Source organism: Rhinolophus hipposideros (assembly GCF_964194185.1).
Source record: "Rhinolophus hipposideros genome assembly, chromosome: 9".
NCBI lineage: Eukaryota > Metazoa > Chordata > Mammalia > Chiroptera > Rhinolophidae > Rhinolophus > Rhinolophus hipposideros.
Genome location: NC_138055.1, coordinates 62452492 through 62740849, shown reverse-complemented (window position 1 = coordinate 62740849; position 288358 = coordinate 62452492). Strand labels below are relative to the sequence as shown.

Sequence of the window (288358 nt, the reverse complement as noted above, 5' to 3'; positions counted from 1 at the left end):
TTTGAATGGCACATTCTTTCTGCATCATTTCAATCACCAATTTTTCCAATTTCGGGGGGCTCAGGATACCCTTACACTCAAATTGTGCTTATAAAGAGTTTCAGCACAGAAAAACATTTTGGAGGGGGCACACTTTTAAAATGTCTAAACACAAGAGTACTTCGACGCACGCTGATCTAGGGCATGCTCACAATAGACTAAAGAGTTGTAGATGGCACTACATCCTTCTTAGTTGACTGAAGTGTGGAAAGTAAAATTTCTGGGTTTATGAAAATATAGTACACGATGCGGATTTATATGAAATTTCTCAACTAGGTACTATTGGCTTGAATAATTTGGTATTTCTTTGCCCGAAATTGTAATGTTGAAAATCACTTCTTCTGGTATATTTTTTTGTATTCTTGGGGAAAAAAAAGTTTAAAGGCATAACAACAACAATCCAACAATTATAGTGCATTATCTAGTGCTGCATAACAAATTACTTCAAAATGAAGTGGCTTAAAACTACTTACAAAAAATGCACATACAAACATTTAAAAATAAATATTTAGTATCTCATATAGTTTCTGTGGGTCGGGAATTCAAAAGCATTTTAGCTAGACTGTTCTAGCTTGGGGTCCCTCAAGAAGTTGCAGTCAAGACATTGGCTGGGGCTGCTGTCATCTGAAGGCTTAACTGGGGCTAGAGGGTTCAATTCCAAGATGTCACACTAACATGGCTGCCAAACTGACTCTGGCTGATGGCAGGAGGCCTCAGGTTCTTGTCATATGGGCTTCTTCTTAGGGCTGCTTGAGAGTCCTTATGATATGGCAACTGGCTATCCCCATAATGAGTCATCCATGAAAATAAGGCAGAAGCCACAATGTCTTTTATGACCTAGTTTCAGAAGTTTATGTTTCATCATTGTCAAAACATCCTATTGGTTACATAAGTCATCATTATTCAGGGTGGGAATGGATGGTGCAAGAGTGTGAATACCAGGAGGAGGGAATCATTGTGGGCTATTTTGAATGCTAAATACAATAGATGGTATAATTTTTCAAGAGATATTATGGTGAAAGTTTGTTAGCTGGACAGACAAGATTCTTGCTTTTATGGAGCTCATATTCACAGCAAGAGGAGACAAAAAACAAGGAAGCAAATAAATTGGGAATTTCGTCCACAGTTGAATGTTGTGAGAACAAAAATAAAACAAAGTGAGATGAGGCAAGGTAAGCAAGGGCCATGTTTTCTAATGCATAGTCAGGGTAGGGCTCTCTGAGAAGGTGACATGTGAACTGCGATATGAGTGGGGGAAAAAAGGCCAGCCATGCAAAGATCTGGGAAAGAGTGTCCCAGACAGGAAGAAGAAGAGCAAAGATTCTGAGGCAGAAGCATGTATGATATATTCAAGAAATGGACAGAAGAAACAAGGTAAACAAAGAGGAAAGTAGTAGGAAATAAGATCAGAGATGCAACAGGGGCTAGAGCATAAGGCCTCATAAGACAGAGTAAAGAATTTGGATTTTATTCTATGTATAATGAGAAGCCATTGAAGGATGTTCAGTAGGTAAATGACATGATCTAATATACATTTTCTATAAACCACTTTATTGGAGAGATCCTTTAAGAGTCAATTGTAATCATCCTGGCAAGATGACATTTTACACTAAGATAATAACACGGATGATGGGAAGCTGGTAACTCAGAAGGTACTTTGGACATAGAAACATTTGATGGATTAGATGGGAATGACGGAGAAGAATCTATGTTAAATCCATGGTTTTTGGTTTGACACACAAAGAGAATTATGTTGCTATTTACAAAATGGGGAAGACTGGTGGATTAACTGATTTTGAGGGTGGGGGGAATCAATAATTCTTTTTTGGCCACGTTAATTTGAGGTGTCTATAGCTTTCCACGTGGAGAAGTCAAGTAAAATGTTGGACAGGTCTGTATGGAGCGCAGAAGACATAACACACCTTCATGTACACAAGGTAAATCTTGGTTGTGTGATTTCAGAAGAAGGAGAGTCTATATGCCTGGACATGTTACTGAGGATTCATGGAGGAAATGGTGGCATTGAGCTACCCTTTCAAAGGAAATTCTACCGCTGGGGATAACGGAGGAAAGTTTAAAAGACAGAGGTACAGTTGGAAGGAAGGCAAGAAGATCACTTAGGAAAAGCTTTAGTAAAGCATTTGAGAGTGGTGATGGAAGGGAAAGTAATGGTAATAGCTGGAATGGGAAGAAAAAGCATCTACCATCTACGTTGTATACGTAGTTGAAAATAACATGGTAGTTGACTGGACTGGAGGAATCAAAGGAGCCTGAAGCTTTGACTCACAGTGCAGGACTGTGCTGTGTTAAGGAGCTGCTTTGGGGTTCTTTCTGGAAGATTTTGGGGTTTATGGAAGATTTGGCTGGAGAAAGAGGATGAGTCTAAAATGCCAAGTTACCCAAATAGAAGTTACCCAAATAGAAATGCCCATTTCGGCTGCTCTAGAAAGAGGATTGGAAATACAAATTAGGGATTTCACTACCTAAAGATATCCCTGAAAGTAAGAGAAAAAGACAAGATTAGGAGACAGAAAAGAAGAAAAAGAATAGGACGTCCCCAGGCTTGTGCTGGTGGACAGGGGCAGTCCCTCAAATCCGTGGATCACAACGAGCATCTAAAGCCTGATCCCTTTGGCTCTCCATTCCCTGAGGCTCGTTCTCTTAGTACCTACCATGTTTCCCCGAATATAAGATCTAGCCAGACAATTAGCTCTAATGAGTCTTTTGGAGCAAAAATAAATATAAGACCCAGTCTTATTTTACTATAAGACCTGGTAATATAATATAATATAATATAATATAATATAATATAATATAATATAATATAATATAATATAATATAATATAATGTAATATAATATAATACCAGGTCTTATATTAATCTTTGCTCCAAAAGATGTATTAGAGCTGATGGTCCAGCTAGGTCTTATTTTCAGGGAAACAGGGTATTAGGTGCTCAATAAATAAGTGAATTTCCTGAGAAGTGTCTCTCTTCTGCAGCTGCAGCTTTCACCCAAAGTCCCCTCTCCTCAGCTGCGGCTTATACTGTTGGTCTTCCTGAGACTGGGCAGTTTCTTGTCCATCCCTCCCACCCCCTATTCTGCCCCCCTGCCCACCAGGTTGTCCTTTGCCCTCCTTTGAGGCTGCTCTCTTCTCAGAGCAGGTGTGGGGTGCGGATTCTCTCTGAGCTGCTTCCTTCAGCATGAGTGGGGGCAAAGAAACTGTTGTATAATTTGGACCCTAATGCTCTCCTATCATCTTTGTTTTCTATTTGCTTAGTTCTTATAAGCACTGGGTATATGGAGTGGGAGTGATGGTGGAGGTCCAAAAGTTGAGCTGAAAAAGAGAGGCCTAAAATCACATTAGGTCGCTGGGCAATTTGGTCTCACCTCACGGACATTAAAACGAAGCACATGCATTAAGTATATATGTTTGAGTGGGGAGATGTATCCCTAGTAACCCCACACATTTCTGTTGTTTACATAAAAATGAAAAAGAAAATGCCTTAGCAGGAAACTACCCCTCAGTATATCAAAAAACACCAGGGTGAGTAAAGCAATTTCATGAAATGTTTTACTTTAGGGAGATGGTTTGCGCATTAAGATATCGCAGCCCCTGCCTTGGGCGTTGGTTCGCTCCCTGACAGACACGATTTGCTATAACATAGTGTCTGTCACAGTCTGACTTGATTTGCCCCCAGGAAAGTGACTGGATCATCACATCACACCCTGCAAGTTAAAATTGCTCATGTTTCTTGGTTCTGACCCAGGGCCAATGAAGCTTTCTTTTCCAGCAATGTCAAGATGTGTTTGAGGTATCACTCAGCCCTTTTCTCACAAATTCCCATTTCAGTCTTCTCAGGGGGCAAAACAAAGGCTTTATATGAGTTGCTGTTTGGGTTGTAGTCCCTAAATGTGTCCCTCTTCTCGCCTCATTTTTCTTCCTTTTGGACTGCAGTGTGATGGATCTACTCCGATTCTTATCAGACGGCCTATCTTTATTGTTAGTCCTGCAAAATAACGTTTCTTGCTCTCCAAAAGTATCTGTGCATTAAAATCAAAGGGACAAAGTGTATCTTTCCGATTTTTTGCCTTTGCGGTTTCTGAGACCTGTGTTCTTTGGTCAATTCTTTCTCATCTGACGTGACCAAGTGCTCATTGTGGTAAGCCTGGCTTTCTGCTTTTCCTCAGGACTCACTTCTCCTTCTCTCTTTCCTATGGTCAAAGGTTAATCCCCAGTCCTCTGGGAAAGAAAAATGCCATCTTTCCCCCAATCACCATTCTGTGTTAAGGTTGGGAGCAGGTTGGGGCCAGATTGTATCCTCACGGAAGAGGAGAAAGAGGAGTATAACTAGTCTGCTCTGGCTGCCATACAACATACCACAGACTGGGGGCTTAACCAACAGAAATCAATTGTCTCACAGCTCTGGAGGTCGCATGTCCAAGAGCAAGGTGTTGGCAAGGTTGGTTCCTTCCGAGGGCCGTGAGAGAAGGATCGGTTCCAGGTCTCTTTTCTAGGCGTGTAGATGATCGATCATCTTCTCCCTGTGTCTCTTCACATTGTCTTCCCTCTGTCTGTCTCTATATCCAAAGTTCCTCTTTTTATAAGAACACCAGTAATAGTGGATTAGGGCCTCTCCTAATGGCCTCACTAATAGGATCACGTCTATAAAGACCCTAACTCCAACTACAGTCACATTCAGAGGTGCTGGGGAATAGGACTTCAACATGTGGATTTTGAGGAGGCCATGCTTCAACTCATACCAGATTCCCATTCAGCCATGGAGGCAGGATCTGGGGTCAGGCGAGTCCTGAGTGAGCATTAGTACCGCCCCCAAGACGTGTAACTCGTGTGCAGGGCTCTGCCCCATGGAGGCCTCCAACTGACCAACTGACTTCCAGCGTGGACAAGGGCACGACATTTGTGCTTTTGCCACCTTGGCAAGGTGGAACATGTCTCAAATCTATGTGATAATGACTGCTACTTTACGGCTAATGTAAGAAGCAGTAAGAGGAAGGGAAAAGCCCATCAAAAGATGTGATGTTACATCTTTCGATGGGCTTTTGTTTTTCCTTTTTACTTATTCCCTGGGTCACACTAAAGATACGGGGTGAGAGGGTGGGTGTGTATCTTTCACCTGAGTAAAAATATCCTTCTTTAATGAAGTCTTTCCTGTCTTCCCACCTCCCTTCCCACACCCAACAGAGAAAAGCACTTGCCCCTCCGCATTCTTGCATTCTTGTATTTGAGTACTAACCATATGTATACATGTGTGTCAGGCCACACCGCTTGTCAGCCCATCAGCAGGAGAATCTTAGACCATTTGGACCACTGTTACAAAATACCATAGACTAGGTGCTTATAACCAACAAAGATTAATTTCTCATAGTTCTGGGGGCTGGCAAATCTAAGATCAAGCCGTGAACAGATTCAGTGTCTGGTGAGGGCCTGCTTCCTGGCTCATAGACAGCTAGTTGTCTTGTTACTGTGTCTTCATGTGGCAGGAGTGAGGAGGGCTATGAGTTCTCTTTTATACGGGCACTAATCCATCCATGAGGCTCCAACCTCAGGACCTAATCACTTCCTGAGAACCCCACCTCGAAATGCCAGCACAGTGGGGATCAGGTTTGAATATAAGAATGGGGGAGGGAGGAGAGAGACACAAACATTCCATGAGTGCAGAGAGGAACCACCTTTATGTCTCCAGCATCAAGCATACTTAACTCAACGCTTTTATCCAAGGTTAAGTGACCAAGTAAAAGAGTGAGCCGATGTCTACGTAGCAGAGAAGTTGCTAGGACTACTACAGTATGATAATGATAGAGTCCAATTAGTATGTGTGTTAGTTCCAGTCCCCTAAGCAGCAGAGGCCAAGACAGGGACATATTACAGATTATTGCTGTCATTGGAGGAAGTATCTGTGGGAGAGAACAGGTATGGGGTTGAGCAGAAAGGCAAGGAGAACCATCAGACTCAATGCAAGTCTGACCCCTGTGATGGGGCAGAAGCATCTCAGGCACGTAGAACGTGTAGAACGTGTCCTGGAAAAATTGAACTCGGCTGAACTCCTGGGGAGTCCTTGAGCTAAAGTCATTGTCGGAGGAGTCCTGGGTCTCTCAGGAAGGAGCCTGCACGGGCATCCCTGCCACACTCCATCAGTAGTTTGGAGCAGCCTGTGGGAAGTGTGGCTTTGGGACAAGCATGGTGTGAACGTGGATTTAGAGCACAACAGCTGGGGCAATGTGTTGTATATACACATATTTTTTTATTTTCTGTAAGTTATGGTGTTTTGACATATTAAAATACCTTTTTTTCTGGCTGGAGACTGCTGCTTCAGGGGCTAGCTAATTCTAAGAAACAGCCAACAACTCAGCCAGGAGCACGGCTTTGGTATGCAAACTTACCAACCCAGAGCCATACCTCCTTTATCCGGCCCCCAGCACCTTAGGTACCAGGTGACTAGAGACCACTCCTGTAGAGCCTGGAGCCCACCAAAATGATTCAAACTAGCCAATCCTAAACTCTTCTCTGCCCTCCTTTGCCTTTCCCTCAGAAACCCCAATAATGGCTGCAGCCCAGACTCCCCTGCAGCCTGTCTCCTGTCATTTTAACAGAACCAGGTTCTACCCCAGTGACCTTGCATGGATGCAGTGATCTCCTGAGGACCTGTGAATATAATACACGTTGTTTCCTTGTCCATCTCCTGTGTCCCCTCCTGTGGCCACACATGAGATGACTGACCATCTCATGGAAGGAAAGAGAACAGTCCATCAGTCTCCAGTCAGCGGTCTGAATGGCACTGTTTCCACGGCAGCCACAGTATAGACTTAACAATTCATAGTAATAACTAGCATGTATCGGCATTGTGTTGCATGTTTTCTATCCTTGATCTCATTACTGCTCACAACAATACTAGGAGGTAACCTTAGTTACCACACGAGGAAATGGGGGTGTTAGAGTTTATATCATCCCTCCAGCACTCTCTCCACTGAGCTGGGCAGAACCCAATTGGCATCCACGAATCCCTCAATTCTCAGATGCCAGGAACAAACAGGAGACCTTACATGCCTCATTGCCAGACCCAGTGTGCTCTGACAGCTGCAGCCTAGCAGCCCTACCCGGCTCAGGGGGAAAAGAGCCCTACAGGGGCTCAGCCTCGGCCTGAGGTTAGCCATTTACCCTTTGGTGTCTCATGCACATTTGTGCTTCCTTGGGAATGTGCCTTTTGAGGTCCACCGATAGGGAGAGTGTGTGCTGCTGCCTGTGCTAACAGGATTTAGCTTTATGTGACAGGAAGACTAATATCAGCCCTGAGCCATGTGCTGCTGGCGATGGAGTGTGGATGCTCTTTGTTAAGCTCCCGGGGTCTGGAAGGAAGCAGCTATACTCTTGTTTAATTCCATATGAGCAGCTTTTTTATTTTTACAAATAGTCCTCTTGCTGTTAGGGAGTGAGTGAGCGACATAAATCATCATCATGTCTCTGGCAGCCAGGATTTCTTGGGCATGGTCCTCATTAAAGTCTTTAGTTGCAGGGTTCCTGGAGACCTTCCTTTGATACCTAAAAACATCAAACTGAAAAAGCCATGGTGAGGAGGAGGAGGAGGAAATGGGGGGAGGGGCAGGAAGGGGTGGAAGCTCATGAGGACCCCAGAATTGCTGTTGGGAAACAGCAAGGAAAACTAGAATGATTATTATTCACAGCTACAAAAAAAAAAAAAAAAAAAGCAGAAGCACGAGCAACAGGAGCAATAAAATTTCCCTGCTGAACAGAATCCAATCTGCCCACACAAAGAAGACAGAAAGCTACGCAGGTGGGAAGGGTGGCTTCTCTGAGGTGATTCACGAAAAAGGAAGAGTTTTCTGAGCCCTTTCCTCCCCAGACCTCAGCCCAGCAGGCTGGGGCAATCAATGAACTAACCTTTTCCTAAGGCCCTGTCTCCCTGCTGGGCGGGAATCCAATCTCCGGGCAAAGGTCACTGGGAATACCATCCCGCTGTTGGCAGTGGCTGTTCATTCACAAAATGAGCTCCTTTGTGATAAAAGCCGGGTTTGTGTGCATTCCAAGCTGATGGAGGAGAGCTGCCAACACGCTCGGTCAGTGGGAACCCAGCAGCACATGCATCTCAATTTACACGATTGATGTGGCCCTGCAGAGCCATGTACATTGAATTCCTATAAATCAAGTCGCATTTTAAATGCACTAGGGGAGCTGGTCATTTAAAGGAACCCAGCAGTGAATCCTGTGGAAAAGTGAAAAATCACTGCCAAATTGATCGCTTTTGCCATGAAGTAACAAATATTAATTCCGTGCTTATTGTATGCCAGGCAAAGTGCTGGGTGACATGAGCATTTTGGAAAATGGGGTGTCCCTGAGCTTGAGAAAAACACTTTAAGAGGGTGGTTTTTGTCTTTGGTATAACCAGGATGAGCTAAGCACAGAAGTAAGAAGAAAGACTCCAGCTGGAGCCATATCCTGTCATTGCCACAGGACATCCACCAGTTGGTCTCCCTCTGAGTAACCAGGCAATATTTCTCATTCCTGAAGACAAGTGTCTTTTTAAGGCTTGAAGCAGGAGGAGGCTATGGCCAGGGAGGGGCTCCGGGTGAAGACCAGGGCCTCCTGTCAGAAAATACAACCTGAGTCAGGTTTCCAAATCAACTTCTACCCACAAGGGCAATAATCTCTTTCTCTAGTTCTTTCCAGGAAACTCAGTGTCAAGTGTATTCAAACTAGGCCCTTGTTTATAGTTTGCTGATACATAGAATTGCATATAACTTGAGTCAAATCCTACCTCCAAGCCGTAAATATATGTCCTAGCCTCAAACGTTCGGGGAATTTATTGTACTTAAAAACAGACTCTAAAATAATTGAGGCTGTGAACAAAAAGCTTTTTAAATGTTTGCATGGATGCAGATTTAACCTGGAGGTTAAGAGCACAGACTCAGGTGTCGGAGTCTCAGCCCGTATTGGAATCTCATTTCTACCATGTTATATGACCTTGGGTGAGCTATTTATCAGCTTCATGGTTTGGTTGACTTATCTGTAAAATGGCGATAAATAATAGAATCTACCTCATAGGATATTTGCAAGGATTAAATCAAAAGTGGTTTTATATCTAAAGGCTTAGAAGAACATCTAATGTATAGTACATGCTCAATAAAGTTAGTTATCATGATGTTGGAGTACATTTAAAAAAAAAACACTCTACATTGCATGGTTTAAGAGGTTCAAGTGTCTGGTAGTAACTGGTTGTCAATTCAATGAAGCACCATAAAGGAAGGACAATACATGCACTAAAGTCTTACCACTGTTTGGAAACATATGATGTGCCTCCAAAGGGAAAGGGACTCTAAGCAATCCAGGTATTACCTTTGCAGACACTATTCAGAGAAACGTCCCTGGCATTTAGAATGGAAAAAGGATCTTTTCAAGGGATCATTCGGTCCAACCTCTTAATTTATAATGACGAAAAACACAAAAACTCAGATGAAGTAAGAGATTTAGCCAGGATATAAATCTTGGTTTTTTAAAAAAAAAAAAAGGCAAAAATCTGAGTCTCTGACATTCTGATCCAGGATGTATGCTTCCCAGTAAGAAAGGGGTTTTCTCCACAGCTGCAGTAGGATGTGATGTGCTTCATCAAACAGAGAAGATGCTATCACTTTTCTTTTGGTGAGTAGCAAAGGAGAGGGAGGAGGAAAATAATAACATACTTTGTCCAAATAGAAAGAAAAGTATATAGGTAACAGGTTCAGTGATGGAATTCTTGTTTTTAGGGGGAAAGGTTTGTTCCAAAGTTCTAAGGAGAACTTTGACAGTAACCATGTTATCATCTGCCAACGGGAGGAAAGAGTGCAATGAGAGAAGTGTGGGTGCTGCTGACACAATGTTAGCATTTCCCATGCCTGGAGAAACTTGTTGCTAGACAAACATAGCACCATGAGATAACACTCATGGCACCACCACACCCCGGTGGTAGTCAGAGCATGGATAAGAAATCCTCTGTGGGACGTGTCTACAACAGCACACCAGACCTGCTCACGTACACCAGGACAGAGGTGGGTTTGTTACTGCTCAGCTTGAGCCTCTTACCATGAGCACGGAAGATTTAGTGGCAATAAATCCGTGTTGGCTGAGCAACTGAGGATTTACCATGAACAGAAAGAATTCTTTTTGCCTAGAGCAGCTCTGTAGGCTACACATGCTCCCTAGATGCTGCCTCCTTAAATGTTCTTTATTAAAATGGAATGTACTGAAATAACGCCTCTTGGAAACCTCTCAGGCAGAACACAGATCCCAGGAAATTCTCAGAAACCTTTCTTTGCACTTGGGTAGAATCCATGCTGCCTTGAGGAATCTCTCTCCTCAGGTCTTCTAAAACATGTCTTCCCCAGCTCTGAAGCATAGATAGGCTTGAACTTATCCATAACCAATGACAGGTCACTCTTTCCTGGGGCTCTCCCAACATTTCTTCCAGAGCATGCCTTCATCCTCATACTTTCTCTATCCAATGGTCTGGGAGACCCACTGGGAAAGTGCCCCACCTACGTTAACCGTGCTTGAAAAATCACAGTATTCTGTATAATACTGACTGGAACAATAAAGAGAAACTTTTCTCAAGTCAAAATAAGGCTTGGAAAACCTGGTCCCAGAGTGAGATACAATCAGAGTACAGATGACGGCATCAAGAACTGGACAAACAGGGGTGGCCGGTTAGCTCAGTTGATTAGAGCATGGTGCCCTTAACAACAAGGTTGCCAGTTCGATCCCCACATGGGCCCCTGTGAGCTGCACCATCCACAACTAGATTGAAACAACTACTTGACTTGGAGCTGATGGGTCCTGGTGGAAAAGAAAAAAGAAAAAGAACTGGACAAACACAGAGACAGTGCAACTCAAAACTATAAGAGATAAAACTTCAGAGATAGCTGGAAATGCCACAGAGGCAAGCAAGAAAGAAGTAAGCCTCCCCTCATGGGGGCATTAAAAGATGACCAGCATAACGGTTGAGACAGAGTAATGGTAAATTGTGTTGTTCTCCCTCCCAGTGTAAAATGGTCCACGTGGGGAAGCCTGAAAAGGGAGAACAGATGGAGAGGCACCGGGATATCACAGAAAGACGCACTATGTCAGGGACAGATTCTGGCAATGAAAGGAGGCTATGAAATTCTTTGGGTTGACATCCAAAGAATGAAAATTGCTGAGCTGCAGTGGGGTGGAAACCCTGACCTCGGCACTAGCAGCAGCGCAAAACTTGCAGAGGTCCCCAGAGGGCCCCTAACCTCTTGTAAAATCATAGGCATCCATTGATTGTCTACATCCATGATTGTCTACACGGGAAATTGAAAATAATTTACCAATCACTGGAATGAAGAAAATTTAGCAAGGTAGCTGGACATAAGATCAATATACCAAGTTTATTGCATGTTTCTACCCAGCCCAGATGGAAATAATAATTTTTAAAGTTAATATCTATGACAACAATAGCAACAACAACAACCCAAAACAGGAGGATTGAATTCAAGGCTCTAAATTCATGGAAAACCAGACCGAGACACGCAATGGAAGGTGCATGGCAGTTCGTTGAGGTTTTGCCTCTGTTTTCACCCTGCCCTCAGGAAAGGCAATGAGCCCACTGGCCAGATGACAAGGGATGCAGTGCCTCGTTGGAGAAGACAGTATCCTAACTGAGAAAAACGAACATTGAGGCTCTCAGAAGGAGCTTTGATGTCCATTGGGATGAACTCAGTGCAAGGAAGAAATAGAAAGGAGGCCTTCTGGAAATATCACTGGACTGCAAGTTTTAGAAAAGTAAGAGTGGTGTCATTTTTGTTTTTGTATGCCCTCGCCATGCCTGGCTGATAGTTCATGACTCTTGAGAAGCTGCTGAATGAAATACAGTAGTGGGACACTGTGCATGGGTCTCACTCAGAGGTAGCCCATCTAAGGATGGACTCTATCTTTGCATTTACTAGCTGGTGTCCTTAGGCAAGCTTGTTCGTACCTCTGAGCCTCAACTTTCTCACCTTCAAAGTAACAATGGCAATGTTACTTTGCACTGCACAGAGCTGTGATGAGGATGATCGATAAATCATTTTATTTATAATGCTGGCACATTTTTTGGCACACAGAAAGCTAACAAAAGGTAGCCGTCATCATCTATATTTTCATCATTGTTATCTTCTTTTAGTTCTCGCTTAAGTTTGTTGTGGGTATATTTCCAGACAGTAACTGATACTTCTACCCACCAAGCCAGACAGGCAGCATCTTCCACTTCTCCCTTAGGTAATAATGGCAACAATCACTACGTACCCTTCCATCTCCCCCAATGAGTTCTAGAATTCTAGAATTTCCCGTCCTTCCAGATTGCTAATGTCTGAAATTTCCATTACTTCTTCCTGCTCTTGCTTTGCCTTCTATCTGCTGCCTGGGAACCCTGTCCCTCAAGCCCATACCCACGAGGGAGCAGAAGTAACAGCGAAGGGAAAGGGAAGAGAAAAAAACGCACTGGAAAGGGTGATCCCTAACACCAATCCAAGTCCCGCTTGTACCCACATGGTGAAGATTCCCACACTTATGGGCTGGGCCTAGCCTGGCTTCTCTCCTCACCCATCCACTCCTATGAGGAAAGACACAGAAGACAACTAATTGACTCTGGATTTTCCCCCAACCAGCCCTACATGCAACTTCAGGCCCTCAAGTCTCCAGAACCCTACTGTTATTCCTGAGGTAGCTCCACTCCTTGCTTAAGGGAGTCTAAGTGAAAAAAGAGAAGTAAATGGGGTTGAGGAGGAAGGCTTCTTAGGCCTTGTCTGTTTCCTGTTTTGTTAGAGGTACAAACTCTCACAAAACCTCAACAGTGAGTAGCATCGGTCTCTTTGAAGAGAAGGTTGCAGAGAGAAAGTATGAGGCTGGCTTCTCTTCTGTTTCTCCTCACCTCAGAGTGGGGTGAGGTGATGTGAAGGCTACCTGTCTGAAGAAACAGGTAGGGCCAGTGTGAGGAGCAGCAGGCGGTTCATTCCTTGTGACCCTGAGGAGAAAATAAAGAGCAGGAAGCAAGGGCTTGAGAAGGGCATTCACTGCAGCAGAATCCTCCTCACCCCACACCACCCGGCACTGTCTTTGCCCCACTAGAGTTTCCACCCAAAACCCTTAGATTCATCATTTGTGGCTTCTGAGCTGACAGAGTCCCCAGTCTCACTGTCCAGTTAGGTACTCATGGGAGGTGAGACAGGAAGGAGGCTGCCCGTCCCACTGACTGAACCAAGGGTAGGAGGCAACAAGACCAAAAAATACATTCCTGTTGCCCATTTTGAACTCAGAAAGGTATCTGTCAAGGGACATTGGGTGTCATGGTAATTACGTTCAATAGCCAGGATCCCAAGAGCCTGGAAACCCACGCATGGTTGAAACAGCACGTACTCTTGAAAAGAAATCATTAGACACGCATAAAGATTGATGTTGAAGAAGTGCAACAGAGCATTATTTGTAAGAAGGAAAGCCTGAAAACAAACTTAAAGTTTGTCAACAGAGTCATGAGCAAGTAAGTCTTGGTGTATCCAAGCAGTTGGGTTTTAGTCAGTCAGTAACCATGGAAAAATGTGTAATAGCACAGAAAAATGCTCAGAATGTATGGATAAAGTTGACAATGCTATATAATTCGTGTTATCCCAATGACGCAAATATATACACATAAAGAAAAGACTGGAAAGAAATACAGAAAAATGTTAACAGTGATTATCTCTAAGGCGTGAGATTGGGCTGATTTTTTTTTTCACCTTTATATTTTTCTGCATTGTAAAATTTTCCTATATTTGATTTTAGCCCAAAGACCAAGAAGTGATGCATTTTTTAAATTTCCCATGATTAGCACATTTATTTTTACCAATTATAAATGCATGTTAATTTTAATTAAATAATTAGGAAATAAAGATTTAAAAAGAGAGTGAAAAGTGTCCCTTTGATGACCAAACAGGGCTTGATTGCTCTTTTTTCTCAACCACTAACCTGTCAAGAAAATAAGATCAAGTCATTTAACCCCCCTCTGTAAAAATAAGCATCACCGGCTTTACATTTTTTAACTTGATTATTTTTAAGGTCTGTATTTGAATTCTGCTGCCACGAGGAAGATTCATGATTTCCCATCTACTCCTCCACAGGAACCCCAGTGCCCAGCCACTGAGCTGATCACTGTGCGAAGGAGAACAAAGAAAGGCAGGCCCTCACACGGGAGACGTGGAGAGGTTTTAGGCGATGTCTAGATTGGGTCTCTTGGGTTTCTCAAACTTGATAGATTCATCAAGGTCCAGTGTCTGGAATTCAGTTTTGTGTGGCTCAGACATTCTGAAAATGGATCCATCTCCACAGAGGGCAGGTGAAGAGGGAGACAGGTAGAGGTGAGGCAGAAGGGATGGACAGGGCTCAGAAGCCTGTGATCATTTTCAGATGACCTCTCCTCCACCTTGCCTTCCTCCCCTCCCCTGCTCCACCAAATAACCCCACCAACACCACCACCACATACCCTAGCCAAAACGGCTGCAATTTGCACTGTTTTTTCTTTTTCCATAAATTACCTAAAAGTCTTTCTGTTGCTACTGGGAAATTACAGCCTTAGGAACATTCCCCTGCAAAAGGGACCCTCAACATCAAAACTGTACTTGGACAACTGATGTAATAGGAATGATAATGTTTACCTGACGTTATGTGTGATTTCCAGGGAAAGTGCTAGGGGCACATCTGCAACCTTGAGAAACAACCTGTGGGCATCAGGACAGCCTGAGTCAGTCAGCAGCCTTTTCTTCAGGAAGCAGACAATTCTAGAACCCTGAGGGATGGCAGCAACAAATAGCAAATAGCTAGTGGTCACTGTTCATGTTTCTTCTTCAGCAACAAATAGCAAATAGCTAGTGGTCACTGTTCATGTTTCTTCTTCAGCAACAAATAGCAAATAGCTAGTGGTCACTGTTCATGTTTCTTCTTCAACCTGAAAGGAACAAAATTATTTTTTTAAAAATCCTTCTCCTTCTCTCTCTGGGCTAGGCTTTCTTAACCTTCCTCATCTACCTCCCACAGGGTGGTACCAATAAAGTTGAAGCCCCAGTTAAACTTGAATTTCATATAAACAAAGAGTAATTTTTTTAGTATAAGTATACCCAAATATTGCATAGGACATGTGTATACTAATACATATATATATATATATATATATATATTCATTGTTTATCTGAAATTTAAGTTTCACGAAGTGTCCTGTATTTTTATTTGCTACGCCTCACAACCCTAAGCCCCCAGGCCATATCCTAATTTTGAGAAATCACAGGATTTAAAGACTGAAGGAAATCAACAATTTGCCTGAGATACAAAGGAAAGGGAAGAGTAAAAAAAAAAAAAAATCCTTTGTTAGTCAGGAATGCTTGTGACTTGGGATTTTAAACTTGAGATTTCAGGAAGAAGGAGCAACAAGTTCTAATCTGGTGACTTCTAATAGCTGGTTGTGTTTAAATTAGCATTAATATTATTTTAATTTAAGGAAAAAGAACTGTCATTTACAATAACCTTAAAGTTGTTTTGTGGTCCAGCTGACACATTTTGGGCTGCTTTGAATTAATTCCTCTTTTATTAGGGGCAGAAGTCCTTCGGGCCGCTTTCCAGTTTAGAAATAATCAATTCTTGCTCATCTGTGCTCCTGATCTCTAATTACTGAGCACATGTATTCCTGCCATGGAACTAACAACAGCCATCTCAGGCCACTGATGGATGTTCTTGGAAAACAGGTAAACTTGTTTCAGAGAAATACCTTTGTTGTTGTTTTGAGTAATCATACCTTTATCCCTTCATGTATGGAAGGTTATAAGAATTTACTCACTCAGTATCAAATACGTGGAGTTCTTTGTAAGACGTGGTTGTGCCGCAAGGACTGAACAGTGTCACCTGGGCCGTCCTTCTGCTTCTGGATAAGACTGCATTCAAGTCACATTAGCAGAAGTAGATTTTCTTTAAATCTTTCCTAAGTAGAAAAATCCAATGGTACTCCAGGTAGTTGAAGCCACCATACAGTATTTTAGGGCATCAGGGTTGGTGATTGGGTTCAAGTTCAGGCTTTGCCAGGTATCACATGTGTGGCCTTGGGCAATTTAGTTACCCATTCTGTGCTTCAGTTTCCTCTGCTGTAAAATAAGGGTCCGGTGAGGATGAAATGAGCTAATGTTTGTAAAGTTCTTATAACGGTGCCCGGCAAAACAGAGAGATCCACAAGAATGAACGATGATTACTGTTATTATTTTACGCTACTGAAAGAAGTATGAAGAGTCTCGATACTTTCAGAAAGCAATGTGTCAATGTATACCAAGAACCTTAAAACTGTTCGTAAGCATATGACACAGTGATTCCAATTTCTAGAAATCCACCCCAAGAAAATAATTGGAGATGCAGGCGCACACGTAGATACAAAGAAATGCGTCACAGTGTGGCTTATCATAGCCAGGTACCAGTAGCAGCTGAACACCAGGGGACTTGTTAAATAACTAGGGATACATCAATTTGATAGATTATTTGCCTAGTCCTTAAGTATCATGTTTTTAAGGAATACTTATTTAATGTCATGGGAAATGATTATGATTAACTAGAAAAAGGAAAAAGCATAATAAAACATAATTTTGTTTAATTACATAACCTACAATGACAGACCCGGGTTATAGATCAAAGGCAAGAGCTAGCGGCCATGGATTTGTCTTTTTAGACAGAGTTAGACTAATGGTCAATGAGAGAATACTTGAAAATGACGTAAGTATTTTCAGTCTAACGGAAAGGACAGGAGAAGTACAGATGACCACATGACGATCACACTAACACACTCATCAGTCCAAAAGAGATAAGAAGTAAAAGGTGTAGAGGGATGGGATAATGTGCTCAAAGTGACGCTGAGACTCTGGCCGAGCCTGTGGAAAAACGTGCTGTGATCAGAAATTTCTGCCAGGGACTCAGGAGAGTGTGCTGGCAGTATTTGCCATAGTTATTTGCCGTCCATGGCCAAAGAATCAAAGAATGGTGAATTTACCCAAGAAAAACGTCAAGGAAGTTCTCAGATTCTCAATGTAATTTGCCTAGGACATTTAACTTGTAAATATGTAACATCACACAAAAACATGGGCAGCAGCCAGCAAAAGATTGACTGGATAAGGAAGAAAAACTGGAGAGCCAAGGAGGTTAGACTGGAGATATGAAGCAAAGGACTAGACCACACAATTCACGCCATTTGTTGAGAGGTCATGGAAAGCCAGGGCCTGGGGGATCTTGGTAGGGACCAAAAAAGGTAGTGGTCCCAGGAGTCAAAACAAGGATTATCTAGCATTATCAAGCATTGGGAGCATTTAATCCTCCCAACTCCCTCACATGATAGGACTGTGGTTCCTATTTTACCAACAAGGAAACTGAGGCTCGAAGATTTAATGGTCACACAGCTAGAAATTGCAGGCCTTTTTTTAATTGCAGATCTGCCATATGGCAAGGACTGGGGATTTATCCAAGCCCCCAGCCCTCTAAACAGTAAGGTGATTATGGGAGGATTTTGCCGTGAGGTTAACACCAAGGAAGAAACCAGAAATCCGAAGTTTCCCAGCTTGAGTTTCTCTAATTTGCTTTCACACTGGGTTTCCTTACTAATGTTATCCGATTTGGCTGAATCAATGAATAACCAGTCATTTTCAAACAGCCAAACATTGAGCTAAACAGTTATCTCATTGAATCTTCACAGCCATCCAAGGTGGTAGGTATTATCATTGTGCCTGTTTTGCAAATGAGGCATACGATGTTTTTTTGTAAAATGCCTAGAGGTGCACCAATGGTAAGAAAGATTTTTCTCCTGAGAGAGTTTTGTCCTCCAGGGTGGGAGGTGACGTGTGTACTGAGAATGTCAGAGAGAGAGAGAGCCCGACATGCCCACAGGTGCTAACCAAACACAGGGTAGACCTGAGACCTGGCTCAGCTACGACGTTTCTCACTATGGACTCCACAGCAGTAGCCAACAGCCAAATCTAATTCAGTAAACACGGACTTCTGGTAAGCAAGTGCTCTTGCTTTTGCTCAGTGTCAGCTGAAGGTTGCATATGCCTCAAGTACTAACAAGTTCTGCAGAGAGGCCAAGTGCAGAAATCTGTGCCTGCGATTTGCTACTCTTACAAGAAGAACGACCATGTGGGGCGCTTAGCCAAGGTCAACCTGGCATTGAAAGACTGAGCCCAGGCTCTGAGGAGCCAGAGCCAGAGCCAAGGTAGAAAGCTCCAGACGCTGGGAGGGCAGGGACGGGCCGGTGAGAGTAAAAGGCCAAGTGTGGGAATGTTTATTGAAAAGAACATGCTGGGGAGAGCCCGGCCCTCACACCTCAGGGATTTGGGAACTGGCCGTCTGCAGTCAAGCCCTGCCAGATGAATTCAGCCATTTCCACTTCATAAAGTTCTTGGTACAAAAATGAATGGCAAACCCAGCCATGAATGTAATTTCTGAGAGGAGATTATTGAAAAGATGGTTCTGCTTTTTCAAAGTTCACATCTGGTGGTCAGGAGGAGGACGGTAGGGAGAAAAGTTTCTGGCCACTTGCAAATATCCCCAGCACATTCCAGAAACCAATGGCAGGGCAAGGAGGCACCATATCCTCTCAAATTTCTCAGAAGAAGAGGGCTAAAATCTGAGCAGAAATATGGTTGCCAGAAGACAGTGAAAAAGTGGCAGGGATAGTAAAGGGGACGAGTCATACATTTGTGTCCTCATACACTGAACCCAAAATAACATGACCCCGGATTGCACTCTGGGTGATGGAACTTCAAGGCATACATTAGACAGGCAGCTCGAGGAAGAGACATACTGATTACATATCTAATTTGCTGTCACAATCCTCATGACATCACATATGTCACTGTGGTTTTCCGGATTACTCTCAACTCTGAGTACCCAAATCTATTTTCCCTGATGAGTCGGCTTGATTCTTTTCTTGGCAGTAGTTTCATCTTCTTACTTCCTGTTGCCATCACTTCTCGGATCTTTGTTGATGTTTTTGGTGTCTCTCAAACTCCCAGATCTACAGGAGCTTTTTCTAGACTGCAGTCTTCTGGCCTTTCTCACTCCCGATCACTCAAAATGGTATCAAACCTCACCAAATTGTCTGGCACTGCTGCTTCTGGATATATATAGCCCAGCTTTTCCCCCTTGATCTTTTTCACTGTGTTCAAGGCTAGTGTAAAGTGAAGTCATCACAATTTCTCTTTTAAGCTTAAGGAATTTGATAAATGAAGTTGTGTGGGGTCCTGGCAGGCAATATGCTTGAGCTAAGTACAGTGACCATCTGTGGACCAGTCTCCTTATTCCTTTATTATCGGCACATACTCAAGTTCAAATTGCTTTGTTAAACTTTTTTGTGTGTCTCTCTTTTCATATTTCAGCTTTATGCAATTATTCCCAAATCTTCCAAACTGACAGTGAGGGAGAGTAATTTGAAAGGACTGCTCAACTTAAGTCTTTTGAAGATTTGCACCATAGCTGCATTTTTCTAATTTCCTGGCATCTACTCTGTTCTCCGGGAGTTTTCAAAAACAGTTGCAAGTGAATGAATATATGTAGTAACTGATTCCACCAATACTCTTGGACCGTCCTTTGGACTTTCGGCTTTTGGACATTTTAGATTTTAAAATGCATTTAGTATCTATTAATATTTCCAAAAGAAGGACCCATACATGGGACATGTGCTCAAAGATGTCATGATGTATTTAAAGACAAGGAACAGGTACCGAGTCACATGTTGTTTCTAAACATAGAGGATAACGGCTAGAGGAAAGAAGACAGTTAGAAAATTAATTATCCTTATGTTTATAATTACAGAATTAATTTTGTCCACTTTATCAGCTTGGGAAGCAAAATGAAATAAAATGCCCCATCTTGCTATCCAAAGAGCAACGTTCTTTCCCCCGGAGATCCTTTTCCTTCTTATAAGAACCAAGGCTGAGTTCTGATCCTAATTGCTACAGTGAAATTGGATTTAACCAACAGAAGAGATTTGGACTCTTACACTGCTGAAGGCGTTTATCTTGCCTCATGGCATCTACTGCCTCATGGCGTCACTGGCTGGCAGATTTGCATTCTCATCTCTGTTGTAACTGGAGCTGGGGTGTTCTCCTTTGAAGTGGCAGCTCTTCTACCAACCCCTCAAAGCTTTGGGGACGCAAGTATGGCTTTACGAAGCCAAAACCTTTATCCCTCTGCCAGGGAAAATCAGAACTGCTTCTTGTTTTGACTGAAATTTCATTGAATTAACAGGTTAATTTGGGAAGAATTGACATCTTTTTAATATTGAGTCCCATTGATTACCATGAATGACTCTTAATTTTTTCAGGGTTTCTAGCATGTACTTTGGGAAAGTATAACCATTTTCTTCATGTAGGACTTACTCTTCTATTGTGTTTGTGCCCGTGTGCTTTATAGATTTGTGCCTGTGTGCTTTATAGTTTTTGTTGCTTCTGTGAATAGGATAGTTCTTTGCTTTACACTTTACACCTGAGCTTCACTGTACCCCAGATATCTTCAATCTGACTACCTTGCTGGACTATTTTGTTAGTTCTAGTGGTTTTTCACTTGAGCTTGGATTTTCTAGTTGGCGTTCTCTTTATTTCCAATCTTTATACATTTCTTTTTCTTATCGAATGACTACGACCTCACCACAGTGTCGCATAACAGCAGCAATAGCTAGGTTCATTGTCTTATTTCTGCATTTAGGAGTCTGCTACAGTAAACATAGTGTTTGTTGTTGTTTCATGGTAGCTACTCTTTATATAGAAAAAAAAAAGAAGAAAAAAAAGAGAGAGATTTTTCTATCCCAAATTTGCTAAGATTTCTTACCAGAAAAGATACTGAATTTTATCAAATGCAAAATCTCATGAAACACAGAGTTTTTACAATTGTTGATAATTCAGAATAAGCTTACCTTACCACAGCTTCTATGCTTTAACAACCTTTCCAAATTGATTTATACCATTGCAAAATATCTATAAATAATGTCCTCCTTTGGAAAAGTGGGCCTTTCTTTATCATGGTGGAACCTCATTTTTAGAGTTGTTAGCAGGACACAATGTAAAAAGTGAATCATTGTTCTAAATGACATTCACAATAACAGAATAACATTAAAAATAATCAAAATTGTGAGTACTAAAGCTCAAATTATACTTGTCATTTCACACTCTAATGAAGAGAAGAAAACTTCAAATCCTACCTTTATAAATCTAATCAATTTCTCCATTCTGAGTCTTAAAATACATCCTCTTTTCACAATATATTTTGTTTCCCTCAAACTCCTAACTCCCCAGGCTCAGTCTCAAGAAAGGACCAGCTAGAAAGAAAAATTGTAGTTCTCCTGTATACCTCAGAATCATACTTCACCTAAGACAAACAATTGGTAAAAATCCAGACCCAACAGAGATGGAATATTCAACAGCTTTGCCTTTCATGTGAAGAGGGAAATAGGCTGTTATAGAATGGGGACCAATATTAGCCAATGTCTGGAAATGTCAAAACGATTAACATGAAATACTAAACTCATGTGAAATCAGTGCTCTAATGGTGTAACTCCTGAATGCTCTCTCTACCATATTGCACACCAGGATTAAGAAAACAGGCCTTGAGTGTTTCACAATAGTGCCCTCTTCACAGCTGACCTCGTGTGCTTTCCAAAGTCCTTAATTCTGCCACTTTCAGCATCCCTGTCTTTGTGGATTTATGATGTGTTGCCAATATTATTACTTTCCCTGCTTCCACCCCTTCCACCCCAAATATTTTAGGCATTGTAAGTAACACATTTCCACATAAGGGTGCTGAAAAGTCAAGAAGCAGAATTTCTCAGCAAGAGGAGCTGTAGGTAAAGAGCCCCGCCCTCTGCCTTTTAAGCTGGCCCCCAAAAGGCTCTGTCCACTATTTAGAAAGATAAAGCAGAAAAAACAAGGATATCCCAAGAGACAGAAAGAATGCTTCAGGGCAGAGATTCGCCCCCACTTCCCAACAAGGTGAGTGCCAGGCCAGCTCTGGGAGCAAGAGAGCTCTTCCAACTTTCCAAGGCATACTTGACGCCCTTAGCAGGAACTGAATGCCCATACCGATTGGTCTGTGGGATCCCGGTGACGTTTTTCATGTCTATGAGATTTGGTACAGTGGAGAACTAGCCAGTGCTTCCAGCCACTCACGTTTGTGAGAAGTAAAGCACTGACTGATTATGACATGGCCTTTCATGACAAATTTCCTGACTCTTCTGAAATAGAACTACTATTGTTACTCTAATGTCTCTTTGATTATGTAAATCTGGGACTCTTTTGTACCCTCTCTGAATTAAGTACTTCTTGACTGATTATTTTTCCCTTGCTGATAATACAAAGCAAAAGCGGGTCAAACAATGACTCCTGGCCTAACACTCTGCTCTCACCTGTCAGATCATTTCACCCAGAAACTATCCCAATCCCTGCGTCACTTTTTGGCCCTTGTAGTGGATATTATAGTGACCCACCAAGAGTGCCATCCTCCCCTCCAGGACCAAGGCTCACAAACCCCATAGTGTTGGCTACTGATAGCTCACAGCTGAGTCTCTCTGCAGGATTTGCCCTGAACTAAAGGGAACTGCCTCACCCAAGGTGACAGCGACTCCTGGAGGCCAGCCCCATCCAGTCACTGATCAATGGAGCAGGTACAAGAGTCTAGCTCCCTAGCCTCCATGGGGACAAGTCTGAGAAGCCCGCCCAGCTCCAAGGCTCCCCATGGAATCCCCTGAGGTGTCTGGTACAAAATACATTGCAATTTAACTTTTCCTTTGCCCCATTCTGCTTCTCTCACCCCTCACACAAGTATTGATCCTATAGTCACTCCCCAGTGTTCACCTGCACATGAATCTCCATCTCAGAATCTGTGTCCCAAGGAACTAACACAAGCCCCTTCCACCCTCTGTTGTTTGGTTGCTAATTTGCTGTCTGCTTATTGCTTCTTCATGTAAACAGATATCTCTACCTATATTGCATGTATATATTGGGTGTGTTTGTACTGTAGGGACATACAGATCTTTTTCACATTTAGTCTACATTTGGTTCAATCAAGGCTTCTTTCCAATGACAGAAGTGTGACCTGAGATGGCTTAAGGAACGGGGTTCGATCGGCTCACAGAATGGGCAAGTTCAAGAAGCAGTCTGGCTCTAGCAACAGCTAACCGGGGTTCAAACCATTGTCACCAGGACCTATGTTATTTTTCTCACTCTATCTCTCAGCCCTGTCACTACCATGTTGGATTCATTCTGAAAGGGGCTGCATCAGTTAGCTATTATCACCATGATGATGCCAAACCAGCAACCACAAAATATCAGAAGCATTCAACAATAAGCATTTCTTCCTCACACATCTGCCAGTCAGCTGATGTCAGCTGGGCTTACTCACCCCCTTTGGGGGTCAGCTGAGGTCAGCTGAGTTAGGCTCTGGGTGGCTCTGCTTCACACGGGGGTCCAGCTAAGCTTGGTTCCTTTATGCAGGTTGGGGACTCACCTTGAGGTTGGGCGGATGGGGGGAGCAGCTGTGCTGAGAGCTTCTCACTGCCACAGTAGAGGCACAAAGAGCAAGCCCAACTGCACACGACCATTTCAAGCTTCTGCTTGTGTTGCGGCTGCTACCATCTCGTTGGCTGAAGCAAGTCACATGGAAGAGCCCAACTCTAAGGGCTGCCCAGGATAAGGTAAGGCACACCACCCAGCCCGAGGTCAGTGCAGTGACAACTTACACTCCTCTCATGGAAGTGGGTGGGGGGAGGAAGGTAAATGTTTGAACAGTAATCAAACCTACACAACTACACATAATCTCGTCAGTACATATTTTCGATCCACAGTTGAGAAGCCAAGTACGCCGAGGGCCCACTTAAATTACACTCAGATTTTCAACTGCGCAGGTGGCTGCGCCCCTAAACTAACCCCTGCGTTGTTCAAGGGTCAGCTGTATTAACTTCTTCCCAGCTTCTCCTTGGGGAGAAGGATGCTTGCCTCAAGATCCAGCAAAGTTATTTCTCCTGGCCCTGGTACATCCTCGCCCATCTCTGTATCTGTTCCCATGACAAACAGGAGCACCTGTGGTTGACTAAAGCTGGGAAAGTGGATAACGTATTTCAAACTGCACAGGTTAAACCAGGACATAGTTACAAGAATGAGAGTCAAAGGATCCCGGGAGGCAAGAAACCATAGAGTGTAGGGACCTCATTCCTCCTGCCCTCCACTCTCTTCCCCTGCTCTTGCTCTAATGTTCGGGCTGTTTCTCATGGGCTTGAATCCATTACACTTCCTGGTCTGCTCTTGGGTTCTGTACATGACAGTCTTGCTTCGGCCTCTGAAGTGCTGGACTCAGTCTCCCTTATGCTTGCGTCTCAGGCTGCCCTCTACAAATGCTCCCAAAATTGCCCTTTCTCCTAGGCTTCCTTCCAGAAAGGATCAGTCTCAGGACACCTATTTCTCTGCAGGTACCCACCCTAGCCTCTGGGGCCTGATACCAAAGACCACCCTGGCATGACCCTTTTCTTCCCTGGGTCATGTGGACTACCCCAACCCTCCCAACCCCTGCCAGAGGCTGCAACCTGCCAGGCCCCACACTGGCCACCCCGATGGCCACGGCCCTGGACCTGACAGATCTCCTGCAGCTGCCCGGGGGCCTCGCTCAGGTCTGTTCTACAGGAGAGAGATTTATTTCCCTGAAGTTTTAGGGCAGGAAAAGACTCGCTTCCTGGAGGTATGCCAAAAAGGAGGTAATCCACCCAGGAAACAAACAAGACCCTTTTCTCTATAGTCTTTCCTGCTTCCCCATGTCAAACCCTCCCTGCTCCCCCCGAGGGAAAGGAAAGCTGTCAGGATCAAAGTCCCATGTTTGTGATGAAGTGCTGCTGGCCGGACCCGCACAGGAAGGGCTGCCAGCACTTTAACTCCTTCCTACCCACTCTGTGCTGCCTGCAGATGTAAGACTGCTGGAGTCATGTTTCGGTAAATGACACATCTTTTTACGAGCAGAGAGCCATGACAACTAGAAAGTTTGAAAGAATGATTAAGGACGCAAAAGGCAACAAAGTCTGCCTTGGAGTATTTCTTGATCTCTGTGGCTTCATAATAGATGACCAAACATTTTTGCCCCAGGATAGTGAAAAAGACGAAGAATATGGACTCCGGAGGCAGACTGGTTGTGTTACTCTCTGGTCCCTCTCTCTCTTTGGCTGGGAGACCTCCAATAAGATATTTAACCTTTTTGCACCTCAGTTTCCTCATCTGTGAAGTGGAGATAAGAATTATAGGGATCTCATGGTGGTGTTAGAAGGAATAAAGAAGACAATGCCTATGATACACTTAAGCCAATGTCTGGCATATAGTCATTGACTTTCATTGTGGTTATCATTATTACTATTTTTGTTATTCCAAAGGAGAAGGGACACAGTACCCAGGCTAGCCGAAAGCCAAGTATCTTAAGTTACAAGATGTGCTCTGCATAACCAAAAATCACACAGCCTCAGAGTGTCTGGGCCTTGAAGTTCTGTAAAATAAGCATGTGACAGAATCTTGCCACGCCTCCCAAGACAATACAGTGTGATTATTTTCCAAAGAAAAATGAGTTACAGCCTAAGATTACTGAGCAACCATATGGGCAGAACTGGGAGCAAGATTACATCATTGGCCAGCCCCAGACCTTTCATTCCCTACATAGCTTCCAAGGACACTCACAACAGTGAGAAATAGGGGTTTGCAAACTAATAGGAGAAACAAAGATACATATACAATGCTAAACATACATCTGTAGAAAGTGCTCAAAAATAGAAATAAAACACTCTGCAAGGATTTTGCAACTGTGTACATGCTTTACTCCACACTTCTTTGTGGACATTTTAAAGTTTTCCTTGTGGAACCCATCTTAAGTTACTTCTAACTCATGGCAGAGTTGTCAAGGGAGTACCTACTCAGTGCTTTTGACATTCTAGATTGTTCCATTGAATTATAAATGAGAACAGGATGGGACTTTGACAGTTCAGCCATGGCAATTTCCAAGAGGTTTCACTTCTTGGCAAATAAATTTTATTAACTTACTTAAATGAGGTTACAGCCATGAAGACTTCTGATACCCACTACCGTCACCCAACCTGGATCTGGAACCGTTGTAAACCATAGCACCCCAAGTGAGGATGGCCACAATGCCTGAGGAAACCGCAGTGAAAAACGTGTCACTTGTGGTTTCTTTTCCTAGAGCCATATTAAGGAGAAACAGGGTGGTTTCAAGAAATAAACTGTTAAATTTATAGAGTGAAAAAAAAATCTTAGTTTTAATTATAGTCTAGACTGCCTATCTTGGCAACCGTCTCACCCAACACAGAGTAATTTGTGGAAATGTGGGGTCAGTAGGACAGCAAAAAATGAGGGGTAGCTTGTCTTAGCATGATGTAGGAAACCCACTTCCTCTCCACCTGCTGAACAAACAAGTAGATAGAAAATAAATGAAGGGTAAAACACTGAGATAAGCTTCTTATCTAAAACTCCAGTAGAAATGGCAATAATAGTACTTCCAGATTCTTTATTTATTCCTCTGGTATTTATAGAAAAAGGAGAACTTCCATCATTACTGGACTTAAAATGCTGTCATGTGGGAGAACATTCTCTGCCGATAGAGAGGAAACCACAGAAGGTCTATACTTTAAGGCCTTCCGATTTTCTTTTGTGCAACTATGTTTTAAAATGGTAGAGAATAAAAGCAGTTGATCTATTTAAAGAATTCTGGCAGAAAGTCAGACTCAAAAAACTTTTTTGACACTTCGGTTTTGAGCCAACTAAGGCATTGAAGAAGAGGGAAGTGCTCGTGGAGCAAAGCAAACGACATGGTAAGACCCTTACCAAGAGAAGTCTTTCCTCACTAAAGCGAAGGAGGAGGAGGAAGAGGAGGAAGAAGAAATGGAGAAAAAGAAGAAAAGGAGAAGGAGGGGGGCGGAGGAGGAGACAGGAAGAAGAAAACACAGAGGGCTTCAAACAGATTAATAATAAAGACACGAACTTCCTTGCTTTAATCCATTTTTGATATTGCTGATTTAAAAAAGGATGTGATGAAAAGCATTGGGAAAATTTCCTTATTGCTACTAAAACAGTCTCTTACAAATAAAAGACCTATGATTTAGAAAAAGAGAGATGAGCCCTGACTTACAATGCAAGGCCAATTGAGCCAACATTGAATGAATGCTGCCAGATAGCCAATCAATCCCGCAGTGGCAAGAGAGGTGGCTTCTGGTAACAGCCATGGACAGCTCTTCATTGACCATGTGAACCAGTAAACTCTTTGGTTGGAACTGCCTCTAAGTTGTGCAGGCCACAAAGCAAGAGTAAAAACACAGGCACTTATACTTTATGTTTAAATAGGTTAAAGTTTTAAGTCAAGCTCACAAACTCTTAGAAAATATATTTGCTATTTAACACATTTATTTCTATTTGACAAATATTCCTTCATATTAACAACATTAAAAAACAAAATTAAACAATAGAGGCAAATAGATGAAAGTCAGTAAAATAGCAAAAGACCAAAATTTCATTATTATTGCTCAGGTCTGGGTATTCTGTTGATAGCCAGTGATGTTTAGATGAGTCATAAAATGTAAACATACATAATTTGTAACTTATTATGTATTATAACTTATTATAACTTATTATGTATTCATTTCATAAAATAAACAGTCCATACCTTCATTTAAGAAAAATTTAGGTTCAACTGACAGTACTGTTATGAAGGATTAAAATACAAGTAACATTATATTTAATGTGCATAAAGTTTGCATACGTTTAATTTACCAAAATGTAAATTAAGCTAAATGTAAGTTTTCAAATAATTAGAAGTGTTTTTCATTTGTGAATTCAAAAGTTATTTTTTAAATATTGATATTATCTCTTAAAATTAAAAAGCAAAACACAAATTATACGTAATAAATATGAAAGTTGTCATACTTATTTAAATAAAGCTGAATTTTTATTTAACTTTCTGAAAATCTTAACTAAATCTTATTTAGTGTTTTTCTAAAAAATAAAACGATTTCCAATTCTAGCCAATCCAGTGGCCATTAATTATCAATGTAAAGAATTGGTATTTTGCTTTGTGCATTTCAAGTCTAGATGTACGTGTGTGTGTGTGTGTGTGTGTGTGTGTATGAGTCCACACATTCAACAGTAAAATGGGTCATTTAATGTCATAAAACATTCCTCAGCCACCATGACAACTGTTGGGAATACACAATAATGTGTGAGTACCTCTGAAACCACTTTTTAGAACACAAAATGAAGCAACTAAATGGACCCTAGGAACTCTGAAAAGATTTTTTTTTTAATGCAAAATCTATTGTATTCACGCAGAGAAAGAAGGGTTTGACAAGTTGGTAAAATTTGTGTTTACTCTAACGGGATGTTTCTGCTGCCCTGTTCTTCCCACACTCAGTGCCTACCTCAATCCCAGTTGTAGAAGGAAACACAGACCTTTGTGGCATGTGGACTGTCACCTTTTGTCTACAAAGAAGGACAAAGAAATATGGAGGATCAGTTCCCTCGGTCCTAAACATTGTAAGTCACAAGAAGGGGCTTACCACCGCCACACCTCTTGCCAAAGGGAACCTCTTGTCTGATTTCTAGCTCAAAAGGGTACTTGGCCTGTTTTTGAACTTTATGTAAGTGAAATGGTATAATATGAACTCTTTTGTGTCTGGCTTGTTTCTCTGGGTATTGTGCTAGTAAGGTTCATGCATGCTGCTGTGTGAAGTTGTAGTTTGTTCATTCTCAGTGCAGTCCAATATTTCAGTGTGTGAATATATCCCAATTTATTTACCCATTTTACCCCTGTTGCTAGGAATGTTCTAGTATATGTTTTTTGATTACCATTTCTACTGGGGTATACCTCAGAGTGCAATAGCTGGGTGGTCATAGGGTATACATGTATTCAGCCAGTATAGACCTTGCCAAACAATTTCCAAAAGTGGACGAATAACTTTACACTTCCACCAGCAGCACAGGATAGTATCAGCATCAAATTTTAAGACACTGACTGAGAAAGGACCATATACCTTGGCTTCTTGTAGTCATGGGTTTTGGGGGAGAGTTATTAATGACTTCCAGTTCTCTGTTTTGGCTTGTTAGGCAATGTGATGATACACAATGCCTTCACTACAAACCTTCTCACACCCTCTAGTATACTGCCTGCCATTAGGTGTATGGAGTGGGTCCCTCTCCAACTTTCTTAAAATTGAAAGTCCTTTTTGGCTGCTGGTGCACACTGATGGTCCAAATGAACAATTATGATTCAAACACATATACATGCATAGAGTGAAAGCGACCTTTGCACAAAAGAAATATTTAAGAAATATTTGTTGAATAAAGGCATTTACAGGATAATTTCATACCAAGCAAAATCTAATTTACCAATGGAGAGCAAATTTTTGCCCCAAGGTCTCCCAGTTTCCCATTCCTCAGCCACAATTTCTCTCTTGATATACAATGCCACGGGCTTTGCTGTTACTGTAGTCCCCACCAGGTTCAGGCATGACCCCAGATCTGCTCCTTCTGCTATGTGGGAAATGTTGAAACAAACTAGTCATCCCTCCCCCATCAGATTCTAGCTCCTGGAGAACTGGTGACGCCAAAGCTCGAAGCTGACACTGTCTAATTGTCTCTGAGCAGGAATGTCTGAATGGCCCCATTTGAATCTCTCACTTTCATGTGGCAATGGGAAAAGCAGGCCGTTTGCACATGACGGATAGAGTGTAAGACTTGCTGTAAATGTTGTTTATACTGCCTAGGGCAGATCAAATGACTTGAAGGATTAACATATCAGAATAAAAAGACTCAGATGCATGAGGAAAAGCCAGAAAACCCCACTCTCCTCAACACTGAGTCATTTTTTGACAGATTCAACTTGGCAAAAAAATTATGTTGGGATATAGTCCCTGCTCTGTTATAGGAGACTTTGGAAACGAAATGTAAAAAGGCAACTGTTGCATGAAACCATTAGACCCAGATCTGATTCTCTTCCTCTGTCCACTCTTTGAGGGATCTCCAAGCCAGGGAGGCTTTGCAGACAGAACCTGCACCCATGAGTGTGATCTTCTCCTGGACCATTTCTTTTCTTCTTCTATTCTCAAGGAGGTAGACACCCAGAGCTGGTACTAAGTCCTGCTAATAATCAGTAGCACGTGCCGTGATGAGCTCATTACAGCGCCACTTCCACATTCCCTCCGTTCACACACATCTACCATAACTGCTGGGAGAACAGGAGGATTACCTGGGTGGATCACCTCAGGAGAGCCATCCTTACTTTATACATCGTGCTGGTCTCTACCTCAGCAGCCAGGCCCGTAGCCAGTATTTATGTTCACTTTCAAATCCCTGTGTCATATTACAAGTAGCACTGAATTCCTACTGCTGCCTTTTGGGGTGAGGGTTATAGTATTTTTCCAGAACTGTTTATTTAAAATTCCAAGTTATTATTTCTTCTTGGTGGTTAAAAGTCCAGTTGGAAAGGTTTTCCACAAGACTGAGAATTCCTGAGAAACCCTGACAATATTCAGCATTCATGATTACCTAGACGGACATATTTTATGAAAATTGCATTGCCTTTGAATGCCTTCCCATGAATGAGCTCGAATGTTGAGATTCTATTAGATTGGATTTCAGAACATATTTAACATATTTCCATCTGGCAACCTGGGGATGTCTCTCAATAACAGGGATTATAAAAGGATTGTTATTTGGTATAAAAACATTTGCTCAGGATGGACAAGACTTCCTGAAAAATGTTGTACATCTTTATGGCTGACATTTTTGTTGTTTTGAATTAGGTGGGGGGTTTTCTCCCACCAGTTTGAAATATTTCATTATAAAACTCTTCCTATCCTACCTCAAACAAAGCTGGCAATTTTCCCTCAGAATTGTAAGAACTCAAATTAAGTCATATCCATGAAAATATTTTTATTAGTGGGAAGCCCAAGTTTCCCATACTTATATAAATATAATGATGCTTATATAGTTTCTCATTTCTTAGGCTGGTGATCCAAGGAGCTGAAACTGGGACTACTCCTTAAAATTTAATTTTTTTAATGATGGACTTCATGTTTAAAGGAAATTAAGATTTTTTTGATTCCCAAAAGATTTCTTAATTTGTGAGCATTACAACACTTAGAAATATCCAAATAAAACAACACTGAGGACTCAATCTTTTGTACAAAGAAGAAAACATTGACACGGTGAGGCAAAGTCAAATTCAAGGATGGAACAAGAATAAATGGCATGAAATCCTGGAGAGAGAGACAGAAACAATAGGCATCCATATTCACTCAGGCAAATATGAAAGTCTTTAATCACAGGTGTCTTTAGAGATAATCAAGCCACATGTTAAGAAGACAGTAATTGTAGAATAATTCCATGAAGGACAGATGTGTGGTCTGGTTTCCCTTGTGAGGGCTCTGTCTCCATAGGTCAGTTAGAGGTGTCCACACCAGTGTGATCGCCAATCCAAATGTCTAAAAGCTCATCTATGAAACCCAAAACATACCCTTTCATTTGGCCAGCTATCTACTTCTCACTGGAAAGTTCAAGAAGTTACTCTTTGGGAGTATGAACTATGTGGAGGCTACAGTAATTCCTTCACACTATGTGAGCAATTTGGAGCATTTTAAGTAAAGCAGAGTTTTAAAGATGGCAGAGTAATGTGCTTTCCACCTCTTCCTCCTCTCAAAAATTACCCTAAAAGAAAAAGAAGTAGGAAGTGAAAACCACAGACTCCACCTCTTTTAAAACTAGAAGACATATGCAAATACACACTGCAATTTATGAAGACGGAAAGTAGATAGGGAAAGGTTAAAGGACATAGCAGAACGGAGGAAAACCAACCTAAGGATCTTCAGAGGAGATATTGATAGAAATTGTCCCGAAAGAAAAGACAAAGGAATTGGAATCTCTGGGAACTCATGATGGGAGTATTCTTACTGAAAGAAGGAAATGGAGCAACAGGGGAATTGGTTCAAGACTCAATAAGAGGAGACTTTTGCTTCAAGCAGTAGGGCAGATTTGATACAATAAAGTTCCCTCCTGCCAAAATGCAATTAAGAGTCTAGATAAACTATCACAAAGATCATTTTAATACATTTTGGGATTACTAAAAAGTAAGAAAAATCTCTAATTTCCTTCCATGCACCTTCCTTGGAAGGGGTAAAAATAAGAGCTGGCTGAATCACAATAGTAAGTTAAAAAAAAAAAAAAAGAACCTACAATACAGAGGATTACCAAAACTAAAACTTGGTTGCTTCAAAAAATAAAACAGACAAATTTTTGATTATTTTAGTCAAGAAAGAAAGAAGGCATGATTAAAATGTAATAGAAATGAAAGGGGTACTTAAATATAGACATGGCAAACATTAAAAACAGTTAGTGAATATTATGAATATTATGATATCTATAAATTTTAAAATAGTTGCAGTGAACAAAATCTTAGAAAAATTAAGCCTAGTAAAAATGAAATCAAGAAGAAATAGAAAGTCTGAAGAGTGTTATAACCACTGAAGAAATAAAATCAGTAGTTAAAATAACCCACAAAGAAAACATGAGGCCAAATGTTATTACAGGTGAACTCTACCAAACTACTAAAGAACAAATCATTCCAATCTAATACAAACTCTTCTGGAAAACTGAAGAGAAAAATACCCTAACTAACTGTACAAGATCTGTATACTATAATGCCAAAACCAGCTAAGAACAGAATGAAAAGGAAAAATTATAGGTTACTCTCATTCATGAACCCAGATGCCAAAATCCCACTCCCAAATAAGTCTGGAACCAATTCTACCAAGTTAAGTTTATCTCAGAAACAAAAGGATGGTTTAACACTAGAAAACCCATACTTGTAAATTGCCAAAATAACATATTAAAAACTGAAAATGATACCATAATTTTAATAGATGCAGAAATGCATTGAATAGAATTCAATTCCAATTCATGATAAAACTGTTATCACACAAAGAATAGAAGGAAATATCTATAATTTGATAATCTCCCAAACCTACAACAACAACATTCTTAGAGGTGAGAATAATTATTTTCCTTAAAATCAGGACCAAGATAGAGATTTCTGCTAACACTGTGCTGTCCAGTCATGTAGTGGGCATCCTTGCCAATACAGTAAAGTAAGAAAAAAAAGCAGTAACCGTGGAAGAAAAGAATGATAAACTTGACTACATTAAAATTAAGAATTACTGTTTACAAGAGATATACTATAAAAGTCACCATAAAGAAAGTGAAATGTAACAAACTGGGAGGAAGAGTATTACACGTGTAAAAGAACAAAGATTAATATCCAGAATGCAGAAAGAATACCTACAACTAAATTGTTTTAAAAAGATAGACAATAGAAAAATGGCCAAGCATCATGGATAAACTTTTTCACATCAGAAGGAACACATAGCAATCACCTAGGAAAGAGGGCTGTGCATCATTAGTAACGGGGGGAACTTCCGATTAAACCTGTGATGATTTACACATACTCCATTGGCAAAAAGAAAAGTCCAATCACACAAAGTATTGACAAGGATACAGGATTTCTATATATTCCTAGAGAAAGTATAAATCGATACAAGCATTTTAAAAAACGATTTTGTCATTTTCTTGCAAAATGGAAAATGCACTTACACTATATGACCCAGCAAATTCATTCTTAGGGATATGCCCTAGAGAAGTTCTTGCACATTGTGATTCATAAAACAATGGCCCCTCTCCCAAAAATGTCCACATCCTAAATCTCAGAACCTATGAATATGCTACCTTACACGGGAAAACGGACTTTGCAGATGTGATTAGGTTAAGGACTTTCAGCTAGGGAAGTTATCCTAGATTATCTGGATGAGCCCTGTGTAATCACACAAATCCTTAAGAGCTGATAACAGAAGCTGTGGTCAGAGAAAAGGCATGTGAGAAGGATTCGATGCTGGGCTAATGGTTCTAAAAGAGAGGCCACTAGGAGCTGGAAAAGGAAAAGAAAATGGATTCTCCCCTAGAACCTCCAGAATGGAGTGTGGCGCTATTGACACATTGATTTTAGCCCAGTGAATCCCATATTGGACTTCTGAACTACAGAACTATAAGATAATAAATGTGTTGTTTTAAGCTGCTAAATTTATGGTAATTTGTTATGACAGCAATGAAAAACTCATACACACATGTATACCAGGAAATGTATAAAAGACAATTTTATACAATGTTGTATGTCATAACAAAAACCTGGAAATAATCTCAGTGTCCATTTACAGAAAAATACACTTAAAAAATTGTAATACAACACACAAAAGAAAGGTACACAGCAATAAAATGAATGAAATATGGTTACAAACAAGAAGATGAGTGAATCAGAAAAATATTGAGTGAAAAATAGAAAGTCACAGAGGACAACGTACAGTACGATACCATTTTTTATGAAGCATAAAATTAAGCAAAGTAAGACAATGTGTTGTTTATGGTTACTTATACATATGACACAATTATTTTTAAATAAAATGAAAACAAATACAAAATTCAGACTTGAAGGTACCATTCAGAGCAGGAAGGGGAAAGGGATAAGGGAAGAGCACATAGATAAAATTCAAAGGTATTAGCATTGCTCTAACTCTTAAATGGAGTTATTGGTAAATGGGTGTTCATCTTAGTATTATGCTCCAAAACTTACAAATGCATTACATTGTTTGTCTTAAATGTTACCTTATAAATTATAATATATTGATGTCTATATCATAAAAGTTAAACTCCCATATCCCCCTCCCCACCTGCTGTAGCCAGGTGACTTCTCCCACTTCCAGCTCCACCAAGCAATTAAACCAGACAGACTCTAGATCCAGAGACAAGAGACTGGATGATCTTCCTCCAGGAAAACTACATCACCATAGAGAAAAAAAATACCAAATTTCCCAAAGTGCTTGTACCAATTACACTTCTGTCAAAGTAAAAACAATCAGACATTTGGCATCCCACAGGGGGAAAAAAAGATAACCTAGTTCTTCTACCATAAAACCCATCAGTCAGCAAACTTGCCTCAGGCACAACCAACAGTTCAGTGTTTCACTTTTACTGGACCTGAACAGCCAAGGATGAGCAGGGTTTTGAGGAAAACCTCCTCACAAAAGACAGGCCAAGACAAACAGAAAAAGAAGTCAAAGAAACACATGCAGAGTGTAGAAGAGAAATATTTTTAAATTATTGTTGATTTCCTTATAGAAATGAGAAGATTTTTTTTCTTAGAGAAATGAGAGGATACTGGTTTTCTTTGAGAAATGAGGAGTATAAGAAAAGGATGTAAAAACAAACAAACCTGAGAATAAAAGCTCTTGGAAATAAAAATATATATGAGAGAGGAGAAAAGTTCAGCAAAATGTTTGTAAAGAAATGTAAGAAAATTTCCTAGAAAGGAGAACAAAAGATGAAGTGATAGAAAATAGAAGGGAAATTAATTAAATCAACCCAAGAAGTGCAACATCTGACTAATAGAAATTACGAAAAGGACAGATACAACAAAAAATACAAGCAAAGGAATAATGAGAAAAGTTCTCGGAGTCTTTAGATTGAAAAGACCCACCCAGTGCCCAGCAAAATGAATGAGAAAAGACCCTCACTAGGGCATATTATCTTTCAAAACTCTAATGGCAAAGAAATACTCACATCCAACAGATCAGAATCTCCATTGACTACCTGGTAGGAAATACAAAATGACCCGCGGTTGGTTGCTGCCTCTGCAGGACCTGGAGGTGCATGGGAAAGGCCAGGCTGTTAATTGAGGACGGCTGCCACCAGTACTGGGTTTCGGATAGCTCTGAAAAAAGCCAGGACACCAGGCGGCATGCTGCCAGCTGCTGGCTCTCATAAGGTTCAGCTACTGATAAAGCCTCCTGTAGTAGGGAGTTGGGTGTGGCAGGGTCTCAGTGAGTCACCAGGGTGGAGCAAGCGGAGCTCACCAGACCACTTCAGATTCAGATTTGGCCTGTGGGGTCAGACTCAACACAGGAAAGATGGCTCCCACCTGCCGGCTGCATGGGAGAAAGACCCCACACAGGGAAAATGGCAACTGTCCTTCCAGTTCTCACTTGGAACCCACACAACTCAGTCTTTTTCCATATGTCTCTGATCGCCCCAGAGTCATGTCCATCTGCTGGAGCCCAGGGTGAGTCTGTGCACGGGCCCTATAAGAGGACATCTGGGTTTCCCACAGCCGTCCGTCCCACTGGGATGGTCAGAATCCCGTTTTTCACAGCAAGGTGTTGTGAGGGCTTCTCTTCCTGACACCAGTACTCCAGTCTGGGAGCCTGGTGTGAGACGAGGGTCCCTCACTCCTCTGGGGACAACCTCTGTGGCTGAGATATCCCTCCTGAGATCTTCAACTGTCACAGGGAGAATCCTGTGGGGCTGGCTCATTTCAAGTCTCCACCCCTCCTACCAGTCTTGATGTGGCTTCTTCTTTATATCCTTAGTTCTAAAACTTCTGTTCAGCTGGACTACAGATGGTTCTCCAGGTTGATCTATATGTTAGCTGTAATTTTAATGTGTTCATGGGATGAAGCAAACACAGCATTGATCTACTCTGCCATCTTGGATCTCCCTTAACCAAAAAATTTAAGAGGCACAGAACTATTGGAATCGTTTCAATTGATTATTGACATTGCTTTGCATGATTTCATATTGCTTGGCAATTTTTGTAATCCCACGCTACCACACAAAGTAAGGACTACTTATGCCTGATGTATGGATTGATGCAAGTGTCCTCACTAGCATGGGGTCCAGTGTTTACAGTGGTTACACAGGTCCAATGGTTACATGTCACACATTGTGTCTGGGGAGAAGCAGGAGGTCTTCACCTCCATTGTTGACTAGAGACATCTGCATGTGTGCCTGCTCAAGAAGACTGATGGATAATCTATAGTTAAGGAAATGAATCTCAGAGTATTGACAAGTGTCTTAAGATAATTTCCACTACAAAAGTGCAGACCGAAGATTTTCAAAAATAGAAGCCCAAATCAGCCACAAGTAAGTGACAGAGAATTCTGATTAGAGCTCTGTATTAGTCACATTATGAGGTATAAGGCAATGATCAGATTCATCAATGAGTCAGCAAAAAAAGTGGATTATGATGAGTATATGAAATATCAATTTACACTCACTACTATTAATAATGAACTTGCACTAAGTACTCATATATATATATTGTGCCTTCGGTTATTAGCAGCTGATACTGTAACATGAGACCATCACTTTGAGTTAAACATTTACTTACCAAGTGCTCAAAACATGAAAACAAACTTCACAATTTTTTTCTGTCATGTTTAGCATCACATAATAGTCAATAGACTATTCTATTGACTTTCAATAAATTTAATGATTCATGTTTAGTAAACTATGAAAGACCACATACCACTTGTTTTTCTTGCCCTGATGAAAGTATCTAAAGTAATATGAAAAGAAGATGGTAGCAAATAAAAACGTATTTACAGAAAGTAAATGTCATTGGAAGATGCAGAGAAACCATACTGAAATGTGACACAAGGAATTAGAGAATAAATTACATAGTGTGGGGGTTTACTTTGCAGTTGTATTAAAGTAGATGTGTCTATCATGTCTCAGCTTATGATATTTGCTAGATTTTGTTTCAATAATGAAGAGCTACTTTTGTGAGCCAATAAAGATGGAAATAACTGATTTATTAAACATAAAGTGTTATGGCAAACTCTGTAAGTATGACCACCAATGCTGTGGCTGCTTTGACTAGAGTATTAGGGGAAAGAATGGATTCCATGAGAAGGTGACAGGAAGAGCACTATACCTGAAAGTCATCCCCTTCACAATTTATGCAAAGACAAGCCCTCTCACCAAGAAACTAAAGCTAGAAGTGCTACAGTATGTCATTGATGTGGTTAATTTTATAAAAACAAGACATGAAAATATGGTTAATCTTTACAATACCTTGCAGCAAGATGGACAACAGCTATGAAAATATTTTATACTTGCTGGCCATTTCATGGGACGGTTATCAATCTTAAAGATGAGTTTTATTTATAAGTTCCAAATTTTCCCGTATTTTCTGTGATGACAACCTCCTGTTAGTAGTAAGCTATCTAACAATTAAGTTTGAAAAATACACTCAATCTATTCCTTTCAGGTAAAAGTGACATCTCAGCAATGCCTTTTAAAAAGAATTCAGGTTCTGGAGGGAGCATTTTGAAAGTGGATATTTGGAACTGTTTCCATTTTTGTGTGATTTTTATTGCCAAAAACAAAATAAAACAAAACAAAACAAATATATATATATATGTCTTACCTTAAAGAATTTTTCACATCTGAATGCTTAAAAAACTTAGGATCAGAATTTTAAAATCTGTTTTCAAAACTGTTCAATGGATTTTCACATCTGCTAAATATTTTTTTAATATCTGGATAATTTGCAATACCTTACTGACATCTGGGTATACGAAGATTCACTAACCAAAAGTTCAGAGACACTTTTGTATACCGGTGGTTGGGATTAAAAAATGAGTATCTCTTTTTCTGAGATTTCATTGTTAATATATAGGAATGCAATTGACTTTTGTACGTTGATTTTGTAGCCAGCAACTTTACTGTATTCGTTGATTGTTTCTAACAGCTTTTTGGTGGAGTCTTTAGGGTTTTCTATATATAGCATCGTGTCATCTGCAAAGAGTGATAATTTAACTTTTTCATTCCCAATTTAGATGCCTTTTATTTCTTTCTCTTGCTTAATTGCTCTTTATTTACGGTGGCCAAGACATGGAAACAACCAAAATGTCCTTCAATAGACAAAGGGATAAAGAAGTTGTGATATATATACACAATGGAATATTACTCAGCCATAGAAAAGATGAAATATTGCCATTTGTGACAACATGGATGGATCTTGAGACTATAATGCTAAGCGAAATAAGTCAGACAGAAAAAGTCGAGAACCATATGATTTCCCTGATATATGGGATATAAAACTGAAAGCAACAAAGGAACAACACAAACAAATAAAGAAACAAAAACTGATCGACACAGACAACAGTTTAGTGGTTACCAGAGGGTAAGGGCGGGGGTAGTGGTACAAGAGACAGGGGGTAAAGGAGATCAAATATAAGGTGATGGAAAGAGAGCTAACTCTGTGGTGGGCACACAATGTGATATATAGATGATGTATTATTGAATTGTACATTTGAAACTTATATAATTTTACTAACCATTGTCACCCCAATAACTTTAATATAAAAAATGATGTATACAAATCACACTTCTTTCACTAAAAATATTACTTAAAATCTTAATATTTTAGTAGAGACAAAAATGTTTTGGAGCCACTGAGATAATATTTAAATTACTTGTATATTTGTGTTTTAAAAAATTTTTTATATCTTTTAAATTTTTCCATCTTTGTATATATTTAGAATGTGTATACCATGTTACAGTAGTGATGAATGTTATAATTGAAAGTAAATGTGGGGGTTATCACTTTGTGAGGAGTATAAATGTCTATTACATTGTTTTGTACACCTGAAACTAATTAAAAAAAAAAAAAGTAGATGCATATACTAGGTGTTTATGCTCGAGTTTTTTTATTTATTGAGCTGCAGGATCAAAAAGTCTCCATTTATGAGCATGAAGCTTTGGAGTTAAATGGCCCTGTCTTTGCCCTGATACTTTCTAGATATATAATCATGATGAAGTTATTTAACCTCCCTGTGTGCCAGTTTCCTCATTTGTAAAATCAAGATAATAATATTACCTACCTCAAGGGTCATAAACCAAATATCTACAGAAAATAGGTAGGTTAAAAAACACATATGTCCTTCATAGCCTATATTTTACTTTCTCATTTTGGTGGAAAACAGGGATACAAAAAAAATTCATCTATTATAAGAAACAAAACATATGAGCACACGTGTGAAGATAAACAGGACCCACAGGAAGTGGTGAGGCTTGTGGCAAACTGGAAATGCCCTATCACCTCACATATTCAGTTGCTACGCAGAACCATCTGATAATTACTGAGAATTGCCAGATTTTTCCCTTTATTCAAAAGAATCTGGAAATTTGGGTTGTTATGTGTGATCTCCTGGTTTTTTAATATTGGCGAAAATATGGTTTTGGAAAGGTGTAGGCAAAGAAAACAAGCTTACAGTCTGTGACTTCTAGCTTACCCAGAAGATCAAATGAGATGATGAATTTTAACACTGAGTCTGGCCTCTAATAAATGCTGGGGATAGGCCAGTAGTTATTTATCAGATTAAGCTCCTAACAGGCTCCTAACAGGATCATGAAGGGGAAAGAAGCTTAGGGACATAGGCATTGCCCCGAGGACAGATATGGGGGGAGTGTTAAAAGAAAAGATGGTGCACGGCAAAGAAAATGAGAGGAGGAGTGAAAATGAATTTCATCATCTGATTTGTTTAGGGTTGATTCTACCTACCTTTTGTTCCAGGCGTCAGAAATACTAAAACGACTTATTCAAGGTCACTTATTCAAGGCCTGTCCTCAAGAAAAGCTCCAAATCTGGTGAGGGAGACAACTGATCTAGAATCAAGGCATAGACAAATGAAAATGGGGATTCATTTGTGCTAGGGGAGGAAAGGAAACCGGGAATGTACTTCATAAAAGAGGGGCTATGCCTTGATTTGAAGGATGACTGAGTCTACCGCTCAGAAAAGGCAGGAAGGACATTTCAAGCAGAAAGTATGTATGTGCCATGCAAAGGTGGCAAGAAGTCTACAGTGACGAGGGGTGGGGTGAGGAAGGGGAGATGAGAGATGAGGCTGGAATGCACAGGTTGTAGCCAGACTATGAAGGGCCCTTGTGGGCCCTGCTAGAGTTTGTTTGTGCCACATCCTAGAGTGGATGCAGCCAGATGCCCAGATTTGATACTTTCAAAAGATTACTGGCTGCATTTAGTGTCTGGAAGCAAGGGAGAAAGCCTGGAGACAGGAAGCCATTTTGGCAAGTGCTGCAGTGGTCCTGATGAGCTCCTGATGGCCAGCCGAGGAGCGGAGGGAGTACAACAGAGGTTGGGGAAGAAATTAAAGCCTTTCCAGAGGCTGCTTTCTGCTTAGATGTCAGGACATAGAGAAGGCAGAAATGACTGCTGAGACCTCTTTTAAAATACTCCTCCTCCTCCGTTTGGCTCTCTCTCTCTCTCTCTCTCTCTCTCTCTCTCTCTCTCTCTCTCTCTCTCTCTCTCTTCTCTCTCCCTCTCTTTCTCTCTCTATATATGAATTTTTACTGAGTATAAATGTTTTAAAAATGAGAGGGGAAGCAAATGAAGAAGGATTGCATCTTGAGGTGATCTTGGAAAACCACTACTACTTACCAAAGTAACCAGAAGTATATCTGAAAAAGTTACAGCCCTTACAAGTCCCTTACTACCTGCTTCATTCCCTCGTTTCTCTGGACCACCTCGTTTTATGTTCTTCTATGTGAAATGTCACATACTCTTCAAAATCCAGCTTATGTTTCATCTCTAAATGAAGCTTTCCTTGACTACCACCCTCCCTGCTACGTCCCTTTCCTACAGTACAGTTCATTCTTCTCCCAACTGAGTTCTCGTATGTTTTATTCACACTTCTGCCTAACCCTAGGCAACATTCCAGTATTGTGTGTACTTTGCCGTGTGTCTGTTTTTCCACCTGACTTCAAGTATTCCTCACGTTTAGGTTTCCTGTGCCTGCACACTGCTTGGCACTCTAGTAAGCACTCAATTAATATGCATTGAATGGATGGACCCTGTACAAGGGGATAAACAGGCAATGGTAGAAATAGAAATTTTTCATGCCATTACTTGGTAAGCTAAAGTTTGTGATAGTATCTAATGGAGAAAAGACTTGGCATTTGTAAAATTTTGACTTTACCTGCAATATACATTAGAATTCTGGGATTTGGGACTGAGAAAAAAAGTCAGCGGGAGATTCAAAGAGATCTTGAAGTTGTTTTTTTTCTTAAAATCTCCCTGCCTTTTCCCTAAGGGCATAAATAGAAGCCTTGGGTGTAGAGAACCAGGAACCCCACTGGCCATGTGTGGGTAAAAGGCCCCGCCTACGTAATTGGATATATAAAAAAAAGAACATTTCTTTTAGACAGGCCCAGGATTTTGGCTGAAGTTCAGCCACATACCTATTCTAAGCTGAATTTGGGTATAGCCCTAATAATTACAGTTACTCTTTAGAAAACGAGCCCAAGAGGTTTACCTGGAGATTTTTTCCAGATGTAAGCAGGTATGTGAGAAGCGCAGTAATGAAGATGTAAACCGGATGAGGCCATTTTGTGCCCCATAGTCTTCTCTCCAATCGCCCAAATGCTAGGAGATGTTCCCCAGCAATCACCAGAATGAGGCAACGCAGCCATCTAACAAACACCAGATGCCAGACCAGCCTACGGTCTGTAGTGTTAAAGAGACGGGGGGGTGAAGCACCAACTTCGAATGCCTTTGCAGTTATCAATCTGTCACGAATTGTATCACACAGAAACAAACCCCTTTATTCCATCCGTTCCTGGGAGAGGTCCATCATATGCCCTGCAGACCTGCTCTGGGTGTGGTTGGAACCCTCAGGAATCGGTCTCCCTCCTGCAGTCTCCACTTGCAGAGTCTCAGTGACTTAGTGCCATTCGTATGGACATCCGTCTCCATCCCCAGGACTCTCCATCTGTCCAGATGAGAGATTAACCAGATCAGTTGTGCCAGAAGTGGACATACTTGGATCAAACCCATCTTTTGTATCGCACCTCTATTCGTCCTTCTTTACATGTGAATCCAGAATGTGGCTTATTTGTTTCTGTGGTAGTTAGAAATTATTAGGAGTATTAATGTTAGCCCTTCAAGGAAAAAAATGAAACACTCCATCACTGAAGTGTAAAACAAGTAAGGCGAACAATACTTAATTAGCCCTCCCAGAAATAAGGCGGTCGGTCACGTCACAGAATATATTTTGGAAGGGCAAATCGCAATTAAATGGAAATAAATAAGAAATGATATAAACACATTCCCCCCACAGTGTAAAAACTTATCTTACTGAACTGAACACTATCCAAATAGCCAGTGTCTACATTGGAGGCACTTCAGCGTTGAGAAGGGAACATAGCTTTGGAAGCCTTTGAACAAACTTGGATTTCAATTTGAGCTTGGCCGTACTCGCCATGTGCCTTTTCTTAACTGCTCTGAGCGTGAGCTCCACCATCTGTCAAATGGGGATAAGACTACCCACCTTATATTAGACATAGATCATGGATCAAGTGCCTGACTTACCGAGGTCACTTAATACACGGTATCATTAAGGTGAAAAGACGTCCCATGGTGAGATCAAAGGCCTTGGGAATATAGCTTCACATAACCGCACCTTAACTCTTGCTCTGTCCTGTGCTAATACACACAGCCTCTCTGCAATGTGAGCCCTGGCAGTGGGCTTTTCTTTCTGCAAAGCAAATGCCTGACTTAAGCATGGACTTCAAAGAGGCATCCGCTTCCAGGAAGGCTGTCTGGAATAAACACACTGTCAGCAAGGCTACTAGATAAAGAGCCAGGACATGCCCCCCCCCACCTTCACCTCCCCATCAGGAAACTCTTGTTTTAGAGATCCTGGTTGATTTAGATAACTGGCCATTGGGCCACTTGGGGTTTTTATTTTTCCCTTTATTTTTCTCTCTTCCCATGCTTTAAATTCCCACTCTTATGTTTTAAATTTGCCAATGAAGAGTAAGCCCTCGAAACCCTAAACCCTCAACTTTGACTTCAATAAAAGCAGAACCCCAAGCCCATGTGCTCACTAGCTCTCTCTCTCTCTCTGTCTCTCTCTCTCTCTGTCTCTCTCTCTCTCTGTCTCTCTCTCTCTCTCTGTCTCTCTCTCTCTCTCTCTGTCTCTCTCTCTCTCTCTCTCTCTCTCTCTCTCCCCTGCAACCTCAATGTGTGCCCCATGGCATGCCTTATATGTTTCATTAGTTATAAGCAATAAACTTTTTTTTCTTTCCGGTTTCGTAATGATTATTGCTGAAAAGCATTTTGCAATCGTAATAAGAACAAGGGTGAGTCCAGTCCTAACACCAATCTGGAAAGGGGAGGTGGCTGTAGGAAGCTCACTAGGGCCCAGGCGAATGCCTACAGGCACTTCTAGCTGACAGCATCATCATAGGCTGAGGCTGGAGCCAAACTCTTCTACTTTGCTTTCTAGTGATTTCTTTCTATACCCTTACCCTGTCAGGAGAGTGCTGAGGCAAGTACTTAGTAATTACTAGTGGACTTGCCTTGCTGTTTCTTCCTGAAAATCTGCCAGGTTCCCGCACAGCCTGGATAATAACATGGGCAAGTATGTGTTTGCTGGGAGTTGTGGTGGACACTGCAGGGAGCGGAATCGAAACCTTGAAATAAAAATGAGGTTCCCAGGAATCCATAATCTGACAAATTAGTGTGGTTCCATAACCAACCTAAAAATGGGCCTAAGGATCGGATTTGGTTCCCAAATCTCAGATCACTACAGCCTATCCTATGATAGTTCCATAAAAGCCCCTTAGTCGGGGCCAGCCCGGTTGCTCAGGCGGTTAGAGCTCCATGCTCCTAACTCCGAAGGCTGCCGGTTCCATTCCCACATGGGCCAGTGGGCTCTCAACCACAAGGTTGCCAGTTCGATTCCTCGAGTCCCGCAAGGGATGGTGGGCTGCGCCCCCTGCAACTAGCAATAGCAACTGGACCTGGAGCTGAGCTGCGTCCTCCACAACTAAGACTGAAAGGACAACAACTTGAAGCTGAACGGCACCCTCCACAACTAAGATTGAAAGGACAACAACTTGACCTGGAAAAAAGGCCTGGAAGTAACACACTGTTCCCCAATAAAGTCCTGTTCCCCTTCCCCAATAAAAAAATATTAAGTAAAAAAAAAAAAGCCCCTTACTTGCATGACAGACTTTCAGGTGTTTTGGAGTGGGAGTTGCCTGATTTAGAATCTATGGTCATCTTCTGGCCAATCCTTTTCCAAATTATTCCAGGATAAGGCTAGCCTCTGGGAGACAGTGATTGGGAAGAGTTCTTGCCAGACTATTCTCACATGCCATGTGGCACTTTTTCAGGTTGTCAAAATTTATGAGACCTTAACCAAAATGGGAATCAGGAGGGCCTGTGGGAGGATCTGTCACTCTCTATGTCGGGCACAAAAGCCCTACAGGAACAACTCTAGGGTTACAGGAGGACTCTGTGGTTGTAAGAGCCCTTCCCCTTCACTTCCTCTTCCCTTCTGAAAAGAACTTCCTGCTTCTTCTTGCTCTCTTTGTGCACATGGCTCACCCTGTCTGCACATGCCAATTGCAATCCTTTCTTTTTCCCAAATAAGTCCTTTTTCGTAGACGTAATACCTAGTCGACTTTTTGTTTATGGTTGACATATTTGGGGGCTCGTCCAGGATCAAGAGAAGATCCTCCGATAGCTCCAGGGCTGGTGAGCAAACAGGTGTTGGTGAGCAAACCCACTATCTGAGTTCAGTGTTCTCTCCCCAACTGGGAATATCAAGAATAAGTTTTCTCCTGGATCCAAGCTTCCACTTTTTTCATTATGAAGCTCTCTGGGCTTTATTCAGAAACTGTTTAGAGGTTCTCTCTCTAAATAGGTTTCTCTCTCTCTCTCTCTCTCTCTCTCTCTCAACTTTTTCTCTTAAAAGGCATTGCTTGTCTGTGAGCTCTCATTCGGCAATTTGGCCTGACTCCCTAGGAGATCAGGCTGCTTTTTGAAGCTACACTATTTTCCATTGGATTCAATCTGGACCCAGCTTGTTTCCAAGGAAAAAGTGCTAGCCTGTTTCCACCGGATTCCGCCTGGAACCAGACTGCCCCTTTGAACTTGTGCTTCAGCTTTTGGCCTCTTTCAAGAGCAAGCTGTCTCTACTATAACTGGCTGTTCAGCCATCAGCTCAACTCCTCTGGAATTGGACTGATCGAACTGAGACTGGCTGGTACAGAGACTGCAGGCTACTGAGTTGTTTTAGCCTGTTTTGGGGTCTTGCTCTAAAGAAAAGCCTCTGAAGAATGGGATCTCCATAATCTAAATATTTTCAGAGCATCCCTCCTACAGAAACCCTGGCTGGATGTATATTTAAAAATCACAGTTCCTCCTGATGTGTATTTTTAACTAAACGGACTGACCTGACCAAAAGTAATTTAGAATATCAATGGTCATTATGGGGAACCTTTGAGATTCCCAAACTTACTTTTCTTAAAACCAAACTGGACAATCATAGCTCTCAAACTGCCAAAATTGAATGGGTTGCCTATTTCAAATGGTATTTTGAGGCCTTCACATGTTACCAAAAATCTGAAGTTGCCTCTTTGTGAAATAAAGTTCTAGAATTAACTGAGATTAACAAACTTTTAAAGAAAGAGAAGATGGCTTCCAAAGCCTCATGTTCCTCACCTCTGGAGCCATATTACCTTTCCCCCTTGACTCCTTCGTCTCAGGTCCCACCTCCAGGGCCACCTCCCATGACATCTTGGCCTCAGGCAAAATCTCCAGAACCGTCATGCTCGTCTTCTCTAATTCCTTTGTCTCAAGCTCCACCTCCCACCTCATCTCATCCTCCATTCTCAGTCTCTTGCCTCCAGCTCCACTTCTGGTGCCATCTCCTACTGAATTTTCCCTCATTCTTCCTCCTCTGAACCTATCAGTACCTGTCCCTTTAGTGGCAAGCCCTCTGTAGATCCTAATAAACCCCAAGTTTCACATGTTCCCCAAAGTAAAGCTGAATTAAGGACTGAAGAGCCTCACAGATTTGCTGAAGAGTTTAACCTAGTGGTTCAGACCTACCAGCCTGGGTCTTCTGACTCACACCAGATAGTTTGTGAAGGCCAGGCTTGGCATTGGATGAGGCTTGTCCAATGGGAACACCCCAAAAGGGATTTATAAAACCTAATTTCTGATTTTGGGGGAAATGCTAGAAAACTCACTGGAGATCTCCACTGAGCAATTACAGTAACCTTTCCAAAGCCTGTTGATTGGGAAAAAAATTCAGACCTACTCACAAAAGTCTGACAAATCTGCTCATGACTATTACAATCAACTTCAGATTGTTTTTAAAGAAAATTCTGGCATTCCTAATAGATGTTGATTATACTTGAGTATAAAATATACTCAAGTATACTTTAACTCTGTGTTTACCCATGGGCTGAACTGAGACCTTTCCCTTTTAGTTAAAAGAACCAGGATGGAATGGGAAACCATATATCACTGTGGATTTTGTTAATTTGGTGAATAAGCTTGCTTGTACCCCAGATGAGCCATCTAGACGTTAAGACCATAAATATTTGTTTATTTTCAGCTCTTTTATATGAAACCAAAAGTCTCCTATCTTCTGCTATTATTACAAAGAGCCAAGATATTGGAAAAGGGATTGTCACATAGTTAAGCACTTGAGGGTCGCTCATCCTTCTAACTAGCCTTGCCAAGGTCTTCCTAATCCCCAGTGATGGGGCTCCAAGAAACTACAGGGGCTTTGCCCAAGCCTCCTTCTTAATCAGCTTAAAGAAACTTTTCTCCAAATTGGAAATGAACCTGTCTGTTCTCATTGACACCAGAGCTACACTTTCAGGGCTCAACCCCACTGCTATACGGCAGCCCTTGCGTCAAAATAATACAACAATTCAAATAGTGGGGATTTCAAATAAACCTCAACACGTTCCTATCTCTGAACCTATCCCTTTTTTGCTTGGGCCCTTTAAGAGAAACACACCCCTTTTTCCTTACTTCCTCTCCCACATTCATTTATTAGGCTGAGACTTCCCAGAGAAGTATCGTGCCAAAATTTCTTTTTCCTGAAGGGGTAAATAATCCTAGAATTTGACAGTAGTTTCAAAATAACCAATCAGATGAACTAAATGGCCCTTTGACATCTTTTATATGACAGCACTATAGCTAAATCTGGGAGCACTGATCATGTATCCCTATTGGATCAGTGGCCATCCTCTTTATGGGCAATATCTTCAACTGATATTGGTAGAATCCACAGTGTACCTCCTATTAAGATTCAAATAGATCTCTCAAAATCCCTTCCCAGAATTAATCAATATCCCATAAGTGAAAAGGTCCATCAAGGTATAAAGCCCGTCACAGATTATATAACTCAGGCCTTATTATTCCTCACCCGAGTCCCTCCAATTTTGCCTGTGAGAAATCCCAAGAGTCGAGGTTGGAGGTCTGTCCAGGTTCTCTGAGCAATAAAAACATTGTTATCCCTTGACATCCTGTTGCTCCTAACCCTCATGCACTATTAGCGCCTGTCCCAACTGGAAGTAAATTCTTTACTGTAATTGATTTTTGTGCGTTCTTTAGCACTCCAGTTGATGAAGCTAGCCAACACAATTTGCCTTCACTTGGGAAGGGAAACAATGTACCTGGACAGTATTGCCTCAGGATTTTACTGAGGGCCCTTAATTCTCACAAACCCTGAAGACTGATTTGGATGATATAACTTTCCCTAAAGGTTCTACTCTGTTGAAACATATGGATGATTTGCTTCTTTGCTCCTCTTTCTCCCAGATCTTCTCACAGGAAGACAGCATCTACCTGTTAGAACTTTTGGCCTGAAAAGAAATAAAATCTCTAAAGAAAAATCACAGTTTGTCTAAACCCAGGTTCGATATCTGGGGCATCTGATATCAGAACAAGGATTACCCTGGAATCCAAATAGGCTTCGTGATGTTCTAAGTTTCCCCAGGCCCAAAACTAAGCCACAATTGTAGGGCTTTCTCAGGCTATTGCCAAAATTGGATCTCAAATCTCTCTTTTGGCAAAAACCTCTGTAATATGTTTTACTAAAGAATGGCAGTCCCAACCCAATTTTATGGGGAGAACAGGACAACACAGCCTTTTACATCTTATAGGAGAACTTAATGAACCCATTTGCTCTTGGACATCCCAATTATTAGATTCCCATTTTCCATTTTATATATGAAAACGAAAAATGACCTTGAGGTATTTAGCAAAAACATAGGGACCACCATAGGCCCATAGGGTATTATAGTCAGCAACTGGACCCTGTGGCTTGGGGATACCCCCCTTCCTTAGTTAGAGCCATTACTGCCACTACCCTTTTGGTTAAGGCCATAGAGGAAATTGTTATGGGATCCCCTTTAACCATCGTCATATCCTGTGCCATAAGAACCCTCCTAAATTTTTATCCTACCCAGCATCTTTCAAGTAGTCACCTGACCATCTTTTATGAACTGCTCCTTCCAAAACTGTTATGTTGTAGTAACCTTAACCCAGCCACTCTTCTCCCTCCGATACTGATGAAGCTCCTCACAACTGCTTACGGCTGACGCGTTGCCTCTTGACCCTCCTGATGATTGGCAGGGCACTCCTCTGGGTGATGCTGATTTTTCATGCTTCACAGACGGGTCATATCTAAAAAGTACAAATGGGGGTAGACACTTGGATTGGTGGGTTGCACCTCAAGAAGGCCCCGAATCCTGACTGGAACTGCACACAGAAGCAGGCAGCCTCTGAAGGAGCCAGCGTTCCCAAAATGACCAGACCATGCCTGTACAGCCGTTTCTTACTGTTGCTGCTTGCTATCTTGCCCTTTTTCTTAGAAAGAAAATGCCCTTGTCTGCATTTCCTAATCTAATGTGAAAAGGGGAACCTCTCTGATTGCTGAATCTGTCTCCGATCTGTCTAGGACAGTAATGACCCTTATTTCATCCCTTTCAGGTTTGAGCTCCTGGTTTGGAATCATTACATAGACTGAGTTTGTTATGGTGTTTTCACTTTTGCTCTGTATTCTTTTCATTAAGCTCTGTACTTGTTGCTTGTCCAACTGGGACATGAGCAGTTCTCTCCGATGTCAGACGAAAACACCCAGAAGAGGCCTTTCCTAGTACCGAGGGACAAAAGGCCACTGAAATCAGAAGACATGACTGTTGATCAGTAAAAGCTTTCAGAGAAAGATCTCTATCAAAAGAGGAAATGTCAACATTGTGACAGAGACCTTAACCAAGATAAGAATGGAGGGCCTGTGGGAGCTTTCACACCCTATGCCAATCATGAAAGCATTACGGGAACTCTAGGGTTACAGCAAAGCTCTATGGTTATAACAGCCTCTCCCCTTGACTTTTTCCTCCCCTCTAAAAAGAACTTCCAGCTTCTTGTTTCTCTCTCTTAGTGTACATGGCTCAACATATCTGCACATACTAGAGTAACATCTTTCCTTTTTCACTTTTTCCCTTTCTGTGGACAGAATACCTGGTCAAACTTTTATTTATGGTCAAGAAGGTCCTACATTAAAATGATTAAATTTCTATCAGTTATGTTGCTCAAAATAAACACTGGTGAGAAGTCAGTACAGGATGCTTGTAAGCCTGCCCCCAGGACAGTTTTTAATTCAAGCATTTTTGTATGCCAGCATCTTCTAGAAGACATTTCATTGTGAAGATCTGGCTAATGCAGCAGTTTTCTGACAGGAGAGTCGTGATTCGAGTGCATGGGACCTTTGTAAAAATCTCTTGATGGGTTAAAAAAGGAACGATGATGATGATGACGGTGGTGGTCATGATGATGAAAGGTACAGGTACAAGGAAACAAAAAGATATGGGAAAGCTTATGATGTACATTTATGCACTGTACATATGCATAAATTATGTACATTTTCTAGTTCTTGGAAATGCTGAGATAAACCCTGCCATGAAACACTATGGCTCATGTCCAACAGACCCCAGAGCAGGCCACCATACGTAACTGAAGTGACATGAGAAGTGCTGTGTGTGTCCCCGAGGGACAGTGCTGAACATCAACGCGCAGCCCAAGGTCAACTCAGAAATGCAAACAGGAGTTAAGGTGGTTCTGGTTGATGAGGCTCAGCTAGTCCTCCAGAGCAAGACAAAAGGGCAGTGAAGGACAAGTATGGCTGAAAGACACAAAGCTTTGGGAAAACTGTTTGACCCATCTCTATAGAAAGACAACCAGTGATGACAAAAGAAGTCATTTGGGGGGTCAGATAGAAATTCTTTTAAAATTAATGCTAATTGAGGTTTTCTCCCAGAAAGTTCCAACGCCGTGGTTCTCAAACTTGAACAAGAACCAGAATCACATGGAGGGCTTGCTGAAACACAAATTGCGAAGGCTCCACCCCAGGATTTCTGATGCAGTAAGTCTGAGAGAGGGCCTGAAAATGTGTACTAGCAGCAAGTTCTCAGGTGATGCTGGTGCTGCAGTCTGGGGACCACATGTTGAGAAGCACTGTTGTAAGGTACACTACATGAAATTGTGGGCCTCTGAATTTTACCGTCCCAGGAATCTGACTTCAAGAATTGGATGAAAAACAAATGTCCTCATCATCTCACTTCTCCTTCCCAAAAGAAACAAGTCAACAGAATGAACCAAAAAAATTAAAAACTTTCAACAATAAATCATACTACAGTCATGCATCACTTACCAATGGGAATACTTGCTGAGAAATGTGTCATCAGGCAATTTTGTCATTGTGTGACCATCACAGCATACACTTACACATCCCTAGATGGTATCGCCTACTACACACCTAGACTGCATGGTACAGCCTATTGCTGCTAGGCTACAAGTCCGTATAGCATGTTACTGTACTGAATACTGTAGACAATTGTAACACAATAAGTACCTGTCTATCTAAACATAGAAAAGGGATAGTATAAATATGGTATAACAGATAAAAATACGGTGCACTTGTATAGGGCACTTACCATGAATGGATCTCGCAGGACTGGAAGTTGCTCTGGGTGAGTCAGTGAGTGAGTGGGGAGTGAATGTGAAGGCCGAGGGCACTGCCGTCCACTGCTGTAGACTTTGTAAACACTTTCCACCAGAGTCACCACAAACACATGAGTAATGCTTTATGCTACGATGTCACTAGGTGAGAGGAAGTTTTGAGCTCCATTATAATCTTATGGGGCCACCACTGTATATGCAGACCATCATTGACCTAAACATCATTATGTGGCACGTGAGTGTATACAGAAACTCTTCTGTAGAGATTAATTTTAAAGGTTAATTCACCTGTGAGCAATGGGGAAACTCCTAATGTATTTTCCGAGAGACCAATTATTGACAACAGAATAAGTTTTCCTGTCAAATTTTTTAACAGAAGCGTGGGCCTCAGTATGGTATCATTTCTGTATTTTTATCCATAAAGTTACCATGATGAAACTCCCCAAAGGCCATGTTTTAATCATAAAAAATATATATTCAAGCTGCTGAAGATTTTGCTGAGGTGAGATGAAGGTTGAGTAATTCTGCAAATGTTTCCCTTTCCTCCAATCTTTCAAATCCCTGGAGGCCTCTCCTGGGGCCTGGGGATTGGAGAGCTGGGCTCAACCATACTGTCAGAGCCTCAGCTTGCAAAGGCCACATCAGATAAAAAGTTCCTGCACAAACTAAAGGCATGTCAGATGGGTAAGGAGGTAAGCAGAGCAGCCCACAGCCATCTCCAATGGATGGCCCATTATCTGTGCCAAGAATAAGAGGAGTCTTGAGGAATCAGGCAAGAAAACATTTTTATAAAGAAATTTTATTTCATAATTCCTGTATACAATAAACATAGGAAAAGGGTTTTTTTAATGAAAATTTCATGTCATTTTCAAAAGTTTTGAACTGTCTGAAGAAAAATTATTACAAAGCTATCTAAGGCAAAAATAATACTTGACCTTCAGAACAAACGATGACCTCTTTCATCATATTTTATATTAAAAGCAAGACATTTTCAATTCAATCAATATGGAGAGGCCTTTCAATTACTATGTCATTTGCATTAAGAATTGAAATGCATCTAAGAAGTGAAAAGTTTAAACACATAGAAATGTTCTCTAATACAATACATACTGCTGCTTTCTTCAGATCCATTCTGTGTGGCTGTCTGGATCTACTTTTTACACACCAGCAGAAACCTGCATCTCCTCATGGTACAGTAAGGGCTGGAGAGCAGAGAGGGAAAGTCCCATGCATTTCCTATGCTCAATGGCATAACTCCCACAGATCACATACACCTCGCCATATTGACTCAGTTCATTGCACTCCATATCCTGCAAAAATAAATCTAGTGCTCGACAGCTGACATTATTGCTCACTGACATTTTAGTAATATATTTCCTTAACATAAGACAGAAATATACTGAAATTTGATTCCACTTAAACTCAAAAGCAATCTGGAATTAAACCACATGCATATACCCTACTTCCACCATCCCCCCTCCCCCCCGATGGATGTTACATTTTTCTTAAAGTTGATGCTGGAAAACGTGGTAGAAGAAAAACTGACTTTCCGTGAAACAAAAACCAAGGATTAGAAAAAGTTTTTTTTGAGGAAACTGTTAAGCCCTACAATAAAAATGAAGGAACAATGAGAATCCAGAGTCTCTGGGGAGAGGGAAGAAGCCCCTCATTTAGCTTCCTTGTCTACCCCAACACTGTGGCTGGTGTCCAGTGGGCCCTGGGGCAGGCCACCATCTGCAACTGGAGTGATAGAAGAAGTGCTGTGTGTTCCCCCAAAGGGCAGACTTCACACTGTGACAGGAAATGCCCTGAGAGACCCACTTCTTTATCTGACTCCACATGGGTCACTGGGGAATGTTGGTGCTCCCTCTGTGAGGTTGGGAAAGGCTTCTAGGATGGTCTGGATGCTAAGGCTTAAATTATTTTAAATTTTATACTCATTTCTACAGGGGAGTGAAGCCTGCAAATTCCAGGGTGACCCCAGGGCCTGAGGTGAAACATCCTGGTTGCTGAAGGAAGAAGAGCGTAACTTAACTGGAATTGCGCAGTTGTAGTATACATGACAATAAAGTCGCTAGGATGCGAGGGCCTCACCAGGATGTTTATAGAGACTGGAAGAATGTGGACATGACCACACTGACATTTTGATTTGTCACAACTTTTCATTTTAATTTCTCCTTATTTCTTTAAAATTGTCAAGTGTCCCTTCTTTCTTATTTTTGTCTCAGTGTTTATAAGGAAAGATGTCAATTTTCATAAACTTTCAAAGATTTACAAAAAATACTATTTAAAAAAAGCTACATTTCAGGATTAGCGTTCAGGGCTACAGATACAGTCCGCATCACTCAGGAACTGCACCTTCACACCTGGCTGCAGCATATCTACTTGTCTCACCCTTGCTCGTAGCCGTGACAAGCTCCCTGTGCACCATGACGTCCACTCCTCCACACTAAATGCTCTATGGCAACTGAGCAGAGCTTCTCAGAGGAAAACCAGCCACATTGCTACAAAGAAAAATTTCTGGCTCTTAGCCCAACTGTTTCCATACCAATCAGCTAAGTCAACCTCTTCTCCGTTTCTTTCCATTTCAAATGCCTGGGCTTTGGTCTTTGAGGCAATTAGAACCAGATCAGTTTAATTTTATAACACTGATCTTAACTGTATAGCAATATATAATAATTTTGCCCTGAGAGTGTCAATTATTTTACAAATATTATAAGTCCCAGTTTATACAAGAAGAATAAGCATGGAGGACTAGGTGGCTTGTCCCGTGCCACATAGCAGATTAGTGTCAAGGGTGGGACTGGAGCTTGGGGCTTTTTCTATTTTAAGCCCCATCATCTGGCCAGAGTTCACCTGTGCACAAGGTTCCTCCCTCTGGGTTCTGTTTGTCACTTGTGGTGCCTTGTCGGTTCTTCTGCACCGTACTGGATATTTCAGGACCCAGGACTCTCTCTTTGGCCCTCTCTGCTCTCTTACTTCTGTGGCCTTGATGAAGTACGTTGCTCCCGATCTTTTATTGTATTTAATACAGTGGAATCCGCCACAATACCCTTCCCGATGCAGCTGCTCTTAAGTGTGCAGGGACAGACTTCTAGAAGGCAACGGTAGGTGTTCTTCTTTGTGAACTTTGGACAAAAATGGGGCTCAACGTTTTACAGTTGTCTTACATTCCAATGTTTCCAATGGAAAATAATATAAAATAAAGGGCTAACCGTGAGGTAATGTTTACTTCTCTGCCACAACACTCAGTATGCCCCCTCAGATCTGGCAACAATTTAACATAAGGAAAGACTTTAGACCTTCACACCCTTTTAGTGAGAATAAACGACCTTAGCTCAAACTTTCCACAAAGCTAAGAAGTCTCATAAGACATCACTCCATCCTTATCTTAGGTAGATCTGCCCAAATGCCTCAGGCCATGTGTCTAGCAGGTCTCCATGTCCTGCACTTCTGAGCTCTGGTCTCTACATTGTACAGGAGAGCTCGATTTTCCCGTTTGAAGAGCAAGCACCTTCTGCCTCTTAAGCAAGGGGGTGGGGATACATCTCAAAAGAAGCTATGTGCGTGAAGAAAATAATGCCAAATGATATTTAAATGGCCTGTGAAGAAGTTTCACAAAGCTATCTCCGCTCGCTAAAGTTATAAACAGTTCTGGATCTAGTCAGTAGCAAAATACAGTGACGGCCAGGGCCTCTGTTTAAGCCAAAGAAGAAATAGATCAATAGCACAAAACCGCCCTTATCCTTTTTGGAAAAATATATCTAAGATAGACAAGTTTGCATTTTGTTAATAAGCTGTGCATTAAGTACACTTGTTTCCATGGTTCCCCAGGATGCTACAGCTCCGTCTTATCTGCCTGGGCTGGGCTGCCGGCCCCACTGCCCCCATCAGCGCCGTGGCTATCTGCAGGTGTGAAGGCTAGGGAAGCAGAATTTATGCAGTATCTTTTGCCGGTTGGACGGGGTCCGTCATCAAAAATGTGCCCGAGGTGAGCACCACACTGAAAGAGAAAAAGCAAGATGTAAGCGAAAAGCGTGTACAAAGCAGGCTTTGAGAGGAACTCACATTAAGCAGTTTAAATGGATGACCAGCCTGTAGAGAAATGATGGAAACCATCGTGGATGATTTCTAACCCGCCTGTCAATAGCTGCAAAGATGGTTTCTGGCAGGCTCTGCACCACATGCTGAGAAGAAAAAACACTAGAATTGTGCGTATCAGAAATCATTTAGGAGCCACTGTATTTTTTGATCTGTGAAGTCTCTCAGCCAGCTGAAAAATGACTGCAGTAATTTTATGAATTGAGTTGACCCTTGATCTCCCCTTGTAAGAAACATGGCAGAATAAAATCTCTTCCCCCCACCGGCATTACTTTTAGCTTTGGATGGGTGCGTTTCAGATATGCAGAAGTCCACTATAAAAGATACTGTTTAACTGGCCATGACGGAGGTGATGTTTGCTTTCATGGGCAGTAAAACTTAACATCAGAGAAGTATTGGATGTTCTTGGAACCCAGCAAAGCCACGGCAAGGCTCAGCAGATTTGTCACGGTCACCGGAACAGCAAGTGTGGCGACGGAGAACGGCGCTAGTCCACACGATTGTTTTCTTCTGGCTTCCAATAGGTGGAGTGCCATGCTGACTTCTTCCTTCACATGAACTGGATTATTACGTGGAGAAGCAATAAGCGGTTTAGCTCAAATCCATGCTACTGAGTATCCAAAAGGCTGGGGGAGGAGAAGAGGCACAGAATCCAGACAGGCAGGAGGGAAGGTTGGTTTCGACGGTGTTTAAGAGAAATACAGCCCAGAGAAAATGTCTCCAAAAAGGCTTTCTCACTGAATAAAGCCCTGCACTAACCACTCTGCGGCTGGGGACGGCTCCAGGCGACGAAAGCACACGTCACACTTACCTATTGCCCACCCTTTCTCAGCAGGGATGGGGTGAAGGACATGGAGACCTTAGTGCGTCACATCTAACCATCCAAACTGTTCTATCTGAAAACAGAAACCAAAACCTGGTGGAATGACTCCCGTTCCTTCACCTGGCATATACTTATGGAGCACCTGCTGTATACCAGGCACAGACTCTGGAGATAACAGACTACAGTCCCTGGCCTCCTGGAGCTTATATTCTAATGGGAGAGACAGACAACACATACACGAGGAACTAAAGAAACTGCAAAGTATGGTAGGTGGAAATATATGCTAAGAAGGAAAAAAAAACGTGATATGAAGTATTGGGGTCGGAGGCTGACCTTTTAGGTACTATGGTCAGGGGTGGCTTTCCTGGGATAACTGGTATAAGGACCTGAAGGAAGGGAAGGAGTGGGTATCTAGGGAAGAGCATTTTGAGCAGACGGAAGAGTCAACATTTCGTGAAGAATATAAGAGAAGAGGCATATGGAGGATTTATTAATTCTTCTCACTGCTTGTTTGGTGTATAAAAAAAAAAAACACAAATTGCAGGAAAGGAGAGTAGGAACTGACGAGGGAATGGGGCTAAGATACCAAATGGAGATGATGAGAGAGAAATGAGGCATGGTGCTCATTACAATGGGAAAGAACTAGAATCTCAGTTTCCCTATTGAAAGTGTTCAATTCAATTCTTAAGGGGTTTCTAGTTATTATTAATAAATAGCACAAATAGCAAATTTGGCTATATGGTACTTCCCTGTTAAAAGTGTATTCTTATTTTACTGCCAGCATACTGTGTCAGCTTATTAAAGAACTAAAAATGAACCCTGAACTGATTTGATCTATTGCCTGGAAAATATGAAACAGGCCTAAAAAACAAATCTTGCATTATTTTACCACATTCTATGCAGGTTTAGGTAATATCAAGGCTGACAGCTCAGATTGCTTTTCCTTTCTATAAACAATTGAGGCCAAATTTTCAGGCATCAGCAGCTAAGATGCACCAGTGAAAAATACATATGCTTACCCAATGGACACAGGAAAAGACCTATTTCTGCCTGCCAAAACGGTCAGGCCCACAGGAACTGGCGCTCTCGGTGACCAGTATGTGTGCAAAATTATCGATCTCAAATGCATCTCTGGCACTTTGATCACTCAGCCTCTGAGAGGTAGAGTTTTCACGTAAAAGCCTCAGATAGTTTGTTTTCTTTTTAATGAGTGAATACAGCTATCTGGGCAAAATAAATGATATTGCCTTTATTAATCATCTCTTGGACGTACTTAGAAAACAGTTCTATTTACTCCAACATAAAAGGATAATAAGGATATATTTGAAGCCATCTATATGGAATATTTGCATGGTCTTCATTTTCTAAATAACTTTTTAAAAATCCAAATTAGAGTAATTTAATCTGTTGAACTGAGTTGGTTATTGATCTGCAGTTTCATTTGCTAACTCTGGAAAGGAAAACACAGATTCTAGATGTCTCTAATCTAGGCGAAAGAAAAAATGAGCGGGGCTAGGAAGAGAAATTATAGTCAGGAAAAGACAACAAAAATCATTTGCAAACAACTGTGTGGGTTGGGGATGGGGTAGGGAAATCCTCAGAAAGTGGTGTAAGAATGACAGTGACAGCATCATCACGCTTGCCATGAGGTGTTCTGGAAGATTCACACCAAGCTCAGATAACTGAGGGATGAGCAACACTTCAAAACAGCAAGCTGCTCATTTATCCCTGTGCCACCATATGCATGTCCACCCCCATTGCCTGCAAAGCTGCAAGGCCATTTGTATGAGGGAAGCTTAACCACACAGCGCCATTTCTGTTTCCTCCCAGGTATCTCTAGTCTCGCATAGAAGACTATTACCCGGTGTCTTTTAAAAGTACATAAGCCCTAAAGGCTCCTCCCCCAGAATGCACATGGAGCCCATTCTTTCCAGCTTCTACCCCTGGCGGAAGGCTGGGATGATGAATGGAAGTTGTCAGTGATGCATTGTTTCTTTAGCCGCCTGCGAGTTCTGCCTCCCCGGCCCCAGCCAACTGGCAATGTGTTGGGATCTCTCAGCACACCTGGTTGTAACTGAAACAAACTAGTTGCCCGATGAAGAAATCTCAGAAACCTGCTGTTAATGATTTATTTTAGGGTAGAATCTTTGGTGTGCATTTGGAAAGTTGTTTTAAAGTGATTATGTATTTCTATATTTTACATGTAAAATACAAACTACGACTCTTCTAGCTCTCATTCTGAACAAGCATGAGATACGTGTTCAAAAGAAAATGTTTTAATTCCCACAAGAATCCTTTATCACCAAAGCTTCCCTCTCAGAAAAGTCGATGACTACAGAACCTGCAGAGAACCAAGGGAAAGGACACCACCACCCCTCAAAAAAGGGGTTGAGCATCAAATTTAACATAACTCCTCAGAATCTGACTGCAATTCTCATCGTGTGCATAAGAAACACAAATAGTGCATTCAACATAGTTACATACCTCTGCACTGATGTTATTTCCAACTGTCCGAGAGGGTTTTCTCCCAGCTATTCCTAGGATGTTTGGGGCTTTATTATTGTCATTTTCTCTTAAGTGTTTGATCTATAAGATGAAGCCGTTTCAAAGCAGGGCTTTTACACTTGGGCACATGGGGCAGGATGGGAAGGAGAAAGAGTTTTAAGAAGAAAAGCAATTTACTTTGCCAGTAGTATCCTGTTTTCTCCCACCGTTATTGAAGACACTTGTGTGTAAGTAGGGCTCTTTTCCTCTGTGCTTATGATATTAATCTTTTGCCAAGGAAATGATTGTGAAGTCACCAGTTTAGCATTATGATTTTACTGAAAGATCAAGAAAAAGAGAGATGGGCTGTGAGTCTGAAACCCTATTGTAACACATGGGCATCTTTAATCACCAGCAATATATGAGTTGTCATCTGCAAAAGATTAATAAGGTTTGGGGTTTTACCAAAAACTGCTTAACTTTTGAAAAATACTTTGTATCAGTAGATATTTACCTTTATGTTGATTTGGTTGAGTTAGAAGAAATTAATAATGATCTAAAGCAAGCTTAAGAGACTCTACCATAGATTTAAGCAGTAATGGCAGCAGTCATAAGTAGACTCCAACTTGGGTAAACTCAGGGATCTGATGGTTTCCTTAAAGATTATTACAAAAAGGTAAGTGAATTATTGGTCTCCCATTTGCTTCAGATGTCAAATTTTCATCTACAGAAAAAAGAATTTTTCCAAGTAGTTCCAGGAGGGACTTACTTCTCCGAACCACAGCTTAAACCATGTAAACCTTACTTCTTTGCACTGAATTTAAACTCCTGACATGTTGCTTAACAGGGGTTGGAGGATTAGGGTGAAGATGTCAAACAGTTATTCGTAGTAGTTAGTGAAACTGGAATAGAAGCAATGTATTTTACCACTAACTGAAAAATGTAAATTAAATACAATTAAGGAAAACTCTTTATAACTGAAAATGGTTAGGAAATTGCTGCAGCCAGGGAGAAAATACATGTCCCCACCAAAGTGGGCAAATATAAAATAAAGATCCTCTTTGGAAGGGAGAAGTGGAATATAATTCCTCAATTCAGTAGGTAGAATAGTAAAAGAAAACAAATAATGGTTGCAACAAAAACCAGAATGTAACAGAGTAACTTATTTCCTCCACCAGCAGGAATCCTTAGGAAGCCAGAGAAGGGTCTCCATCACCCTCGCTTATTTTCTGTGCTATTAATTTAAAAATTGGGCCATGTGCGAGGTTTCATACACAGCAATCCTTTGACAAGGACCCGATTACAATATTTCTCTGAAAAGTGATGATAGTACTGAATCAAGCTTAACTTTCTCAATAAAATTTTACTAAAATAATCTTACCTAAGAAGTCACTGGACACATGGAAAGAGTACAACGTAGTGTGAAGAGGTGGTAGGTTATATGATTCCCAACAAGTCCTGCCCAAATATGAGGCCTAATTCACTGCAGGGTGTGATCCATGGCACAATTAAATATATATATAAAGTACTACAACATATATATATATATACACATATATATATATATAATATGTATATAAAGTACAATTAAATATATATATATATAAAGTACTACAACAAGGATGAGGGAACAAGAGGCCCAAAAGAAATATTGCCATACTACCAAACAAGCAGGTTGAGTCTACTGGTTTTGCCCATGGAAGCTCAGTTTATTTACTGCATCGTTACCACAAGGAAAGAAACAATCCACATAACATGTCCAACTGAGAATGTCTATGAGATAATAAAATCATCTAACAGATTCTTCATAATACAAACCACGTTGATGCGATTCAGTCCAGAGCAAGGATAAGCCATGTGAATTCAAAATACAAGAATTTTAGAAAGGGAAGAAGCAAATCAGTTTTCCACACTATCACCATCAAAAAGGAAACCTTTTTTTTTTTTTTTAAATGGAGAAGTTGCGAGTAGGAGAAGTGACTATATAAACTGAAAGAGTGGAAGAGAAAAAATGATAAAGTGGTCATGAAAAATAGTGGTAAGAGTGGAAAACCAGGAAGTAAAATACAAGTGGTTACTCGAGCATGGAAAACATTACATCGTGTTTGTTTGTTTTTTTCAAGTCAAGATAAAAAGAACAAATGAAAAAAATAGAAAAGAGAAAACTAAATAAAAATGCAAAGCAAAAGAAAAATAAATGTGTGTGTGAAACACACAAATAAAAAGACAAAGACATTGAAATGAAAGAGACCCAGCACGCTTGAATTTAGCAAGCTATTACTGCACCTGCGTGGCAGCCATCCCCCGCTCGGTCCACATGTGAGAGAATCCAGCAAACATACTATTTTGGGGGCTGGAACTCAAGTATTTTCTACATGGGTCTTCGTAAAGCATGCATTTTGACACATGCCTTCATGGAACAAATTCCCCTCCCTCTTCTCATTAAACTTAGGACTTTTATTTAAGGAAGAGTCAAACACTTTCTAAATACGAGAAGTAAAGCTGGTGGCAAAGACGCTGAAGAGGAGCAGGTCGGTGTTAGTTCTTCACCCCACTGCTGTCACCTTGGCCTCTAACTACGGGCTGAGAGGGACGCCCGGCTTGGCTTCTCTTCCATGAAAGTTGTCTAATTTGGGCACAGTCTGCGGGTTGCATGTGTCTGGTCACTGTGGGACACCTTCATCATGGTCTTTTCTTGACTACTGATGTTATCTCTGAGGCCCGCAAGAGAGGAAGGAGTTTATTCAACTGTGAATTTGAAGAATTAGTCACAAAGCCATCAGAGAGTGGGGCCTCAAAGAAAGTTATCTAATGCCTCACTTTTTCTGTGCCTTTTTTGTTTGGTTTTCATGGGACTCAACATTTGAAAGTGGGTTCTAAACAAAAAGGAGAGTAGCAGTCATATAACAGCCTTTATGGTGGAAGGAAAGAAGGAAGGAAGGAAGGAAGGAAGAAAGGAAGGAAGGAAGGAAGGAAGGAATCAAGGAAGAAAGAAAGGAAGGAAAGAAAGAAGGAAGGAAGGACTATTAGCCTTAAAAGAGGCTTACTAAGTATTATCTATATAACTAAGTTATAAATTACTATGTACCATCCTACCCAGTTACTATTTTGTCAAATATTTTAGATTCCTGGGTAGATAATCATAATTAGTTTTTGCAGCAATTATAAAAATATCAATAAAATTTAATTGGATTCAAAACTGAATTGAATTTAACTGCTGGGGCATCATAGGATTCTTCCCCCCTTATTTCAATGTGACTCTGTCTCTCTCTCTCTCTCTCTCTCTCTATCTCTCTCTAATCTATCCATCCATCTATCTATCTATCTATCTATCTAATCTATCTATCTATCTAATCTATCTATCTATCTAATCTATCTTATCTATCTATCATCTATCTATCTATCTATCTATCTATCTATCTATCTATCTAATCTATCATTTATTGTAAAGAGCTCTGGACCCAAATTCAGTCTCAGTTCTGCCACTAAAATCTACGTAAATTTACATAAGTTTAATTGCCCTCCTGTGCTTCAGTTTTCTCAACTGTGAAATGAGAGAATAACAGTATGTACCTAAGAAGGCTAAGAAGGTTATTGTGAGCATTAGCCAGGGGAGCTTTTAAAATGCTGATGTCCAGGCCTCACCCCAACCAATTAAATTAGAATCTCAGGGGGTGAGACCCAGCCTCAGGCAGTTCCACTGTGTTGCTCAGACTCACATGTCTGGGAAACAAGAGTGAACGGAAAATGTGACTTAGATAAAATATGAAGTCTGCTTTTCAAGGGAGAGAGTAGTTCTCATACTTGGAAGACAGTAAACTTGCCAGCCTTATTTAAAAAAAGAAAGAAAGAAAACCAATTCATCAGATGGTTAGGGTCAAACCAATCTCCCTCCCTACGTGGTAGTAAATATGCCACCTACTCCCTAAAACTCCTGTGCCTGATAGAGGGGGTTAAAGGGCAGGCAGAAGAATGCTGAGGGAGGCCCACGTGGCGATCACTTTGCTTTACAGCTGCCTGATTGTGTCCCCTTTACCTCTGATTTGTGCATCAAACGTCCCCCAACAAAATACTCTGTGGTACCAGTGAATTTCAGTACCATAATACTCAGACTTGACATTTCACTTATTTAAGGCAGATAAGAACAGGACTATCTACTATAGAATAGAAAGTACCGTTGCTCTGATTCTGGGTGCAAGAAGGTTCTGGCTCTGTCTCTAGGTTAAGCACAAAATACCCACATATTCAACTCTCTTGATCAGGATGACAAAGTAAGTATATCTGCCTCCTCCTCAACACATGCTCATTTCCTCCCTTAGAGCCAGCACTGATTTGGTGAAGGCAGAGTAAAAGGAACTAATTAGAACATCCTTGGCCATGGGGATACGTCTATATACGAGGAGAAGTGGAGAAGGAATTGCCTTATCCCGTATTTTCACTCTGCACTCAGACAGTCTACCACTTAACTTCCTCTTCTTACTGCCCTTCTCCGCCCTCCCTCCTCACTCCCACCCAAAGAAAGCTGTTTCTGGGGTCTTTGTTGACTGTCTTTGGATTCATTCCCGTGAGAGGTATTTTGACCGGATAATGAGTACACAGAACCACAGGGAGAGGGTTACATAAACATCAGATTCCGTAAGGCCCCATAATGAAATCTTCAATTGAGTCAACTGAAGTTGATTTTTCTTACCAATAATTTTGTCAAACTGTGTGGCAGCCAACGACTGACACTGAATTGGCCTTGCTCAGCACCTGAAGACTGAGATATCATTAGGACTTGACAGAGATTTCACTGTGGTTGTCTGTCCCTTGTGTGATCAGCCAGTCACTTGGCCTTAGTGGCTATATTTAGCACAACCAGGAGCCTTGGGAGTGTCTGTAATGCAGATGGCGCAGCATACTGGGTTTTCACATGGGGCTCACTCACCTGAGAGCAGCTTGTTTCCACTCGGTGCATCCCATGGGAGAAGTCGTCTGTGAATGTGATTGCGTCAGCGCTGATCACATCATGGAATGATGGCCAACCTGGGGCAGGACAGGCACAAGCACCAAGACATACAGGGGAGAGAGAACAGCCTCGGGTTAGAATGCAATGTTAAAGAAACACCACGCAAAGAATGCAAGTCCTTAGGATATGAACCCTGCCTAACTTTTTCAACCTGGAAAAAAAAAAGTCAAAAGCTGAAGGATAATATATTTTGCAAGAGTGCAACTATTTTTGAAGAATAACTTTTTCCTCACATTCAGATGACAGTTGCATCGGGACTTTCTGTTCCATGAGACAATCTTAGACCGACCTGTAGTTTTCTAGAGAATCCCTGCGTTTATAAAGCTCTCTCTTACCATTGTCTTTTATCTCTGTTATCTTCAGAGTCACTGGGCACAGCCCTGAAGCACTCTGAGTCTTACAGTGTGATGTTTTCCAAAATACAAGCCAATTGGTCTGGCTGTTAGCTTTTCAACTGTTCCACTCCTATTGAGGAAGAATGCTTGTTCAGTACTTAGTTTGCATGGTCAAAATACTGAAAAAATGAATATTCTGTTGTTTCCATCTTAATCTAATTTCTTGGGACAGGAGAATCTGGAAAGCATTGCTTCTATCTATTTTATGGGCAAAAAGGCTTGTTCACTTCACAGGAGAAAGTCATAGCACAGAGTACTCTTCAGGCATCTCTGGGTAGCACCTTCTCTCAAATAGCATCTTGTTCCAATTTTCATGTATTCTAATGATTTTTAAAATATGCACACAGCTTTAAGAAACTCAATGGTAAATGGACCATAAGATTGTACAAATGTTCGTGAGTGTACAGTCAGGTTTTATATTCAGTACTTATGGGCATGTTTTTCTATGTTTCCAGAAAATATGTCTGCAGTTACTGAGCTGAAGCCTGCATCCCCAAAATGATGAAAGAGGTGCGATGTCGCTGAATTGCTGCTGCATTTTTTTTTTCTTTTTCAGAAGCCAAATTTATTCCTGCAGAAAGGAGGAAACCCTTTAAAAACATGGTGCTTTGTGTTAATACACCCACTGAAAGAAAACAGAATGCAAACTGCAACAATATGATTTCCAGTTTCAAACAAAACAAACTGGCTCGGGCCAAATTTTCATAAGAAACTCCCTGAAGCTCTCCATCTCCCACTGCACAACAATGTAGCTTTCACTGTCAGTGCTAGATTTGACTCCCCAGAATCTGAACACTTTCCAATTCCTTGGTTTGAGTTCAAGATTGCTGCAAATCGCCAAAAAAAACCTTAACCTTCTAGTTATAACATTCCACAAAAAATTAATTATGCTAATACTCACCAGTATTCTTTAGAAAACTTCGCTTTTCCCTACTGTCTACATTCTAAAGAGAATGTGAAAATATTCTAGGCTATAGTTATTTGGTTTATTAATGATTAGTTGACACATGTAGGTGTTCTTTGTTCCATGACAGAAATGCCAATTGCTAGTAAAGAGAGATTTCATGGTGATGTTTGAGGACATTGATAAATAATTTATCTATGAAAAGAAAGAGAACATTCTGTATTTTTTATAAACTCCCATATCAGAACTCATTTGATTGCAGTTTGTGGCAACTAATATGGGGTTTTGCAAGTGGGGAGAGTGGACGGTAGGGAGCAGGGTAAGTTACTTGCTAATGTTACACAGACAGTAAGTGCCAGAGCCAAAACCAGAATTGGGAAACTCTGACTTTAGGGTTCTCTTCTTGTCTTCCACTTTCTCCCTCAACAAAAGACTGAGAGGTTGTTCATTTGAACACTCCAGCAGGAAGGAGGTTGCAGGCTTTAAGAAATATGTTTACTGCAATGTCTGCATTAGTTGGTAGTTACACTGTTACACTTAGGGACCTCCGGGTAGAAGCAGATAATAAATGTATCCTAACCGATACTGATTCTCCCACCTAATGACCAAACTGTTCAAAGCGAAAGTCCAAGAGTAATGATGTAAATGATATAATCTAATTGGGGATTTAGATAATTTTTATTCATTTATCTAAAACAACAGCGAACAACTTAGAAGCTCACCCTTGGGCAGTAAAATTGAGAAAACTGTCAATTCTATTTGAGTTTTCTTCATACTAATTCTTTCCTAATAATTGTGAATCATTGCCAACTAAAGATTTTGGGGAGGAAAGGGGACTGCTTTCCAATGAGCTATTAAACCATACAGCTCTACGTTTTGTCTCTATGACTTAAATATTTACAGAATTTTCCAGAAGACTGTATTCAAGAACAGAGCAGGGTGATGTGGAGTTACATGGAGTAGAACTTCTCAAAAGATTTCAATGTTTGTGGGAAAACTGTTGACACTTCAATAGTTTATCTGTTGTTTACCGTGGTGCATTTAAACACTGAACGAGACTCAAAAAAAATGACATTTCAAAACCCCCCAAATTCAGTGTCCCTTTGCAAATGTAGAAGAAATGTGGTTTTCAAGGTGGAATATTCGATCTGTCACCCAAATCTTATTTAATGGAGGCTAACTAGGAAAATCATGTGGAAGAAACCGTGTGATGGGACACATTTCAAAAGAGAATCACGGCCAACTTCAATAAGGCTAACACAGGAGAACGCTGAGCTCTTTTGCTAGGTCTCTCAAAAAAGCAAAGTTATAGAAAGATCTATCAGAAAGGTAAGTCCTTATTGACAATCAAACGAAGAAGGACCCTCACCCAAGAATAAATTGTCTTATGGCAGAGAAGCCACAGTGATGACAGCACTTTGAAAGCGGAATTCCCTCATCATGTGAAAGTATTTAAAGGAGGAACTCTTCACTGCTGTAAAAATCCTCAAAGGAGACCCTGCCCCCACTACTAATAATAAGGAAAGTGCTTCAAAGGGTGATAGGCAAAGGCTGAAGCAATCTGGGTCTTGTTGAGAAAATTATCTTGAGCAAAGGGGGGGTGGTGGTGGTGTTTATGTCAGTTTTGACATTAAAGAAAGATCATCCATCCTCCTTTCTTTAGGATTTCCCTTTTGGTCTTCTCATCTAACAAAACATTATTTGTTTTGGATGCATTCCATGCACTTTTTAAAAGAAAAGTCGATTAAAAACCTATATAAACAGAGTTGGCTCACCCCACCCCCAATAGCTCCCTTTGTTTCTATTTGATGAGGTTGGATTTGGGTGTATTACCATTTTGTTTCCAATTCCAAGAATATACACTGTACTTTTTAGATATTAGCCTATTAATATCAAGAATATCTTATATTCAAGAAATAGCTTCTCCCCTCAAAATCTTCTCTCCAGTTAGCAAATAAATACAGGTACAACTAAAGCTGGAATATGGCAGTTCTGCTTCAGTTTGATCCAACCATCAGGCAAAATCAATCTGCAGACATAACACTGCTGGTATGTGAAGCAAATCCAAAATATGTTCATTTACATGTCAAATATAAGAAAAAGTGATCGAGTTTATAACTAGTAGATTTTCGGTGCTTGCTACCACCTACACTAGAATAAATATTTTAGATCGCAGTAAAACAAATTATTCCCTCTCACTCATGTAGCTTAATAAAGCTGCTCTGAGTCTACTTGAACCCATAATTGAATAGTGACATAGCTCTCCACAAGTAGTGTTCTGTTGACAATTTTTAAATGTTTCACTCCAAATGCCTCCTGAGAAAAACTTTCTCAGCTCTCTATCCCAACCTTTTCCTATTTCCTTTCAAGAATCTTTGAAGTTGTTAAAACTAGCAACAGATTATAAACAAGTTGAAGACAATTCCATCTGAACCATGTCTAGAAAATGTGGCCTTCGTTCCCTTACTCTTCATTTAACAAGGATTTCTGTGCAGCTTCACTTCCCCTATATGCTCCCAAAACTTCACATAAAAACTAGAAACCTCAACAAGTTGGCTGCATGACCCATCAGTAGGACACAGCAGAAACTACCTATGACCAAGAATTCATTCAACTGAAATGTGATTACAAATAAAATTTTATCTCTTGCAAATAAAATGGAAATTCATTCATTTTAAATAAAATTTAAAATTCATTCATACAAACATTTTGTTATCTTCAAATGCAAAATACATTTGAGCACAGTAAATCCCAATTGGGCTTGGGTGATGGTTTAATAACGACGATATACATTTCAGGATAGTTTCAGTGAGGCGAGCTGGAGATTTGCAGATCTCTATTTTTGTGTGTGTACCAATTCTCACAGCTCTATAATTCCAGGACCATATTTCAAAATATGTAGCTTATAGTTTCTCTGAAGCTAGAATCTGTTCATCTCACTGACTACAATTCACCTTATTAGCCACCTCAAGCCAAACAATAAAATCCACTAGGAAGACCCCCTACTAAAAAGAATTATTTGAAGCTTAGAACTCTGATTCTTGACCAATTATTCACTTCAACTGATACTTCAAGTACAACTTTTATCTCATCTTTAAAAGCATGATTCTCTATTCCCCCTCAAACACCCAAGTATACGTACTAATCAACCAACAACACGCATGTGGTAGAAAAACAAATACTGCAAAAACGACACACAGTGAATTATTCCTTTTCAATTCTCCCTGTCATTGCAGACAGCCATGTTAACAGGATTTTTGTTTAATTCTAAAAAAATATGCTTATGCTGTTATCTCTTGATTCCTTCATTTTAAATCTGTGCTATCCAATGCAGTAGCTACCAGCCATGTCACAATTTAAATTTAAATAAAATTAAGTTTTCAGTTCCTTGGTCACGAACTCACCACATTTCAAGTTCTCAATGGTTACATGGAGTTAATAGCTACTATAGTGGACAACACAGCTATAGTTGATCTGTGTATATAATTCCATCATTTCCACAGAGACAGAACATTTCCACCACTGGACAGTGCTGTTTTCCATACTAATGATTGCTTCTCTCTTGTGAACTATGAAGGGTTAGTATTCAGACTTACGCTCATCTATCCCTTTTCCCCTTCCAATTTTTGATGGTTACATCATTTTTAATTCTTTTAAAACCTTGTTTGCTAACGTCTGTCCTTGAACTAAGTTCAGTAAGAGCAAGGAGTTTGTTTTGTTCACCACTGTATTTCCAATCACTTAAAATAGTGCCTGCCACATAAGAGGTGTTACAAAAAGCTATCTGATGAATGACTGAATGAATGCATGACTCTCATATCGCTTAGTATCATGGGACTCCCTACTCGGTAAGATGGCCTTAGAGCCCAGCCCCTCCCCCCACCAATTCTTTGCTCCGCATTCCAATGCCCGAGCATAATTGAGACTTCTATGGTTTTTCTACAGACTGATTCTAAGAGTTGAAACCTAGTAAACAATATTTGTATCATTACGGCTATATACAGAGGTAAAGAATGCTGGGATTATATTTCCATTTCCAACTGTCCAATCAACACAATCCCAGGCTGCCTAAAGTCAAACAGATTTTCCTTTTTTTACACTGCATCACATGTTAAAAGGCATGTCATGTTTTCTTCTATATTTTGTTTGCACTATGACTTTATTATATAACTGTACAAAATTTTTCTGTAATTCAACATTTTAATTTTTGATTTTTTAATTACAAATATTTCAAACATATGCTAAAATATATGGAATATAATAGGCATCCATGATTTGACAGATATTAACTACCAAGATTTAACAGATAATAACATTTTTTCTATAGTTGCTTCAGATTTTTGTTTTTCTAATAAAATGTTATAATTACAGCCAGATCTCCCTCCAACCTTCTCCCCTATTCTTACACCTCCTATTACCCCAAAGATAATTGTTTATGTACCATTCCCACACTTGTTTCATTCACTTTCTACATATGCCTATACCTATAACAACATATTATGTTACAGACATTTAAAAATTTATATAAATGTCATTGCATCGCAAGTATCTTCAGGCAACTTATTTTTTCGTATTATTTGTGGTCTCTGGTTGTTTGTCTGCTGTTTACACAACATCATCTTATTTTATAATTGAAATATTTCAAATATCTCTGAGAATATGAATTAGAGGGTAGTTTTATTTTAGTTTTTCTATTATTCTCTAAAATATTTCTGCTTTCTCTAGGGCAACTCTTCTCTTTATCTTGGTTTGTCTTTCATGCTGTTGGTTTTCTTTGTATGTCTCTGGTGATCCTTGATCAACCATCTCTATTTAAGGATGGATGTCTGGGCCAGTTCTCCTGTGCAGCTGATGTAGGCTTCCTCTGCTGTCAGGTACGGTATGGGCTTGTTTCCTCTCTGTGTTTTAGCTCTGAACAGAAAAGCTGACTGGGAACTCTGGGAACACTGTCATCATTGGCTGATGGACAAGGGTTTGTCCTAGGATTGGACCGTTGGAGAAGGAAATAGCATCCAGTCAACACCTGATGGAGAATGGTTTACTCTGGAGTACCACACCTCAATAGCTGCCCCAGTTCTCCCAGACAGGCTGTTTAATATCTTAAGAGAGCAGTCTTCCAGTTATTATTTTTTTTCCTGTAATTGATGACCTGTCATTCTAAATAGGAAAGTGAGGAAGATGTAAAACTGGTCTAGCTGTTCTTTAGACCTTCAGTTGAACACCCTGTTGTCGGTCCCCCGTTTTCCTCTTGACAATTCTGTACTCTGAGCCTCTTTATAATTCTGCTGGGCATCTCTGCAATCACTCTTATACAGATTTTGGGCTACAGCTTTCTTTAATCAGGGCATAATTAATGCATTTCCACCCACTTTTTTTCTTAGAAAAATTGGTTAGAATTTGTCTGCTCAAGGCTCCTGCCCCCACTCCAATGCTTTTTGCAATGTGTTTCTTCTTCTTCTCCGCCCCTCTTCCGGGGGCGATGAATTGAATTGGGCCAGTTGGTTTTGTGATGAATTGGGCCAGTTCTCTTCCTCTTTCTTTTCCTCCTCTTCCTCCTTTTTCTTGCTTTCACTTTAAAGGGATCTCTTGGGAGAAAGGGAACAAACGGTATGCTCAGCCTATCATTCTGAACAAGAAGCCGAGATTTCTTTTTAATAAACTGCAGATTTTACTCTCGATCTAATATTTTATGGGAGGAAGCAACAGTTTCGGGCATCATAATTTTTCTACTAACCACAATTATATTATTTTTTTACCTTATTGATAAAAATACCAAAATCAGCGTATGATTTAGCAGGTTTAACTGGCTCAGATTTGTTTCTGAGTAACAAGTGATTATGGGCTAAGTGTGTGAGATTAACACTTACACTGTAACATCTGCCATGGTCTCTGAGTTAGAATCAAGGCAGGTCAGCATAGTCTCCTCCTTGATTGGTCCGGTGGAAAGAAATTTCTTGGACTACTTCTCAACTTTATATTTGATTGTCAGCTACAGTTTGAGGATTTATTGTATTTCTGCCCTCCTGCTATTACAAATATAAGGACAAGTATCCCCCTAAATGCTGATGACACGATTTCATTACTGCAACCAAGCAATAGTCTCAAGAAGCAAACTAGCAAACTATTCTAGTCAAGAAAAAAGTGTAACAAAAATTATGACACAAAGAAAATCACTGGTTTGGGCAAACAATCTCCCATGCTTCATTCAGTCTTATTAACCAGTACCTCAAATAAAAATGATACTTAAAATACTTATCTTAAAAAGCAGGGAGTTTAAATATATATATGAATTAGCATAGATCTACATAGACTCTAAAAATTCATGAAGATAAATGCTAATTTAAGTGCAATGTATTATTCAAGCATCAATTTGATTTTGGTTACTATTTATCTTTTTCCTCTTCTTGTCAAGTAACCCAGTGGTTCTAAGTGGCAGTGGCACTGCTGCCAGGGACATTTTGAATGGCATGATGATTGGGGGCCAGCTGAAGGTTTTCAAACAGACTACCATGATCAGAGTTGTGTTAGGAAGATGGCTCTGGAAGCAGGCTGGAGGGTGAGGGATAAGAGGAAGGATGAGAACGGGTATATCAGATGGAAGACCATGTATGAGAACAGAATTGATGGAGCTCCAAATGAAGACATTTGCCATGGGACTGGAAAGCTAGGGAGAGATTACAGATATAGAGAGCAGAATTCACTGCTTCTGGTGACTGAGGTACCTGTGGGGGAGTGAAGGAGAAGGACAGAATCAACTGATTGCTGGGTTTTCAGTTTGAATGGCTAGCCGGATCGTGCTAGTCATACATTTCTTTCAGCAAAAATAATGAAATCAGGTTAGTGTAGAACTGTCTAGGAGCAGAGAGAAAGAGGGACTCAAACCTGAGACTCTGGCTAAAGGTACAGATGTGAAAGTCATCAGAGTACAGAAACAGTAAGGTTACGGATAGGGAGACGTAGGAGGTGAATATAGCCAGAGTGCAGAGCCAGACAGGTGTTTAAAAGGTAAACTGAGGAATACAAGTCGGTGAAGGAAAATGAAAGAGAGCATTTCAAGAAATAGGAGGAGGAAAGGGGAAGCAGGACAGAGTCAGATAACAGAGAGAAAAGCGTTTAAGGTTGGAGGGCAGACGTGATCTACAGAAAAGACAAGTCAAACAATATCTGAAAGGAGACTGCTGCCTGTAATAGTGAGGAGGTCTCGGGGTCTTTAGAAAGAGCCATTTCCAATGCCATGATAACAGAAGTTGAACTCTGTTGGGTTGAAAGGCATATGTGAAGTGGAACTAGTGAACAAAAGTCTACTCTTTACAAAGCCTGGCAGGGAAGGAAGGGAAACTAGGTAGGCGGATATAATGTTTGTGTTAAAATATTTGGATTCTGGGGGTCCCTCACACTGACCCACCTTGCTCTGTTCTCTGAAGCATTTAAAATGTTACAACATTACTTTTCTAATGGAACTTCTGCAATAAAATGAGTGATATGAAAATATTTAGACATGTTAAAAAATCTTAAGCATTACTCAAATGCCACTCAGGAAATTGAACAGAAGCTATATTTGAAGAAAGACTGAGCGACTAAAATCTGGAATCTTTTTTATCTTTATTTATAAATTGTTTGTTGTTATTATTTATAATCTCTTTTGGTCTACCAAACTGAGTCATGAGCGCAACGTTTTAAGTGACCATGGTAATCTGTTTTGCTTTTTGGCACAAAGTAGGTACTCAATAAATATGGTTGAATAAATAAATCCAGAGCTTTAACGCGAGGTCAGGTTCCCATCAAGCATGTTCACAGCACATTGTACTTTCTCTCCAAAGCATGTATCACAGTTTGCAATTACTTATTTATATGGACAATTTCGGATTAATGTCTTCTCTCACTAAGCTCCCTGAGACCATGATTGCTTTGTTTACTACGATACCTCCAGCCCTAGCTCATGAAAATATCTGTTGGATGAATGAATGAATGACAAAAATGTCATAATATATTTCATTATTTAACAACAAACTTGGACTTATTTAAAAGACTATCACTTAGTTTGGATATGCTATCACTGGGCCAACTGAAGAAATTAAAAATTTTAAAAATAGGCAAAGAATCTCTACTCGTTTGCTTTAGGCGATTTGTTTTACAAATATCAAATTTTAAGTATGGTTCTTTTCCTGCCTATCACAAATCGTGCATTTCTTCAAACTGATTATTAATAATTTCCTGTGTGGGAACCACATCACCTTATCACCCGTAATCATTGCAGGCGTTTGAATCTATTAAAGGAGACTGACAGAAGACTATCAAGAGCACTGAGGTGTCCTGTGGGCAGCGTGAACATCTGGTGTCTATTCTCTTTGGAGATTAATAACGCAGCTATACTGCAGCAGGCTTTGCTGATTCCTTTGAGGCCTGCACAACATTTTTAAATGGTTCCAAACACACAAGATCTCTAATTGGTATGGATTTCATCCCCAGTTTCCTCACGATCTCAGAATGTCTCGGAAACTCCTAAGCAGGAATTGACAGGGGCAAGCTTCCCTATTTCCCTTTTTGGAGGCTGCTATTAATAATTTTTTTTCAGGTTCAATAAAATCACTGAACTCAAACCATTTCAACTGAAAAACTGGGGCGCGGGGCTTTATGTTCCCTGGCCTGAACACTGTCTCTTGCTACTTTAAATCACAGTTAATGTTTTAAAAACTGTATCTTACACATAAGTCAGTTGTAGACTGTTAGCATCAAAGGATCTGAGCCACATCACATGTAACGGCCTGACCTTTAGCCATCATTTCTAAGTGCCATTAAAAAATGTCTCTCAAACTGGTCTTAAATTTAGTGTTGACCTAGTCACCTTGATCCAAAAACATTCAACTTTAGATGATTATTTTATTTTGCTTCCAAAAGCTCTTCAGTCCAGTGAGGTATCCATTAGGGGAAGCTTCACAAAGAGTTTAGAGTTTGTGCTTAGAATTTATTAGCTACATCGGACAGGAAGATGGTGATTTGGGTTGCTTGCTGAGTGAAGATTATTTACTGTGCTTAACTGACCTTAAGAATACCAGGAGGGATTTAGGATGGGGAAATTCGAAGAAATACAGGTTCTATTCTCAGCGACATGCAATTCAGACTAAAAGTGAAATAGTGTTCCATTCAACTGCAGTCCTGAATTAGGTCTATTCATTACACAGCATCATTTGGGACTGTCAAACGATTGCTTACATTCTTTCATTGGGTACTTATCAAAATTTTCAAAATAATTCCTCTCCTAAATGTATGTGCCTGATAAAAATATATGATTACTTCTTCTAAGAGGGAGTTAAGCCTTGAAATTCTTGTACTTATCTAAATTTTCTCCTGATATTTTTCTCGAACTGAAATCTCTCTAAACTTCTGAATAGGCTTTAGATCTTCATTGTATTACACATTTTTAAGTACTACAATCTCAAATAAAATATTTCCTTGTTTTCATAAATCTATGGTCCTTTACTAGTCTACATCGTTGTTTTTTTTTATGATGCATTTACACTTAGTTATACCTACTGAAAAAATATCTTGAAACACAGCAGATTGCTCAGAAAAGCTATTAAACATAAATATTTTAGAAGAAAATAATTACTTGCAGTTGTTTACACAACAAAGGATGTTTTGCCTTTGTAGCACACACGGCAAAGATGAAGCAATTTATCAAACACTGTACATTTCCTAATATATTCAATGTTTTAATACATCAAAAAGGCATGAAGCCAACTACATAAAACCAACTACATTAACTATTCACTCTTTTTAAAACCCTTTAGGGAAGTCTTTTGCTAACACCCAATCCCCATTACTCTGTTCTTCTTTTTCACATATTTAATCATATTCTGATATACTATAACTTACTGTTTATAATGCTGTTTGTTTGTTTGCTTCTTGCCTGTATTCCCCCAACTAGAATAAAAGCTCCATGAGGTGCTTTCGTTCTGCTCCATAACTATTTAGTTCCTGTTTAGCTCCTAGAAGAGTGTCTGGCGTTTAATAAATTTTGGTTGAATGCATTTTCTATATGCGCTCTTGTGACTCTAGAAGTCTACGATTTAAAAATAATCCTTGCTTTGCTTTTAAAATACAGTCACAAAAGTCTTTGTTATAAAATTAGTTATAGAATCTCTAGGTCACTTCCTAATATTTATGAAAGATTTTGGTGCCTCGTTGGCAGTCTTCTCTCCACCCCAAACTCCCACTGGTATGCTAGGGGTCCCCACGAAGGTAACCCACTTACCATCCCTCATTTCAACAGTTCTTTGAACACCTGAGAGAGCTGAAACTAAACTAGTCCACGGAGCCAAAGTCCTGTATCAAACAAGAACCCAATGGCACAAGAGGCTTTTGCAAGTCGAAAGTTTCAATGGCTTGAATTCTGACCACTGACAAGCTAAATGCATTAAAAATTAGATGTCATGACATGAAGAAAGATGAACTTCAGATGGATGAATTTGGCTAACATGAGGGTACTGCACACATATTTTAATTTGGCACTGAACTACCATGACAAAACAAGAAGAGGAAAATTCCATAAAGGTCTAAACAGATCCACGGTATATTCCGTGGCCTACAGGCTAACATATCATTCTGTCAGTGGTGCAGTAACATTTGAGTCCTACCCTACTCACCCAGTTGTAAATGATGCAGAGAGCAGGTATGAGACTTGGCTCCTTAGTGTCGAGGAGGCGCTAAATAAATATTTGTTGAACCAAGTTGGGACTGAAGCAAATATTAACAAAAATTGTGAAAATGATATCACAATGAATCAATGTATGTATTTCAGACATTTTGATAAAGGTCACCTCTCAAGTATGTATTGTTCCTTATGTCACAAGGCCACAGTATATAACATTCCATGGATTACTGTCTCTTGGTAGCATGTCATGGGGCACCTACGCAATATCTTTCATTTTTTCTGATGTGAGTAGCATAAAACTTTGGAAGGCATGATCAGCATTCATAAACATAAAGCACTCTAGCACTATTGCCACAATATATAGTCGCCTTTTATTTGGGTATTTGGCCTCCTTTTAGTGTAAAATAATTTTTTTTAAAGTTTCAACCATGTTTTATAGTATTATATAACAGCCAAAATTATGGTCTTAAAGGCTAGGTAAAATTAATTTTTAATTACATTTCCCATATTAGAAAACTCCCTTAGGGGAAATTTTGTCAAGGTATTATGCTATAAAAGATTTTTTAAAACCATCTACTTTCACTTAAGGTGCAAATCAAGAGCCTGTATAATAGCTTTGCTCTTTAACGGTTTTTATTTTTTTGCATTATTATTTGTAAGGTCTCTCTCACACAAATAATTCTGACCTCTCAATGGATCTCAACTTTTTGCTCAGTTCTAGGTATGGCCCTGGGTTTCTGACTTCAGAGGTATCTTAATGTTACTACTCTTTCAACACCTTGTTGCTTAGCTCCTGTTGCTTTTTAAAACTGTCGTACACACATTTATTAACCATATGTAAATGCATCCATGTGAATATATCATACATACTTTAAATGTGAAGTTCTTTCCCCTATTTTCTTGGCCCTTTTCCTTACCCTGCAGGAAATCTATGCTAACAGCCTGAGAAGGGTGCAACAGCATTTTTACTTCTATTCTCATAGCCTTACAAAATCATAAGGCTCCACATACATATCAACGAAAATGTTCTAGTAGCTGCATAATATTACACAGAAAAGGTAACCCAGAAAGTCTGAGATGTCGCATCTAGCTAGGCACCAAGGCAATACAAACGAAGTGGACATCTGTTGTCAGGCTGCGGTGGATGGGTCTGAGATATTCTGGAGAGAAACAAAAGCAAAAGCCAAAAACGCAGACTCTGGGAAAGGAAGCAGCATAGATGAGGACTTAACAGTTCCCTTGGCAGAAATCTAATGAAATAAAATAAGTTTTTGAAAAAGCAAAGAATATTTTTTCAGTCCTGAAAACTATTAACATCGTACAACAACTTTTGAATTGCTATCAGTAAAGCAGCAGAAAGGGTGGTGAAATTTAGAAATACCCCAACGGTGATAAAATTCAGAAAGACCCCAAATACCCCAGTGACAGTGCCCAGGCCTGTGGGCTGTGGCGTGAAGAGACGGAAGTGTACAGCCAGGGTCTCATTCTGTACGTGATGGGTAAAAGAAATCGGACATTACAAATTTCTGGTGAGGGTAAGGGGGACTTGGAGACCAATCTGGAGGTATGAGTTGTTCTCACTGACAAAGGCAGGGTGGAATGGAGAGTGAATGAATAAGAGGAAATCATTCTGCCCAAATATAAAACCAATGGACCACACTAAACTTATCACCCAGGGGTGTTTGTATCAAAGCATGCAAAGGCTCCACTCTGAAGTGGGACAACAGTTTAAAACTCGAAGGTGTCCCCGGAGTCAGTAAGTGCCAAATGCAGCATTTTCTAAAAAGATGAAAATAAAAATAAAATAAAATGGATGCAGAAGTCCAAACACAGGCTTCAGCCAGACAGTTAGGACCCAGCATTGCTCCTAAACTGCCACCAGGTGAATAATCTACACTCCTCCCGCTCATGCGGGAATGTACACTACAGACAAAGCCCAGGTAAACAGGGAGGAGACTCAAGGAGAAACCACTTACCACCGTTTTGGGACCAAAAAAAAAAAGCATTAGAACTTCCTTTCATAAACAAGTAAGCTAAACAAGGAAGAAAAAAACTTTCCAATAAAAGAAGTCTAAGTTCTCAAAAGACAAATAACAGGCTTTTTTTCTGGAAATTTTATCGCAGAAAACAGAGAAATTAACCACAAACACTTCACGACTCTCAAGGAAATTAAAGAGAATATAGGCTCTGAGAGATTTTGAAAGGAGATAAATGTACAACAGAATTAAATCAAAAGTAATTGGTAGAGTCAAGGGAAAAAATCCCTATTATTTCAGAAATAAGAAATGCATTAGAGGGCTGGCCTGGTGGCTCACGCGTTTGGAGCTCCATGCTCCTAACTCCGAAGGCTGCCAGTTTGATTCCCACATGGGCCAGTGGGCTCTCAAACACAAAGCTGCCGGTTCAACTCCTCGAGTCCCACAAGGGATGGTGGGCTCTGCCGCCTGCAACTAAGATTGAGCACGGCACCTTGAGCTGAGCTGCCGCTGAGCTCCCAGATGGCTCAGTTGGTTGGAGCGCGTCCTCTCAACCACAAGGTTGCCGGTTCGACTCGCCCAAGGGATGGTGGGTTGTGCCCCCTGCAACTAGCAACAGCAACTGGACCTGGAGCTGAGCTGCGCCCTCCACAACTAAGACTGAAAGGACAACAACTTGAAGCTGAACAGCACCCTCCACAACTAAGATTGAAAGGACAACTTGACTTGGAAAAAAGTCCTGGAAGTACACACTGTTCCCCAATAAAGTCCTGTTCCCCTTCCCCAATAAAATCTTTAAAAAAGAGAGAAAGAAAGAAATGCATTAGAAATATCTAACAGCAAAATTGGCACAGAATAAAACTAAATCTCTGACAAGAAGAAATAGCTCAAGAAAACTGAATATGGAAGAAAATAGACAAATGAAAGTACATATACATATATGTGACATAGTTGGAGAGCAGACAAAATATGGAAACTCTAAAAGAGAAAGCAAAATGAATTAAAGACAAACATTTTCCAAGTTAAAACAGAAAGACTATTTCCTAAAATGAAGAATTAAATCTATAAGTTATGAGTTCAAGGTGTTTCAGGAAAAATTAATACAGATCATCAAAACAGAATTATACTGAGAAAATTACTTAACATTCAAGATCCAAACTCCTGTGAGCATCAAGGCAGAAAAATCAGTTATCCACAAGAAACAAAAATTATGTCATTTCTGTTTGTAAACTCCATTCAAGGGTCACTCGAGAAGTTCTATTTCTTTCTAAGTTGTTGGGATTTTTGCTTCTAGTCCACCGTTATCTGCGGTTTCACTTTCCGCAATTTCAGTTACCTGCAATCAATCACAGTCCAAAAATGTTACATGGAAAATTCCAGAAATAATTCATAAGTTTCAAATTGCATGCCATTCTGAGTAGTTTGATGACGTCTCACACCATCCCCACTCCGACCTGTCCAGGATGTGAACCATCCCTTTGTCTCGCAAGTCCATGCTGTATATGCTCCCGGCCCATTAGTCACTTAATAGTAGCCATCTTGGTTAGCAGACTGACTGTGCAGGGGTCACAGTGCTTGTGTTCAAGTCACCCCTATTGTACTTAATAATGGCCCTAAAGCACAAGAACAGTGATGGCAGCAATTCAGATACGCCAAAGAGAAGCCGTAAAGTGCTTCCTTTAAGTGAAAGGTGTGTATGTATAGGACAACAGATAGTATATATATATATCCTTGGTTTCAGGCATCCACTGGGGGTCTTGGAGTGTATTCCCCGAGAATAAGGGGGGATTACAAAGGGACTTTAATATTAATTTTGACTTTCCTATATTTTACTCAGAGATTATGATTTGTACAGTTTTCTTTGGATAACTTATTATGGTTTTATCAATGATTTATACTATAAGACTTACACTTTCTTAACTCTTCCTTGGATACTTGAAAATAAGTTATATGTTTTGTAGGGTACAAAAGTTTATGTACATCTACGTACTATGTCATCCTGTGAATTACATAGAGTAGCCAGATCCCCATGTCTCTTTTTTGGCCAATCTGATCTGTCAAACTGAGAGAGAGACGTTAGTCTCTCACTACGCTTGTGTTTCAATTTCTTCTATGTCTAGCAATTTTTACATGTATATTTTGAAGCTATGTTAATTGGCATATACTGTTTCAAGATCATTACATCTTCATCATGGATTATAATCTTAGCCAATTTTAAAAAAACGCTAACTTTTACTTTTCTGCCTTCAATTTCATTTTGATAGTAAAACATGACTCTTACTTTCATTTAATTTGCTATATCTTTGCCATCCTTCTATTTTTAATTTTCTGTGTCATTTTGCTTTGAGTACGCCTTTTAGAGAGAGTATCCCTTTTAAGAAAGTTTGATTCTTTAAACTAACCTTGAGGATATCTACTATGTCTCAAATGGAAAGCTTATTCCATTTAAATTTATATAAAAACAAATGTACTGCATCTAAACTTCCATCATCTTATTTTCTGATTTTATATGTCATTGTTATTTCCCTTTTCCATAAAGTAAATGTTTCCTTTGACTTTTTCTCTAGTGCATTGGTAGACATATTTAGTATTTTTAATTTAGAAGGGATTACCTTCCATTTTCAAACGCATTTTAAGTTTGCTTGTATTAATTATATGTAATGAAACAGTATTGAAAACCTTATGTGCAAGGTGAGGAAATCAGCACACATTTACTTACTCTCATACCTTTCTTTCTTAATTCACTTTTTTGGTTGGCTTAATTTGGGATCTTTGACACATGCTATTATTTGTGAAACTATCCATTTTGACTTGACGTATCTGTCCTTTCAAAAATCATTTTGACTTTACATTTTGTGGTGATACTATATTTGAAACAATGATTTAACTTAATTCTATATTTATTGTTTCACGCTCACAAAGAGTCTTTCTATACTACAATTTCGCCATAATTGATTTGGTTAATTTCTCAACTGCTTGTAATACTTCAGTAAATAATTTTTTCAAGAAAAGTTTGTAAACAATATGCTTCCTAAGTAACTCTGAGAATATCTTCCTGATTCTTTCCCAAAGAAGTGGTAGTTGACTGAATATAGAATTTAAGAATTAAGCAGGTTGCAATTACAGTGCTTCATTTTATGGAATTACTGCCATTATCCTGCTGAAAGAAAATCCTATGTTGATCATTTTTGATTTTGCCTTTGTGAGGGTAAAATGACAGATTGACATGGACAATTCTGAGGAAACAAAAAAAAGAATTTAAGAGTCACACTCTTCTTTTTCTAAAGCCAAATTGTATCATCGTGTTCTGATCGACAAGGCTGAGAAGATGTCTGAGACATGACTGATTTTTGTTCCTCCAGAGATTTTTTTCTTTTTTTGAAAGCTTAAAAAATATTCTGTTAGTTTTATTTTTTGAAATTTAAATATTTCACCAGAATATGTCTAGATACTGGTATTTTTTTACTAATTCTAGCAGGAACATAATAAATGTGGTCTTTAAAACTTGAACTTCCTATCTTCCTTAGTATATCTCTTGTTAGTTTTACTGTTTTGTTTACTGTTTACTGTTTTGGTTGTTTTCTGTTTTCCTCCTGAGGGACAGCAACTATCCATTTAGTTGGATCACTGTTTTCCATCTTCTACATCTACCTTCTTGTTGCTGACAATCTTCTAATCACTTTCTTCTCCTTTTCCTCTGCATTATGGGATAGTCTGTTAAGTGGCTCTCCAGATTACTAATTATATGACTAATATTTAGCAGATTCAATTTGGTTCTTTACTGCTTCTAATGAAGTTTTCAATTTGGTTATAGGATTGTTAGTTTCTTTGAAGGATTTTCTTGATTCTACCAGCTCTGTTATATTTTAGTCTGTGATCACATTTCATCTTTCATCTCTTTCATAGAATATTTTTAATCTTTTATTGAGTGCAAATATTTTTTCAATAAAAATATTTTTAACATGTATACTATCGCCCAGCATTTTGTTACTTTTATTTGCTTACACTGCAGATTATTTTGCTCATTTTCTACTTCCCATATCAATCAGAAGTATACTCAGGCCTCCTATGAGCCCCAAATTAATACCAGCTTAGTCTCCTTCAATCCTTTCACTGTCCACCTATTTGCTGTTATAAGTCTCCTCTTACATGGAGAGCTGGAGATTTGACGAATTTATGTTTATATTACCAGTTCAGTGATCCAGTACGTTGAGGGAAATAGGAGGGAGCAGGTGTTACAGGTTGTCCTCATTGAGGACGTTTGTCTCTGTACATCTTTCATTATGTTTGGCAAATCTTTTATGCCAGGACCACTTTTTCCAAGTGTAATTTACTCTTTTTCCTGGCCTCCTTGCCACGTATATGATGGGACTATATCTGGTTTCAATCTGGTTGCTAGCTACTGTCTGGCCCAGTACGGACAGGTCCAAATTCCTACCAATGTTGTGTAATGGTAATTGCCTTTAGCCCTCTCCAATCAATTGCTTCTGAATATAGTTGTTCCACAGTGGTGAAAGGATTTTCAGAATGGAAAGTTCCCCACCTGTCCCAAGGACTAACCTGCCCTCTAAGCTCTCAACTCTGCAACTTCAAAAGTATTATGTGGGACCTGTGAGGAGCAGCCTAACTTACAACTTAGCACTTTCTTGTGAGGGAGAATGTGCTAAGAGAACTCTTCCCTCAGCAGCATCTATTAATCACATCCTAATCTACCTTGTCCGGCAGGAATTCTCAAAGTTTAAAAATTCTTATACATTCCTTTGCTCATTTTAATTGGGACTTGGGAGAGTAGGGGAGAAACAGATGTCTTTTCATTTCGCCATTGTACCTCAAAGCCTAATTTCCCCACTCTTTAATCTCTAGTTATCATGGTTTGAAAAAATTCTTATGCAGGCTTTTCAAAATAACTATTAAATAAAAGTGAGAGTAAATAACATTAGATTATATTTATGTATTGTGATATATAATAAGAAATATATATTTTGTCTTCATCCCTGTTCTTGACAAAATCTCCAATGGAAAAGCACACAAGCCTATGTGGTCTCTGGGACACAATTACATGTGATATAATGATGTACTAGATAATTCTTAATGACTTAATGAGATTCTAGTGATGCGCCAGTCCCTTTGACTTTTATGATTGCCTTGCTGTAAGGAATCTATATTTGAACACTGATACTGTGAATTTGTAATAAGAAATATATATTTGTTATTTTCCTCCTTCCTGGCACGAGTGGGAAAAGGTGTTCTTTGATATTCATAACAGGACCCTTTCCACCATACCTAAGTTTATGTTAATGAGGTGACTTTTAGAAAGCTTCTAGGTAATATAAGGATATGGGTTGGTTGCCAGGAATCAACCACATGAGTAGAGGATTGGAACTCCACAACCACCTGGGAGGCTGAAAATTGAGTTCAGTCTCCATAAAAACCCAAAAGGATGGGTTCAGAGAGCTTCCTGGTTGACGAATAGGTGAAGTGCTGGGAGAGCGGTGCTCCCAGAGAGGGCATGTAAGCTCTGCGCCTACTTCCCATGTAACTGCCCTACGCATCTCTTCCAACCAGCTGTTCCTGAGTTACAGCCTTTATACCAAACTGGTAATTTAGTCACTAAATCGTTTTCTTCAGTTGTCTGATCTGCTCTCGCAAATTAATTTTTAACCTGAAAGGGGGTACTGCTTTGTAGCCACAGGTCAGTCAGAGGCACAGGTAACAACATGACCTTGCAAGTAGAGTCTGCAGGGAAGGGTGGAAGTCAGTTTTAGGAACTGAGCCTTTAACCTACCTGTGGGATCTGACACGACCTCCAGGAAGGTAGAGTTAGAATTGAGTTAACTTGCAAGACACCCAGCTCGTGTTGCAGAATTGCTTGATGTGTGGCAAACTCCATGTCTGATATTAGAAGTGTAGTATTGTAATACAGTATAAAGAGTATAGAAGACACACACACAGAAGTGTGATTTTTCTATACATACATACATACATACATACATACATATGTGTGTATACATATAATCATTGTGGTAAATATACAAAACATTAAATTTTATCATTTTTAGGTATATAGTTCATTGGCATTAAGTATATTCACATTGTTGGGCAACCATCACCACCAGCCATCACCAGAACTTTTTCATTTTCTCAAACTGAAACTCTGCACTCATTAAACAATAACTCCCCATTCCTCGAAGTCCCTTCTAATCACCATTCTACTTTGTCTATTTTTCTAAGTCTTTATGAATTTGACTAGTTGAGGTACCTCACATAAGTAGAATCATACAATGTTTGTCCTTCTGTGGCTGGCTTATTTCATTTAGCATAATGTCATCAAGATTTATCCATGTTGTGGTATGTATCAAAATTTCATTTTTTTCTAAGTCTGAATAACACTCCATTTTAGTTTTACACCACATTTTGTTCATCCATCCTTCAATGGACATGTGAGTTGTTTCCACCTTTTGCAACACTGCTATACAAATAACTGTTCAAGTCCCTGCTTTCAATTCTTTTGAGTATATACCTACAAGTGGAATTGTTATGTTTAATTTTTTGAGGAACCATCATACAGTTTTCTGTAGAGGCTGCACCATTTTATATTCTCACCAGTGATGTATAAGAGTTCTAATTTCTCCACATCCTTTCCAACACTTGTTAGTTTCTGTTTGTTTGTTTAATAACTGCCATTCTAATGGGCTCAGAATACATGTTTAATGAGTCACTCTCATATTGACAAATCCTCCTCTCTCGAATTTATATAAATTTATGTGAGGGTAAGGTGAGCGATATATGTCTGGACAAAGATCATTTTCACTGAATGAAAACACTCACATTGGCAATCAAACGTGTGGCCCTCGCATCATTAGCAACCTGCTCACAGCACTGCAGCCAAAGGCTCTAACCACTACATCACTGACCGATACAGCCCTGTCTCTAATTGTTGGGAAAACAACTGTTAAAGAAGGGCCACGTAAGAGAATGCGGTAAGAGGCTGGGGAGAAGTTACAGTGACAGACACTTTTCCTCCTGTCTTCACCTGCTAAGGGGGAAGTCAGTTCTTTTGCCTACATCAGGATCAGATGAGCCAGAGGAAAATATAGATGAAGACAGGAATTAGCTGTTTTACTCGTCAGCTTGTACTAACGTATTTATCTCTAAACCTTCATTTCAGCTCTCCTGTTTTATTGTGGAACCATTAAGCTCTCAAAAATTTTTAAAAATGTTGGAATCCATTCATCTTTCCTTACCACAAACCTGTCCTGTGCCAGTATCTGGTTCTTTTCTCACAGGTCTACATTTCAGTTATATAAGCACATAGTTCTAGATTATGCAATGATAATGGGTGCTATATTCCAAGGACTTGTATTTTCTGTATATATGTGAACATCGAGTAATTAATGCATTGATTTTTATCTACTGCAAAATAAATAATATGCTAATCAACCAAGGAAAACACTAACCTGGCACATATATTATTTCATGGTTTATAAATAGAATCTCTTCTTTAATTGAAGCAAAATGTTTAAAAGGTCCTGTGCTGAAAACTGAGAAAGCAGCCATCAAACAAATATTATATAAGTACCTAGTTTCTTGGAGAAAATTCTAGCTTTGTCCTTAAAGATGTCAAATATACTGAAGTCTAGTAAAATATTTCCTGGTACTCAACTTCTAAATAATTTATTTGTGAGTGTCGATGTGCTTCTCGCCTGACATTTTTCATGTGTCTCATGCTAGATGAATCTTGCCAAATAGCATATCCGAACTTAGACTTCAGTCTCCTGTGTGCGTGCTCACCTGCCATTTATTATCAGAACACAGTCAGGCTTTATCTTTTAAAACACACGAAGACATGCACATACAGATGAAGCTCTTCACATAAGCGAAGTGTGTAGTAACAATAAGCACCAAGAATTTCTGAAACTCACATGTCAAAAAGTATCATCTTCACTTCCCTGGACCTTACAAACCGGAACACACAAGGGTTCTGGTTTTCCGCTGTAACCTGACTTTCACCTTCCAAAAGAGCTTAAAAAAAAAATGAGGGAAAAGGATATCCAAAGGCACTTCTCATCAATTGCTAAATGGTCCAATATATTTGTAACTCTATCTCCTTTTCCTTTACACCAGTAAGTGATGAAAACCTGATGGCACAAGCGAGCAATGCATGACCATCCAGCCAGTGGGATGTAGTCACAGAAACAGAAAAAACAGGCGTAAGTGGGAACAAAAAGATTAATGCTGGGAACAGCATAAGCAGCACGTAAAACCATCTCCATCATGAGAGGAAGAGGTTAAAATGTGTAAGAAAATTTCTGAATAAAATTACTAGGACTAATGCAGTGAAAGGGATTAATTTTTCAATTTTCTCGAAAAACAGGAGTCAATCTGTGACCTGCCTCCCCAGGTATTACATACAGACATCAAGAACACAGTCATTTAGAAAGTAACTGCTTCAAGGAGTCCAGCTAAAACTACAAAGACGTGAAATTCCAGTCAGACACAGGAAATTCTTCAGGGAATAAAAGAATTTTATGACTCATAAGATTAAAATCTTCTGAATACTCAACTAACGTAATCTAATGAAGTATTGTCACTAGGAAAAGAGTTTGATGAATTTAAGTGTTGTGCAGGAAAATTTGAAGCAAAACGGGAAATTGAACAAACTTAAATCTATATTCCTTTGTAATGTTTCATTTCAGGGTAAAACTAACTTCAAGGACGCCAGGATTTCTTATACTGTGAGACATTGTGTAGAATGTCTTTTTAACTACTGGGATTTTAAGCAAAATCATATCTATAATTAAAAAAAAAATTAGATCAAGTCAGCCCAGGAGTAGACCCAGGATTCAAATATAGGTCATTTCGAAGGTTCTTAGTCTTCAAATTTAATACATTTTGAAAAAAGTTCTAAGAGTTGAAGATAAAGGCTTGAGCCAGATGCCAATGTAAAGGAAAAAAAGAAGGTCGAGTTTTTCCTGGGGACATCAACAACAACAAAAACTCGAGAGCATTATTTTCTTACTTTAGACAATCCTTAAGCATAGGTGAAGTCAGCATCCAGGAGGCTGTCTTTACCTTAAAACATTTTCCATGTTTTTGTAACTTAATTCTAATTCAAAATTGTGCCTGCTCTATGTGAAATTCCCTTCTGGTAACAGGTTGTAAAAACAAAGCAAACAATGAAAACCCTCTGTTTAATCTTTCCCAGGGACAAACAGTATAATGTACAATATGTAACTATGCGTTAAGATTGCAAATTACTTTTATTTAATTTAGACTAGTGCTTAGCTTCACCTCTGAAATATCAGTCTGCATCCTTCTATTTTGGTTTGATTCTGTAGTCCACTTAAAATAGTAAATGTTTACATGAAAAGGACAAGAGAATGTGTGATGTATTTTAACTGTCAAAAGTGTTGTGAACAGCAGCAGCTGGAAGAAGAATGTGTAGCCCACTTCTCCGTTATCCTAAAGCCTTTAGATTGTTCAAATCAGCAGTTACATCCTTCAGTGCTCGTATTAAAAAAAAAAAAAAATTTCAACTGCCATACTGGAAAAATGTACTAAAATTTTTAGAGTTCACTTGTGGTCTTCACACTAACTTTCTGCTGGCGCAGGGACTGAACTGGTCACTGGACATGGAACTCTCCTTTCATTTTTGAGGTCACCAATTCAGATGAATATAAAAGCCCGGAGCAAATGAAAGGAGTTCCATCCTGGGTGTTCACTTTAGAGGTCGCTACAATCTGTGCTTAGTCCAGTTCCTCTGCAATCATCATTCACATTCTCCTGAATTCATTATGATATGGCTCCTGTCAAAGGTCTGCTCAGAAGACTGCACACTGAAAATAAGTTGATTTCCTGAATGTTTCCAGATCTGGTGAAATTCCACCAATAAAATTAAAGAGAGAAATGTGTAACACTCTTACTCTCCCTGTAGTGATTTCAGGCCCAGTGGGAACACAGTTTGGGAGAGGCGAGGCCTAAGGCTGTGTTGGAGGGGGAGGATACCCAGTGCATGCACGACAAGGCTTCAGGTTTGACATATTGGAAGGCTGACAAAATCCTACATGGTCCAGCTCCTACCTGCCTCTCCAAACACACCCTGACCCACTCTCCCCTTTGTGCTCCAACCACACTGGTCTTCTTTCAGTTCCTCTAACATATCAACTTCATTGTTGTATCGGGTTCCACTGTATTTTCTTTCTCTTCTGCTTAGAACATTCATTCAAACTCTTTGTTTGGATTCTCGTACTTCAGACCTTAGCTCAAATATCACCTGCTCACTGAGGCTTTCTCAGAAATCCCTACCTAAATGAGTGCCTGCTCCCAACCCCCTACCCCCACCACCATTCCCTATCATCTGATCCTTTCTATTTCCTCACACCTCTTACCAGATGTCATCATGTTTATTTGTTTACTTGTTTAGTGCCAGACACATGCCAGCCCTAGAATGTAAACCTAAGAGCAGGAGCCCTTCCTGTCTGTTTACCTCTGTTACTACTATTCCTAAAACAGTAAATATTTAAATAAATACGTTTAACACTCGACTAGAGGTGGAGGATAAAACAACGTGAAAAGATACAGGTTGAATCTCAAAAATCTTGTAAAGAGAATGAAGACTGACAAGTAATCATAATATAGTAAGATAATTGTTTTACAGGGAGCACATAAGTCTCCTAGAAAGAGCTTCCATATGTTTATCTTAACAGAAAAAAAAAATCAATTCCAAGGGAGGGGACTGTGTATGCAAAGACACAGAAGCGGCCATAACAGCACAATTCTGTGCTGGGGGAATTCTTTAAGGTTTTATAAAATATAAATTGGTAGGGATTGGGATGAGGAGAGGAAGAATTAAACTTGGACAGAGAGGGATCCAGGTGCCTCTCATCCAATGAAAGCCCTTCCTTGCTACCCAAAGGGAGAGAGATTTCATCCTACGGCCAATGGGAAGCCAATTGGGAAAATTCTGGGCATAAAGGTGACATGGTCAGATTTCCATTTTAGAAAAATAATTCTGATAACCGATTTAGGTGATTTAGAAAATGAACTCATGGGCAGGTAGCAGAGGGACAGCCAACAGAGTTTCATAACATACAGGTACCAGAGAGGAAGAGGGATTCAATGGCAGAAAAAGCTCCCACGAATTTTGCTGAATATCCATCTTGTCTGTGGATGGGTTTATCAGGCCATATGCGATGGCATTCACCCATGGAGCAGCCCCGATATGAGTTTCTAGATACTAGTGTCTATTTGAAGAAGTGCTCTCTATAGGGACTGAGCTGTTCACTGGGCAGGTAGCTGTTCTTTCTTTCACTTTTAGGTTTTTAACAGTCCCTGACATTCTCGCTCCTGAATACAAGCTTGGTTTAGAGGTAGAATACTGCCACTAAGCAAGGATTGCTGTTCCATAGGTGTATGGACATTTCTCATCCTTTGGGCCCAAATCCACTAGTCCCAGTGTTAGCAGGAATAGTGTGATCTACACGATGTATTGATGTGAACTGCAAGACGTTTGTGCAGAGCCAACAAGTAGAAGCACATGGACGGAAGTCCTACCAGGCCAAGCACAGGAAAACTAATGAAGTGTAGGGTGTGGCAGTAGCTTCAGGCACTTGAGTTTCCAAAAACTTAACAGGTTAAAAGCACTAGGTGTCTGTCACTGAGTTTCTAATATTGCCCAACAGACTGGAGGTGAAATGAGATAATCATGGGACCTCCAACTTGGAGGAGAACCCTCCAGATTCGTGACCTTCCACACTCACAGTCTTGCTCAACCAGAGTTCCCGAGAGAATGAAGCTTGAAAGGGCCTAACCTAACGTATCCACTGCAAGTAATTAATTTCTCTAGAAGCATCTAGAGTGGTACTAGAAAGGCGACAGGGGGTTGCTATGTTCTCTCTTCCCGCAAGACCTTCACTCAGTCTCATACCATTGCTCGGGATTGTTCTCAACCCGCCCACCTTGCCTAGCTCTCTCCTATACATTCTCCAGGTTTCAGCTTAAAGCCAAAGGCCTTGCTTGACCTTTTAGAGTGAGTATGCCTTGCACTTGGACAGAGAGGGGTCCAGGTCATGAAAGCCCTTCTATGCCATGCAAAGAGAGAGATTTCATCCTGTACCAATGGGAAGCCATCAAAAATCTCTGGGCATTTGGGCAGTGAGGTGATATGATCAGACTTGCTAATTGCAAAAACCTCATCTTTGTAATTTTATTTTAAAAACTCATTCAATTATGGCAGGGCCTGAGTCTACACTGCACCAAATATACCCAGCGCCCATTAGAACATATATTGAACTGGTCTTTAAAAGAGTGAGTGAGTCAATAGAGCATGGTCTGATATTTGAACAAATGTGCCTTGATTGGAAGGTAGAAAAGAGGGTATTCCTGCCTTTTTCAAAGGCATTGTTAATACATACATGGGAAATTATCAAGTGCTACTTACCAGAAGGAGAGCACTGAATATCTCACAAGGAGTGGAAAAAGAAAATTAGTATTATTCAGGGGTATCACGACCAATGCAATGAGACAGAGCTAGCAGGACTTTTAATCTGTTGTTTTGTGGAGAGGCACAGCCATTGAAACATCATTTTCAGTCCTAACTATTTAGCCTATCCAGTTAATTATAATGGTCTTGAACTACTTAGGAAGCTTTGAACACAGGATACAATTTCAAAGCCCATAATAGGCAGAATGAAGGGCACAGGTGAAGGCAAAAGAAAGGAACCACTTGGTCTTCTCCTGGAGCTTTGAGAGGGAAACATACATGACATGAGGGAGGTACTGGGCTGGCTGTTCTCAAACATTTTCAATGAGCGCAACTTTGCCAATTTCATTTTATTTCATTTAGTTTTTAGTAGCTTTAGTGGTTTCTCATAGCCTGCTACCTAATACAGTGGCTCTTGTTTAAAGGACATCTGCCAGATTACTGACTAGGAATAATGGAATGGGCTCAGCCATGCAAAATAATAACAACAATAATAATAATTGTGAAATTTAAAAAAATTAAATTAAATAAAAAGGGTTTGGAATTGAGTGAAACTATGACTATAGTAACGGTATCAGGAAAACAGCCCTGAATTCTTGACTAGGTTCTCCCACATGAGATTTGGGTAATCCAAGTGCTGCTTTGCTAAACTCACATCATTTGTAAAATGAGAGCACTGGACGTTCTCTTCAATGTTCTTTTTAGCACAGAATGTTGAACATTCTGTTCCTATAAAATCATATCACATCATCTGTTTTATATATACGTATATAGATTTATTATATATTACATATATTGTATATTTAGTATGTACTAAATATAAATCTATAAATATAAAATCTGTAAATGTAAATAACCTAGTTCACAATGACTACATCAATAAATTACAGAATAGCAATACAATGATTCTTCTCTTTCATCGATAACCATATATATGTAGATATATATCTACAGATATAGATATATACAGATATACCTATATCTATAGGTATAGATATAGATACATACGCGCGCGCGCGCGCGCGCACACACACACACACACACACACACACATATCTGTCTTTCTAAAAGCCACCTACGATTAAATATCTAAAAACTAAAGATGGCTTATAAAGGGAATTTTGTGAGAATTTAAGCATTTGCCAACCTAATGATCAAAAAGATATGGTGATCATTACAAATTTTTCAAAGGTCTAAGGAGTACAGAGTTTGCATTAATTTGTACCTGTGGGGTTTTAAGAAGGAGATCTAAGTATTATGGGTAGCATATGTAGGAAGGTTGCACCAGTGACCATAATAGAGTGGACATTTTATTCACCCACAGAATAAACAGATACATAAAACTTATATAAAAAGAAACAACACAAGTAAGACTTCCCCATGGAAAGCTCATGCTCCTATTCCTCCAAGTTTTTGAGAGAGAAAAATGTCACTGATCAAAAAAGAATTAAAATTTCGATAGCATACCCAGAGCCAGGAACACCCTTTTGTTCACACCATACGTCTTTTACTTGTACAACTGCCATTGTTATATAAGTAAAAACACAAACTTAATGAAGTATACACTGTGTCTGAAAACAGTACTCTATTTTGCTAAGCTTTATTTATTTGAAAAGTACACTTAATTACAAACATAATGAGTACGCAACAAATTCTCAAGTTGTTGAAACAAAATAAGGACAATATTGTATATCAAGTATGCTACTTCATAAGAGGGAAGGGAGGTCCACTGGCAGTAGTTCTGATAAATAAGACCCAAATGCTACAGTGTTAAAAGCTCTCCAGCAAGTTTTACCTGGGGGAAGGTTAATGGAAAGAAGCCAGACAGAGCATGATCATTCCACATCATTCTCTATCCCTGTTTAGCTGTTAAAAAGATGAGCTAAATGTGCTAAGAACACAAACAGTAACAGCCAGAAAGGACTGAGTGTTTACTACATTATGACAGGCATTATGCTAAGCCCTTTAAATCACTTAATCCTCTAAACAATACCATGAAGTTGGCACTATTGTTTTATATCAGTTTTAGCAGAAATTAAGAGAGATTAAGTAATTTCCCAAGATTATACACTGAACAAATGGCTGAGCTGAGATTTGTTTCCCTAATGAAATCCTTGCTCTTGATGTGATGCCAACCTGAAAACTAGTAAACCGAATAAAATGTCAGCTGGGTAAATTATTTGTCACATAGATGATGAAATCCTTAATATATAAAGAGAATTTACAAAGCAATAAAATATATAAATACCCCAACAGAAAAATAGGCAAGTGACATAAATCAACAATACATAAAAGAAAAATATAAATATTCAATAATTATATTTAAAATTTAAACTCATAATTAATAACTAAATAATGCAAATTAAAATGTTAATGAGATACTAGGTTTCAAATATGACATACATTATCAGGTATTAAATAGGAGAAAAATACTCAATATTGAAGAAAGAGAGCATGGAGAAATGGAAACACCCACGAAATCCACATGGTAGTTAAATCAGCACAAATTTTCTGAAAAGTAACTTGGCAATAACTACCACAAGCTTTTAAAGTGCACATAACAAGATATGGGAATGTATATCACCTCTATTCTATTATAGTTCTAAACGTCCTGTTCTTTAAAAATTAGAAAATAAAGTTCAAGGTAAGGGAAGACTACAGTCTAAAATAACAGATGTGACAAACAAAACTTACAAAAGTTATTTTAAATGCTAAATTTACATAACTGTTGATAATATGACATAAAAAATAAGTTTATAAATAGATGAGGCATTTTTTAAGGAAAAATTACTAATAATCTCAAACCATAATTTTCAATTATTTCAATGAACCTATAAAGGTGGAAGAAAAGAAAAAGGAAAAATTATATTCATATATATGCTATATATATTACATTTAACATATATGTTAAAATCGTATATATGTATATACATATATATATATCTGTACCCATTAGCAGTCACTCCTTATTTACTCTCAAATTCCCCAGCCCTAGGCAACCACTAATCTACTTTATGTCTCTATAGATTTGTCTATCCTGGATATTTCATATCAATAGAACCATATAATCTTCTATTACTGACTTTTTTACATTAGCTAATGTTTCTGAGGTTCATTATGTTGTAGCACGTATCATTATTTTTATGGCTGACTACTATTCCATTAAATGGATATACCACATTTTATTTATCCACTCATTAGCCGATGGATATTTGGATTGTTTCCATCTTTTGGCTATCATGAACAATGCTACTATGAATATCTGTGTACACATTTTTATGTAGACATACATTTTTAATTCTCATGGTTCTTTCCTGGGAGTGGCAGAGTGGTATATGCCAGGAAGGTCATATGCTCTCATGTTTAAAACTGGAAACATTGATAAACTGTTTTCCAAAGTACCTGCACCATTTTATACCCCCTCTAGCAATGCATGAGTTTCAATATTTCAACCTCCTTGCCAGCATTTGTTATTGTCTGTCTTTTCTATTGTCTGTCTTTTTTTAAAAGGTGAACAGGACTTTATTGGGGAACAGTGTGTACTTCCAGGACTTTTATCCAAGTCAAGTTGTTGTCCTTTCAGTCTTAGTTGTGGAGGGCACAGCTCAGCTCCAGGTCCAGTTGCCGTTGCTAGTTGCAGGGGGCGCAGACCACCATCCCTTGCAGGAGTACGCGCTCCAACCAACTGAGCCATATGGGAGCTCAGTGGCAGCTCAGCTCAAGGTGCCATGTTCAATCTTAGTTGCAGGGGGCACTGCCCACCATCCCTTGTGGGAGTTGAGGAATCGAACTGGCAACCTTGTGGTTGAGAGCCCGCGCTCCAACCAACTGAGCTATCTGGGAGGCAGCTCAGCTCAAGTTGCCATGTTCAATCTTAGTTGCAGAGGGCGCTGCCCACCACCCCTTGTGGGACTCGAGGAGTTGAACCGGCAGCCTTGTGGTTGAGAGCCCACTGGCCCATGTGGGAATCAAACTGGCAGCCTTCAGAGTTAGGAGCATGGAGCTCCAACCGCCTGAGCCACTGGGCAGGCCCCTTGTCTGTCTTTTTTATTATAACCTTTCTATTGGGTGAGAACTGGTATCTCATTGTGGTTTGCACTTGCATTTTGCAAACAGCTAATGTTTTGCATTTTTTTTAAAGTGCATATTAGATATTTGTATAACTTCCTTGGGAAAATGTCTATACAGATCCTTTACTCATATTTTTTCTTCTGGTCAGTAGAGGTTTATTTTTCTAAAATTATGAAAATCAAGCTAAGTTTGTATAGTTCTTGAAGTTTTGTTTAAATTATTTTTAAAAGCAGAATTATATGCAAGTGACAAGCTAAGAAAAATTCTTTTTGAAATTCATTTTCAGTCTTTTTTTATTTTTTATTTTTAATAACTGTTAGTTTTTCAATTACAGTTGACATACAATATTATATTAGTTTCAGGTGTACAACAGTGATTAGACATTTATATAACTTATAAGTGATCACCAAAATAAATCTAGTACCCATCTGACACCAGAATTATTACAATATTATTTATTATATTCCTTATGCTATACTTTATATCGCCATGACTGTTTGTAACTACCAATTTTCACTTCTTAATCCCTTCCCCCTTTTCACTCATCCCCCCCAACCCCCTTCACATCTGGTAACCATCAAAATATTCTCTGTATCTATGAGTCTGTTTCTGTTTTGTTTGTTCATTTATTTTGTTGTTTAGATTTCACATATAAGTAAAATCATATGGCATTTGTCTTTCTCTGACTACTCCACTCAGCACAATACCCTCTAGGTCCATCCATGTTTTTGCAGATGGCAAGATTTCATTCTTTTTTATGGCTGAGTAACATTCCATTGTATATATGTACCACCTCTTCTTTAGATACTCATCCACTGATGGACACCCAGGTTGCCTCCATATCTTGGCCATTGTAAATAATGCTGCAATGAATGTATGGATACACATGTCCCTTCAAAGTACTGTTTGGGGTTTCTTTGGATAAATACCCAGAAGTGGGATTACTGAGTCTTTCTTTGTCTCTTGTTATAGCCTTTGTTTTAAAATCCATTTTGTCTGGTATAAGTATTGCTACCCCATCTTTTTTCTTTCATTTCCATTTTCATGAAATATCTTTTCCCATCCCTCTACTTTCAATCTGTGTGTGGCTTTCGATCTGAAGTAAGTCTCTTGTAGGCAGCATTTGTAAGGGTTTTGTTTCCTTATCCATTCCACCACCCTATGTCTTTGGATTGGAGCATTTAATCCATTTACATTGAAAGTAATTGTTGGTAGATACGTAGTTATTGATATTTTATTATTCATAGTTCTGATATTTGGTTTTTTCCCACCTTAAAGAAGTCCCTTTAACATTTCTTGTAATACTGGTTTGGTGGAATTTCTTTAGCTTTCCCTTGTCTGGGAAACTCTTTACCTCTCCTTCGATTCTAAACGATAGCTTTGCTGGGTAGTAATCTTTGGTTGTAGGTCCTTGCTTTTCATCATTTTGAATATTTCATGCCAATCCCTTTTATGGGAGCTCCCTTGTAGGTAACTAACTGCTTTTCTCTTGCTGCTTTTAAGGTTCTTTCTTTGTCTTTAACCTTTGGCATTTTAATTATCATATGTGTCTTGGTGTGGGTCCGTTTGGGTTCATCCTGTTTGGGACTCTGCACTTCCTGGGCTTGTAGGTCTATTTCCTTCAACAGGTTAGGAAAGTTTTCAGTCATTATTTCTTCAAATAGGTATTCAATTCCTTGCTTCCTCTTCTCCTTCTGGTACCCCTATGATGTGAATGTTGGTACATTGTCCCAGAGGTCTCTTAAACTATCCCCACCCCTTTTTTTAAATTCTTTTTTCTTTTTGCTACTTTGATGGGGTGTTTTCTGCTACCTTGTCTTCCAAATTGCTGATTCAATCCTCTGCTTCATCTAGGCTGCTGGTGATCCCTTCTAGTGCATTCTTCACTTCAGTCATTGTATTCCTCACTTCTGACTGGTTCTTTTTTATGGTTTCTATGTCCTTTTCCATGTTTGCTGTCTCCTTGTTGAAATTCTCACTAAGTTCCTTGAGCATTCTTATAACCAGTGTTTTGAACACTGTGTCTGGTAGATTGCTTGTCTCCATTTTGTTTACTTCTTTTTCTGGAGCTTTGTTCTGTTCTTTCATTTGGGACATATTTCTTTGTCTTCCCATTTTGGCTGCCTCCCTGTGGTTGCTTCTGTGTAGTAGGTAGAGCTGCTATGTCTCCCGTTCTTAGTAGAATGGCCTTATGTAGTAAGTGTCTTGTGAGGCCCAGTGGCACATTCTCCTTGGTCACCTGAGCAGGGATACCTTGTTCCTCGGGGGGAACCTCTGCCACCAATTTATTTCTCCTGATTTTTAAACTCCACTCGTGGGTGTGAGGACCAGCCCATTCCATGTGTCCACCCTTCCTACCAGTCTCCATGTGGCATCGTCTGTATGTCCTTAGTTCTAGGACTTCTGTTCAGCTAGACTTCGGGTGATTCTCAATGATGGTTGTTTGTAATTTAGTTGTAATTTTGTATGGTCATGAGAGAATGCAAGCACAGTGTTTACCTACTCTGCCATCTTAACTGGAAATCCTGTATTACCCTTTACAAAAAATAATTAGATCCCCAGAGTTTATTCATCTTATAACTGAAGGCTTGTACCCTTTGACCAGCATCTCCCCATCTCCTAGCTCCTGGTAACTACCATTCTATTTTCTGTTTCTATTAGTTAGACTTTTTCCTTTTAGATCCCGCATATAAGTGAGATCATACAGTATTTTTGTCTCTGTCTGGCTAATTTCACTTACAATAATGTCCTTTAGGTTCATCCACATTGTTGCAAATGGCAAGATTTCCTTCTTTCTCATGGATATATATATATATATATATATATATATATACATATATATATATATATATATGGCATGTACCACTCTACTACTCCCAAGATGTAACATATATATACATATATATGTAAAAATATATAAAACATATATATATATAAAATATAAATATATATAAATATATATATGAAATATCTTCTTTATCCATGTATTCATTGATAGACACTTAGGTTGTCTCCGTATCTTGGCTATTGTGAATAATGCTGTGATGAACATGGGAATGCAGATATCTCATCCTTCAGATTGCTGGATTATGTGGTAGTTCTATTTTTAATTTTTTGAGGAAACTCCATACTGTTTTCCATAGTGGTATACTAATTTACAATCCCACTAACAGTGCACCAGTATTCCCTTTCTCTACATCCTCATCAAGACCTGTTATCTCTTGTCTTTTTTATAATAGCCATTCTAACAGATATGAGTTAATATCTCATTGCAGTTTGGATTTGCATTTCCCTGATGATTATTAATGATGTTGAGCATCTTTTCATGTACCTGTTGGCCATTTCTATGTCTTTGAAAAAAATGTCTGTCCAAATCTTTTGCCCGTTTTTTAATTGGATTGTTTGTTTTCTGGCTATTGAGTTGAATGAGTTCCTTATATATTTTGGATATTAACTCCTTATCAGACATATCGTTTGCAAATGTTTTCTCCCATTCCTTAGGTTGACTTTTAATGTTGCTGTGCATAAGCTTTCTAGTTTGATATAGTCTCATTTGTTTATTTTTGCTTTTTTGTGCTTTTGGTGTCCTATCCAAAAATATCATTTCCAAGACCCCGTTCAGGAGCCTTTCCCCTATGTTTTCTTCTAGTAGTTTTATAGTTTCAGGTCTTTCATTTAAGTCTTTAACCCATTTCAAGTGAATTTTTGTGAGTAGTGTAAGATTATGGTCCAATTTCATTATTCTGAATGTGAATATCCAGTTTTCCCAACACCATTTATTGAAGAGACTATAATATCCCCATTGTGCATTCTTGGAGCCCTTATCAAATGTTAGTACAATGTGGAATATAAGACGTGAGAGTGAACATCCTTGTTTTGGGAGAAAGCATTCAATTTTCTCCTATTAAGTATGTTATTACCTTTCAGTTATAAAAGAGGTTTTTAATAAAAAAGTAATAATTCTCAAAAATGTAACACTCATGAACTTTCTGCCCTATTAAGCAGTAAACCTCTAAAACTACAAAGAAACCTGGTAATCTTAAATTATTGTGGGAGCTGTTAATACACATCTTTCAAAACAAAAAATAAAGGTAAACAATAAACAGGGAGGAAAAAATGATATGAATCATATAACTGACAAGCCTCACTGAATAAAAGAACTGTCTGTGCATTTACAAACTACAATTAGTTCCAGAGCAAGAAAAGGAGAGAATGAGCACACTGAGGGGGAATCTGGGGGAAGTTGTACCGAAGAATTCAAAATGTCAGCCAAACTCTCAGACCCTCAGCTGTCTGGCTGAGATTCCAGGGCAATATTCTGGGTCTTAGAAGGTGAGTCTGACTTGAGAAGGTCACGGTTCTTGACAGGTTCCTGACAACAAGGACTGAGAAACAGGGACCAAGGGAGAAGACATGAATTGGGGTTCACAAAAAAGTTTCTAAAGAATCAGAAGATCAGTTGTCTGAATTGAGACAAGGTCAGAAAGAGACTAGCTACAAATGCAACCTAAAGCTGAAGTGTAATATGTGGAATTAGAGCTAATTAAATCCATTCATTCTTTATTCATTGATTCATTCTTGCATTCAAGCAAATACTGAGTTCCTATGAGTAGTCAAGCACTATGCTGGATGCAGAGATATAAAGGTGCACAAAACAGACACCCACTGTTTCTACCCTGTGTAATTTATATCTGACTCTAACCCAACAGTTCTCCACTCTAGATCCACATTAGCATCACCAGAGAAGCTTTCACAGTAATGGAAATGCCTGGGCTCCACCTGCAAAGATTTTGAGTTAATTAATCTAAGATGGGCTCAGGCACCTATATTTTTTAAAAGTTGCTCAGGTAATTCATATGTGTGGCTAGGATTGAGAAACACTGCTCTAAATGAAATTGGACCTGGTAACCAGAGCTAATGTAGGGCTGAAAGTGAGCGTAAATAACTCCTGGAATAGGTAACAGAACTACTGTGGCTAGAAAATTAGGCAAGCTTTGTAGAGGTTCATCATTCAAGAAACACTGAGTTTGAAGTTTTCAATTATCCTCTTCCCACCTCTGTCTGTAGGTTCCTAGAATACTCTCCCATTTTCTTTTAGCACCTGGCTCAAATTTTCTCTCTCTAATCCAACTTTTCAATGATCCTATATTACTTCCACAAGCATGTCGGTAACTCTTCCAGCAACCTGTCTTCATGCTTCTTCAGTCTCCACAACGCCAAAACCATTCATTTTCAGTCCTTTGTTATTAATGACTAGCTTGGGCAAACCTTGTAACCAATCATTTATAAAAACTGCTCAAAACTCCTGTGGGAGCTTAGAACTAACTGAATCCTTCTTTTTTTTTTTTAACTTAAATAAAATGGTGGAATGGGAAATTGATTCTTGATACCCCAACCTGAAATTCTGAATTAATGTTTCACTGAAAGTGTTAAGTAATCTCAAGTACATTAAGTAATCTCAAAACATGTTTGGCGAAATGGCCTTGAAATCTAATTTTTCTATTATGCTATTTCTATAGTAAAATACATGATACATTTTTTAAAAGCCAACCTACAAATGAACTTTTAATAAACAACCTATTCATCTCTTTGAGAACGTTCTGTGTATCATATTCTGGGCAGTGTTTGATATGACAATATCACTTTTATGAATATGAATTATGAGCAAAGGTCAGAGCCAGGGGATCCACACAATAAGTTTTAGTCTACATATACGTAAAGTCTCCAACTAGAAAGCAAAGATCATGAACACGTTTATTTAATCAACAACGGCTTCTAGCCTCTGAAGATTACACTACCGTCACTAGTCATTTCTTCTCATTTGCACGGAAGGAGCCAACCCATTCTTACTTTTAACTAAACAACATTTTGGCTTTCAGCCTTAATATTCAGTGAAATTATTATGGGACAACCTACCCAACACTGATGTGCACCCACTGACTATTAGCTTGAGTTGATCTGGTTCCTTTGTTTCCGATTGGTTCTTTCTTCTCCTTTAATACTTCCACACATCTTTCATTGGTGAGTTGCTCTCCTCCCTCCTCTAACATCGTGTGCAGGTCAACATGGTCCTATCATTGTATAAACACTTGTGGGAAAACCATGTTCCCTATTCTTTTCAGAATGTACTCCAGTGTTTCATGAAAGTAAACAAGGAATAACTGGAACACACGGAAAGTGTGTAGAAACATTTCTACAAAAATCTCTATTCTTTGTTCAGATGCAGAGATGGACGGGGATTATAAGCGTAAAACAATGAGGGGCATAGCAGATGAGAAGAAAAGGAAGGGGCAAGGACATGGAGATGAAAGAAACCCAGTTGTTGACTGAACTGTCCACATGGTCACTGAAATCACCCACGAGGATGGCAAGAAGTAGAGTGGAAGACTAAACTCCTCGATAATTGAAGGGCATTACCAGGAAGCTGATAGATCACAGCCATGATGAAAGGCATTAAGTGTTTGAACGAGACGGCAAACCTCAAAAGAGGAGTTCTTACATGAGAAAGGAAAATAGGCTCTGCAAGAACTATGAAGAGCTGCTACTGACACTGCCTCTAGGTGTCAGGAAAACTTTCTGTTACAGGATGGACCTTGGTAAAGAGAGAAATCTCCAAGCAAGGAAATGAAGGAAATATTTTGTGACGAGATTTAAGGCTAAAAAAAGAATGTATTTACAATGTAATGAGAGCTCTAAGGACCAGAGCAAAAATGGCTGCAAGGCTAGTGAGAAAATCAGGAATAACAAACTACACAGGAATACAGGGGTAAGAGGAGGGCACCGTAGATAGGATGGTTAAGTACAGTGAGAGGGTGGGCTTTCTGCACAGCACATTTTGCTGGAGACTCCACATAATACCTATCAATTTTCCCATAACAAGAAAAGCATTCAAGAATACATGGCCTCAGATGGGTCATTAACATCACTGTTTACCAGGAGGTAGAAATCAACCCTTAAGAGCACATGAATTAGTGTCCAAGGTAGAAGAATCGAGGCTGTATGATGGGTACCAGTGCTCTCTTATTTTTTGCTCACAATATTCAAACATAAAAGCTTTTCTTTTCTTTTATAAAATTACCTGTATAAAAGCTTGCTTAATTCAGAATTATAAAGATGGATTTAGATCAATTAATGATTAATTTCCCAAAATTAATCTTATTTCAAAAGTCATTTTGTGATAACACTGAAACATGGGGCCATCTCATAACATCTGGGCAGTACAAAAAACAACAACAACCAAAACAAAAACAAAAAATCCTGGTGGAAGAGACAAGATGGAGCTAAACTCCTCATCCTCACCTGACTCCCAGGCCTGTGTATTTACCTTGACCCAGAGAAGTCATTCAGCTGTGAGGGGTGGGGAGGTTGCTTTTCTAATATATTGGCCCAAGGTCAGAGCCATTTTCTAATGGACACAAAAGCATTGTATTAAATACCAGAGAACCTTCCTAAAACTACAAAGACTGTAGGGGAATGTATTGCCAAAGTTAAAAAAAAAATTTAAACAATAACTTGTTAAATATGTGAACTAATGTTTTCTGAATATTTTTGACAGAGTGAATGCAAAGAAATAACAAAAAAAAATCACATTATCAGCCTACTTCCTTAGTCTGAGTTACTAAAATTAATGATTCCATTTTCAACTCAGTCACATTAGAAAATACTTCCATATTTTTATAATATTAGGAGTGAAGAACAATTTTCTTAACATAATACCGAAGTAAATATCATAAAAGACAGGTAGTAATACAATTTTTTAAATTTCTGTAAGAAAAAAATATTTTTGTAGCTAAACATCAAAAAATCAATTGGAAAATATTTAACTCATTATTTTTTATCAGCAGCAGCATCACTAATATGTACCACTTTACTAAGTGCTTTAACTATATAATTTTATTTCGTCCTCACAGCATTGAAGTAGGTATTATAAGTATTCCTGTTTTACAAATGAAGAAACTAGGTGCAAAGAGATTATATTCTTGCCCGAAAATAAACAGTACTTAATGACAGGGCCAGGATCCAAACGACAGTCTGTCTGACTCAAGCCCTGCTCTTACTCCTAGCCTTGCCAACAAACAAACAAAAAAGTTAATAAGCGATTCACAAAATAATTATAACTGATCAATAATACATAGGAAGAATCTGTTAAATCTCTCTAGTCATTAAAAATGCAAATGAAAACAATGAGAGTCTACTTTTCACCTATCAGGTTGGTAAAGAAAATAAAGAGAATAGCAATCCTCAGAGTTGGTCAGTGTGTCCAGAAAAAAAACAACTATATACAGCTGGTGAGCATATAAATTGGCACAATTTTTCTGGAAGGCTACTTCACAGTAAAACTCAAAAGTCTTAAAAATGTGCAGGCTCTTTACTTTTATTTTTATTTATTCATGTTGCAAAATTTCCTTTCCCCCTTATTTCTCTTTGTCCATTGCCCTTTTTTCTCAAATGATGTTCTTTGTTGTGTCAAACTAACTCCCTGAATGCTTTTAAAGTAAGATACTGATGTTGTACTATAATACTGTCATCCATTAGCTCTACGATAGCCTTACATAAATAAACCCATAAATTGAAATAACGAGATAAGGTTGAGGAATATCAGAAAATATAGTCTATATTAAAGGTATATGTATCTGCGTAACAGATAATTCTATTCCTTCCCTTATAACAAACTGACATGAAAGGTCTTTGCCACATTAATCTTTGTGAACTAGAAAAACAAAGTGAAGTTCCCCTCATCCCTTGAATTACTCTAACGTGTTGTTAATTTAGCTGATGATCCAAAAAATGGATAATGCCATTTAAAAAGGGGCACAACTTATACTCTGATTTGGTCAAAGATAATAAAAATATATTTCAATTTTACTTTTCATGTGTTTAATTTAAAAATACTATTGAAGCAAAACTCAAGAATTATAAAGGCCAAATTTAAGCTATAACATGAAAAATGCATATTTTAATACATTTAACCAAGTGGTGAATTTATTATGCTCCTTCTCAATACTAGATATTTTTTGCATAGAAATGATGCTTATTAAGTATTTTTAAGTGCGTAGTTTTAACTGTATGATAACTAACAAATTCCATTTTTTCCTCCAAGAGAAAATTCTTAGCATATGAGTTTTAAACTAAATTCAAATCATACCTGAAAAAAGTTTAGCATTTAAAATAAAAAGTACACCCTTAACAGAAACACACACAAAGATCTCAGGACTATGTTAAGTTCTCTTCACAGATTTTCACACTTGAAGAATAAATGCACAATGGTGTCTTTCTGCCTTGAATCCTTTTTGATATCAAGAGAAGTGTCAATAAATAATCTATATATAAAGCAACTCAGAGTTTGCTATCTAGAACTATTTCTGAAAGAATATCTAAAGTACTACAACAAAATGAAAGACTATATCTAAGAAAGATCAGGACATAAGAAACAGTGATGAATAAATAGAGGTAAAACTGAATAAGGTCTAAATAGTAGCTAACTACGTGGCTCTAATGCTTAATCAAATTCTTAAGAAATGAATTTTGAGAAAGTAGAAGCATAATGAGAAATATAAAAATTCCAGATTAAAGGCAGTTTAAGGGCATAGGGTCAGAGACAAATTAAAAGTACTAAAATTCTTATATTGGGAGAAGTGAAAGGAAGTTACAGATTTTTAATTAATTCTCAACATTCACAGAAAAACACAAGGTTAAATATGTTTCTTAAAATTAAGTGGTAGACAGACAAGAAATAGTATGTTAACATAACTAGCCACTTTTAGAACAGGGTAAAAATTTAATCAATCCAACCAAAGGACAAAAAAGAAAGAAAACAACAAAAAGATCATAAAGAGAAAACAAAATGGCAGGGACAATACCAAGTATCTGAGTTTTCATAATAAACCTAAGTGAGCAAATACAAGCAATGAAAGATGAATTCATTTTGCATTAGCTTAGTAAACATTTATTTAGTCATCACTTGTGACCTACTTGTGCTTAGTACTGGGAATAAACACAATAGAGAAATTAAATAGGGCCTTTGTCCCCCAAAAGTTCACAGTACAGAAAGTTAAATAAAGTTATTTTATTCCATTTTGTGGGGGTTTCAAAATTAGAAATGATTAAAATAAGGTAACATATTCCTTTTCCTATATGGAATTACATATTCACATACATGGTTTTCTAGACTATTGTGCTTTAAAATATCTGATTAAAGATCACCTTCAAATTTGTATCAGAAATCAATGTAAGTTTCCGTAAAAATGGTATGCCAGTGGTGATGGAAGTTAAGCAGCACGGAAACAGTGGGGAGGGGGGATTCCCTGAAGTAGACACAATTAGAAAATTTTATCCAACTTTTAAAGGGGTCTCATACCAGTTCTTATAATTTGCAACATATATTTGCTTTGGTCTTATCCATCCTCCTCCTCTCCCACCAAACAAAACTCCTATCATTATGCTTTCAAAGACAGACTGATGTGTTTGTTTAAGATGAATGGTATCTTTAGACAAAACAGACTTTCTTCCACTTGCCATTTTATGTAGTATTTACACATGACCTCAGTAAAGGAGAAAAATGAGGGATTAAAAAGACTTCCTCTAGGTAAATATGACAGAGACTGAATACACATCATTATCTCTGGATAGAAAAGGCAGAACGACTAGAATCAACGGGCAGAAGTCCAACATTAATAGTCATACTTGCCACCTACTTATCCACACGTTTTCTATACATTTATTGTTAAACTTTCTAAAATGGCCTTTTTCCAAATGATGAAGGTCTGGCAGGTTGCAAGGATAAATTTAAAAATTACAGACTGACTGAAGTGCTACCATGCCTAATTGAAAACAATAGTCTTAAATGGTCTTAGCTCTTCTATGCTGAACCTAATAAATATTAGCACTTTAATGAATGTGTTTACCGTGTTTCCCCGAAAATAAGACCAGTTCTTATATTAACTTGTGCTCCAAAAGACACATTAGGGCTTATGTTCAGGGGATGTCATCCTGAAAAATCATGCTAGGGCTTATTTTCCGGTTAGGTCTTATTTTGGGGGAAACATGGTAGGAACAGAACAAAAGCTATGTTTCACTTAAAATGTATTTTTAATTTATGCTGTTTGGGCTAAAATCAGGCACAATTTCATAAGGTAAAACAATTTCAAGTAGATTATAAATGATATATTTTTCCTGTAATGTTTTACTAGTTATAAATTTTAGAATAGAAACTTAAGATAGTGGTCATTAAAAACAGAATCTGAAAATATTTTAATCTTCTTCAGTCATAAATCATGTCACTTTTACCAGATTGCCCTGCTAAATTATTTGAAACAGATTAAAACATTTCTAAACCATAGCTTTCCTGTTTCTGATAATCCTATATAAAACCATCCTATTGACTCTGAGAAAGAAATGCCGATAACAGATAAAATACAGAAGCTTTCATCTCTTTGTTACATGGCCCCATGACTTGTGTGGCAACATCATATATATCAAGATTCATATGAAATGGAAAAAATATTTTTGAAAAACTATGCCAAAAGAGAAAGATTATTAAATCTAGCAGTAAGAAGAATAAAGTAGAAAAGTTCCTACCACCAATCATTTCATAAAAGACACAGTGTCTTTCAGATTTCTAATGTACAAATTTGAAATATTTTGAGAGAATATAAAAGATTACTTTCTTACAAACTGGTTACGAGAGAGATGAGAATTAATCTAATTACTTTTCAAATTAAGGAATTTCTAAAAGGCAATTTAAAAAATTAGTTGCTAAGACATGATATACTTTGGATTTCTACAAAACAAATTAAAGTATTTTGAAAAACCATAAAAGATTATTTTCTTAAAAAGTGGTTACAAAATAGAGATTAGAATTAACCATATGTAAAAATATAGTTAAGCTGTCTTTAAATATTTCCCCCAAATCTATACTTAATAAAGTTGGTTATTGTTGAGCCTTATATCTTTAAATTTAAAATAACCCTACTAATGATGCATCTTTGTTCATTTATATAATTTCCTACTTTAGGAAAAAATATTTATTATTACTTTATTGTTATACACACCACCAAGACTTTTACAAATACTAAAATACCATGAACAGTAACTAGCTGTTGAATCAACAGTTAAATCAACAGTTAAACTGACACTGGGATCTGTGATTATTTTTAATTTAGGTATGTGTAGGCACACAAACACAAGATAATCAAAAGCCTCCCTGGCATTGCTAAATACAAAATAAACAGACAGGCAGCAGAAAGAAGCAACTGTCTTTCATGCTTATCACAATTATGTAAGAATACCCTAACAGTAATATATTTTGTGCAGAGAGTTATTTTTGTTAGATACTAAATTATTCTAAAATAATTTACAAATAGCTTGTTCAACGCAATGTGCAAAACTTAACCTGACTGTGTAATCAACAAACATTTGTGGAACTGAACATGGTTACACTTAACTTCCAAATTGATGAAATGGTATTCATTTTGACATGAAATTTCCCTTTTAGTCATTCATGCATTTATAAAAATTTATATTATTTTAATCAAACATCGTAATGTGTAGTTCTTTCCATAGCTGACATGACTATATTAGCCAGTTTATAAAATTATTAGGTTACACAAAATGCATACTAGCACTACACAGGACACTTTTAGGACAAAAAAAATTATATTTCATCATAAATGAATTTAACATGCTTTTAAAATTGGATTTTAGGGGAAATTTTTTATTATTTTATGTATATACTAAAAACTACTGGCAATTTTAAGTTCTAGATATGCAGTATTTTCCTGCAATCGTGAAAAAATTATAAAAAACATAGCTAGAAAAATAAATATATTAGTACATTACTTAGAATTTAAAAAGCCAACAAATTTCCCAATAAATACATCAGCAAAAGGGACATATCTAGAGAATATTTTTTAAAATACTGCTAACTAAAAAACAGGTCATGATAAAAAAATAAATTTCCATGTAGTATAATTTAAAAGGTTATTATGTATATCACAATTAACATAAAGCTAGGCACAAAATACAATAAATTTGAATAAACTCCTACAAAGAAAACTCTAATGTACTACTTTTTAATGAGTTTCAATGCCACTTTCATTCGTACAATAAAAGCATATTTTACTGACGAAGAACATAACACAGGGAAAAAGGTGAATTAATTTTAATAGAATATTACAGCATAGAAACAAATTTAAATCTAAAATATTAGAATAATACCCAAGAAAACTCTATTTTTGATTGGCTGGGAAGCCTGAAGCTTATTATTTTCAGTAGGAAAACTTCTGTTAGGCTATAAATCTTGAACTTTTGCATTATTGTTTTGTTTTCCTAAAAATATTTTCATTATTACTGAATTTACTTTACATCTCTCACCTTCTACATAATGGCCTTCTATCCATAATGTAAATGATTTGGGTGAAAGGAAAGTTATAGAAACATAGTTTGAAGAAAAATATAATTTTTATAAGTTGAAATATCCCATATTATTTTGGAAATGACAAAATACATTTTGCAAAACTCATCATTTCACTTATCATTCATTCACTCATCACTTACTCAACAAACATTACCACATGCTATTGTGTGAAAATATAATGTTGATTAAATTAAATGTCACATATATATACATATATATATATATCAATTAAACATATCTTTAATTTAAACAGAAACCAAAAAAGGTACAACTAGAAAATTACTAATTTGCAACATTTGAATACTGTTATAGGCCATCTAGCCACTTAAGTTCTTAATTAAGGAACAGTATTTGAATCTCCAAAACATATATATAGAGAAAGTTCACTAAAAGACTAATGGTCATCAAGCAAATATTTACTTTAAATTTGTTCATCTTTGATTCCTATCCAGGGAAATTCATGAAAAATCAAAAGAACCTCTTGTAAAATGTTATTTCCTATAGCATAGTTCTCTAATACAAAAGACAGGACCAAAAAATTATTGAGTCATAAAAAGAACTAAAAAGTTATTGTCATTTTAAACTATTTTTAATAGAATATTTCAATATAATGAGCAAGTAATTGATAGCTTGCTTACTACATTTGTACTTGTTCCTAAATAAAACATTCTCATACTGGAACAAAACACAAAAAAATCGTAAGCTTTCAACCAACTAATGTATTTATAGCAAAATTTTCTAAACTTTATAGTTGAATGTATCTTATTTCTGCCCAGGAATGAACAAGACATGTCAATTAATATGAATGGATAAATAATCCACGTACAGTCCCCAAAGAAGGTAACGATGACTACCAATTCATTCCACATGATGAATATCTACCAATATAAGGTAAATACTTTCACTTGCTATCAAAAGTACAGTGAGCTGTACTAATTGAATTATATTAATTTTGAACTATATTAAAAATAAGGCACTGTTCCAAACCAAAACAATTATCTATTCTCTGTAGCCAATTAATTCTCTATCATTTCTTTACAACAAATCCCACATGAATATCTTTTTCAACAGGTGATTTAATGCTGGTGGAGATAATCTGCATTGAGGAATTAAAATACTACATCACTTGCAAGATCCATTTCTCAACAGACTGCTGCATCTACTTTCTGGGAGAGATAATTTCTACAACCTTGTGTGGCTGTGTGGACAAGTATGTCACATGTGTGCATAAAAATTGTCGTGTATAAGGGCATGATGAGTACAAATTCATAAATGTTTATTTCGTCACATTAACTCATACTCTAGGGTTTAGGTGTTTTTTGTGTTTTTTTAAATTGCATAATGGTTAAGACTATGGGCTCTGGAATCAGACTACTTAGGATCAAATCCCAGTTCTGTCACTTACTAGCTATATGACTGGGCAAAACGTCCTACCTTTCTGTGCCTTAGTCTACTCTTTTATAAAGTGAGATTAATAATGTATGATTTGTACAGATTAAATGAGTTAGTAAATATAAAGCATTTTATACAGTGCCTGTCATATAGTAAGCATAAAATCAATGTTAGCAATTGTTACTACTATTATTATTATCTACAGAGTCAGCTCCAAATTCTTTCACCTGTGGTCTCTAAAAGACTTTCAATTGTACCATTACTCCCCAACAAAAATCCTTCAGTTCTAGCAAGTTGGTTTACTTACTGTCCTCAAATATATTTTGCAACTTTGCCTCTGTGCCTGACTTTAAGTGGCTCTCTATTTTAAATGATCTCACCCTTTATATTTATCCAAATTCTACCCTCTTCTAAGTTCTAGTAGGATTCCATTACTGGAACCACTCACCATGTCCTGCACTTACAGATATCTTCGTGTGTGTGTGTGTGTGTGTGTGTGTGCATGTGTGTGTGTGTGTGTGTTGTGTCTTGTCTCTCCAATTAGATTACAGTATATGCTCCATGAGAGCAGGAACTGTGTCATACTCCTATATCCTCTACCACGTCTTAGATAGAGTAAGTGCTCTACATACACATTCATCTTGACTGACTGAGACCATGCAGAGTCAAAGTGAAAATGTTTACAAACTGGCTTTATGCATTAGCAACAGTATTCCGGGCTGTTAGAATGTTAGAAATAGACTGCTCGGTAACTACAACTGCATGAATGGTAGCCAGATTTGAACCAAAATATGTATCCCAACTTACATTACTAATACTCAGTTATAACTCCTGGTACTTACTAATAACATGAAAAATCTCAAAAACATTATACAGAGCAAAATATACCACACACAAAAGAGTACATTCTGGATGATTCTATTCATATGAAGTTCAAGAATGGACTAATCTAATCAATGATGATTGAAGTCAGAACAGCAGTTGCCTCTGGGGAGTGGGGACTGACTGAAGAAAAAGATGAAGGAACATGGTAGGATATGGAAGTGTTCTATATCTTGATCTATATATTGAACTTGTTCTATATTTTAATTTTAGTATGTTGAAGTGGTATGTTAAACCATAAAAATTATAACATGTGCTTCAATAGCTAAGAAATAGTTAAATTTTAACTTTTAAGTTCTGAAGTTGCTACACATGGTATCCTGTTCCAAAAACTTGGAAACAAAGTCTTAGAGATTGGACCTGTAATTTGTTTACCAGGCCCAATGCCAAAGCTGTCTTTTACATGCATGGATGAGTGGATGGATGAATGAAGTTGAAGCCAGTGAATATTAAGTTACGTAACATCTCACTAGCCAGGACCATCCCTACTTTGAGATAGATAACTCATGTTAACTTAACCTGATGAAGCTAAATAGTATCAATTTGTCGGTTTCCCTTTGTTCTGATTCAGTGTTCAACAGAGCAACTTTCTGGTTATGATCTGCCTCCCCATGTAGGTTTGCCTTTAGGGTGATCATATACTATAATAAGGAAATTTCGGCCCCAACCTAAATGATTTTTTTGGCAAATTGATAAAGTGAGTCCTTATTGTGATTTAGTGAGTAATATGGCTTGACTACGTATAGAGAAAAAAAAAATACTGACCACCCAGGTATAAGTATTCCGAGCCATTAAAAATTCTATTTCTCATTATAAGCAAATACATAGGCATTCTAGCTTCATCCATCTCAGTCTTCTAGGTTTGTCAATACAGCTCCATCCCTCAGAGATACTGAGTTATCTAGGTTTCTGAGCCTAAAGGTTTAAGACCAGATAGTAGAACACCACAGCAATTAATGCTATCTTTTGAGACCTCTTGGAAAACTGCCAGAAACCTTTTCAATGGCCTATTAATGGCCAGTCGTATATAAATCTGTATTACATTTAGTAATTTCAAGGAGTGTTTATAATCACATTATCATTATTAAGTTTGAGGAAAAACTTTTATAATTTATAGTATATAATAGTTTACTAAATATAGCAATTATAAAAATAAAAAGCTAATAATAGAAAAATAAAAACAAAAGTTGCTTATTAAAATAACTATCTCATGATCTAATAAACGGACACGGTGTTTGCAACTTGGAGATCTGAAGTCCAATCCCAGATTGGCCATTTACTAGCTATGTGGCCTTAAGCAAGTCTCTTAGGCTTTCTGCATCTTAATTCCTTCACTAGTGAAAATATCCTTGTGTATCTTACTAAGATTTTTGTCAGTCTTTAACTTGGTAAGATTTACTAAAGCACTTTTTAAATGGTAAAGCATTATACAACTATTCTCATCACTATACATCCATGAATATCACCTCTGAGGTTAGGCACCAAATAATGCAATTATAAAGAAACTGGAACCACCTTAAAAATATAATCATTCTAACTCTACAAATATTTTTACTAAATAACTGATCTAAGTACATGATGTTCTAATGTGGTAGATTCAATTACTGGCTCCCATTCTTCTCCTCTTTCTATCTCTACATCCTTTACTATGTCACTCGGCAGCTCTTCCCACTAGAGGGAAGAGAGAATAGTTAACATCTGCACAGTGTTGGGAAAGAGCAAGTTCTTTCCCACTCCCTTACTTTGAACTTGGCCATGTGACTTGCTTAGCTAAGTAGGTCTACTTGCTAGTAGACCTGATGAAAACAGAGGCTTGAAATGTGCTTGTGTAGTTGCACTTGCCCTCTTCTCTTTCATCATCAATGACAAGACTTGTGGAGTAGACCTGGACCCAACCTGTGACTAGCCTATGTCAGCCAACTCCCAGTCAACCCACAGACATGTGAGCATGAATAAATTATTGCTGTTTTAAGTCACTGCTTTTTTAAGGCGTCCTGTTATATTGAGTTATTTTGACAATTGCTGATAGGCTCGGTGATTATATAGAACTTAACATAGTATATTTGTATGATTCTTAGTTTAAAATATCACCTTCAGGCTACGTAACAAAATCCCTAGCCATTAATTTAATCATTTATCCCACAATAATCAATGAGTACTAACTATTTGTCAGGAAGTATTCTAGGCCCTGGGCTACTCACGATATGCAACACCAGCTGCCATAATAAACAATGGCAAATTCTCAGTGGCTTATTACAACAAAAGTTTATTTCCTTCTCCAAAAAAACCCAGTGAAGATGTTCTTGGATGAAGGGCTGTCCTGAGTGGATCTCTTCCAAGTATGACTCAGAGGTACATGGTGAACATGTAACGTCAGAAGAGGAAGAGGGATGTGGGAAAGCACGGTGAATACTTAACCTCACTAGCCCAGAAATGACACAAACCCCACGAGGACAATTAGTCATATGTCCCCTCACAGATGCAAAGAGGCTGGAAACTGTACTCTCTGGCCAACAACACTTCCCAACAACTCTACACTATGAAGAGGGAGAATAAATTTTTCATCATTAGTTAAGCATTTCTATCACAATTAGGGCACAGAACTGACCAAAATTGCCACCCTCATAGAATTTTTGTTTATTGACTAATTATTTTGAATCAGATAAAAGATGAATAAGATGTGGTTCTTGCCTTCAAGAAACTCACAAACTTGGAGAGAAAAAAAGAGCTCCACACAAGTAATTATAGCTGATAATAAATGCCATAATAAACATCAGTACAAGATCCAATGTTTGCACGGAGAAAGGGATGATTACCTGATGGGAAGGTGTTAAAGAAAAACATATTTATTTGAAGTTGCAATGATTGAGCTGAGCCTTAAAAGATAAATAGAATCTTGCCAGACAGATGGAGTTGGAGTAGGGGAAGATGCTAAGTGGAGAAAACAAAGGTTTGCATCATATAATGGCTCGGAACCTCTTTTCTTTATAAAGCTATGGAGTAGTGTTGAGGGCGACAGGGAAGGGGGAAGCACTGGTACTTGCAGGTGGTAATACAACCTCTTGCTTCACATATGAATTTGGAATAACTTAAGTTACCTATTTGAGAGGCCTTCATGCCCATGATCGCGGCTTTGGTGACCCAAGCCAGACAGCTAGTGCCAGAAGACAGAAAATATGTGGAGCTGACAACACAGAGATGCCGATATCTACAGAGGTAGAATTCATGTGAAAAAAAACATCGAATGACAGACTATCTCTCCTCCTACAGTTCTCATCAGATAAAAAAGAAAACCAATAATTACATAAATCATGAATCAAGTGGATCTAATAAATGTGCATTAAACCTTTTAGATTGCAGAGAATACAGTTTTCAGATCACTCACAGAAGAGTTACAAAAACGAAATACATAGTAGGCCCCCCCCCAAAAAAAAAACTTTAATAAGTAGTCAATACTAGGCTTACTAGAATGCAGGAAGGCTACATTCTTGACCACCAAGCAATGAAACTGAAAAATCACTAACAAAAGTAGAAAGCAGAAAAATCTGGAAATTTAAAAACACTTTCCTAAATTATCATTGTGTCCAAAAGAAAATCAAAAACTGCAACTATTTAAAATATAATATAAAAAAGTCTCTGGGATTTAGCTAAAGTTTTAATGAAGGCAATTCATAGCTTTAAAAGCTCTAATTCTAAATTAGAAGGAAAGAAAATACAAAATTTAACTATGTGACATAATGGTATGCATGAAATCCAAGAAAAGCAATGGGAAATTGTTAAACGTAAGGAGCAAGCTCCTTTAGATCTATCTGATCCCAAACCTCTGCATTTAACCGCCATGCCTTGCTGCTTCCTGGTCTTTAAACTAAGCTTATAAAGGACATGAAGGGCTGCGTCCCCTCTCCGTGCTTCCACACACTCCAGTAAGATATTTAGAGAGAAGATTGCCTGAACTTTCAGGCCAACCTTAAATGGGATCCAGTGGCTGACTGAATGAATGAATGTGAAAAAGAGAACAGTACCTGCAAACATCTGCCATTATTCTCTTCTCAGTTAAATTCTTTCTGTGGCAGTCAAATGTGAAATGCCACTCCTTATGAAAAGGTATACAAAAACCACACACTAACCATTAGCATTATTAAGGCGTTCTCTTAAAAGTCAAAAGTGGAAAACAAAAATGGTATGATTTGAATAAATTAAATAAAGGTGAATTTGTGAAAATCTAAAATATATTATCTTATAGTTAAATATCAAGAGTTAACTCACATCTGGATCTAAATTTAACCTTGTTAGCCCTTCTCAGCTAAATATGCTAAGAAATCCATGTGAATTTGTATAATGGACCAACTAGCTGTAAGATTCCATGAGAGAAGGAATTGTATTATCTACCCTGTTCACAGCTATAAGCTCCACATCTGACATATACTATTCCTTAATAAATACATGTTGAAGTAATGAATAGATGAATAGTGAATATATTTCTTATTTTTACTAAAGAATGATGCCCAAAGACAGATTTCAATATTCTTATAGTGATTTATATTTTATTTCCTTGTTCTTCACTGTTACAAGACCTTCACAATTAAGAAAATTTAAATGACAAAATTGATTTGGAGCAGTTAAAATGTACCGTCAACATATCCTCACATTTATAAGATCGGAAAATGGTTTCTTTATTAATATTTCTTGAGAAAGGCTTACTATGTTAGGCAGATTGTCTCATTTACTAATAAGCTTTCAAAAGTCTAGTTCTACTGTATTCAAATACCTCCTTTCGCTTCAACTTAGTGACCACCGTTACCAGCCTACTCTATTTCTCACTGCCCTTATGTTTTTTTGCCTCAAGCTTTAACTGGTTATATTCTTTGATTTCCTTACCCTGGTGTAGATTCCTTTTTAACTACAGATCTTAAAAGCGACAGTAGGTGCTTTTTGTTCCTTGGAGGGTTTTCCCCCACTTCAGAATAATTATATTCTGTTGTGCCTTTTATTATCGTGTCTTTTAGGATCTTCTAACCTTGTACACTCTTGGGCTTTATTTAATAGCAAGCTCCCTCCTCCACTCCCCATACTAAGCCATGCTCATTAGCTTTCTTAATCCTCCATAATTTGCTTTCATGAAATCTTATACCTTTCAGTGGCTGTCTTCTATGAGCCCATTTCCTTAGTATAGCTATTCCAAGCAGCCCAGAACAAGCACTAAACATAAGTTTATTCACTTTCTAGGGCAACCTTCTAGTCTTGTTGACTCGGGGGGAAAAATAAAAATAAAAATCTTTGTTTTGAATGTTTATGGACCATGAAACTATACCATGTAACTTGGTATTTCGTTTTCTCCCCCAAACATTGCCTGAGAAGGTTAGTACCACAGAATCAGACGCCAAGCAGTCCTTAAAATATAGTTATAGGCTTCCGGTTTTTCTTGGTCAGAGAACTATTCTATTTTAATAGAATACAAGTAACAATATCCTGATGTTATGTAGTGACTAGTAAATTCCAGCTCTAACTTTGTGTCATACCCAGAATTCAGAAGAGAAAAACATCTTTTTTCAGTTATTCTGTAAGAGCCCTTTTTTTCTAAATGGGTTGTTTTCAAAAGACACGTGCATGTTCTTGAACTTCAACGACACAGCCACCTCTGGTCTTTTCAGCAGTTCATCCTCTGCTTTCTATTCCATTCTACTCAGCACTAGCACCTTTGCTGGGGAGTGTGTACAGAAGGGCCAAGAGAACACATATTTTGGTTTTTTGTTTTTAACTTCCTAGGGACTTTGGTTAAATTAGACAAACAAACAAACAAACAAATAAAAAAACTTATTAGTGAATGAAGAGAGTTAATGAAGTTTCCAAAGGTGCCCAGCTTATCCAAGCAAAGTTTACACTTGAACCCTGCTCAAGTTAACTTGTGGTCCTCCCCATCCAGATGATAGAAAGCAAAGCCAGTCAGTTCTTTATTTAATTGGTTTGCATCCACACACTGACCTCCAGGGCTCTGTTTACATAGCCTATCATGCAATATGCTCCACAGTTCTCTGCTCTTTCAAAAGCACGTTTCTCCTGAGATTTGATATATGGCTTTCATGTTTAATCACTACATTAAACTCAAAGCTCTGCTTCCTCCAGCATCAACTAACTTCCCTTCTTGGGAGGTGGGGAGAAGAGCACAGCTTCTTGCTACTCTGAACATAAAAGGAAGTCTGTTTTACTCTATTAGTAAAATCACCAACTAAACACAATCGTAGGTAAGCATGCTAATACATCAACGAGGAAACAGTATTAAAATGGAAACCTTAAAACTCCTTGAGAAAGGAGGGAGGCTGATTGTTCTCAATTAGCAAAGCCAAAAACTTCAGGTGATTGAATTATACTAAACCAACAGAAACGGAGTTTAATCAATATAACTCAGTACACAGAGGACACGCTTAAATGATAGCTCAAGTTTTCATCAAATTAATAGAGAACAGAACATGCTTTGGGTTCTCAGGTCAGAATTAATTCAGCACCTCTGTCTTCTGGTTGAAGGTTTTCTTAACCTTCACCACAAAAAGAACTTTCAGCGTCTCTAACTAAATGTGGACATGGTAATGCCACAATCCTTTTCCGTAAGAATTTGTATGGGACCCAAATTTCTGAAATAGATGAAAACCTCAAAAAATTGACCTCTTTCAATAAATCAAGATAATCTATAATTTTCAGGTTTAAAAAAATCACGAGATGTATGTATTTTACTTTAAAATATTTGAAGCAAAAAAATGTGAAACAAATATGGAAAATAATTAACAATAGTAAAATCTAGATGATGGAAATATAGGTGCTCATTATACTATACCGTCTGCATTTATATATAGTTGAAAATTTTCATTAAAAAAATTTTTTGACACAAAAAAAAACACAAAGAAGTCTATGGATTTGCTTTTGAAGAAAAAAAATTGATACAATTTTAATAAGAAAAAATGTAAATCATTTTCTAGGTTTTGGTACATATTGAACAAATGATATTTTTTACCATGTGCTGACAATGAAAATGTTCCTTCCTTCCTCCTAAATCTCATGCCACAGCCTAAAGCTCATTTACACAAACTGCAAATGTGTGGTAAGCTCTGCATAAGTTGGATTCTTTACTTGAAAAGAAAATTATACACACACACACACACACACACACATTGTATTTTTTTTGTTTTTTGGTTTTTTTACTTTGAAATACTTCCCTTTTGACTAGTCATTGACCACAGTATTTATTTCTTAAGGGTTATTTTTCCTTAATAAGATTGGCATCTTCATTTAAAAATCTTAATTTGTCAGGAACACTGTTACAGCTGTATACAACATTAAACAGAGTTAGTTGACTTTCTGTATTTGATGAACAATAGAGAATCTGAACCTATTAAAATCATACATTTAATTGTTTCAATATGCTACCTTATTTCTAACCAAAATTTGCATGCTAGGTAGAATGCCAAAGAATACATTTCTAGCTATCTTTGTTATGATTCCCCCATTTGATAGTAAGCTAAGAATTTATAAGAAAAAAGTAACTACCTGTTTCTTGAAACCATCTAAATTCTTTCCACAACAATTTAAATTCAAAATGTAAAAAAATAAACTTTTAATCAGTATTCACTATTTTTCACAGTACAGAACTTTATAGTTTTCAAAGACATGCAGATGTTCTTCATGATAGACATTAAACAAGAAATAGGACTTGGAAAGAATCAGAATCATGAACAAAATCTTTGCTCACTAGAGTGAAAGATGTGTGTCTGTACAGATGTTTTAACTATTTTCATAATAAATACTAACCTTCACTACAGGAATTTAGCAGCACACTTTAATTTGGATTTGAAAATTTAACATAAATTTTCCAACTTTGACAATAGCTGCCCAATATTTCAGTTTTGTACGCTATTTCCAGGTTTTACCTTGAAAATGAACCTAGTGGACATTTTCATTTTTAAAAGCTATATTCCAGACCCTGTGGCCTAACACTAGTTTCTGACTTGATGTTTAGGAATTAAATCAGATTAAACAAACTGGGTTCTAAATAAACATTTAGTGACTGACTGGCAATGATAGAAAGACATGCAATTTTTATGTAAAAATTCATTCTCCATCAATTTCATTCATTTATTTTTATTACACTTAAAGATTTTAACTATTAAAAATGACAAGGATCTTCCACCCTATTTTGAATCACCTTGTATGAATTAATAAAACGTCAAATAGCTGATACAATGCCACCAAGCCTTTAGGCTCCATATAGTCAATCTTGTAAACTAGGAATGTTTATCTTACACTGTCACTGTCACATGTGATTTAGAAGCCCAAGAATACACAGAATGGAAAGATTTCTGGAATCACAGTTCTCCAATTAGGTGAAACTGTTAACTCAAATGCACAGACTTCATATTTAAAGAGTCTCATGAAATTGGAGCAATTCATACATCAATACAATAAAGAAAGTTGGGGCTTCTCAAGAAGGAGAGCATGTTAGTTTCCTAACATCATTATCAAAAATATATATATATATATATAGTCTTGGTTCCTTTGTGAACACAAGAAACAAACACATTTTTTTAAAGTTAAAACATAATGGAACTCAAACCTCAGTAGACGTTACTTTTAAATTCAGTAAGTTACGTATTTTCCTGTAAATTATTTTCTCCTGGAATTAAAAATTAATGTTTACTTATCTATTAAAAGTTCGCTAAAGAGCGTAATTCCTGTACATAAGGTAATTTTTGTGTTTTAATTGTAAACGCCATCAGAAACTAAGAACTCACAAATGTCAGCAAGTGACATAGAGACACAGTCAAACATAAGGATTATATGACTACATTCAGGCTTTAAGAAGAAAACATCTACTGAGGTTGATATGCCAGTGTTTGTGAGAATGTAAATTTTGTCTTAATAGATATAAAATAATGGCTTAAGGTGACCTTAATTTTTCCAGTACCCCCCAACAAAACAAAAAATAACTAGTACGTCACAGACAGGTAACTATTTCTATTGGCCAAAACTCTCTATAGTTTGCTGATGAAATGTATCTATTACCCACATTTGATGACAAGTCACTTGCAGAGAATCTTCAAATTATTCAGGATGGTTTGTCCACTGAGAGAATAATATTCTGTTTTGAGCAATGATTATGTACACTGCCCACCTCTGCTTTTAAAATAAAACTGCAGATAGAGAGCATTTAATGCTTATTGCAGAAGTATCAAGAATCCCAGAGTGAACATCTCAAGTTATGATTCCAAGCAGCTAATAGCTGTGCTTTGAGGTGGGGTTCATGTTTTGAAAAGAGACTGCCTCGTCTGTTTAAAATCAAAATGGTTCTTGATCTGATGAATTACTCCTCAGAGAATAATGTAAATAAAATATACTCAGAATAACATTATTAATGTAAACATACCTGAACCAGAGTCAAATTTGGTTTCTGACCTGCAAAGGGAAAGACATTTTTTTACAATACAAAAATTGCTTGTTAAACAATAACTGTTATTTTATGGGAGGAGGGGCGAAAAGGGGGAAATGCAAAAGTTATAGATTTCAATACATTGGTCAACATGTAAAATAGCTTTTTGAAATGTAAATATATATTTATTTTAACCATTTTAAAAGCATGCATTACCCTAGGTCCCCTAAACATGAACATGTCCATAAAGACAGCACAGTATGGAAAAGATATTAACTTTTTAGCTTGTTCTTGAAAGAGGGTAAATTGTGTAAAAAAAAAAAAATGCACCCAATCTGTACAGATTAACTTGTTTCAGTAATATAATAAAGCAATAAAAAAAACCTTAAATTTAAAACTATCCTTATTATTAAAGATTTTCAAGTATTAACGATATTCAACACCAAGTATTTTTTCACTAAGTTCTTCACAAAGTAAATGAACCTAGTAACCCCATACATTTAATAAGTAGGAGAAAAAAAAATCTGAGCCCTTGTGGGAACATTATGTTTCAGATATAGGTTAATACTGGTTGTAAATTCAGAAGCCTTTGAAGCTCTCAGTTCGGCTGTGGGAAAACTTCTGTTGGGTAATTACTCTCAAGATGCTGCCGATGTGCTGTCAGGCAGAATTAACCCTGAGACGAAGCCTATCTACACAAGCTACTCTGAGACAGCATTGTCTATATCTAGCTCTCAAACCAATTAGTGAGCACGCTGCAGTCGGATTTATATCACACATTAACACTCAATAGTATATATGTCCACAGCTGCCACCCCAACATACAAGAACCGACCAGCAGGAGTCCTGTTAAAGGATGTTACATTGACAGAGAAGATTTTTTTTTCCTGGGGAAATGTAGTTAACTAAGTGGGAAAGGAGATTTCTTTGAAATTATGCCAGGGTACCAAAGCACTTTTGGAAGCCATGGCTTTCTTTACCTAAATTAGCTTCGAGAGAAGTCATGGGGGGGGAGGGGGAGAAAGGGAAGGATAAGCAAGAAGCAGCTTCCTTTGTCAAAAAATTCATTTTCTCAGGGATTTACAAATAAAGTTTCACCTGAGGCTTAAACAAAGTCAATCAATTGTAAGAACAAAAAAATTATTATTATAAACAAGGTTATGAATAATCACTGCTGTAATCCAGGTCCACATTTTTCCCAAATCCTGGGCCCACCACGATCCTCTTCTCAATCCTTCTCGTACATGTCCATGAGGCCTATTTCAGGAGCAAACCCGTTTTCACTTTTTGTCCTCTCTCCTGTTCTGGAAAGCCTTGCCTCACGCCTCTCCTTTGTTTCCAGCATCCCTGAGCATAATTCTAGATGACACTGGCCACACGTCCTGCTGATTTCCTTGCCTATCTCATCTTTCCCACTGGACTAGGCCTTATTCACCTCTGTCACCACAGAACTGACAGAGCGCCTGCTGCTTGTCTTTTGAGGGGACCTTCTGCCTCCACACACATCCTTATCTCCTTCTTACCTGTATAAGAGGTATTCTTCCTAAAATACATTCTCATTTCCCCTGAAACCAGGCTGCATGAATTACTCCTCTCTGCCGTACCTTCAGCATCTAGGTCTCCCCAGGTTTCTTCTGTCTTCTCCAGAATTAAATAAAAGCCCTTCTTCAAACCTGTGCCCTGCTCTTGTTATCCCTCTTTCTTCTTGGCTTTATAATCAAATTTATTGAAAAGACAGACTACATCCTTTACTGTATGTCTTCCCTTCCTTATCTCCCAATATATTCACTCTTTGAACCACTATGACCTGTCCTTGCTAAGGTTACTCAGTGGCTTCCTGGTGTTAAATCCAAAAGCCGTGTTATAGTGTCTACTTTACTAAAACTCTCTCCACCTAACACATAATTTTACCTGAATGTTACACCATGACCTAAAATGCCACAGGTCTCAAACTGAACTTATTTTCTTTTCCCTCAAAATTAATTCTCCTGCTATATTCCCTATCATTTAAGTTGGAAATCATGACATTATTCTAGCTTTCTTCTGCACCTCCAATATCTAATGAGTCACCAAGACCTACTGATTCTACTACCTTCCCCTCCTCTCTAGCCTCACTCTTACCGTCTTAAGGACTATCTTTGACTCAATATTCTCATAACTGGTATCCCCCCCGACCCCCTTCATTCCATCATTGAAGAGGACAGATGCTTCCAAAACACTAATCTGATCACATTACCACCACCCCAACCATTAGAGAAGAGTTTTCCAAACTTGGGTTACAAATTGACTCATTATTAGATTATAAAATCAATTTAAAAGATTACAACTAGTATTTTTTGAAAACTGAAATAGAACAGAAGACAGAATGAACTTCACATATTGAGAATATACGCCTTTTTGTACAACTTTTAGGTGTGTGTGTGTGTGTGTTCACAAATGTGTGTACCAGCCAGTACTACACTTACAAGTGAGCAAAAAGCGTCTGTCTGGCCTTCCTCTGGCTGCACCCTCCTCTCCACCAGTCTTCTACCTGAGGCCCCAAGCACCCAGGTCCCCAGCATTCTGTCCTCTCACGGCCCTGAGCTGGCCTCCTCAGCCTACGTGGGCCCTTCCTTCAGTTCGGGTTGCGCTACTGCTATGTGTGTCCCTCCAGCCCAAGGTGTGGCCAAAGGCTGTAACTTGAAGGAAGGAGCTTGGACCTGAGGACAGAAGAAAGGGGGACAAAGAGGGCAAGGCAATCTGCCTTCCCCTCTCTTCTCTGTGCTTGCTCAGAGAATGGTAGTTCAAACCCTCCTGTGAGAGTGGGAAGCTGAGAGCAGCTAGGCGCCAGACACGGCCCCTTGGACCAGACTCGTGAGGTCTAGATGGCCTTGAAATTCAGATGCTTGGCTGGTGGGAATAAGGAAGGGGCGAAGGGTTGGAGAACAGAGCCTCTGGCAAAAATGAAAGAGCCCCGTCCCCAATAAAGACAAGAAAGAAGGTGTCTCTCTTATGGAGTCCTTAACCCATTTGGCGTAGTTGTTGTCTCTGCATTTCCCCAGGGTTAATAACAGCATTGGGGTGGAGGTCAAAATTAAATCTGATCTAGCATCTCAATTAGACTGTGGTGGAAGGCCAATCACTTGATGCAGCAAAGACTTAATGTAGAATTGGAGGACGGTGATGGGGAGATTATAAATGTTAGGTTTGTATTACTCACCTTCCCTGGGCATTTGCCTTCTAAAATTTAGTGACTAGAAATTCCATTCCATCACTAAATATATATCCAGTTCTCTTGAATTTTTAGTTCTCTCAAAATTAAATCCGCACTGTTCTCAGTTATCTGGCATCAATGAAGACACACAGTCTTCATTGTTTTTGCTATAAGGTATAGATATAGATAGATAGATAGATAGAAAGATAGATAGATAGATAGATAGATAGATAGATAGATAGATAGATAGATAGATAGGTGATAGATAGATAGATAGATAGATAGATAGATAGATAGAGATAGATAATCTGTCAAGGTAGATTGGTATATCCTTTTCTAACAGTTTATTCCTTCATTGATAACTTTTAAAATAATTATCTATATTGTATCCCCATTTGATCTCTTGCTCAGGCCCTGCAAAGGTAAGGGCCAGGCCTGGTAATAAGTCATAATGTAAAAGGTGTGTTTTACTATGGGCCATAGAAAAAAAAGTGTGAAAACTACTGACCTAGGGACATCCAATTGCACTGCTGTGCGTGGTGTATGAGGGCCCACTATGGTCCAGCCCTCCAGCTCCACCTTGAACTCACACTGAGTCCTTCACTTTCACCAAACCGAACTGCTGCCATCTTACTTCATAGCCTGCATCCAGTATCCTCAGCTTCTGAATGCCCTGCCCACAGCGCATCACTGACAAACTTTTACTCAACTACCAAGACTCACTCACCTCAATGGACTCAGCACCTGGCCTGCCCCCTTGCCTCCCAGAGAGCTCCTTGCTTACCCCTCGGCTACTCTACAGTGTGAGGCCTGGCATGTTACACCCGACACCATGCCGCCCCGACACTATCCTCGGTGACGTACAAACCGGGTCACATCCGCCTTTATTCCCAACACTTAGCACAGCACCTGGCATTTAAGAGTTGTTAAAAATTTGTAATAGGAACTAACACATGAGCAAATGGATCTATAAATTAACAGAAAACCAAAAACAAGACATAGTGGCCCAAAACTCTATCAAATGTCTCTTTGAAGATATGAAAAATCAGATCAGAAAATTTTTATTCCTCAGACCATCATATCTTCTCTAAGGGGAGCTGATCAATGTGTAAATACACACATAAAGTACAAAGAAAATATCTTCACAAACAAATTAATGACCATGTGTATCAGCTTAAAAACAAGAATATTCAGAATTCTCAGTCCTAAAGCTTCGAAAAATACAGCTACTCTATTAATAATGAAAACATAAACATAACAATCGAAGTTAATACTGTCAGTTTGAGAGGTAGGGAAAATTGGTCCTATGGTATAAATTAATTCAGGTTTCTATCAATCTACACACTTACATACACAGGGACACAAAGTACTCCTCTATCATATTATGGACTCATCTCTATACATAGATCCTCTTTAAGAGAGTAAGTAAAATATAGAGTGGAACAAATAAATGGCAGGTGTAAAAAAAAAAGAATTCAAACAATACAGATTATACAAGAAAAGCAAGGAGTTCATTCATTCCAAATACATTTCTCATGCGCTTTTCAGTAGTATACTAAGCTGGACAGTAGGGATATAAAAAAAATGTATAAGGTAAGGTTCTATGGGGTGTAAGATGTATAAATATAATTGTGTCTCCATTGACACTCATTTTAACCCTCATTACATACTTACATTTAAGCTTAAACCTATTCAACCAGTTCCTTTGGCAATTACCAAAAGATGGTGAATACAGCACAGACTATTACTGTCTTCCAATATCCATTCTCCCCCTTTTTATTTTAGAAATAGAATCTCTGAGTTTTAGATGGAAACATGGCTGCCTTAGGTAAGACAATTTTCCCCACTTCTCCTGTAGCTAGTTGTGACCATGTAAACTAAGTTCTTGCCAAAAGGACACAAGCAATAGTATATAACATGTAAAAAGTAGGTAACATCTGAATTACACCCTTAAAGGGAATGATGGCACCCCCACCCCTTCTTCCTCTCTTCTACCCACTGGCTGGAATGGAGATGTGATTCCAGGATCAGAAGCAGCCAATCAAGGAGAAGCCAAGCCTAGAGAAACAGCCTTTGGCCATTTCTTGGGCTGAAGGCACATACACACTGGTAGCACCGTATCAATCCCAACTTTTATCACGTTTAAGCCACTATTATTGTGGAGTCTTGTCAGAGTAGTTGTCAGAATATTGCTACATTAAAAAAGGCTGAAACCAAAACTTTCAAATTTTTAAAATCTGAAAAGATTTTATGAATTTAAAAACCATAAAGGGTAGATGCTAGGAGAATTTAAGTATTATTGTTACTTTTTAAATCATTAAAATACATACTATATGCATTCTTTTGCTAATAGAGTTGCAGATTTTCAAAAGAGGACAGTTTTAGTCATTGGTTAGAGTTCTATAGTCTTGGTCAAATTTATAAAATTGCCGTTCTCTGTTGATAGGAAATAACCCAGTGTCCATGAAAGTTCTGTGTGTATTGCAGTCAAAAGTTTTTATTTTATTTTAAAATTTCTTATTGTCTCTTATGAGGAACCCATAAAATCTCATAGAACACTGCTTTTTGCTTCATGTTTAATTATATTAAATTTTTTTAAATGGGATTCATGTAAGTATGAACTACAGGGTAATGAATTCAGTGTTCCAAAAGGTTTCAGACAACATGTAGAAGAGTGTGGGTGCTATTCTTACTGTTTTTAATTGATGTCAACTAAAGATTCCAGCTACAGAAAATTATTAGAGGGAAGGAACAGGAGGACAGACTGATTTTTGCCTCTAAGTGCATTATATGTGACAACTCCATATCAAGGATTTTCTAGGACTATCCAGGTCAAATAACCTGTTCTGTTATCCCCTCAAAGAATGGAATACTTTCAGAAATTCCAATATTTCAGGATCCTACTTATAAGTCTACATATTTCTTCTTACTCCTACAAGTAAGTCAAAGACCTTCATCAGACCAGAGGTTAGTAATAGTAGCAGTGAATATTTATGCTCCGTAGCAGTGAATATTTATGCTCCTCTTTTCATTACATAAACATAATACGCTTCCTCTGCCTGCAATGCTCCCTTCTCCTCCCCCTCCCCCACTCATAAGTATCCCTTATTGCCTACTTAACTCCTAAAACTTTCTCCACATGTTAGCTTAATTATCAATTCTTTGAAAGAGTGGCCAGACTAAATTAAATAACTTTCCTTTATACTTTTACATCACCAGTCGTTCCTTCTTTGTACTCATCAGAATTGTCCTTCTACATTTGTTCATGTGGTTATTTGATCATATTAAAATAGTTCAATAAATGTGGCAGACACTATTTGTTGCCTATCTAATGGCCATTCTCTCTTTTCCCTGATAACATTATTTCACTTTTTGAAGGGTGCTAAAAATGTTTTCAACCCAGGAATGAATCGTCAGTAGACTAAGCCACTCATGGCAAGTTTATCTTCCTTTGTCAGTGATTGGTTCGAGGACAGACATGTAACCCAGGTCTGAGCAGTGAGAGGTCCCAGGAAGTCTGCTGGGGATACTGCTTGGAAAGGTTGTTCTCCATAAAAAGGACAGGAGTGATTTAGGGAGAAGGTCCTTTTTCTACTCTCTCTTCGTTTCTGCCTTTGAAGTTACTACACGTTGGGGAATGACACTTAAAACTGCTGTAGCCATCTTGTAACCATGAGGGTTAGGCCAAGAAAATCACAGAAATGCCAACCCAGAACTCTAATATCATTCCAATTACAGAACAAGATTTCTGTAAGTTGTTGCTGAGTTAGACAGTCAAGTCGGGCATTGTTAGGCCACTTTTACTTGGCTATTTCTGGTACTCTTAATCCAACACATTCTAACTGATATTGTTACCATAGCCATACTAGATTACGAACTATCTACTTACTGTATTTAAAAATTAGCTCTCTATATTTTTATGATAATGATGTGATTAAATACAAGACAGAAAAATACACAGAAAGAAAAAAAATGAGTGTAAATGTTTAAAGACATGTTTGCCACCGCAACTAAAAACAGAAAAAGTTACAAATAAAAGGTGCCCATTAACTGTATACTTAATTTTTTAAAAACTGAAAAACATAAATGAAAAATCCAGAAATTTAGAAATCCAGGCAATCATGAGCAAAAGAGCAGCAAAGTGTCCCCTATGTTGCTTGAAGATGCCTTCCATGAGTTCGTTAAAGAGAACCTTCCGGTTCGGTTACCATGAGGTGCCCACAATGTTTCCTCTTCCTTCATTGACAGACTCTTCCATTGGGCTCCATAAGGTACTACAGATAACACGCCTGCATGAACTCCTCTCCCCGTAGGCACTTCTGCTTCCACTGATACTATTGGTTTGGGTGGGTGGGTGGGTGGGTTGGTTGGTTGGTTGGTTGGTTGGTTGGTTGGTTTTCCTTTTAACCAGGCCCTGGCACTTTCACTGGGGTCACTGTCACCCTGATACATTGGAGATGATGCAGCAGGTGATGTGATCTATGAAGCATTTTCTGTTGAGGTAACAATCATGGAAAAGGCAGCCAATGGAGACAGACAGACCGGAGCCCAGTCCCAGGCCTTCCACTTTACACCCTACGTGACTTTAGAGAATGAATTACCACTCTAAGTCTCAGTTTCATTATCTACAGAATGGGGATCATTTATTGACCTTTTTAAATTTTGTGTAGATTACATGAGATGTTACTATAAAGCGCTTAGGTTAAGACCTGGCACATACTAGAAATTGAGTAAAACGTAGGTTTTATCAAAGCAAGGATACTAAATAAAGTTTACCTATGGTTACTGGTACAACAAGCAATATTTTAGCTGTACATAAAAAGAATAATAAAAATAAAATAAAATAAAATAAAACAGTACTATATTATAAAAGGAAAGAATGTTTTACTCTGGTTGAGATCTTGCTTGTGGCGCAATTTTAATATGAGTATCAAATGATATAGAAAAAACGAGAGAATAGCAATAAAAATAACTGAAGAAATTAGAAATATTTAAGAGGGAAGGCATATGGAAAATAATTAATCTGATTATACAATACAGAAAAAGAATCTTAATTTTCCTTATAATAAAACATCCTCTAACTAAAACAGTCACACAATGCACTCTAGAGCATATTGGAATAAGAATCTGGAGATCTAGATTCTAGTTCAGAAACCAGGACAAGTCATTTGACTTGTAAGGCCCATTTTTCTCATTAGCTACATGAGGCATTTGAAACAAATTAATGTTGCTCCACACAAACTATCCCAGAGAGAGGTAAGTTATCTAAATTTTGCTGCAATTCCCAAGAACAAAGAGAAAGGGAGAAGAAAGAACAGGAAAAGTGAAAATTTGCATCTGTAGAACTAGAAACTACAGATGGATAAGACTGAAAAAAACAGCTAACTGTTAAGGCCATTTTTGGCTCCCAGGCTTCACAGGTTTTCTCTAGGCCATACTGATAACTGCCTTCGTTGAATTCCATTATCATTTCCTACTTGTATGATGTATCGCACTTGGTCTATGTTTCCTTTAAAATCATTGGTTTCTTGTGTATATTTATATCTCTACAGAGAATAAGTTTTACAAGTAAAAATCCATCAGCTATTGAAAATAAATTCAAAACGCTGACAACAACAGTGCTGAGAATAGAGTATACTACGAGCTGAATTGTGTTCTCCCAAAATTCGTTTGTTGGAAGTTCTAACTCCTAGTACCTCAGAATGTGACTGTATTTGGAAATAAGAGTTTTTTGTTGTTGGGTTTTTTTTGTTTTGTTTTTTTTAAAGTTCAGGTTGTTTTCGTCTAACTTTTTTTGGTTTTTTAAGGGGAACAGAACTTTATTGGGGAACAGTGTGCACTTCTGGGACTTTTCCAAGTCAAGTTGTTGTCCTTTGAGTCTTAGTTGTGGACGGTGCAACTCAGCTCCAGGTCCAGTTGACGTTGTTAGTTGCAGAGGGCGCAGCCCACCATCCCTTGCGGGAGTCAAACCGGCAACCTTGTGGTTGAGATCCCACACTCCAACCAACTGAGCCATCTGGCCAACCGGAAATAGGGTTTTTAAAGAGGTAAGTTAAAATAAAGCATTCAAAGGGGCCCTAATCCGATATGACTGGTGTCTTTATGATAAAAGGAAATGGGGACACATGCAAAAAGAGCAAAGACCATGTAAAGACACAGAGAGAAGACAGCCATCCACAAGTTAAGGAGAGAGGCCTCAGAAGAAGCTAATCCTTCTGACAGCCTGATCTGAGACTTCCAGCCTCTAGAACTGTGAGACAACACATTTCTGTTGTTTAAGCCCTCCAGCCTGTGGTAGTTTGTTATGACAGCCCTAAGAAATTACTACACTTCATTCTTCTTCAGTCAGATATTTAGCAATCTCAAACCTCCAATAAAAGCCAAAACATAGACATTAGCTGGAAATAAAAATGTCTACAGCTCTTATACACGTTAACCCATTTTAGTACAAAATACATTTGATGTTTCTATTCTTCCTCATTATTTTTAATCATATTCTGCTAACACACTTTACCTACATTTTGACCACTGGGCAGCTGCTTCTGTGAATTACCAGAGACCATCAGTAGGCAAACCATAAGATTCTGATTGATGGGCTCTCTGTCTCTTCATATCACTGTGGGTGAATGTTTCCAATGGTTTTGCCTGGTCCTTTACACAACTGGTGTTGTGGATGTACTTGTCATATGCTCTCTGGGGGGTGAGGCAACCTTGGGAGGTAGTAACATTCACAGCCCTACGTCCATTTTACACACAATATTTTGTTGCCTATTTTCCCTGGACATGTTCATTTCTATTCTACGCTGTAATCAAAAATCGAACAATAGAAGTTGTGGCTAGCAGCTTAGTGCTAGACACAATAATTGGCCGATCAAACATTTTAGAGAGACAACAAAAGAAACTCAAACAGGAGCCATCCAGAGTGGACTAGCGTAGAGGCAAAGACTATACATCTCGACAGCCTCTGAGGATGCCCATGGGGATGAAAAGATAAAGGAGGATCACCCTCTGCCATTGAGAGAACTCTGTAGGAATCCTTTAAAGCAACAAGTAGAGACCCACGTAGCTCATTAAGGCCTCATCGCATCACTGTTTTATAACACAGTTTAATAAATAATATTCACAATGATAGCTGCAAGTCAAGAAAATACTTATTTAATTATGCCACTTAGTAAGACATTATTATTTATTTGTATATTATTTAGACAGCATTATATTTCAAGAATCATTAGTTAATATTTGTAGTGTTAAAACAGATGTTCTGCGTGTCTAGGGAATACGTTTACCCAGAGCCATTCACTTCCTAGATAGCACTGTACACAAACAGAAGAAGCAACACAAAATTAAGAAGAAAAAAAAAAAAACATAAATTGGGAGTAAAGAAACCATGGAGAAAAGATCGAATTTCCAGTCTTAAGTCTACTCTGTTTCTACGAAGGCCTGAAAAAAGCCATTTAGATCTTTAAAAGTCAGTTGTGTTTTTTTATTTGCAAAGTAAGGCTAATAATACCTGCTATTCCATACAGATTTGGGGAAACTAAGTAGATAATGGTTGAAGCACCATTATCTTACATTATAGGAATGAAATTTCCTTGAGAATTTTAGGATTATACAATTCAATAATTAAATTGAGTATAGGAACTAATTTTCATGAGACTCTTAAATTCATTTCATATTTCTTAAATTAAATTCATATTTCACTCAAAATTTTAGCATTTCTAGTTGGAGCAATTAAACCTAGCCTAAGGCAAACTTTCAAGGGCAAAATGTATGACAAAGTCATTGATTCTTTTTTCCATTCATCCATTAAACATATGTGTTGAGCACGGACCATGTACAGGTACTGTTCTAGGTTCTGAGATACTAAGATGGAGTTCACATTCTGGCAGAAAGAGTCAGACAGCAAACTACATAGATTATTTCAGTTAGAGACTCACACAGAGTGCCTTCTGCAATAAAATCTAGAGGGTAATGGAATAGACAGGTCCTTGAGTGGGGGTGGGAGAGCTATTTTAAATAAAGTAGTCAGGGATTTGCTTTAGGAAGAGATGTCATTTCAGCTGACACCTAAAGAATCAGAAGGAGCCCACATGTAATGTGGGTACAAAATGGAATCTTTGGCTGAAATTCCAAAGCAAAGACAAATGCAAAAACCCAAGCTTGGCATGAAAAAGAAGGTGGAGGAGGAAAAGAAGGGGAGAGACAGAGCGAGGGGAAGAGAAGAAGGAGCAAACAAACGCAAACGTATCGAGAAAGAAGTGAATGAAAAAAAGAATGGTAAGATATGAAGTCAGAGTAGACAAGGGCCAGATCACAACTTTAAAAGCCATTGTAAGAAGATGTGATTTTTTTCAAAGATACAATAATAAATTGTCAGAAGTTTTAAAGAACGAATTATAATCTAATTTAATTTAAATCTTCACCCTGTTTTGTGAAGAATGAACTACAGTGGGCCAACAGCCAAATCATACTGCCCACCTAAAACCCAGATCTTGGTTTTTAATACTATTCTCTAATATTAGGTTGGTGCAAAAGTAATTGTGGATTTTGTAATTATTTCCAGTGTTTTAAACTGCAATTCCTTTTCCACCAACCTAATAAAAGGAATCATGGCCCCTTGCAGAAACAGCTGATGCTAAGACTGGGGCAGAAAATATACAAGATAAGCCTAGAGGATCAGGTAGTGCCAGAAAGTAAGAAAGGGCTCAAAAACAAACAAACACACACACACAAACCCCTACACTGCTGGGGATATGTCAAAGGAACACAGAAGCCAAAGGAAAGAGCTCCCAATAGCCAAAGCGGGAACAATATGAGCAACAAAATAAACAAAATAGCATTGGATTATAACAAAGTATAAAATAAATATCCATGAGTCCATACTGATACAAATAAATGATTACTTAAATAAATAAGCGAGAAATAAGACACAAATCTCCCTTGCAGAATGCAGAAGAGTTCCAAACAATTTATGTAGATACTCTGCCTTCAAGACAGGGAGCGTAACACCCCACTCCTTAAGTGTGGGCTATGCATAGTGACTTCCTTCCCAAGAGCTCAGTATGGAAAGGGGATAAAAGACTAACTTGACAGTGAGGAAACCTAATTAAACATCACCTCAGCCATGTGACCAAAGTCAATATCAAAAGTGATGTCACGTTGACAGTATGTGCAGCACACTTGATAGGAGCTGGTGAAAACTGCACTTTATCTCCGTGATCTTTCTCCTCAAAACCCATAACCTCAGTATAAGCATGAGAAAAATGTCAGACAAATCTAAACAGAGGGGCATCCTACGAAATACCTGACCAATACTTCTCAAAACTGTCAGGTCATCAAAAATAAGAAACGTCTGAGAAACTGTCACAGTGAAGTGGAGTCTAAGGAGACAGGATGACTGAATGTAATGTGATACCCTGACTATGATCCTGGAACAGTCAAGGCACAGTAGGTAAAAACCAAGGATGCCTGAAAAAAGAATGCACTTTAGTTAATAAACTATATTGACATTAGTTCATAAATTATAACACATATACTATACAAATGTAAGATATTAACAAGAGGGGAAACTGGATAAGGGAGTATTTGGGAACTCTGCACCTGTACCATCTTCTCAATTTTTCTGCAAATCTAAAACTTTAAAAAAAAAAAAGCCAAACTTCACAGCAGTTCAGGTGAAAGATGTTAAAGATGACAGTGATGCAATCAGTATGATGAGGAGCCAGATTCAGAGGACACTTTGAAAGTGCACAGTGCAAAACGTGGTGGTAGATTAGAGACAGAAGGTGAGGGAAAGAATAATCAAGGATGACTTTCAGGTTTTTTGCTCAAGTAACTGGGTAGAAAATAAATAGTACCTTTATTTAGTTAATGGGGGAGAAATGAGAAAAGAGTAGGTTTTGGTGTTTTGGAGTCATTTTGCCACCTCTTTTGTTGCTAATTCCTGATTTATTCTTGTAAGCTGTAGGATCAATAAGAAAGTTTCAAGCTGTATGGTCTCATAATTCTCTTGGGTTTTTTTTTAAATCATAAAGATACCAAAAGTCTACTTTACAATAGAAAAGTATTAACTGTCTTGAAAAGAGAAGGTATAAAATGTTTCTTGACCCAATTTTGGGACAAAAATTAGTACTAAATCACTGGTTCTCTAGGTCCAATTCAACAATTTTAGAGGATGTATGATTATCTAAATTACAGCAAGCTTAAGCAGAGATTAAAGAGTTCAGAAACGTATACTTGTAAGTTCTCCAAATGATATGAGAACCATGACCTGGATGGCATTCCTTTAAAGCAAAGACTTCTCCTACTTAAAATATGAAAGCATCCCGCTTCTCTAATTATTTCGATTTGTTTATGTTACCTATTATGTTACCAAAGGAACTTTTTGCCCAATGAGGTAGTAAAAAATTTCCTGTCACATGGTGCAAACATCCACATTCACAAGTTGTTATGAAGTTATCTTTTTGGGGAGCAGTAAACTAAACACCAAACAAGTAAAAACTCTGCAAGAAAAGACTCAGTCCCAGGGCAGGTAAAAATAATACATTTGTACTTTCTTGGTGAACTTATTAAAGACATTTAATTTCATAGCTATTGTTTCTGGCCACATGAACCCAATGAGGAAATCTTAGGTTCCATGAAATTACTCAGAGTGGGCCAGCAAATCACCTGAAAAGATTCACAACTAAAAAGATGTGTTTTGTGTAGTCAATAAATAGACATTCCATTAAACCCCCAAGCAATAGTAATATGAAAGACAAACATTCAGGATCAAGAAGCCGGATTCCCTCAAATCTGGAAATCATGAAAAGAAGGTCACCAGAAGATCTGAACTCTCATTAAGGCATAGTCAGCCATGAGCATTTATGGGGTGCTCACTATGTGCGAAGCACTCTATTTGAAGGAAGAGATCTTGTTTAAAGTGGCCATAATTCAGCCCATAAAGCCCTTTATAGTTTAAGATCAACAGTTTGAACCTCAACCAGGAGCAAATGGGTAGCTGGTTCATCCTGAAGGACGCAGATGTAATTTGGTCAGTGCTGCTAAGCTTCTTAAACTGAATGGGCCTTTGCCATTCGTATAAATTCCACCTTGTGGGTGGTCTTCCAGAGCAATCTCAAAGAGGGCACACCACAGAGGTACTGAAGTTAATTTATGCTCATGTAGACTATGAGTCATGCAACTGCCATTAACACTACACACTGAAGTGAGTCCTTAGAAGTAAAATGTGAAAATCTCCAGCAGCCAAAAGCCAACTTTCCTTAGAGAAGAAAATCTGCAACTAGAATGACCGCTGGAAAACAAATCAAGACACAAATGAACAAAAGTATAAGTTTGTTCCAAGTACAATGCAAGACAATAAACTATAAGTAGCGGAAGGAATCATGGGTTACAGCAAGCTAATCCACGATCATAAAATATAGGAATGATAAACGGAACACAGTTATCTGGTTTGACTTTAATTGACTCTCCTTCCTTTGTCTACTCTCTGGTGGTGCTACAATGCAGTACATTGCCCAAACATTGGGAACAGCAGCAGTACTACTAAGTAAGAGCTGCTATGTGTTGAGTTCCCACTCTACGGAAAGCCCACTCCTACATCTACACACACGAACCAATCCAAAAAAAGAAAATATTAAACACACCTCATGGATAAACAATTACTAATCTGAAACAATCTTTCACCTATCTCCCAAAAGGAGAAAAGCTCTTTTTTTCTAGAGCTATTTCTACCTGTCTTCTACTTGTCCTTTCCCTCATTTCTAATACCTTAAATATATCCCAATTTACACCTTTCTTCAATTTATCCAAAAAGTAAAATTTCCCCTTGAATTTGCTTTCCCTCTAGTTATAAGAGGTTAGTTAGCCTTACCCATCCTACCTTACCTATAATAGCATAGCTATGATGACAGTGTTTTCTGGGATTATTCCAATGTCTGATATTTTACCATATCATCTCCATTTCAGCTTGTGGTTTGAAAATATGAGATTGTATCCTAAAATCTTCACAATCTGACATTCACTACTACTTCTACCAAACTTGTTCTCTAACATTGTCAAACCCAACAACTGGTTCTTATTCTTTTGAATCTGTGGAGCATTGCATAGTCTCGTTCATCCCTTCTGTACATCTACACATCTAACTTCAGCCTTTATACTAATACAGGCCGTATAGTTCTTCCTTGCCTACTTTAGCATTTCCCAACGTGTGTTGTCAGTAACATTAGCCTCACCGTATGTTCTTCAACTAAGAAAACATTCTGTGGTCAAAATTTTTCAAAGTTGCTAGATATAACATTCTACCCCTGGAGCATATTAGTTTACTAATATTCTAATACATGCAAATACTAATATAAATCTACTCCTTGATTTTTATAATAAAGAAACCATTGACTTATTTTAACCAAGTGTTTTCCAATAAGCAATCCTATGTGTTACTAGTCCACAGAACTCTTTTTTTTTTTCATGCAACACATATTAACATGTCATGGAACTAGCATTGTGTAGGAGGAGGAGTCTGATGAAACAGTCAATATAACACACTGGAGACTATTGATGTACCTGAAATTTTAGGTTAAAACCTGAAACCTATCTGGCTTCCAAAACAATGTATTATCTTTCCTCCCAAGCCAGGTTTAAACATCAAACTAATCATTAGTAATAACTTTTTCACCAATCTCACATTCAGACGGTTGATAAATCTTTTCACCTCTTACTGTCTATTGTCTGTAATGTTTGTTCCCTCCCTTACAAGGCTTTCATATCACCGAAGGCAAAATCTTCCTTAAGCCTCACACAGACTCATGATAAACAAACATAAGAATTAGGAGAGAGCAGTAAACACACACACACACACATACACACAAACGGATTCTGGACTCCACCACAATCTTGCTAAATCAGAATTCGCAGAGAGAGGCTTGGAATCTGCGAGCCTAATACACAGCCAGATTTGCAAACTGCTGAAGGAGCCCATGAAGGCTCCACGACCCCTCCCCTCCCCCGAAGCAAGCATTTTCAGTTCTCTTACATCATGATGTAAAACATGATGCAAAACCATCACTTACAATGACATGGTTTTGCATCTCCTCACCATCAGGTGCTCTTCTCTGAATGTGATTCATTTCGTCTATCAGCCTTTTCAAGTGAGGGTCTTATACTGAACTACAGAGCACTCTGGATATATGCTGGCCAATTTGTAAGAGAGTAGGACTATCAGCTATCCCCAGGGCTCCGCTAGACTTGCCTTTATGTTGGACAAGCAAAATCGCCCCCATCCCGATTCCACCTGCATGCAGCACATTACTACTCATTATCCTGACCATCAATCTGCAATAACCACTAGAATGTGAATCACCCAGCAAACTGACAAATTTTCCCAGAATTTTAAAGCATTGCTTACTTAATTGACCTTCTGGTCTCTGTTCTAAATAAATGGCATGCCTCCCTTTCTCTAATGAATTTTAATTCTGAAAGCCACAATTTATGCCAATCTTTGTAATGTTTTAATATCAATGCTTCACATTTAGTGTGTTTTTTTTCCACTTATGAAACATTTCAACATTATTTACTTAATCCTCTCTAAAGTTCTTGTGACATGGGTATTATCCTTACAAATGAGGAAATTAAAGCTCATAAAGGTTAAGTAGCTTATTCAAAGTCACACAGTAAGTGGGAAAAAGTTGTGACTTTAACCTCACATGTCTCATACCTTAATCATAGCTTTCTCCACTTTAAAATCCAAGTACAGTCACTTGGCCATCAGAAAATTAGCACCAATTAACACCAGAGTGTGATAGCTACCAGATGGTGAATTACTCAGACAAAAGAATAATCAGCTTGAATATAGGGAGGTATTAAAATATAGGAGCTAAGGAGCAAAGCCTTTGGGGACAGACAGACATGAATCTGTGACCTAGCTCCATCTCTTACTGCCAGTGTCACCTTGTGTTAATTACATATCCTTTGTGAACTTTGATTTTCCATTTGTTATGCAGAATAAAGGAGATGATTTTCTTTTAAAGTGTACAAACAATGCCTGGTATATGGTAAGTCCTAATGTGTTTGTTTTTAATCCCTTAAACATGATAAACAGTTTATTAAAATACACTTGTATGGACATCAATACAAATATTCTGATCTTGGTGTCCCATTCTTCTTCAGTTACCTCCAGGTGTGTGGGAAGAGGACCATGTGAGAATAACAGGAAGATGGAAGATAGTCATAAGGAGGGAGAAAATTTTAAATGATGCTTGAAGTGGAGGCCAAGAGAATGTATGTAAATAGAAGGTTTGAGCTAAGTTTAAGCTCCCAATGGCCAACTTTCCCGGGTTTAACATCAACATTACCATTCAAGAGAGAGAGAGACAGAGAGAGACAGAGAGAGACAGAGAGACAGAGAGAGAGAGACAGAGAGAGACAGAGAGAGAGAAGAAAGGGAAGGGAAGGGAAGGAAAGGGAAGGGAAGAGAGAGAAGAGAAGAGAAGAGAAGAGAAGAGAAGAGAAGAGAAGAGAAGAGAAGAGAAGAGAAGAGAAGAGAAGAGAAGAGAAGAGAAGAAAAAAGAAAAAGAGTAACAACTTAGAAGAGAAGGCAGTGGATAAAGTATCTACTTGGGATGTGAGTAGATTAATAAACAGACAGGATGACTGAGCTCTTAAAAATAAATTTGGAATTTCATTCTTTCAAATTATCACTGGGAAAAGAAATGTGGGGATAGAAAGATGTTTTTAAAGAAAGTTTTTAAAATAAATTGTTCAGTGTTTGTAAGACAATGAGTAAAGGTAATATTAAAATAATATTAAATATTTCCTTATTACCCAAAAAATACATGTTCATGTTTTAAAAAAATAAAAAAGATAAGCAAAAAACAAGGGGGTGGGTAGAGGGAATCACCTATAATCTAACAACCCAGATATAACTACTGTTAACATTTAGTATATAACCTTCTAAATTGTTTTCTGTTTATATATTTATAGATATGTGTATTTTACAAATATGGGGTCATATGTAATTATTGCTTTGTAAACTTTAAACGTTTTAAATTTCTTTCCAGATCCTTAAATATTCTTTTGCAATTTGAAATGCCATATGTATTTTAAATAGATAATTCTGTTAGCTAGACACCTATTTTGGTTATTTATTTAAATTGTTTTTTGCTATCATAAAAAGAGTGATTAAAAATATTCTTATGAGAGAGAGAGAGAGAGAGAGATCCAAGATGGCGGAATAGATAAATACTGTGCCGGCTTCCTTCTGTGAATATATTAAAATTACAACTAAATTATAGAACAATCAACCTGAGGAACCATCTGAAGTTTAGCTGAACAGAAGTTTTATAACTGAGGATATAAAGAAGTCACGTCAAGACTGGTAGGAGGGCCAAAGACGTGAAACGGGCTGGTTCCAAACCTCCGTGTGGAGGCTGAGAATCAGGAGGAATATCTCAGACATTCCTCCTGGTGAAATGAGGGACATCAGCCCCACATCAGACTCCCCAGCCCAGAGTGCTGGTGCTGGGAAGAGGAGCTCCCACAACATCTGGCTGTGAAAAACAGTGGGCATTCCAACCATCCTGGTGGGGCAGACAGCTGCAGGAAACCCAGACGTTCCATTAAATAGCCCACGCACAAATTCTCTCACTACCAGGCACTCACCCTGGGCTCCAGCAGAGGACAGTGACTCAGGGTGCATCAGAGACATAAGCAGGGAAGACTGAGGTGTGGTGGCCTGAGGCAAGCGCTGGAGGAAGTCACTATTTTGCCTGTGTGGGATCCTCCTCCTGCACAGCCAGCAGGTAAAAGCCATCTTTCCTGTGTTAAGCCTGCCCCCACAGGCCAAATGTGACTGGCCTGGTGAGTCCTCTGCTCTGCCCTGCTGACTCACTGCGACCCTGCCTCATCTAATTCCCCCAACGTCATAGGCACTTTCTTAGGGAGCAGCCAGCCCTGCCCACATTACACTCTTTCTTGGAAAACTCTCAGAGTCCACAGACCCCAAGTGGGTGGCAACTGGCCTCCATGTGCTCTGAGACTTTGGCTGTGTAGCTCCAGGCTCAGCATGGGCACCAAACCAGAACCTACATTAACCTGGTGAACACAGCTCTTCCCACTCTAGTCTAGTGACTCCGAGACCCTGCCTCACCCAACTCACATATCGCATGAGACTTTATCAGTGACTGAACCTTAAGGGAGCTGACAGGTGGTAGCACACCTTGGGGTGTCCTGGCTTTTTGTGGAGCTACCGCAGGCCCAGTACAGATGGCAGACATCCTCAATTCGCAGCATGGCCTCTCCCACATGCCTCCAGGTTTAGCACAAGCAGCAAACAAACACAGATCACTTTGTAGCTCCTACCAGGTAGTCCCAGCCAGTCACAGGCAGTGGGTGACCTCAGCCTGCACCAAAGCCCCGCCCAAGAGGCCCCAGAACCAACGTACTTGGAAGTCGGTTTCAGACCACAGCAGAATACCTCCGAATTACGCCCACAAGTAGCACACCCGAAAGATAGTCTCAACAGGCACCATAGCTAGCTGGGGCAAATCCCACTCCATGGGGTAAGCCATCTACACAACAACACATAAGTTGTGGACATAGCCAAACCCCACAAAGAATCAGTCTAAGGGTCAATCCCACCCACTGATATGCCAATAGCCATCAAGACTCCACTGTAACAAGAGGGCATATACAACCCACACCAGGGACCCTCCTGAATATACAACCCACAAGGGACCCTCCTGAAGCACCCAGAGCAGGTGACCATGGAGACTGCACCAGGGCCCCACAGGGCATCTACTACATACGGCCATCCAGCCAAGAGTGGGAGACATAGAAAATCTACCTACCTAATACTATAGGAACAAACACAGAGAGGCAGCCAAAATGAGGAAACAAAGAAATGCAACCCAAATGAAAGAGCAGGAGAAAACTCCAGAAAGAAAAATCTAAATAAAATGGAGGCAAGCAACCTACCAGAGACAAAATTCAAAACAATGGTTATAGGGATGCTCAGATAAAGAGCTCCCCAGACAAGAAAAAGCTAAAGGAGTTCATCACCAAACTAGTATTACAAGGAATGTTAGAAAGAGTGAAGATGGAAAAAAAATAAAAATTATGAATAATAAAATGGCAATAGCTAACTATCAATAATTACTTTCAATGTAAATCCATTAAAAGCTCTAATCAAAGGACATAGGAGGGCTGAATGAATAAGAAAACAAAACCCTTACATATGCTGCCTATCAGAGACTTTCTTTAGCTTGAAAGACACGCACAAATGGAAAGTAAAGGATGGAAAAGTTATTTCATGACAATGGAAACAAACAAACAAAAAAATGTTGAGGTAGCAACACTTATACTAGACAAAATATTCTTTAAAACAAAGGTTATAACAAGAGACAAAGAAGGACCCAGTATTCCCACTTCTGGGTATTTATCTGAAGAAACCCAAAACGCTACTTGGAGGGGATGTGTGCTTATGTTCATTACAGCATTGTTAATAATGTCCAGGATGTAGAGGTAACCTGGGTGTCCATTGATGGATGAGTGGATAAAGAGGAGGTGGTACTTCTATACCATGGAATATTGCTCAGCCATGGAAGGGAATGGGTTCTCACCATCTGTGGCAGCATGGATGGACCTGGAGAGTGTTGTGCTGAGTGTCAGAGAGAGAAAGACAGATGCAATGTGATTTGACTTATATGTGGAATCTAAAAAACAAAATAAACAAACAAAACAGAAACAAACGCATAGATACAGAAAACATTTCGATGGTTGCCAGATGGAAGGGGAGTTGGGGGTGTGGGTGAATTTTAAAGGGGGAAGGGGTTAAGAAGCACAAATTCGTTGTTACAAAGTAGTTATGGGGATGTAGGGTATAGCATAAAGAATATAGTCAATAATATTTTAATAACTATGTATGGTGTTAGATGGGTACTAGATTTATTGGGCTGATAGACGGGAGGGAGGTTGGGTGGCAGGGTGAAAAGGTGAAGGGATTAAGAAGTACAAATGGGTAGTCACAACATAGCTATGGGGATGTAAAGTAAAACACAGGAAATGTAGTCAATGATATTGTAATAACTAGGTATAGTGCCGTGCAAGTACTAGATTAGTCAGGGGGATCACTTCTTAAATTATATAAATGTCTAACCACTATGCCGTACACCTGAAATTAATATAAAATAATGCTGAATGTCAACTGTAATTGAACAAATTTTAAAGGGCGGAAAGGTGAATGAGAATAAGATGTCCAAATTTCCAAGTATAAAACAATTAAGTCATGGGGATGTAAAGTACAGCATGGGGAATATAGTCAATAATACTGTGACAGCGTAGTACAGTGTCAGATGGTTGCTGGACTAATCATGCTGATCACTTCTTTAGATATATAAATGTTGAAGAACTATGGTGTACCCCTGAAACTAATATAATATTGTATGTTAGCTATAGTTTTAATAAAATTATTTTTTAAAAATCCTTGTAGCTTTATCTTTACAAATAAACATGAATTTAGCATAAATTCCTAAAAGTGTATTTGCTAGATCAAAAGCATGCAAAATTTTAGGACTTTTTACATACGTATTAAATTGTTGTCCTGAAAGTTATTACCAATTCACTCTCTACCCAGCATTATTTTAAAGTGCTAATTGCCCAGACCTCAACTAACACTGAATTTGATGATATTAAAAATACTCAATCATCCATCAAAGGACATTTAGCTTGTTTCCATGTCTTGGCTATTGTGAATAATGCTGCAGTGAACACAGTGGTACATATATCTTTATGAATAAGTGTTTTCAAATTTTTCTGGTAGATACCCAGAAGAGGGATTTCTGGCCTGTATGGTAATTTTATTTTTAATTTTTTGAGGAAACGCCAACCTGTTTTTTATAATGGCTGTACCAATTTACATTCCCAACAACAGTGGATGAGTGTTGCTTTTTCTCCACAATCTCTCCAACACATGTTATTTCTTGTTGTAGTGATAACAGCCATTCTAGCAGATGTGAGGTGGTATCTCATTGTGATTTTGATTTCCATTTCCCTTATAACTAGTGATGTTGAGCATCTTTTCATATATATATACATTGGTCATGTGTATGTCTTCCTGGAAAAGTGTCTCTTTAGGTTCTCTGCCCTTTTGTTAATTGGGCTGTCCTTTTGTTGTTGAGTTGTATGAGTTCTTTATATATTTTGGATATTAGCCCCTTATCAAATGTATCATTGATGAATATCTCCTCCCATTCAGTTGGTTACCTATTTTTGTTTTGTTGATGGTTTCTTTTGCTGTGCAGAAGCTGTTTAGTTTGATGTAGTAGCAATCATTTATTTTTGTTTTTACTTCCCTTGGCTTTGGGGTCAAGTTCACCAAACATACGATTGAATAAAGCAGATGTAGTACATATGTACAATGAAATACTACTCGGCCATGAAAAAGATGAAATATTGTTGTTTGCAACAATACAAATGAATCCTGAGAGTATTATGCTAAGTGAAATAAATAAGACAGAAAAGCACAAGCACCATATGATTTCATTCATATGTGGGATATAAAACAAAAAGCAACAAACAAAATACCAAAGGCATAAACAAAGGAAAAGAGGAATGGGGAGAGGACGAAGAGGGAAAAGGGGGTCAAATATATGGTGACAGAAGGAGACTAGGCTTTAGGTGGAGAGAACACTATACAGCATACAGGTATCATATTATAAAGTTGTATACCTGAAATTTATATAATGTTATTAACCAATGTTACCCCAATAGATTTAATTTTAAAATAAATAAAAATAGAAAAATAAAGAAAAAAATGTTCACTAATTTGGTAGGTAAAAAACGATTCCTCTTTTTACTTTATTACTAAGTGGAAGATTTCCCCTATACTTATTGATTATCTTTATTATTTTCAAAAGTACTGTTTATATCTTCTGCCCTTTTTTCCCCGCTGTCTTTCTCAACTGATTTGACTATTAGTCCTCTGTCACATGGGTTGCATATATTTTTTCCAGTTTGTTTGCCAGTTTTTTAAATAGTGGTTTTGACCTGTAGAAATGTAAAATACTTAGGTAACCCGACCAAATATATATTTTTTTCTTTTTGATTTCTGCTTTGAGAATCTTGTTTAGAAAGGCTTACCTCATTCCAAAGTTATACAAATTTTCCACTTATATTTTCCCTTAGGATTTGTATGATCTTATTATTAATATTTTAAATTTTTATTTAACCTAAATTTTACTGGGGTATAAGATACTGGGTTGTGAGATATTGAGGGTAGGATCTAAAAACTCATATTATTAATATTCAGGTGGTTGACCCAACACTATAGTATTTCATTGATTCTATTGGGTACTTTTTATTTTTAACATGTTAACATCTCTGAAACCTAAATGTGTCTATGATCGATCAATAGCATTTCACAATTCATTTGGCAGTTTTTTCCTTAGTGTTACTTGAAGTAATAATAAATCCTTCAATCAATGGCTTCTTAGATTTGATGAAACACAGTATTCAGTCCTATTCCTATTTCACTAAGAGTCTTTTTTTCTAATTAAAAAATACGCTTTATATTTTTATAAAATCTTTTCTGGGCATACATTAAAATGATGATATGTTTTCCGAAGATGTCCCACTAATGAACTATTCGTACATGCCCGAAATAAACCCTACCTTGTCATAGCATATTACTCTTTCAACACATAGCTATAGTCCTTTTACTAATATTTTATTTAAGATTCTTAAATCTATTGTCATAAATCAGATTGGTCTGTAGTTTTTCTTTGTTTGTAGTGTTTTTGTCAGGTTTTGGGTTTAGAGGTATTTTACGTTTGTCAAAGAAGTTAAGCTTTCTTCTATGATTGACACAGTTTGTATAGCATAGAAATAATGTTTTTTTCTTTTTCTGTAAAAGTCTAAGCTGGTCTGCCGTAACTCTCAATTTCTTCTAGGGTTACTATCTGTTTAAGTATTAGAACTTCTTTTGTCAAATTGTGTACTTTATTTTTAGAAAATTACACTAAGATTTTTAATTTATTAGAATAGGTTTACACATGGTATTCTCTTACATTAAAATATTTTTTCCATATCTTTGGTTTTATCCCATTCTCATTCCTAGTGTTTTGAACCTACGTTCTTTTCTTCCTCCCTTTCCTTCTTGATTAGACTTGACAGAAATGTTCAACTTTGTTTTTTGAATATTCACCTCTTAGGATTTATTTAAGTTCTACTCTTTCTTTTTTTCAAGTTATTTTATCTGAGTGCTTTTAATATTTTCTCCTTGCCTTTGATTTGCTGTGATGTGCCTAGATCTGGTTTTTTTTGTATTCATCCTGTTTTAGATTTGTAGCACTTTTTGAATGTGTGACTTAAGCTTTTTTCTCAGTTTGCAAAAATTCTTGGCTATTATCTCTTCATATATTGCTTCTTTCACATTTCTTTTCTTCCCTTTCTGTGGCTCTCATATGTTAAACCTAAAACTGTGTATCATGTATTATCTATTCAATAACTTTCCATTTTTTCAGCTCTCTTAGCTTCAGTCTGGATATTTTCTACTAACCTGTTTTTCTGTTCACTAATCCTGCCTTCTTCTATATCCAATGTGCTTTTAAATTCATCTCTTGTGTTTATATTTCATCGGAGACAGAGATAACTTCAGTATGGGCTGCAGTTTTTGATAAATTTGGTCTACCCTTCATTTACCCCCATTACATTGGTGTGCTGAAGCTCAAGAGAGCCTATTGTTAAAATTTAAGGAACTTTGGGAGCCAGTTGCTAAACACAGGCATTATTAAAAATAAATTACATAAATCTTCAATTAAATAAATCAAAAACAAAGGTAATACTCAAACCTCATCATTTCTAAATATTTAAACTAAATTTAACTATGTTATTTACACCTGTTGTATCTGTATTATAAAAATACTATATAACAGTATGCTACACATTTCTTCCCAACGCCACATTCAGTGATGTCACATGTGCAGATTGATGTAACCCATGATGGAAGCATTTGCACCACAGAAATCAGCAAACATTACAATCAGAGCTTAATTGTCTGCATCAGTTGTTGTTCTCAACTGGAAGTGACTTCTCCCCCACCCCAGGGCACAGTTGAAAATATGTGAAATGTTTGTCACAACTGGGGGTGATGGGGAGAGGGACAAGGGCCACTGACATCTAATGGATAGAGGTTACAGATGCTACTAAATATTCTACAACGTACATACAGGCCAGCCCCCTATGACAAAGAATTATCCAGCCCAAACGTCAGTTGTATTAATATTGAGGAACCCTAGTCTGCTGGTATCTCTGTTTCTGAATGTCGCAATCTTTCCCTTTCCTCCCATGCCTAGAATTGGCAAACGCCTGCAGGGGAAAGGGAGGCATTTAATCCCAGTTTATTTTATTGTTTTTGTTGTTGCTTTTTTCCTAGCATTTTGAGTTGACTATTTAGTTCAGTTATTTTTAATCTTTCTTGTATTTAAGAATAAAAATACTTGACTGTGAACTTTGCTTTTGATACAGCTTTGGATAGCTGACCTTTTTTTTTGTCACTTTTTGCTTTTTTCAATGTTTCCTTGTAAAAGGTGCCAGCAAGCAACTGACATTTTTATCTCTTCCCTCAGCTGGGATAGGTGTACCTCAGCAGTTGCAAGCTATGCCATGGTTGAAATAAGCAGCCATTGAAAGTAAGTTCCAGGAGCAGTCTACGGAAGACACTTTGGGAAGTGTGGTGGAGCTTAATGACTAAGGGGTCCATAACCAAGTATCTCTTTATACTTCCACCATTCTCACATCAACTTGACTCATTTAACTCTGCTGTTATTCTGGATATACTGGAATTAAACCATTTATTTAACAAATAGTTAAGTACCAAGGATGTGCAAAGTCCTCTGCCCCTGTACTGGGTGGAGATGGGGGTTACAAATATCTTAAGTCATGACCCATTCTCTCAAGAAGTTTACAGATTTATTAGGGAGAGATTTGCAAATAACTGCTATATTAAAACTCTCAGCTACTCTTCTAAGTCACATTATTTGGGGAAGTTAGAATCCAGACTCAGTTTTTTTAAATTATTCTACAGAACCTGAAAATATTTTGAATGATATGGATCACTGGGTCAAACAATATATTATAAAACATTGGTAATGTTGGAATCAAAAGCAAACTATACTGACTTAGTTTTGAGAACTTTAGATTTGCATGCTGCTTATAATGTACATTTATTTAGAATTATTTATTTTTACCAACCTCACTTTATACTTTTATCTTTATGTCTTTTAGCAAATGCATGTGTAATTATTTCATTTGGTATGGTAGTGCTATGAGACAGAAAGCGCTGATGTTATTCTCACCGTTTTACACATGAGAAAAATGATGGAATGTTTAACTAACTTGCTTATGGGTATGTAGTAAGTCTGTGCCGGAACTTGACAACACTATGTTTCCACTTGGTACTCTGGATGGCTTCTGCACTTTTCTTTGATAATGTTATGTGATGGGTCAGCATTGTAAGTATGTATCTGAATGTTTATGCAATTCTTAGTCAGTGACGACGTTTTGAAAAAAGAATTATTCCTTTACAAGAAGAGCAGCTTTGTGGATTGCCTCAGAAGTACTTGCCAAAAACTTGTACCTTAGTTTTCATAAACTATCTTTAAGTAATTTCAGTCTGTAAAGTAGAATAAATATTCATGAATATTCTGATTCATAAATTTTCGGATTATATAAACAAGATAAATGTACATGAATTATAGATTGAACTTTTACCTATTATGTTTCTCAGTTTATTCTAATTATGCATTCTAATCACTAGGAAGAATCTAAGCTATTTCTGCGTACATTAGGAAAATTAAGAAGAACTAGGATTGTGATTTAGGTAATGTAAGGCGAGATTGTCTATCCCCTACTTTTCTTCCCCCTAAACACACATATGTACACACACATATGTACGTACACACACACACACACACACACACACACACACACACACTCATGCTCCCACTTTCAGGTATCCAGGGGTTTTATGTGTATCTATTGCTTCAATTTTTCCTATATGTGTGTATATAACTTTTAAATAGAAAAATGCAGTTATAATAATCTTTGCACATTGTGAAACTTTGAATCATGCCTTGCCGTAGTTTTCTAATTTCTCAAAAATGGAGATGTTCTTTCCTTTATTTTATGTTATACTTTTATGCCCTTTATGCTTTTCTTTCGTTTTTCCTGGTAGTTTAATGAGTCAGGCATTAGCAATGTTTGTTTCTCCCTATCTTTGTCAGTAACTCCAGGAAGTCTTTCAATATAGCTGTGATCTTACCCTGAGCTTTCAGATGAAATGAATATAGGAAAGTAACTCCTCTGTTCTAGATACTTTTCCTGAAACCATTGTACGTAGGCACAAGAGAGGAAGGGTCAATGGGATGAGAGGAGTCAATTTTATATTCTCTTCAAAATAATATATGAGTTACTTAGGTATAATGAAAGTTTAAGCCACTACTCAGAAATCTAGTTCATTTCAGAGTGGTTTCACTGTACTGGAAAGACTACTTTGTTAAAGGATTTAGAATGAGGTGAAGGGAAATTCAAATCTTTTAAATTCAAGTTAAATGCATTTTGTTAACAGTTAAGAAACATTTGCTGGAATTATGAGCCATTTCCAGCTAGAGTTCCATAAAAAGAAAACTTCAAATTAAGTTCATGTTACTCTCCCTAGTAGAATTCCATAGTGACTGGAATGGTTTATGAGTACATATCATATGGATAGCGTTAAGAAGGGTTGAGAAAATGGGATTTGAATAGAGTAAGAATGGAAAACTCTCTCTCCGTACTTCCCTCCTCTTTCACCCTCCCTACTTTTACATTCCCCCTCTGCCTCCAACACACACACACACACACACACACACACACACACAGCATTATATCAGAAGGGGAAAAGATTGTGTTGGAAGTCTCCTTTAGTAGTAAATGGAGCAGCATACATGGAATAGCATAGTTAAGTAAATTGTGTGTGGCACTGAACTGGAATTTCTTCAGTGAAAGGGCTTATGTTCTTAAAGAGCTGAAAAGCGGCTTAAATATTCTAGTAGCCTAGAATAAAATTGCACAGGAGGCTCATGTGAAATGTAGCATGTGTGAATAGTTTCGTAGCAGAGTTCCATTTGAAATGGAGCAACACAGCTGGAGCAGTGACTCATCATGCTAATATATACTATTAACAGACAGACTCTCTCTAATAAAGCCTGCACTTTCTCACATTATTAGGAATTTCTTGGGCTGTTGTGATAGCATGGTATGTTCCCAAAACTTGGTCAAGGGCACTTGAATTTAACAGTTGTAGAATACCTACCATATAGAAACTTTTCTGCATTTAGTTCTTACACCTGTGTGGTTTTATTTTCCCCATTTTATAGGTGATGAATCTGAGCTCACACATCTGGACTAATATTCAATTGTTTCTACCAGTTGCTGTTTAGCCCATGCGTGTTCTGACGGAAGAAAATAAAGATAAAGAAATTTTAAGACAGAGGGAAAGATATTTACAATCACTTACATATCGGTTGCCTCTTCTCCCCCTCCCCAATTTTTTTTTTCAAAAACAGTGGTGAAAATTTGGAATACAGCCACTTGAGAAAATGTAACGGAGAGTCAATAAGTGAAAATAAAATGATCTTCTAATTTCAATAACTAAAATCCTGTCCATAAATCCAGCCGCTGCCCTACCTCACAGATGCTGAATGGCTTTTCAGCTTATTTAACATTGGCTGCTTCTTCCGGTCAGGATTCCCAGGGGTTTCCCTGAGCGACATAAGCAGCTAAAGCCCAGGCCCTCTTGATGACCTGAGGGATGGGTCTATTCACTCTTCGTTCAGCCCTACCTACATTAGAATGATCTTCAATTTTCAAACTAAGTACTATGACAAATACAGATTTTTCAAGGAATTGAAGGGTGTGTGGGTGTGGGTGTGTGTGTGTGTGTATGTGTGTTCCATTTGTTCCAATTGTGCAGAGCAAAATATTACCAGACTAGAGTGACCAAAGAAAATAGTAAAACTTTGTTTTCCTAAGATTCTTTAGCTTTCCTCTTTCCTAAAAGTTTGAGTGTTACTATTGTAAATGCATCAGTATACTTACTGGCTGTATGATCTTCACCAGGTACTTATCCTCTGTTTCTTCATCTATGAAATGTATTGTGCAGATTAAAAAACTTAAAATACATAAAGCACTTAAAACCATGCCTGGCATCTGGTAAGTGCTACATAAGTGTTAGCTCTTGTTTTCGTTTATTATTATTATTATTACATTAGGGGACCTATATAAAAGGAGCTATTAATTCAGTGCAAGGCCCGGTAGGTAAATATACACAGAATACAAACTATCCTGTGTGGTTCTTCAAAGTGTTAAACAAAGTTATCAGGAGGTGGTTACCCATAGACTCTGAGGTTTATCGGCTAACAAGGAAAAAAAGGTCGCATTGAAGCTATTATACCCCTATTTCCTTCTCTTTTCAAAAGCCCCAGAAATCTATCTTGTACACTATATAGCTCACTTCCTGTTTTCATCATGCTATTGTCTTATTCAAAATTTCTCCACAATGTTCAGACATGCCTCTGATCAACAAACAATTTCTTAGTAAATATTGCGTGCCAGGGACTAGAGATATAAATATGACTCAGACATGGCCTTGCCATTGGGGGACTCACGTACTAGTGGGCAGACTGACCTATACACAGATAATTGCAAAGCAAAGTCAAAAGTGCAATGGTGGAAGTGCATACAAGATGCCATGGGAGCAGACATGAGGGGTACCAAAGTTCTCCCTGGCTTTCTGGAGGAAAAGATGCCAGGGCTTAGATTTCAAGTAGGAATTGAAACGTCTTCTCTGGTATCCAAAGGCTTCCTTAATGGGTCGCCTTTCACCTCCAGCCCTGTCTCCCGTTACTCCCAACATAACTCACCTCTCCACTCCTACTGGACCAGTCTCCTAACTATTTCCCTGAAAAATCCACTTTTGGTCCGATTTCTAATTCCTCTTCTCATATGGCATCCGCAATTAGGCACCTCCTACTTGGCAAAAACTAAATCCTTCTCTCTGCCTGGTAAAGTGTGGTCTTATGTCCTCCACAAAAACGAGCCCTGCTTTGATGCAGTCATATACCTTCCTGTGACCAAGACAGCATTTCAAACAGGCACAGTTGGATAGATACCAACGTTATCTTTGCACATTGTATAAGTGTTTGTTGTGTTTTTCTTATCACTCCAACAAAGCTATAAGGACCTTAAGGAGAAAATGGTTCATAGATTTATTTGTTTCACAACACCTGGCAAAGTGTCAGTCAAAGCAAAATAAAAGTGGTGAAGTATACTTTTTGAATTAAAGTATTTCACCAGTGCCTTCTCTGGTTTATCTGATATGCAATAAATTCCTTTTATGAAATTTTAGAAGTTCAAATAACCAGAGGAAAGAACATTCTTACTTCTGTCAGTTAATTTAGTAACTGAAAGTCAGCAGTACTCTATGAGAAATAAACTAGCTTGGTAGAATTTGTGAATGTAAAGAAAATGTGAACCATGGAATAAATTACACATTTGGTTTATAAGCAGTCTGTGAATAAGGTTCTTGTACTTGCTAAGCAGTAAGAAAGCAGTATATTGTTGAGAGGGAATGTATTTAGGGTAAAGTATGAAAATGCAATAATAATTGAATGGCCTTTTTTGTAAGGAGGCAAAACATATATACATATATATACATACATATACATACATGTATGTATATGTATATGTATACATATACATATATGTATATATATATCAGTCAAGAAAATGAAGAGATCATACAAATATGTGAATGCATGCACACACACACACACACACACACACACACACACACAGAGTGTAAGATAACAGAAATGGCAGTTAGGAAAATAACCTTTTCAGACTGCTAATGATTAAGCATTTTCAAATTCAGCACTTCTTTCTTATTTCGATTTATTTCCTGTAAGTTTCCCTCCTACTGTTATTGATCATATTGTCCTGCTATTTAGTATTTTCTGCCGGATTTTCTTCCCTTCCTCCCCACTGTCTGACGACACTCCACACACTTTCCCACATTCACACACACACACATACACACACACACACACGCACACACACACACCTCTACCTCAACTGTTTCCTACAATTTGTGTTCAAAGTATGAAACCAGCTATCTCAAGAGGGTGTCTGATAGTGATCCACTGATTCGCTAGACTAGCGAGTGATTTTCAAATTTAAGCTCATGGACCCCTACAAGAATTTTGAAAAAAAATAAAAAATATATATATATATATGCACACAGATTCTGTGCCAGTTATCAATTTAGTGACTCTCCCCTCTAAATCCATCTCCCCTGCCTGCTCTGCTAATATGGAGCTGGGACCTTTAAATAGCTTTTTTTCTTTGTCAGCTGACATTAAACTTTTTCAGAAGAGACAGGAGAAAGATTGCAGGAGAGAAAGGTTGGTCCTTCCTGGTTTCAGTAAGCTTGCTTAAGAGACTCCTGCACAGCTGATGGCTTTTCTAGCATCAGGCTCTTGCAACACATGGAGCTTCTCTACTTCCAGGCCCTGGCAATGCGGGCGGCTTGTCCAGTGCCAAGCTGCTGCAGTATGAATGGCTTGTCCCAGGCCCAGCTCCTCCAGTGTACACGGCTTCCCCAGCACCGGGCTCCTGCTGCAGGCCGCTTCTCCAGCATCCCGCCTTCTGGTGGGAGGCTCCTGCAGCAGAAGCCTGCTCTGGGGCACAGCCAGCAGCTGCCCCTGGCACTCCTGTCAGGTAGCTTTGTAGTGGAGGGCCTCCACTGAGACTCCTCCCTGTAAACAGCTTCCCCAGCACCCCAGAGGGTAGATTGCCAGCAAATTCCAAAAGGCGGATTTCTGGAAAGTTGTATTACCATGACCCCACAGTGACTTCTCTGCTGTTTAGGTGGCTACAGCCATGCCCTCTCTACAAGGTCTAGGTCTCAGCCCCAGGGAGAGGAAAGTGGGAGGGTGGGGGTTGCAGGGGAAACGATTCCTTGGGCTGCATCTCAGTCCTACGGGTCATGATGACTTCCTATTTTTGCTATTTATGTATTTTTTTTAGAATGTCTATTTATTTCTGGCTAGACAATCCCTCATTACTGCAATCCTCTGTTATAGGTAATAATTCTTTATATTAAGCCTTCCTGTTCAAATTACTGTGTGGTTTCTGTATCCACATTGGGTGCTGACTGACAGATACTTACTTCCTCATATATGTTAAAGTAATAGCTAAAATTTCCTATCAAAAATTTAAATAATTGAAAAAGATGAATTTTCTGGTGTTCTATGTATAGATTACACACTTCACATATTTTTTTCAGAACTTTAGAGCTATATATTTAGATCATTTAATGAATAGAGAAGGCCACCATCTAATCTAATTTGCAAAGGCATTCCTATCTGTCATATCTATCAACCAAATCAGACTTATTCTCTGTCCAAAAAACACTTTCATTTTCTCAATTTGAATAAATTTGTAAGTATGTTGATAAAAGTTCTCATGACAATCGTCTCACTTAAATAGACTGGTAGAAAATGGAAACACAGACAACATACAGAGATAAATAAGCAGACGGCAGGCGGGCAGACTGAGCCTTGCCAAGATGAAATACTATTTCAATAGTTTTTTTACCAGTTCAAAAATTTTCAATATTTTTTTGGCCTGGCTTTCATGGGTCTCTCCTTCAGAAGGAATGCTGTTGTTTTTCTTGATACCTGAGAGATTTTACCCTGGGACAATAAATCATAGTAAGATTTGGGATGAGTAAAAGGTATGACATCTTTTGTGAAGTGGAAGAAGGGTGATTATGACAGATAGGAAGGAAGAAGTGGCCACTCACAGACTCTCTCAGACACATCAGTTTCAGAAAAGTGTACATACTCGTATAGAAGTTGAGGACCAGAAAATTGATTCCCTCAAAACCATGCCCTATGACCCCTAGAAAGTTTTGTGGACACCAGGGTACAAGTTCTCCAGTATGAAGAGAGTAGTACCATATCAATGAAGTACCATTCTCTACAGTGGAGGCTAAAGCATGGATACTTTCCCCCGAAAACTGACAGGAAACCAAGTAAGGAGAAGAAACAGATAAATAAAAGAAAAGGTAGAATAACCATATTAAACAATATTCCTTAAAAGCTCAGAAAAGCTTTTCCTTACAAGAATGGTAAAGGAAATCGAGGCAATATCACATCAAATGGGAAACTCCCTGACCCCCGCCGGTACCTATATTTGGATAAAGGTCTTGCTTTTAGTTTTTGTGACTCAAAATCTCATATGGGTTAAATCCTTCATTTACAGTGGTTCTGTTTCTTATTTAAAACAGTTTTCCTTAGATCCATTACTTTACTGATCACATGATAGGAAAAGAGGTGGAGAATCTTAAAACAAAAAGCAAAGAGGATATGGCCAATTTTTACCATTTGGGATATTAACAAGTTGAACATGGCTCAGCAACTATCTCAAGTGTTACATCAACTATTATGACACAAGCTAAAGGTGTTGAAATATAAAGGATGTGTGTTTTCTGAGAGGAAATGGGTGACAATTTGAAGGGCTGGCTTTACAGGCCAGAATAAATACAAAAGAAATCAGAGCAGATTCTCAACCAACACTAATGTGCAATAAGGTTTATTCAAGTTAAGAAAAGCTTAAAACTTGAAAAAAAATTCAAAGAAACTTATTTGCTGTTATTTTGAAAAATCTGTAAATTTTCAAAAGGAAACATTTATGGAAAGATAGTAAGTATGCTTTATATGCTTACATGTATTAGATTCTTGTTTGTTCATTTCCCCTAAGAAAATTGTAATTCTGTTTTAAATAAAGGATATTTACTCTCAGTTAGGGTTTCTGTCTTTTTATTCCCCCAAATCAGCATTCTCATGGGACGTACAGGGCTTCTAGGATTTTCTCCAGCTAGATAAATAAATTTTTGGTAAAGACTTTCCTTTCTTGAATAAGATCCATAATTTCCAGAATACACTGTCTGAATTAACTATTTTGGTGGAAAAGTCTATATACTGCCTGTTTTATAGTAAACTATTGGGATCTTTCAAATAAAGTTTTTTCATCAATGCAGAAACTGTTATACTCCTATTACATAATTTGCTTATATATGTGTACGTATTTGTTGTAATTCCCATGTTACCTCCAATACAGGTAGTGCCCTTCATTACAGAAGCATGAATAATCAACTTGGTGGATATAATTCAGTCTGAAGGATGTACATGAAGAACTTTCATTAAGGTCCATCCAATAAATTAATTTAGGACCATCATTTGCTGACAGAAAAATCAATAAATACATAAACATTTTTATGCTGACCAAAATCTCTTTCATAGTTCTGCTAAGCACTATGGTTATTGCAATGAACAAGTTAATGTTGAGTATTTTAAAGATACAAATAGTGCAATATCAACCAGTCTACCAAACTGGTAATTTATCGTGAACGTCAATAATTACTTTTGTTTTGTGGGAGAAGAGGAAATAGAAATAATAGAAATAAGAAAACTGAGTAATGTAAAGATTCTAATATGAACAAGCAATAACTAGTTTGTTGCCATCTGTGGTATGTCCATACCCATAGGTTTTTAACTTACTTACTTGAATAATGGAGTACCACAAACAACACATTTATATATTCCAGGATCTTTGTGATGTGTATATTCTCCTTCGAAGGCACTGATAAACAATAAAGAGAGCATTAAAAAATTAAACTTAGCATTATTTCTTACAGAATGTATTTGCTTAAAATATCGTTCTCTAATAAATCTTTCAAGAGCTTTTTGTCCTATAATGAGAATAGACCAAACAGATGGAAATCTGAACATTACTAATATATTTCAAATCTATATACTAAAACGTACATAGAACTTATCCAAACTAGTACAGGTTAAATAAAAATTTAAAAAAAAAAAATCAAGTCATATAGTTACGTAATGCTTAGAAAAAATTTTCTCCTGTTAAAAAAAAAAACACAAAAAAGCTTGTAGCTCAGAATCACAGGGAAAAAAAGCATTATTACATAAGATTTCTGCTACTCTACAGTGTCCAAGAGTGCGTACACCAGAAAACGCAGAAGGATCCAAAGACTTCAAGTGGAAGGAGTCTTATTTTTTGGTTTGAAAAGGAATATTGCAGCTTTAAGGGAATATTTTTCTAAGTTAACAATCTTAAAGGGTAGGAGGTCATTCAGCTAATACAAATCAGCTGTGCTAGCCCAACAAAACGTCTATGTGCTCTGCAGCTTGTTTTTATTATCCTTTCACCCTCTTTATGAGGTCCAATTTTTTTATAAACAGAATTTTTAAGAATGACCTAATCTCTAGTTGTTTGCGTGCATTAAATCATTTTGCGAGTCATGTACACAACAGGATGGGTCGAAGTCCTGGGCTGAGACTGAGGTGCACGGCTAACTCATTCTGCAGTGAGGGTGGACGTTGTCCAGGGATTCAACACTTGGGAAATTCAGTAAACAGTATCCACTGTGACAGGAAGAGAGTGTTGCCTATTAACAAGAACCCCATGTGTGGTAAAGAGCTCTTTCAGTTCATGAATGAAAACAAGAAGTTACATCATTAATAAATTTGGATCAGAGGTAAGTTACGGCCTTATGCCAAGCTCCATGGTATAAATTAGACAACAAAATGGTTGGACCTTGGCAAGTTACCTTTAAGCTGGAATCAGCTGAGAGAGACTTTATTCACTAAAAAGAGTCTTGGAAGTGAACAAACTCTTTTTTCAGGACTTAGGGCGAACTTCCAAGGACCAAAGCCATGTGAGGGCAGTTATTGAAAATTTTTGACATTCCAACCACAAATGAGCCAATAAATACTTTCTCCACATGTGCTTCAAAAAGAAATTGGAGTGGGGTAGAAAGGAACTAAATTATGCTACCTTCTTTTTGCAGCCAAAACGTCTATACTTACAATGGCCACCTTCACAATTTCAGCATCCTGGCACAGTGCCATGTCCCTCATGGTTTTGCTTACTGTGATGTCTTCCCAAAAAATGTACCTAAATCGCTATTACTTCCACACATTTTGTAGTAAACTAAAAACAGGCCCTTAATAAAAGCCTTGTGACTTTACATAAGATAGAGTGTTCATTAAATGGGGGAAAGAATAAATAAAACTTAGTCTTAACCTAAACAATACCATTTTCAAACCTTTTCAAGGATATTAATTTGTAGACTTTAGCAAATAAGTGTAGAATTCTGTAAATTAAATGTCAAGGAAGAGGATTCAAAGCAGAGGGGGTGGGGGAGAATGAAGGAAAGAGCTCTTTCTTAATGACTTTTTCTTCCAGCTCACCTTACCTTTCGGTTCCTTTCTCCTGAGTGACATGGTACTGCAGGGGTGTGAGGCGCTTCCTCAGTTCCTGCTGAGAAAAGACCACCTTACAGGTCTTTTTATCCCTACATGACCCTGGAAAGAGAAAGGATATGGGAGAAGGAGGATTTTTAGCTTGAATCCTAAATAATTGCTTTGGCTGGCCGCCATAACACAGTTTCTGCAGTCACTTGTCAGTGACCAGATCAGTCCGTAACGTACAAACTTACCTGAAGTACAGCTGATTATTTCTCTGTTTAAAACAGTGTTTCTCAAGATTCAGGTGATTCCATTGGAGCACTGACAATGTGCTGTAGCCAAAACTGCTAGCATGTAATAAAAACTCACTGGCCATTCACAAGTTGGTAGTACATCCTTTCTGTCTTCCAATACCTTGAAATTCTTTATTTTCAAACGAATTTAAAAAGTATAACTATTTACAAGTATTTACACTGTATATATAAGATGATGGGCATATTATGTTAAACAATAATTCTCCCTTCAATCATTTTGCAACTTAGGTAGAATAATTTCAAACCTTCATCATTCAGTTTCCATTCTGGGTGATTTAAATACCATCTTTTTTTTTTTTTTTAAACCCTAAAGATATATTTTTGCACAACTAGCAATTTTTGTTCTCTGTGATTCTATCAGCTACTGCACTAGGTTCTGGAGAGTTCTTAAAACAAGTATCTCTTTAAAGACTGTATCTTACCATGTTAAACAGGCAGCAAGAAACTTTTCATAGACTCCAGGAGAAGGCATTTACACTAATGCAGATTCAAGAAGTTCCAAAGAAAGGGTGAGAAAAATAGGGAGGGGGAAAGACAAAGAGAAAAGGAAAAGTGAATGTGATTTTATTTAGAGACCTATATTTTCTTTTTGCAAAGTATATTTAGGAACACTTCACTGATTAAGTGTATTTGAATGGTGAAATAATTTTAATGTGATTCTAATAACAATGGCAGCTTTTACTTCAACCTATGCAGACTGCAGTAAAAGGTTCAGACAACACCTGTTTATATGTAGTATTTTATTTTACCTGCACAAATGAGCGAAAAGAAATATAACTCCAGGACAAGGCAACCCTTACTCGCTGCAGTAAAATCGCTTTTCTTTGCCATCCATCACAGTAAGAAAGAGGCTTACAGATGGCCCTACCTGCAAACGTTTCCTATCATATTTTGAAACTGCTAAAAGAAAACTTGCTTAGTTTCCTGATGAATATTAATCTCAACTTATTTTGAAATATAAAGAAATATGACTTAGGAGTAGAAATGCTTTCTACTTCTTTTACTGTTAAAGCACCTAATGTCACAGTATGTGAGATCACTGGAATTAAACGAGAAAACTAACTGGGTACCCGGATGGTGGGTTTGAAGGAGGTTATCAGCTTCCAGAATCGAGGCCACCAACACAGAGTGGTTGATTCTCTAGGAGAAAATATGGAGGCAGGAAAAGAGCACCCCAGAGGCAAAGAGAAAGGTGCACTTCAGCGGAGGCCTGTGGGTTGTCAAACAGCGCCTTTCTTGAAGCTACACAACACATGTTGGGCCTGCTTGGGCCTGGAAAGACCCACAGGAAGAGCTGGCTTGTCACCAATGGCATGCTGGTCTCTCATCTCACTGGACCCCATATTACACTAGGCTTTATCCAAACACCTACTACTTACACGGTTAATATTTTCCAAGGGGTATATAGAAATGTTTTCCTGAGAAATGTTTGTCATGTCAAAACAGGCCTCTCCACAGCTTGAACACAAAATGCTCTTTCTTAAATAACCCCTTGACTGTGATGGGCGATTTTCTGTTCGATTCACTATGGATTTCTTGAGAATTATCTTTTTGTTTTTATTTATTTCTTTGTTGGAAGGGTTGCATTTTTGTTGAGTTTGTTCCAAAAGAATTATTAATTGTGAATTTAACACGACAAAATATCTTGGTTAAAATGATTCTTTCCAATGGCATGGATAATTAAAATCTGTACAATTAGAATTAAACATTTCTGTCCAAAATATTTTTGTTAATACATGTTCATTCATACAAAAAGACCAATTGTGTTCCCAAAGTTGAGAGAACTAAGCTACCCATCTGTATGTCATTTAGTACAAGAGAAGCAACTGCAGGTTTAAATTACATGGTATTGGATTGCAATTTCCTAACATTGGATGCTTTTCTGCTTTTTTACCTTGAGTCATTTACTAAGGAGTGTTCATAAAAAGTAGCTTAAAGCACAGATGCTTGCAAATCGTTTAGGCAAAGATGTTTCTCTCTTTTTCATTCTCTCTCTCTCAAAAATTCTCTTTTCTGAAGAAAAAGAATAAAACTGTTGGTCAGTATTGACAAACCATGTCAAGTATTTGTATAAGGAGAAAAGGTAAAATTGAAAACATCTGATTGAAGTAAATAATACAAACATAAAAGCTTTACTGATGAATGAAGGGTATTGAAGAGACTTTATTTCATAGATTAGAAATTACTTTTGATCTAAACATTCTTAAAAACAGATTATTTTCCACTATGAACCATCTCATTAACTGTGCTACAGAGACCTCGTTTTAATGGCAAGCTTTGAAAGAGTGCTGCTGTACTCTTTTGTTAGTCTCCATTTTATTTGGGAGGGGGATAGAGGTTTCATTCCAGCTTTCTTTGTTTGTCTTTCAAGAACCACTAAAGCAGTATTCACACAAATTTTGTAGGAATGTGCCCTATGTCATAGCCTACAAATTATTTGGTTTTGGTGCACTTAAAGGTCATCTTCCAAATTAGCAAAATTTTCCTACATCCTGGCTTTTCAACCTTAAATATAAATATTGTTTCCTAACTGTAAGTGAGGTTTGTTCCTTAAGAAATACTAGTGCTTATTTAAAGTTGTCAACTTTGTACATTTTTATTCTTTGGTCATACTGTGTTCTCAAAATAATTAGGCTTTTAAAGTGTACCTAATAGCAAAAGGAAGTATATGTAGACTAGAAACAACTATTGTGATTTTTATATTAAACAACTCAATGAGAAGTTAGTCAGATTTTAATAAATTTCTTGCCACGTAGTTTAATAATAATAATATACTTCCTGGACAATTGAAAGCTATACTATTACATTAGTTCTTTAGCATCATAACCCAAAATTGGCATATATAAACATAGAAAAGCTCCACTTTTGTTTCTGATTCCCCTTCTTCCTATCAGACTCGCTTTTCTAAAGTCATATGGTGCCACTGTTAATTTTGAAGAAATCATTGCATTTTGAAATTCTAGAATAATTCGTTGGATGGTTTCCCTTTACTATCTTCACTTAGGTACTGTAATTTTCTTATTACACAGGGTAATTTAACATTAGTATTATATGACATCTGTTCAATGACCTCTAAATTGGCTTAGAAGTATGTTACGGAAAGATTTTTCTCTTTATTTAAATGTTTAATGGAGTACTTTGAAGGTAGGAGTGCACGTATGTGTATACACATGCAACGAAAGTATATTTGAGGGGGTAATATTGCCACTTTGGTATCTAACCATAACATCGTTCCCCACAAAGTCACTTTGGCCTGGATAAGAGCTGTCGTGAACCCAATACAAGGGTGTTTATTTACTGATTTACTGAAATATGCCCAAAGTCTCTTTCTATATTGAGGCTTGTTCCATGCTGTTGCCTCAGAGCCAGTGTTGTCTTCAAGTTCTAATGGCAAGCTCTTTTTTTAAAAAAAAAACAATTTAGTCTTTTTTTTTAACATTTTTTTATTGGGGAATATTCGGGCACTCTTGCTCTACGTCATAATAAACTGACAGCGAGAGTTCACATTCTGGCTCTGTTTCCCAGTCACCTTAGGGAAGTCAGTCTCTTTGACTTTGTATCCCTACCCCCACAGGTCTGCTGTAAGGCTCACTGGCTGAATAAATGCAAATCACATTATCATTCTGATGACAGTAAATTCTGAAGTTAAAACTGTATCTTGCAACTTAGCCAGGTCAGGTATTTCAGGTGCTGCAATATTTTATCGGTAATTATTTTTCTATAATAATTCCCTCAGAAGAATATTTTCCTCACAAGTTATCTCTAAAAATGATTAAAATAGGAATTGAAAGAAGACAACTCATTAGTGCCTACTATGTGCCAGGCACATTTATATAACCACATTTAAACCTCTCCATAATTCTAGGAGGTGGGTGTTATACCCATTTTACAGATACAGAAACTGAGGCTCGGAGAGGTTATACCAAGGAAAATAGCAAATAGATATATCAACTCAAACCCAGGGCTATCTGATTGCAAAGCCCATGGTCATTATATTTTCTGTGAAAAAAAAAATGATTCAACTTTCTTCTTTAATTATGCAATAACTTTTAGCTTAAAAACTATCACTAACTACTTAAGATAAAAAGGGCAAAAAGTTATGATCGCCACAGTACATCCAGAAAAAATAAATATACTTGTCTATTAGCTAATGTCTGTTTTCCCTGTGTTCATTCCTTCAGCACTGGGTCAGTGACAAGGTTCAAACAGGATTCTCACAAACTCTATAAAACTTTGAAAGGCTTTTTAACTTCCTGTTAAGAAGTAAATCAGATCTGTTACCTAAATCTTAGAGCACTTTTAAGTCATAAATCTTATATTTCAGTGCAAAAAATCAAAACAAAACCTAAAGATCCCATAACTTTAATTTTGCTTCCAGGATCAGAAAAAATGAAACTATTAAATATTTTCCCAAGATAATAAATGAATGAGATAATAAAACTATCTTGTTTTACTTTGAGTTTACTGAGTTAGAACAGTAAAATTCATGTTGAAATATCTTGCCACTATATTTTAAAATGGTATACTTTAATTTTCACAAATAAATTTCAATTTTCAGTTGGTCATTAGTCTGTCAAATTAGAAATCTGAACAAACTTTTATTCATATAGTAGCGTTAGGAATTTCTAAATAAGTGGGCATTTATAAAAGCCATATCTGGTACATTTTTAGAATAGAATGTAAAATATATCCCATGAACCATTTTTTTCATGTTTGTTTGTTTTGCATGCCAGTAATTCAAAAAAGGGCTTTAAGAGAAAAAAAAATGCAAAGCACAGGGAAGAAATGCTCCATGCTTGTAGAGAAATATAACCAATTCTTCTGAATTTTTTTCTCTCAAAGTAGACCTATATAAAAAAAAAATTCCTGAGATTAACATAAATCTAAGATCTCATGACACTTGCTTCAGTACTCTGGTTTCCATGAAACTAGGGTTTCAGGGCTTACTTGGAAGACCACTGATCCGACATTTTTCTTACTTTTTCTTTTTAAGTCATCAAAAATATTGAACATGCCAGGCACTACGCTAAGTAAAATATATTCATTCATTCAATAATTATTTTTTACCTACTATATGCTGGCATTATTCTAGGTACGTAGGATATACTGGTGAACAAAATTAAGATCTTATTATCATGGGAAAAAAAGCATATCATAAAAGCAGCAGGGGTAGGGGAAGACAGACGAAACACAATGAAAATAGGTAAATTACAGAGTCTCTTAGAATGTGATAAGTATACAGGAAGGATAAAAGCAAAACTGAGCACAGAGGATTGGAAGTGCTAGAAATACGGGCTGTAACCTCAAATAGAGTGGTCACGGTAGGTCTCGCTGAGAAGGGGACATCTGAGCAAAGCCTGAAGAGAGAGAGGAAGTTGGCTGTGCTGATAGCTGAAGGAAGTCATTTCTGAACAGACGAAGTAAATGGCCAATGTAAGAGATGAATATACTCAGAGGTTTGTACTCCCGCGGTAGAGACACAGACAGGTGTCGCAATATACAGGTGCTAAACCCTGAATATGAATGGAGCACATAAGCAACCATTTAAACATGTGAAGAATATGCTTTTAAACCACAAAACTTAAGAGTTATGTACCTTAGTACAGACAGTGTCTGACATTACTTTTTCTACTTCCAAGAGAAATCTTACTGATCACTATCTCATCTTTTTTTAGCCACGTGCTATACTCAAAACAGCTCTCAGAGAGTATTTGTCTGGCTGAACTTGAACATGGAATCTGCTAATTTACTCCCTGTACCCAAAGTCATCCCTTTCAGACGCTAGATCATCATTCCCAACCTGGAGTCATGTGTAAGAGGATACTCAATAGATAGCTTTTCGTAATGAATTTTTGATGGGCCTGGAGAGCAAAGTCCTCTGGCCAAACAATGCTTTTACCACTCTGAACCACTTCAATAACCCTCCCCTTCTGATTAATCTTGTAGGTGACAGGAGGGAACATGCAGAACTAAAGCAAGTATAAAAATAGTACCTCAACTTAGTTTCCATTTTTTAAAAAACATTCTTAATTTTCATATTTAGGTTCAATTTAATTTCATCTGTCCTCTAAGTCCTAAATATAACACAAAGAAAATAAAACTCCAGGTCTTGGGAGTCAGAAAGCAGACAACTGTTTATTTTTACAGTAAAGATTTTTCTTTTCTATATGTAAGACAAACCATATCTTGGTCATAGTAATAATCACATTTCATGCCTTTTCGCTGTTTTCCTATTCACGTAAAACCGTTCTACAGATCACTTTCAGTTATATTCTATGGATGCATGCAGAGTTCTAATTAACATCAATGAACATTACGCCAAGGCAACCTACCATTTTAAACTTCTTGAATTAAACAAGACCCTATGTTTTAGTGGTGCATAGTTGAATGATAAAATTGGTCTTCTGGTTTCCGTACTGAAGGTTTGAACAGATACACTGAGAAAATATTTTCAAGAAAGTTTTCCTTCCAAGCAAATACCCTGATTAACTCACCACTACTCTGCTCAGTCTTTTCATCTGTATACCCTTAGTACTAGTGTATTTACTGTGCAAGATACTAGTTACACAGGCTAACATCGTATTTTACAATTATTCTCAAATGTCTTCAGTTGTTTCTGCTTTATTTTCCCCGGATTATAAATTCTTTGAAGATATAAACTGTTGAGCCTAATATTAATTCACACTTTCTACAACTATTTCTTAAACTTCTACAGTAAACCAAGAACGGTGATGAGCACTGGAAAGCCCCAGGAGAGTATACATTCCAGAAGGAAATATAAGAAAAGCAATCAATACAGTGTGTCTTATAGTAAAAGTATATGCAAAGTTTTGTGTAAAGAGAGTTGACAACGAAGACATTAGTACTCTCAAACTTTACTAATCTAGACTGACTCGGTCCAGTTATAATTGGGACACAGAAAACGCACAGTTTGTAGAAACAGAACCTACAGGGTAAGAGGACCAGAGGAGATTCAAATAGGGAAGAGAACTCCGTCTAGACAGCCCGAGAGATGCAGTGTGATCAAATGTGTATGTCGAGGTGGTCGGTATCCTACCCTGATGAAAAGAATGCAAAGAGTCTTTCTTGTAAGCGGTATCAGCTGATTTAACAAAGCAAAAATAGCCAGGATAAAAAGCAGACTCAGACTGGGAAAAGAAGAAACTGGGGAGCTGATAACGAAGGCAGTTTTAAAATTAAGGGGTTTTAAAATGTGCAAACATTTTCTCACTGTAAGCAAACGTTTTCATACTGGGAGTAAATTTATTCCCCATAACATCTAAAGCCTACTAATGACTTAAAATTCTAGCCTTTACTAGTAAGTTCTCATTTGTGAGGCTGTATGATTTTTCTTGAGACATTGGAGAGGTTTGCTGCTATGTTCACCCTGATGAAACATTCATATAAATGACTCTGTAAGATAGAAATCACATTTTACATTTCTATCTTTTACTTGTGTTACAAATATTTGATTTTTGAACTCATTTATCACTGTAGCCATTTTATCACCATTCTTTAAGTATCAAAAAGAACTAAAGGGTACGTATCAACTCTTCAAAACCTAATGCAAATACCAAGAGCAATGATTTTTACATTAATATGGACCATAAAGACTAGAATTTAGGAAAATATTTAAAACATGTCTTGATCCAAAAAGCATTTTCTTTCTTGCAAAGCATATAAGTAAAAAGAGAATTTTTGTCTTTTAGTTTTGGAAGCAGGGCCAATTTGTTTTTTTATTACTTTCAGGTGTACAAAACAACATAGTGATTAGACATTTACACCCCTCACAAAGTGATAACCCCAAGTCTACTACCCATCTGACATCGTACTCAGCTATTACAATACCATTGACTATATTCCCTATGCTGTACTTTACATCCTGTGACTATTTTTTTAATTATATTTGACATTCAATATTATTTTATATTAGTTTCAGGTGTACAGTGTAGTGGTTAGGCATTTATATAATTTATGAAGTGATCTCCACGCTATGTCTAGTACCCATCTGACACTATAGTTTTTACAATATTATTGACTATATTCTCCATACTGTATTTCATATTCCCATGGCTACCAATTTGTACTTTCTCACCCATTCACCCAACCTCCCTCCCATCTAGCAATCATCAGTTTTTTCTGTATCTATGCGTCTATTTCTGTTTTGTTTGTTCATTTATTCTGTTCTTTAGATTCCACATATAAGTGAGATCACATGGTATTTGTCTTTCTCAGTCTGAGTTATTTCACTTAGTATAATACCCTCTAGGTCCATCCATGTTCTTACAAATGGTAAGATTTCATTTTTTATGGCAGAGTAATATTCCATTGTATATATACACCATTTCTTCTTTATCCAATTGTCTATTGATGGGCATTTTGGTTGTTTCCATATCTTGGCTATTATGAATAGCGCTGCTGTAAACATACGGATGTACATATGTTTTCAAATTAGTGTTTTGGATTTCTTTGGATAAATACCAAGGAGTAAGTAGAACTGCTGGGTCATAAGGTAGTTCTAGTTTCAATTTTTTGAGGAACTTCCAAATTGTTTTCCATAGTGGCTGTACCAATTTGCAATCCCCTCAACAGTACACAAGGGTTCCCTTTTCTCTGAATCCTCGCCAACACTTATTTGTTGATTTACTGATGATAGCCATTCTGACAGGAGTGAGGTGGTATCTCATTGTGTTTCTTATTTGCATTTCTCTGCTGATTAGTGACATTGAGCAACTTTTCATGTTTATCAGTCATCTGTATGGCCTCTTTGGAGTAATGTCTATTCAGGTCCTCTGCCAATTTTTTAATTGGATTATTTGTTTTTTGGGTGTTGAGTTATATGAGTTTTTATTAATTTTGGATATTAATCCCTTATCAGATATATCACTGACAAATATCTTCTCCCGTCCAGTAGGATATCTTTTCATTTTGTTGATGGGTTCCTTTGCTGTGAAAAAGCTTTTTAGTTTGATATAGTCTCATTTGCTTATTTTTTTATTTTGTTTCCCTTGCCCGAGGAGATATATCAGTAAAAAATATTACTATGGGTAATGTCTGAGAGTTTACTTCCCATGTTTTCTTCTAGGAGTTTTATGGCTTCGGGTCTTACATTTAAGTCTTTAATCCATTTTGAGTTTATTCTTGTATATGGCATAAGAAGGTGGTTCACTTTCATTTTTTTGCATGTATCTATCCAGTTTTCCCAACACCATTTATTGAATAGACTTGTCTTTACCCCAATGTAAATTATTGCTTCCTTTGTCATAGATTAAATGACCACACAGGCATAGATTTATTTCTGTGCTCTCTATTCTGTTCCATTGATCTATGTGTCTGTTTTTATGCCAATACCATGCTGTTTTGATTACTATGGCCTTGTAGTATAATTTGATATGAGGTAACGTAATACTTTCAGCTTTGTTCTTCTCTCTCAGGATTTGCCATGGCTAATCAGAGTCTTTTATGGTTCCAAATAAATTTTAGGATTATTTGCTCCAGTTCTGTGAAAAATGCCATTGGTATTTTGGTAGGGATTGCATTGAATCTGTAGATTACTTTGGGTAGTATGGACATTTTAACTATATTAATTATTCCTATCCATGAGCATGGTATATGTTTCTATTTATTTGTATCTTCTTTAATTTCTCTCTTCAACGTCTTATAATTTTCTGAATACAGGTCTTTTACTTCCTTGATGAAATTTATTCCTAGGTTTTTTGTTTGTTTGTTTGGTTGGTTGGTTTTTGATGCAATTGTAAATGGGTTTGTTTTCTTAATTTCTCATTACTACTGTATAAAAATGCAACCAATTTCTGAATATTAATTTTTGTACTTTACTGAATTTATTTATCAGTTCTAATAGTTTTTTGGTGAAAACTTTCAGGTCTCTACAGTATCATGTCATCTGCAAATAATGACAGTTTTACTTCTTTGTTTCCAATTTGGATGCCTTTTATTTCTTAAAAAGAGAATTTTTAAAGGCACTTCCATCACCAAATGATAGTACAGAAAGTCATTTAACTTTTTCTATATGATTGTCTTGTATTCTTTATAGTCATTACTAATTAGTGAATTTCTCAAACAAAACTAAAATTTGTTTTATTTTTTGTTCATGCTCATTTTCTCTCTGTTGTTACTAGATGTTATGTATTTTATAATTACTAATATACAATATGAAGACTATTTCATATTTAGCCAAAAATTAATAAAATCCATATTTAACAAACCATATGCCCAACACCTTATTCATACGGATGAATTGTTCTCTAATAATTTAGCCTTGTGCACAAATAACTTAAAACTCACGTAGGAATTAGATGCTGTATAGCAACTTTTCAACATTAACTAAAACTTTACTATATCATAGAGCTACTAAAACATTTTGTTTTAGAAAAAATATAGCTATATCAGAGTACTCATTAAACATTTTAAATGTAAATTTTCTTAGTTCCCAAAAACATTTTAATTCATGCAAAAACCGACTCATGCTTAAGTCAATGTGTTAAACTAATAACATTTTCAAGATTCTATAAAATTCAAAACATAGCAAAACAAAATGTGAAATTTCTTTAATTCTTGGGTGGTCTGCTGAAGAAAATGTAGTTGCATAAAACTATAAATTACTGTTAAATCAGCTATTTGGATACAAGATAAGTTAATTTATGAAAACTTGTTTTAGTTTATAAAAAGTCTATACACTTGAAAGACAATTTCAATGAGATATCCAACCATAAGGGAGTTGGAATCCTATTGAAAATGGAAAAAGGTTTTGCACTCCACAAATATTGTTTGAACATAATATAAGCAGAAAAATTTGTAGTTTGTAAATCCATATGTTCTTAACTGGACTTTGCATACTTTTGTGTAAGTTTTCACAATGCACCTATGTGCTACTATCAGCACCCTTTCGTGCTGTGAAAGAATGTAAATCTAGTGCCATCTACTGGAAAAAGTGGGTACCACTCAATCAATCAATTGCAAATTATTCTGTGAATCATGTGAGTTGAAATTTGTTATGTCTATTTTTAGAGAACTAATTGTTTCTTTAAAAAAAAAAAGTCTTCCCCAAAGGATTTTCAATACAATCAAATAAGTTACGTAAGACAAACTTGTAAGAATGGTGAAACTGGAGAATAGGGGCATTAACCTAAACACGTGGGAGAATTCCCATTGGTGATATCAATACAAGAATCAGAAATACTTCGTTCTTATCAGAGTTTTTAAGTGGGTTTCACGTGTATCTTTTAGAACACCTATGGTCAAAGAGCCTTCTATGAAGAGTTTCAGAATACCTAACAAAAAACTTGAAATTATAGAAAAATTGTATGTAGGTGGTGCGCATATGTATTTTCTGGAAAAGGAGAGTCCTAACTTTTATCAAATAACCATGGAGATGGTTCATCCTTTCATGGAAAAAACCTAAAATAGAAATCCAATCCAATCAGTAGGTGAACAGCAAACTGATGACTTCAATTATTCTTTAAAAGGTAAATATAACATCAGGTGCTATCAATGAACTATTGCCAGCTGAAACTTGAACAGTACTTCTTACTTATGGATGTTGCTTTGGTACATATCTCTTTACCCGTATTTCCTCTTTATAAATGGAGAATTTAAAGTATAACAAACAACATAAATTTGCTCCAAAGAAAAGTGATCAAAAGAGTCAGGATTCTTAATTGTCATGATAAACATAATATGCACTTATTCCCTTCTTCATACAGTTTATTTACCAATAAACCTCAACTTGTTTGAGAGAAAAGTAAAAGCAAGTCTGGTTAATATACACTGAATCTGTGGTACCATTTTGTTGTTGTTGTTTAGCTATAATGTGATTCATACCTAAGATACTCACTATATTAACGTAATAAAATGAGAATAGAGAAATTGTTTCTCACTCAAAAGGCAACCAAACTATGAACTTTACTTTTAATCTTCCCATATAAAAGAGTCTCAGATAAATTTGTACTCTGTTATAGCTATCACTTCACCTACATGTAAACTTGCCAAATGTGTATTCATTCATGTAACAAATATTTATTAAGTGCCAGGCACTGTGCTAAGCTATGGAGCCACAAGCCCCTGGTTCATAAAAGGCAGCTATTATACAGACTACTCTCTAAAACTTGCAAACACCATTTGCAAAATATCTCTCTTTAAGACTTCTGATTTCTACATTAGAACAACATGATATCTTTACAAAACTGCGTAACAGCCATGTGGCTCTTCAACCCATGGAGACTGCTAGATATGCCACTAAAGTCAAGTAAGAGTAACAGCCACGTATTATGTATATAATGTTAGAGAAAAGTATAATTAATCACTGTATTTAGTACTATTTAGATAAAGACTCTCACTTGGCTGAAAGCTATGATGATATCTAGTCTAAGCTACAATTAGACTTAATTTTTTCAAGCATTGAAACTATGTATAAAATTGTGCCTCTAATCCCTCCTCAGATAATGCTTCAGTCTTGGCTTCGAGGTAAAGAATTCTAATGTTCAAACGCAGAAAATATTTCTGTCCTCCCACCACAACCTAGCAGACTTTTCTGTAAATTCCCGGACATTAATTAGTGCTGAGTTTTAAGATTTGATTAAGCCAAAGCCAAAAGTAAAAGCAAATGAGTTAATAAAATCAAAATTTAATCTCAGAATTTAATACATTATCTAATTTGCATTTCTCATTTTAAAGCTAGATAAGGAGACTAAGATCTGGAGAGGCTTACTGATAGGTTCAAGGTCACAGAAGTTAATGACAGAGCTGTGGTTAGTTTTCTGACTCCTATTCCAGTGCTCTTTTTAATACATAAAAGGAACTGTTATAGGAAATTAAGAAGAAATTCTGAAAGAGAGAAATTACCTTTAATTACAAACATGAGTGAACCATAACTCAGATGCACTTAATAAGCTCTAAATTAAAATTATGCTTTATTAAAAAATAAGAAGTAAAGGAAGTCAAACCTGAAAAATGATAGATCACTCTTCTGGGATATGGCCTCATACAGGTCAATCCGGTTATAATCAACTTTAAGAGCCTGTTCCAATTATTTTTTAGTTCTGGAATTATTTCGTACTGAATAATACCTGAAATTAGTAGGGTACCGGCTAGGGAGCAGAAATCTTTTTGATTTACAGAGATTTTGGTTGTAATGGGTTTTGACCAGGGAATATAAATTAAAGCAAGACTTCAAACTTTCACCTCAATTTCCTGTATCTCCAATTTTGAACTCTTCCTTCCCAACTTGTACGAAGTAATAAAGACTAGAATTCCCACTTGAATTTTATTTTTCAAAATTTAAATAGTTTGTTTCATTACTGTTGAACTTAACAATTTCTTCAACATTTCTATATTTCTTCAAGTAAAATTCTGTTAGAGAAATAGATGATAAAAATTTTGCTAATATTCATTATAAAATATGTAAATACTGGAAGACTGACTTTCACTTTAAAAAGTAAGAGGTGCTTGAATGGCTAAGGGATTATGGAATACTATTCTAGCCAATTCATTTATCAGATTAAAATGGGTTTGCAAGCCAGAAAGACAGAGACTTTCTCTGGGCTTCCATCAGTACTGGGTAAGAATAAAAGAAATGTGTTGTATATTTACAGGACTTGAATTCTGGTTCGGCAGGATATATAAATAAAATAAAGAGATCAAAACAACATACTGAGATGGTTATTCCTCAAACATAAGGTGCATTTGTGGCTCCTATTAAAGTAAAAATAGTTAAGTGAAAGATGGGACAAATGTAAATGTTTTTAAAAGTCTATTATACTAGAAAAATACAAAAAGTATATAACTATTTGGATAGAGGTATCTACAGTAAACCTAGTGAACATTTATATATGGTACTTACTATATGCCAGCCCCTGTTCTAAGCAGTTTTCACATCCTAATCTACAGCATTCTCACAGCAACCCTTTCAAGTGAGTACTATTTTTACTACAATAATAATACAAATAAGGAAGGCAAAGCACACAGCTAGTTAAGTGGCAAAGCCAGATTTAAAATCCAGTCAAACTCCAGAATTTGTGTGCTTAAGTACTGTATTATAATTGGTTACTTCTTAAGAATTACCACCTTTGTTGACTTTTATCTTTGAATCATTCTGATATAAAATTTATATCTCAATTATAGAATTTCACTATGAAACCCTTTAATTCCATGATTGCCATATCTTAAGGAATACCCTGTTAATTAATAAATTGTGTCTGTGAATACTTAGCCTCCTCTATGTACAGCAAACTCATGTTGCAAGAGCTATACTGGTGCTCTCACGTGTTCAGGTATTTTTCAGTGGAAAGCATGGTAGTGTATGAATTAAATAACTTTCATACTCCAATTGTTATATGTAACATGTAGTTATGAAAAAAGTTCTACATGGCACAGGGACTACATTGGTTTACGTTCCTACTCAAATTAATATAAAATTCAACAGATAAACCTTGTCAGTTCAACAACCTGAAACTGCCTCTAATCCATCTCCCTTCTTTGCAAACCTACGGATCACACTGTTGAGACTCTCAGCACTTCATGAGTCCCTCCAGTCTCAAACGCCTCCAATCGACCCTATGATCGCAGTGCAAAGGTATTGAGAAGAGTGACTGGGCCCCCCAGGCATTAAGCTTCATTAGCCTCTCATGTCACCACAAATAAACGTAACATCTATATTAAAAAAAAAAACCAGATGTTTACTATTTAAATACACCTTTAAGACAAACGCCCTATCCTCCCTTCTAATCAAGTTGCAATCCCAGCCTTCTTACAGAAACATCTGGAATCAGCACTGACCTTCTACCATACTAAATCGATAATCATAAAATGCAAATCAAGTCATGTCATTCCCTCTTCAACCCTCCCCCAAGGTTTAAATTCCTTAAAACATATAAGGCGCTTCCTGATTTAGCTACCTTTCTTCCTCACCTCCTCTACTTGCCCTCACCCACCCAAGCTAGTCATATTAAATCTGCATTTCTCCAACATACCTTGCTCTTTCAAGCCTTCCTGTTTTGCCCATACCACTTACTCCATATATTAGAAATATCCTTCTCCTCCTCTTTAAACGCCTGGCCGTTGCTCACAGACTGAGATTCAGCTCAAACACTCTTATTCTCCATGAGGTTCTCCCGAAGCTTCAGAGACCTTTCCTCCCTCCCAAAATGTCTTCCCCTAAGCAAAAAGCTAGGACCACGCTTCTCGGGCTTCCCCTAACATGCCATATGCTTAGTGTAGTCTTAGCACCCTATGATTCAATGGTCCTCACACAGCTCCTTCTCCATCTGGCACTAGTTAAAGAAACGGGCTTCATCTTGTTTATCCTGGTATCCTCACTGCTTCACACAATGCCTGGCACTCGTAATTGTCAATGAATGCTTAATGAGTTAGAATTAAATTCGCTATACAAAATAGTAATAGAAATATATGCATTAGTAGAAAATATAAATAATATTGACAATAATGTTCACAGAAAATATCTGACCATTGTGGTTTTCATAATTAAAATATTAAACTTATGATGCTACAGTCCCATAGTGAAATTTTGGATTTTCACGCCTCATGTGTTTAAATGCTTAAAATCGTATTTTTTTAAAGTATGGTGGTTCTAATGTAAAAACTAATTGACACATGCTATGTTAGTTCTGTTTATTTGGTCATTAAGCAGAACATTTTTAAACTACAATAATTAACTAGCTTTATTATACTAAAATTCTTCATTTTAATTTTTTCTTTCCTAAAGGAATGGCCACATGTGAAATGAAAAGCATTTCCATTATCATTTAACAAGATCAATGTCCTATTTTGTGTGATTTGGGACAGTTTCTTATCAAGACTGCCGGCCTCTTATGAACAATATTATGATTTTCAGATGTTAGGGTGCATTAAAGAACAAGAAGATATCATGAAATATTAGTGACAATTATGTACCCAGCAAGGAAAATGAACAATGTTTCCAAGGTTGTAAGGATGATGGAAATGAATGTTACTCTAAGTAGAGTGGTGATTTATAACCAATTTCCGTCTTCAAATTAGGACCCAAGTAAAAGAAAACGAAATTTAGGAGAGCATGATGGTGTATCATTTCCTGCAGCAGAAACACCCACACGGACCAGTGCCCTCACGTAGGTACAGTATAAGAAGCAGCAACCTGAGGGAAGCGCACAGGCTCGGAGGGCTACTGGCTGGCTCTTTGTCACCAAATGCAGCAGGTTGAATGCAGACATCACTGTGCTATCTTCACGAACAAAACGACAGGCAAAGAACAGGGGCAAGAGCTGAGTAGGAGAAAAAAGAGAAAAATTAAAACATCACAAATGTTAAAACACATTCACTGCTCAATGGATGGTTATAGTTTTTATGAGTGGAAATAAAGACACTTACACAGTGCTAATAAATTTCAAATGCCTAGTTTTCAGCTGGTGAGCTTACTTTCAACCCAGGCTTATTTACATCTCATGAATAAAATATACACAATATAATCGTGTAATCTGTGAACACATTTTGCAAGAGGTTCCGAAAAGAGACGAAGTTTAAAACAATTTAAAGGAATGAACATTTACTGAGTTGGTACCATGTGACAGGAATTGTCTGGGGCCTAATATACACATGGTATCATTTCATTCTTACAATAAACCTAGCAGGTAGGTTTTTATCCCCAAATACACATGTGAATACACCGAGGCTCAAAGGTCCAAGGGCACAAAGCAAATGACCAGTGGGAAAAGGATTAGAAAACCCTGTTATATCTCTCTGCAAAGCTGTATTCTTTCCTTACACCAGGCTGCTTTCTTTCAGCAATTATTTGCAAATCTCTGTCCCTGCAGAAGACTGTAAAATATTGTAAGATTAAGAGAATTTCTTTTGTGAGAGTTTTATTTTTTTGTTAATAGCCAAATAACCTAGGGTTAACAAGGAGACTTCACTTTAGAAACAGCGTTAAGTCTGAACATAGCACAGTGCATTTGAACTTTCATTTGATTTTATGATTTATAATGTCTAGGTGAGTTCTGTGAAAAATATTCACAATCTAGCCTTAAAAATGGCATATAAATATATACATATTTTTAATACATATTTTTAAGCTTCTGGAAATGAATCGTGAGAAAGAAGCTCAAAATTGTGTGACTGACTGATAAACTTTACAGAAAAGTTGTTAGGATTTTCTTTGAAGTGTTGTATAATCTTTCAGTTGGTAAAGATTCACTTCAAATGAAGATGGAAAATACTATATGAATATTAACTTCTAATATTTTATTTAAAATTAGCATTGGAAGTGACCTCATCCACTAAATGTCCAAAAATGGAAGTAAAATTAATGTCTAGTTCATTTCCTGACCCTCACCCCCCCCAAAAAAAAATAAAAGTCTGTTCCTGGGTCTCTTCTGACCTCCTGGAAGAACAAACACATAATAAACAGTAATATATTTTACCAAATCACTCTGGAGTATATCTGACAGAAATCTGCTTGTATTAACATGCCTGAACTCTGACTTCTCCAAACTAAACTCAATACAAAACTAAAACATTTTTGTGTTACTAACTGGAGACAAAAGGGAGGAAGAGGGAAGGTAAGTATCGCAATGCACAGCCTGAAAGAACCATTAAACGTAAATAAACATGCCATTTTCACGAGTGACTGCAGAGCAGGGAAAAGAGAGCATTCCTTTGGAGCAGACTACTGACTAATAAAAGATCAAAGGTCTATACCTCACAACACTATAAATAAAAATGTATTTTTTCCTCGTGACCTTCTTTGTAAGGTCTAAAGTGTGCACGGTAAATGTAATTACGTAGCAAAGCTGCAGCCTCACTGTGCTCCCGCAGCTGATCATAAAACGTCTTCTCCCTATCCTGCTTCATCAATTGCTGTACCAGGCGGCCTGCGCGCCTACCAATGGCCACGGCCATCTGGCTTGTGTCAAAGCCAGCGCACAGGAAGAAAGGCAGTGATGTCACTCTGCAGGTCAGGCAAAGAACAAAGATGCATTCTACAATTAAAAGCTGCGGGCCTCCAATCCCAGGGCCCTCCAGCACCGTATGACTATGTGATTTCATGTTCCGGTTAGGTTGCATTTATTTCTACCCAAATAGCCAGGGCTCCATCTAGTGGCAAATTAGTTTTGCCCAGTTTTCTTTAAAAGCAAACCCTGAAAGTATTACATTTGCACCAATGAAGTACAGCAACCAACATGATGAATAACTTTTGGAATAGTATGGTCTTTTCACACTGAAGAATACAAAAAGCATGATTTGTCACAACATTCTCCATTTTCAAACCCTACCAAGCATGCATTTCATAAATTTGGATTTGATATAACCCTAATTATTTTAACGTGTTAACCCTAATTATAGTGAAAAAAGCAGCTATTTTTGCAAAGTGCATGCAAAATGGCATTCCTTACACCCTACTCTAAAAATATGTGGCTGAGATGTAAAGCGAAAAACAATTCTAAAGAATGGATGCATGCATCTGGATGCCTTGGTGAAATCAAACTAATATCTTACACTTCCAAACAACAAAAGAATCATGGTGAAAATGGCTCTCCCATGTGACGCCAAGAGCAACTCTTTCCCTAGAACAGAAAAATATTTGTAGGCTGAAATGATTTCACAAAATTAATTTTTCACTAATGTTTTGCACTTCATTTATGTTTGTAGTGAATAAACACTGACAAATCAATCTAACACACAGAATACGTGTGTATGAAGGATGGGCTATCATAATGGATGCGTGTGAGCTGTGGAGTCAGATGGCCGGGACTGGAATCCTGGCCCTGGCCCTACCTAGTTGTGTTGCTTTGGGTAAACCGCTTGCTCTCCCAATGACTCAGTTTCCTCAACTCTAAAATAAGTTAACTGATAACAAGGACTTGGAAAAACTCCTGGTACATAATACATGCTCAGCAAATGTTAACTGTTATTAATAATTTAAAAGTACAAATATTTGCTATACTTTAAAATTATATGCATTAGAAATTTCTAGCAGTCCATTTATACCCAATCCTATTTAGAGTTAGGCTATTCTCCAAATACAGAACCCTATTTAGGCCAGAAAACTACTCCTTGATGAATTTCCACAGTGAATCATCCTAGTGAAAACAGTAGGACAGAGATATCCTAAGGATAACAGTTGATGAAACCCTTGGCACATATTCTAAGCACTTCACATTTATTAGCTCTTTTAATCCTCATGATTTTATGAGATACATATTGTCATTTTCCCTTGTTTAGATGAAGATTGTGCTATAGGGAGATTAAATAATTTGCCTAAAATCTTACAGCTAGTGAACAGCAGAGCCCATAAGTAACTGAACTGCATGCTTTAATAAATTTGAACCCATGCCATCTAGCTCCAGGGCCAGTGTTCATGACCACCAAAATTGGCGATTAAAAGACTGAGATTATACCAACTCGCTCTAGATACTCTGATTCTCTGTTTCTCTACTAGATAATGTGGCTGATTAAATAAACACTTAAGTATTCAATTAATTCAAGAAGATTATGTAAAGGGCCGGCCCGGTGGCTCAGGCGGTTAGAGCTCCATGCTCCTAACTCCAAAGGCTGCCGGTTCGATTCCCACATGGGCCAGTGGGCTCTCAACCACAAGGTTGCCGGTTCAACTCCTGGAGTCCCACAAGGGGTGGTGGGCTCCACCCCCTGCAACTAAGATTCAACACGGCACCTTGAGCCGAGCTGCCTCCCAGATGGCTCAGTTGGTTGGAGCGCGTCCTCTCAACCACAAGGTTGCCGGTTTCGACTTCCTTCCGCAAGGGATGGTGGGCTGCGAACCCTGCATCTAGCAACGGCAACTGGAGCTGGAGCTGAGCTGCGCCCTCCACAACTAAGACTGAAAGGACAACAACTTGAAGCTGAATGGCACCCTCCACAACTGAAAAAAAAAAAATTGAAACGACAACAACTTGACTTGGAGAAAAGTCCTGGAAGTACACACTGTTCCCCAATAAAGTCCTGGAAAAAAAAAATACTGATTGAACAATCCTAACAAGCAGTATCACACTATGTGCTGAGAATAAAATTAGATTACATAATTATCTATAATTTCCTACTTAAAACTTTTTAATGATTGATTCCCCACTGCATATTTTGAGAAACAGGAAATACCATTTCACACAAGTAGAAATGCTACCCAATATAAAGGGTCTGAGAGGCTTTGCAGTAAGTACACCTGCGTAACTTCGCCTCAGTTGGTACCTCTCCAATAGTTCTGACCACACAAACCCCTTCTTTCCTATCACCATCCCACAGAACACATTCGGGTAAATCCTTTGGATAAAGTCCAAATTCCTAAACAAAGCATACAAAGTTCTCAGTCTGGTTGCTGCCTAATTCATCTTTTCTCTTGCCGTAACCACACCCCACCCCATGCCATGCTCCTACCATACCCATGTACTTGTCATTTCCCCCCAATAGGTCCACTGTTTCCTACTTCTGCGCCCAGGTCTTTCTCCATCCTACGTCCTTCCGCTCCTCGTCACCACTCCTAACTGCCACCACTCCTGACCTCCTTGGCCTGGTCCCCACTGAGGCACCAAGCATGCTAGCACCTCCCCTGGAACAATCTTCAGAGCACTGATTGGCGTATGTCTCCCTCTTCTAGATTATAAACCTCCTAGGCCCAGAGATGGTGTCTTTTTCATCTTTGTATCCCAGTACCTGGCACTTAGCAGCCATTTGTTTATTGAATGAAAACAGTGACGATGTAAATGACTGATTCCATGGAACTGATTGCTCAGGATCATCATGTCCCACCCTGCTCTCCCTGCCATCTCAACAACCAATAGTGCTTAATGGTAATAGTTCCAATTAAAACCAGTTTGCTCCTCCACAGGAAGTAGCAGTTCCGATGAAGAGATGGAAAGTTGAAAATGCCATCTGACTTGAGATCCAAAGATAATTCAAATGCCCCATTTTAATAAAAAATTTTACTTCTTCATCTCCCCTCCCACCCCACCCTACCACAGAACTCTGATATCCAAAAATTTGATTAATGTCAGTTTGTTTAAGGTTTGGGTTTATTTTTATTTCCTTTTACTTTTTTCCTTGCGGTTGAACAATAAACTGCCAAAGAAAGATGATATAAACAGGGAATCCAAAGAACTCACCAAGTTGATAATTAGCTCGGAAATAAATGGGCTGATTGTGCTATAGTTGATTTAGAGTGGCAAACCTAAAAGTCATCCCTTTCCAATAAATGACAAAGGAATGTCTGTATCAGTGGTTTTCCTCAAGCTGGTAGAATGTCCCCCCAAAACTGCAGGGGTCAAAAGAGAGTTGACAAATTTGAATTTTGTCAAGTAAAGACAAAATAAAAACGAAAAGCCCCAAACTCTAATCTCACCGTGATAGATAAAGAACATTCTTTAGAAGAATAGATTTAGTTTTGCGGGAGAAAAAATGTCATTGTTGCTATTGTTCTCATTTTATTATTAAAGAAGAAACTTCATCATGGGCCAGCATTTGGGAACCACTAATCTAATTGTTTAGTTACTATAAGGTTCTTATAAAAACGTTTTTGTTCTTACCAGCACAGTGCTTAGCACCCAGTTTATGGTCAATTAATGTTTGTTGAATGACTTGATCAATCACTCATTTATTTGTTGAAATCGAAATGTCATTAGCTAGAATTGGGCATCCATTTGTGCCACAGAGATCTTTTTGTATTCGTTATAAGAAACAACAGCACACTGACTATTCAGAATCTTCAATCTTGCAAACCATTTAGAGATAACACTTTTAAGACAAGGAATCTTAAAAAGTTACTCAGTTCATCTATACACAATCGTCCTTCTTTAACCATGGTTTCACTTTCCACGATTTTCAGTTACCCATGGTAACCACAGTCCAAAAATATTAAATGGAAAATTACAGAAATAAACAATTCATAAGTTTTAAATTGCACACTGTTCTGAGTAGTGTGGTGAAATCTCTCAGAGTCTTGCTCTGTCCCATGAGGGATATTAATCATCCCTTTGTCCAACGTATCCAAAAGAGAGAAATTTTCTATCTTATTTTCAGTTATTGTTCATCTTATACTGTGTCTAATTTATAAATTAAACTTTATCATAGGTATGCATGTGTAGGAAAAAACATAGTACATAAAGAGAGTTTCGTACTATCCGTGATTTCAGGTATCCACTAGGGTCTTGGAACCAATGCCCCACAGATAACAGAGAGGGTTACTATAAATTCCTACTACGTGGAAAACAATGATGACAAATATACAAAGATGTAAAATATACTCTTTGCTGTCAAAAAACATATTAGCCTAGATGAAAACATAAGATATGTGCTAACTGCTTTAACAGAAATAGAAATAAAGTACATGGAATTTCAGGGGAAGACATATAGCTTCCAGCTTTGGTATGGAGTGGCAGGGATATGGGGGTGTTGGGAATCAAAGAAAAGCTCTGTGAAAAAGGACTTTTTTTTTTAATATATCCAGGGTTAGCTATTTTTAAACTTTTTGATCTCAGGATCCCTTCACACTCCTGAAAATTATCAAGGACCCTAAATGCCTTTTGTTTATGTGGTTATTATACCTATCAATATTTACTGTTAGAAATTAAAACTGAGTGATTAAAATATACATATTTGCTTATTCTATTACAAAGAATAATAAAAATATTTACTATATATTACAAAAATTGTATTTTCAGTGAAAAGTAACTACATTAAACAAAACAAACCACATATATGGCTTAACAAAAATCAGCCATATTCCCATCTCCGCTTCTGCATTCAATCTGAGGTGCCATGTTATTTTCGTTGAAGCATATGTACAAATGAAATCTTGCCTCACTCAGATAAGTAGTTGGTAAAGGGAGGAGCACTTTAATAACTTTCCAGATAACTGTAGATATTCTTCTTTAATACTACACCAAAACTCAACAAATGACAGTGTCAAACTACTATCCATGAACTTTTCATACTGTTACATTAAAACTCATTGGTCTATCTTGTATTTTGAAGGAATCTTCTAATGTTGCATGATTTTGTAACTGTGCATTTGGAAAATACTGGTTCACTGCGTTATGCAGATCTTTCATATATTGACACATTTCATTATCAATATCAAAATCATATTCATGAATATCACCACTGATTTCATCAAAAAAGTCTTTAAATACCGACAAGCTGTCAAGCTCACTGTGGCAGATACAAGTGTCCCAAAATTTTTTATTTTTTAAATTAAAAGCTGAATTTTGTCATTGCTGATAAATATCGTCAGTTTTCCTTAACATGACAGAATCACTTTGTGCATTTTTGAGAAAATGCCCAGCAAATATCCAAGTCTAAATAACCCTAACTTGTCTGTTGGTCATTCTGGCAAGTAAAATGGTGTTTCAAACAATGGCACGAGTGCTTTTCCTGGAGACAACCACTATGCAGACGCACTATATAAAAGTGCATTTCCCATTTTTTCACATGGAATATTAAAAAGATATATATTCAAGGTCAAGATTTAATAAAGTTAGTACAAATTTTACTACTTCATCAAAGACATTCTTAAGTGAAAACGGCTCTTTCCACCATGTGCATGTTAATGAAGAATAGAATGACTGCTAATGAAGTTCATGGCCACTACCCTGATTCATACTAAGACACCAGCAGTTTTACCCACTTTTGCTTTTGCAACATCAATGCAAACATCAACACAGTGAAAAAGAAAAATAATGTCCTAGTATTAGTGTGAAAATAGTTTCGACTTTGTGAACCCGTTGAAAGGGTTTTGGAAATTCCAGGGGTCCACAGCCCATGCTTTAAGAACTGCTAATCTGGCACATTGCTTGGCATATAATAAGCACAGTAAATGTTTAATAAATATTTGTTGAATAACTGAACAATGAACAGAGAAATACATTTATAAATTATTCCATAATGTTTAGGAAACCACAAATGGTTAGAAAATAATATCAGTAGTCTTTCGACTTACAACTTCTAGAAGTAATTAGTACCACTACTTATTTTATTTGGTCTGTGGACAAATGCAAAATTTGAAACTATTTTATCAAAATGAATAGGAGACTTATGACTGATTTCTGAAAGTAACAATCAGAATGCTACAACCCAATTTTCTCAGTACCACTCTTTGAAATTCACAAAAGTATTTCCTGTTTAGGGATAAGAAAACAAATTCTGAATTAGTGCTATCTCCAGAGAAAGAAAATTAATTTGTTGATAAATTCACTCAATATTTATTGAACCCATATCATACGTACGGGGTACTATTAATTCATGTAATGCCTACTAAGAACCTGATAGCAGAATAACGAAGGAATCAGACTTTTTGGAAATGCTTGAGAATAACAGAATTTTATCTTAAATAAGTTTAGAACTAGAAAAAATCTCGGAGAATGCCTAAGATGTCATTTTCTGAACATGAAGTCACCACCCACCAGAGGTAGTTGCGAGGTGTTTCACAAGTAATTTGTGAAAAATTGTCTTTAGATGACCAAGTTTGAGAATAATGTTTTTAGGAAAATAATGAGGATATATTTCGAGTTGTCGCTTTAACAATGTCAACTTCATTTACTTGTTTTCTGACATGTTTTCCCTGAGTAGGAGAGAACAGAGTGAAGTTTGAACCAGTGCCAGGAATGTGCTGTCTGCTCGTGGGTCTACAATCCTAATCTATATATGACTACGTGAGTAAGTTGCTCATGAAATATCACCCATCACGTGTATCTCGGCTGAGAAAAGCGGAAGAAACAATGAATTGAATGAATAAAATAATGAGCAAAAACCTCTTGTTTTGTAAATAACAAAATGGAGAAAAAGAGAGGAATCAAAGACCAGCCTGCCAGTTGGAGAAAATATGAAGCTAAAGCCCCTCTTGTCTACATGTTGCATCACCTATATTTTCCTTATTACTCAGTTCATGTAAAAAGTAAGAAAAGGACATAAAGACTTGCAGCTCATATTGACAATGCTATGGTTAAACTGTGCCCATTAAGAAGGTACACACCAATAGTATAATTAAAATAGAATTATGGGTAAACGTCCATCTTCTTCTGGTGCTAATTAGAAGTCTATCAAATGCTGTATTTTCTTCAGGATTCCTGTTTTATAAAGCATCTTGTGAAATTCGGGGATTTATTCAGTCTCATTAATATTTGAAAACTTCCATCATCAACATAATACATAAATCCTTTTCTTCTAAATTGTAAATTGATTTCACAGTTCATAGCTTCTACATTATATGTTTCATTTTCCCAATATGTAAAAAGTGCCAACAAGAAAGCAAAACCCACATAAACAAATCATTCTTGACGACTATAAATAAATTCCTTCATAATTTTTCAAGTTTTTTGACTGTTTCATTTTGTTGTGCTTATATAATGCAGTTGGTTTTGATTTCTTAGTACTTGAAGATTGAATTCAAATTCAAACTTTCTCACTGACTAGTTAGCTCTTATTTGTCAAGTTTTACTCTAAACTTTGAACGCTCATCTGTAAATATGGAGTTTATAAGTTTCCTCACAAGATTGCTACTAGAGGAGAGCCTGGCACATACTCGTAGACACCTCTAAATTAATACTACTTTTCCTTTTTTAAGTAACATTCCCCACTGATTATTTGTTAATACTCCCCCCACAGAACTCACAGAACTGAGGCTCAATGCCTCTTACTGACATTTTATATGGTTGATTTTCCTTACCAAAAACATTCTCCTCTTGACTTTTCTGATACTACAAAGTACCATTTTCTTCCTCCCTTTCCAGAAATTGCTTCTCTATGTCCTACACTTCCTTCTGATTTCCAAACTGTGATTATGCTTCTGAGCTACCCTTTCAGTACCCTCTGTATTTCTTACCATTTAATCTCTTTCTTTCAGATCTCACCTATTCTTACAACTTCAACCAGCAATTCTTGATAATTATAAAGACCTAGCTCTAACACTGAACCAAGCTCTAACGCTGTCTTCTAATATCTTATTGGATAACAATAATGTCCACCTGCATTTGTACAGTACATTCTAATTTATAAGGCACTTTCATATACATTGTGATTTAGTCTCATGTAGCTTATAAGAAGGTGACGTTGTTGAAATACCTCCTTGTTGTTTTCAAAAGCCTTACTTAGTCCCATTTCATACTGTTATTCAAATGTTGTGCACGTGTCCATCTTACTATGCTGATATTATTGCTAACGATAATCATTTCCGAGCACTTGCACCAGGAGACTGCATGTGTGGGCATAGTATCATTTGATCCTCGCATTAACCCCGACGCACGCATTCCTAGCTGTGGTCGTCATTAGCGCTTCCCCCCAACATCTCTGGCTCTCCATTTTCAGGCACAAGGTCGGGATGCACTTCCTGGCTCCTGTGGTTAAGTGAGATCATGTCACTAATTCTGGGTAATAAGTTGTGACCAGAAATGATAATGTGTGCTATTCTAAGGCAGAGCACTTAATTGTTGGTATGGGACACTCCAGGACTTTCTCTGTCTCTCTAACAATGTCCAGCAACGTTATTTAATTTGATGGTGGCTGCTCCATGATCCATGATCCTGGAGTAAGGCGATGTGGAGCAGTGTTCCCATCTGACGGACAATGAAATGCATTACAAGAAAGAAATAAACCGTCAGTGTTTTAAACTATCGGGATTTGGAGATTATGTGTTCCAGCAGAAACTAAGGTTCAGACAATAATTTGCTTGAACTCATATGGCCAGTAGACGATGGAGCAAGAGTTTGAACTGAAGTCTATTTTAATCTCTTCTACTACATTAAAAATTCCTCAAAGGCAAGAACTCTTGCGCCCCAGATTGCTGTCCTTGTTTGGGAAAACAACAGGGTCTGGAAGGATGAGAACTCCCAGACTGAAGACAGAGAGAACACTTTCAAGGCCCAGAGTCTCTCTCTCATTACATCCCTTCTATTTCTAAATATCCCAAAGAGATTCTTACCTTGGTCAGAAGACATGACTCCCCTTTCAGACATTAAAGGCGGGAGAAGACTACCTCTCCTTGGATTACCTGGAGCTAACAAACCATCCAAGCCTTTTGAGAGCCAAAGGTTTCAATCAGCTGCAAAACTGAGTGGCTCCTGGTCACAACAAAAAGACTGAATGTGAAAATCTCATTTCCTTGAGCGACTGAAAGCACCCTGGGAACTAACCACATTCACTGCAGCTTCTCTTGTTGATCTAACAAGTCAGTGTCCAGAGGCAGACCTTAGAAATAAAGTGCCCTGCTTTTAATCAATCTATAAATATAAGAAAAAACTATTCATTTGTCATGAGGCTGGAAAAATGTGTATCCTTTCCAGACGCCCAGAGATTATGACCCTGGACCTAAGGGGAAGGAACTGTAGTAATAATTCACTTTTTTGACCTGTACGTAAATAATATGTATAACTATATAAGATTTTACAAACAACCTATAGTCAAGGATTTGGCTGTGGTTTCAGAACAGAATGGAACCATTAGTAACTTCATAATGCAAAACAAAAAGAAAATGCATATAGCTAATAAAATGTAAAGAAGGCCAGAAAGAAAGGCAGGGGAAAGGGTAAGAGTCGCAGGGCCCTCATGTTACAGAGATTTGCTAGACTAGAAAATGTTAATTGACCATTAGAATCCATGCTTCCTTCTTGGTCTTAGTTAGTTATACCTCTGAAATTGTAGCTGAACCATACAGCTCCATTTCTCAGCCTCCCTGAGTGTGCTGTGAACATGATGCTAAGTTTTGGCCAATGAAATATATGTTAATATGATGTGTGACCTTTCAGCTTATCTCCGTTAGACAGTCACTTGCTTTCGACTTCTTCCTCCCCCTGGGAAATGACAACTGTGGCAGCACACTTGAACACTGAGATGGAAGCTACTTGAGGAAGGCAGATAGAACAGGTCCTGAAGCAAAGTTACTCACCAACCCAACCTTGGGCTATTACCTTCCTTGGGCTATTCTGGGGAAGAAAAATAAACTTCTGCTTATGTAAGTCACTCTCCTCGGAATCTCTGTGTCACAACAGCTTGGCATTGTAGCCTTTCAAAAGCTGATGAACAAATATTTATTTAATGTTACAAAAGCGAACAATACAGCAATTAAAAATCAACAGAACGATAAACAATGGTAGACAGAATGGAGAAGAGAGAGCAGATAAAATCCTTATTTTTTTCATAACTGGATATTATCTGAAATTGATGAATCAAGATATAATCTCTGTTGTTATATCTATGTTTGCATGTTATACTTTTAGTGCAGTAACTATATTGACTATAATTAGGGAACTACAGAAAGGATGATTTAAAAATATTACTTCAAGAAAAATAAAAATAAAAATGAAGACATTACCTGAGAGGAGTGAGACAGAGATGGGGAGGGTTGGAGTTGGAAGTGGTTGCTTTTCACCTTAGGTTCCCCTGTACCAAGAACCATGTGCAGGTTTTTTATTAAAATAAAGGTCATACATGCAAAAAAGAGGCAGTGCCTCAATGCACCATTTCATCTAAAGAAACACTCGCTAATACAAGCTGACTAACTCCTATTCCTGGAGCTCTTAACTACAGTATCTATATCTGTCACTAAAAAATTATTATTAATTAATTGAATTAAATGATGTTTCAAATATTTTAAATTAGAACTTTGCCACCATTCCAGGAATAGAAAGTTTTAGCACTGGAAACTGCAAATAAATACGTGTTCTTGTATCAGAATTTTCGCATTCCTCCACGTTTACTTTCTGGTGCAGAATGTAAGAAAATTATGAAATGAAATTCTCATGATGGGGTGCGTTGTGGCTTGTATCTGACACAGTGAATAAAAGAGATGCCTTATGAAAATGGCCTCCTTCTCACCCACTGAAAGGTGAATCTTATTGGCCTCTAACAACTGTCCTTGATACCATGTTGAACTTGGGAGGGAGGAGAGGCCCTGAGTGAGATCATAAAGTGAAAGAAATGAAATAGTTTGCAAAAGAATGTTCATTCTACTTTGTCCTACAGTGGTTTTCTTTATTAATGTTAGGTGATTAAATCATGCTTTTAAAAAAAAAGTGGGTATTACACATGGACAACCTCAAACTATCATATCCAAAACTCAATTTGTTTATTTCTTTCTTCACCAACTTCTTCTTTCTGTACTCCTGATCGTGTTAAAAAGGACTCCTATCCCCCCAGCCACTAAACCTCAAACCTGGGAGTCACCTTTAATCATGTTCTACCTTAACCATTCACATCCAATCTACACTAAATGCTGTCAATTTGATTTCCAAGATATTGCTCAAATGCACTCTTTTCTTTGCCTCTCTCATCTAGAATATAGTAATGGCCTCTAGCTGCCTCTAACCTGACTCCCCTCGCGCCCACCCTCCACACGGCTGCACAAGTGCTGTGTCCTACCTCTGACTGTGCCATCACCCTGCTTCGTGTGTTTCCACAGCTCACTGCGTAGCAACTCCAAGGGACATTCACCCAGTCTATCCTGGCATTCAGGACCTACCAGGTCCGCTTCTTTTCCTGCATGCACAACTTCAATCCCAACACTCTCTGGCACACTCTACGTCCCACGGACTCTCTCGTCCTTTCCCACTAGCCCCTCACACAGGGCCTCACCCCAGGAGGATTCAGTAAGTGTCTGTTGAATAAAGAAACATTCTCTTCTGACGATAGTCAACTATTTGTCATTTCCCACCTTTTCTACCCTCCCCATACCACCCATATACTCCATATGATATAAAGAATAAACTTCATTTTTCACCTTCGAGACCCAGTTTAAATATCATCTCCTCTGGGAAACTTTCCTCCATAGCTGTTCCCCTGGCCCTTCTCCCCATCCCTTCTATTAGAAAAGGAATCAAGGCTTCCTCTATGCTACTTCCTACTTCAGTACCTCTGTTGTTATATCTATGTTTGCATGTTATACTTTTCGGTTTAAATATCTGCCTCTCCAATAAACTCCTTGAGAGTAGTTAGTGGGATGTCAAATAAAGTAGTTAGTGGGATGCATGTTTTCATAGCACTGAACTCAAATGTCACTTCCTCTGCTTCCCCCCATTTCTGTGCAGAATGTCTGTTCCCAATGGACGAAGTCCTACCTGCAGGACTGCCTGTGTACCTGTGGGCAGTGTGGTACACAGGAAGGAGTCAGAACTGGGTTCCAGTGCTGACTCCATCACTGAACCAGCTGATAAACCTTTAGCTAAGGAGTTGCTCTTGATCATCGGTTTCCTTACCTACATAATGTAGGTAAGCACTCACTTCATTCACTTTTGAAAGGATTATAGGAGATGATGTCTTTGAAAGTAACTAGCAGATTGCTCAGAGAATTTTACTTCCCTTACTGGGGAAGTAAAAAGCAAGAGGTCTAAGAAAAAGCAAGAGGTCTAAGAAAAAGCAAGAGGTCTAAGATATCATGTAGCGAGAGACACAGATAAAGAGAGAGAGGGAGTGCATGTAGGTGTGCATATGTGTACGTGTTAATTAGTTTAGTTCTGAACAGGGTAAGACTTAGGTGATTCTCTAACAGACAACTCAGCTAAGATTAATTTAAGATTAATTTTTTTCTGTCAGCAATTATGTTTTATTGACTGTCAAAAAATCATTATCTTTGAGGAAAAAAAAACTTTCAAGTTTTGTAGTTGACTGTTTCAGTCAATCATATAGAGTGATTTAACTTTTGCACGCATGAGGCAAATGTACTAATAGAAGAGAAATTTGACAAAGTAAATTTCTGGTCAACTTTAATTTCCGGTCAACTCTAATTTAATTTTTGGTCAACTCTAATTTAAACAACTCTAATTTAAAGATCTCAATAGGAGTTATAAAATACTGTTGCAATTCCACTAAAACTGCCAATGTCACTCACTCTGATTCAAAGATAAAACTGTTCTGGGACCTATCACTAATTTTACATCACGACCCTGAGAATTATCTACAACATTAGAGGTACTGAATTCCTAGTAGATATTGATTTGTCATCTGAATACCAGTAAATTCCATTTTTCCTAGGTTCTCCTTCCACAGAGAATGCTAGCAAATTTTTATATTCCATAATTACACTATTACATACATTCAGGTTATTCTAAAAGCATTTTCCAGCCTCCTAATTATGCTCTTTTGGATTCCTCTTATCAATAATTGTTGTTTTACACGGGAGGGTTAGCATATGTAACAGTCTGTAATTCCCTCAGATAACAGGAGAGCTCAGGAAATGTGCATGCATATATCCTTCCATACCAGAAAGAAAAACAAAAACGAAAACCCACATCAACTCGAGGATAGACGGTAGCCAAATGACATATGAATCAAAATCCCTAAAAATGGTGAAGTTAAGGTATAAAAGGTATGGTGGTAATCACAGAATGAAGTAGATGTTATTATATAATTACATGAAAAATATTAAAAAATAATCCTGAAAAGAGAGAACATATAAAAATAACAATTCAACAATAATTATGTGGCTCTACTGGCCCCACTTCAGTTAACAAAGACAGAGCAGAAAAAAACAAAAAGAATCCAAAATTCCTCCTGCAGAGTCAACAGCTACTGCACGTTTTTCTTTTTTTTTAACTTAATAATTAAATGAGTTCAGGCTCAATGATATTTTGAAACACTTTTTCAAGGTCATAGCCCTAAAATATGACGTTAACTTTTCGAATACTACGAAAGATAAAAGCAAATAAAACAGAGAAACCATACGGCAAAAGATTGAAAACCAAGGGGTAAAAGTCATAAAAAGAGGATAAAATAACAGGACAAGGAGTGTTATCAGGTATGTCCATGATGACATAAAATATAAATGATTTAAATGCAACAACTGAAAAATGACTCATTTTTCAAAAGAGACTTACAAAAGAAAGAAATGGGAGGGATCAAAAAAATAGAGGGATCAAAAAAAAGCAGGGAGCAAAAAGTGCACACACGCACACACGTGCATGTGTACACACACTGGTGCGCGCACGCGCACACACACATACACACAAAGGTGGCAATACAAATAAATACCTTTTAAAAGAGAACTCATTCATGTTCTCCATCAGTGAAATCCCTACCAATTCCCATTAAAATGGTGACTAGAATACAAAAATACAGGAAAATCTACAGTAGCACTGGAAACTAAAATAGGATAAACCCACTTTGAAAAACTTCTGCTAGATAAAGAGCAGAGAGGATATATTGAAGAAAAGGCCAGCTCCCAACTCATCTCACAAGCAAACACTGTTCCTGCAAGTTAGTGAAAGACAATCCAGCCGATTCCCACTGGGGTTCTAAACAGCAGCCAAGGCCAGAGAGCAGGTAGGTCACAGGTGTGGAGAGCTGAACAACCGGCACAGGATATACACGTATCCGGATCCAATGGGTAACTGGCAAGCACTTGCGCCACAGGAAGCCACTCTTCCAGGGGTTCTGTGGCAATGTTCACGCCTAGGTGCCAAGGATTTGGGAAGCACTGCCAGGGTTGACTTTTAAAAAAACAGGCAAACGTGGGAACTACAAGGGGCACTCCCCTGGAAATTCCGGATGTCCTTCTAAACAGCAAAAAGAAACATCAACCCTAAGGCAACTCTTCTTTTTTTTTTTTTTACCAGCAACACTGCTTGATACAGTCACCTCCAGTTCTGATGCTGCTTCCCTTCTCCCTACCCTGAGGCCATGGGAGTTGGAAGGTTAAACTGCAGTAAACAGAAACTTTCCCCTTCTCCCTTTTATCACCTTGAAAGATGAAGAAAAACACACACCAACTCAGCAAGAAGGCCTCTCATTCCCCAAACTGGGCAAACTCCGGCTGCCTTCATCTCTTAATCTATTTAACAAACAGATGCTGGGGACAGAGTGAGAAACAAACAGACGCCACAGTCCCTTCCACTATGAGGCTCACATATTCATGAGAAAGATATTATTAGCAAGTGCAATGAGAACCACAGAGACACAAAAAGGGGAATATAGATCTTATATAACAGAGAAAAGCAGTCTAGTTTGGGAGACATAAGAAAGTCGTATTTAACATTTACACTAAGAAGGAAGGATAAGACAATGCTGCCCAGATTAAGAGTCAGGAAAAAAGTGTTCCACACAAAGCAAAAGACAGCAGTGGCCCTGAGATAAGAGTATAGCCCACTGAAGGTTATAAAAGAAGAGCAGTGTGGCTGGAAGGTGTAAGTGAGGAGTAGAGGTGGGAGTGGGGGTGGCTGACAAACTAGACAGAAGCAAATCTTGGAAGCTATCATATATATGAATTTGAAACTTTATCCTAAAAAGAAAGAGAAGTAACCAAAGCAAAGTAATATAATTAGACGGACCAATGAGAAAGAGTACCGTGACTGAAAGGTGGAAAACGGATGGGGGTAGCATAAGATGAGAGGTAGTGGAACTAATCAGGAAGCTACTGCAGAAATCTAGGCAAAAGGTTGATACAGCGCATGAGGTAGGAAGAGAAAATTTAGGAAGACAATACCGTTTAGGTAACAAGAAGAGAGGCTTCAGCTTGGGAGAAGAAGAAAAAAAAGTTCCATTTTTGACATGTTGATGATGCCTAAGACACAGCCATCCAAATGCAGGTAATGAGAAGTGGATACGTAGGACTGTGGCTTAGGAAACAGAACCGGGTTTATGGGCAGATGTGGGGTAGTTTTATACAGACAGAAGCCATGTGGTAAATAAGATTGCCTAAGCAAATGTGTAAAATGAGAAAGAAAAAGTCAGAGGCCTGAGGAACGTCAACATTTAGAGGTGACCTGGAGGAGAAAGAACTGGCGAGAAGGAACAGTGGCCAGAGAAGGGAGCGGTCCAGAGAGGCCTGGTCCCAGAACGACGATGAGCAGGATGATGACGACGGTGCTGCTTCCGAACGTTTACCAGGAATGAACTCTGGAAGACACTGCGCTAAGTAATTCACGTGCATTATTTCATTTCATTACAACCATCTAGGCCAGGGGTGTCCAAACTGTTTTCAACATTTTTCACCACGGGCCATATGCGGTAAAATACACAAACAGCCGGGCCACTCACTCGAGGTGAAGTACGTATTGCCTCACCTGGTTTATTTAAGTAAACTAAATATATTTTTGGAATTTGCTGCGAGCCAATTACCATTGGATCGCAGGCCGCAGTTTGGACACCCCTGATCTATGCGCTTGAAACAACACTACCCGTATTCTATACGTAACGACACTGGAACCCAGATAATTTAATTCCTTTGCCTAAGATCACAAAACATTGTTAGAACCCAAGAGAGGAGACTCTCTAGGCATGAGTGGTCCAAGTATCAAATGCCGTGACGTCAGGAACGTAGGGACCAAATTGAGTCCACGGGGTTTGATGACACGGCCACCACTAGCAGCTTCAATGAAAGGAGTTTCTGGGGAATAATGCGGGTGGTTTTTCGTGTTTCCTTTGACCCTGGACCCAACCCACCAGCAATCCATCAGTTCTGCCACCAGCACCCTGGTACAAATCATTATCAACTCTTATGTGAACTACTGACCTGGCCCTCCATGCTTTACCTGCTTCCACATTTGACCCCTACCGTCCATTCTCTCCACACAGCAACCAGAGTGACTTTTTAAAAATGCGAATCAAATCTTCACGGTGCCTGCCTAAAACCCCCTAATGGCTTTCACTACACAAAATAAGTTTGACACTCCTGATAATGGTCTAAGAACCATGTATGAACGGACCTTACTCTTTGCCCTCAACTTGAACCATTCTCTCCTGCTCCTACCACAGAATGCTCTTCTCACTTTTTCTACAACAGGCCATGCCAGTTCCGAACTGACAATGACCATCCCTAACCTCTCTGGTTCAGACTGCATGCCCAGAAATTAGATGAATTAGTACCTGACACAAGTTCAATACATGTTTTTGGGCGGATGGCAGATGAAGAGAAACAGCCAGAATGTAAAAAAAAAAAAAAAAAAAAGTAAAATAACTTGGTCACAGAGAATGATGGCAGGTTGAGTAGGCTTTTTGTTTATTATTTAAGATGAGAGAAATTTGAGTATGTCTAAATAAGTGATTATTAGGAGATCATCCAAGAGTTTGGGAAAACTTGAAGACATCATATAGTCACAGAATGTAAGAGAAAAGAATTGATCAATTAGAAAATTAGTCAATTTAGGAAAAAATTAAAGCTACCCAAGAAAGTTATGGTACAAAGGCATTTTATCTCTCTATGGCAAAGTTTTTTGTTCTATAATTTGAGGGGTTGGGGAAATCAGTAGTTTCCAACCACTCACTATCAAGAACTCTCCATTTTATCATTTTCCCTCATGATCTCCCTTGGTTATTTAACACTGAAAGGAAGTTCTGATTAGCAATTCCATGTCTGATTAACAAAATAATTATACTAAACAAATGCAACTTAGTTGGAAAATTCAAAGCTCAGAAAGACTAAGTGATTCATTTAAGGTCACACAAATATGTTTAAAAAGAGGATGTCATTCTCTAAATATGAAGAAACGGGTCCAAATTAACACAGGAAATCGATGGAATCAATTCCAAACCATGTACCAAAAGTAAAAAACTGAAAGTTTTAGAAGGATAATGAAGAAGGCATATTTTTTCCTTCTAATTAGAAAAAAAAAACAGCAATAGTAAATCTCAAAGAATTGAAAACAAACAAACAAAAAACCTGTGTAAGAAACTCATGGTCCAACCATGAAGCAAGTTAAACTGCAGCATGACGTTAAGCAATTCACATTGTACAGGAGAACCAATTTGAACATCACGGTAGGATCATTCCTTTTCGAACGTCATAGAAACATTTATTATCATCAAAAGTGAAATGCAAAAAACATAATTCAAAGGGGAGACTGCACAGGAGTCGGAATAGTATAATGATTAAGAGCATGGACCCTGGGGCCAGTTTGCCTCGGTTCAAATCCCAATCCCACAAATTACTGAACGCCTCTGTGCCTGAGGCCCTAATCTTAATATATGAGTTATCATGATACTTTGTACCTCCTGGTAAGGTTGCCATGAGCATTAAATAAGCTAATACATGTAAACAGTAAATAATTAGACTAGCGTCTGGGTCATAGTAACATCTGTATGTATTTGCTATTATTATTATCACTATCATTATTATTTAAGATATGGCTGATGAAGCGTAAGAGCAATGGGAGAAACACGAAGATTTACTCCACAGGAAAACACAAGAATCCCAATAGACAAATGTGCAAGGAGCACAAATGAATTAAAAATAGAAAAACACATAAGTGAAAAATGCTAATATTTTTAAAATGAGTAACATACACCAGCATGGGTAACACAAACATAACATCAAGGGGGATAAAAAGCAAGTCACCGAAGTTACGCCACAGATGATACCATTTACAAAGAGTTTCAAACCATACAAAACTAAACAATAAAATACAGATGTGGAGATACATCTATGAGAAAACTATAAAGAAAACAAGAGTCAGTTATCATTTAGGTGATAATCACAAAATGCATGACGTGGGTACCTCTGAGCAGAGGAAAGATGGGACTGGTGAAGGTAGTCCGCTTCACTATTCCATTTCTGAAGCTGAATGGGGTACCCAAGATGTAAAAAAAATTTATTCTTTATGCCTTATGTATATGTTATGCATTCTTTCCGTGTGTGTGAAATACTTTAGAATACAGAAAGGCAAAAACTTACTGATACATTTTAAAGCCAAGAGAAGATACTTTTTTTAACCTGCCAAATTAGTAAAGCTTTTTTTGTTGTTGTTGTTCTTTAAAGCTCAATGGAGAATGTTTCCTTTAATGATAAAACCAAATTAACTAGTTTTAAGCATTAAACATATTTCTAGGATAGTCAAAGGCAAATTCTACTGGCAGTGTATCTTGATAAAGGAGGACTTTCCCCATCTGAGATGTATCATCAAGTGCAAATAAGCAATTCTTAGCTGTACATGTAGAACAACTGACGTAATATCCAGTGCTTAATGCCATTACTTCAGATGGGATATTTAATATGATGCTTCCAATACATTGTAATCTATCTGCTAAATAAATACTAAATCTTTAAAAGGGTTATGTAACTTTGCTTATAGATCAAATTACTGGACACACAAAGCTACAAAGTTCAAACGTGAGATCTTAGTTACAGAATAACATTTATATTTATTTCCACAAAATAGACAACTTGGACCCAACATAACAAGAGAGAACATAATCTTGTATAATTTATCAATCATGCATTTCCATTAAAAATCATGAAAGCTTCTTGAAGACTTTTAGACAACCTGTAGATTACAGAATCTCAAAGCAAAAGTAGTATCAGGTATTACTGAGTCCAATACGTTCCTTTTGCAAATGTGAAAACTAAAGCACAGGAACCTTAAATGCCTTAGACAAGAACCCAATCTTCCAATTTGCTATCCAATATTCTTTTCATACCCTGACTTCCTTGCAATTTGAACAAGAATGTAAGTAATGTAATGAACCAATTTTTCAACTGGCTCTGCACGTAGGTAAACATCCTCTTGCCTTCAACCCATCCTCTTCCCAGCCCCCTAAAGCGGTCTGACTAGAAGGCATAGAAATCAGGAACAATGACTACAGGGCAAGCACTTTTTCTTCATGCACTTTTTCTTTTTCACTGTGTCGTCCCCCCTCCCCCCACCCTCCACTGACCTATCTTATCTCCTGGACTCTGTACAGAGAGACATGGCCTACTTTTCCTTACTTACATACCACTAATCTAAGCGAAAAACTCTAAGATAAAATAAGTACCCATCTATAATAGTCAAAATAGATCTCTCCCAACCCCAACCAAGCCCAGATTCTCTGACAACCAAACACAATATAAACAAGAGAAATGAAAGAACAAATGTAAAATTAGGGCTCTCTGATTTTCACAAGGGCTGTCCTCGTATTTTTTAAAGACTAACATGTAACACGGGCTTATTTTCGATTGTACCTTAAGTTTAACATATGTACTAAAGGATTGGCTGGTTTTGTTTTGTTTTGAGTTTTTATTTCTTTTGCCTTTAAAATAAAACAGCTGACCCAAAAAACCATAAAGATTCATTATGTAATTTATAGTAATAGAAGGTAGCTCTGCCATGGCCATAATAGACGGCTGTGGGTATACACTTGTATGCAAGTCATCTACTAAATTTCAGCTTGAAAGTAGCACTATAGTGAGCATCCTAAGACCGATGCTCATATACCTGAAAATAAAATTTTTGAAAGTATTCATCTACTAATTCTTGAGACAGTATGATAGGCCAGTCTCAGCATAAAGTACACAGCCTGGCATAAAACAAGCAATTGTTATGAGAGGATGTTGAGATGGAGTTTTCCTGTCATTCCAAAATTTCAGTTAGGGCTCAGATTTCCAAACAGTCTCCCCCACATTCTAATATGAGACCCCAATGAGCCACTGAAACCTGAGACCTGAACCTCCCTGAGTATCCACCAAGCAAGAAATCAAGTATTGTCTACAGATGCTATAAGTCATAATTTCTACATATGTGTGTTTTCCAAACATGTGAGAATGCCTTTTCATTTTTAAAAATGCATTTCAAATTTTATAGTGGCTTTTGCTATTTTGTGTTTTCTCAGTCAACAGCTACTAAAAGCACAACCAGTACTCTATGCGAGGGTCACTTTTTTAAAACTGAGTTAGAAATTACTCTAACTCCTGCGTACTAAACATAAATATGTCACTTTAGGCAAATTTATGAACAATGTACTATTTTTAAAAACTTAGAATCAGGATTTTCCGTTGGTCAGGAAGGCAGGCCCTAAGAACACACTTCCTTACACCAGTCTTTCTCTATTTCAGCTCCTTGTTTTACAAACCTCTACAGTGTACAAATGAAACCCTCTCGATGAAATAAAGTGACTCCCCTTTCCTTTAGGAAGTCAGGTATCACGAAATTGCTAAACGGTTTCCAAAGCAGCATGCAGCTGGGTAACCCAGTCATAAAACACCAGGTAACAACCCGCTCCTGCAGGCCAAGTGTCAGGTGTAGAGGAACCTTGCAGGTGACACTCGAAGAAAGAACAGGATAACAACCTGACCCTGGCAATAAAAAATGCCCATAAAGGACAAAAACAAAACACAAACAAAAAACGAGTACTCCATCTGGCAGGAATCACATCTGCTTCACATTCCTGGGGAAGGTGAGGGGAGAATGGGGAGGAGACTAAGCAGAATGTACTTCACAGCCAAGTGGACAACTTGTAGGAAGCCTAGAGTACAGAGGACGGCAAGGCTCGGTGATGATGAAGACATTTAAGAAGTTAGTCCTTTATCTTAAGGCAGAAAGACACTCAAGGAGGTTAAGCATGGAAGTAGCAGCAACAATTTTGCAGTTTAGGAAGGTCATTCTGGCTGCAGTATGCTTCATTCAATGTTTCCCATTTGTGCAGTGAGTAAATGTGCTGTCCCCTAAACACGGAAAGCTCAGGGACAGAATGCCATACCCTGATGGGCATTTTTCAAAGCCAGATCAAATGGTATCTCCTTTATGATGCTTTTCCTGTGTCCTTCCTCTTACTCCAGAAGAAAACAAATGTTTTCTTTTTTTACCTTTCTTACTCACACATGTTCATCTCCATCCCTGCTAACCCATCTCCAAGGGAATCTCACATTTCTGACTCTACGACACGTCTCCACGTGAATGTTCTACCAGCACCTCAAATGCAGTGGCGCGAAAGCAGCACTTACTTTTTATCACCTTCCATAGCCCTGCTCTGAGTTCACATTCTCTCAATCGCCCAGGCTTAACATTTTACCATCACCTGTTATTCACTCCTCTCTTTCCCCATATCCAACTAACTGTTTCTGTCCAATCTACCTCAGCAACACTTCTCCAATCCTGCGGCCACTCTCCTAGTTCAGGTCTTCATTCCCTAAGAAAAACTCTTATGACCCCTCTTTATTGGTCCAATGGTTTCTTTCCCAATTCAATTCATCCTCTGAATTATTAGATAATATATCCTATAATTCAACTCTGATTATATTTCAAGAACCGAAAAAAGACTCCAACCTCATAGCTTACTAACCCAGTCCAAATTTCCTAACCTAATTTTCCATCTTTAAACTTTATCTTCACACTACTCCCCTCTTCATATATGCTTCAATTTTTTTTCTATACCTTCCCTCTCTATATGATCTGGTAAATATTGGATGCTCAACAAAAGTTGATTTCTGTCGCACAGGGGACCCTGCTCGCTGCGCCATTTGTCGTGCAGGGTGTCAGGCGGGGTCTCTGCTCCCACTCCCCACATAAGAACGCAGGACACGGTAAGGCCAAAAAGGAACACCCACGGAGCCATAAGTAGGGGAGTCATATCATTATATTCTCACCAGCGGCATCCGCCTCTCTGCAATCCGTGCTTGCCAGCCACCATCTTCTCGCTAGCCCCCATTTTTTCTGCTAGCGTGGCCACAGCCGTTATATCAGTGGCCAATGGCTTACGGGTTACAGCTGACGGCCAACTAGCCACAGCTGATGGCCATCTGATCACAGTTGATGGCCATTTACTACCCGAGCCAGCACCTTTCTATGTGAGGCCGAGAGCCTGGAAACTGCTTTTTGGGGCTTTGTCCCCACAATTTCCTTCCATGTGAGTTTGTTATACTTTCCTTCCCCATGCAATCTCAACTTACAGGAAAATATGTTATCATTCTATACAGTCAATCCTCACACAGGAAATTAGGATATTCACATACTTATATATGAAACTTTTTTGCATAAATTTAATGGTAACCACACAAAATACTATTCACGGAAAAGCCTGTAAAACCTTGAAAATAGATAAGGACTGAGAAAGAAGGCTCCAAGTGTCAAAAGAAGGTGGAAACAAGCAGGATGCCATAAAAGCTTCAGTACATTTTAAAAAGCTGAAATCATTATACCTGTAACAATGGACGCTAACAGCCTATCAGAATCCTTCTAGATGATTCGTGGACCTAACAGAACTTACAGTCTTGTGAAGAAGATGAATACATATGGACTTTATAATGCAAAATAGTAAAATCGTGCTCCAATCAAGGTACAAAACGTCTTAGAAGCACAAGGAAATGCAAATTCTAAAAGATGGAGAAAGTTTCACAAAGTACCATGGAACAGAGGCCTTCAGGACTTAACAGGGTTCTGGGAGAAAAATATCCCAGGCAGCAGAAACGGTCTAAATGCTAGACACATGAAAGAAATAGGAAAATAAATGATGAACTCTTGATCGTTAAACTACTGCTACCGTGTTTCCCCGAAAATAAGACCTAGCCAGACCATCAGCTCTAATGCATCTTTTGGAGCAAAAATTAATATAAGACCCAGTCTTATTTTACTATAATATAAGACCGGATATAATATAATATAACATAATATAATATAATATAATATAATATAATATAATATAATATAATATAATATATATAATATCGGGTCTTATCTAAGACTGAGTCTTACATTAATTTTTGCTCCAAAAGACTCATTAGGGCTGATGGTCCGGCTAGGTCTTATTTTCAGGGAAACACAGTATTCTGAATGTCTCTAGTTATCAAATATAGTTTTAATCAATTTACCCTTAAGAGCTATCTGAGCTTAGCATTTTACTTCAGCAAATTCTTGAAAATATGCAAATGATTATCTGCAGGATGGATTAGTTGTTATTAAAGAGGATTTTCACAACTCATTTGGATCCTAAGCTCTGTTATCATTCCTAAATGTGGTGCTACACTCACTTGATTCCCCACAGAGCTTGTCTCCAGCACTTCTGTAGGAGTCCCAGGATCCCACTAAAGGTGTCACACTCTTTGACACACACAATGCAATCAAGAGAAAAAAATATATTTTGAGAATAACCCCATAATACAAAATGTAACAATGTAAAACCAAGCCAGGTAAGTGCAGTACACACCACAAAGAGCTCTCGAATTAGAAGAGATCTTAGGGAAATCTAGATTAGTCATTTGATGCAAACTATGCCTTTCAGGTTCTTTCTCCCAGGAGTTTAGGATCGAGACTAAATGAGTGAATCTCTCCCTGTGCTTTGGACTGAGGAACACTCAGGAGCTGCTGAGAAGCCACATTCAACCATGAACACAGGAAAGCAGAAAAAGGGGTCAGCAAATAGAGAACAATGAAGCAAAGAAAAGCAAAGACCAGAGACTGGGAAAGTTGCAGGTTTCCCAGTCCCTAATAAGGTCTGTCTGCATTTGGCTTCCATCAAATTCTTTCCTTTATTTTTCCTAAAACTTGTTCATTTCTGTTACTTGCAGCAGATGCTTAAATAAGGCAATAACCAAAATCCCCCATAAAGTCGACTGGTTGATTCATTAGTGGTCTACTTTTTCTATACTTTGTTTTCTCTTTGTATTTCCTTACTAGCCATAAAAAAGGACTTTGGTATGCTACAGAGGCAAATATGTGAACAGAGATCCAGGGCTGGGCTGAGCATTTTAACAGGAAAACGCATCTTGCCAGGAAGGAATAAACAGGAATATTCAAGGTAAAGCCTTGAGATATCTGTACAGCAATCGGAGATGCTCACTAACAACTGACCAATTAAATAGCTATCTGATTACCCTCCTATACAACGCCAATTTAATTCTGAATACACCAGATGGGTTGGTCCAATTCAGTCTCCTCCAAGGTACAATCAAAAGGTGAAAACCCAATACCGGGCATTTTGTCTGGAATGCCCCCAAATAACTAGCCACCGTCCTCCCAACCACGAAAGGTCTGGGTGCTCTCTAGTGGCACCCCTAACCTACACCCACATTCCAAAACTGAATACCAAACCAAACGTCTTAGGTCCTGGGCTCAACTATCCCCAAAGAGCAAGCAGGCATCGACCCATGACATAACCAGCCCTTTCTGGTATCAGGAGCGGGAAAGAGATTAACAGGTGCGTAATATTACAGAACTCTATCCAGGTGTGTGCATCTGTGTGCCCGTACCAGGTACCAAGACATTCCTGAGCTGGACTGAGGTTCCCCAAAGCTGGATCCACTCCCATCAGATCTGACGACAAGTAAACCAGTTTAACATGCATGGCAAGTCAGTTGACAGTCAGAGGCCTGAACCAATGTAGTGAGTGGCTCTGTAGGATTACATACACGAAACTACTGTTATAGGACCCTGGAGTTAGAAGGGACTTGGAGACGAATGTCCAACTTCATCTTCATCATTTTACAGAGAAGGAAGCTAAACATGTGAACCAAATTCATGAAACAAATCCCTAACTATAAGGAGTAACACAGGTGAGATAAAAATCAAAGGTAGTGTGACCAGAGCATGATAGAACCAAAAAGCATTAGTTCCTAAAGTTGCTCTTTAACAGCCGAAAATTCATTTTTAATTAAAAAAGGATCAATATATTAGAAAAATCTTTAAAAACTACTGTTGGGATGGATATCTTCTAGATATTTTTTTTCTTACTTGATCTTAGCAAAATAGAGATTTCTAACCTAATGGGTTAACATTTTAGTTAAGATATTAGAACAAGCACCTTTTAAAGCCGCGTGTTGACTTAAATCTAAATGATGTTGTGTATTGTATACTTGCAGCCTTGGCAGACAAGCAGTGTAGGAACTGTGACAAAATTCTAAATGTCGGAGAGTTAGTTATTTTAATATAAAAAAATTCCAGACATTCACATAAGGCCCTAATAAAAGTCACCAGAAATTAGACTTATATGTCAGCTGGGACCAAAATGAAAAGAATAAGTGTTTAAATGGTCCAAATATAAACTTGGTGTTCAAAACTGCTGGCAAGGGGCCACACTATGGTGGATTTTGGTCTTCAAGAGCTTCTTTACCACAAGTAGTAGGTAAGTGAACACATCACGGAGGGGAAAAAACATACATGTAGTCCCTGGATAATCATGGTGCAGCATAGTATTTTTTTAGAAGACTACTGATAAAATGTGAAGTTAGAACCTGTTGTGTTTCCCAAGAAGTGCTACTAAAGTTACTCCTAAAATATGAATCTATAATAAAGTAGGTTTTTTAACAAAACAACATTAATCAGAAACAAATATGAAATTGAAATCATTATTTAAGTTAATATTTATAAACTGCACATTTAATAAAGTTAGATATCTTTTAAATATTCCATTAATCTGAACTGGCAATTTTATGTTACATGAATCCTGAGCATATTTTATAGAATAAAAACTATCTTTTAAAATCTATTTTGCCAACAATACTACAAATGAAAATATGAAGAGACAGACCAGACGGTGCTGAATATAATCTATGCTTAATAGAGTCAGCTTTCAACTAATATATAAATCCTAGTTGTTAGCCATATCTTATTTTGAGCGTAGTCTATTGGTGAGAAAAACAAAAGCAAACTAAAATTTCCTAAGAAATTTTAACTCTGAGTAATTATAACTTCTGTTCATCTCGGCCGGATAAAATGAAGAACAGAAGTTCTGACCAGTTAGACACTCATCACATAAAACTTCATGCAATTTCACCTTGACCTTAAACTCTACCTTTGTCATTTCAAATAATTAACTTTTATAATAACCTTATGTAAAACAAAATTCTTCACTGATATTTTGCACATGAGTTAAAGAAAACACTCTTTAAAAATCACTCTAAGACTTCAAAATTACCAGTTTACAGCTTCTAGTCCTTAACCAAGTAACGGAACGGCACCTTTCGTTTATATAAGTTTGACTTGAAATAGCCCAGTGTAAAACTTAAAAAAAACAGACTTGGATGCTTTTTCCCACTAAAAAAAAAAAAAACAACAACAAAGCAAAACCAGTACCTGGCAAACTCGGGGTTTTGTTCGGTTTTGGCCTATTAAATACCAGGCGGCCCGCGGGTGCCTGCGCCGGAGGCGCGGAAGACGCTGCAGGCAGGCGGCGGGTGCGGCCGTGGGTGCGCCCCTCCCGGTGCCCGCCCGCGGGTCCCCGCGCCCCACGCCCCTCCCGGACGCGCGGTGGGAGGCGCTGGCCTGGCTGGCACGTTCCCACGCTGGGGCCCGTTATTTGAGCCGCCACCTCGGCGGGGCCGACCTGCGCGCAGCAGGGGGCTCCAGGGGTCCCCGCCGCCCGCCCCGCCAGGCCCCGCCCTCGGGGGCCCGCGCCGGGAGAGAGCCTCCCGAGGGCTCAGGTTCGCGCCGGGGACGGGATAAGGTGTCAGCCGGGCGGCCAGACGCCTCCCGTCGGCGGGGGCGAAGCCAGCCTGACCTCCTTCCAGCCGCCCCTCTCCGCCCGCGCGGGGCGCTCCGGTGCCGCGCGCCCCTCCTCGGCTCGAGACAGGGGGTCCCCGCGGGGGGCTGAAGGGGGTGCAGCCGGCGCTCGGAGGGGGGCCGGGGTCGCGGTCCCGCCTCCACTTGGCGCGATCGGGGTGGGAGGGGCGAGGGGAGCCGGGGAGGGAGCCCACACTTACCCGACTGCGCGGCTGCTCGCGTCGCGGCCGCGGCCAGACAGACGCACAGGCAGAGCGAGAGGGGGCGTGGGAGGGTCCGCCGCCGGCTCATGGAAGGGCCGGGGAGCCGCCGCCGCCGCCGCCGTCCGAGACTCCCTTCCTCCCTCCGCGGCTCTGGGCGACGGACGGGGCGGCGGGAGGCATGACGGGAAATTCCTGGGCACGGGCAGCCGAGTCCAAATATGAGCATAGGAGACGCGCGAGGGAGGACGGCGGAGCGCGCCCGCCGCGGATGGGGCCCGCTGCCCGGCCTCGGCGGCCGCCAACTCCCGCCCCCCCATCCGCCTCCTTGGTAGTCGCCCCGAGGCCGCCGACCGCCAGCCGCGACCCGGAGATGATGGAAGCCCTCTGCCAGGGTCATGGCTTTCCAATGTTGGGGCCCAAGAGCAGAGCCAAGCATCCTCCCCACAAGTCCCACCTGAGACCCCTCAAGAGGAGGAAAAAAGAGAAGCCACCGCTAGGAGACCGGACCGCGAGCCAGGGACCCGTAGGAAGACGTTCAGGGGGTTGGAGGAGACTCTTGTGCTGCCCCTAATCAGTTGTGAGCTTTGAGGAAATAAAAAGATCTGACAAATAACTTCTCTAAGTGTGGGAGGGTGAGGCTGGCGCACCACTGCCGGTTATGCACACGCTAAGGTGAGCCATCCTATACACAATAAGCAGGCATTAGAATACATAAAACCACCTTCCTGCATTCCAGGTGAGTGGGGCCCTCTACACCAGGTGTGTGTGGAGGGGGGACGGGAAACGGGGCGGGGGGGGGGGCGGTGTTCTTAGCCAAAATTACAAAGGGGCTCTTCCCAAACTTACATGTGAACACCATACATGGAATTGAAGCAGGCTGAGTGACGGGTTGCTCACACTACGGAAATGCTGATGTTCAGCCCTGTCATTCCACCTTCAACCTCTCCTCATCTCCCTTACACTAGTTTTGTATTTACTGTAGATTGTCTAAAGAGCAACGTTGAAATTTATTCCAAAGGTGCTACTTCTGATGATCATAATGTCAGTCCCAGATGTGTAATTATAGGCCTAAGCCAGGAGTTTCCCTGACTTTTCTTTGGCACTGATAACTCTTCCAGGAATCAAGTCCAAATGACCCTTAGCTTTTCAAGACAACATAATTATGTCTTAATTACTGTAATTTATTTTTTTTTACTCACACTAATGGGACAGGCCCTGGGGACGTAGGATGTTATGTGATTACTTATGAACATTGTAAGATGCTATAGAAGTGATTTATTGATGCAAAATACTTAAGGGGCAAATGTCAAACAGATTTAGAATGTGGATTATTCTAACATGAACTAAAGTATGGTAATTTGTACATCACACTATTTGTTTGAAAATGCTATATATATTTGAAAATCAGAAACTTTATTTCAAAACAAATTCACTTCTGGCAAAGTATTAAGGCCCATATGCCAAAAACCAGTCCATTTACAAGTGGCTCCCCTTAAATCATCTGGTACTGAGAAACACCACATCCTTGGCAAGTGGGCAGATTTCACCCTTAATGTACTAGCAGTGATAACGGGACTAAGGACAGATGGCCTAAGTAAACTAATGGTAAGTAAACTGTAATACAGTAAACAAGGGATTTAAAAAACACAGAGCATTATTATTCAATTTAGGTACCTAGAAGCTGGGTGGTTGGAAGGGAATATACAGGAAACTGCTGAGTATTACCTCATTTTTTTTTGTATATTTACTCATGTATTATATAAGCAGCTGTTTTTCTTACTTCTCCCACAACACCTAGCATAGTTCTTTTCCCATAGTCTAAATATTTATTCAAAAACAAAAGTAAAAGGAGCCCAGCCATTAATAGATTGACATATAGGACCTCCCTAAGTGTAGAGAGAGCTTGTTTCAAAGGTTTGTAATAATTATGGCTCTCACTAAAATATTTCAGTTGAACGTAAGTACAAAATGTAAAATTATAAAGGATGCAATATCATTACAACCTAAGTCATGTTAATACAAGTGGACAGTTAATTAATTTATCAGCTCTGCTGACTTGACAGCAGTACCAGGAGTTGTTCGAAAGGCTTGAATAAATATGTTAAATGGGAGAAAAGAGCTGAAGTTCCTGGATGCACAGTATGCGCCAGGCACTCTGCTGGATGTCTTACACACGGTATTTCATTTAATCTTCACAAACATCTCTGAGTTTATTTCTTATCCCTGTTTTACAGCTAAGGAGACTGAGACGTAGATAAGTAAATGATGCTACCAGGAAGGGGTGAAGTAGTGTTGGAATTCAAACCTGATTCCAAAGTCCATATATACTCTTTGTACCCATTCTAATCTGTCCCATTTTTGTCTACAATTAAAATTAAAAAGTGGCATTCAAAAACTGTATTCATTGGGCTCTTGTGGTTTTAAGTAACTGGTGTGCACTCAGGTTACCTCAAGTAATAGGGGTAAAGAATACACGTGGAAGCAAGACCAGAGGCTTAACAGGCTTGTCAAGTCTTCCTTTGTGGGCCTAGGGGGTGGGGACCTGTGCTTTGAGAGGTACCAGGAATAGGAAAGGGACTGCCCTCTGACCACATTCCTCGGAGTTTTGTAATTTAACCACTGATAGTTAAATCATGTTTTTCACAATGTTTTCCCTCATGTCTTTTTTCTTATAATCTTAATAACAATCATGTTAATATATTACCTTAAATGTTGTTTGTTTTCAAGACAAAGGACCCAGAGGAAGTAACTGCTTCCCCTGTTTCCTATATACCATCCCTCCCCCACCCGGGTGGTGAGCCAGTAAATGTTTAACACCTAGATGTGGAGGAGGGAGACCTGAAGTGTAACCAAAAATGATTATTGTGATGTCAATATCCTACCAACACTCCTGAGTCTCTGAAGGCAGAGCTGGGACGCGATGTGCACAACCAGTTCTCCGGCCTGTGAGAGCCTGCCTCAGCACACCACTGCCCCAAGCTCCTCATGAAATGTCTCCGAACACAGCAAGGTTCTGAGAACACAAATGTCTCAGAACACAGGTTGTGCAACCACAACCCTTCCACTTCTGCTCCCACTGCACCTGCCATTTCTGCTCCGTAGCCTGAGAGCAGGGAATCCGATTCTATCACCATTGACCCTCGGGAAGTTCTTGTATCTCATAAGCCCCTGAGCAGCCTATAGATTGGCTACCTCCTAGCCAGGTGTCCTGTTCTACTTCTTCAACTGTGTCTAAGATAGAAGACTCAGCATGTTACAGAGCATAATCACCTATGCTAAAGAAACAGGCTGTGTTTCTATCTTTTTAGGGGGTGGCAGTTGGGGCAGCCTCTTTCACAGGAATCCATCAACATGACAGGCATTCAAGCTGTAATCTCGCCAACATACTGTTCTCAGCTACTACACAAAGCTTTGGGACAGCCCCCACTCCACATCCCCCAAGGAATATCTTGGGTAGATACCAACAACTGCAAACAGGAAAATGGACATCTTAGGACTGGACACTATTCAAAAGCCTCCAGTCATGGCGAGAAACCCTAAGGTAATGCTTACATTCAATGAATATTTATCAAGTGCCTTTGTTCTAAATCAATAATGATCAATTGGAGAGTAAGGGAATTACCTCTTAGGAGGATGTAACAGACTCTCCAGAAGAAAGTTTTTCAAACTATACTCAATCCAAACTCCCAAAATTCTGCTTTCCTACCCTCGGAAGTAGAATGTTGTCACTCTCACCCCTGCGAAGAACACTGTTTTATACTGATGGAAGCGTGCACCGTGCCTCGATGTGCTGGAGTGGGAACAGAGCTGGAGAGAACTATTCTCTCAGCAACAGGAGGGAAACAAACAACGTTCACTAGCTAAGGGAGACACCTGACATTTTCTCTCAGACTCTGAAAAAGGATTTCCATTTCCGTGACACCCTTCCAGCTCCCGGTCACCAAAGAAGGACTCTACCAGTACATCACGTGGGATTCCCAAGAGGGAAGACTGAAATAAAGTGAGTATTTTCCTTCTTTTCATGATAAAATGGCTTGCATGCATCTCAAGTGGCATGTTTTTATTTTACACCATTGAAGTCATTCCTTTTGTTGATTAATTCTGGAGAGAGATGAAGTATGTAGTCCCATAATTGGTGTGCTGCCGAGTCTGCCAACTTTGGATAGCCGTGGATATGCTACAGTAATAAATACTCATGTTTAACCAGATTTTCAATAGTGTAAAGAATTAAGACATCCTCTCTGGACTAGCAAAACTGCCTGACTTTTGGCACGTGACTTTTGGAGGTACATGCGAAATCAACTACGTACACACACGGAATATAAAGGAGGAGGAAAAGGAGTGAGAATGAACTTTTGAAGCAGTACAGGAAGCTTCTGATGAGGGAATTCTACTCTTGCACTCAGTCTTTATCCCTAAATGCTTCTTACAGGACTTACAAAATGGTGCCTCCTCACAGGAGTTTCCCTAGTTGCACCTCTGCCGAATTTTCACCCTGCAAGCTGCTCTTACAGTCCAATCTCAAAGTAAGATGGAGCTCCACTCAGTGGTCAGGGACTTGGGCTGTGGCGTCAGACAGATCCAGATTAAGCGGGTGGCACAAGGGGCAAGTTACTTACCTACCCTAAGCCTTGGGAGTCTTTCTTCTCTGTAAAATGGAAAAATAAAGGGACCTACCACTTCTGAGGCTTAGCACAAAATGGGAAATCCTTCATAAATATCAACAGAGTACTAATATTAACTTTTATCACTGCTTACCAACTTTCAATCATCACAGTCACTTTCCCTTTAAGCCTTATCTGATAAGATTTCCTTTGTCTGAAATGACTCATAGTTTCTGTTCACAACTCGGAGTCCTACATTTGTATTCATAATCACTTCTTACAGAAGTCTATTCAGATTTAGTAATCTGTTCAAGACATATTTTCTTCAAATTTACTTTTTATATTTATACCCAAGGTGACTATGTTTTCAAATACGTATTCAAGTTTTAACTTCCTCAAAGTAATCAATTAGGAGTATACACAATAATGTGAATGATTAACCAAACCATTTGTAAAGACCACTTTTTAAATTGCTATCAAAATATATAATGCAATTTAAAACATATCTTCAACACAAGAAAATCACCTTTGCACTCATTCATTCATTCATTCACTCAACAAATATTTACAGAATGCTTACTATGTGCTGGATAGACAATAAATAAACCAATAAAATATTTAGTATGTTAGAGTAATAACTGCTAATAAAAGAAATAAGGCTGCTAAAATTGTTGGGGAAGTAATGTTAAAGACAGGAAAGAAAGAAGAAAGCCATGCTGGTTTCTGGGGGAGGAGGAACAGCAAGAGAAAAGGCCCCACCCAAGGCAGAAGCAGGTCTGCCCTGTAGGAGGACGACTCAGGAGGCTGGGAGGGGGAGAAAAAGGTGAAAAGGAGCGGTGGGGGGAGCATTAGAAAATGTGACCCAAGATACAATCATGTAGCGTCACACAGCTCATTGTAAGGACTTTGGCTTTTATTGTGAGTGAGATGGGAAGCTATGATAGGGATTTAAGCAGAAGACCGACATGATCTGACTTACATTTTAACAGAATAACTGTGGCTGTTCTGTTAAGGAGGGCAGAGACGGAAAAGGAGACCAGGTAGAACGTTCTCGAAGAAACCGAGGTGAAAGATAATGGTGATTTGAAGTAGGGAGGAATTAGTGAAGGAAGTGAAAAGGGATCAAACTGGATCTATCCACAGGATTTGCGGATAGATCAAATGTAGGGTGTCAGAAAAAGGAAAATTAAGAATGCCCCTATGTCTTTTTATTTCCTTTTGCCTGAGCATTACAGAATTGCCGTTTCCTGATAGGGATGATTTAGAAGCAGGTGGTGGGGTAGTAATACTAGCAGCTCAGTTTTGGACACGTTAGGTTTGAAATGGCGTTTAGACACACAAGACAGTGTTCATCTGGACCATTAAATATCAAAGTATGGGGGGTATCTGGGCTGCACAGAGCATAGAGATATTTACATTGTGAGAAATCCATGGATTGATTAAAAAAGGGGGAAAGCAAGGGACATTAAGAAGGTGAGGCTACAAAGGTAGGAGGAAAATTAGAGAAGTGTGGAGCTAGGGAAGCAACTGGAGCTTTTGCTGTTTTGTTTTGTTTGAGAATGCATTTGATTTATGGAAAAAGACAAAAACACAGAATAGTTGAATAACTGAAGTAAATTATGTCCTTTTTATGCTTTGAAGGGAGTAAACATAAAATATTAAAAATGATTTTTTGTGACTTAGAAATCGACTCTGAATCCTACCCTTAAAAGATAGTCAAATATCTGAGGAACGGCAGCCCTGGAATACAGTTACAGCCCACTACTGTGACTGCACTGAAAAGCCATCCCTATGGGTCAGATGGCCAAACACCCAATATTTGTGGTATATAAAGGATAGCTGAATGCCAAGATCCACCAGATGTCCTGGGAATAAGGACATCTCTTCAGAGATGGAAAGGAACCTTTGTGAGGCTCAAACGGATCCAAAGCAGTTTTAAAACTATTATTTGAAGCATTGTACAAATGTTGATTTTAATATTTTTTAAAGCTGGCTGTCATAAAAGTGGAGAGAAAAATAAATTTGCAGCTGGCAGGCTTCTATTCAAACTCCAGCTATGCCATACGACAGTTGGCATCAATTCGTACGATTTTGCAATTCACATCTCTTGTTACCTTATCTTTGAAATGAAAGTAATAATACCTGTCTTGCCTGTTCTGCAAAATGTTGGTGGAAGTTGAACACTTTAACGAGGGGAATTTCGAACTAGTGATGTCTAAAGCAAAAGCTATGATTGAGGTGAGAGGCATTTTTCTAAACTCACCCACTTTTGTTTCTTTGTGTAAGCCACAGTTCTTTACACGTCCCCTCTGACTTTAAAAAAATTTCCTCCAAGGAAAATGCATATACACAAAAATTTGGTATACAGTTGCACACTGATTGAAAGCCACTTTGGAAAGCAATAGAAGCCATCATAATTTCTTGTGTGGAAGAGAAACTTGAGGAAAACAGCATTTTTAAAAAATTCAGTGTGTAGAAGACTATCAGGTAGATCAGAAAAGAAGAGCTGTGTTGAGAAGGACCCCCACACAAGCGCAGATACCCAGGCTCGAGGTAATGAGAACCTACAATCTAAGATGGTAGCCGGGAGAATAAAGATGAGCAAGATGTGGTGGGAACAAGAGTGGCCTCGATAAATTTTAATTCTAAATAAACACCAAATAATGTTTTAATATATCCTAAATACTGCATGGGGCATACTTAATACTAAAATATAATTCATGGTTTCTCTAAAATGCCAGTTTAACTGGGCACCCTATATTTTTACTTGGTAAATCTGGCAACCCTAGAGAAACTGGTGAACTTATTCCTACCCTCATCCCCACATTTCTCTGAGGCAGATTCTGAAACCAGCAAACAAAAATGTGTGCAATGTGACCACTGTGAAATGGAAAGTCATTAAGAGTTAGGCAAGTTCTTCTGTGGATCCTAAGGAGATAAATATAGATGTCAAATAGTTCTTTACAGACCTATTTTCCAGCCAGCACATGAGGCTTACTAATATGGTGGCTGTATTCTATTCTCAATATATGGGTTTTGTACAATCCAGTACAAGCTACATGGCTGTGTGTGCACGCACATGTGTGCTTAATGTAGGGGTTAATCAGCAAAGGAACCACCGGCTCCCAGAGGCCCTGGAGAGAACACTGAATAAGAAAGATGAATTGGAGGACCCACAGTCAGCTCACCCACCATCCCCCACCTACACATACATGCACACGCACATGTGAGACTGGGCAGGGAAGCTTCTTCCCTAGGAAGCCCATGCTTGTGGCCTTACTTGATCGGACAGTGTATGGTGTGGGTGAGAAGGAAGAAAGGCTCAGATAATGAGGTCCCTTTCTGTGGAGGAGTAGGGGAAGTGGAAAGATTCAAAGAAGGAAATCCATTTGAGGTGGTAACACAAACCTGAAGGCAGGACAGGTGAAAATCCAGAATAGAGTTGCAGAATTTTAACCCATCTCTCTCCTACTTTGTAATTCTGGTCTGCAATTCCCTTCACCAGGCCCTGCTATTTCATTTTGTGGAGGCTGAAAAGCCAAGACAGTGAGGAGAAAAGGGTCTGGTGTCAGCCCACTCGTCTCGTAGATACTGGAGCAGACCAGGATTCACAGTTGATGACCAACAGTACCCAAGGACAGTCCACAGGGAAGCTGGAGGCCACAAAATGCCCTCAGCCCTCATGCCTGGGGAGCATTTTGGAGAAGACAAGTGGAGGAGAAGGCGGGCTGTCCTGACTGGCCTGTGGTTTACTGAAGGCTTCCCTGGGGCAAAAGTGAGCATTGCAGATTTTTGAGTAGTAGAGATATGGGGCAAGACTTGGCAGGACTTGGATACTGATTTACCAATAAAGTACTTTGAGAAGGAGGCTAGATTCTTCTTTTGCGACTCCCCACAGTGTTATGAGTGCTTAATGCTGTCTACTGACCCTTTAAACTGAGGGGAGGCAGAGGGTGGGGCTGAAGGGGGAAGGAAAGAGATGGTTAAGGAAGAATTTATATATGTTCAACTGTCATAGAGAAAGCAAACAGACCAAATAAAACTAATCTTTCCCCGGTGGTATAAAATGAAATAAAAATCAAATAGTTCCTTCCAAAAGCCATTACATTCTGCTCCCAGGGGAAACAGACAGTAACAACTAGAATTACAAGTAAAATTGGCTCACATTAATGAAAACACGTAACTATCACCACCGACGCTCTGAAAACTCAAGGATATTTAGTGGAAAGAAGCCCTAAAGAGACATTTACTATACTGTTTGAATTAAAAGCAAAGCATTAAAACAATAAAAACACCTTTGAGACGAATCAAATGATGTTGATCTAACTTCATGTGACTACACATCAATAAGAAAAACACATTGGAAAAATCTATACGTTAAGTAAGCAAAGATGTTATAAACATAAATGAAATAGCTCTGTACTATTTCCAACTTTGCCAAATTCCTTTGGTCTGACAGCAGGACATATTATTTCCTGTTCTTGTACTCTGTGGGAAGTTAGCACACCCATTTCAATCTTTGTCACTTTTTTCCTGTATCAACATTCAGGAGAGGAATTATTTTGGTGCTGCCCTGATAATTTTCCCTAGGTCTGTATCTCAGATCCAGAAGCCATCTGGCAATGGGTCTCAAAATTAAATATCAGAATTACCTGGAGAGCTCGTTACTAGATCTTTCCCAGATACAGTGATTCAGCAGGTCTGGTGAAGGATTCAGGAATCTGCTTTTCTAACAAGTACCTCGGATGATTCTAAGTCAGGTGGTGTACAGCTCAGTCTTTGGGAAACTCTGGTTTAGAGTAACCATGGTAGTTTTCATGTCTACTTTCCAATTTGAGGGGGATACTTTTCGACCTTTCCTTTCTATAGTGCCTGTAACATGGATGGAAAGGAAAAGACGTGAGAGTATATATGACACAGCTTTCATGACCTTCACAAAATATATATGCTTACTCATAATCCAAATAATCAGTCAACTCAAATAACTAGAATTTTCAGTTTTTCCCTATAAGCGAGGTTCATTAAAAATGAAGCACTCCAAGATTGAGTTCTTCCTGAGTCATCAGTGATTAAATTAAGCTCCCCAGTTTTAGCACTGAATATTTTATTACATTCTTTGAAAAGTGGTTATTTTTGAATCAGGTTATAATTCTTAGGTAACTGAAATATTGAGACATATCTTTAAAAATTACTCCTGGTAAATAGGAACTTTCTGTAGATCTAATACTAGAATATGACATACCTTATTGTAGTACATATTTTTTCCTGAACTTAATGCAAAGAGCATACTTCTCTAAACATTTCAATTACATGGGGCAATATTTATTCCATCAATCTCCATATATGATAAGGTTCTGTTTTATAACTAAGTAGTGTTTTAAGTATATTCAGCTGTCCTTGGAGAAAACCAAGAAAAGCAATTTTGGTTTTCCCATGTTATTTAAAGCAGAATGGAAAATGAAAATGGTCAATTTGTATATAATACTGCTTTTTGTTTAGACATGATACATTGTACTTTTTGAAAATGTAATTTTATTCAAATGTGATACACTGAAATGTGATTTTTCTAAATGTGAAACAATGTATCACTGATAAAGGTGAAGAACAGAATGAGTGGCCAATGGACAAAGCCCATGGTGCCTGTGAGAACAGGATTCACATGACTGCTCCTGGTCTCTCGTCCTCACTGCCTGCTTCTCAGCTTCTCTCCACTGCTGTCATCTTCCAGGGATGTTAATACACCACACAACAGAGCCTCCTTGTTACCTGCTATGTATGACATGAAATTAATTTCTAAGACTCCTACAGATAAAAGATTGGACCAGTCTATATGTCTCGAGTCACATTAAGGAATATTTTAATAACATAGGACTGATTATAGACTATCATTTTCAAGATTTATCACCTTCCATTGGTGAAGCACACAACTGGTTCATTCCAGTCAGGCTGACAACACTGACTGACACTCCCCTAGTCCCAATTTTATGGTAAGTCTCGAACACTGTCAGCGATGGGATCTGTATCTCAATGGTACTCACCATTGAGAAACAAATTTACATTTAAATGTTCTGTCTTTTTGAAGCGGAAGCACAGAGTATAAAAAGGAATATAGGAAGGTGGCTGGTTGGCTCAGTTGGTTAGAGCAGTGCTCATAACACCAACACCGCCGGTTTGATTCCCACATGGGCCAGTGAGCTGCACCCTCAACAACTAGATTGAAAAAAACAATGACTTGACTTGGAGCTGACGGGTCCTGGAAAAACACACTGTTCCCCAATAAAATTTTAAAATTAAAAAAAGGAATTTTGGGAAACAACTGTTGGGAAAAAATAACAATAATAAAATGAATACTTTGAGATGAAATACTAATTAGGTATACTATTTCAAAGTCAAATAAAAAGGGAAAATATATTAGTTTCAAAAGAACAAAAATAATTCATAGGGAAGGACAACCACCACCAGCAGTTTAAGAAATAAAGGAAGGTGTCAAATCTTCCAGGTGTTCAAAACTGCACCCAATAGCAATGTACCAGAGAATTCACCATTAATCTGTTTACCCTAGATCTTTGGTAAGTAGCTTTTATCAAATTTAAAAAGCTCCCTTTTACTCCTAGTTTGCTAAGAATTACTTTTTTATGAAAGGATCTATGGATGTTAAATTTTATCAGATGGTTTTACAGCATGTTTGTGAGATGATCATACTTATTTCCTTTATTTTGTTAACGTGACAAATTATATTGATTTTCTAATGTCAAACTAATCTTGCATTCTTGGAATAAATCCAACTTGGTCATGACGTTTAATTCTCATATGTTGCAGGATTTGGTTTGCTGACCATTTTGGTTTGTTTGGGAGTTTTCCATCTTTGTTCACTGAGGTTGGCCTATAAAATTTCCCTTTCTGTTTGGTTTCTGCATTGAGGTTATACTAATCAGGAGTGTACCCCTTTTCCTATTTGCTGGAATAAGGAATATGTCATTAAAAAGGGAAGCACTGAAGAGATTATAGATTCTCAAAGGTCTCTGTTATGTGTGAGCATTGTTAAGGGTGAATACAATGAAGAACAGCAAAGGGATATAAAAAATAAATCACATTATCAAGTCATTGGTCTCACAGACCCTGAATTAGAAATGGTAACAAGATATTATATGATATTTTACGTTATTTCATTTAGTTCTCTCAGCTGCACAATTATTATTGATTTAAAAATGAGGAAACAGTCCTAAACTACTTAAATAATTTGCCTAAGGTCACAAAACCAGTATGAGTTGGGGTTAAAATTTGAGCGTAGTTCTCACTTCAGAGACTGTACTCTTAATCATTCCCCTTTTACTCTCCTCTCCTCCCTCCTCCCTCTGCAGGGATTTAGCGTTTTTTGGAAGACCTTTAATAAAACTGTTAACAGGAACAACTCACAAGTCAAAAGCCAAAATAAACAGCTCTTTCCCAAAGTGCTGAAATTATAAAAAGTCAAAAATGTCTGAGTTTCCTTATCAAAGACTGGGGTGATTCAAAATACACTAGCAGATACAATCCAATTTTAAAAAATGGAGTAAAGACAATTAAGGTAAACATTTAAATCATGTAAGAAATGTTGATGGAGAAATTTTGTAAAAGACATATGTAATCCAATAGATTGGGCCACACTGCTAAATTCTGGAGTATTTCCCTCTGATCATATGTATATAATGTACTCCTTTCACTCTAGACACACGATTTTCACTTATAACAACGCTGATACAGAAATTCATTTTAGAATCCAGTGTTTTTAAAAATCATTGTCAAAGTTACGAAAGAAAATAATTACTGTCTACCTGCATGACATCCATTTTTTGCCAGGGGATTGATGTTTGCTTCTATGTAGGGGAACTACCCAGTGTGAACACTTTAAATTCTCCCTGCTTGAAGATTTTGGACTATGCTTGTGGCAGGCATGAGACCAGTCTGAATGAGGACCAGCTGGTTTCTTTGATGTCCCCTTCCAGGCCAAGTCTAGTTCTCACTTATCCTGACTCTAGGGTTGTTCTAGTTTTATGTCAAGGTCTTCTATCAGAATCCACATGTTGGGTGTTATTTTTGTTGTTTTCCTTCTTAGTGCCAGAGAAAATGGTGCCTCTTCCAACTAATATCTTAGATGAAATATATTTGAAATTATGTACATGCAATTAAAGCAGCCCATAGACAGTATTTTCCACACCTTAAGTATTCTTCAAAGACATTCATTATTTTAACTATTGCCCTTGATTCCATCACATGATAATCTATAATCCATTATTTATTTCCCTTTTTTGAAGATTTCAATTGCTTCTAATTTTTATGTTATAAAGCTGTAATGAACATCACTTTCATATATCTTCATGTCATCTCTGATAATTTCCTTAGAATAAATTCCTGAAAATTAAAACAAGGTCATAGAGTAGGAAGATTAAAACACTTTTTAATGTATTGCCAAGCTGACCTATAGAAATGCTCAATTTACACAACTACTAGTAAGAGGCCTAGTTTCCCTAAAAGTAAAATCTGTCAAACTTCGTATGTAAAAAAATTGTCCTCAATTGTTAATTTGCATTTATTTTTATGACTGAAAGTTTCATATATTTGTTGACCATTTGCAGGTGTTTGTGGAACACCTCCTGATGTCCTATTTTTCTACTGGGATGTTAGTCTTTTCGTGTTAGCATAGTTTTTATTTGTAGATTATTGCGTATCATTTATCTGCGAATATCTTTCCATTTCATTCTTTTCATGTTTTTAGAATTTTTGGATGTACTGATCATTTTCATTTTAATATAACCAAATATGTAGCATTTTTATGATTTGTTTCCATGCTTAACCCTGTGTCAAATGTTTTCCTCTGATTTTTCTTTTGGTTATTTTATTACTATTTCTCATCTCTTTATTCCTCCTGGAATTTATCTGGGCATGTGTAGAGAATTATTAATGAGTAAAAGTTGCAGCATTCTGATACTAACGTAGACATCGTATTGATGATATAAAGTCGAATGTGAAAATAGAATTGGAGTGAATTCAAAGTCAGAAAAAGTCTAAACTGCCCCCTCATTTTCCACTACAATCTACTATTCTCTTCCCTAACCAAATGACTCTGTGTTCCCAGTATTACTCACGTTCTCATTGTTTCCAGCTAATTGCTTAGAGCAGTGCTCCCCAGCCTTTTTTCACTTTGTGGCACTAAAGAAAAGGAGAATTACTGGTTAGATGGAGGAGGCTACTCAACATCCTGACAGAGGTCCCAAGGCCTTGGGCTCTGCTACTCCAGGTCCTGTTGCCACTGTAAAGGCTGATATCTTGGTACATCTGTAACGCATTTGTGGCACACCAGTTGGGAATTTCTATTCCAGAATAGCTCTGCTACTTGTGTTCCTCTGGTAGGATCCCTTCTTCGCTGACATGTTACTAGAGTTCTATCAATCAGATGTGGGTAGTAATGTAGAAAAGCCCGACTGTAACTATCAAATAAAAGGAGAGCCCCGAACAAAATAAGCATCAGGAAACCATCCTCCCTCCCCTTTTATCCCGGAGCATGCTATGGTAAGGAGAGGAGACTGGACTTCAAGAAGATAATTGAATGTTTGTTGTGTTGTTAGGACATATGAAATTTTTGTGAAAGATATCCTCTCTCAGTCAAGTTATGAGGAAACTCAGTGACTCCCACAGTGTGGAAGTATCTACTCATTAAACTCTTCTAAGTTCCTACAAGCCAATGGGTCTGCTTCTTCTAAGGAGACACAGCTGTAGGAGCCACAGGCCCTGGCACTAGTTACATTAACACTTTAACTTTTTCTATTATTAAAACTTTTATTGAATGCTCCACCTCCCCCACTCATTTTTAAAGCCACCTTTAGCATACGATGAATTCTTATATACCAGAGTGCCCTCCTAATTCAAGTGTATTCATTAACCACACAACCTGTTCTGATGGTCAATCAGAACGTAAAATACTCTTATAGACCATAGGCAGTGCCTCCTCAAATACTTTCTCTGCTTTACAGCACAATCTATGTTGTCTATGTTTGCCAGCATCCTGCAGATTGTCATTCAAAAATATATTGCAAGTGCAATGAAAATCCACTACAGAGTGAACTAGCAAATCTTGCAAAATATGTAGGATTTTATGGAGTTGATAAAGATGATGGAGAGTTATTCAAATCACAAGCACAGCCATGAAATGTGTGAGTCAATCCAGTTAGCAACTCAGGGAAAGTTGCGGAGGACAAGACACAAAACGTGCATAAAGGAATGATTTGACTAGACAGAGACCCTATGAAAAATGGATAGAGTTTGGGATATTTTTGTATACTGATTATGGAGTAGTGAAAATTATCATTTCATGTTTCAAGTAATTTTAAGAAAAAAATGTCAAAAATTTCTAAGAGTTAAAATATTTGTAACTGTTACACAGAAAGTTTAATTTAGCAAAAAATTTCAAGTTAAAGTTCTAATGCAACTATTTACTATGAAAAATTGGTCTCTGATTTAGTATATTTAAGTGACCTTCTGGTTTCAATTATGCTAAGTATTTGTTTCAAGGCATTTAATGTCTGCCTATATATTTGTGTAACAGTATTAATGCAGATTTAATTTGTTTTAATATCTGATAGGGCTAGTTTCTCCTTATTAACCATGTTTTAATGTAAACAAATTACTGTCTTTCTTATCCTTCCAGCTGGTATCTTAGAAATCCATTTAAAGTCCCTAGAAATCAATTTACATCTATTGGAACTTTTATTGGAATTACATTAAACCTTTTTACTAATTTAGGAAGAATTACATAGCCTATTTGCTATATTCAGTTTATCAAGGAAAAATGGTATAGGTCCCCATTTATTTGTTTTCCTTGATCTTTTAGGAAGTTTCCTCATACAGTCTTACATATTTCCCATCGTTTTATTCCCAGGTGGTATCAGTGTATCTATCTGTTAGATCACTATCTAAAACAGAATATCCCTATGATGGAACAAGACATCCTGAATAAGTCTCCCATTATAAAATATCTTTCACACTGGATTAAACATGAAAAACATTTTTTAAGTGAATTATTGACCTGGCAATAAAGTAAGGGAAATCCTTAGGCCAAAACCAAAACAAAAGCAGAAAATCAATGACATAACTGAGTGTGGGAGCCAGTGGTGGCCCGAAGAGCATCTGCTGATCCCTGGTGACCTAGAGTTTTTAACAGCAGAATATATATTCTCCAATTCACATGGAACATTCTTCAGGATAGACCATTTGCTAAGCCATAAAATAAGCTTCAGAAGGTTTAAGAGGACTGAAATTAAACAAAGGTTATCCATGTTAGCCAATCACATGGAATAAAATTAGAAATCAGTAACAAAGAAATAAAGGAAATTCACAAATACGTGGAAACAAAACAACAAACCTCTAAATAAACAATGAGTTAAAAAGAAAAAAAAGAAAAATTAAAATACTTTGAGATGAAGAAAAATGAAGTAACAATACACCAAAACTTTTGGGATGCAACTAATGCAGTGCTTAGAAGGAAATTTATAGCTGTAAATGCCCATATTAAAATATTTAAAAAAGAAAGATCTCAAATCAACAACCTAAACTTTGACTTGAAGACACTGGAAAAATAAGAGCAAAATAAACCCCAAGTAGAAGGAAGGAAATAATAGACTAGAGTAGAAATTAATGGCACGGAGAAAAGAAAAACAATAGATAACATCAACAAAAACAAAAGTTGATTCTTTGAAAATATCAAACAAAAATGGCAAACTTGTAGGAAGAAAAAAAAAGAAGACTCAAATGATCAAATCAGTAATGAAAAGGGAGACATTACTATGAACATTACAGAAATAAAGAGGATTATAAGGGAATACTATGAACGACTATATACCAACAAATAAGATAACAGACGAAATGTAAAAATTCCTAGAAGTACACAAACTACTGAAACTGACTCAAGAAGGAATACAAAATCTGGACAGACTTATAACAAGTGAAAAATTGATTTAGCAACCAAAAACTACCTACACGATCTACGCCTGATGACTTCAATGGTGAATTCTACCAAACATTGAAAAAATAATTAATACCAGTTCTTCACTAACTCTTCCAAAAAATGAGAGGGAACATTTCACATCTGATTCTGAAACCAGTATTACTATGATGCCAAAACTAGACAAAGACCTCTCAAAAAAAGAAAACCACACATCAAGTATCTCTTGTGAATACAAATGCAAAAATTCCTCAACATATTAGTGAACCAAATCTAGCAACATGTAAGAAGGATTATATACTATGATTATGACTTATCTCAGGAATGCAAGGTTGGTTTAGCATTTGAAAATCAATCCCTATTATCAATAAAGGACAAAAATCACAGGATCATCTAAACAGACACAGAAAAAGCATTTAACAAAATCTAACACTCCTTCATGATAAAAACAATCAACAAACTAGAAATAAAAAGGAACTTCCTCAACTTGATACAGGGAAGAAAATACTTTTGAGATTAATGAAAATGAAGATACAATATACCCACAGCTAGCACCATACTTAATGGTGAAAGACTGAATGCTTTCCCTCTAAGATCAGGAACATGACAAGGATATCTTTTCTTGCCATTTCTATTTTACAACATACTGAAAATTCTAGCCAGGGCAACTGGGGGGAAAAAGCCATCTAGGAATAAGTAAAATTATCTCTATAAGCAAATGACATGATCTTATATATAGGATATTCTAAGAAATAAAATATCAGGGCACAAATTTAACAAAAGAAATACAAAACTTACTGTGGAAACTACAAAATATTGTTGAAAGACATTAAATAAATGGAATGACATTCCATTTTGATGTATTGAACAAGTAATATTGTTAAGATGACAATATTCCCCATGTTGCATGTTGATGCATGTTGACTACAGATTGAACACAATCCCATCAATACACACACACGCCGGGGGTGCCAAAAAAATGTCTACAAGTGGACACTTTGGTCAACGTTGCTCAAGCAGTAGTTTGCCGTAATCAGAAGAGTCTAGATGCTGATGGTAACCACTTTGAGCACCTCTTCTAATTGCAGAAGTCAAACGTGACTTGCATTCATTCATCTTTTGTTATTGGTAATACATTATTACAATTTTAAAAGTTTTCCTTTCTTAAGATGTGTATACCTTTTTTTGGCACTATTTGTATACCTTAAAATGGATGAACCACCGAAATGTAGCAGTAAAAATAATGAAACTCTTGAAAACATAGGAATAAATCATCATGATCTTAGACTAAGCAATGGTTTCTTAGACACCAAAAACGCAAGCAACAAAAAATAGATATTAGACTTTATCAAATGCAAAGGTCTAGGCCCATAGGAAAAATATTCCCAGAGATAAAAAGTATGAAGGCCCAATGGTGGGACATATATGGAGAAATAGAAAGTAAACCAGAGTGGGTAGAGAAATGTAAGTAAAAAAGGCATGATAGGAGATATATTTGAAGAGATGGGCATAGACCAGTTCAGAGAGAGCCTTAAAAGCCACGACAAGAAATTTGGACTTTATTCTAAATGCAGTGGGAATTGTTGGGGAATTTTATCTTAGGGACTGACATGTTTTCATATTTTTGAAGACTACTTTGATTCCTGAATGGAAAATCAATTGCAGCTGGGCAATGAACAAGGAGACCAGCTTAGGTTTTTGTAGCAATCCAGGCAAGACATAATTGGGGGTGTCAAGAGAAAGGATAGATTAGAGAGAGCAAGAGTGGGAGGGAACGTGAGCAAAAGAACTTGCTAACTGAATGTAGGAATTGAGGAAAAGAAAAATAAGTCATTTCTAGATTTTCAGCTTACGCAACTGACGTATGTTATGTAATTTACCGAGAAAGTAAAGACTAGAGGAAGTATGAGTTTGGACACCAGGAGGCATGGAAATCAGAGTTGTTTTTGGTACATATATTTGGAAAAACTTTAGGCATCCAAATGGATATATCGAGTAGCAAGCTGAATATATACAAGTCTGGACCTAGCGGAGGAGTCAAGGCTAGAGATAGAAATTTGGGAGTCATTCATTGGGCCTGGGTCAGATCACCTAGAGAAAACATCTAAACAGAGAATAATAGAACAGGAGCTCAGACTCCAATATTAAGAGACTGAGCGAAGGAGTAGCAGAGGAGACTGAAAAGAACGAACTAGTTAAGTAGGAGGAAAAACGAGATTGTGATGAATAAAAGAGTAACTCAGCGATACTTAGTTACCTCCATGCAAGTTTAGTTACATGAGGTAGACAGTCAAAAACATATTAAAGAAAAAAAGACCAAAAAGAAAAAAAAAAAGAAAAAAGAGGTGAGAAAAGGGAGGAAACAAACTGCAGACAGTTTAGGAACAGTAAACCTTGTTTATAGTTTTAAAAGTATTTCAACAGTATGAAAGCCAAACATTGCAACCAGGAGATGCAAATTAATGTCATAAAGGTAACTGTCTACCTTTCTACCGAAGGTTCTCAAGGGCAAGTGTCCACCAGGGTCACCTGCAGCACTGGTTCAAACAGATTCCTGGGCACCAGCTCCAAAGTTCCGGACCCATCAGTCTGGGGTGGGGCTCAACACTTTGCTTAGATCAACAAGTTCCCAGGTGATGCTGAGGCTGCTTTGAGAACCATACTTTTTAAGTATCACTGACCTAGTGGAACTTGAATATGTACACCAGGAAACATGAAGAAGGAATGTTCATTGCTACCTTATTTATAATAGTAAAAACCTGAAAACAATCTAAATGCCCACAGATAGCTAAATGAATAAATTGCAATGCATTTTATAATACTATATAGCCATGGCAAAGAATGATGGCTATATGCAACTAGATAGACAAATCTCAAAAACAATGCTGAGCAAAAACGTCACTGAAGTATACATACTATTTGATTCTATTCATTGAAAGGTCAGAAGCAGGAACAAGCAAACAATGTAGTATTTAGAGATACATAATTATGTGGTAAAACTATAATGAAAAGAAAGAATTAACACAAGTCAGGACAGTGGTTATGTGGGAGTTGGGAAGGAGAGAGAAGCATCAGGCGAGAGGTGCTTCAAAGTCAATGTATATCTTAAATGAAGGCGTACTTCAAAATACACGTACCGTGTTTCCTGGAAAGTAAGACCTAGCCGGACCATCAGCTCTAATGCATCTTTTGGAGCAAAAATTAATATAAGACCCAGTCTCACTTTACTATAAGACCAGGTCTTATATAATATATATGTATTATATAATTATATGAAACCAGGTCTTATATAATAAAAAAACTGATAACTGATTAGTATAGGAAAAATTTTAAGTATGGTTGGAAGAACTTGGGTATGTGAATCTACTTTTTCCCAACTTTAGATTTCATTAAATCTAAATATGTATCAACTATTTTCAACGAGAATGTAGCATTTAAATTGAGATGGGCTGTAAATAAGTGACCAACTACACAAGTTTTAGCACTGAAGGTCATACAGCACAGGGTCATCCTGGCTCTAAGTGTAATATGTATTCTAGATTTCAAAGCGTGTAAAATAGCACTTTAATAAAACTTGTAATTACATGTTGAGATAATATCTGGATATATAAGGTTAAAGAAAATGTACTGAAGTTAATTTCACCTGTTTTTTACTTTTTTTTAATGCGGCCGTTGGACAATTTTAAATTACACATAACTGACATTATATTTCTATTGGATAACAGGAGGGTCTAGTTAAGGCCCTAAACACTAACTTAAATTTGGCTTTTATTCAGCAGGAAATAAGAGCCACTGAAATCTCAAAATGTACACATTATTAGATTTTTTTTTTCTGTTAAAAGTATTGCAACATTTGGAAATATAAAAATAAAACTACCCTTTAAAAGTTAAATTTTTAAATTAACTCAAGAAATCCAAGCAGAAATGAAGTCGCCAAGGAAAAAAAATGGTTTCCAGGATTGTAAGACTTGACTAGTTTACAAAGGCTGTATAATACACAATTTCAAACAAGTTTTTAGTCTTGGGTATATAGCAAACCACTTATAAACAGTCCTATTTAAAGGCCAACTTTTTATTAATAATTTATTCCTTCTGTTGATAGTCACTTGTTTCTAGATCTACTCAACATCTTATTTTTCTACAAACCAGGACAATTTCTAATTAGTATCAGAAAATCATGGACAACTGTAGAACATTATTTAACAATTCTGTTTTTTGGAGAGGACAGATTCTCAGAGACAGTCCTCTTTCCCTTCCTACAATAGAAAAAAAAATGTCAGGAGGATTATTCTGTTTAACGTCCGCAATTCAAGGAAGTCTTATCTAGCACCCTGACTGACTTGGACGCCTGACTCCAATAATTCATAATTTAGGAAATGAAACCATCATCTAACCAGTTGCCCAAGCCAGAAATGAAGTCGTTGCATTAACTTTCCACTTTAACTTCACCCCATTCAAAGACCTTTTCAAATTCCACTTTCTTAATTTCTTTCCTATTTTCCTTAATACTTCCCATTGCTAACCCCCACCTAAGGGCTACAAGCTAAATGTCAGAATTGGGATTAAATTTCTGTAACCATAGGGACTCTCTCTGGGTCATCTAACTCACTTTTGCAGTTTTAACTCCCAAATTGTGTCTTTGGCTCAGATCTTTCTCAAAATACCCCCAAATTAGAAAACCAGTCACCTGCTAGGATGTTCAGCTGAATATTCCATAGGCATCCCAATCTCAAAATATTCAAAAATTCAATTTATCATCTTTCTCATCCAATTTGTTACTTATTGCCTATTCTCCAAATGCTGGGATTGTTAGTTCCCACAATAAAAAATTGGACATCGATCTCTCTCAATACCTAATTACTCAAGTCCTCCCCATTTTGTCTTATTCTTCAAATCCTTTCTCCATTTTCATCCCAGCAAATACTCACCTGAACTTCTTTGAAGCACCAACATGCAAACTTCATAATGTGATCTATGAAAGCTTCAATAATCTGATGATTGTCTACCTTTCCTATTTTATTATCTTGTACTCAGTAATTCAATCATAAGAAACTGCTTGTAGTTTACACATGCTCTAGGTTGTTTCTCATCAATCCATCTTTTTTCATGTGCTCTCTATGCCTCAACAGCCTTCTTTCCAACTTCAGGAGCCTGTGCAGGTCTCCAACGTCCATCAATGAAAGAAAAAGTAAATCTAAATACACATGTTCTACTGGTTTTAAAATCTAAGTATTAACACAATGAGTCTAGCAGAGATTCTTAGGTGTAAAAATCTGACATTGGGATGCATTTCTAATCATGTAGTTTCTCCAGTAGGGCTTAACGGCAGGAGCTAGTCACATGTACTGAACCAAAATGAACCTCCTGGACATTTGGTTTCTTTAAATCATACCTTCTGGTTTCTAATTATTTTCAGTTCTGAAGTACCTGTTCTTCAGCATCCTTCCCAAAAGAGTGGCTGCCAAAATTCTGCTTGATTTAGCACCCTCTGTTGAGTCATCTGCAAGAAGTGACTTGCCGAGAAAAGTCTAGGAAAAAAGGGCGAAGAAGCCCTCGCATAGGCGACCTACAGTAAAGGGATGTTCCCAGGAGCAGGAAGTGCCAACTGCAATGCCCGTCATATTAAAGGAAGTGTTCTGGGCACACAATACATCAAAACATTGTTCACCTGGAAATCACAGCTTATTATCCAAACAGTGAATACCACACAAAGAAAATATAACAAAGTCTAAATCAGGCTTCAATAGTCACAAGACATTTAGGAATCCATAGACCAATGAGTATGAAAATAGACTGCGTAATAACTCAGGTTCTGTACATTAGTTTTTATGATCTCATCATAAGAAGCTCCCCTGAGAACTCAAAGGAAAGGAGACTTATCATTAGTATCTATGCTAATTAGGGAGAGTTTGAATTAAAATATGGTTCCGCTGTTACCTCATCTGCCCTGATGTCTTCTCCATCTCTAAGATACATAGGTGCTTCTGTTCCAGAATTTCATCCACTTCTTTCTCTCACTGTTTTCCACGCCATCTTTTAACTTACCTGCCCTATGTTCTTCCTCTAGACTGTGACCATCTTGAGTGGGCCATGTCTTTTTCAAAATCCTTGCATCCCTAATACATAATGTGCTAAGTCTACCAATTGACTGACTAATCAAGTCTTCTTTGCACTTCATTAAACCACCAAAAAATCTAAACCAATGCTACTAAAAATAGCTAGCCCATAAACTAATTGTTTATGATGAGATAAGGAGTTTCACGCAGAATGTGTAAAAAAGAATGGCTTCCTTTTCTGAGAAAGTCTTGCTAGAAAAAAAGTCTACCTAAACTAAACAGTGCTGTAGTGGTGCAATTGAATTACATTCTTGCCCATTTTGATTCAAACACGTAAAGAGTCAGACAAAGATGTTTTCATAAAGAAAAGTAAGACGAGGAGGAATGGATAGTCAAAATTACCGTTAGGGTCTTGATCCACCTTTAAATACATGTGTATTTACAGATTCTCCAAAAGATTTTAAATAAAGCACCTACTTTCACTGGTAAAAAAAACAAAGACACGGGGCACTTAAAAAGTTTTTTTAAAAGCCAAGACGCATTTAAAAAAACCTAATAAATTTTTAATTTTTTTCCTTTTTGTAACAGGACAAGTAACAGATTACATCAAATTTCAGAACTTCTCAAATATCTAGTTATTATACATATTCCCATCTGTCTCGCAGGGAGGGATCTTGGTCGGCTTAACAGTTTCAGGTAAAATAAGCTGCATAATAGTATATATTACAATAATAAATGTACAATGTTTACATGAAATATGTTTTAGAAGCAAGATAAAGATGCAGCTGCATCAAAAGGTGACCTTTTAAAAATGCTACAACTATTTTTTACATTCACTCTTGCAACAGGTCACAAGATGGGAGTCACTAAGCTCAGATAAATCACTATGATGCACATAAAATACAGAAAGATTATTTTATATATTATATATATTTATATTTTCACACTTTAGCATCTGAGACAAACTGAGAATTTAAAATTTATTCTCTTCAGATAACAAAATCATTTTCTTATTCTTCATAAACATGGTGCCCACAAAAGCACATAGGTAAGGCACAATAGGGTTTTCTGTTACAGAACAGTGTGCATCATGTTTACTTAACCAGAAAACGTGCATTATCTGTGCAAGTTCATGCTGCAAACCCAACATATATACAATTAAAACCAAAAGGAAACTGAGCTTTAAACAAAATCAAAATTGGTACAATGCCAGCTGTTTCACATATTCATTTGGACCGACAATGATATATCAACAGGTTATTTTTTTAAAAGCCAGTTGTTACAAGTAAACTTTGCTCCACAACTATTTTAATCTGAAATAATAAACAGTAATAAAGTAACTTTACTGAAACAAAGTAAATACCGAGGCACAAAGCAATGGCCACTCGTGCATTTACTATACAGCAAACTTTCATGACCCAAAACTGTAAATATAATTTTTCAAATACACATTTTGCTGAAACAATGTGCCCTGCTTTAAAATTGACATATAACAGGGGAGCTAACGTTTCATTAAATTATAAATAGATTGGGAAATTACTTAATCCCAATGGTACTATATCATAGCCCTAGTATTTATAATAAATACACCTTTTCACAAAATACTTTTCCAATATCTGCCAATTGTTTCTTTATTGCTCACATAAATTTGAATCCATTACAACTGATATCGAAACTTTCACACAAAATCATTTTCAAGACATTTTATATAAAACCTATAAAAGATATTTGAAACTTGTATCGAATACTTCCAGGTGTTTGGCTGTTTGATCTATGTGATAGTACAGCCATAGGTACATATATGTGTGTGTATGTATACACATCTGTGTATACACATATAAATACACACACATATACACATACACACATATATACATGTACATATATATACACATTAGATTATGAATAAAATAGGAAGCTTATTTTACTGCTTTAATGCAGACATACTCACAAAACAGGACTGCTTTCGCCACCACCACCATTTACACATATATACATAGGCCAGTTTAAGTACATGTACATCCACTTATATGTAACCACTAAACCCAAATTAGTTGTCCCATGTTCCAGCTGTAGCAAATAAATCTCTTACAAGCAACAGAAACCTAAGGTTAAATTGGGAAATGAACAGTTTTACCACATTAGCCTGTAAGGAACTATGCAGGTGACCGTATACAAAAATTCACAACATTAGTTCACAGGAAATGATAGAAATACAAGCCTCTTCACCATGCTTTTGTGTGGTTATCAAAACACTTCTTGGTGCAAAAATACAACCACCACATCTGAAAATGCTTAATAAAGTCAATGTTCCTCATGCAAAACTCTAAATGCACTGGCTTAACTGAGCTCCAAAAACTGAGTGAAACAATTATTTATCTACTCAGCATTGCTGCCTCACTGCTAAGTCCCTTTGGAACCTTAAGATTTCTGGAACGTTCAAACAGAGCTGAATTCAATAAAAATATTACATACAAAAAGCATTTAAAAAGGAAGACAGGAAGCCAAACAGGAATTTTCCTATTGTAAGTAACAGTCCTAGGAGTGGAAGAAAGGCTTTTCAGGAACCTCCTTGAGAATTGGGTAGGCCAGTCCGAAGACGAAGATGAGACATAGAGTTCATATGTTTATTTGATGGCTTCAAGGGAGTGTTGCAAGTAAGAGCTTGGGGAAAGCGATGGTGATATCTATCTAGTCGTAAATATTTTACTGTAACCAATTTCCCTGTTGTAAGATAAAAACAATATTTTAGATCTGTAAGAATGTGCTTAATATTTATAGAAAAACTGTGGTAAAAAAACACATAAATACAAATTGCAAATAAGACCAGCTCAAATTATTACTCTAAAAATGTGAACCTAAAATTCTTTAACTTAAAATCTGATCTAGTTTAAGTAGTAAGCCATAATATATCTTTTCAAAATGTTTATAATACTCAAATTTCTTACCATCAAACCAAGAGCCATGCAATGCCTTAAAAGCTTTACCAGCATACTCTGGAGACAGACATTTAACATATACACAACCCTGTGATATTAAAAAAAAAAAAAAAAGAATAGTCTTAGTTTAACAGCAACAAATCCAAACTGTAGAATTCAATAGTAAAAGTTACTTTACCTCACGTGAATTTTTGTCTACTGCAATATGAACAATGCCATCATTATCACAGCATTTTTCTAAAATTGCTTCTTGAATTGCCAAATGCCACTGATCCCCTATTTCCCTAAAAATTAATGAAAACAAAAATCAACAACCATGTGCCTACTCAGTAAGAAGTCTTTATTGTGTCTTACAACATATATATCCTACTAGATGGGGACAGTTTAAAAACTACATGTTGTTAAACGTAGTACTAAATAAATGCTTGTTCCTTGCAGTAGATTTTAAAAAATATTAGCATTTGGAAGTCTCAGCTGTTCTCTCTTTCCAGTATAAGAACGCGCAGAGCTGAGGCAATGACGGATTAGCCTCTCATAGCAGAAGCAGAATAAATGTGCGGTCATTTTTGTTTAAAATCCTACATACCTATAGTTCTTTCATTTTCTTTCTGCACACGTGTTAATAAGCACTTTATAGTGAGTTGTAGTAAGCTGATAAAAATTATTTTATTTTTAATAATATTATCAAATTCACAAATTTAAGGAAAAATGTTAGTAAATACAGTTAAGTCCTCACTTAATATCGTCGATAGGTTCTGCGACTGTAAGTGAAATGACATATAACAAAACCAATTTTACCAGAGGTTAACTGACATAAACAAGAGTTAAGGTCCTACACATACCCTCAGTGTAACGAAATAACACTGGACGAACATTATTTGAGGACCTCCTATAGTGTATTCGGAGCTTCTCTTCTCCAAAATAATGAAAGATACAGGACAAACATTTTGCACAAATAGTCACCTCTCTACGAAGAGAGCTTTAAGAGTTCCTGCTGCAGTAATGCGCATGTGTTTTACTTATGAGATACAGATCATGGGGGCAAGGCAGCTACACTTTAAATGGTAAGTCTTCATCTTAGGTAATAAAATACTGGGCTGGCATTGATTTCCTAACCCCTAAGGAATGAGGTAAGATTCCCAAAAGAGGGATTACCACTTAGCTAATTGTTTCTATCTCTGCAAAAATGGAGGCTATGTGTGTACATACTGACAGTTCTTCTCCACATTTCTGACTTTGCTGTTACTTATTTGGAATCTCATCATATCAACTATTTCTTGAAATAAATGAGTCATTAGGTAGGACTTATGGGTATTTTTTATATGTAAACAATTTCCACTGAGGATTTTTTAAAAACAGAATTTGTCATATTGGACAGATAAGCAGTCGCCTCTAGGAAGCAAATTCTAAAGATTATTACAGCCTATATGTAAAATATTATGGATTCTAAGGCAATAACTTAAGACAGTGCTATTCTCTGAATGCATGTGCTGCTGTAATTACGTAGACAGAAAAGTTTCTCAAATATTACACAGACAAATGGACAGGGCTTGTAGAAGGGAAGGTATGTACATCTTTGTAGAGAATTTTTACAATTAGAGATTGGAAATTTAAAAATAGCAGATATTTTTTATATCGATTGCCTACTGAGATAAAGAATGTTGGCAGACATGACTTACACATTTAATAAAGCGTACTGTTTGTCATCATGTGTGCCATTCAATTGACTCAAACATTTATCTACTGTGGGGATTCACAATAAATACCAAGATTTATGAAAGTTTTACAAATCATTATACATCTGTGTCTTTTGGCCAAATGGTCGCTTGGAATGTAACAAAAGAGAAGAAAGGAAGAAATCATGACACTTCCATCGTTAGAGATTCAGAAGTAATGGAGATTTTTCAATTGCAGACATAGAATTATAAGAATATCATGCATTTTCAGCCAAATAATCCATATAAAAATTACATATGCCCCTGATAATACTTACATAACTGGATCAAACATATTTCGGATCTTCAGACATGGTGTCAAACTATTTGGTGGTGAATTTCTTCTATCTAAATGAAATGCTATAAAAAGCAAATTAGTTTTACTATTTGCCATTGTTCTATTTTGTTGAAAAGTTATTCAGTCATTCAGTTCATTCAAAAAATATTCACTACACCCTTTTACTCTGAGCCAGACACCTGGATGCTAAGGTGAGTAAGACAGGGCCACTGCTCTCACGGAGTTTACAGTTTAGTAGTGGAGACAGTGTCATCCAAGAAATAACATTAATAGTTGTGATAAGTCAAGGAAGAAGAGTACAGAAAGCTGTCAAAGTAACTTAAGCTTCAGTCTGGGAGTATCAGATAACACGTCACCAAGGAAATGAAATTTATGCTGGGACCTAAAGAATAAATAAAAATAGGCAGAGGGAAGAGAGGTGTAAAAGACATTTCAAGCAAAGATGATAGCTGTACCTAGCCCCTGAGGCAAAGAGGAACTTGGTCAATTCACTTTTCTCAACCCGCCTGACTAGCCTCATTATCTCGCCACAAGCCTTACGATCAGCAGGTTTAAGTGCTGATGAAAAGATGCAATAGAGGCAGGGATTAAAAACACAGCAAGGGAAGATACTACCTGAAAAGACTCGAGGGAAGGGCTTGGGTCTTTGTTAAACGAGACAGCTGCTCAATTGCAACAGAAGGTCAGGATGAATGTGGATTTGGATAATTTTATGGGTCTTGTGGTGGAAATTTGAGGCAGGTACAATCTCATTTCTTCTATTTGAGTCGTCAGCTGAGAATTAGGAGAAGGGCAAAGGTTTGAAAAGAGGAGAAATCTAAAACTGTTATTGAGTAGAACAGAAAAGTGAAGTGACTTGTAAAATATGGTAAGAACATGAAAGTCTGGTAGTGCTGAGGGCCGAATTGAAGTTAACTATTTATGAAGATGCCAGGGAACAAGTTGCATGACTTCCTCCTTCTACATTCAGCCACTTGCACAGAAATAAGCATCGATAAAAGAGTTTCATCCTTGATTGGAATTTACCAGGGTAAGATGAAGGATAGGTAAAGACTGAAGGGAACTAGCAAGAGAGTGACTGAAAAGATGGATACTGGGAACTAAGATGCATAGGAAAAGTAAAGATAGGAGGAAGGCTGAAGAATTGGAGAAAGTGGGTGCACTGAAGAACTGAGATTCTGGGGAGATTATATATATCAGCAAAGTTGAAAGGATGAGTTTATGACTAAAGACCAGAGTATATCAATTAAAGACTTCAGAAGGATCTAGAGATAAGAAACGCTGGGGTGTGATGTTCCCAAACAGTGCCTAATATGGAGACGAGAAATGGTCATTGGACATGGAAAATCTTTGCCAAACTCCACATTGATAATGTCTGTGAACCTTTAGTACCTTCCAGACTTTTCTAATAGCGTAGAGGTTCTGTTCTAAAATGACCTTTTAGCTGAAAGCAATCTAACTTCCTTGAAAATCTAATACCAGAGTGGGCCTCCGGGGATGAGCCAGAGAACACAAAAGCATTCACAACACTTTAGTCTAGTCTAGACCCAACTTTCCACAAAATAACAGATTTGGGAGAAACAATTCCTGCCCAATTCTAGTCAAAAAGTAGTCCCAAAGATCTAACTGATATTTAAAATAGATGCTTTGTCTCCCTAACTCAACTGTAATCAGCTCCTGGGATAAGTAGAAATGCTGTAGTTGGTGAATGAAACATTTCAAACACCTCAGGAACTACATTTGGATCCTTCAAATGAATGCTGTTTATTCCAAATTCTACATCTGTCAGAAGCATAAATAATGTTCTGGCTGCCCAGCAAGTATTGTTTGATTTTCAACTGGTGCTTTAAATTACCTTTAGAAATACTATTACATAATCATCTAATTTATATATAACTATCTTCTAGTACTTGAAGTAAACATTCAATGGTAGATCACTTAAAAATTACTTGGGAAAAATAATATTAAATGACAACAGCTTGTAGTGGTAGTTAATACAAAAGACTATTATAATTATCAACCCTCCAGGCATGTACCTTTTAATTAAACCACCGAATTTATAACAGGAAAAACATTAACCTTGTTAATAAGTTAAACTATCTTTTTACCTAAGCCACCAAAAGCCCTCAGTATACAGCCATATTTATATAGCACATTGTGTTCAGATCTATTTAAATGAAAGCAAACTTATTTTATGTATTGATACTTTTAAAAAGCTAAATCAGAGTCATTTAGTTATATTTAGATAGACTATACATTTAATGGAATAAAAATATAAATAATGTTAAAACTCAATTCTCTCTATATTAGAGCTATATGTTCTTAAATGAGGCAAAAGATTCCAACAACTTATTAGCCTCCTGTACCAATTATCATTTTGATTAAATTCTTAAAAAAACTCAAATCTCTCTTGCTACAAGTCTATAGACATTTGCTTTATCATCACAACCAACCAAAAACTGAACCAGTATACTTCAAATAGCTACTAGGTTCTACCTTAGGATTTCCTGCCTTCAGGCTAAAATTACCTCAACCATTACAGTTTTTTCTAACTAAGTAATAGGTGTTTGCTAACTAAGTAACAGGTGTTTTATTTATTCTTAATTCCTTTGTAGGTTCAGGAACCCCTGATCACTGTAACTGTTTATCAAGGACTGTCAAATAAAGGGAGATTAAATTTACTATTCTTTACATGGTCCATTTAGAAATATCCTAATTAAGCCTGATCAGTACTTCGCAACTTGGCATATAGTTTATAAACATTTAATGCCCTGAAACGTTGATGAAATGCTAATATAAAAAGTAGCAGGACACTTTCAAAATATTTCAATTCATGTTGAACATTACCACTACTGTAACTGACAAAGTTGTATTTTATTGGGGAGGCCTGTTAGCTCAGTTGGTTAGAGCGTGGTGCCCTTAACAGGGTTGCTGGTTCGATCCCCACACGGGCCACTGTGAGCTGCGCCCTCCACAACTAGATTAAAACAACCACTTGACTTGGAGCTAATGGGTCCTGGAAAAACACACTTAAATGAAAGTTAAAAAAAAAACAACGTTGTATTTTATCACACTTGAACAGTCCCATCTAAAGAAGATAATAAAGTAAAAATAATAGTCTGACGTTTTAAATTCTAGAATTTATAGAGCATCCAATGCAACACACTTGAAGTAAATTGTACCAGTACTAACTTGTAAGGACAATATGGATTATACCTAGGTCAAGAAATTGTCTTTAGAGTCATCTTGCAAATCTCACATTTTAAAAATAAAACAAACTACAATGATAAAGAAAAGCACATGAACAAAGTAATGGCCTTTTCTAGAACTTCAAACGCATACATGAGTACCAACTGTTGTTCTATGAAGACATCAGGCTAAGACTCCATACCCATTTATAATCAGGCTCTAAGGTAATCAGATTTGACTGGCTCTGAATTCTCTGGTTCCAGTTTCTTAGGCCCCTTCCGTATACACCCTTTACAGCAAACAGTTTACTGTTTAGTGTTATCTTTGGCAACATCAAAGCTTCATATTTATGCCATGATTATATAAGCTTATTATTCAAGCTCTTTGAAAGTGAAAATTAGAGAAAAAATGGTGTGATTAAACCTTATTTTATTTCAATTTCAAAATAATTTACTTATCATTCCCATAAACGCTATGTTTAGCAAACATTCATAAATATGTTTTTAACCAACAAGATTAAAAGAAACTCAACTCACTACTAGTCCTGAAATGCACATTATTGAGCATGAGATTTTCATTTTGCATCTAACCATTAGAATCCAAAAAAATTTCAGTGAGGTAACAGTTATCACTAGTAGAGGTTTGGGTACATAAGGCAACCATCAAACTCTCCTATATGCTTACACGTACGTATGTTTTGCAATTATGCAAGCATTTAAAAAAATATGGATACCCACAAAAGCTACCTGGCATGGGAGATATGCAAGTGGAACATCTCAGTAAGAAATAAGCAAGTAAAAACTGGAAAAAAGAGAGGTTAAAAAGTTATGATTCTACTTATAAATGTTTTACACACATATATAAAACGTAAGTTATATGTGTCTTACTTGCATTAAAGAATTAGGGGAAAAGCATGAAGCTAAATCTATAATAACTAAGTTGCTTTGTCAAGTGAAAGGAAAAAAAAATCAAAGTAAGGTAAATAGTATTCTATTAGAGCAAAAGTAAGCCATTTCAGTTTATGTTAGCCAGTAGAAAAGTGGAAGGATATCTAAGATGCCAACACTGTTTTCGTCTATGGCATGAAACTGAGAGGGGAGCTTTGCCTTCACACACCTTTCAATTGTACTATCTTACTTTAAACAACATAAGACTATTGTAATTGAAAACTATTAGAAAAAAATTTACACTTGTGTTTTCTGTTGTTTAAGAATACATACCTTGACCTTGCCATACTTTGGAAGGTATTACTAATATCTTGTCACAGGATGCAGAATGCTGGATCCACCGCCAAACCAGAAAATCTACACCACCTAGTCTTCGTGTTTCGGTGCGAACTCTAGACTCGTTAGCAGCAAGGAAGTCAACAGCTCTATCCCAGACTTTCTTCATTTTTTTCCTTTTATGTGAACAAAATGACAAATTTATCATCTTGGATTGTGATCTTTTCCAAATGTTAATAATTGAAGGTAGTGGTTATTGTTAACTCTGGCTGTTCTTATCACTGCTTACGGAGGTTTTTTTTTTAATTAACTGTAAGGCCAAATTTAAATAATATTTTACTTTTTAATGTTTTATACTCAAATTTGTGCTGATTTCTATTATTAACATTCAAATTTAGTATTCAGATAAGTAGAGGCGGCATGACAGAATTGATCTATAGACTAACCAAATAAACATATTCATGCCTACATACTCGTACGTCCATCATATAGTGTTACACAAGCAAGTAGTATTGGAAAAACATTGCCAGGATGTTTTAAGCAAACATACCAATATTTATACAATCCAAAAAGCAATTCTATCTTCCTTGAAGCAATGTTTTGGAAACCTGTACACTTTATTTCAACAATCACACCACTGTACAAAACACTACTTCAGATCGTCTTCTGGAACCGCCTTTAGAATCCATGGGACTTCTATGTTAATAGACTTAACACTGGCAAAATTTTATTAAGTTTTTCAAAAATGATTTAGATGTTTGAATCTCACCTCAGATTTACTGAATTTTGATCTCCAGAGGTGGAGCATAAATATCAGAATTTTTTCCCCCAAAAAAACCTCCACTAGTGATCCTGATATGTTGCTAAGGTTAAGAATGCTGCTTTAGCATATGGCATCATCTTTTATTTTCAAGTTCTTCAGTTCTTTATTTAAAAAGTTTTGTTAACAAAATAAAATATTTAAAAACATTACTAGTAAAACATCGCTGGCTATTACCTGTCTCTTTCCTTATCAAGAACAAGTTTTAAAAAATTAGAGATTCACAACAAAGAATCAACAATGTACAGGAACGCGATTTAGAAATACAGCTGTCTATTTCACCACTCAAAATCAGGAGGGTAGAAGAGGATTTAGAAAGAAAGGAAAGTTTAAAGTACAAAAATAAAGCCTGTACTGTAAAACAGGTCTATCTGAAGAGTCACAACTCTCAATATAATTTTCACAACTATAGAAAACACCAACATTCTGATTTACTTCAATTCACAATGCTATGAACACACCTGTCATGAGGCTGTATTAAGGAATCTCGCACGTGTGGAATAGGCATGTAAGGTTGTAAATCTTTATTTTCCTGGCAAGCTTCATTATGACTTCGTAAAACATCTGAAAATAAACAAATTTACAAATGAATCAATCCCTGGACATCATGTTGTAGTTTATTACATAATGACTCGTCTAGAATAGCTTAGATTTTTATAAATACTATACCTATAATCTTTACCACCATATCATACATCTGCCTTGTTTCCTCTTCCTCTTTTGTCCAGCGATATTTCATGTAACGCAGAACGACACAAACCATCACTACACCTGCAATATTTATACATTTTGTGTTTTAAAAATTGTGGTCAATGGCAATCAATAACATTCATTGCAAAAAAAAAAAAAAAGAAAGGAAGAAAATTTATCACAGTTTCTACAATGATTATTTTAACTGCCATAATCGGATAATGGAATGAGCCTTCAAAACAGTGGGTTGAATTAGCTACATAATTAAAACTACACAGAAAAATTTAATATTAAACATAACCCAGAGTTTCATTTAATCACTCTATAAAACCATTTCTTCCATTATATTGACAACTGAACATTTAAATTTAACTATCATTTTGAAAACAAAATAACTGTGTTTCACGCATTTTCCTTTGCAGCATTAAACTACTACTAGAAAAGTGAGTCTCATGAGACTGTAAACATACTACACCTTACTTTTTTAAGTAAATTGTTTTTAAAGGATTTGGACAGGAAAAAAGTCTCCTAAATTACTATTATTAATCAAACACTCATATAAAATCTAGAAATCTAAATGAAAATTTTAATTCAGGCAAACAATATTTTTCAAATTAAAAATAATTTTAATGAACTTAATTTATAATATTTTATTACTTAAAAACTAAGCTTAATTTTTATATTTTCCTGTTCCGTTTTCTGAAGGAGATTTCTATCTATGCACTATACCTGCTTTTTCCTCGACATACGTATTACATAGTTTTCTTCCCACCTTCCCTGTTTTCTAAGTTTTTAGATTGATACTGACATTACAAAAACCTTCAATATTATTATACCTTAGTGGAGACTCCTGGATGTGATTCATAATGGCAACTATCACAGAAGTAAATTCTCAATCCTGGCATTTGATGAAACACAGACATAAAAATTCTAGACTACAATGTGATCTTCTTTCTCATCCTAACAACTTACCTAAACATAATAACAATAACCTGTGGGTGACAGTAATAAAAGCTCGTCGAAAACGACACCAGAACGACATCTGTGGTCTTGTGGATTGTAAAAACTGCACATCAGTTATATTTTTCAATTCTTCCTCAGGGCCATAACCAACACACCTATTTAAAAGTAATTAAGGAAGAGTTTAGAGGCAAAATATGCTATTCTTATATTACAAAATGATCAAAGTGGAAATCAAATCCTTTACCTTATTCCAACATCTTTTCCATTCTCGAAAATCCACTGCAATGAGGTGTTAAATATACCTTCATATTCAGGACCTAAATCCTAATAAGAAAAACAGAACATAATTAAATATACTCAACAATTCACATTCATGTGACTCTACATGTAAACTACCCTATAATTAACATACGTTATATAACACTTTAAACTATATAGTATAACTGTATTATTCATTACAGAAAAATAAAAGGAAAAAAGTCATCATTTCCTTAATACCTTATGATAACCACTATTAATATTCTGCTATGTTCTCTTTTTGGTTTTTACATTTACAGATTTGGGTTGGGTTTTTCAAACTTTGTTTTTTAAGTATCATCATAAGAATGAATTAACTACTTTTTTTATGGAACACTATTTTTTCAGTTTAAAAATATTTTTTTAAATTAGTTTCAGGTGTACAAAACAATGAAACAGTTAGACATTTACACCCCTCACAAAGTGATAGCTCTCTCCCCCAATCTACTACCCCTCTGACATCGTATAGAGCTGTTACAATTCCACTGACTCTATTCCCTATGCTGTACTCCACCTCCTGTGACTACATATATATTAAATTATAGTTGACATTCAGTAATATTCAGTTTCAGGTGTATAGCGCAGTGGTCCGGCATCTACACCGTCCCTGAAGTTGTCTCCCTAATAAGACAAGTGTTCATCGGATATCCTACAAAATCTTTACAACATTATTGATTATATGGAACACTATTTCTAGATGAACAAATTACAAGCTATTCAGACTTGACTGTTTCACAGACATTTTCTCAACAAGTGAATGAAGTAAACTCAAGAAAAACAACTAACTGTATTACCAATGATAAAATTCAAGCTTCAAGTGATAAGTAGAATTTTGAAAAACTTGCATCCATTACTATGAGCTCTATAGCTTCACAATACTCGAAAACCTTTGCAATGAGATTGATGTGACATTACTGAATATAATTTCTGGGGGCAGCATATGAAGTGTAATCAAACGTGTCAATATGTGGAAGATCTGCATAACCAGTAAATTAATATTTTCCAAATGATCAATGCATGAGCTATAAAACATTGCATGGGTAAAAGAGTTATTCTAGTACAAAACAGACCCCAGAACTTTAGAGACTATGAAAAAGTTCAGTGATATGATTTCAAATTCTATATTGTGACTAATCATTAAGAAACTACTACTTGTAGAGTTTTAGTGCAGTATCAAAGAATATCTACAATTGTCTTAAAGTGCTTTTCCCTGTTTTGACTACATAGCTGTGTAGGGCTAATTTTTATTGATATATTTCAACCAAAACAACATCACAACAGATTGAATGCAGAATGCAGAAACACATATGAGAATCTAGTTGCTTTTTATTAAGCTAAACATTAAAGTGCTTTGCAAAAATGTAAAACAATGCTACTTCTCACTAAATTTTTTATTTTGGAAAATAGTTATTCTTCATAAAAATACATCACATTAACAAATAATGAAGTAAGCCAGTAAACTCAGTAACTTCATTATTCTTACCTTAAGTAAATTTATATTTTTTATTTTAATTTCTAGCATGGTAAATGTGTATCTAAATATGTGCGTGAGTGCGCATGTGTGTGTGTGTGTGTGCGCCTGTGTGTGTATCTCCCACAAACAAAAGCCATTTAGGGTCTGCAGTAATTTTAGGTGAGAAACGGTCCTGAAACCAGAGAGTTTAAAAACTGCTGTATGTACCGTATTTCCCCGAAAATAAGACCTAGCCGGAGCATCAGCTCTAATGCATCTTTTGGAGCAACAATTAACATAAGACCCAGTATTATATTAATTATATTACATTATATATATTACAAAGGCTCAGTCTTATACTAAAATAAGACCGGGTCTTATATTAATTTTTGCTGCAAAAGATGCATTAGAGCTGATTGTCCAGCTAGGTCTTATTTTCAGGGAAACACGGTAGCTATTGCATCTTATCAAAAGATTCTTATACAACACTGGACATTACAAGGTTTTCATTTGATCAGTACAATTTACTTTGTAATATGAAATTGGTAAGTAATTTTAACATATCAAATTTGATAATGTAATAAAAAGTTTTATGAAGCAGAAGTAATCCTGCTAGGCATTATTACTTATGTTTAAATACTACCAGGATTTTTCAGACGGTGAAGATAACTACAGGCTATCTGCTATTAAAAATAAAAAAAGGGTAAATATTTCAGCATTATTTATTAACATCAAAAAAATTGGTACGCAATATAAATATTTAGTAACTGAGAAATGGTTATATATGAGATCATTTCAATGAGATATTATGAATTCAGAAATAATCATGCTGAGAGCTAAATAGCTATATGTTTAAAATAGTAAAACTACAATATTCAATTTATATATATTTATAACTATGAGATATGGACTCATGAGTAAAAACTAGAAAAGAATGATAAAAGGTATTTTTATTTAAGTTTTAATATTGCTTTAAAATGTTATACAATTTTACAAAAATAATTTCAGGAAATCACTGTTTTGTATAAATATACTACTAGAAATCACTTTATGTATAACTAAAAATCAAACAGAATTCATATTCACTTGCTCTAAAATTAGAGAAAAGCTCTCATGAATGAGCATCAAGAAAACATACTTCTCATTACACTGCATGAAATAGGGTTAGATAAAGCATAAGCTACAGTCGTCCCCCTTATCCTTGGTTTTGCTTTCCTTGGTTTCAGTTACCTGCAGTCAATCACGGTCCAAAAATATTAAGTAGAAAATTCCAGAAATAAATAATTCAATAAACAATTCATAAGTTTTAAATTGCCTGCCATTCTAAGTAGTGTGATAAAATCTCACAGCGTCCCCAATCTGCCCCACCCAGGATGTGAATCATCGTTTTGTCCAGAGTATTTGTACTATATACATTCCCCACCATTAGACACTTAGTAGCCTTTTCATTTATCAGATATGCTGTCATGGTTTCACACTGCTTGTGCTCAAGTAACCCTTATTTTACTTAATAATGGCCCTAAAGCGTAAGAGTAGTGATGCTAGCTAGCAATTTGGATGTGCCAAACAGAAGCCGTGAAGTGTTTTCTTTAAGTGAAAAGGGGAAAGTTCTTGACTTAATATGGAAAGACAAAAAACTGTATGCTGAGGTTGTTAAGATCTACACTAAGAACAAATATCCTAACTGTGAAATTGCGAAGAAGGAAAAATAAATTTATGCTTGTTTTACCGTCACACCTCAAACTGCAACAGTGATGCCACAGTGCGTAAGATGGGCTTAGTAAGATGGAAAAGCATTCGATTTGTGGGTGAAAGACGCGAACAGAAAAGGTCTTCTCACCGATGGCAACGTATTAAGGCTGAAAGCATCCAATCTATAGGAAGACTTCAGCAAGGGCTGCCCTGAAAGAGTGACTACATCCACATAACTTTTATTACAGTACCTTGTTATAATTGTTCTATTTTATTACTAGTTATTGTTGTTACTCTCTTGTTCTTAATTTATAAATTAAACTTTATCGTAGATATGTATGCAAAGGAAAAAACATTGTATATATAGAGTTCAGAAGTACCCGAGGTTACCGGCATCCACTTTGGGTCTTCGAACGTATCCCCTGTACATGAGGGGCCAGTACTGTATACAGGTCTTTCAAAACCCACAAAGCAGGGTTAATATGGGTTATGCACAGAGCTGCAGACATTGCACTGATTTTTCTTTGTAATGTATAGGTTTTAAAAAGGATTTTGTATTCACTGAGTTCCTTTCAAAGACTTAATCCTTTAAACACACAGACACTATAGCAAACTTCAAAGATAAATTTTAAAAATCAATGAAATATATATGCTATATTTACCTGTATTGTATATATGTATTTCAGCTTGTATTACTACAATAAGCAGAATATTATGACATCTTTGCATTACTTTGCATTACTAAAACATCTGTGTTTTACTATATAAAACTTTGAAAGCTGGACTATAAACACGAGTTTCAAATAATGTTAAAACAAATAAATTTCCAAGTTTACTAGTTGTATATTAGAAATATAAAAATTTTCTAAGTCTGAAGATATTACGACTGTCTTCATTAATTGTCCATAAAAATGCATATAATGGTTCAAATTAACAAGGACACCCACTCTAATAAGCTGAGCATATGGAGGAACAACGAGCTTAAAATTTCTAGTTATAAAATAAGGCTAAGAAAAGGGTATCGATTGTTATTTTCCCATTTTCTGTTTTCCTTTCCCATGTTAATATCACTTGATATCCACTCACTATCTGTAATACAATAGAAACAGAAAATTCATTTATAAGTACACATTTTCAAAAAACAATTGATAATTTATTTAAAACCTCATTAAAGATTTAACAGGGTGCTGAGGTCTTAAATAGATCATTAGTTCCACAAATATTCTACATAGTCCATAGAGTTCTACAGTATTATAAAACTGAATTTTTGCAGAAGTTAAGGTTTAATTTTTTCTGACCTATGCTAAACAGTTTATGCTATCATTATAGCATACACAGCATCTACTTTAAGTGTCTAAGTGTTTTATTATGCTGTTTTTGTAACCACCTGGAAAACTGTAAGTAAGACAGGGGTAGGCCAACTTTTTCAATAAAACGCCAAAGTAAATATTTAAGCTTTGTAGCCATATACATTTCTGGTCTCTGTCATTTTTTTTTTTTAAAGCAACCTTTGAAAACATAAAACCACAGCTAGCAGGCCACACAAAAACAGGTCCACAGGTTATCATTTGCCAGCCTCTGAAGTAAGGCATTTCTGCCTCATAAAACACCCATTTTCTAATCACTGGTGAAAATAATAAGGAGGAAACTAAGTTTTTAATTTTTAAAGCAGGACTATTATTATTACTACTTATTACTATTTACTTATAGGCAATAGCTCAGTCAACATACTGCTGACTGTTTCATATCAATCTTTCTAAATTCAAAGCATGTTTTTTCCCAAATCTTTAACAAATCGATCTTAATACATTAGGTGCATACATGAGTGCGTGCATGCATGCATGCATACATACACACACGATTCCCAATCCCAAATTTACCTTATTTTCAAAATAACTGGCCAAAAACGTGTATTTTAAAACTCATGTCAGATGCTTTGAATTTGGATTAGTTTCAAAGTACAACAATAATACTCTTTCTGTAAAAGACTCAGCTCATTAAAAATAAAGCAACAAAACATTAGTAAGAAGGGAAAACAACACTGGTATAAGGAGAATACAAGGAAAAATTAAAAACCTACTGGGGACAGTTCACAAAGTAGATCACTTACATGGTAATAACAGCTATGTGGCCTTCCAGATACTGAATGTTCTGATTAATTTTGAGGTGATATATGCTACACATCAGATGCTACCTTTCACATTAACTACGACACTCAGAAATCAATACAATGGTAAATGTGATTTAATTCTTAATGATTCAGTGGGAACTTGATCGTTCACCTAGTCCTTAGAATCACGCAGGCCTGGGATTAAATCATGACTTCCTTTTTGACTAGCTACTGTGTAGCCTTCAGTGGGGACAAGGGAAAAATACGTGATTTATGCAGATGCATCTACTTTGATCACTTCTTCAGATGCTAACCCATATTCAGTCTACCCCTTATCCACCCGACAGATGGAGTTAGGGGTTATGAAGCCAGTCCTTCCAGCTAATAAGCTGAACAGTATAGTGAGAAGAGCAAGCACTTTGATTCTAGTCCCAGTTCCGTCACTTACTCGCTGGGTGACTGAATCATTAAACCCCTCAAAGCTTTAGTTTCTTTATAAAGCGGGTCTATACCACCTACCTCGCTGTATCCTTGTGATATTAAGAGGTAACATACAGAAAGTACTAACATAAATTGTACATTAAGTCCTCACTTAACGTCATCATTAGGTTCTGTGACTTCAGGTGAAATAACATATAACAAACCAAGTTTACGACAGGCTAACTGATATAAACAAGGGTTAAGTTCCTACAGCTTCTCACCAACTTTATAACAAAATGACATTGAATGAAACGACATTATTCCAGGACCTGTTATATTTTTAAATTATAATTATTATGAAACGTCTCCCTCATTTCATTTCTCAGCACTCTTATTTTTCCACGAAGACTCGATTTTATTCAATTTTATTAACAGTGATTGGCATTCCAAGCTAGGCCGTAAGTCTATCCAGCCCCGTAACTTGGCACACTTGTAACTATCTTCTTTCCCACTTTTCTTCACAAATCTTAAAGATAGTCATTGTCTTAAAAATTAAACAGGTTTTAAAAGCGACCTATGAAATGAACCACCATTTATTACAACATTCTATTGGAAAGTTATCATACAAAGCTCCCACCATATAACTTAAAGCCTGTCTTTTCATGAAAATATAATGCTATGTATTTCCGAAGTGTTCCACCAGAGGGACCTCTTAACTTTTCACGAATCAAGACAAGCTTTCAGTCTCAAAAAATTGATGAATAAAAAGCTCAAGAAAAACATTGAGGGTGTTAGAAAAACAGTGATTAAATTATTTAAATTAACTGTTATGTTTATTTAAATTTCCTTTGAGGGAGAAAGTAGAAATAAAATAAGAGTGGAATGTAAAGAATCAAATTCAAGAAAATAAAATTTTACTGAGGCTTACTTCATTCACTCATTTTATTCCATCAAACATTTACTAATACTGTGCTTAAAATGCACTAGATGTTGGGGGAAATACCTACAAGAGTTCTACACATTCTTTAATTTACTCTTGAATGCAAAAACCTGACTGTGTTGCTGGTGAAATCACACGACAAATACATGAAATGTACATCAGATCTCTCTCCATAGCACAAAGTTTACAGTATACCTCTTAGCGTCACTGTGTGATACCAGCTTTGTAATGAGGTTCTTCCATATTTATGCTAGAATTTAGATAAAATAAAATAGTCAATTTTGGTTAGACTATACTAAATCTATATTCCAAATTAGAAAGTAATTTGGCAACATATATCAGAAATATTAGCAAAAGTTCATGCTCTTTGAAAATGCAATTTCCTTTCTAGGAATATTTCCTCAGGAAATGATCAGAAGAAAACAAATACTATCTGCAAAGATTAGAGTGCTTTCATAATACTGAAAAACCACAAACTAATACAATATGATTTAAATACAATCCTATAAAGAAATATCCAGTGATTTTAAAAGTTTTTAAAAACCTGAATAATGACATAGGAAAATGCTCATAACTTTAAGATAAAAATATTTATATATATACATACTGATACTAATTTTAAGGGAAAAAATAAGACTAGAGAAAAATGGACCAAAATGAGTGGTTAACCTTAGATAGTGAATTGGAAATGCTGTTTTTCCTTTTATTTTCTGTATGAGTTAAACCATAAGCATGAGTTAGAGTTATATTGAAAAAAATAAGTGTTATTAAAAACAGTACTTAAAAGCTTTTATAGAGCGCTTAAAACTTTATTTTTTGGGGAAAATTCCTCTTTCATGTTCTTTTAGTGGCAGTCCAAACTGCATCTTTCGTGGTGACAAGCCATACCAGGTCTTTTTTTACAACATTTGAAAAACTGAAAATGAGATTCCAAAAAGAAAACGTTCACACACACACACGTACACACACACACACCTAAATATAAAAGGATATTGCTATTCTACACAAAATAACTTCACTTAACTACTGAAGAAATAGAATCGATCAATCCAAAATCTTTCATAAATGTGTACGTTATAAATTCTACTGAATCTAGCAAAAAAGAAATCATATCCAATTAGAAACATACAATAATTCCTGGGAAAAGATACGAAAATATTTTAAGACTGAAATTCATTAATATCATTTTTTAAATTTAAACAAGCAGTTCCCATCTCAGCTCACACATGGGTACTTTCAGTAACTCCTCTGCTGTCAGTCATTAGTACAACTAATCTCTTGTACCCTACAGTCGCCTGCCTTAGACGTCAACTTGTCCCAACCCTGTTTCTGTGTCCCGTCTTTTCACCTAATCCTATTTGCTGACCCACAGCTGTGATCGATCAAATGGTTGCAGGAGCTTAGTCATCTTTCTGCACCAACCCCGGCCTCCCCTCGGCTAACTATCAGACTAACTGCTCAATCAAGCCTCGTCCTGTCCCCAAGCCCTACCCCACCATCCTTTTAGTCCTTCAAATATAGTATTCAGTAGATTTTAAGAGTCTCCTGGTTCTTCCAAAATGTGTGTTAATCTTGCTGCAGGAATTTATGGCCAACACATATCTTTGCCATCACCTAAGAGATTTAATTGGGGAAAAAAAGAGAGAGAAGGCAGGGAGGAAGCATTGGTTGGGATCAATTTTTCCTACTACCAGAAGTAAAAAAAGACTTTCAATTTTCAAGTATCTCATAAGGAAATGCTTGCTTGCTTTGGATTCCCACATGCTATGCCCTCCTCCTGGAATATTTTAGTCTATATTCCTTTGGTTTACTCAATCCAATCCCTGCTTTGCCCACCTCCACAACCCATCTAGCAATCCTTCTTCCATCCCTTAAGATAGAGCCCGCCCCAGAATCATAACCCCTCCTTCTTTAAGATCTTTTTGGATCCTGATGCTTTGGCTCTCCAATATTAGCTATTACATTGTCCACAAATTTGTCTGTTATCTAGGTCAAAACTGAAAACGAAGAAAAAAACAAGGTTGAGAGACAAATTCTGTAGTATGTTACATAGGAATCTGTCTCCAGGTAACACTGTTTTAATTAGTTAGGAAACACAGAAAAAGAAATAAAAACATACTGGGAAGCTACTATAATCATCAGGCACTGAGTTAGGTACTTTAATATACTCACTTAAGTCTCCCAACAACTGTGACGGGAATTAATACAACTCCCACTTTCACACTCAGAAACAATACAGAAAAGTGAAGGGACTTTATCAAGACACAAGACTTCTACGTGACAATGCTACAATCTGAATCCACACCTAATCTCCATCATATTACACTGTCTTAACATCTTTTGGCTAACTATTAACACATGTAAGTCAGGATTAAGTTAAAATCTGAGTCCATAGTTCTCTTTTCTGATAAGCATATCAAGGGAGATTATCAACAAAACCTTGATGGAAGCCTTAGAACTATACTACATTCTAAATTTTTTTAAAAAGGGAGGGAGGGGGATGATTCTGTCTGATGACAGAATAGGAAGTCCCAGATCCGCCTTCCCCAATGGAGACAGAAATTCGACAACACACAGACCAATTCCCTTTGTAGCAAGTTCAGAAATCAGCTAAGAGAGTCCTGCACCCCAAGCAGGCCTGAAACTAGCTGCATGGAAGCCGGTAGGAAAACACCTGGCACAGTATGGTACAGTCGAGGGAAAATTCCCAATTCAGTGGGACTGGTTTCAGTCCTGCCTGAATCTAGGCACTGAAAGATAAGGGCACCTCGCTGGTGGCCGCTGAGAGCAAAGGCAATGAATGGTTTAAACTAGCACACACTCACTCACCATTGCCCCTCCCCGCAGCTCAGTGCAGAATAAGTGGGAGAAATTCCCCAGCTCCTCATCTCTCTGAGGAAGGAAAGAGTTGGAGCATGCGTCCAATGTTCCAGTTTCTCAGGGAGCTGCCCCAGGGACTGGTGTCTGTAGCACCTTCCTCAGAGCACTGACAAGACCTGACATAGTCTAGATGCGTGAAGGCTGCCGAGAACAAACCAGAGCTGGACAGCTTGCTGCTGCTCCAGAGGACGTGCAGTACAGCAGACAGGCACCAGAGGGAGCAAAGAGTTACAAGCTCCAGAGAAAAGAAACCTGCAAAACCTCTCGAGCTGGCAATTTATACGGGCAAGTCCAGAGAAGATGCATCCACAGGACAGGTTTGGGAGGACACCAGAATCTCTTTCTGAGCTCACTGTTGCAGGTCTTCCCCTGCATGAAGATAGTCCATAAAGATGGCGAGATGTGGCTGTGTTTTCAAGTGCACATATCCCAACTCATAGTAGCAAGGCATGCGAAGAAAGCAAGGAAATACGGCCCAACTAAAGGAACAAAATAAATCTCCAGAAACTGACCTAAAGGAACTTAATATGAACCACCTGACAAAAAATTCACAATCACTGTCACAAATATGTTCTACGAGCTCAGGAAAACAATCATGAATAAAATGAGAATATCAATAAAGAGAAAACATTTTTAAAAACGGAAATTTTGAAGCTGAAAAATATAATTTAACTAAATTGAAAACTTCACTAGATGGGTTCAACAGCATACTTAATCAAGCAGAAGAAAGAATCAAGAAATTCAAAGACATCATTTGGAATTATCCAGTCAGAGGAACAAAAAAGAACAAACAATAAAGAGTGAAGAAAGCTTAAGGAACCTTCTGGGACATCATCAATCAGATCAATATATGCATTATGGAAGTCCCAAAAGGAGAAGAAAGGGGGTGAAAACATATGTGAAGAAATAATGAATGAAAACTTCCCAAATCTAGGGAAAGAATGGGACATTCAGATTCAAGAAGCCCAACAGCCTCTTATGGGATACAACAAAAGCAGTATTAAGAAGTTTATAGTGGTAAACACGTACATTAAAAAAGAAAAAAGTTCAAATAAACAACCCAATTTTACACCTCAAGAAACTAGAAAAAGAACAAACTAAGCCCAACATTAGCAGAAGAAAATAATAAAGATCAGAGCAAAAATAAACAAAATAGAGAAAACAAAATCAATGAAACAGAGTTGGTTTTTTGAAAAGATCAAAAAAATTAGCAAACCCTTAGCTAAGAAAAAGAGAAGTTTCAAATAAATAAAATAAAAAATAAAAGAGAATATTACGAGTGATATCACAGAAATACAAAGGATCAGAAGAGACTACTATGAACAATTATTCACCAACAAATTGGATAATCTAGAAGAAATAGATAAATTCTTAGAAACATAAACTACCGACACTAAATCACAAAGAAATACAAAACTTGAACAAACCTATAATTAGTAAGGAGATAGAACCAGTCATCAAAATAATTAAGTCCAGAACTCAACGACTGCACTGGACAATTCTACCAAACATTTAAATAAGAATTAACACTAGCCTTTCTCAAATTCTTTCCAAAAATTCAAGAGGAGAGAACACCTCCACATTCATTTTATGAAGCCAGCATTAGTCTGATACCAAAGCCAAACAAAGACACTACAAGAAGTACAGACCAATATCCCTGAAATATAAATGCAAAAAATCCTCAACAAAATACAAACCAAATTCAACAGCACATTACAAAATCATACACCATGACCAAGTGGGATTTGTTCCTGAAATGCAAAGATGGTCCAACAATTTTGAGTAAGAACAAATAAAACTAGAGGCCTCACACTTCCTGACTTCCAAACATGTCACAAAGCTATAGTAATCAAAATAGTATGAAAGTGCCACTATAAAGACAGACACATAGACCAATGGAAGAAAATAGAGAAATTCATGCACATATAAGTCAACTGATTTTTGACAATGGTGCTAATAACACACAATTGGAAAAGGACGTCTCTTCAACAATTAGTGTTAAAAAAACCCCTAGATTTCCACATGTAAATAAATAAAATTGGACCCTTATTTTACACTATATACAAAAACAAACACAAAACAGATTAAAGACTTAAACCTAAGACACGAAACTATAAAACTCCAGAAGTATATAAAGGGAGAAAGCTTCATGACATTGGTCTTGGCAATGATTTTTCTGGACAAGAAACCAAAAGTACAAACAAGAAAAGCAAAAACAGGCAAGTAGGACTATATATGAAACTAAAGAGCTTCTGCACAGTGAAGAAAAGAATCAACGAAGTAAAAACAATCTACAGAATGGGAAAAGACATTTGCAAACCATATATCTGATAAGGATTACAACCAAAATAAATAAGGAACTCCTACCACTCAGTAACAAAAAAATCAAAACATGATTTAAAAATGGGCAAAGGACTTGAATAAACATTTCTCTAAAGAAGACATACAAATGCCCTACAGGTAAATTAAAAAGATGCTCAACATCACTAATCATCAGGAAAATGGAAGTTAAAACTACAGTCAGATATCACCTTATAACTATTAGCCTGGTGGCCTTTATTTAAAAACAAGTGTTTTCAAGGATGTGAAGAAAAGGGAACACCTGGAAATTATTGGTGGGAATGTAAAATGGTGTAGCCACTATGGAAATCAGTATGAAGGTTCCTAAAAACAGTTAAAAATAGAACTATCATATGACCCAGCAATCCCACTTCTGGGTACTTATCCAAAAGAATTGAAAACAGGGTTTAAGAGACATTTGCACCCGCATTTTCACCGCAGCATTACTCATAAAAGCCAAAAAGTGGAAACAACCTAAATGTCTACCAACAGAGCAATGTATAAAGAAAATGTGGTTTACACACACACACACACACACACACACACACACACACAGGAATATTATTCAGCATTACAAAAAGGAAATCCTGCCATATGTTACCACATGGATGAACCCTGAGGACATGGTAAGCCAGTCACAGAAGGCAAATACTGCATGATTCCATTTATATGAGGTATATACTGTGGTCAAAGTCATAGAAACAGAAAGTGAAATGGCGGCCAAGGACTGGAAGGAGGGGGAAATGAACAGCTGCTTTGTAATGTGTATAGGATTCAGTCACCCAAGATGAAAAAGTTCTAGAGATCTTAAGAACAACGTTATGCATACAGTTAAAATACTGTACCGTACACTTAAAACTTTGTCAATAGGGTAGATCTCAAGTTATGTGTTTTTTATCACAATAAAAAAGGGGGGGAATGAAGTTTGTATGACATGACATATTCACAATGAACCCATGCCAGCTTCTAGGGATCAGCATTTTCACTGCAAGTACTCACATCTTTATGGAGTTATCTTTATAGAACTGGACTGAAATCAAGCTCATTGAAAATCAAGTATGGTTTTCAAAATCCACTCTCTTCTTTTTGGAAATCAGAATGACACTTGTCCATCTTAACCTTCAAGTACCTTTCCTCTCATCTAGAATTTCCTAAAGATTACTAACAGTGGTTTATAAAATTCATCTGCAAGTTCTCTTAGTACCCTGAGATGAAATTTATCTAGGGCAGAAGATTTGAAGTAAATGACAATGGATAGACGATACTTGCTTTCTGACATGCTACTTACCTATCTCAATTTCTCTCTCACCACTATTGTTTTGTTTCATTTACAAATTAATGTGCCTTCTCTCATAGAGAATGCTTCAAAGCAAAATAGAACAAAAAATGCTGAGTAATTCTGCTTTATCTGTTCATATCACACCAAACAGCAGATCCAAGCTTTTAACAGTGCAATTAATCAAATGCATGGTACTTTTGATATAAATTGTAATGATTTATATAAACTTTAAGAACATAGCTTTTAAATTCTAATTTCACTGCTTACTTTTAAAAATGCAGCTGCCTCCTGGACAGAAAGTGTTCTCTGACTAGAACTGCCACATTCATGATCTCCTGAAAAGATTAGCATATTATTAATTTTGAACCAGTACTATGTTCAACAGAATAAAACAAATGTTAATCAAAATATTTCACAAATTACAACTATTGGTTATATTATTATAATCAGTAAAGAAAGATGAGCATTATTTATATTTTCTAGAAAAAAATTTCCGTGAGTAAACAAACAATTATTTTTACATAAACCACAACCTTTAAATGCATTTTTAATTTAGATAAGAATATACCTTCCTCTTATATTCCCAAAGAAATTGTTAGCCATTGTTAGTCACACTAATGCCTATATACAGATCTTGGAACACAGAAGACCCTCCATAGATGTATTATTTTTCAAGCGGCAAAATTTATTGTGCTAACTTACTTATTAGTTATCACTCAAACTAATATTTCAAGTGTTCAAATAAGGTTTAATTAAAACATACATTTTCAGAGTACAACTAAGCCCATATTTAACAAGGGATGTACACGCCCTAAAAATTATTATAACATAGATCATCAGGGAAATTAGATAGAAGCTTCTAGCTATGATCTGGTGTCTACAAAGGGATATACTACATATAAAAGTTCAGAAAACTACATTTCCCTTTTCTTGTAACTATTTATAAAAGAATCCAAAGCCTTTTCTTTCAGGCTATCTGTGGTTACTAGAGATCAATTATCCTCATATTGAACTTCAAATGTAAGATTTTCCTGCCCTGTTTCTTTCAAGTAATTAAAACAATTTTCTTGAACATAAAAGTACAATACTTAAAGTAAAATCCTTGGCAAATTTTTCTATCCTAAACGAAACCATGTTCCTATTCATAGGTTTGCTCAAATAGCCAGATTTTAGTGGCCATAGCTGTAAAAGGGGAAGAAATACCTATCAGAAGAACAAGTAAGTCCTCAAACTTTATCATGCATCCTCAGAGATTCAGATTCCATAGATCTACAGCAGAGATCAGCAAACTACAGCCCATAAAGCAAATGTGGCCTACCACTGGTTTTTATAAATGAAGTTTTATTGGAAGACAGCCACACTTGTTCATTTATGTATTATCTATGGCTGCTTTCATGCTATAACAGCAGAATTGAGTAGTTGCGACAGAGACAGTCTAGCCCACAAAGCCTAAAAAATGTACTATCTGGCCCTTTCACAAGAAAAAGTTTGCCAACCCCTTCACTAGAGGAAGGCGTCTACATCTTTAAAAGCACCTCAGATTATGCTGATCTAGCACACTTCGTAAAACAATGCTATAGAGACAGCTGTGGAACCTTGTGGCAGCAACATCAGGAATTCCCAGCTACAGTATGTTCTTAACCTATTTCTGGGTGTTACAGCAGACCAAACACATGTACTTAGCTTGCAGTGAGTATGACAGTTCGTCAGTGAACACAAAAAAAAGGACTTTAGTGATATACACAGAATTATAAGCCTATAAACTGACCAGAATTAAGGACCCAAAGGAAAAAAACAAAGACTAGTGAGAGGATGGGAAACTGTCAGGATCCTACATGCCACCATAGCAGGCACCACAGGAGTTCCACGTTTACCTCCAGGCTACTCCAAGGACCTGATTTCTACAAAAGGATCTGCTACATACAAAAGTTTGGAAAATTTCGTTTTTCTTTTCTTGTAACTATACATAAGAAAAGAATCCAAAGTCTCTTCTTTCAGATTGTATGTGAAATAAGAATAACTAAAAAGGTCAAAAGGTAATAAACAGATAAGCTGCTCATAGGTGCTAAACTTGATACCAATTCACCCATGTTATTATTCTAGTTGCAGACATGTTGATACCTGAAAACTCTGAGAGGCTTAGTAAGAGAAGAATATAAAGAAAATGCAATGAGTCAGGAGAAAAAATTCTAGAATATATTTACTTTATGACAACCATTAAAGGAAAATCTGCATTTTTATATTTAATCTACATGTTAGTTAATTTAATTCATTGCTTACCCAATTCAATTGATACTTAAGCTTTCTGAATTTTGTTACTATTAATGCAGTAAAGAAATTTGACTTTAGTATTATATAATATACATACATATTTCATCTAATACATATGGTAGGTAGAAAAAAGACCTGATTAAATATATCACGAAAATAAAAACCCACTCCACATAGGCAATAAACTTCTAAAGAAAAATATTTTACAAACATGACACTGGGAAAAACCATTTATACTGACATACCATGTTACATATGCAAATTAATTTTCAAAACATTTTTAGAGATTATGATTGTTAAAACAATTACCTGCAAGCTGTGCCAATCGATCATGAAGCTTGTATAAAGTGTTCATCATAAGATTTTTTTCACTTTCCTAAAATTAAAATAAATTATTATAAAATACCTAATTCCAAGAAAAACACATATACCAAATAATAATCTTATTCAAAATGAAAAATATAAAGAAATGTAAAATCATAGAAGCTACATAATCTAAAAGACATTCATATTTAAACAATGGCTACCACAGTCTAAAGAAACCTAAACTTAAAAATCTAAATTACTACTCTAAATATTTTACTTTCTTAAGGATTGGGAAATGGGCCCTAAGTTTAGTGCTAAAATAGGTTTCATACACAATAAAATCTCCGAACCACCAAAACAATACTCCTAATCCCCCCCCCCCCATACAGTTGCATGGTCACGTATATTGCTCTTATGACACGGTTTTCTTCCAGGCTGCCCTTCATGTTTTGTTTAATCTGACTCAACCACATAATAAGGGAATGAGTATTGACACTCGGATTGACCTTCAACTACTGCTAGGCTCCCAAAGTGACCTTGTATAAATTTATGAGCCATTAAAGTAAAACAAACATTTAATGAGTATGTAATAAGAATTAAGACAGTTCTCAGCAAAGTGAGACACAATGAACAAGACAGTTCCTGTTCTCAAGGGCAAAATACATATTAAGTGTTATATTAAAGTTGCAAACAAAATACAATGTATTATAAATACAGAAGAGGAGGGAAGGGAAGATCCATTCGTGGAAGAGAATATTTGAGCTGAGCTTCACAAGAAGAAGGGGACTGACCAGCATTCAAGCAGAAGGAACAGCATGAGCAAAGGCATGCAGGCATAAAAGCACTGGTTCTATTTCTTACACAACCAGTAACCTACTTTGACTAAGCAACCTACTGGAAAAGTAATTTGGAATAAACTGCTAGAGAGCCCTAGATACCAAGACAGACTTTGACTTCATTCTGGAAACTTAGGAGGAAGAGAGTAAAACAGACTTAGGCCTCAGGAATAGTACTCTGACCGTATATATGAAAGGAGACCAGAGAGGAGACTGTTGCAATGTCTGTGCACCCTGCCAATGAATCTAAAGCAATGAGACCCTCAATTGAAGAGCCATCACAATGAAAAGACCAACCAATAATAAGCAACGGGGAAGGGTAGGTTAGGAAAAGGGCTAATAACAGCTTATTACACTATTTGAAATAAATTCATGATTTATGAGGGGGCTGTGTCTTTATTATCTCCTTTCTTCCTGAAGTGTCTACAAAACAGGATTACTGGATGAATGTGGCCAGGGGCAAATTCAGAGAAGATATAAAAAGCTGGGAAAGTAATAACACATATGCCCAATAACATGCAACCTCATCCATTTATTTTCATGCTGTTATGTTCAGAGGCAGAAGTTTGCACACTGTGAGTGGCATGCTTTTGTCAATGAAGTTTTAAACAGCAACACTACAGGAAGAAGAAAACTCATCAAAGGCTTCATGACGCTACCACCAAAGGCCCTGGTTTTATGTGAGATGGTTGACAGAGACTAGGGACATTCCTTCCACTGACTACTTCTCCAACCCTTTTCCTTTTTACCCTCCTCAACTTTATCTCAACCAGATTCTGAATCAAGCCAGTCCTTATCTTCACATAAGCTTAAACACCCAAACTGTAAAAATTAGACTTCAAAAAGTAACTGCAGGGACTGAACACCAGGATCCTGAAAGCTATGCATCTGTGATACATTAAACCACAAAATCATTTTTAAAAATATGTTCAATATAATAGCATGAGAAGGAGTTCCAATGATAGTGCAGCTTGGGGACTTGATACATAAAACCAAGGTAAATCTGATTAAGTTCTGGGATTAAAGTAGTCGAGAGATTTGCAGTTTGTTTCCTCTCTCATCTGGAAAAGTGACTGATTTCTTTTTGTTTTATATACTCTGATCACATCCATCCCCCTCTCCTTTCGAAGATAAAACTAAACCCAAAAATGTGACACTTGCCCTCTGTGATTACCTCTTTAACGAACATCAGAGGCCTGGGAATACAGTTCATCTTTTAATTGACAGATATTAACCCTGGACTAGTTAAGTAAAAAAAAACAATAAAACCTAATCAGATATAACTGCATCTCATACTGGGTAAGATAACATATATACCGTTATACTCTCAAAGAATTTAAGCACCCAAAAAGCTCAACTATAATTTTTTCAAGAATTATTTTTCCAATGGCAACTCATTCAAAATGAATATCTATATATCAAAATGATCACCTAAATTATAATCTAAATAGTTTTCATGGACTATGTTATTAACATGAACAAATCAATTTTGAGAAAAAAAAAGGAATTTATCATCAGTATACTAAACTACAAGTACATCTGTAAAGTAGATAAATCAAAATTTAAAGTTACTTTCTTTATAGAAACTTACATTGGCTTGGAGTTTCACCCCAGTTTGCTTTTCAGATTGTCTCCTAACATTCAGCTTGAAATGTTTCTAACCAGTGGCTTTCCTAATCACCCTGAAAGCAAGTTAAAGATCTACCAATAAGTCCATACTTAAAGTAAGCTTTCAAGTAACCTTTCATTAAACAAAAATAGTTTTGATTTGAGATAGCTAGCTTTTAATTGTTTTGGTAAAGCCCAGGTTTTCTTTTGGTAACACATATCATTCATTCTCTGAAGTAAAGTTCTTATTCTTTTGGGGGATGGGTTGTAAATCAAACTGTGGGGTAGCTGTACCCAATTTTCTCATACACTGTCACCTTTAAATATTTCCCTCTTCTATCCTCAGCCAATTTTCTCCTCAAAGATATTTTCAATTGTTTGTATCAAGTCTCTGATGAAACGATAATCATGGATTTTGGACACTTAGCATTGTGCCTGGTACAGAACAAGTATGTAATATAAGTGAACTGCCATCATCTTTTTACAATTATTACTATTATTTAGAGGTTCAAAAATTAAGCTTCCTACATGGGGAAAATCACACAGAAGAAAACAAAGTCTTGTATTTCCAATATTCAGTGAGTACACGTGCAAATTTAAATTATGATACCAGTAGCAGGGTTATACATAATACTGTAACCGATAAAGGCAACTTATTTGGAAAACAAAGTATCACCACAATAGAGTATTACTGTAATCATTACAAAGTCTCACTCTAACAATCTAAAGTTAATATTCTGTAGATGTGATTACGCATTACTATACACCCTTCATCACAACGTTTACTGCTCTACATTACTGCCAGTTCCTATAATAAAAAAATAACTAATTATGTATAATAATTAAACTCAAACTCAAATATCATAATTTTTGAAGTGTGTATAATGATGTATAAGTCAAAAATATTTTCATGTGAGTAAAATTTAGGTTAAAATATTATAGATCCTTTAAAAAGAAAAGGATCATAATCATAAATAGGAGGGATATGTTTCTTTCTAAGCCTGAGGGATATGTTTCTTTCTAAATCCTTTGCCTTCCTAATGGCTGAATGGGCATGCCAATGAGCAAAAAAATCCAAAGAGAAACAAGATGAGGTCAAAGAAGACAAAAATCTACTAGGGTATCCAACAACTGACGAAAACAGGCATACTTTTAAGGGTAAGACCAGGACCCCAGATGACATACCACTGCCATTTTACTGGACAGTTGGCTTTTACCTTAAAGTGATAAACAGTTCAGCTCTTAGGAGAAAATCTGCTTGGATTTAATTATATTATAGTTAAGGAACACTCAAAATAAGAAAATTTATTATTTCAGCCTATAAAAACTTTTCTAAATGACTATTTTTATTTGATAGTCATCCTAATACTTTTATCACATAAAATACGAAACAAAATATCAGTATTATGACCTTTTACTTACTTGTATTTTTCCAAATGTTTCATCAAAGGGGTTTTTTACTATCAAGAAAAGAAAAAAGAGAGAAAGAGAACTATTAGCATCATTTAAAAATGAGAATTAGAATCCACCTAAACAAGTCTTTTGAAATGCCAGCATGTACTTTGCTAAAACAGACTGTAAATATGCGAAATAAAATGTAAACAAACTGATGAGAAAAGGTTGGGGAGGTGATTTTTCAGACTCACTATACTTACCATTCTCACTTTGAAACTGTGGTATTAATATTTTCTGTAATAACTGAGAGAAGGTGCTCGGACCAGCTGGGCTCAAGTCCCAGCTCCATCTCTTACTAGTAGGTTGGTGCAAAAGGAATTGCAGGGTTTGCAATTATTAACCTTTTAAACCGCAATTACTTTTGCACCAATCTAACAGAAACATGACCTTGAACTAACAACTACTTAGCCACTCTAAGTTGTAGTTTCCTCTTCTATAAAGTAAGGATGTAACAGTGACACCTACCTGACATTGCTGTTGTGAGGATTAAGAGACAAATCATAAAACATGCTTGGCATGGCCTCAAACACTTAATACGTGTTACTTATTATTGTTACTGTTAATGACTGTATCATTTGTTTCCACCTTTACTTGGTTTCTCTTCAAAAAATTTCTAAAAGCAGTTATTACTTGTGAAAATCTACTTAATTCTTAGCCATTTTGAATTAAAATTAGATCCTATCTTACATGCTTTAAAACTGAATAATTCATTTAGAATTCTGACTCCAATGATTTAAAAAAAAAAAACAAAAACCCTTCCTAATCCTTGCTAAAATCTGGAAAAGCGGCAAGAAACAAATAGATCAAAATAGCTAAGAATTAAGTCTCAGTATTAAACAACTTTGGATTTCCAACAAATATTATAAGGAAAGGATTTACCACTTTCTATTCAACCTCCCTATACCCACCCCATCCCCCCAAAAAAGATACAAGTATGTTTATGGCTGAATATGTAGCATCTCTCGTGATTATTATTTCGAATTTCCTCCTTATCTATTTTTAAATGTGAAAATATTCAAAGCTTTGATACCTGGAACTCTATAATCCAGGTCACAACTGAGACTGACTGAGCCTACAAAGTACTTCACACTGACTAGGTTTCCTTTCTGAGGTGCTTTTCTATTTTTATTTGAGAAAACAGGAAGTCCCATAGGAACTAGGAACTGCCTGATTCTAAGAAAGTTCATGTGTGAGACCAGTTTAACAAGGTACAGTAAAAAAGCAAGGAACAAAATATATCCTACTATCATCTAAAGCAATTTTGCTAATGGATTTTTAGACAACATTTTTCTATAGAGCAACCGAGTTTTAATGCTGGGAAAGAAAAATTTTTGAAAGATCGAAAAGTACTCAATAGGGGAATAGGAAGAAGAAATAATATGGCTTAAAGATTAAATAAAACGTTAAGAATAAGAACACTCTTGGCACTAAAAAGATGCTTTTTAGTAACATTAATTTTTATTAATGTAAAATTTGAACAATTTAAAATAGAGCTATATTTAGTTAACTATATTACCAAATAATACCTTTTTAATCTAGCTAAAATAAAAGTCTGGTTAAAATTGGTCAAACAATACTAAAAAACCGGTAGTTTATTTGCTCTTTATCAGAAGAGTAATTCTAAAATATGTTAAAACATGCAATTCTAAAACACAGGTTTTAATGTCTATGAAGAAAAGCCATGACAACATTATTTTTTGACTGGATACAAAATTATTTTTTATCCAGATTATTAAATGGAAAACTAGCTCGAGTTTTTTATCTCTATGAAAGCACTGCTGTAGATAGACTGTGATGCTCTCCCACTAGACTGCTCTACTGGGAGCCTCTCATGACAGGGACCATGTCCTTTACGTTTGTAAGCATATACCTGGAGCCAAGCATAGCTCTGGACATACTGTCAGCGCTTGAAAAGTGCTGGCTATGCTATCTAGGCTAAATCCACCCTTTATTCTACTCTGTGTGTTAGCACTGAAGGGAAAGTGTTAAATTCTGCAGGAAGTTGGAGATGGTATGTTCTGAGCAACTGGGAAGGGAGAAGGATAAGATAACAAAGTGAAAGCCAAAGAGCAGAACAATAATTCTGTTGAAAAACAGCGCTCTGTCCTTTGTAACGTTCCAGATTTCTGCCTCTTGTCTAACGGGCTAAGATATCCAAGAGTATAACATATTTAAAAAGCCAACAATACACTTTCCATCCTACACATCTTCTGTTAAAAAGAATTTTCCCCAATTTCCTATGACAACTTTCACCTATTAAATTAACAGACAGATCTACTGAATTGACAACAGAAGTAAAATGTAGCGTTGAGGTTAAGTTTTAGAAAGGAAACGCCATCTAAAAACAGTAATTCTAACAAACCAAAAGCCCTCAAATTTCCAAAAGAATTATCTTTATACATCTAACTTTTCTTCCCCCAAATCATTTCAGTATTTCTAAAACCACATGAGTATCTTTTATTTTATCCAAATTACTTACAATCTTTAATAGAAACAACACACGTCTTACCCCTAGTGAAAATATTTCTCCCTTCCCTGCCTATTAAGCAATTGTAGAGAAGAAACAATATTACAAAAGCATTCCACAGCCAAAAATTGCCACCTCATTCATTAGCCTCTTTTCTAGGGATGGATCTGAGAATAAGTTATAGTTCTTATCCCTTATCCTAAAACAATGATAATGCCAAGTTGTTACTTCAAGCTTTACTCTTCCATCTCTAAAAGATACAACCTTGAAGCCATTTTAGACCTGGTGTTGTCCTCTTTTATACCCTACACCACTGACATTACTACTTTTTCTCAAATTCTCCTTGTTTGGCCATTTCTCCTGAAATTTTCTTGTTCAGATTATTTCAAACTTCAAATATACCAAACTTTTCTTTGTAAATGTCCTTAATATTTTGAATTCTCTTTCCTTTAAACTAAATAGATTGTAAAAATCAAATTCCGAAAAATGTTTCTCTTTATACTACTAGACCCCTCAAAACTGTCTGATGATTGCCCATCACATTGCGTCAAGGAACTATTTCTCATCTTGTGATACTTTCCCTACTTACTTATAAGACACATTGATGACTCTCTAAATCTCTCTCTCCCACATCAATTCCAAAAATGTTACTAGTTTTACTGATCCTTTCCGTCAAGTGTAAAGTTTTGTTTTATTCTCTTAGGCTAAGATCAAATTTATCAACCATTTTATATAAATTCCCCGGGGGGCAGGGGGAGTGACGTATAACAACCTATAAATGTATTCACAAACTATATGTTTAATGTTGACCAAATAAATTGGTGTTCTCAGAAAGGCTCCATTTTGGTCACTTGATGGCAGTAAACAAAAAAGTCTGTGGTGACCAAAGTTCTAGTACAATTCAGAAAGAAATATAAACATTTAACAAATATTTATTGAGTACTTTGTGCACCAGAAACGTGGCCATGAATAAAATAAAAAATGTATCTACCTTCAAGGAGCTTATGTTCTTCAAGGGGTTATAAGAGACACGAACAAATATATTTTAAAATACAGTAGTACCTCATTTTTGAACGTCTCTATGACAAACATTTCAGTTTACAAACGCAGTAAATTTTATGGATCTATGGTATCATTAGACAGTAAAATTCATGCTAAATTTGCAGTTTTTGGGGTTGATTTTAAAGGTCTGGAACAGATTAATCCATTTTGCATTACTTTCTATGGGGAAACCGTGCCTCGGTTTTCAAATGTTTCAGAACTCAAACGTCTTTTGGAACGGGTTACATTCGAAAACCGAAGAACCACTGTATATAGTATGTCAAATGGTCCTAAGTGCTTTAGAGGTAAAACAGCAGGAATGGTACTTGACATTTGAGGGAGAGAAGCAACACTAAATAAAATGGTCAAAGAAAGCCATACTAAGAAGACTGCATTTGAATAGAAACCTGAGAGAGCAGAGGGAACAGCCATGTGGATTGGATACCTGAAGAAAGTGGTTTATAGACAGAACAAGAAGTGTACAGGCTGTGAAGTGAGCAGTCCTGCCATGTTACTCCTGGATATGGAGCAGAGTGGATGAGAGGACAAGTAGCAAGAAATGAAGTCAAAATGGTAAGATTATTTAAAGGGAGTCAATAGGTACCGATAACATAGGGCCTTGAAAACTTTTATTAATACATATTAGTCTGAGTAAGAAACCTTGGCAAATTTGAAGCATGTTATCTGGCTTATTCTTTAAAAGGAAGACACATATAGTAGGAAGGGCACTCTCATGATTAAGTTTAAGAGTCCTAAGCATTTAGAGAATAAATGATTTGCTATTCATGAACCAGGAAAACTGAGGAAATAGTTCATTCAGGATGCTTTCCCTGGGTCAGCACAGCCAGCTTCAGTCAGCCTCGGTATTTTTCTGTTCTGAATACTGGAAACTACTATCAATTATTAGTAAACAAAAATATTCTGTTAGGAGGAACTGAATAGACGATTTTCTCAAGAAGACATACAAATATCCAACAGGTATAGGAAAAGGTGCTCAACATCACTAATCACCAGGGAAATGCAAATCAACATCACAATGACACACCTCACACTTGTTAAAATGGCTATCCTCAAAAAGACAAGATAACAAGTACTGGTGAGGGCACCGAGAAAAGGGAACACTTGTGCACTGTTGGTGGGAACGTAAAAAAAACAAACAGTATAGAAGTTCCTCAAACAATTAAAAAAAGAACTACTATACAATCCAGCAATTCCACTTCTGAGTAGAAATCCATAGGAAAACAAAATCTTCAAGATATCTGCACCCCCATGTTCATTGCAGCATTATTCACAATAGCCAAGATATGGAAACAACCTAACTGGCAATGGATGAATGGATAAAAAAAGGTATGTGTACACACACACACACACACACACACACACACACGAATATTATTCAGCCATAAGAAAGAAGGAAATCCTACCATTTGCAACAAGCATGGACGTTAAATGGGCATTATGTTAAGTGAAGTAAGTTGGACAAAGAAAGTCAAATAATGTATGATCATTTGTATATGGAATATAAAACTCAGAGAAATCGAGAGTAGAATGGTGGTTACCAAGGGCTGTGGGGTGGGGGAAATGAGGATATATTGGTCGAAGGGACAAACTTCCAATTACAAGATTAGTAAATTCTGGGGATCTAACGTACAGCATGGTGATTATGGCTAACATGGATATTCCGTCATTCTTTGAAAACTTCAAGTCATCTAGGCAGTTAAATACAGCTGCCTAATGATTAATTCTCTCTCTGAGTTGTACCTTATTGTAAACAGACATTCAAATTCTCAAATCCCATCTTCTAGCATTAATGGTTTAAACAGAGCATAATTATATGTGAAGAAGTGGGAGGTGGGGGGCAAAAGTTTCCAACAGCTGCAGAACACTGCACCTGTGTGGCCAACGCTTCTGCATTACACCAGCAGCCAGACGAATCTAAAAATGGACAGGGTGCATAAGGCACTACATTCTTCTGCAACACAGCACGTTGCCCATTTGTTCTCTGCACGTTCTCCAGTTATTTCACAGCTCTATAATTAATATATATATATATATATATATATATATATATGTATATATATGGTCGTTCTAAATAACTAAAAAGAAGAATAAGAAATACTTCTTATTTAGAAGTATTTGTTCTAAATAACAAAATACTGTTTGTTATTTCACAGCTCTATAATTAATATATATATATATATATATATATATATATATGGTCATTCTAAAAGACAGGAACAAGTCACTTCAAGTATTGTTAATTACTATGAATACTGACATTAAATCAACAATCAATACAGAGCAAGTTTCATGGACAAAACTGTCTACTGTACAGCTGGGCCAGGGTAAACTCTTGTACCACCCTTGTTCTAATCATAAATAACCTTTCCATTTTAACTCCACCTGTCTACCTAGATTTACAGAGGTACAGACCTCAACAGGGATAATGAACAAAAAAGGGAAGGAGGGAAAAACTCAAAAGCTTCTCCACTTTTCATATCCTATGGGACTCCCAGATTTTCACTTGCCCTATTTTAAGAGGCAACAATCCCGTGCTATTTCCAAATAAGCTATTCTTAAAAGATAACGGAACATCCATAGTGATTCTATGAAATAAAAATAAAAGAGGCTTTAAATGTGGACATCAAAGTAGGAAGAACATAATGAAAACTGAAGTATGTCCAAGTAAATAAAAGATCAAAACTCATAATTAAATTGGTAATAGCCTTATTATTTGGTTGGTTCTTATTCTTCATCTCTTTATGATAAAGAACATTATGGTCTCCTTTAACCTTTGGGTCATTTGAAAGTCTCATATTTACTCACTGTAAAAATGATTCCGTAGGGAAACAAAATTGGTAACAGACTATAATTGAAATTTGTCTTTATTCAAAGGCTAATTCACATTATAACTGTACCCCAACTTTGGGATCTCTGTAACAAAAGCTGTAAGAAAGACTTCTAACCAAAAACTGTCCAATAAGTATTTACGGAGCATATTCTATATACCATGTTCTGAGAGCCTGCTGCTTAAGTAGCAGTGGAGATAAATGAGTGACATACAATGTAATCAATATCTCCTTGGAGTTTAGTACAGTGTGCCTTAAGAATTCAGGAAGGGGCAAATAATTTCTGCCTAAAATGCATTTGAGCCTTAAAAATAAACCAAGCATAATAAAATGGAATGAACTACTGGAAAAAGCAACACTGATGAATCTCAAAATTATCACGCTGAGTGAAAAAAAAAAGCTTTATAAAAGAGTATTCAATGAATCCACTTACAAGGTTTAGAACAGGCAAAATTAATCTATGGTGAACAAATCAGAACAGTGATAGAGCAGTGACTGGACACGAGAAAACTTTTGGAGGTGAAGGTAATGTTCTATATTTGTAGAAATTTAGGTGACATAGCTGGATGATTTGTCAAAACTCATCTGATGGTAAAGATTTGTGCATTCTGATTGTATGCAAATTTTACCTAAAAAAAGAAAAATCTCACTCGAGTTAATAACATGCATGAAGTATGTAAGGGTAAAGTATACTAATGCCTTCAAATTACTCTGAAATATATTTTTTTAAAAGGCAGACTAACGGATAGAGGTGGGCTAGTAACTAAAATTGAAGTTCTCATTCAAAAAAATGTTTAATCCAAGAGAAGTCTTTTAGACTTTAAGAAAATAGCAACAGCTTACTGTAATATAAACTATAAAGTTAACAATGAATCTCTCCCCATCCCAACACACACACACATCTAAGTCTTAGTGGCTCAAAACTTCAGAGAGAAGCGATCAGGCTAATGTCTCCATCTAATTTTGTCAGGTGAAGACACTCCCCGTCGTTTACCCAACAGAAGAACACATTCAAATAAAGACAAAACAGTGTGTCGACTTAAATTCTGGGAGCTTTATCTTACTACACTGCTCAAGGTCCAAAAGTTTGAGCGATCTGCTTTTTCAGTACCTTCAAAGATCTCTTCTTGAAAACTGGTTTTGCACATACGCCAGTTAAATAATTATGCTACTGCACAGTGAAAAGTGAATAGAAAAATAAAAGCAAGTCAACCCACAAAGCTGAGATACACACCTATAAATAAAACCAAGCATCTGTGTAACAGATAACTTGGCACCCAAAGGAATGTATGCTAATGCGATACTGGAATTTATTAAACATGGTGACAGCTCACTGTATTAAGAGATCTTAAACATTAACCAGTACACACTAGAGGCCAGGCTCTAACACTTCCTCAAGGTTTACATTACCAAGAATACAAGTAAGACTGCATTACAGTGAGGTCTGTTCTGAAAGAATACCGTTAAGTGAAAATTCAGAGATCCAAAAAGGATCTGGGACACACTGTACAACCTATGTACAACCTATCTCCGAGGCAATACAGCAACATGTATTTCCCACACAATTAAATATAAGACGTCTTCTACTTAGTAACATTTTGGATTACAATGCATGTTTTTAACATTTTCAATGACTAGAGATAATAAATACTACCACCAGTTTAGTTTTGCGTAGCACAGACACTATGCAAATAAGAAAGCTGGAGAAGCTGCAGTGCAGTGAAAAGATAAACAGTACTAAAAACATTGTACATGATAGTAGGTTCTCAAATGGGGAAAGGAGTATAGCTCAAAGAAAAGGGAAAAAGCGCATCAACATGTACAGACAAAGCAGACTGTATGACTGAAACAAACACATAAACTGAATTTGGAGCTAACAAGGAAATCCCCATCACTGACTTTATGAGCAACGTACTTAAAGTTACATCTTGACGTTTAGCTCAGGAAGAAACGACAGAAATGAAAAGTCACTTGGGAAATAGAGGTAAAAAATTAGGTAAAAAAATAAAACCACTGGATGAAACAAAATGTAAGCATTTACGACATGCAGTAAACTGGGCTAAATAAGAGTTTTTTGGTTGGTTACAATATATGGAACCCTAAAAGTGAAACCCATGCTTCCACATGAACACAACAGACAGAAAGTACAACACGTACTGGAATCGTATCAGATTTTCACCTCAGGTCTATTTCTAACTTCTACAACTTCTACTTGAGCAGAGCAGAATACGAATAAATACGTATGGATGAACGCTAAAAAATGATGCATGCAATTCCCCACAATCATTCTATCGGCTGTTATTCAATTAGCATGTGACCTAGACAATCTTTGAGATGGGAGATAAGATGATGCTATTCCCTCACCTGCTCTGTTTCCCTGTGGCTCTCATACTGTAAATACTTCCAACATTGAGTATCATTTTCAAGTTTAAAGATTTATGGTCCTTAATGCTTCATCAGGTACTAAAACAGTCTATTCTTACACTGGAGGAAAAAACAAACAAAAAACTGGTCTTTTTGAGACCACATGGCAGCCTCTAAATCTGGGGCACTTCTCAATGGCATTTTTGACCACACTTAATTTTTGTTTTATAATCTGACTTCAGAAACCTAACTCCATAGAACTACTACATACCGTGTTTCCCAAAAAATAAGACCTAGCCAGACCATCAGCTCTAATAAGTCTTTTGAAGCAAAAATTAGTGTAAGACCTGGTCTTATTTTAATATAAGACTGGGTGTAATGTGATGTGATATGATATGATATATGATATGATATAATAATGTAATATATAAGACCGAGTCTTATATAACACTGGGTCTTATATTAATTTTTGCTCCAAAAGATACATTATAGAGCTAATGGTCTGGCTAGGTCTTATTTTCGGGGAAACACGGTACTCGAGTTGGAAATTTGAACCAGTCAGTAACAAAACATAAAACTGATGCTTTAATAATACCCATTTAGTAAACATTCAAGGCATCTTAAAACTCCCAAATTATTACTAATGTCAAGCTTATTTCCCCACATACCATCTTTTATTCATTAAATTCTGTTCAACAAGATGCTAAGGAATACAAAGATGAAAACTCACAGTCCCTGCTCTAGAGCAGCAAGGGTCATAGACCCTTTTGAGAAATCAAGAAAAATCTATGGACACTCTGAGCAGAAAACCACACACACATTTAAAAATTTGCATGTAATTTCAAAGAGTTACTGTTCACCTGGAGTCCATTTATGGCTTTTTAAAGATTCACGGACCATTGGGGTTAAGAACTCCTGATCTAGTAGTATACGACCTTTTTTTAAAGGGGGAGATGGGGATAATTCCAAAGGAAAACCCAAAATTAATACACTGAGATGATACAAAACTATGTAGACAGTATAGTATAGGTACCAAGATCCATGTTGGGAGTCAGGATGTCTGTATTCAAATCTTCGTGCCGCCATTTACTGACTTTGGACAAGTTTCTTAACCCCTCTAAGCCTCAGTTTCCTAAAGGAAATGATAATGACACCTCACTCTTAGGATTGTTTTAAGAATTCCATGAAAACATGCTGCAGAATGAGCGCAGTACTGCGACGGAGGCACACCCCCAGGTACGCCCTGGCTGGAGTCCACCGCAGTCAACTGACTCCTCAAGTCTTCACAGTATCAGGCCACACACACACTCAGGGCAAACCATCAGTTTTTTAAGACTGTTTTTATGACCGAAGAGCCCAACTAAAACGTCGTCTTTTCTCAAACCCCACTGCCCAAAGTAGCTCCTGACTTCTAAAACTCCTTGAACTGTAAGATCATTTTATACGCCAAAAATGTTGACTTTATCTGCTTTTATTCATGCAGTGTGACCTCCTGGAACCAGTATTTATTACCAAAAACAGGCAAAAAGAAAAGAATGGCAACAAACCTGCAATGAATTTTTTTTATTTAAAAAAAAGCTCTTGTAAATTAAATCACAAGATAATATATTTATTACATTCATGCTCTAGCCACTTGATTGACTAACCAGAATTTTAATTTACTACTTCAAGCTGCTTACTCCCTTTTTTTTTCAAATTGTTCACCCTACTTGTAGGTTATTCTTCCTTTTTAAATATATGTATGGATTTTTATTTATGTAACTCCAGTACTTATACTATAGTTCTTCATCATTAAGCAGTTATTGATGAACTTCAGTGTCTTTTATTCCACATTATAATCCCAACAAACCAAAAAAGAATTTTAAAGGTGTTTGCTTTAAAATAAAATTAAATAAAATAAGCAATCTAAACCAACCCAACAGAATTGTACACTCTTATTTTTTAAAATGCATTTGGACTGATATTCTGCCTACAACAAAAGCCAGGCAAGGACACCAAATCACCCTAGTTTCTCTCATTTTCTAACCCAAAAATTACAGAATTTTTTAAAAGGTACCAAGTATTTTCAAAGTAATTAGGTGCTATTTCTTTTTTCATTCTTGGATGACACAGTATTAATATCATTTATACCTATTTTATATTAATTTCAACCTAGTACAATTTAAATTTATATTACAAATTAAATTTTTAAAATTTAACTAAAATACAAATTTATCTAAATACTGTTTACTTCTGAAGTTATGTCATTTAGATAATTTCAAAGTACCCTCCCTCCACACTGAAAGGCAGTGGGGTAAAATGAAAAAAAAAAAATCTCTGGAGCAAGGAACACTAGCTCTAACATGTATGACTTGTGATCTTAGGCAAGTCACCTTCTCTGGGACTCTAATAACTTACGTAAAACGGGATGCTTTGTGACAGCAATATAGAGGGAAAGCAATTAATAAATCTTGGCTTTTTCTTCTTTTCCCAATCCTAGCATGAAATTAAAATATACATATATAGCACTCAGTTTATAAACAATATATTACTACTACATTCTTCATTTGTCTCTGGCATGGAGGTACTGAGAAGAAATGATAGAGTTCTTTTAAAAATCTGTTGAGTCAGGAAAATACAAAAGGGGAGACCCCCAAGGCAAGGCTCCTGCCAAAAACCTTTTATAATGCCTGAATTTTCACTAACAGTCAAAAATTTCACTAATCAGAGCTAGAATCTGGGTTAATAAAGATCTTGTATTTCAAGTACAATCACCTCTGAGATTAAAGGGCTTTATCAGTTGGTAGTTTGGTCAGTCAGTCATTTAAGCATTTTAACTGATCCCCTGACATTCATTATGAAGTTCTTGAAAACAAATTTTAAAATATAACCAGTACATATAATTTCCTTACAGCATGCTTTAAGCAACAGTTCTCCACTTTTTAAGTAAAAGGACCTCTTCATTTACATCAAGATGGTCAGATCCACGCAATAAATAGTATTTTTAGTATTCACTTACTAAGAAAATGTGACAAAATTCTACTATAAAACAAAACTGTTTTGCATTCTAATCATAGCAATACTGATATACTGATATACAGTTGAAAAATAATAGCGCAATATGAGAAGGGCAAATCGTTGGTTAGGTCTTCAGACAATACTCTGTAATAGGTGTATTTCCTAAAATTCTCATCGCATAAATCAGTACTAACATAAATTCTAAATTAAAAATGTAGGCAACCCAACTCGTACTATGAAGGATGATTTAGAGAAGCTGGGCTAAATTCTGGATCCACAGGGTTCAATCCTTACTAAAGATAATCACATTATCAAATTTTATCATAAAACCATGATTTCTATTATAAGAATTCTACAATATTGTGAATTAATTCAATCAAATGGCTTTCCCTAACATTTAGCTGAAAGTAGCTGAACAGAGGAGATAAAGGAGTTGGGATTTGGTAAAAGGAAGCGTATATGAAAAGGGAATGTACAATGGTTAGAGGATGAGCTTTCAAGTCATACTGCTAGGGTTCAACCAACAACATAACTCCATTACCTCCCTGTTTTGACATATATAACCTTGGATAAACTGATTAACCTAATCCTCCATTGAAATTCCTCATTTGTAAAATGATGTAAAAAAAAATGCTTAAGAAGACTGAACGTTGTACTTGCCAAGCACCCAATAAATGGACCGACTTATTTATAGGGCATTATGGTAAGTGAAATAAGTCCGTGAAAGACAAATAATGATCTCACTTACATGTGGAATCTAAAAAAAGAACAACAAAAAAAACCACCGAACTTATAGAGATGGTGGTTGCCAGAGGCAGGGGTAGGGGAGGCAGATGAAACGAATGAAGGTGGTCAAAAAGTCCAAACTTCCAGTTATAAAATGAAAAAGTCCTGGGGATGTAATGTATGGTGACTATTGTTAACAATACTGTATTGTATATTTCAAAGTTGCAAAGAGAGTGGATCTTTAAAGTTCTCATCACAAGAAAAATAACTGTAACTGTGTATTGATGGATATTAATTAAAAATGTATTATGGTAATCATTTTGTAATATATGCATGTATCAAATCACTATAGAGCTAAAATTGATAGTGTTATATGTCAATTATATCTCAATTAAAAAATGAACTATTCAGCACTTAGATGTGTGGCCAAGGTTATAGAACAGCAGGAAGCTTAGGCCAGTATAAGAACAGGAATTAAGAGATGAAAAAGTGTAAGAAAAAAATAAAAGCCAAAAATAAACTTGCTTCCTCCTATCCAACTCCTACAGAACATGATCCACTGCTCTGAGGACCCAAAACTTAAGCCAATACTACATTAGAGCTAAAGCAGAATATGGTTTTAAATAGCCTCCTATGGAATAGCCTGGGAACTTAAAAACAGTAGAAGTAGGGTAAACATGTTCTAAGTTCAACTATTTTACACATGATCTGAAGACAACCCATTCAAAAATTACTAACTGCCCATTTTTCCTTTTGGAAGCAAACAGCTTGTCTTTGTGAGCAAACATTCTCTAGGAATCCAAATGTAATTCAAAAAATTATTCAAATTCATTAGGAGAAGTATAAATCCACCATAAAAGAATTGAGGTAAAAGAATTGTTACCAGGTAAAATTGTAAAATAATTGAGATAATTTTTATAATTCAAAGGGCATGACGCATAAGAGTCACACCCTTAAATTTTTTTTACCCCAACAAGTTTTCTGTTCTCATTTTTCTCAACAGCTGACTTTTCCCCTTATTTCCCAGGATAGTCATGTGCCAGAATCAAAAGACCATCCCTCCCACCTACATGTCTAGTTTGAAGAGCAGTACAAAGCAGTTTACAATAGGAAATGGTGAAAAGAATATACAGGACTATTCCCAGTAAGAAATATGAGTCAGAATTTAGGGGCCACCACTTCTACTTTAGGCTAAGAAGCCCCTTTTATCTTAAAATAAGGAGTAATGAAATCATAAGTCACTTCAGTGAATCAAAAATAGCTGAGCAGTGGCAGAACTAAATCTCACTCACCTACTAACCCCAAGTAAGTGGCCTTGCTTTAAAACTGTACAGTACAGTGAGCAGGATGAGATTTTAGGGTCGGACTTAGTTTTCAATCCCTAGTCTGCCACACACTACTTGTTTGACTTTAAACAAATTAACATCTCCATACCTCATTGTATCCATAAAATGGGAACAAAACCTGTATCATGGATTTATTTAAAATTAAGTTATTTATTTTTTAAGTTATGTAAGATTTAAGATTAACTGAAAATATCACAGAGAACACAATGTATGGCACATTGTAAGATTCAAAAATTAGTAGCTATCAGATCTCATTCAACCAACAATATTAACTCCATAACTCAGGGCAGTCCAGAGCTGTGAAATCCAATACAGTAGTCACTTAGCCACATGTGACTACTAAGCACTTGAAATGTGGCTGGTCTGAATTGAAACGTGCTAAATATAAAATACATACTGGATTTTGAAGCCTTACTACAAAAAACGAATGTAAAATATCTCAGTAATTTTTATACTGATTATATGTTGAAATGATAATACTCTAGCTATACAGGATTAAATAAAATCTACTATGAAAATTAATTTCACCCATTTCTTTTTACATGTGGTTTTTTAATGTGGCTACTAGTAAAATGAAAATTACATGTGTGGCTTGTATTTCTATAAGCTCTGGCCTAAACAAATCACATATTTGATAAGTTTCAAACGAAAAATGGCTATGAAAATTTCATTAAGTGCTTCATATGAATTGTTTAGGAGACCGAAGATCCTAATGCACTTTAAATTCCTTATACTTTAGGTAGCATGATTTTTAATATCCTGTTTATCAAATTCATTTTATTATTTTATACCCCCAATCTCTGGATTACCCCCATTGGATCTATGGCCTATTCATAGGCACATAACTACCTCATCTTCCCACTTTAACAACAGTACTTATGGCATCTTACAAACTACTCGCTGAAGAACAGTATGTGACAGGCTATCGTTCTCTAGCAGCTAGACATGCACTGTGTGTCCTCCAGATAATGTTAACAGAAGCTTACTCTAAGACCCATCCACATCCCTAAGAAATGTTTTCCTGTCTGAAATTCACCATTGTATTTTGGATTAAGGCAACATATCCCATCTCTGAATTTCCTCTCAGCACATCTACCGTGGGTGAGGCTAAAATCGAATTGCAAATTGTGCTTCTTAACCTATTAAATTAATGTAACTGCAAAAATAAGAATATTCTTTTTCAGTGCCTTTGTGTAGAGATAAAGCACCAATTAAGTAATGCAAAAAGATGGTTCCTTTTATCTGCTCAAACAGCTTGAGAGAAAGGTTTGAAAATACTAATAAGGACTATAAATTTAACCTACTCTTCTATTACTTATTAACATTACTGACAGGACATGTCATAGCGCTGAACACGTGTTGCTTAAACGGGACTACTGCAGCTGGGAAATTCTAACTTACAGTATTAAAAATATACAGTTATGTATCACTTCAAATTTTTCCGTATCATCTCCACGGACATTATCACATTAGTTCCCTATAAAAGTCAGTGGCTAAAAGTAGTTGATTTTACTATGCCCTCATTTGACAGATGCAAAAACCAAGACCCAGAGGTTATGAGTGACTTACTGCCCAAATAAAGTTAATAGGTGAGAAGATATGCGTAAGAAAATCTGCTGCTGCCTGATGGTATGGACTCTGAAGTCAGATCATGGGTTCAAATGCTGACTCCAAAACTTAGTAATTGTGGGATCTCGGACAAGTCACTTGTAACCTTATTCCCTCTCTATGTCAGTTTTTTCATGGAGATAGTTATGAGTAGTTTCCTCATGAAAACTAAAATAAAGTGCTCACATGGCAAGTTCTTAACAAATGCTTGTATCATTTCAAGCTTTAGTACCTGAAAGAAGGAACATTTGGAAATGACATTTTTTAAAAACAAAACAAGACTTTTTGTCATAAGCATAAGAGTATTTCTAGAACATCTTGAACCATAATCATAAATACTTCAGATTGATAACATTTTCATTTTTGGCAAACTCATTCTGCATGCCTCTGCCCTTTTTCCACTTCTTAAATTACTTCTAAAAACCTGCAAGAAATGAAACTCTTTTGTGTAGGGTACATGTTTGGGCGTACTTTACTATAGGGTATACTCCAATTTGCAGAATCTAACTTTTAAAGTCACACTACAAATCTGAAACAGCGCTGCGCTGTAACCAAGTCTCAATGCTGGAGGCTAGCTAGTGCATAAATATTTGAGAAAAAGAAGAGAGGGCTACCACAATGTAGTGGGAAGGGAGGCACTGTACTGTGTCTGAGGGAAGAATGTCACTCCTATGGTTCTAGAAAGTATATACTCACATCGTCTGGTATGACTTGGCACATAGTAGGTGTTCAATAAATAATTTATGAGTGAGTGAATGGATGAATGAATAGGAGAAACTTAATAAATGGTTCTTCAAGTGAATGAAATCAAACAAGAAAACATTTGTGAGAACCATGGAAGGAAGGTACCCTTATACACCAAAGAAGTCATTAATAAGGCTGACCAAGGCTCTAAGCCATAGCCCAGAGACTAGAAGATACGGATATTCTGAAATTTCCCCTCTCCTAATTAATTTCAATGGCCTCTCTATATACATTAAGTTTAAAAAAAGTATACCTCAGTGAATTCCTACAGAGCAAAAACTTCCTTTAAAAGTATAAACTGCTTCCAGGAATTAGCCACAATCAGCGAATTCCTTTTGTACATATATACATATAAAAGGGGTCTCTAACTGCAAAATAAATCCATGTTCTGGTATGTGTTAAAATGCCCATTGCTACTAAAGGCTTTTGTTTTACTATTCACGTCACATTCAAGGCAGGAGTGCAATTGTTGGTGCATATTTATCCCCCCATTAGTTCAGGACAGCTGAACTAAACTCTGGCATAGTTCTGCACCCAAGCCTTGTTCCGAAATGTTAGCTCGCCATTTGATATCAACATAGCTAGCTGTACAGATGAATTCAGAAGTCATCTTATAAAAACATTTCAAGCAAAAAGCTATGGGCATACAGCAATAAATCTGCTACTAAAACAAACATTGTGGGATAATTTTAAACTCTGTATCTTTAGAAATAAATTTTAAAAAATTAAGACACCGTAAAAGTAATATATGATGGCTTCCACGTGACAGATCTGTTATCCTATTTGAAGACATTATCACCTGTTAGTATAAATTTCTAATTTTTTTGAAAAGCTAACTTCCTTAGAAGTATTATTTTCAAAGGGATGATGTCAAACATGCAAAATTTAACTATAAAATGATAGATAAATATTAAAACCTAAAAACTTTCTTCCTGGTCAACTCTTCTTTAAAAATCATTTTTGACAGTGTTAATAAAGATAGATCAAGTTTTTTGTTTTGTTTTGTGTTTTAACAATTGCTTGTGTGATTCAGGTTAAAGCATGCATTATTAAAACAACAAAATCCAAAAATTACTTCTTCAATATACTGCTACTGGTTCACTTTAAAATCTGTTAAAAATAAATTCTGTGCATGAAAGTCAAAATCTAAAGTCATGAAACAATAATTAACAATTTCCACAATTAGTATTGGGCTGGGTTCCCAATTTAAATGGTAGCAATTTTTAAAGTACAATAAATTAATACAGGATTAGAATAAAGACATATCATTAATAATATAATTTTCATAAGAAGTTACCACTACTTGTTTACCATATATTTCAGACATTTCCGATAGTTTAAGGTATACTTCATTTTTAAACTACTTATAAACCAGGTTACATACCTCTTTGCACGGAGGTTCCTTTTACTTACATAAAAATATTTTTCAGGTAGGTAAAGTTAATACAGAATAATCAATGAGCAAGGAGAAGCTAGTTTTAAAACATTACAACTCTACCAAGGAATCATGGAAATATCTAATTTTTTTTTTTTTTTTTTTTTCCCTGTAAAATCATTTTATTTTCTGTTACATAGACATCTTTCTCAGGTAATGTTACTAGAACCTATTTATGGGGTTTTATAGTCGGGGTAAATATATTTTTCAAAAACTTTTTTCTATTATACAGAGTTGTGATACAAAAAATGATTTATAGGCTACAGTTTCAGAAGGCAGTTAGCTGGACTAATACTACTGAAGAAACTTTCCTATTTAAGTCTATAATATGGAATGAAAAGATATGATTAAAAAAATTTTCTGATCAAAAAAAGCTTGAGACCATCAAAGGAATGTTTATTGTCCTCCACAGAGCGCCACCAGGACTTTCTCATAATCTCCTTTGGTTTCATCCAGGATAGCTTGGCAGAGAGAGATACCATACAACTTCTGATAGCATGCTTTGATATCATTCATGTCGACTTCAGAACGAGAAACCATAATTCTGATCAATGTCTTATGACGAGTTCCAGCACCCTTCATGGCCTGATGAAGCTTCTCAGCAAAGAACATTGGCTTGTTTGTGGCACACTTCACAATTGTTGTGAAGCATTTCTCGATGTCACCTTTCATCTCCAGGTCCAGAACTTTGTTCATGTCGTGCTTACTGTACTTGGCGTATTTCTGAAACACTCTGCGAAGATGGGAATAGCTTCTGGTGGTAAGAATGGTATTGAACACATTCACATCTGTCCCTTTTCTCCTTTCCCCTGCTTCATATAATGCCCTGGCGTCTGAGTCAGCCAAATCTTCACTTTGGCTAAAATCCTCAGATCGGTCACCCTTAATAAGAGAAAGCAAAGCCTTCTGGTAATCTCCAGATGTGTCTGAGGTGATGTCTTTAGCCAGGTCTCTCTTCAATTCTTCTCTATAGACTCTGTTAATTTCTCTGATTTCTCTGTTAGTTCTTGATGCCAAAATTTCATTCAGAGTGTCTTCATCAGTTCCAAGGCCCTTCATGGCAGCACGGAGTTCATCAGCATCAAATTGGGCTGGAGTTTTTAATAGAGCCAAAGCAACTTCCTCAAGGTGACCTGTAAGGGCTTTCCTCAGAGTTTCATCCAGGGGCTTTCCTTTTTCCTGGAGATATGCTGCTTTGATCTGCTGACGCTGTGCATTGTTTCTCTTGGTGAGAATGTCAATGATGGTTGCTTCATCCACACCTTTAACCATTATTGCCTTATGCAAGGCAGCAACATCCGAGGATGGATTGAAGCCAGGATAGGGGCTCACTGCTGACCCGGGACCACCTTTGGATCCTTTCACAGTGTTAATGTATTCCTGCTCTTCATTGTCAATAAACCAGGCCTGCTTGAGGAATTCTGATACCATTGCCATTTTTAAAGAAGTTTCTTTTTATCCACCTTCTTCCAAAGAACTAAAAAGAGACTGTTCTCTGATCCTTTCACACTCGAAATATCTAATTTTTGAAAGCATCCCTGGAATTATAGAATGTTTCATTCCCCTTGAAACACGACTGTATGTATAGGGAAAACACATATGACGTTTACTTAAAGGGAGCAAAAGAAGGGGAAAACAAATGCACTGTAATTAAAGGTCTTTACATCTTCTAAATGAACAACGGAAAACATAAGTTTTAAAACGGTAATATAAATCAGAGGACTACTTTCCACACCAGATTTGAGACTGTGCAAATCTTTTAAAAATTAGAAATTATACCATACATTTTATAGTTTTACATGTTGTATATTATCGTTTGTATTGTATCAGATTGCACACCACGTGTATCAACAAATAATCTAAAACCTTAAGAATAAATAGTTCCACATAATTCCAAAATGTTGAGAATACCAATTTGTACTTTCTTGTCCTAAAGTTGTTAAGTCTCGTAGGTTATTCCTGGCACTTCTAGGATTTCATGCATTAATCTGCTTCACCCACCCACATCTTTCATAATTTTCTGGATAACAGAGAACATATACAGAGCCCTTCCGTACTTGCACACATTAAAAGGCAATCTTCCTAGCAGAGTGGTTGAAAGCCATTATCTGAGTCCAAATACTGCCTCTGCACTTACTGGCTGGCTACATGACCCTGGGCAATTTACATGACCCTGGGCAATTTACTTAACTTTTCTGTCTGGATTCTTGACCTACAAAACAGGAATACATATCTGTCTCAAGAAGATTAAGTAACAATTACAATTGCTGAGCTCAGTACCTGGCACACAATGCTACGTAAGGGTTAGCTATTATTATTACTATGTGCCATGTACTGAGCCAAGTAGTTTACATGCATTATTTCATTTAATTCTTACTTAACTCTGTTTTACCGATGAGGATATTGAGGTTAGCAGTGGTTCAGCACCTTGCCTTTAATGAAAACACTAACACATTGAAGGGCCAATATCCAAACTGAGGTCTGCCTCCTGAACACACGCCCTGAGAGCTATGCCTATGTTTCTTCAAACTAGGCTCCATGGATAAACTCAAGGAGAATTCACAAGTTTTCACTCTGATTATTTTTATTTTAAATTATTCTAGAGATAATTTTCAAATGAAAGACATTTTCACACAGTAGAGTTCAATTTCTTAAATCATCTAACTGAGATGTGCAAAAATCCCTGGTGCTCTCAGGAATATTCTTAGAGGTCTAGGTAATTTTTTTTTTCCTTACAATGTAGTCAACTTTGAAAAAACCTCAAACAAAACACTCAACTTTCATTCTTCAAGAATGAGAGGAACAATTATTTTTCAAATCCTTATGCCTATTTCATTATAGATACCAAGTATTGGACCTTCCGGCTAGTCGAATTACTTGAAAAAGTTAAAAACAAATACTATGGTACACCTCTGTAACACTTGGTCTTGTCTTTTCAAAGAACACACATCCATTACAAGAAGAAACAAATATTAAAAATAGTAAACAGTAGGAGTATTCACAATGAGAACCAGTCTTTCATCTTGAATCCAATTATATAAACTACGATAGCCTACAGGATATTTCTACTTGAAGAACTCAAAAAACAAGCCCCAAATAAACTCATTTTGTCTATTAACTACCTTTTCCCAAACAAGATCTCTTTTCCACATCTCTTAACTCCTGTCAATGGTATCACCATTCTCTTACTCAGGCTCATGACCACAGAATGATCTTAGACTCTTCTCCTTTATTCTCTGTATTTAGTCACCAAGTATTACGTTGCTTCCTTCAAATGGATTCTCTTAATCACAGACCCTCCTCCACACTCAGTTATCAACCTCTTTCAGGTTTTCATCACTCCATGTGTTTCTAGTGCCTTTCACCCCATTCCTTCTCTCCAATCCTGTCACTCCATTACCTACCTATACCACCACCTGTTTATCCTTCTTAAAAGATCAATTTGATCATGCTGGTCCTCTGCTTTAAAACCTCCGTGGATGCCCACTGCTCAACCTACAGAATAAAGATCAAATTTGGAATCAGGGCTTTTGATCATTGGCGACTGATACAGCTCACAGTGAAATCTCCCCTTTTATAAAAGTGTGGCACTTATTACATACCTCGTATGTTTCTTAACAATTTCCTGTGACTATTATTAACGAAGTGAAGGCTTCTGTAGGAATGAGATTCCTTTTGTATCCTTCCTATTACTGAGTATTAAGTTAGGTACTGAGTAGTTAACCAATTACTGAGTTAGATGTTAAGTTAATCATTGCATGTATATTGGGTACCTAACAGGTGATCATTTGTTCAACAAATACTGAGTAATGAGTATGTGCCAAGGATTTCCATCCACTACGTGATTTCCATATGCCAGGCAACAACATTAAAACTTTATATACATTATCTCACATAATGCTCAAAGCTACCCTAGGCGGGTAATATTTTCATTTTTAATGAAGCAACTGAGTATCTAGTAAAGTCATGTAGCAGTGTAAGAGAGAGAGAGAGAGACGAAATTCAAACTCAGAAATGAGCGAAAAGCCTGTGCCCTTCACCAGCGTATTCAATTCCACCTATAGAAACATTACCTCAAGGGGCTGTAATCTACCTGGCACAGTGGACGTACACGATTACAATATTCTGTAATAAATGCTCTTAAATAAGATCTTATTTAAGCGGAGAATGATGGGCCAAACTCTAGGGTAAAGAGGACAGGCAGAGAAGATATCCACAGGTCTCTACTAACGGCTGTTAGTAGAGAGGAAGAAACAATCTTCCCAAAGAAGGGAATAACGTGTGCAAAGGCAAAAAGGCACAAAATTTCAGGACCAAGTAGTGCTCCAGAAAGTTCCAGTTTTCCAGAAAGTAAAGTGTGATAAGAGGGACTGAGAGGAAATGAAGCTGGAAAAAGCAGGCATAATCAGATCACAAACAGTTTAGCCAAGAAGTTTGGATTTTATCCATGAAGGGAAAGCCATTGAGTAATTTTAAGCAAAAGAGTGAATTATTGCATTTACGTTTTAGAAATATTGCTCTGGCACAGAAAAATGGACTGGAATAGTTACAGCCTAGAAGCAGGAACTGAAGGCTACTGAAACAGTTCAGGCAAGAGACTAAGCCAGCGCAGTGGTGATGGAGAGAAACAGACTGATTCAGATACATAGGAGGTAGAACTTCAGGACTTGGAAACCAGTTTGACCGAGGCTGGAGGTTCGGTAGGAAGATGAAGGAAAGGAAGTAATCTAGTCAAATTCAAGATTTCTAGCTTGAGCTCTGGGTAGACAGAAGTATCATTAAAACAGGGAACAGAGGGGGGAGAAATAAGCTGAAAGTAAGGAAAGCTGATGATGTTGGTACAGATGGTGTTGGTACTTTTGGTACATCCAGAAGTAGCTGTCTAATAAACAAATAGGTAAGCCTAGGCTTCAGGAAAGAAAATCTAATGTGACGATATAAAATTGGGAGGTATAAGCCAGACGAGTAGATGAAACTGCCTAGGAAAACTGTACAAAAGGATAGAGAAAAATAAGAGTTCCAGAGACCACCAATATTTAAAACACAGGAGTAAATGAAAACGAGGAAGGTGAGAATGGTGATAAAGAAGTCTGGAAAGGAGAGGGTTTTCATGAAGAAGGGAGTTTTCAATGTATTTAATGTGTCAAAGAGGTAAAGATCAGAACTTGAAAGCCTCTCTTGAATTTGCCAATTGAGTAACTGGTGACTTGAAGCAGAGAGAAATGGATGGTAAAGAAAACTAAACTAGACGCATGTTGAATATTGAATGGCAGAGGAAGAAAGAGACATTAATCTTGGCTGAGAATAAGAGAATGGAGGGTTGAAGAACAACATTTCTAGGATGGCAGAGATTTTAGCATTTTTATAGAATGAGAGAAGGAGCAGTAGAAAGTGAGATTTTTAAATTATGCTTTTGTACTTAAACTTAGCATATGGAAAGTTACCCATGATGCAACGTTAAGTAAAAAAAAACAAAACACAAAAAAACAAGTTGCAGAACAGATAGAGTATGTCACTTACAATAAAATTCAGACTCCTCTCTCCGGCCCTCAAGGCCTTTAGGTCCTGTATGACCTGGCCCCTGCCTACTTCTGACTTCATCGTGCAGATGCCATGCCACAGCCACACTGGCCATTCTATTCTGATGCTTCAACATGCCCACGTTGTTCTTGCCTCAGGGTCTTTACACCTGCTGTTACTTCTGCCTAAAATGCTCTTCTCTCTGTCACAGATCAAGTCATTCAGATCTCAGTTCTCCTTAGAAAGGCACGTCCCACCTGTATGTAACACTGCATTCCCCTCTACCCCAACTCCTATGTTACCATCATTACCTTGTGTTAGCAACTATCATTATCTGAAATTTTTATTTGTTTGTCCATCTTCCCCCCTAGAATGTAAGCTCCATGAGAAGCGAGATTTCATTTCGTTTGCCTTGTTCACCACATATCCCTGCTGCTTTAAGTGCTTGGCACATAGTAGGCACTCTGTTGTTGAATGAAAATGTGTACACACACACACACACACACGTTATTACATGAATGTATGTATTACACAAAAAACATTAAGAAAGTTCTGAAAGGATTATTATTTGAACATACTTATACCAGGGGTGATTATGAGACTTAGGAGGAGAGGTATATAATACCCATTCAATTTTTTGCTTCATAGATCTCTATTCACACTTTGTACAAAAATCATGTCCTCTGTAATCGAAAACCAATTTAAAAATAATGATCATATGAGCCTAAGATAGTCAATCTATTCTGCCTACTTTCTTTTGATGGGTTGTCATTATCTAATGTGACTGCAGGCTGATCCTTGAGTTGCTTTGGTAGGGCAGTTCAAAATTAAGAATCGTAAACCTTAGAACTGGAAAGAACTTAGAGATCATCTAATGCAACCCCATAGTTTTACAAATGAGGAAGCAGAGACTCATAGTAATTTAATAAAACTAGACATTAATGAAAAAATTTCAAAGACCAAATGATTAAGAACTACTTAAAAGAGCTAATCTATTACATGTTATATATAATTTAAATAACTAATAAAAGCTTACCAAAGCTTACTCTCACATATAACCTACAATCTTCTGGTGAAATCATTACTCAAAGTAAAACTATTCCCTTAAGCACACTATTTAACCAATGAACCCTATGGTTAAGCATCGGTTAACCATTATAATATGACAAAGGATCACAATACATAAATATAGGGAGTGAATTATTCACCGTTAGGTGTGCAGACTAACTGAACTAGCATGCACGTCTTTCAACCAGGGTATATAATAAGTACATAATATGCTTAAGGATTCATTACACTTTGATTCAAATTTCTGTATCAATGTCTACAATGTGTATTTAATGGAATTTAATAAAAATAAATGCTGAATGGTAAAGAAATAAACTAAATGTCACTTACAGAAACACTTAACTATTTCTTTTTACATATAAACTGTAAATTACCTAATACCACTTGGTTTGTTTAACAAACTATCTCATTTGATCCTAACAACAACTCCACAGACAACAGAAACTACTACTCCCATTCAATACATAAGAAGGAAGAGGTTAAGGAACGTGACACGAAGGTCATTTTGACCAGTCCTAACACCCAGATCATCTACCTCTTAGCCACTGATCTTTCCACCCCTCAGACTACCTCACATTTACCATATATTAAAATGTGAAACACCTGATAATTTCCTTCCTTCCACGTTGGTGGAGGTGAGGAGGGTACCAAGCCCCTAGCAGTCCTATCCCTTTCTATTCCATTTGAAATTTTAGTACCTAAGAAAATACGTACCCAAGAAAATACGAAATTTTAGTACCTAAGAAAATACGTCGTTTTTCTTAGTGAGGAGGAACATGTGACAGTCACTTTAATTGACAACTGTGCTTATCAGGAATTCTGTCTGTATGAAATCTTACCAAATATTCAATTACTTTCTTAATCCTAATAAAAGTACCCCCTTACTCAGAAAGCTCTCTACAAACAATACCCAAAGTAGTGCTAAGAATATAGGCATTATAAAAACAAAGAAAAAAAAGAATATGTGCTTTAGTTGAAAAATTTTTTGAAACAAAATCTTAGTCCTATCACTCACTAGCTGTTCAACTGTGGGTTTCTTAACTTCCTTGAATCTCACTGTCCTCATCTATAAAATGAGGATAAACACCATCTGCCTCTGTGCATTGTGGGGGAAATTCAGTGAATTAATACGTGCAAAGCACTTAGCTCTTAGAAAAGGTCCAGGTCACAGAGCTAGCGTTGTTAGAGAAACGAACAGATGCAGATAAGTACTGCTGAAAAGTAATGTCGTTTAATTTATGTGAACTTTACTAGTTTAACTTCTAGGGTGACCTTATTTCTTTTTTCTCCCAAGTATCTGGGACAGGACACAATACATCAATCACTCTTGCTCCCACGGTACCAATTAAAGTGAGTGCTGTATTTCAGTCCTCTTCTAACCCCTCTATTTAAGTAGTATAGTAACAGTAAATAATTATTTGACTATCTTAGAATTGGCTACATTCAAACAAATCTTACATGATCCTCACTCCTACTCTTTATCTAACTGCACTGTCCACTATTTTGAAATAAAACTAATAACAGTAAGCCAGTTTTAGAAATACAAATCATGACACAGTGAATGCATGTTTGGTGAAAACTGGAGGAAGTTTGAGGGGGCACAGGGAGAGAGATTTAAACTAAGAAATTATGTAGTCAGCAGTATATCATGCACTTAATTTACTTTCTCTTTTTAATCTTCACAGGCATTATTCCAATCAATATTAGCATCATTTTACAGATTAGAAAAGGGAAGCTTAAACTCTTGCTCACTCCCGCTGGCTCAAAATACTCCAAGCACTCTAACCTACAAGAAGACTCTTGCTCAACTCAAGGCCTTACCTCTTACAATCTCTACCCAGAATGCTCTTATCTCCCTTCAAAGCTGTCTCCTGCTTCAGGCCTCACTTCAAATAGTGCCTGCTCTTACCAACTCTAAAGTTGCATACACCAATTACTCCACCCTTACTTCCTTCACAGAACGTAAAATAATCTGTATTCATCTTCTTGTGTTGAAGGTCAGAAATACTTTGATTTATCACTGCTGTATCCTGAGTGCACAGCACAGAAGGTGATGCTGGCTTAATGAATGAATGAACATACAGTCATTTAGCAAGTAAATGGCAGGGTCTGGAAACCAAACAAGATCAGTCAGACTTGCAAACTCCTGCAAGGCCTACCACTACTTTTTTTTCACTGGTGAGCAAGGAGATGCTTTGGGCTGGGAAGTTAATTGAGAGATGTGCCTTCCTGCTTTCTGCATTCACTCACTTTTTAAAATTAATCAGGGTGACAGTGGTTAAAATTCATTCACTTTTTTAAAATTACAAAACTACCTACACGTATACTTAAGACCAAACATTTAACCAGAATTTCAACAGACCTTACATTGCCTTTTGGAATCACAACTCTACTTGTGAACACACTGCACTTACCATGCACCTTACCAATTAAAATACTGCAAAACAGTTGAGCAATTGGCATGTTACGTGTAGTTATTTCAGGCTAAAGAAAATTTAAGTCGTACACATAAATGCATTTTACTCACGGGCTTGCAGTATTTTGTGCTTTTATAAGAGGTTCTAAGTCTCCCCATAGACCACAGAGAAAAACGTTTACATCGGCCATGGGATGTATCATTCCGACAAGGGCAACAACGTTCGTCGTTTCTTAAAGATGACACAAACGCACCCACTCGGTCGCCTTTCACTATTCACCCGCGTCCGTGCGGACAGAGAGGTCACCTCGTGCAAAGCGCCGAGTGCAAGTTGGAGCCAGGCGCTAACCGACATTCCCTTTGTTACCTCTCCCGGGGGGTTTAATACTTACTGCCGAGTCCTCCGTCCTCGGAGACGCCCGTCCCTCTCATGCCTAGGTAAGTCAGCCCCAACACGAGGAAAAACAAGCAGGCAGCAGTTAAGAGAAACATTGACAAGTAGTGGGCACTGAAGCCCCCGGCTGGGGACACCTCCTCCCGTTTAAATTGCTGGAGCAGCTCCTCCTCGGGTTCGCAAAGCTTCGCCGCGGGGTACGCGTTTTTCAGGTAGGTGTGATTGGAGCCCGTGTGATTGGCGTGATTGATCCTGAGTGGCCCCGACGCGGGAGGGAGGCTGTTGGCAAAACTCCTGGGGGCGTCCGCACTGAAGGCCCCACCGCCGACGTGATTGTTGGTTTTCAGAAGGGCGCCCGCGGACGGATCGGAGGTTGAGTCCACGTCGGTCAGCGGCGGCGGCGGCGGCGGCGGCCGAGGGGCCGGTTTCTTCGCGCCGACGCGGTAGCGAGGAGCGGGGCTGCAGCCCAGGGCGTCGCACACTCCCCCCTGCTCCGCCGCCTCCTCGAGGTGGCGGCTCCGGGCTAGACTCCCCGCGGCCGCCGCCCGGTCATTCATCGCGACGCCGCCCCCGCCCTGAGCGCAGGGCTCCGGCCGGCCGCCCGCCGCCTGGGCAGCCGGCGCAGCGGGAGGCTTACCGGGGCTCCGTCGGGGCCGCGGCCGGGAGAAGGCGTCGTCCTTCCACCCCGGCCGCGCGGAGGCCGCGTCGCCGTCGCCCTCGTCCTCCGAGTCCGAATAGCTCTCCCGGCGGCTGCAGGGGAGCAGGCGGCTGCCGTTCACGGCCCGGCTCGCCCACAGCGGCCCCTCGGCCTCCGCGCCGCGGTCCTCGCCGCCGCCCGCCTCCTCCGCGCCGTCCGCAGCGGGGCCCTCCCTTCCCGGCGCGGGCTGCAGCTCCGCCGCCGCCGGCCTGCGGGCCCCCCACCACGAGTGGGGCTTCCTCCGCTCGGCCGCGGGGCTGTTAGGCACGTCGCCCGCGGCCAGGGGCGCCGACGGCGGCTTGAGCCCGCGGGACGGCAGCGGAGCGCGGTCCTTCCTGCCGCCGCCGCCGGCCTGCTCCCGGGGACTGGCCTCCGCGTCCGACTCGTCCGAGCTGAAGCCCAGCAGCACTTTGCCGCCAGGCGTGGGGGCGGCCGCGGCGCCCCCGGGCCCCCCCACGGGGCTCTCCGGGCCGGAGGCCGACGTGCGGCCCGGGCCTCCAGGAGTCCGCGCGTAGGGGACGTCCCCGGACACCGGCCGGACCCCCATCCCCGCCGCCGCCGCGGCGACCGTGGCGGCTGCCGTGTTATTGTTATTACTGTTCCGCGTCTTGCTGCCGCGGCCCCCAGATCGGGGCTGCTGCTGCTGCTCTTCCTCTCGAAGCTTCTTCAGCTTCTTGAGGTAGACCGGGCGGGTGCTCTCCGTCACGGGGCCGGGAGACAGGCCGTAACGGCGGAGCTGAGAGAAAAGCTCCTCGTCCGAGAGCTGCTGAGGCGCCGAAGCCGCTGCCGCCGCCATTTTCTCTCCAGGGTGTTTTACAAGCTCCGCGCTCCCGGAAGTGACGCGCCGCCCTAGACCCTGAACTAGACCGGGCTGCGTCGCCCTCGCAGCGCCGCGGAAGCCGCGGCCAATGGGCGGCGCGGGAGGAGCTCACCTGAGCGGGAAAGGCCACCTGGGCGGCGCGCGGCTCCGCGGCGCAGCTTTGCTCCGCTCCCACCTGGAGGCGCCGGCGCGCTCGCCCTCGGCGTTCGCTAACCTTTCCCCGCTGGTCTGTGCCCTGACCTTCCGCGTGCCGGTCCCGGGAGCCGCCGCTTGCTAACCCACACCTTGACCTCCGCTTCCCAGGGTCCGGCCGCCGGGCTGTAATAATGGAAACCTGCCTTGAACTTCAGGGCGTTCGTTTTCTTTCCATCCCGATTCCCGCAGCCGGGGAAAGCCTAGCAAGACTCAAAGAAAGCCCGATGGCCAGACCAGGTTGGCAAGTTTTCGGTCTGACTCCACGTTCTCTCTTTTCACTTTGTCTTTATGCTTGACTTATAAAAAAAAGAAGAAAAAAAAGTGAGCTTCCCCCGCTGCTTTTTTTTTTTTTTTTTTTTTTTTTGAGACGCCTCTCCTCCATTCTAAGTAGACCGGCCACAATACAATTTTCTTCAACTGTACTGGCTATTCATTCCTTGCTTGTAAGGTGTTATCATTTTTTTCCCCCTTTCAAAATCTAATGATCTCGACAAGTCGTTTTTGGAATTGAGAGAGCCTATCATTTGTTTCAGTCTATGACGGAAAAAAAACAACAACGTAAAACGCCATCCTACTTATTTCCTAATTAGCACCTTTCCCTCCTATGGTTATCTATTAATTGTTAACGATTATTTTTATGCATTTGTTTTTAAAGTTATATTTCTTGTTTAATTGTTTCTTGTCTTATCCCTTTAGACTGTAAGCTCTATGAACAGCAGTTGCTTCTGACTCAACAGCCCTATGGTGCCTGACAATAGAAGTTCAATAAACATTTGTTGAAATATTAATAAATTGCAAAGCGACAACATGAGATGAGTATTTTGACATGGGAATAGTGGCAGATGAGGAGGAGAAACTTTCACACAGTCAAAAAACCAGAAACAAAACCTAGATATCCAGCCCCCTCGTTTACAGAACAGGAAATGAATCCCAGAGAGGGAAATTTGCCCAATTTGGTCAAGATTGCTTCTCTTTTCCTCAAACCTTGGCAGAGCTGACACTTCTTCAGTATTTAAACCCTACTAGCTACACAGTAGCTTATATCTGGTTCACTGTCATAATTTTTGGTTGAATGAATGCTTTTACCCTGTTACATTATACACATCTGTACAGAAAAAAGTTAAACGTCAGCTACTAGCTTTTCAACAACCTGAATCCAACAGCAGAATAATATTGGTAACCTGAACTTTTGACTTCTCTTGGCAAAAGCTTGCCATCTCCTAAACAAACAAACAAAAAACCTTTTATGTGGAGGAGCACTTTGTCCTTTATCAGGAGACTATAAAATTTACAGATGTTCCTGAATCTATGACTGTTAGCACTTACAAGGTGTTTGACACAGTAAATTGTAACCACTATGATGGTAATGACCCAGAATTTATTACTATAATTGTCTGGGTGGGGAATCAAATTATTACATACTTACCAGACATGTGTCTCAGTGTAGTAGAGTGGTTAAGCTGTGAGCTTTGGAGTTAAACAAAACGGGATATGGACCCAGCCCTGTCTATTACTTTTATTCTTAGTTCAACATTTGTTCCACACCCTACTGGCTCTTCAAGAGAAATCCTAGAACAATGTTGGTTCAGCCTCTGATTTGCATGAACCTTTAAATATCTTCCTATAAGGATTGTAAGACCATATTTCTGCCTGTGGCTTTGATCAAGTTATTTAACTTTCTGAGCCTTAGTTTCTGTATAAACAAAGGAGGGATGATAAACCTTCCTCAGAAGGCTATTTTAAGGATTAAAGAATATGTCTGCATAATGCTTAGCATCACCCTAACACACAGTGTGCAGTCAATAAATGTTCGACAAAAATGTAAAGCCAAGCATTGAGTGTACGTTTGGTAGCATTGTACCTAAGAACTCCCATGTAACAGCAATTAAAGAAAATGCCACTGCACAGACAGAAATAGATATGGTGAAACATTGCCCAAGGAATTAAATAATCACATTTAATAGTTAATGAAGATGAAGGGCTTTGGCAACCATATTCCTTGCTCATTTTAGCCCTTGAGGGCAGCAAGGTTTGGAATGAACTAGGAACCACAGGTCTCAAGTCTCCAAGTTATCTGACAAGTCTTAGGCTCTCTAAACCTCAATTTACTCTTTTCTAAAGTGTTCATAAATATTGCCTACCCTTTTTGGCACACAATTAGTATTCAATAAGTATTTGTTGAGAATGATAATGAATACCATGTGGGAAAATGCTGTTCAAATGTGTTGTTTACATGTTATGTATTATTGCCAGACATTAGTAAAAATGAAAACTACAATTGATATGAACTTTACATTTTACAAAGAGCTTTCATGTACATGGTCTCATTTAGTCTACAAGAAAACTTTCCTCTGAAGATACTGAAGGCATGATTTATTGCCCAGAACTATAAGAGATAATAATTACCCTCTGTTTGGATGTTTGAGCACATCTGATACTTTCTCAGGAAAACCTTCACTTCTCAATATTGTCACTACTCACTTCCAACATTCTCCTCATTTACCAATGGATCTTATTCCTGCTTCCAGATTGACTAACTTTTAAAGCACGAGGCTCTAAATTGGCAGACTACAACCACATAACTTGATAGAGAATGCAATCTCAAAGTCACTCCTGCTTGCAAAAATTTGACTAAGGGAAACATTTATGATGGATTCCAGGAGGATAGGCAGTCTATATCTTCCTGTAGGTATTGTTAATTTTATCTCTGCCTTAACCTGCTCATCAGAAACCAGTGTAGCTTGGGCTACATAACTAACATGAAATTCACCCTAATTCCCAGTAAAATACCTTTCTCCATGTTGCCCTTAATAGTCATGACACCAGCTTATACTGAAGGACCTTCTAAAGAATAATATGAAACCCAACCATGTAGAAGAGGGTTAAGAGGGTCAAATATATGGTGATGGAAGGAGAACCGACTCTGGGTGGTGAACACACAATGTGAGATATAGATGATGTATTATAGAAATGTACACTTGAAACCTATGTAATTTTACTAATTGTCACCCCCAATAAATTTAAAAAACCCAGCCATGTATTCAAATAAAGATATTGCTGAGCGTTCATTTCCTTAAAGAATATTCTTTCTACTCTCAATATTAGAAATAGTTGCACTTCTCCAAACAACTCATTTGTTTTCGTTTTTGCTTTGTTTTATTATTAATTGAAGTGAAATTCACATAACATAAAAGTAACCATTTTAAAGTGTACAATCAGTGGTATTCAGTACATTTATAAGATTGTGCAACCATCATCTCTTTCTACTTCCAA

At 37.5% G+C, this 288358-nt stretch overlaps 3 protein-coding genes across 4 annotated transcripts; all 3 read right to left on the bottom strand.

Annotated features, from left to right (window-relative positions):
- Window positions 1-52631: 52631 nt before the first annotated feature.
- Window positions 52632-202346, bottom strand: MSRB3 (methionine sulfoxide reductase B3). The gene is made up of 6 exons (XM_081059481.1): window positions 202035-202346; window positions 156413-156521; window positions 154699-154776; window positions 119850-119878; window positions 64188-64285; window positions 52632-55855 (listed from the first exon to the last, which is right to left on the bottom strand). The coding sequence occupies exons 1-6, from the start codon at window positions 202261-202263 to the stop codon at window positions 55691-55693; spliced, it is 708 nt and encodes a 235-aa protein (XP_080915607.1). The 5' UTR covers window positions 202264-202346; the 3' UTR covers window positions 52632-55690.
- A 22873-nt stretch (window positions 202347-225219) lies between these two features.
- Window positions 225220-284904, bottom strand: LEMD3 (LEM domain containing 3). 2 transcript variants are annotated; one of them, XM_081061545.1, is made up of 13 exons: window positions 283372-284904; window positions 256366-256403; window positions 252503-252569; window positions 250190-250257; window positions 236756-236835; window positions 236521-236666; window positions 235528-235629; window positions 235320-235422; window positions 234036-234214; window positions 229607-229688; window positions 227792-227897; window positions 227623-227701; window positions 225220-227398 (listed from the first exon to the last, which is right to left on the bottom strand). In XM_081061545.1, exons 1-13 carry the CDS (start codon window positions 284864-284866, stop codon window positions 227235-227237), a joined length of 2709 nt encoding a protein of 902 aa, XP_080917671.1. In that variant the 5' UTR covers window positions 284867-284904; the 3' UTR covers window positions 225220-227234. The 2 variants fall into 2 exon arrangements, with proteins under 2 accessions (XP_080917671.1, XP_080917672.1); XM_081061546.1 differs by having other exon boundaries at window positions 250190-250254.
- On the bottom strand, window positions 274089-279512 carry LOC308502023 (annexin A1-like). Its single transcript, XM_081059225.1, has one exon. It carries the CDS (start codon window positions 275410-275412, stop codon window positions 274372-274374), a length of 1041 nt encoding a protein of 346 aa, XP_080915351.1. The 5' UTR covers window positions 275413-279512; the 3' UTR covers window positions 274089-274371.
- Window positions 284905-288358: the final 3454 nt, after the last annotated feature.

Coding starts and splice junctions, on each gene's coding strand:
- LOC308502023 (XM_081059225.1), bottom strand. CDS start 275,412: ATGGCAATGGTATCAGAATTCCTCAAGCAGGCCTGGTTTATTGACAAT.
- LEMD3 (XM_081061545.1), bottom strand. CDS start 284,866: ATGGCGGCGGCAGCGGCTTCGGCGCCTCAGCAGCTCTCGGACGAGGAG. Junction 227,898..229,606: donor AATATGTTTGATCCAGTTAT/GTAAGTATTATC, acceptor ATTAATTTTTAG/GGAAATAGGGGATCAGTGGC. Junction 227,702..227,791: donor TAGACAAAAATTCACGTGAG/GTAAAGTAACTT, acceptor TTAATATCACAG/GGTTGTGTATATGTTAAATG.
- MSRB3 (XM_081059481.1), bottom strand. CDS start 202,263: ATGCTCATATTTGGACTCGGCTGCCCGTGCCCAGGAATTTCCCGTCAT. Junction 156,522..202,034: donor GCGAGCAGCCGCGCAGTCGG/GTAAGTGTGGGC, acceptor TTCTCTTTCCAG/GGTCATGTAGGGATAAAAAG. Junction 119,879..154,698: donor TGTGGTACTCCATTATTCAA/GTAAGTAAGTTA, acceptor TTCCCTTTGCAG/GTCAGAAACCAAATTTGACT.